Source organism: Atractosteus spatula, chromosome 5 (genome assembly GCF_055471065.1).
Source record: "Atractosteus spatula isolate fAtrSpa1 chromosome 5, fAtrSpa1.hap1, whole genome shotgun sequence".
Lineage (NCBI taxonomy): Eukaryota > Metazoa > Chordata > Actinopteri > Semionotiformes > Lepisosteidae > Atractosteus > Atractosteus spatula.
This window is the reverse complement of record NC_142710.1, coordinates 21,986,398-22,260,842: the sequence shown is the minus strand read 5'-3', so window position 1 is coordinate 22,260,842 and position 274,445 is coordinate 21,986,398. Positions and strand designations below refer to the sequence as shown.

General features: G+C 35.3%; 3 protein-coding genes across 3 annotated transcripts; all 3 read left to right on the top strand.

Annotated features, from left to right (window-relative positions):
- Positions 1-24,820: 24,820 nt before the first annotated feature.
- Positions 24,821-56,754, top strand: gabrzb (gamma-aminobutyric acid type A receptor subunit zeta, b). Its single transcript, XM_088916211.1, has 10 exons — positions 24,821-24,967; positions 30,415-30,504; positions 44,932-45,044; positions 46,508-46,575; positions 46,690-46,907; positions 48,201-48,283; positions 50,333-50,470; positions 52,313-52,465; positions 53,604-53,797; positions 53,984-56,754. The coding sequence occupies exons 2-10, from the start codon at positions 30,452-30,454 to the stop codon at positions 54,305-54,307; spliced, it is 1,344 nt and encodes a 447-aa protein (XP_088772337.1). The 5' UTR covers positions 24,821-24,967; positions 30,415-30,451; the 3' UTR covers positions 54,308-56,754.
- A 35,281-nt stretch (positions 56,755-92,035) lies between these two features.
- Positions 92,036-223,779, top strand: adgra1b (adhesion G protein-coupled receptor A1b). The gene is made up of 19 exons (XM_088917412.1): positions 92,036-92,804; positions 112,548-112,619; positions 126,724-126,795; positions 129,563-129,634; positions 130,674-130,745; positions 134,021-134,184; positions 138,732-138,945; positions 149,593-149,757; positions 150,632-150,830; positions 151,837-151,986; positions 153,133-153,294; positions 155,173-155,394; positions 182,573-182,780; positions 183,621-183,829; positions 206,042-206,169; positions 208,768-208,891; positions 211,237-211,382; positions 220,068-220,163; positions 220,590-223,779. The coding sequence occupies exons 1-19, from the start codon at positions 92,587-92,589 to the stop codon at positions 221,812-221,814; spliced, it is 3,918 nt and encodes a 1,305-aa protein (XP_088773538.1). The 5' UTR covers positions 92,036-92,586; the 3' UTR covers positions 221,815-223,779.
- Positions 223,780-238,557: 14,778 nt separating this feature from the next.
- Positions 238,558-272,487, top strand: kndc1 (kinase non-catalytic C-lobe domain containing 1). Its single transcript, XM_088917083.1, has 31 exons — positions 238,558-238,662; positions 241,418-241,616; positions 245,185-245,243; positions 253,522-253,668; positions 254,154-254,271; positions 255,327-256,192; positions 256,604-256,718; positions 257,212-257,283; positions 257,439-257,500; positions 257,585-257,743; positions 258,239-258,316; positions 258,834-258,924; positions 259,110-259,266; positions 260,121-261,013; positions 261,375-261,519; positions 262,922-263,187; positions 263,419-263,484; positions 263,927-264,378; positions 266,291-266,384; positions 266,581-266,678; positions 266,810-267,018; positions 267,226-267,336; positions 267,496-267,643; positions 267,834-268,016; positions 268,457-268,672; positions 269,562-269,644; positions 269,898-270,048; positions 270,579-270,701; positions 271,090-271,149; positions 271,499-271,656; positions 272,194-272,487. The coding sequence occupies exons 1-31, from the start codon at positions 238,558-238,560 to the stop codon at positions 272,423-272,425; spliced, it is 5,916 nt and encodes a 1,971-aa protein (XP_088773209.1). The 3' UTR covers positions 272,426-272,487.
- Positions 272,488-274,445: the final 1,958 nt, after the last annotated feature.

The window sequence follows — 274,445 nt, the reverse complement described above, 5'->3', positions numbered from 1 at the left end:
GAAGAGGGGCTGCTCTTACATAATGGTTGTCACACATCACCGAGGTGAAGGCTGCCCTTCAGCTGTGAGATACTGCACATAGATCAGCTTCTACAGTACATGTAAAACACTTTGGGATTCTTCTGAATAAAAAATGTAATATAAATGCAAATAATTATGATTTCAAAATGTTTTAAAAAGTGTTAAGGAGATGATTAAAAATCAATCAAAGTTAAAGGGAGATGACAATAAAGGAACCTGTACAATTATTAGGTATATTGATTCCTGCTGTAAGCAAGAAGACAAGTAAGAAACCCAGCTACGCAAAGCTTTTGTAGAACAATTTTCAATTACTTTAAAACACAGGAAGAAAATGTTTAAATATAAACAAAATACACATATGAAAGTCTATGATTGTGTTTCTGTGAGCTTTGTTATTTACAGTATACTGTAGCATTAATGTCACCAGTGCAACTTACCCATTTATTCAAAGCAATAATTGAATCAAATTGCTGATGTACTACTCAGATGTATTTATCTGTTGCAGAGACAGATTTCAAGGACCCTCGCAAATATGTTTAATACTATTTTTGAAAATAATTGTAAAAACTGTTTTAGTAACTGGTTGCAACAAAGTCTTTTATTGATGTTCTGTATACTGTGTGGGTGTGCTTGCAAAAATAATGAGACAGACAGCCCTGTTTTTGAACAACTATGATAACAAACTCAGTCAACCTTACACAATTACACAATTAAATGTGATTTCTGCAAAAGGGGCAAGCGGGGTCTTCTACTATTGCTTGCACTGTGTGAAAGGCTTTGAGAAGGCAGTCAAAGACGCTCTTGAGCAGAATTCTCTATTTCTGGAGAGAACACATTCTCAGAATCATGGAATAATTTACCTGCTCAATTAAATAGGTGGTTTGTTTAATAATTTACCAATTATATCTATAAATACAGTATTCAGAGAAACTGGAAAAGATCACCTTTTATAATTTGTAGAATGTTTAAATGTTACATCACAGAAATAAAAGATTGTTTCCCAAAAAAGAAGCAAAATAGTAGTGTTAATTTATTGTATGTTATTGTTCTGTTCAGTGTTATCAAAGTACGATTATTCAATAATGGGGGGAAAATGAAATAAATGGTTTAAACAGCATATGGACAGTTTTCTTTTATGTAAAAAAATCTTTATCCTAAGGAACCTTACTTGAAAGATGAGACACATACAGTAATATGAAGTGATTGCTCAGATTCCAGTAGTTGCTATAAATATTAAAGTACATTCACTGTCACCTTGCAATTTTGTACATGTTTTGAAGGGCATATGCAGAAGTGACAGCTTATAACACATAAGTTAGCAATTATGGGTCACTGTTTGAATGCTTACCAGTTCAAGTAGATTTCAGTTCAATTTTAAAGTTTACTACAGTATGAAAATATGTAACTTTAAAAGAGACAACCTTAGACCTCTTATATTCCCCACAGAATACCCTCTTATTATCTATTGCCTTTCTATTCTATTACTATCATTGTGTTCTATCAATTATTATTGTTTTTTTAAAAGCCATGGTCTTTAAATGTGATTATTACTTTTTGAAAACATTAAGCTTGTTCATTTTTGACTAATGTCTTCTTGTAGACACCCACTTTTTAATTTCTTTTAATTTTTTTTTTTGGTTCTATGGCTTGTACATTTTCGAATGCATTGACACTATAAACTATATAAGGCAAAGGACCAACATAGATTTTTAACTACAGTTATTTGAAAATATATAAGGTATCATAGAGCTTGAATGTGTTGAGTTATGCACTCATACACAGTGTATTAAAGGATGAATTGGAAAGTGCCATGTTGTCAAACATCTGAAGTTTTGGAAATGTATACAGTAAATACTTCAATTATAGATAGATAATACTTTATTAGTCCCGTAGGGAAATTGATGAAATTTGCTTATTTGCTTATTTATCAGAAATCCATGCCTATGATTTTTTTTTAAATCAAATGGGGCAAAGAGAATGAAAGTTACCATTGGAACTAAAAGCACTATATTTTGTCATAATTTTCTCCTTTAAATACCTTTAAAGAGAAATCCAAGTTGTTCATTGTGCTACCCAATTTTAATGTAATGTCCTACAAAACAAATTGCATTACCACTAAAAGTAGCACAAGGGAAACATAAATACTTGAAACAAACCTACAATTAACAATGGCTTCAGCCATTTTATTCAGTGACATTTTAAACAGAGAAGATGTTAATTATAACAGTGCATAAAATGATAATTGGACCTCTCCTGCTGTATGTACAGTATATTGTAAAGTATTGTAAACTGTATTGTTTTTTGACTATAAAAGCAATTATGAGCTCAGACAAGGGATTTAAACCTATTTATTAATGTTTTGCTTGAGATAGCACAGTAACTTACTCCCTTCCATTTCTTCTGCCTGTAATTTATTTCAGCTCTCTAATTCAACACCATTACTGACTGATGGATACCATTTTATGTTATTTTATGTCTGTTAGTGTCTTTTGTTCATTTCCTTTTGCTGTTGTGTTCTGTTTAAAAAGTACCTACAGTAAATCAATTCCTAATAAAATCTTCCCCTTAGATACACATTGAGTTTAAAATATTCTTTGCACTCCTAAATGTATTAAAAGATAACACTTTATGTAAGAGAACAGATGGGGCATTATTTTCTTTAAAATCCTTCTCTGTCTAAACTAAGACACAATGTTATGTATATTTTTCTTTTGAATTCTGCCTTATAGTGACAGATATAGTAGCATTATGTACACTGAATATGTGGTTTTATACATTTAATTAATTATTATAGTACACAAGACATGTGTCACCCCCAATAATTTAGGACTACTCCTTTGTTGTTATTGAGATAATTAAGAAATACTATCCTTAATATACTGCACTTATTTAGTTAGACTGGGGGAAGTCATATACTACTGTATATCAAGCAAAGAAATGTATTTTGACTCTTAAATTATTTATTTCTGTTTGCTGTGAGTTGGTTAAGATGTTTTTATTGCATGAGTAAAAATAAATCCAGTCATCCAAGCTAGAATCTGAAGAGACTTGATTGGGAGTTAAAACTAACACAGAGGACATATAAGGAAACAAGACACAAAAGGAGACATGTTTCATTGGTAATCAATTGGCTGCATTGGGCTCTGCAGTTTGAAGTCATGCAAATGGTGCGTAACAATAAGACCTTTTAGTGTCTGACTTTTCTATCCTTCTCATACTGTCACGCCCCACGCTCTCCCTCGCAAACGGCGTTGCATTCCCAAAACCACTGTTTCACAACCTCATTCCTAATTGAACCCATCACATTCCCACATGCACTAGATTCCACAAATTTTTCACTCCCGAACCTATTATCCATATTTATCCAAATATTTCAGTATTTAGACTTCACTCACACACCCACACACCTACCCACGCTCACTTTTGAGAAGCCTCTAGTAGTATTGTCTTGCGTGCGCGTGTGCGCATGTACAAAGACACACCTTCTAACTGATCTCCTGGTACCAAATCTTTGCTCCTGCCTTTTGAGCACGCCTTTTGGATTTCTCTCATTACTGGACTCATTGCCTCCCTAATCGACCTAGCCCCTGGATTTTGTCTTTTGGATTGTTCTTCACTACTCTGCGTTCTGTGGGATTCATGGTTACGCATTAGGATTCTCCTATTCTACTAATAGATTCGCTGACACATACTGTATAATACTTATACAATTTCAGAAATCAGCTTTTTTTCCTAAACATTCTTATTAAAAGATTTATTTCCATTTTTTTATCTTATGGTCTAAGTTAATTTCATTTGTTAGTTTGTAAACTGATCATCTGTTAAGATGTTATTATGATTTTATAAAATATTGTACCAACAATATAATTTAAAACATTAACAGAAAAAAAACCATCTAAACTACTGTATGTTTTTGCTTCTAGTAGTCTTGGACAAGATGGATTGATTCCAATTTTTTTTTTATTTACAACATGTCAAAAATCAATTTCTTAAATTATTTTCTTTTTTTTCTTTTACACAATTAGATTTTTCCTATTTAAAAAAATAGTTCTAAGGACTGTAGAACAGTGATTGAGGAGCAGGAGGGATATATGTACAGTATACAATGTCTTGATTTTAGAGCGGGTACTGTATATTGGGAAACAATCAGTATCTTGCACAGTATTATGCAGTGTGTTTTCTTGTTGAAAGGTGATTTAACAGATTCACATGCCTGTGTCTACCACAATAAGCCTATAACAGTAGATGATTTACCTGTAATAGTGTTTGTTTCTAACCTTGTAGATATGAGAACCTGATTTGACCATGCTAAAATTGATTTTTTTTATTTATTAAACTAAATATTTAATTGTATTATTATTCACATACTGTATTGAACCTGAATACATTTACTATGTGTTAAGAATTGTGAGTTAAACATTTGATTTAACTGAAGGCTTTTTATTTATTTAAAATATAAAGGTGCAAGACATTTTGTTAGTCTTCAAATTCTTAAAAGTGTGAGTTGATAAATACATACAGTACATGAGTTGATAAATACATACTGTACGTGATGGTGTTTCACAAAATTAGTGGGGCTGTATAGCTCACAGTACATTCATACACATTTACAATTGAGGTTATTAATTTCACATTTTTTGGTAAAAGGTAGGACAGCCAGAAGAGATACAAAAAAACAATGAATACTCAAATGAATGGTATACTGTATCTTCCTCTCTGGCAAAATACTAACAGTTCAAAATGTGGGCATGAAAAGAAACACTGCTTAGTCCCTACTGGCCTAGGTATTAAGTTCCAGCAGCTGTCAAATGCTGATTGGATGAGGAAAACAGGAACAAACATAGAGGCAAGAGTTCCCAGGTGGGAATTTTAGTGCTGTTCAAGAGACTGAAATCACATTGTTAACCTAAACCACACCATGTTCATTTTGTTTGATCAGAAAATGATAATGGTTTCTGCAAAAAAAAAAAGATAATAAGGGAAATGTTGATATTTAAAAAAATAATAATTTGCCTCCAGTTTCTTAATTAATAGGGGAAATTAATGTAGGTAGTAATATTTTAGATACAGAATGGAACCTTGTTTGTATTAATGTCTGCTTCAAACACCAAGAAAATAATAAGAATTTTCATGGAAGAAAGATGTCTGATATTCCATAAATAAAGCAGAGGTGGATGATTGCTAATCGTATTTGCTCTTGGGGAAGAAGGAAGAACTGAAATATTTGCAAAATTTGTAATTATGATTATCTGTGGTATTCTATATTTCATAAACAACATTTGTTGTTTTTAGAACCTGTAATGCATTGTTAAGACAATTAAACTTCTTGAAAGGTTTATTGTCAACTGTAGAATGAAAAGCATAGAAAATGAAAAGCAAACATAATTTTAAAATATACAATTAGTTTTCATTCCAGAGATGACTACTACCAGGATTTTTCTGTGTTTTTGAAGAAACTGTTAAACATAGACTATATCAATGTTTTTATATTAATGACATTATATTTCATGTGCATATACTTACTGTATATCCATACGACAGAACAACGTCATTGCTAAACACTTCGATGTTGCCATAAATATTTAGTAATTAGTTTTGCTAGTCATTGATGTGTTTTTTAAAGTGAAGATATCTGCCCTGTTAGCCTCCACTGCTAACATGGCTGTGACATTGTTACTGGAATTTCCACTATAATCTTCACTGCGGTACAGCTTCTACAGCTGACATAGCTGTGACATTATTACAGGAATTTGGACTATCATCTTTACTGCTCTGCTGTGAATTCATTAATGCAGTTTCCTGGGTGATGGGATAGAAACTGAGATAATAAGAAGAAAAATACTGCTTCTTACAGGGTAATCTGAAAGGACAGCTTTAGCAGCAGAGAAATGCATTAAGAGAACTGCATTAAAAATTGTGCAGATTGTATATAATAAGAAGAATCAAGATAGTTACAGGATAGACAACAACTTAAATAATAATGGGAGTGTATTTATAGCACAGGAAACTATTTTGAATCAAATTCTGCTTACATGTTTACTATTAAGAAGAAAAATTATCCTCAAATATTAATTTGTTGATATACTATATATTTAATAGTTACCAAACACAGACCAACTGTTTATTAAGAAGTATGGTATAACTAAATCTAATTACTATCCATTAGTGTGAAGTGTTATAAGACTCACTGATATGCAATTTCATGGTGCAGAGCTCAAAATGTGATTAATTTTTCATAACTCATCTAAATAATGAATCTAATGAATAAAGAAGACTCTAATTAGATATGAGGAGCAAAAGTTGTGAAATATTATGGATATTAACCTAAAAAGTTCTTAATATGAGAAATCAGGTTTGTTAAAGTTAAGACTGGCATGGGAAAAATATTAAATCCTTTGAACAAAACAGTGGACATCTTCGCACCTACTGTACCAGTGTTTACCCAAATAAACAATTAGAATACCTGAAGCCTAAATCAATTCTTTTATAAATTGGTACAGTACGTTATATACTTCTACCTGATCCTCAGACATGTCTTTTTGACTCCCGCTCTGGCCTGAGCTGTATCTCAATGGCTTAGTTGTCGTTTAGTTCTGAGTGAAGCCTTATGTCTCAGCTCTTGTCTATGACATCTTGCTCACATTAAAGTGCTGGATTCTGGAGTTCAAACGGTCCAGAGAGGTCATTATTGGAATCCCATGGTGAAGCATGGTTATCCCCATCAGACACACACACACAAGTCCTAGGCCAGGTCCAAAAACTTCTTTGCAGACTGTGATGGTCCTGCTCAGCCCCTCACAAGAGTTCAGCAGCCGCAGAGACCCTAGGACTTCTGAGTCAGCCCATGGCCCAGCTGTCTGTGCCAGCCCCATTGGGGTCCTCTGCTTACACTAGGGACTTGGCTACATCCTGGCGTTGCTCCTGTGCTGCCACTGGGAATGCAGCTTGGGAAGCTGCCATAGTCCTGGGACTTGCCCAGCCTTTCCATGGTTACCTCGTGCTTCGTCTGGGGAGTGCCTGTCAATTTCCATTCTGTGGCTCCCACACCTGTTCGCTCTCACTGGCTAGAGAACTGGGAAGCTCACAGGCCTGAGATTGATTACCTCGTCCAACTTGAACACAGGGACAACCAATAATCTGAATCTCCTCCCCTGAAGATAAAATCTTCAGCTCTGTATACCCAGGCTGCTCTGGTTGTACTCGGTCAGTGGTTATTGTCACTTTCTGAGGCTATGCATAGAGACAAAGAGGCTGCTTCAGAGGTGCTACAGATGCAGCCATTCAAAATGCGTGAGGTATTTCGCGGCATACCCCGGTGGGCGTGTCACAGTATCACGCGGTATGACGCAGTTAACGTGGTGTCACGTGGTTAACTATCCGGCGTCGCCTTGTAAAACCGCCAGGGGGAGCTTAACCTCTCATGTACAGCATTTGAGCCTTTAATTTTGAACTGTGTATTACAGCATGTTAATCATCAGTCATTAAAATGTTGGTATATTTTATGAAAGCAAGATTGCTCAGTTGGACAAAAGTACACAACCTACCTTTATCAGAAATATCAAAGCCTTTACTGAAGATATTACTAATAGTATTAATAATGGATGACTTTGGACAAGCTGTATACTCAAAGTATAATTTCTTTAGCACATTTGTACAACCACTTGGAATCTGTCCAAGCCATACTTTGTCAGGCATTTTGTTTTACTTCAACGGGCATAAAAACTTCCTTGCTTTTAACAGGGCGTTTCATAATTTCTAGCTACGAAAATGATTTAAAATGCGACACCTATCATTCAACTAGAGCTTAAAATATCACAAGGAAAAATACACACCGGTATTCCATTTCTCCCTAAACATTGTAAGCTTCGAAGTCTTTAACTAACGTGATACCGGAGTCAACAAGCATACTTTTAGAATTTGATTAAAAGGGAATATAATATGGAATCGCGTATCTCAAGAATTTAATAACGGTATGATTATATCCGTGTACTGCGGCAGGGCTGTGTAGGGCTGTTTCGCCTGCCTGATCATGCGAGCTCTCTTGTAGCCTACTGGTCTAGGTGCGTGACTACCAACTGGCAGGTTGGTCGCTTTTTCTACATAAACACAGCGTGATTGCTCTCTGAAAATGCTTTTCCTTTATTTTTAAAGTAGGCTCAGATTTCAACTATAGATCGTATTATTATAAACTTTCTTGGAAAAATGTATTTTATGTAAACCATGTTTGCTATTAATTCATTTAATTAAATCTTGTCAGTCAGGTCTTTTTTTCTCTATTTCAATTGTCGTTTACACATGCACGACTTTAAAAGCTAGCAAGACAGGTTTCGATTCACATTAGCTGGCGAGCCTTGTTAAAAAAAACAATGACAATGTAACATGCCACTGTTTGTTCATGAACAAAGTTATACTGAGACTTCCTTAGATACGCGATTAAAAAATAAATAAAAATTTGAATCTCCTGCGGAACACATTCCATAAGAATCAGCGGTTCTACAACATATATCGCCTTTAAAGGTGGCTTCTCAAAACGCTTTACGGGATAAAAACAACCAGAACAGCAGCAACAACAATATTGTATTTCATTGCACTTTGAAAACCAAGTAATAACTTAACTCAGTACGTGCAAACGTTTTGTATGTTGCTGTCTTGAATGCCTGCGTACCCATAAGTATCTTATTTGCCTTGAGGCCTGTCTACAGTATATTTGTCCCCCTATCTCCCTCAATTCAATTCAACTCAAGGTGTTTTATTTGCATGACAGATGGGTACAATTCTTGTTGGGAATGTATACTTTGATATTTACACCCGGCGCGTCACCGAGGGAGCGTCTGCATTTATAACTTAGTTTTTAAAATTAGTCAAGCAATATGAAGCATCTCCTTTAGCTTTTAAGTCCCTTACGGTTTTTTCGTATTATATTCCCTATTAATCAAACTCTAAGAGTATGTATCGGCTTGTCAGTCAGGTCTTTTTTTCTCTTTTTCAATTGTCGTTTACACATGCACGACTTTAAAAGCTAGCAAGACAGGTTTCGATTCACATTAGCTGGCGAGCCTTGTTAAAAAAAACAATGACAATGTAACATGCCACTGTTTGTTCATGAACAAAGTTATACTGAGACTTCCTTAGATACGCGATTAAAAAATAAATAAAAATTTGAATCTCCTGCGGAACACATTCCATAAGAATCAGCGGTTCTACAACATATATCGCCTTTAAAGGTGGCTTCTCAAAACGCTTTACGGGATAAAAACAACCAGAACAGCAGCAACAACAATATTGTATTTCATTGCACTTTGAAAATTGCATTTGAGCACGGTTTTTGACTTTCTTAAAATTGCATTTTGGGCGCGGACAGCACATACAAGGGTTAATGAACTGCGCCAAGAAATTTAAAATAGTTTTCTTTAGGTGTGAGGGTAGGAGTGGACCGCAGCAGGCATAATCAGCAAACCAGGAAAACAAAGAACAGGACAGGTGAGATGTGTAGCCAGAAAGCGAGTGATCAGAAAAAGGAAATGGTGTAACGCCCAGGTTTTCGACCCAATTGTTTTAACTTGCTAATGCATCAGACACATTTCCTGGCGTATTGTGTTTTAAATAAAATAGGAGTGTCTTTCCCTGGCATTAGGTCATCGGTATCGTGTAAGTTTTATCTGTACCATACCATACAGTATATAGGTACAGGATTCAAGCTGCACCACTGTATCGCTTTGGTAAGGGGACGGACAATGGCCAAAATCACGAAGACTCTCTCACACCAAATAATGAGGATGAAAAGAAATGGGAAGTCAACTCGGGACATTGTACAGCAGTTGGCTTCGATGGACATCTTCGTTTCTGAAAGCACAGTGAGATGGCATTATAAAGGGGAAAGGAGGCAAAGAGAATCTAAACCGAGGACGATTCAAAGGTAAATAAATTTCTAAAAATACTTTTCTTGCATGTAAATACAACTACGCACATTATTTTTAAAACTAACTGCTGATCTCTTTTTTTTTTCAAGTCCTATTGTGTGAGCTATCGACAAACTGACCGATGAAAATGATGAGCTACCGGCGATGCAAGTCCAAAGACGGCTATGGGCTGACCTCGGTGCGAATATAAGCCCGACGTCGATAAGAAGAGTACGCAGGAGGCTTGGATGGAGATACAGAAAAACCAACACATGCCCCATGATAAGGCTAAAAAACAAAGAGGAAAGACTCAAGCAAGCGCTCCAATGGATTGAACAGGGGGAGGCATTTCAGGATGTACTTTTTACCGACGAAACAACAGTGGCTCTGGAACAGTTTTCAACAATGGCATTTTGCAAAAAGGGGAGACATGTGGACAAGCCAAAGCCCAAGCATCCACTGAAGGTTCACGTCTGGGGGGGTATATCTAGAAGAGGCCCGGGACCACTTCTTATTTTCGAAGGAATTATGGACCGTGTATTCTTCGAGGAAGTCGTGGTCACACAGCATGCTGCCCCATATATCAGGGAGCAGTTTGGATCAAGGCACCGTCTCTTTCAAGACAACGATCCGAAACACACAGCAGCAAGGGCGAGGCTTATAGCAGAAGGAGTGAACTGGGTGAAAACCAGCCGAATCCCCAGATCTAAATCTGATAGAAATGGTTTGGCATTCGTTGAAAGACTACATTCGGAAAACCGCTAAGCCCGTCACAAAGCAGGAACTGATCGATGCGATCTATAAATTCTGGGAGGAAGAACTGACCGAACAAAATTGTAACAATTTTATTAACAGGCTGTTTCGTGTTCTTCCTAGGATTGTTGACCGGGGCGGGGGACATTCGGGAATGTAAGTCAGAGAAAGACAGTCTCACGTTCGATAATTATATTTTCTTTCTTTTCTTTCTTTCATTATTTCTTCGTAGCCTGCAGAGCACACACCGCCTCAGGACACTCCATCCCGGCCTCTCAGTTCACCACCGCGCAGGAATCTGTTGATGCTGTCCCCGCCGGCTATCTCCCCCCAGGAAGCACAGCGGAATTCACAGATGCCAGTGGGACGAATAATTCTCCCAGATGTCCAACTGCTACCCATCACCCAGGAGATGGAGGGGGGGTTGTACTTGCAGTGCATCGGCATAGACGGGAAAGCAAGAGCCGACCGCTACGCCGCCCTCGTGTTTCGAAATCTTGTGACTTTTGAAATTTACTGGGGGTGGACCACGTCTGTAAATTTCGATGGGTCCAGAGGCAAAAGTGCCTTGCCTTGCAATCTCCGGGAAACCATTAGTACGATGGTGAATCGGAGATTCTCAACCCTTGCTGCGTACGACTGGAAAAGAATTCGTGATCGGATCAACGAAATGCTTCGTAGGAGGAGGCGGTCTTTTCCTCTTGTCTAACAGTCTGTCCACAAACAAAACATTCCTGTTAGACAAGAGGAATTGAAAAAAAAACAATGTTGTCAATGAAAACCGGTGTGTGTGTCTCTCCCTGCTGGATGTCCCTCTCACAAACTGCTGAATGAATAAAATAATTTTATTGAAAACGAGTTTGCGATTGTCTGGTCTTTAAATTCTGGAGATACGCGATTCCATATTATATTCCCTTTTAATCAAATTCTAAAAGTATGCTTGTTGACTCCGGTATCGCGTTAGTTAAAGACTTCGAAGCTTACAATGTTTAGGGAGAAATGGAATACCGGTGTGTATTTTTTTCTTTAAAGTACCAAGACCAGCTATATACTGTATGTTTACGTTCCAAAATTAATATCGTTTATGGCCTTCACACGCGTTACAGTATGCTCCTATTCTTTTTATGCTCAGCTACTAAGATTTCCCTTCAGTGGTAAAATTCAATATCTACAACGGGCACAGTAAAGACGTTTACAGTAAGTCTTTCTACGACAGACCAACGGACCACGAGTGCCCCTGTCGGTCAACCAATCACGCACTGCGGTATCCCGTGTCATCATACCTGCGGTATCTGTACCGCGGTGTCTGTACCGCGCACTTTGAATGGCTGCATCTGTAACTGCTCTCTCTTCAGAGCAGCTGCAGTGGGTTCCATAATCTGCCTTCTCCTGTGAGTTGGACATTAGGGAACCCACATGTTCTTCAAGGGCCATGGGCTCTTCTGCCTGTTATGACTGTTATGTGCAGTCCTTTGGTGTTCCCACTTGCTCCAGGTTTGTAAGTGTGTTAGACCTTCACATGCATCACCATAGCTTTCTTCCCTCCATCTGCACAGCCTCTTAGGCTTTCCTGTATTGATGATGGTTTCACAGGCTGGTAGCTAAATTTTGTGTTTTACATACATTTTGTTTTAAGAACATAAGAAAGGTTGCAAATAAGAGACCATTTGACCCATCTAGACTGTTTTGCAAAAGAACTTAATTGACCCAAAAAGCTTTAACAACCTAGCTTCTCCCACAGCCTTGCTTTTAAAGGCATTGACAAAGTCAATCCAGTGAATATCTTCAGAATCAACAGGGAAACCAGGGGACACAAATAGAAACTAACGAGTTTTAAGTACCTGTATGAAATCCTCTTGTAGTCTTCTCTGTTGAAGGCTATAAAAATTCATTTCTTTCATCCTTTCAGAGTAGGACATTTCTTTGAGTCTCAAAAGGTACTTGTACTGGGTCACTCTACACTCTACTACACATTATGAATGATGTGGTTGGTATTCTGGACTGATTCCAGAGCAAGAATATCTTTTTAAAATGTAGCAATCAAAATCTGTACATAATATTCTAAATGAGGTCTTTCTACTGCATTGTACAAATTTGCCATAACATTCCTCTTTCCATACAGTGAAATGAATTCCAACCACTAAAAATGCAGCTTGAAAAGGAATCCCAAAAACCCGAAAGTATCAGTGTTCTGGAGTTTTCGTGTCCTACAATATAATAGGGGAGAAAAAGAGTTAGTAAACTTTCTGATAATTATATATACAAAAACATACAAGATACATCTCTAAAATAGTGCTTTGAAATGAGTTGTCTCCATGTGTTGATTTGCAAAGAAACTACTGTAGGATTATGCTTAGAAATGAATAATTAAATGTGACAGATTTATCAAAGTAAACAAGCATTCTGAGATTTGTTCAGGTTCAACTGTATTTTCTTCTCATCTAAACCTCTTGTGTTTATTTGTGCTTTGTTGATTCATCAGTGAAATTATTCTAATATACACATCATTAATGCAAATACAAAAGGTCACATTTTATTATACCCCAGGAAACATTATTCTCAGGGAAAAAAAAACAGTTCTGTCCTTGTTATGAAATTCAAGGGATGAGTACAATAATATATTGTGTAAAGTAGGTCACCACACATATCAGTTCATGGTTTTTCCTTGGCTATAAAATGCTGTCTGTGTCAAATACAACAGCATTCCCATTTCTCAGATATTATGAAATGATGTGTTATGGTTGTGTTAAGTATACCGAAAAATGTTTCTATAGGTTCTAAATTTAAAGAATCAGAGTATAGAGAAACATCCAGATACACTCTGATATATTTGCTTTTAATTGATTCCTTGAACTCTTATTAATTACATTATGATTTAAAAATAAATTAATGCTATGGGCCTTTTTTACAGATAGGTACAGAGGTTAGTAGAATCTATTAGTGTGACATCACACCAAATGTGTGTGAGGTATGCACTTACTGTAAATGTACATTAATTTTCATCTGTTTCTACATACTACTGTACAGTATAATGTTTTTGTAGGCCTACAGTACAATTCCTGAGAAGATTATTGTACCACCAAAGTCTACTTTTTGAACTAAAAAACCCACTGGTGTAATACACTGTGTTGGGCTCTTTATAGCAATTACCAGAAAGGAGGAAAGTGATGCCACATATATAGAGTATGCCTTATCTTGTAATTATCTAAGCAAAAGGCCTGTAGCTTTTGTCAATTTTTTATAGAATAACTTACAGTATTACTCTGTTCTCATTATATTATTCTCAGATGAAAGAAGTCATTAGAAATGTAAATACCAGGCTCTGTTATAATGTTCTTTCTAATAAATCATGTCTTTTAAACGGCATGCATAGGTTTTTCTAATATCAACATAACTACAGCATATTATTTCATCTCAGCTTCTGAGCAATTACTGTTTCATTTAGCACAGGCAGCTTAATGTCTGTAGTACATACTGTAGCAGTTAATGTACGTACTTTATCAATAATCTTAATGCATATTGTTAACACCAGAGATACAGTAAATGACAAAAACAAGTATTGGTGAGAATATGTAGTTGTCACATTTTAGAATATGTAGTTAATTAATATTAAGACTAAAGCAATGTTTCATACCTAAAAATATATTTCAGGAAATCTATAACTGTACATTTACAGATTCTTTACATTTAAGTATAAAAGTTATAGAGTGGTTCTCAGAGAAAGTCTGTTAATTGATAAAATGAAAGAAATGTTAATTGTTTTATATCAAAGCAAACAATAAAATAAAATATTCATCTTATTCATTATAGTGTTCACCAGACATAATGTTTCTTGGAGACTGTAATAGACATTACCCACAAATTTTATGATAAATTGTAAGCACATCAAACCAATTTAATTACAGAGTTCAAAGTGAAATTCACAGATTTGTTTTGTTTCATTTCTAATTGCATCCAATTAAGAATACTGTCTTTTGGTTCTAGTTTACATATGGAAAAGGGCACTCTCTTTATTTTATGCAGTAATGTGAACAACAGCTGTTACAGCCTATGGCTATTTTTGTTCTGTGAGATTACACAGGGTGAATTATATGGTTGGAAAGGTTTTGAAGACTGTGATATGATTTCTCTTTTTAAAAAACAGTTAAAATGCTGTGTATTAGCTGTTGATTTTTTTGTTTCAATGTTAGCTGTTAATTAAAGATTGGGAATTGTCTCTATGTTGAAGCACATTGAGGGAACATTGTATGACTCATTGTCTTGAACAATCCCAGCTATTCTGGAAGAGATTTATCAAAAGCCCAAACTTGCATGAGTATTACAATCTGACAGGCCGTGGAGAGTTTCTTGGAAGCTGTCATAGTACTTCATTAATGGGTATTTTTCAGTAGTCCAGTCCTGCTTGAATCAGTGTAACTCCACCCTGAAATTTGGGTTTTGAAGTGTATTCATAGTCACATTCGCTTGCTGTTTAATGTGTCACTGCAAAACACAAACAGTTGCAGATAATTTGCCTTTTGAGGTGCATGTATTTTCCCACACTGAACATGCTATTACCTAGTAACATTACACACAGTAGGAAAGCCAGACATTTCAGCTACTACAATGAACTGTCAAGGTGAACCTGGGCACTACCTGGAAATTGGCTATAACTCTTTTAAAATAACTTACAGAAAGTCTTGATGCAGTTAATTTTACCTTCAACTTTTGGAGGATAAAATATCTGAAAGTGAAAAAATGAAAGAAAGTGATCAGAAAAAACTATTTGAATTCATTCCTTTCATTTCACATTTCTAGAATATTTTAAGAACCTTGAAATCGGATCAGTATTCTTTGTGCTAACTTAACTTGGGGATACAATTCTGTTTGAAATGAAATGGCTCAACGATCATTTGTAATTTAGAATGTAGAACTAAAATATTTTTAAGTTGACTCTACTTGGAGGTATTATATGCTTTGCAATTAAAAAGTGAATTAAACAGCAGCTGACAGTTTACAGTTACTTTTTTCTGTAACAAATAGATGCATATTTTACTCCATAATCAGAAAAAAGGAAACTCATTTGTAATACTGTGCAACACTGTTACATAACAAAACAGGGATTCAGTGTATTTTAAATAAAACCATCTAGTAAACATAAACTGAGGGACTATATATATGTTGCATTTGCATTCTTAATGTACAAACAAACCACTTGAAAAGATCTTGAACTGCATTTCCTTAGCTATAGAAAGAGATTCTTAAAGTGATAGCATTGAATACAGTACAGTATGTTAGTACTGTAATAAACAGAGAATACTGTACTGTTTTGTCTAGTACTGTTTTATTTGTCAAAATGCCACTGGTTGCCCTTAAATGTGAATGTTTTCAGGTACCAGTTGCCTGAAAGGAAGAATTCCTGACTTTGCCGATTACAGGCTTTTTATTTTCACTCAAAGAGTTACCCTGCATTATGAAATAATTATTTAAATTCTAACATAATTTAACAGATAGAGAGAAATTAAATGAAGACATTAAAATAATGTGTATATCTTTCAAGAAGCACAAGTGCAGTTACATTTTTGGAAATACTATACTGTACATGTTTTCATGTATTTGACAACAGCTAATGAAACACAGTTCATAAACAATTTACAATTTTAGCAAGTTCATATTCTTTTCCACATATTGTGAAACAGAGGATGCACCAGACTTGTTGCATTATTGAATTAAAATCCTGATACTTAAAAAGTGCTATATATGATTGTGGTATTTCCAGGTTTATGAAAAATGTTCTTGTTTTGTTCTAAAAATTTCATTAAAAAATTTTCCTAGAACAAATTGATACCCATAACCTACAAGAGCTAGTGCATGTTAATGAAATGTGTTCAGTAGCTTTAATTTTGTCATACTGCTTTAGTTAATTATGCAAAGGAAGCTTAAGTTTCTCATGCAGAAAGTTCCTTGTGCCAATGACAATAACTCATCAGGTTGCCATTATCTTCTTCATAACTGCCTGACCTGCAACCCGTCATTCTTAATTGCACTTTCTGTCTCTCTCTTCACACCCCTACTCTCAGAAGTTACATTCAAATAATAAAATTAATGTTTTTTTAAACAATCACATTTTATCATTTCAAGCACCTGCACCTGCTTGCTTCCATACTTCCTTAATAAGCAGACAACCAATATCATGGTTTCCATTCTATGGTTTCCAGTCTCAGTCATGACAAAATTGGAACAATACCGATAATTTTAATTGCATTGTAAAAGCCAACACGCAGTTGCACAAATACAGGCAAATTTAAGAGGAGATCTTTTTTAATGTCCTTGACAGGCAAAATGTGGTTCTCCACAGTCTCACAGAAGTCAATAAGCATGTTTTAAAATTGAATACTTTTTTTAAAATTTAACGGGGGAGTTGTGTATCTCTCTGATCTCTTCATTTTAGTTACTCTAGGCAAACCACGTTCTCAGCTTTGGCACATTATGGAACCAATTAACTGTATGTGGCTAGGCCTCTTATAAAGGCTTGGATTAAAGTTCAAGATCACAATGCAAATGTACTTGTACTGCATCACCATGTTCCAGCTTTCATATTTTTCTACTGGAAATTTTTGCTCTACACTCCTGTTATATTCTGAATATATATATATATGCTGTCTGAATGACATTGGATTATATTTTAAGTCTTATTTCATGAGGAAAAGCTCTCACTACTCATTATCTGGAAAAGCTTTATTGTGAAGATTAAAAAATGCGTAAATTGCTGTAATGTCAAACATTAAAATAATTTAAAAATGTTTCACAAACATCTAGTGTGGACTGTGCGAAAGAGCTGCATTGTAGTTAGATTGCCTGTGCTAGAGAATAGGTGATCATAACTGTCATACCTTAGTGTTCTGTATATGAATACTGTGTGTGAAAAAAGCAAACACTGAAAGTAAAATATTTGCTGCAGTTTTTCTTTCTTAAGTCTTATTTTTTTGTTATAAATTCCAGAATATTGACCTTATCATTATTGCAGTCAATTTGTACCTCACATAGAAGCCTTGATAATATCCAAGTATAAACATGGAATCATTCTTGAATGAAATGCAATGATTTTAAATAATACCATTGCTCTTTCACCTCAGCAGCCCCAAGGTATTAACATCATCTTGATTTTTAGATAGGTGAAATGTGTGAAACATGTCACCTGTTTGAAAAAGGAAAACTTTGTATACTGTACTTATTAAGCACACAAGTATTCCTGTAATGTCTTTACTCATACAGTACAGCATTTCAATTACTATATATTGTCTCATGTACAGTATAACAAGATTAAAATGACAGTTGTTGTATTATACAGAATATCTAAAAATGTTAGCTATTTACTTTGATACTGGAAAAGTTGAATGCCATTTCATTCACTATGTTATTAATGCCCGTCTAACAATAAGTGCATTTATTATTAAGGGGATTTAAAAATAATTTATGAAAATTCAGATTTTCTAAGAAGAAATATTCAGCTGCATATAAGTACTTTTTACAAGTGCAGCAAGAAGAAATCTTTATTTTCCAACTGTACAAAAATGCGATCTGACTTCCTTAAACTGACACAATGCACTATACTGTATCAGCTATTTAAAGGTAATGTACTGTAGGTTTTTATGAAGACTCATTCCAAGAAGTGATATTATTTTAATTATTACAGAGCAGGGTGCCTTTACTGTACAAAGTAACAATATTACTTCATACCATCATCACATTTTAGTATGAAATTTGAAATGCATGTGTCAAAATGCTAAATACAGTATTAACAAAGTGAATTCAGATTGGAGTTGCACAGAGATAAAATATACAGTATATTCTAGCAGAAGGAAAAGTGTTTTTTTACTGTTTGTTTGTGATCGTTGCTGAAACCTTTATAATTTTGTGCATTACTCGATTTCAATTAAAAATAAATCTGTTTTGCACCCTGCACTTGTTTCTTGTTACCTGGAGGGGCTGAGAAGGAATTGAATCTAGGTTTTCTTCATCCATCGTTTTTTCCATGTTTTTCGCCTCCTCAGGTGCAATCCAAATCAACAAAGTAAAGTTTAGCCCAAAGTAGATACACAGTCAGAAGGAGCTGCATTTCTATTAAAATTACTTAAATAGCATTTTCTCAATGTATGGTTTTCCCTTCATTTTCACATGAAGGTTCTCACAGCAGCACAGGCTATTTTATTAATCCTTCACATTTTTTAAAGTACACATATATTCCCTGTTCTGCCATCACATGACACAAACTTTAATCTTGTTCATTTACCTTTACCCTTTTTAAGTTTAGTTATCCTTTTAGCAAGGCTTTCTTCCTACATTCATGCACTGTTTTAGTATTTGTTAAATGCTGTATTCACAAATGTGAAGAAAGAAACATTTAAACCATTGATTTAGGCACTGCAATATAGCTATATATTTAACTTTTTTTTTTGGGGGGGTGCCTAGGTTTGATTTAATAGTGCATTTCACAGATAGGAAAAAGAAACTGCAGTTGGATGGCACTGCAGCAATGATTGGCTTTCTGGATGAAGATATCCAAGGAAGATCTGTGAATAATATGTGTTAAGCTGGTTCACAGCTCAGAAAACAACGAAAGGATCCTATGCGGGTTTCAAGATCACAAAAATCCTGAATCAGTAAATTAGGGAAGTCCAAGGCCAGAATGCAAATTCAGTATCAAGCACCAGAGACACAATCCAAAAACCATGGTCAAGAAACGGGCTAAAATTCAGGAGACGGGCAAGGAGTTCAGGGAGAATTCAGCTAAGGCTAGATAAAGAGCTCAAGGTTTGAAAACAATACTGAGCACAGCTCGAACTAAGAGCAGGGTTTAAATAGGTTTGGGGGGGAGGTGTGGTGATGTAGGGACTCTGGGCAAGCAAGGATTGGCTAATGCTGTCTGCTTGATCTACACCTCTTCTGCACAGATGACGTTGGCACTAGAGTTTGAGGTGCTCTCTGGTGGCGACATGCTGGGATTGTGACAATATCAGCTGCTTGAGCATAGTGAGTCCAAGATCAGTGGACTCGAGACCCAGCTTGCATATTTCTACTGCAGCACAAATTAAGCATAATTGGACAAACATGTTAGCATGCCCTTTAGAGAGATTTTGAGTGTGCCAGGAGCTGAGGAATGGGACTACAGACCACAAAGGACACAATGGCTGTGCAATCACAGGGCACTGGCAAATTAAAGAGCATTAACACTTCACAGGTACTGCTTCTACAGATTTTGCTGTGTCCAAATGAAGTCTAAAGGCCTTAGTGGAGACAAATCTAGGCACTGACAGCCAGAGGAAAATGGAGAGATTGATGTACCCTAAACTCCTAAACATTTAATTTTTTTTTATTTTGGAATGTCTTAATTTACAGTTATAATTGCAAATACAGTAAAATACCCATAAATGTAAGATTAGGTGATATAAACAAAAGAGAGTTAAAAATAAGATAGTTCAACCTTTAATGTCATTATTTACTTAATGTAACCTGAAAAAAATGTTTTCCAAAAAGCTGCAAATATCACAATCAAATATGCCTAAATATTCTGTTCTCTACTCATGCATTGAGGAGCTTGGTCTTTCATCTGAATGCCTGTCTAATCCCTCCAGGTCCCATACCAAAACCAGGCCAGGGCTGCCTGGCTGCCAATTTCAATGTATTGCAGCTGCTTGCATGTAGAACACGGTGCCAAAATGGATGTGGGCAGGAGTAGGTGGTAGCTGGCAGTATATATAAAACAGAAAACAAGCTCCAGTCAATGTTTTCAAGAAAAAGCACAAAAATCCATCAGTAAAATCAATTTACTTTTGTTCATTTACGCAAGTTCTCCAGCAGATACAATATCTATGTATAGAAGTGAACTTCTTTTGATCACACATAAAATATTTTTTCTTCTTGATCTTTCATCACCAGTTCTTATTGAGGTGTCTCCATTTTTTGCAAAGGCTTAATGTGTCTTCTGTACCCTGTTAGACTGTGCTTAAAGAATATCAATGACAGTTATGCATTGGGTTATTGAATCATTATGGTATAGTGCCAAAGATATCTTGTACAGTATAGTTTATTTTTTCATTGTGATCAGGTAAAGTATTGGTCCTTTCAAAGAACATTGAACCACTACACCTAATCACAATAAAAATGAAACTGTGTGCATTTTACTGTTCACATATATGTGACTGTTACTGTACATACTGTAAGCACTAAACAACTAAATAACACAGGTGATGAGAATATTTAAAATGCTGAATGTCATTTCTGGTCAAAATCAAGAAACACAATTCCAGAAAACAGTAAATATACTCTATTTATCAAGAGAACAATGTTTTTTGTATCATTGATTGTAAGAATTGTATTGTACAGTACATAAAAGAACTGCAAAATGTTAAAGAAGTTATTTTACATTTGTCTTTAAAAACTGACTTCATAGACAATGAATCCACAACAGTAAATCAGATAAAACTTCAGTTAATAATTGTTTAAAAACCAATAAAAAGCATTTTGAAAGGCTAGGTTGAATTTCTACATGGAGAATGTTAACATATAAGTTCACAGAAGATAAAAGAAGAAACAGTTCTTTTTGTAGCTATATGGCCTAGGGCAAGAAATGTGTAAAGTATGTAGAAGTATTTGAGTCTCTATAAATATTTCTGTCTTTTAACATTATGTGCTGCAAAGGGAGGGTAAAATGTTATCACATAATAAACATATATTAGCCTACAGTTCTACATGGCAGTATGAATGATTTCTGATCATTCTGAAGAAAAACAGGACACATACTGTAATATAGGCTCTTCGTCACATAATATAAATTGCAGGATTTCCTTCCAATTTATGTTAGAGTGCAAATATCCCAGCTTTGGAAAAAAAATGTAATTACAGACTGCCAGTACTGCCACTAGAGGCCGCTGTACTGCCTCTACTTGTAAATAGCCACACAAGGGGTAATTGGCTTAATTATTGTATAAATGATGAAAGTTTTCGAAATCACATTGTCACATGGTGTTCATGGTGCTAGTGGTGATACAGCAGCCTCTAGGGGTAGCTTGGCTGCAATTGCACCACTTCTTATTAAACCAGTCTTTCACACCTTCATTTTAAACATTCAGCTACAGTATGTTCTGGTCAAAAACAAACTGAATTCAATATATTATACCCCAAAAAAGGAATTTTTTTGTCATTCTTACTAAGCAGTACCACAGCACCACTGTAAGGACGTGATTTAAAGAATTATAATTAGGGGAATAGAAATATACAGTACATGACTGGATGGATAATAAAGGTAACTACAAAACAGCAAAAGTAGTTCATTGCTCCAAACATCTCTGCAAGAAACATGAATGGAAATTGTAATCAGAGAAAGAGCAGACAGATGGATAAACAAAGCCACAAGTGACAATAAACACATTGAGGAATGAACTGAGGTAGAAACAAAAGATGAAATGAAAACATTTTACTTCAGTTGAATGCACCAAATCAGTCAACCTGAAGGTGTTTCAAAATGGATTTTTTTAAGTGATCATCTCTAGAAAGAAGAACAACATTTATTACAAGATTTCTGGATTTGAAAGTATTATGGCAAATAAAACAAAACGATGTCTCTTTCTAGTGATGGGCACTGCGTCATAGCTCTGGTGTCCAAGGATCGATACCAGCTTTGCATACTGTAGCTGTCTGTATGGAATATGCATATTCTAACTTCACAAGTGTGCCACATATTGTACAGTATGACAAAGGGAAAATTTAAACTCAACTAAAAATATGCAGTGAATACATAATGTTCTACCTTCATAAAAGAAAATCTTTATTCTAAACTGCCTTTACTATGAGCTTATTATTATTGTGATCAAATTTGGTATATGTAATATTATCTAGTGCTTAAAACTTTGAAGATTAAAAAAATCTGAATTACAATGATTTCTGGAAGTTCTGCCTTCCAATGATGAACATTAGAATGTTAAATGTCTTAGACATACTGTACACATTTTCTTCATACTGTATAAGCTATTGTGTAGACACATACTGTAAAAGGCACAACATGTAAAAGTTGTTTTGTTAAGTTTATTTTAGTTTTAAAAATGTGTTACGAACTGAACTGGTTTATTTTCTACAGAATATTTTTGCAGGCCAGTACGTAATATCTGGTCTCCTTATGTATGTGCAGTAACTGCATGAACACAACATTCAAATATAACATAAACATCCTTAATTATCCATAAGACATATTATGTATTGCATACTGTAACTACTTCTTTTCTTCTTTTTCCTTACCTCCTTTGAAATCTAATCAAATTCCAAATTTACCAAATAATTAAATCTCATCTCAATATTCACCAATAAAAATTATTTACTACCATTTTAGTATGTCAGATATGCTTCACAAAATGCATGTAACTTAAGGTCTGTGTGCATGTTTATTAGAGCCTATTTTTCTATTTTATTGCTGAAACTGGGAACAAGGCTCATCTGAAAAAAGCAATATAACTAGATACTAGTAATATACAGTACCTCCAGTCTGATCCAAGTGAGACTGATTAAATATCTTTGACACATCTGTTTGCCACAATCTTTTTGGTTGCAAAGCTGCTGGCTGCTGTCCTAAGGGCTTGTGGGATGTGAAGTTCTGATTTGAATTTGTGATATATGAAAGAAGCAGGACAGGCCCAGATACCTTGTAAATGAAAAGCAGATAGGTCAACCTTGAGGAACAACCTGATAACACTGTCCTTTAGGCAATGTCCTTGGAAATCAAGAACTTTTATTTGCTTATTATTCACCACAATCTGCTTCACTAAGAAATGTTTTTTAATCTTCCTTTGCCCATAATTTTCCAAATCTGCATTATAAAAATCATCATCATATTCTTATTATCTTGCTTTTTTAATGAAATTGTGTTACTTACTTTCATGATATAAAAGAGTTTTGATTGCAGGCATATGACAGCATAGAGGAGGCACAACAATAACCCATGGACCAAGACAATTCAAATATATTAGTTATAGTAAAACCTAAAAATAAATCATTTTACTGTGTGAAAATGCGCAAGTGAATGCTTTAACTTGTCCTTGATCTAAATATTTAAAAACATGCAATATTATAGGTACAAAACTAGCTTAATCATTAACTAGGCGCATACAGTATTGTTAGATTAACTACTAAACAGATTAATAATGAGCATTATTAATCTATTAATGTATTAATAATTACATTATTACATTATTGCATTGTAATTACTGTACATATGTAAAATCCAAAGACATAAGCATATAAAATATTTTCTCATTTGCTGGGCTTCATGTTGTTTGCAATTTCTCACAACCTGTTTCTCTGTGTTTGCTTAATTTGTACAATTTCATCATCTTAATATACACAATAATGTCTGCATATTTTCAAATAATATCATAAAGCCAATTTATTATTTTAATATGGATTATAAACCACATTAATCTGCTTCAGACAAGAGATTAATTAATGAATTGATTCACTCATTCAATAAGGGTATTCATTAGACACATTAAACACAATTTTAGCATAGCAGAATTTACTGAATAAAAGCAACATTTGTAAATTGGCTAACAAGACTTGCATATGGCTTCTCATTAAAAACTGTATACAGTACGTATGTATATGAACCAAGATACCAGAAGTGAGTGCTATTTTTTAATCTCAGAGTATAAATTATACAACAGACCCTCTCGTTTAGTAAAGGTTTGCATAAATAATATCCCCTCACCACTATTTCAATTTTTTCATCTTATTTCATATAAAAACATAGATGCCTTATTTCAAAATCAAAACATCTCAAGAGACGATATTATTTTTTATGCAGGGTACAATCACAACTCAACATTCTAAAATACTAAAAATAGAGACACTTAAATAAGTGGCGATACACTGCCTTGGCATAAATCCAGCTGTCCAAGCCAGTTAAATCTAGTCGAATCATCTCAGGTTAGTTTTTTCTTTTCCTGTCAGTCACCAACTGTTAGACGTCTGAATGAGCATAGAACGTCGTCATGCATCCGCAGTACTGTGGAAATCTCTCCTCCCCGTTGGAGAAAATGTGTGGAGTTACCTTACCCACAACCAGTTGTTCACAACCGAATAGTGATGCGTGTGCTGTAGCGATTGCTTTTGTGAAAAGCAGGAGCCATCAGGACTAAACTCCTAAAGAGCCACATTCTTTTCGCTAAGGGAAACTCGATGTTATACGTACAGAATTTCTGTCAATAGGCATTTTCATTTTTTTTTCTCAAGTCTGAAATGCTTTCCGTCAGTAAGGGTCACTACAGGTAAGTTGGGTATATTATATCATTAAAATATCAATGATTTTAACTTCGATGTTCAGCAGGTGTCACTCAAGGCATTAGCTTTGAAATGTTACACGTGAAATACTGTATATTAGCAACTAAGCAAAATATCGTGAAAGGTTCATTTTAGTGGCACCTTGAATTGTAATGTGGAGATTCTTTGTACTTAATTGAATTACAGTATCTGTGAGTACTAACCCTAACCGAACAGATAGAGTCTTTGCATATTTGAACACTCCCAAAAAAAAAACAGCTAAAAAAACTCATCTTTAGTTGGCTTGCAGGTGTGTGTCTGGCTTTATGAAGTATTATCATAGTAAGCTAAATAGAAACACAGAAGATGATGTCAACGCAGACATAAAATGGTTGGGTATGCTTTAAAGAGTATATGGGATGTGATGCCTGAAAAGTACAGTGAATACAGTAGTAAGAATTCACTCGCAGGTGCCAACTAAATTCTGCTTAGAGTGAATTGCAAATTTACTATTTAAAGAGAATTAGAAGAAAGAAAAAATATCTCTGACCAATTTTCAAATGCTCAGTTAATGTAATTTTCACAAAAGCAAAAAAAAACCAACAGAAATCAGATAAAAACTTCTCCAAGTAAAAAAATCATATTAAAATGAAAAGCTAAAGCGACATTAATTGTGTACTGTATCGAAAAGGGGACATTAAAGATGTGGTTGATTTTCAGTCTTCAGTTATAGTTCTTAATACTGTGTGTGAATGAACTGACCCCACAAGTGACCATATTCAGTATAACAAAATTCTGAAGAATAAATTGAGCACCCCTTTTATCCTTCCAGAGATACAGTATAATTAAAAAACACAGAGTTTTAAATAGGTTTGTCCATTACATTATTACTAGACCCCCAAAAAACAAGTACCATGCAGAGAATGTGTCACTATGCAGAAAAATCTGTCACAAACAGAGAACAAGGAGCTTTGAAAGGAGCATGTATGTGGGCAAGGCATAAACTCATAGAATGCCAGCAGGAAATTTACTAAACTTTGGAAATTCTACTGTGAAGTTTAATTGTAGCTTAATTGAAACTGAAAGGTAGTCTGTTTAGCCCCAGAGGGATGCCTAAAGGTAACAGAACAGACACATTGTATCATAAAGAGAATTGTGGAATCCTGTCCTGGATCAGGTTGTAAATGTGGCAGAATATGATTTAGGTTCGGGCAATCATCTCTGCAACATACTGTAGACTACAACAGAAGAACAGCGGCAGGAGACAATTTCTGACCTGTACAGTATAAGGTCAGATTTAACCAGCAATTATCAACATACTGTTGATACTACAGTATGTTCCCTCCTACCTCTTGGAAAGAGCTGGATAGTGTCCATGTTGATTAACAAGGTTTGAAAGAGCAGAAAATTGATTTTCCAATCCTGTGATTTTTCAACTACCTTTTAGCTATATAAATTGCATTGTCATGTCCAAAGGTGAACAGAGCTTGATGTATGATAAAGAACTCCATTATTCCGCTAAAAACATAAGTGACGCAGGGCTGTCATTTGACTTTGTCTAAAATCAATAGGTAATTTTGCCAGAGGAAGAAAGCAATCTCAGATGAGCGCTCAACTTTAATGTCTGTTGGAAATCAGGGCTAAGCAGGCTGACAAGGTTTGTGTGATGCTTCTTGGTAATACTCTGATTTGTGACAGTTGGGTGGTGACATTGTAATCTTCTTACAGCTTCACGTGATGAAAGTCTCATCTCTCCTTTCTTTGTGGTCCCTTTATAGGCATGTAGCAGAATGTCCAACAGAAAATGCTTGGAGCACTACCCAGATTATTAGTTTTTCCACCCAAAGATAGACAGCAGTATTATCCAAATAAAAAAATGCTACTTTTTTTCATATAGAAATAATGTTGATAGAAAAATTACAATCTATTCTGTATACACCATGACATTTCCAAAGGAAACTGCTACTTCTAGGAAGCACATAAATGGGTGATATTATTCAAAGATAGAGTTGTAGAAAACGGGGCAAGATCTGATGCTATTTAATATCCAGAATGTGTGAAAAAATTTTTTCTGTAGAGATCTGAGTGATTTTCTAGTACAAAATCAACTAGACAACTGCAATTGTAATTTGATCATGTTCTGCCACACAAAAGAAAGGCAAATAACTGGACAGTATAGTCCTTTTTTATCTTCTGCAATATGCCAGGCTATTTTGGCATTGGAACAGCCCTTCTGGACTTTCATGTAGATTATTAAATGAAATTGTGAAGCACCAAGAATCTACACAAGCGATTAATTGTCATTGTGATAAGGTAACACCTGTTTTCAAAAATACATTACAATTTAAATCTGTGTTAAGAGAAGCACATTTTTAACCACAAGTAATTTTGTCCCCAAATTATCAAAATCAGCATAGTTCCCAAATATCAAGAGAACATTAAAATAAAAGCTTCATATGCACCAAAGTTTTCTTTATAGGGTGACAATCCTCTCAAGAGAAACTGTCAACCACTGTAGTTCCTGAAGTTGTAATTTATGTTCAATGTACTCAATATACTGTATGAAAACTGCATAGTAATTTTTACCATAGTAATTTTTAAAATCACCTGGCTCACAAAAGCATATACTCTATATTTGTTTTACCTTTTTTTCTTCCTTTTCTGAGGGGAGCTGCAGTATTTTATTAGTAAGCTTAGAGTTACACTGTTGTTGAAAATGTAGATTTCTTTCAAAGACTGGATAACAGAAGCCCTCAAGGGCTGGATTCCTGCAGGTCTAATAGGCATCTTTCAATTAGTAACTGACTGCAACCCGGAAAGAAAGAAGTAATGTGACTTTTCATTTGAATACTTCATTTTAATTATTAAGGTCTGGGGAAGAATGGAAAATGGAAAACCTTGTGGCCCCTGCAGAATAGCATTTCCCGTCTTTGTTTTAAGGCATGGAGAGTGTAATGATTGTATAAGTTTTAGTGTTTTAGTTCGGGGACATTTAACATACTAAATATTTGTTTGCATACAAATGGCAAGAATTGCTCTCAAATCAAATCTTGATTTTTTTCCTTAAGTACAGCTTTTAATTTAGACTTTCTTAAATCCATCAAACCAAGGATCTGCAGTATATTATTATTTTAAATCCCCTGGAATGTGTTATATTTTAAAGGCTGTCAGTTGAATGTGGGTTTAGAGTTCTTTCGAATTTAACAAATGAAACAAAATGTGAGAGAATCCAATTGCCAACTTTGCAGATGTGAGCACTTATCATTTAGAAATGTATAATAAAAATGGAAACCAGACGTTTTGTCTATTAGACACACTTAACTTTAAGATACATCAGTCTTCGTATGCAAAATAACCTAGTAAAAGAGCCATGAACCTGTAGGCTAACATGTTATTATAAGAACCACGAAAAGAATGAAGATGCCCCCAAAAACAGATTAATTAACCCATTAATAAACTTAAATTTCTTTGCTGAATGCAGAGGAGAGGTGCAGTACACTTACAGTTTTAAGTTTTAAACATCCTTGTCTAAATAAGCTCACATTTAAAATAATACAGAACATTACATCATTAACTTAGCCCTTGTAGTTTACCAGCTGTTTAGTTAATTATATACTAATCTTTATATTATATTAATTATTATATTCTTTTTTTGCCATAATTCATTATTCTCTGTGCAATAAGCATTTTAAATAATGTGTTAAACAGTACAGTACTATTAAGAACTATTAACTAAGACCATGTTTAAAGCCAAGGTTTGTTTTCATTGATATAACTTGGTAACTTGAGTCCTACAACACTTTGGGCATAAAATTGCACGATACCGAAATTTTAAATGCTGTATCCTGTAGTTTCCACTTGTATCCTCTGGTTTGTGTTTCATTGTTGATTCTGGAGAAGACTATTGAGTTGACTTTGTCAATGCCTTTAAGCATTGAATGCTTAATCGAGTGTCTTCGTAGTCTTCTCTTGTAAAGATTAAAATTATTTGGTTCTTTTTTCTTTATTTAAATGAAATGTTTAAATTTAATGTGAAAAGAATGTTTAATATAGCACCCAAGATTCAGAATTAGATATGTACTTTAAAAGAGGCCTCATAGTACTTAAGGTCTGCATTTTTAATAGATTTAATAGATAGTAATGCTGGACACGTTACACTTCATAGTTGTAAAGAGTCTTTAAGTAAATGATCCCAAAGCCCTTAACATAAAGAGGATTTATCAAACAAAAATACCTTTAATATTTTGGTAAAAAATATCAAAACCCCCAATAGCCTTAGACAAAGAATTCCAGAGGAAACTTCAATTTAGAAGGAGCAGAAAGTGAATTTCAGTCTATTAACTAGATGTAAAAAAGAATGCCCTAGTTGAGTGAAAAATCCAAACATTGCAGTGCATACTTTATTATCACAGTACTTACTTCCAAGAACAAGTGTAAAAGCAATGAAGTTTCATCCTCAGGAGCCTGGAATAATGCTCCACAGAGCAGTAGTGACATGCTAAATTGTTACAAAAAGGAGAGAGGAAAAAAGTGAAAGGATTGATCAAAGGTGTTCTGAGACCAGGGGCCAAGAGTCTTTGTGGCTGCCAAACACCTAAAGTTTTTGTCTGAAGCTATAACCTTCAATTCGTCAGGCTATGCTTTTGCTTCATGAGTTGAAATTCTGATTATGCTGCAAGAAAATTCATTCAGTGATGTTATCATTTCTCTGCAGAGGATATTACATGTGACAAAACCACATTATGGTTTTACACAACTCAAATTCTCAATTGGAGAGGCCTTGAGTTGAATGGCTAGAGGAATTCTACAGGCAAGATTGATGCTGGGTGGCAGAAAATTGGCTCTGCTAGATACCCTCTAAAGCATTGTATGAATAAAGCCAGCAGCAATGTCCAATGAGAGTGTTGAATTCATCAATTCTAACGGATATGGCTGTCCAGAGAAATAACAAGAAAAAATTATATTTTTATTTTATCACGAGGAGAGCCAAGTAACCCCATGGGCCAGACCACTGGCTTATAAGCACAACTGGTTTCAGGAGCACAGATTCAGATCCCATCTCCAGTTCCCACTGCAATAGACTGGCGTTTCATCCACGGTGTATCCTGCCTTGTACATGTTGCTTACTGGGATGAGGCCCCAGCTTCCCTGTAACCCTGTAGTGGGTAAAGAGATTAGAGGATGGATGGATTGATAGTGTGGGTCTGATTTACACTGGGCACTGTGGAGTTTACTTCAATGATTTGATTTTTTGTATAATTAGCTGTAAAAGACTATGGATTTTAGCAACAGTAATCGTCACAGATTTCATAGGCACTGTTCAATTGCAGGTCTTCATGCAACTGAGTGACATTTTTAATTTAACTATGACTGCTGAAATAATATTTGACTCTTGTTTTATTAAAAAAAACTTCAAAGAATAAAGCTGATGTTTTTTTTCTATTTTTGCTTTCAGATAAACACGCACAATAACAATACCTGCTAAATCAACAATGCATTTATTTAACTCTGGTGGAAGAGCACTTGCTATTTTTATAATCAGCAGGTAAGCTGACAATACCTACATATTGCATAAAAGAATGTTTGTGGAAAAAAACACAAATCCATTTGCAAACAGTATCATGCCATAAAAAACAGATAAAATATCTCAGAAGCCCACAATATTCAATAAAACTGTGCTATAGGTAGTAAATTGCGTTTTCCAAACCAAGAATTCAAATTGTATTGTTTTCTTTTGCAAGTTTACAGATTATACTGCAACAAGTCTATAAATTGTCCCTGTGTGTTTGTGTGTGCCTTGAGATGGACTGACGCTGCACCCAGGGTGTAGTCCCAGCATGTGCCCAATGCTTTAGGGACAGGATACAGTTGCTACAGTATGTCCCATACCAGCTTTCTGATAATGGATGGGATGAAGGTGACACAATTACACAGAAAATGGAAGATTAATCATTGTTATTTAATTGGATGTGATCTTTGCTGCCATTTTGGAATATTTGCATTGAAGACAGGAAGGACACAAATGAGTTCTACAATATATTGTTGCTTTGTATTACTTATAGGATATAGGAAAGGGTTTTTATCTCATACAATATTTATCGCTTATACCTCCAAGATGGTAACATGTTGTTACTTAATTACTGCGCCAGAAATGAAACCCTGTTCTTTTTATCCGGACAATGTAGGTGAGGAATATTCATTGCATCACAATATGGTTTACAGTCAATCAGTTAAATAAGTATATATTATAAGGTTGTTATTATTATTATTAATCCCTCATATTCGATAACTTTTTTCAATCAATGGTTTCTTCTCCTTACTGTAACACTAACAGATGTTGCCATCTCATCTATCCTTAAACCTTGAATTTCATGCTTGCAATTATCTTTCATAAGCAGAGACTAGCAGGAGGTTATGCATTCATCTGTTTGCTAACCCATCTGTGGTAGGAAGCCGCCTGGGCACCAGGGGAGGCTGAACTGAGCCCCAACATGCAAGATTAATGTTGCTTCATGGTATACACAACTGTACTCCACAGAAGAATAGTTAATAATATAATGACTTATTAAAAAGCATGTGTGCCAAGACATCATACATCCTTGACAAATGTTTTATGATAAATGGATGTACAATGGGCAGCACAATGGCATTGGCTGTCCCTTTGGTTCTGGGTTCAGTTCTTGACTGAAACATCTGTGTGGCGCTTGAATGTTATCAATGTGTTTTCATGGGTTTTTGCAAGTGCTCTGGTTTCCTCCCAAAAACATGTGTGCAGTAGATCGGTGTCCAGAGTGTAATCCATAACTGATACCAGAAATAAGGGGCTTTCTGAGAATTTATGTAGATTATGCAGTCATCTTTCCAAGATTTATCTTGCAGGTTTATGTGCTGTTTTTATGTTGTCTACTTTTATGCATTTTTCCATTTTTATGTCCCCATGTGTGGTGAACCAGTTGGTACTGCCATCTTGATTAGAACCAGCTGCCTAGATGTGTGATGGTGACTGACTGATTCACCAGCATGAGATTTCTGGAACACTCTTGTGTTCTCCATGTACAGTATAGTATTGTGTGTAGTATATAGTGTATAGTGGAGGTATAGTATCTCCATGTATAGTATTGTCAGTCAGCTAGTGAACCTATCTTAAGATTTAGTGAGAGAGTGAGAGACCGTATATCTTGAAACTTAATGGTATGGCAACAGTGTGTAATGGGGTTTAGGGGTTCCAGACCAAAGTGTCATGGGTTCAAAGCCTGGTTGTTACACTCTTTAGCAAGGCATTTCATTTAGATTGTTCTTGTTATATGCCTTACTGGACACTTCTGTTTTCTCTGTGGATTTTACAACCAGGTTGAGGAAGATTTTTTGTTATATTAAAATGAGTGGTGAATTTGTGTTGTTATACTATATTACTTACCTTCTGTGTGGCAGGTTTTCACTAGGTGCTTTAGTTCACTGCTGGTGTACAACTGCATGGTGTACATATCATTTAGCATTTCTAAAACTGTCCTGTGTGTGAGTGCTCTGTGATACAGTAGATTGGCATTTTATCCCCTGGGTGTATCCTGCCTTGTGCTCATGGTCTGCAGGGTTAGATTCTGGCTCACTACAACCTTGTATTAGACTAAGTAGTTATTGAATTAGATGCAGGAAAATGTTAAATTCTCATTACAGATTTTTATTTTCACTGGAAAGTAATGTTTCATAAATTAGGAATTAGTTCAAGTTCAGTTGCAGCCCCTGTTTTGTCTTTAAAAATAATAATGACTCCTGTAAGTTCTTTCTCCATCATTACACTTTCAGAAGTTCCTGTCTCTGAAATCATGTTTTTTGTGCCTTGCTAAAAAAAGAAAAAACAAAAGAAGAAGGGAATCATATCAACACAGAATATCTGTTTTGTTGCTTGCAGGCTGAGGTTTTTATGTGGCATGATGATCTACTGTACAGTTACTTGTCAGATGCATACCTTGAAGTATGTGTGTGAAGCATCAAACAGACTTCTTAAATTCCTGTTTATTGTCAGGTTTTGTATTCTGTTTTTTTCAGTTCCAAATGCAGGTAGAAAACCAAATGATGAGACTAAAAAAGTCAATGGAGAAATAAATTATTTTTTTAGAAAAATGACCTGTGAGTTTTCCACTTATAGTATACACATTGGTAGTTCTATTCCAATGAACTGTGTAGCTTGTCATCACTTTAGTGAGCTTTGTATAAAATATGACTTATTTTTATGTTCTGTACATGTATTTGCACCGGAAAATAAATCTCTGTAATTATTTAATGTGTAACATACAATTATTATTTTTAGTACTAGTTTTATAAAACATTTAGCCCTTAAAACATATCATGGATAGTAAATACATTAAGGCTTGTACTGTAATTTTTAGTTCTTGTCAGTCATAAATTGCTAATATGTGTTACAGTAAGTGTTACTGAAGCTGTGTATTAGATACAGTACTTACAGTACAGCTTACAAACATATACAGTATGAGTATCTTTTATTTTTAAGCAATTAAAATTAGTTTGCTTGTATATTTATTTAAAATAAGGGGTTACAGAAATCTCAAGGATTCACATACAGTATAGGCCACATTGAAGAAGAAAAGTAACTTTCTCAGATATTCTTAAACAATCACCTTATGTGTTTTTTTAATAATAATAAAATGTATTCAGCAGTTGCTAAACTTATATAACAGAATAAATCATTTTTAGTGCAACTGTTTTACTGAAAGTAATGGAAATGTTGTTGCACAGCTATATGCCTTGAGGCCAGAGATGTATTTTTCAGTTCCAGATTGTGACTATTTTGGGTCCACATTACATTAATGAAAATAGTGTGTAAATTCCATTTAGAATTCATTTGTGTTTACTTAGTCCTCTGTTTATAAACACGATTAAGACAGTGAAAGCTGAGCCTTTTTTAATATCTTTTTTCAGAATATCTTTTAGAAAATTAAAATGATTTTATTTGGTGTTGAGATATTCTAAACCGACGGCTTTAAGTTATTTCCTCATTTTCTCCCACTTTTAACTTCTCTATTTATCTTCTCTCCACAACCACCCAATCTTGCTCCTACTCTACTACAAACTCAGTATCACATCACTTCTTCTCCCAACCCGTTTCTTCACTGGCACGTTCCTGCCACTTCTTCTTCAGCAAGGTTCACCCCTTCCTTACCAACTATTCTACATAACTGCTCATCCAGGTCCCGGTAATCTCTTGCCTGAGCTGTTGTTAAGTCACTCTTGGCTGAGCTGGTCCCTCTGCCAATGCTTGTGTAATTACTCCTGTCCCTCCTGTTACTGCCTGTATCTAATTCAAACCCTAGATCTTGCTTACTGCTCTCTCACCCACTCTACTGCTGCTTATCTTCACTGCCTCACATCCTCTCCGCTCTTCCTGTTCCAGAGGATTTTTCTTTCCACCCTCAGTTCTTCCACTTCCAGAGCTTCTCATTGGTGGAAGCAGCTACCCACGGAAATCAGAACTGCTCAATACCCGACCAGTTTTCTGGCACCTACTCAAGACACATCTGTTTTTAGATAGCACCTGTCATCTCTCAGCTCCATCCTTCAGTAACTCTTCTACTGAATTGCACTAATCCTTTTAATTCTCAAACATGTAATGTAATTTGTTAATTGTATTTATTCACTGTAAACATGGAAAAACAGGGCCCTTAAATTACTCCTCTCTAACCACATTATCTATATACCGCTTTAGTTAATAGTTTTTTACTTTATTGTGCCACCAGAATTGTTCATTATACTTACAGTAAACTTAATGTCAACATTCTGTTTATTGTGTGTCCCTCTGGGTAATGATATCTGCTAAGTAAATCATAATGAAAATATTTAATGGTGTTGAGATGTGGCAAGGTGGCATGTACAAAGCCAGAAATGCATTTCAGCCTTGATCTACCACCTAAGATATCCTTTAAGCTACAGTACATTACCAGATGAATAAATCAAATAATACTTGGAATACAAACTGAAATCGTAAACATTCATTATATTTGTGTTAGTAATTGCACCTTTATACTGTAGTTCTGAAATTACAACTAAGAGTTACTGAGGTCATGGCAGATGATGGGTTTAAAGCTGTCAGTCTCTGCTTAATAATCATGTGCCCTATTCACAGCACAGGACAACCTGGCTCATTTGTGCAACAGCTGCAAAACCTTTTGATCATCTCCTCAAACCACTACTGTGAGCTCTAATTGCATGTGAGCACAACCTTATTATGCGCCCTTCCAACCCCCATTAGTGTGCTATACTGTATTAACCCTTGCAATAAGACTAAGTGTATGACATACTCGTACTGTAAATACAATATGCTGTACTAGGTGCAAAACAAACAAAAATGTACATTTCTGAAAAATGAACTCTATTTAATCAGTTGATATGATTGATCAAATAGTTGTTGGTACATAATTAGCAACAGGACCACACTATAATTAGAGTATAGATATGAAGTGCAGTTATCTATTAAGTTCTTAATTAAAAAAACTGATTTTCTGTCTACCTTTGTGTGTTCCGTGCTTTCTCTTTCAGCTGTGTCAATCTGTCTTCACGGCTATCCATTTGTCACTATGGTTGTATTACTATTTGTCCTTGAAATGTGCTGTCTGTTAGTCAGTCCATTCTGTGTGTGAGTGCCCTGTGTTAATAATTCTTTATGTATTGTAAGAACACTGTTTCTTAAAGAGTGTATACAGTATTCCATTTGGAGAGTCTGCTTTTTGTTTTAGAATCCTACATGTGCTCTTTAATGAAAAATAGATTAAAATCAGGTTTTCTGGAAGAGTAAAGAGTTTCAATCATTTCAAATAACATTTGTAAGTAGCTACAACACAGTTGTACTGTAGTAGTAGTACCGCCACATAAAATGCTTTTTAAATTTTTATTTCACAGTGGTCGTGTAAAGGATTCTCTAACATTTACACCGGGAGACCAAATGTTACTTTTTAATACTGTATATTAGATTGTGTATGGTAAGTAACCAATAAGTACAATAGTTAGAATCCTAATCTCTGATCAAAGAAAGCAGAAATGTCAGCACTATGTCAAAATGTATTTTCTGTACATTGTACAGTATATGATGCATGGTGTCATTGTGTCGGTTTACTCTGGGGAGGACTTAAACCTCCCCCGCCACATTAGTCAGACAATGAATGGCTACACTGTAGTAGGCGTATATAATAAATAAGAATTTTATGTGATTACACTTTGTCTGCTGTCTTTAATGTACTGTACTGTTTTAGAATCTGCTGTATTGTTGTTTCATCAACTTTAAAGGTGGTGCAGACCAGATACATGTATTACTAACTAGAAGAGTGTATCTTCTTCAGTTATCAAGATTCATTCTTGAGTAAGATGGTTACATTTAGGATTTACTCATTCCATAAAAAATACCCTTTAAGAACATATTGAAATATTGAAAAGCATTTTTGCTTTCCATGAAGAAATAGGAGGTCTTGAGACCAGAGACATTAAAATATATTTAAAGATAAAAGACTGATTAGTAAAACTGTAGACAAAACTTACATTCTAGTACTGTACATACAATTGAAATTTGTTCTGAAACCCAACTTATTATATCTAGTCACCCACCATAGATTACTACCATTGCCGTTCTTTTGCGCTCAGAAGTAGACATACTGTACATGTGAATCTGAGAAAAAGTAAGGCATATTCATAAAATAGTGGTCCTCCATAAATAAGACTTACTCTAAACTGATGCTTAAAGGAGACAAACATTGACCTCTGCATAAAAATGCAATAAAATGTAAAAGAATGACTAAATTTGCCTGGCAGAGTTAAGAAGGAAACCTAAAGTGCTCCACAAAAAAAACCTAGAGCTCATTTACCTAATCTTAGTCAGTCTGTCCTATGCTCAAATAACTGAAAGCCTTCTTTTCATTAAGGAAATATCCACGTGTTTAAGATTGGGCAGTGATGGCACATGAGCTTCACTGATCAGATCCAGGAAATTCCAGCCTGTTCAGTTGTTGAGCCATCTGGTGTCCACTCAGCTGGGGCTACTGTCTGATTAGATTAACTCAGCTATGCAAACAAACACCAGCAGCAATTATCCCCCTCTAGCTAGCATTTCTCTTTAGATGGTGTCAATGACTGAGGGACAATAAAATAATCAATACTTTATGGATATAATCAATACGTAATGAATTCATAATATATATCTCCGACAAATAATATTAATATAATGTATAATGCCTTAAACGTTACTGTTAAGTAGAATACATTTAAATTTGTTTCAGTTTCAGAAGATTCAGAACATTGTTTAGGTTTATTGTTTTTAAAGGTCTTCAGACCCATACAATAGTAAACGTCACTTAATGCCTTTTGGTGTCTGTGTAATGACCTACCTGATTGATTGACAGATCTGAGAATTGCAGGAATGCAGTTCATTATTACTGTACAGTAGGTGATCATTCTAGCTACCTTAGAGAGACACAGATTATGAATGCTTTAAGAAGAAAAACACTATCATTCAGGGTTAGAGTCAAAGAGAGCCATCACTGGCTTTGGCTTTATCATTTTTATGTCAGAATCTGCAAATCAGCGTGTTTCTGAAGTCTTAGGATTTTTACACTGTTTGAAGCAAGTCATGCAACCATTAGATCAGATCTTTACCGTAGTGTTCAGTTCCTTTTATTTTTATCGGTGAAATAAAAGCCTCATCCTTCATACGGATTGCAAGTACCAAATGCAGCACTTATCAGTGGCTTCACTGTCAGCCTGAGACTGCTTACCATTGTCCAGCAGAATGTATCATCTTGTACAGTATGTTAGCAATTGGTAGGCTGGTTAATGTGTTCATTTAACACAGTTGTACAGTCCAGTTTATTTTCTATAATATTGCAAAATCTTACTCCCTTGTACATTATTTTAATATCTAGGGTTCTTTACTAGTTCTCACCATCTGCACTCACCTACCCTCAAGCTACTATGCCAGATTGACATGAGGAAGATTCATGGAAATGCAAATGTTTAATTTTTTTAGAAAAACTTTTTGTGTTTGTGAATGTTCAAAAAGTAATATAATTTTTGCTTGGTTGTCACATTTAGATTCCATTAAATACACTATGTTTAATAACTTATAAAATACAATAACAGAAGTACAAACTGTAGTTGAACCACAGTAGAAAAATACTCAATAAACAGTTTTCATTTCATTTATTTTTCTGTTAAAATAGACATACCTGTAGATTCAACAATCAAAACAACTGTCTGGTGGTGCTAAATTTGCATTTAAAAATAATCGTGGGAATTTGTTCCAGGATAGTTTAAATGTCTTTTACAGTATGACTGTGTTAGGAAAGTGAAATACATATTAGAAAAATAGTGATAAAGCTTTATTTCAGAACCTTTTTGGGCACAAGCCCAATTCTTCTTCTTATTATTATTAGGGCGGTGCAGTGGCTCTGTGCCTCTGGCTGGAAGGTTACTGGTTCATATCCTGCATCCGGCAGAGGAATCCTGCTCCATTGGGCCCCTAAACAAGGCCCTTAACCCCAACTGCTCCAGGGGTGCCGTATAAATGGCTGACCCTGCACTCTGACCCCGAGTTTCTCTCCCTGTCTGTGTGTCTCATGGAGAGCAAGTTGGGCTTGTGTGAAAAGACAAAATTCCTAATACAAGAAATTGTATATGGCCAATAAAGTGATCTTACTATCTTACTTATTGTTCAGGCTGTATTGTCTGTGCAATTCCAGACATGAAATTTAATTGAGAAACAGGATTAAATGCATAGTCTGTTATTATAATAAGCCTGTAAAAGAAGTGTCAACATAGCATTTCCACATAGCAATTCCTCTTTAAATTGCTCTTTAAAATTTAAAACTGATCAGGTTAACTTGAATAGGTTGCAGTGGGTTGACCTAAGTGTTTTATAATAACTGTCATTGAAAGTCATTATCTTTTCCAGGATCTGAGGTCGGAAAATATACTGTAGCTGTCCTTAGATAAGCCAGTCATAGACTGTATAAATCATATCAATTAAGAACGATTGATTGCCTCAATCAAAAAAGGCTGCTCTGTTGATCATTATTTCAATTGAACATGAACAAACTGAGAAATTGGATGTTCAATAACTGGCTCTACTCTTGTCTGAATGCATGTATATTTTTTTCTGCTGATAATTGGTACTTGTATCAAAATCTAAACACTCAATACTGTAAGAATAACTCAAGACTGTAAGTTTTTAGCCTTTCATTTTTCTGTGGCCTACCTAATGTCAATAAAATAACACAATTTTGGTTTAAACCCTTATTAATAGAATGTAGACATGAAAAGTATTAAAAGATTATTTGCAACAGCCTATTAAAAGTTTATTTGGCATAACTCCCTTTATTAAGAGAATGGCAACTTGATGTAACGAACAGTTCTTTCCGGACCCTATGCGGACGACACAATCCGAAGTAGTGAGGAAACACTGGGGAAAAAGGTCATGCAGGAATACTGTACGGGGATGAAAACAGGGGGCGTGTCCAAAGTGCGCTGGTGAACGGGGGAGGTGTGTCCTAGGCAAACAATCCAAAGGTAATCCAGACGGGGAATCCAAAAACACAAGCATAAGTCCATGGCCAGGCGATCCATCCAGGAGATTAAAACCAGGAACCGTGTCGGAACCGGAAGGGGGAACAGGAACAGGAACAGAGACTTAAAAACATGACGGAGCCAGACTCATCAGGACCCAGGCTCGCACGATATGGAAATCAGATGCAGAGCCCGGAACTGACTGAGTGTCTGGCTTTTAAGGGGAATGGGAAGGAGGCTGGAACAAGGGGCATGTGCACAGAATTAAGTCCAAAGTGAAAAGAGCCGGAGCGCCCTTAAGGAGGAGGGACTACAATCGTGACACCTGACCGTAAAGGCAAGGCTGAAGGAGATCCCTAAAAGAGACTCCATAACACTGATGTAGAGTTCTTCCATGACAGAGTTTGTGGTGTGTGAGCATTAGGTTGATCGGGTCAGTGTGGGTATACAGTAGAAAGGCTCTGGAAGACCACCCACCCGGGATTTTGATAATCGAGAAAAGAGTGGCCAGAAGAGTGATTGGCACTGAGGCTGGTTTTGGGTAGCATGTTATGAGGTGGTGTAGGAATCAATGATGGTTAACAACCTGTTGATTCTCATCAATGAACAAAGGGTGGGGCAGGATGGCTGACTGAGATAGAAGTAATGAATGGAACCTCAGCCTGCCCAGTCCGCCTTGCTTCTTTGAAGGTGGAAAGTGTTTGTGTCATGATAGCCAAAGGAAATGGTTGATATGCAGGGCTGGAGATGGGGGTTACAGAAGTAAGTAAGGTCCAGTGAATTCAGAACATCAGAGAATTCAAAGAATAGCAGAAAAAAATTATGCTTTGAAGGTTAAGTTGGCAAGAGGAGACTAGAAGCTGTTTTGAAGTGAGGGAGATACAACAGTGTACAATGTCAACAGCAATAGACAAGCATTTAGATGGTAAAGAATATTCTGCTTTCTGCAGTTTTTTAAGAAACCAGTTTGTGGATGGGTTATGGTGATTTCCTGTTAAGCATTTACTGAGGAGACCCGAAAAGAATACTTTGATGCTTGTTTTGCTGCAGTGAAAAAAATGGTGAAGGAAAATAATATTTCTCAAAGATTTCTGAAAGAGAATATTAAGCATCTAAAAGCCCTGACAGGCAGACCAATTCAAATAAAGAATGTGGTATGAGATTCTCAACAGAATAATACTTTTGAGAGGGAGTGATGAACAGAGAAATAGGATGATGGTTTTTGGCAGTATAGCTTCTGAATATGGAGCAACCAGCATCAGTGCTGCATTCACTTCTGGGTTAAGGTTCTGAATTTCTAAATTTTGGAAATGAGAAAGCAAATCAGCATTCTGCTTCAGGTAACTAGGAATATTCTAGCAAATTTCTGAATATAAATTGGATACATAAAGATACTCAGGCGAGACATCTCAGCGGGTTTGTGATCTGGGGAGATTTTCTGCACCCTTTGTTTATAATGTAGAACATGGCTATGTGGTTTGAATAAGGAAGGATGGATTTTAGGCTCAGGGTGGATGAAACCACAAAAAAGAGTGGCTAGAGCAAAGGGGGGCAATTCATAAAGCATAACAGTGGAACTGCAAGGAAAACATTGAGAAACTTAATGCAGCCGAGCAGCCAATCAGCCGCAAACCATTTCCCCTATAATTTTACGCCTGAACACGATCGAGCATCGGTAGAAAGTTGAATTCTTTGGAGTCAGAATGCTATCACTATTAAAGAAGCTGATGCCATTCCATTGCTTCAGACACAGGAACAAAAACCTAAGTTTCCTCCCAGCAGCCAGTATCCAAGGAGATGTAGTGATGCACAGATGCAAGAGAAGGAGCTTGACCGAGATAATACAGTCATAATACCTGAGGAATGATGTAGATAGCATCATTTAAATGACCAAGAAGAGGGAGATGCTTGCATTTTGAACAAGAGTAAAGGAAGTTGGAAAGGCATTTGTTAATGCAATCGAGTTTAGCCTGTGGCAAAAAAGGATAATTCAGTCGTGCCCCAAAAACCTGCACCATGCAACTGCTGCTTCTGTGTAAGTGTTGGCTGCGCAAATATAGCACTCTAAGACGAGAAATAAAAATGAGCATGTAAGGAAATTTGAAAAGGTTATAAACACATGAAAAGGTGTTTGTGTTTATCAATAGTGTCAGATGCCCATGGTCATGTAGTGACTCCTCATTTACTGTCACAGTAAATAGGACCAATTTGTTTCTGTTTCTCACAAATTTTCTTCTACTGAAAAGTGATACAAATTATTCAGATCATGGCTATGTATATAGCCATGATCTGTTATGATCACGTAGGTAGTTTTTTCTTTGTATTCAATATGAAATTCTATAGTGTGATAAACTGTTACATCATCTGCTATAAAGCTGTGGGGCGTGTCGCCATGGGCCACACCTTCTCCTTTGTGCCTGCTCAGCACCAGTTGCCGAGGAGACAGGAGGATATGTGGAGCACCTGGCTGCAATCAGAACCCTTATTGCATCAGGTGCTCCGGGTTATTTAAGTCTGTTTACTGTAGTTTCTCCTTGGTAATCCGGCATTGTGTCACTTACGGACCACAAGCCATAATTTCCGAGCTGACTCCTCCCTGAATTAATCCTGTAACCCATCTGTTCCTGTTTCAATACCTGCCTGGATTTTCCCCATAGTTTGCCTACAGTACATTCTGATTTGCCCAGACTCTGCTTGGGGACCCTGTTTTGTACGGTGGTTGCCTCCACCAATCCAGTCATAATAACCATTCATTGGACTCTGTCTCAACCTGCTAGCCTCTCTGCCTGCCCCATGTCCTGATCTGCCCCTGGTACTCTACACTAATTCCGGTTCTCAGTGGGCGCACGGTTCGGTCCAGTTCCTGACATGTCATCTGCTGGTTTTACTTGACAGTGTGTATTTGGCCCAGACTGGCCTCAGGAGTAGACAGCCCTGACAGTGCACACATAGCTCAGCCCGGTCTCTAGCACGCCCACTACAGATCGCCCCGACAGCACATGTACAGTTCAGCCTGGTCTCCAGAGAAGACCGCCCAGAAAGCATGCCAAGCTCAGCCCAGTTCCTGGCACACCTGCTGCAGACAGCGAACCCTGACACCCTGACAGCAAAGCAGAGTCCATACTGGAGAGCGCCGGCCACTTTCCCTGGACTTTGACCTTTCTCTTGGGTCCACAATGCCTCCTTGCCCATCCTCACATCTGAAGGGGAGGCACTGTATCACATGAACAAAGCTGAGGATGTTGAATGGTTAAATATTTATGTAAAGTATAATTTGATATGTAGAGTGTAACCTGTGCATATAAGGTACTGTACTGTATGTGTCTCTGCTCTAGGTGCTGTATAAAATATAGAACAACCATACAGAAACAAACCTGCCTAGTATTAACCAGCACTTGGGTTTTGAATTTCTGTTTTTAAATAAATCTTATACAGAATTGATTAAAAAGTATAATAATTCACCTATAATGCAGAAGGACTGGACTGGTTCCACTAAGGACATAGATTAGAAAAGGGAGTAGATCTTTATGAAACTGAAAAAAACATGACATACTGTACTGTAGATAAATACAATATTTTGAAATACAGAATATCAAAAATGTAAAACATATAGACATATTATGTATATTAATGTCATTTAATATATTTAAGAAATATTTGCCTTTTAATTTACTGCAGTAAGAGAAGGGGTGCACTATGGCATGGCAGTAGGTGCTTCTGTCTTACAGTTCTTCAGTCCTGGATTCAGTTGCAGAATGTGGTGCCTTCTGTGTGAAGTTTCCATGTTTGTCCTGTGATCGTGTGGAGTTTCTAGGGGTCCTCAGGTTTTCCTGTTATACAATTATCACTGTACATGTATATGTTTGGATGCCCTGTGTTGGATAGGCATCCAGTCTTGGGTGTAGTCCTGCCTTGTGCCTTATGATTCTGGGCAGGGCTCCAGGTTGTCATGATGCTTACCAGAAATAAGCAGCTTTCTGATAAAGGATGGATGGGATAAAGCAGGGATACATACAGTATGCACTAATAACACATGAAGAAAAAATGTTTGTGTCTGTATTGTATCCTCTTTACTTTTGCCATCATAGGTAAATTAAATGTATGGTCTACTGTGTCTTTTCTGGGGTGCCTTTCCAATCTGCAGATTTGACTAAAGAGCATTAAACCTACACATTAGTGAGATACAGGGAGAAATGTAGCCTGTGCACAAGACATGAATTAATTACTGGGTAGATTATAACCGAAGTAGAATTTCCACAACTCCCACATACTATTTATGTGAATCAAAGCTCTGGAACAAACAGTATCATGTCAGAAACAAGTAAAGGGGAAAGTGATGATAAAGTCCATGAAAAAATAAATATGGATAAATTGGTTTATTAAATATGTGTCCATCTTCACGTTTTGCATGCAAAAGAACATACAGTACCCACAAAGGGAAATGCAAGGGCTTTTAACAGTATCTGTATAAACTGAGAGGCCAATAAAGATCACCAAACATGGATGTATTAGGGTGAGTAAAAGGAAACATTAGATAGAAATATATCTTCCACAATAATATGATGTCCCCTGAACTAGCAATGCTTCTGTATGTTTCTGGGATCCCATTTTACTCCATTAAAATGTCTTCCTGCTGTTCCTTCAATTCTCTCCACATCGGCACCCATCTGTGATTTGATGTCCTACCTACTGTAAGAAAAAGCATTTCAGGACAAAAGCTTAAGGTTAAGTTTCAGATGACGTATACCTTAACACTCACATCTGCTTTGAGCTTTTTTGCTCTGAGCTTTTTCCTCTCTAGCACAGGAAGGATCCCATCATTAGGTTTTAATACAACTAAAAAAACTGTTGTGTAACTGTGGGATACTGAGATGTTATGAGTAGCGCTGCATAAAAGTGAGTTGTTTACAATTTGAGGTGCTATGGAAGACACCTTATTTTTAAAACGGTTCAGTGATTTAAACTGAAGGTAGACAATTTGATATCAAAGGCAGCTGAGGTCTTTCAGTTCCCCTGCTGACTCTCCAGGTGCTAAACAGGTGATGATTTAAAAAATATTCTAGTACTACAGCCTACCAGAAAAAGCTGAATTCTATTGATTTAAATGTGAACACCAAAAATATGAAATATAGTGCCAACAAAAGGCTTGATATAGTACCAAAAAAAACAGGATTTGAAATGGCCTGCTCTAAACCCTTTCTTGAACATGTTAATTCTAACACAAAGAAAATGTTAATGTCATAAAATACATTTTTAAATTAGAAACCCTTTGCTGAGCTTTGATCTTTTTTTTTCTTATCACATGGTAATAGTATATGTTTACTGTTATCACATGTATTAATTATTTAGATTAGAATAAACAACAGGTCTACAGGACACATGCTGAGCATTTATGTTTATTTCACTTCCACAGAATATTGGAAAATATGTTTCTGTGTTCCAAAGTGAAAGGAGAAGAAATTCTGCCACCAACAATACAAAAACTAATGAAAGGATACAACAAATATCTTCGTCCCTTTTTTGACAGTAAGGAAATTATTTAATTTATTTATGAAACCAATCCACTGAACATATTTCAATATATTTTCAATGAGTGTACTACATTATATTGTGTGGAAACGTTTACTTAGTATTGCTGAAAATGTTAATATACTTTTGCAAAATTAAAATTTTGACCATCATTATGTTTTTGTTGTTAATTTTTAAATGATGAAATCACACATTTCAGCTATTTACTACATGTCTGAAAGTATTTAAATCAAATAGTGCATTATAAAATCTGAGATTGCTAACAGCAGTCATATAGTTCTTTCATTTGTTATTTGTAACAAAGAGTATGGCTACATTTATAATCATACAAAAACATTAATGATAGGAAGAATCTACAATAAATTAACCTGAATAAATCAAAATGTGATTAAATCTAGCAGACTCTTCATCCATATGACAGTTCAATATATCAAGACAAGCTATTTAAGAGGTATCACCTTTAAAGCATGGGGCATCATTACATTCATCTTGGAGTCCTATTAATGGATGTTTTCATTTTTAGAATTTAGAAGATTAGAAGTGATTATTTTATGTTTAATGGCATTTTTTTGCTGTTTTATCACTCATTACTGAAAAAATGCAATTGTATTTGCTGTCGTACAGATTTATTAGAACCCATCTGGAAATCTGACATTCACATAATTAAGTGGGTTTCCTGGATAAGATAAGATTTTATTGTCCCCTGAGGGGATGTTTTTATGGACACCCAGCACTCCTGTACATTTAAATAGAATAGAATGCAAAAAAAGAGAAGAAAAGCATTGCACATTTTACTATTACAAAAAATAAGAAAAACATTGCACATTATACTATTACAAAAAAATAAGGATGACTACCAGGCAGCCTTTGCTCATTCTTTTGTTGTTTATGTTCTGGTTAATTGGTCTAAGAATTTAAGATGATCCCTTGATTGGCCTTTCCTGAAATAATGTGTGGGTATAGAAAGGCTTTTACACATTTCCTGAGCATAACATCACCAGAATTAACTCTTACTGCAGATCCTTCATCCTTTTATCTGCCTAGCTAACAGTGTCTGTTAATTGGCTAGTTAGTTGCACCTGGAGTAAACTATTTTAAATAAACATTGCACAGTTTCATTGACTTATTTCATTGATCTTCGTAAAAAAACAAAAACAAAAATGTAGACATCTTAAATTACTGACAAAATGCTAAAAAATCTTTACATTCTCTTTATTTGCAACTGCTATCATAGTCTCAGTTTGTGAGACACAAAATTCTACTAATACAAGAAATACACATCATCAGCATTGTCAGTAATTTTCAATGCAATACTTTGTTGAATCTATTTTCCACTGTGCTAAGATGTAACATGTTAAATACACCTGCACAAAATTAGTTTCTGCTTCCCATAAAGCTTCTGTTTTTTATGAGAGTTAATAAGAACACTGCTGGTTTGACATTAATTTCTTTTCTCTTAGATGGGCCTGTTACTGTCGGAATGAGCTTGGACATTGCAAGTATTGATACAATATCTGAAATTAATATGGTAAGGTGTCAGAATAGTCTCATTAATTAATAGCATTCACACTTAAAGTATGATGGCCATGCTCTGTAATTACAATATATTGCCTGTTGAATTAATCAGATAATTCTGTTATAGGACTACACAGCCACTATATTCTTGAGACAGCGCTGGACAGATGAACGCCTTTGCTTTGATGGAAATAAGAGTTTAAGTTTAGATGGAAGACTTGTCGAATTGCTTTGGGTTCCTGATACATTCATTGTGGATTCAAAGAAATCCTTTCTCCATGATATTACTGTGGAAAACAGGCTTATAAGGATTTTCCCAAATGGAACAGTTCTGTATGCACTGAGGTAAGAATGTGTTGATACATAGATACATTCCCGAATCTTTGAGGTAACAGATATCATAAATCAAATTTCAGTTTTTTTCTAAAAATACAGAAGCTCAGTGATGGCTAGTTTCCTGCACAGACTGAATCAAAATTGAATAATCAAAAAAATATGTAAATGATGGTAGTCATCTGTTTCCAAGCCCTGCTTCTAACCAGTGGAAAAGTGCAATTACTGTAAATCTTAAGACTGGAATTTGAGATTAGCAGGTGAGTTGAAGTTTTGATTTAATCTGGGAACTTTTCTCAGGATCAGGCATTTGTTTTTTGTTTTGATCTAGTCAGTTACTAAACCACAGATTAGTCCAATAAATAGTTTGGTTAAGAAAAAAATAAATAACAGTGGTTTGATGTTTACCGGTAACTATTACTTGACAAACTGTTGAGCACAAGATTGTGGTGAATAAAAATTCAAGATTTCTTTTACCAGTTACTAATGTGCCTTAACTTTAGTTTGGAAGGTACTTTTTCACTTAAAGATCAGAAATGAGATTAATTTAAATGGTCTGGATATGAGGATATTATTACTGTTACAATGAGAGCCAGCTTTGGTCCCCCAAAACCACAGTTGGTTTAATTATTCTGTTTGTTAAACAATTATACAAATATTTAAATAACTGGTTTTTTTTATCTGCATGATTTTTTAATAGTTGAGAAACTACAGAGAACTCTAAAATCTGCAATACTGTGAATCTTGTAGAATGAAATGGCTTGATACTGCCTTGCTAGACTACAAAGTCTGAGATGGAATATGCAAGTGTGAGTGCTTCAGGAGATATGAGAAGCAACACAACTTCTCACTTTCTTCTGGTACTCAAAAGATACAGTTAAAGAAAAGAAGGGAAGACAAGGCTGCAAGGTGTGCCTCTGACCACACTGGGCTGATGTTTTGCCTGGGGCTTCCCTTCTGTCAACGCAACAAGCTGCTCCTGAGAGAACAGGCCCTGAGGAAGGGCAGCAGTGAAAGGGGAGGGATTGTTCAAGAGTTCTGCCTTTGGGAAACGTAAAGATGAAGGCAAAGCACTTTTAATATAACCTGTGCTGTAACACAATGCAAATGAAAAACTTAGTTTTTTTCTACCGATACAGAAAATCACAATATAAATTAATCCTAAGGTTGGTCACTTAAAATCAAAACTATATAAGATTTGCTAATAATATTTGTAAGTGTGGAGAGAATGGGCTTTAATGAGACTTTTCTGCAGTATTTTAGAAAGAAATACCTATCTAAAAAAAAATCTGATATTCTTTTCAGGATAACAACTACTGTGGCTTGCAACATGGATTTAACAAAATATCCTATGGACAAGCAGACATGTACCCTACAACTAGAAAGCTGTAAGAGAATTTTATTTTAATCTCACACCTACTGTACCAAGAAATATGATGCTGTTCAATTTAAGCAGAGTCGCCATCAACTATAAAGCTGGGTTAATCATTTAAAGACTATATTCATACTGTTGTCTGCTGAAACCAGATTTCCATTTAATTAAAAACAGTGTTGTGTACAGTAAGTGTTATATCAAATGCTTCACAGTTTCTCTGTTATAGAAATAAATATTTTGCGAAGGCATATACCATCATGATAATGAGGACTGTCATAAGGATTCATCAGATCTCTCCCTCATAAAGCCTGTGTGGGATGTAATAGAATTCTAGCTACGTCACTTTAATCACATCAGATACAGCAGAAAGCATGACAGGCATCAGTCAAATTTTGCAGTGCCATCTCTCAGCCCTTTATGCTGTCTCTCTATAGCAGGAGTCTCCAACCCTCGTCCTGTAGAGCCCCCATCCAGAAAATGTTATAGCTAGCCTTGAAATCCTCAGTTTCTGAAGACCTGGAACGATATAGTTATGGCCAATGAAAAAGGGTTTGTTCAATTAAGTAATTTAGAGACCATTTAGAAAACAAATCAGGAAATACTTTCTTCTCAAAGGCAAGTGTTCCCTTCATTTACTTGCCTTATTGATTAATTGCTTAAACAAGTGTTCCTAATTTTTAAATGACAGGGTTTGGTGTACTGACCTACTAAATAAGAATAACTGGACTGAGGCCCTCCAGGATCAAGGTCGGAGACTGGTGCGTGTTACTGCTATAGAATGTCTTGTTTGTTGGATCTTAAGAAAATCTGTATAGCAGCTTACTGGAGACAATCATAATATCTCTTTGGGTGTTGTAAAGATCAAACTAATTTTATTAATGATAGTGAAGATATTAGAGTTTACATCAACTCTTGTGATTTTGTTCCCCCTTGAGTACATATACAGTACTATATACTGTAGGTATATATACTGTATATAACTAATTTATTTTAAAAAATCTACAGTATGCTATAATGGCTGAATTTGTATTAAATATTTTTCATACAGTTCATATTTTTGGAAACACGATATGCAGCCTTATCATTTTTGTAAATATGGGATTAGATGTCACTGCCATGTTGTGTGTGTTATGTAAATTTAAGCTGCAGATTAGAAAGTATAAGTACAGATGAAAATAATGTGGCCTTTTAATATGGCTTATATTTAAAGCTTTCTGTTTTAAAACTGTTTAATAGTTCAGGTGGGTAGCCGCGTCAGCATGCGTAGGCTGCAAAGGAACAAGTAATAGGTTTATTCCATGCTGAAAAGAGAAGAAAGAAAACACAACGTTTCGGCCGTGGAGCCTTCTAGCTGAAGGAGGCTCCACGGCCAAAATGTTGTGTTTTCTTTCTTCTCTTTTCAGCATGGAATAAACCTATTACTTGTTCCTGTTTAATAGTTTATTGATGGCCATGATACTAAACAAACATTTAAATTTATACCCAAAATATCATTGTGTCATTATTTTTTCCACTCTTCTACAGGACACTGAACCAAAATAAGTATCTGCAAACATTTACAATGCTTTATCATGCAACATTCACAATGTCTCTGATGTCAAACTTCTATTTTAGGCTGTTTAAATTTAGTAAGAAATAAGGTTTCATTTTGTTTTTTATATAGCTCAGGATGCCACAAGCAAACTTTGTTGTCCACCATTTTATAAATAATAGTGTTAGTTACCTCAGGTCTAGGAAATAGCTTCTTTTATCTCTAAATCAAATTGTATACACCAGTCTTGAAACAATAAGGCACAAGCCATTTAAATTTAATTCTATTGCTTTTTTACTGCCACTACATATCAAATCTGCTTTGCCTTTTATGCTATAGAAAGGCACTGCACTTGGGATTTTTTTAAAACATTGAGCAGTTTCTGTATAAACACATGCATGTATTAGTCTGTACACAGTACTGTATGTCAACATGAATCTCCTACTATACATTTATCATGGATCTGCAGCTCCCCCTAATGGATGTATCTGAATTCAGCGCATTTTTTTGCTAAAATATCTTTTTTTCCAGGGGGTTATAACATTAATGATGTGATGTTTTACTGGACAAGAGGAAATTATTCTGTAAGTGGTTTAGACACACTGCGCTTAGCCCAGTACACAGTGGAAGATTACTATACTTCTGTGTCAGAAGCCATTTATGAGACAGGTATGTGTCCATGAGTACAAATTGTTTAAGACCACATATAAAAAAAGAAGAAGTTTGAACTCTGGGGTATATATGAAGAGATTCAGAAAACAAGAAATTTGAGTTAAAAAAAATCTCTGATCTAAGGAGTTCATAGATGAATATTCAGGGTTTTTTTTGTCCTTTAAGCTGTAAAACAGCATTGCATTAAAGAAAAATGCTGACAATTACAAACTTTAAATACTCTGTTCTTTATACAGCACTATCTCCAGCCTTACCATATCAGTCTTGCTTAAGAACCTCCTCCTTTAAAGAATATTTTAGGTGTTCTTCATGTTACAATGGCAGCCTTTCTAACACTTATAGTATAAACACACCTCTACTGGCAATACAGTTCTGCAACAGGATGTACAAACAAAAAGGATTTAAATCAAGAGCTGACCAGTCTGGCTATCTTGTGTGTTTGACAGATAGAAGCCAATTGATTGAAATCTTGTTCTACTGCTTTTTTGAAGAATCCCAGAGTGAGAACTTCAACAATCCAGACTCCTTAAAAGTAGTACTTCCAGTTATCAGTCTGAAATGCATAACCTTGTGTGACCTGAAACCCTTTGCTAGCACTTACAGTCTTAGCTGCTTATATTTTTTATTAATTTGTACATTGCAACAATTACAGTAGTGTATAATTATAGCATTAAATAAGCAATTATTACTTGCTGTAGTAAATATTAGAAAATACAATGGTAAACCTTTTACAAACAAAGAATGGTCATTTTTGCTCCTCCCAGCCTCATTTTAATTAATTTAAGCCTCATTTATTAAATGTAAAAATATATTTGTAAAATTAAATCTGGTATACTATGAAGCAGCTGTGGTCATGTAACCCTTCATGAGGACTAGAAAGCCAATCCTGTCCAAATGCCATGTTGAATTGTACTGCCAGTTTTGACTGTACTGCAGTTTTCAATTTGAAGGTGCTGAGAGAGGCTGCAAATACAGCAGGTGATGCCACACATCATCACACACTGCAGCAGTTTCTGTTATCTTGGGCAACTCACAAAGGGATGTGATGTCGGCATTTCTCCAGAGTGCAATGCATTACACATAGCAATACTAAAACTTACAGACAGCTGTTTTTAAATCAGTTCACTCCTGAAACCCCATTAACGGGTAATAGTTTTTAGCTCAGTCATCACTGGTTATACCAACAAGCCCAACTAGCTGTGTAACTTCCATGTTGAGAATGTTGAGGGGGGAGGGGAGGGGGAGACAGTGTAATGGTTAGTTTTAAATATCCATTTTGAGAGTGGCCTATGATTGCTTTTTCTTTAGGAATACCAATAGAATAAAGTCCTCAGAAAGTCTTTACTTTTTTGTATTAAGTTAATATTACATTACAACATTCAGCTATAGTAACCTCAGGTTTTCATCCCACCTGAACTGGACAAATTTAAAATCGGACAAATTTAAAACTTCTAGAAGATCAGATTTGTTTAATATGATACAGTATATTTAATATGAATTGTGCACCTTGACAATTAGATGTGTGCTCCTGTGCTTTATATAAAGACATAAGGTTACATTTCTTTAATCATACATCTGTACAATGCAATTAATATACTGTACCAAACCATCATAAGCTTAAATTGATTATTAAATTGATTTAATATTATTAACGAATGGGTATCTTTGCTCAGTTATATAATTTATAACAACGTAGTGTACACTTCTGCTGTTTGGTTTTTGGTTGATATGTATGCCACCCAGGAATAATAAGTTTATTTTCCTGTGTTTTGTTTTGGTTGTGTATGTACTGTAACATACAATAGTTCTTCTGACAATGTTAATTTCTTTTACTTGCAGGCCATTACCCCAAATTAATATTTCACTTTGAATTGAAAAGGAGTATTTTATATTTCATTTTGGAGACGTACGTCCCCTCCAGCCTCCTTGTAGTTCTTTCCTGGGTCTCATTCTGGATCAGTCAGTCCTCAGTCCCAGCTCGAATCTGTATAGGTAGGTACTGGGAAGAAATTACTAACATTGTTGGTATTGAATTATCAAGACGGGTAAACAACACATGATGAAGGACAATCTACAGTTTCTGTTTCTCTTTATATGTTCTGAAACTTCAGTTAACACTGACAAAATACAAGACAGAGTATTACATTTTTTAATTGACCTTGGACATTTTGGGTTTGAGATAAGAGATCATCTGAACTGAAGCTCATTTGCTTGGAGTAGTGGAGTAGTCTTGGGATCTGAGCTAGCTGAAACATTTATGCAGGGATAATTCAAGACCTATCGATTGTCCCTGCTGTCAGGACTAAAGCGCTGATTTGTCTTGCACTAGTGGTGTAACCTGGAGCCATTCAGTTTACTAGTAGTGCCCATAAGTCCAGAAATCAGTGATTCTTGTCTGGACCATGTCATTAGATGATTGAAATCAGGATGGCACATGTAGAGTCTCCCAGTAGGCTGAGCCTTGCCGAGGTTGACAAGTTTGTAGGTTATCAATAAATACTTAGGTTGTCTGTAGCTGTATCTATGAAAGCTTCATCTGTCCTCTGCATGATTAATTAACTCTCCCATGACAGGGTGTCACCACCCAGAACTGTAAGTCTTGTTTGAAAAGTTGTAACTTTAAATAAGAGCTACTGTTAACAATAGACCAGTAGCAGGCCTGCTGGAAAAGCGCATCTCTAAGGGATCAGGATGATGGAAATCACTGGGTTCTGGGTCAGGGCTGTGAAGTGACTGATCCCTCATCTCTGACCTATAATCCTGCAAACATTCTGCTGTCTGGCCTTTTCACACAGTAAGATGTGGCGCAGTAACAACAGCCTAGGCTGTTTTTGACATTTGGCAACTGCTCCAGTTTCTCAGCATCTTCATACATTTGCACAAGGCCAGCTATATTTAAGCTGATGCTTGGAATCACTATGGCCAGGCTTCTGTGTGATCATGACTAAGCTGACACCACTGTTACCTGTTCATCCTTACCTATTCCATTCTACTGATGAAATTAATTTTTTAAAAAGTGTAATGTCTTATTTGTTGAAACTCCTTAATATAATCAGAATTATCACAAATCAATAAGATACATGTACAGTATAACATGATGTGTCTTATTTTTTAATTTTGTTGATTTTAGGAGTAACTACAGTCCTTACTATGACCACTCTGATGATGGGAGCCAGGACTTCTCTGCCAAATGCCAACTGCTTCATCAAAGCTATTGATGTTTACTTGGGAATCTGTTTCAGCTTCATCTTTGGAGCTTTAATAGAGTATGCTGTGGCTCACTTCTGCACACTTCACCACCCTAATGCTTCCAACATGTTAATGGTGAGATGTATATTTGTGCACAATGCTTATTAGGGATGAAGAACAACTTTCTTAAAATTCATTATTTCCTTATTTGTGAAATGCCTGATTTATGCAGCATGGTGTTCTAAAATTTTACACCGTCTTTACACTGGCTCTAAACAGTAAGTAGACTTACTGTCTGCTTGTTTAACTCTTTGACTCCAGTATGGACAGGAAATGCAGCGGAGGGAGGATGAAATGAATGGGATAGTCACAACAATCGCAAGCGACTCAAGCCGAACTAAAAAGCAAGAGGATGTGTCTGCTATCAGCCCCTGCAGTCCTTCCAGCAATGACATAAAGACTGAGTCACAGGAGCAGCAGAGCAACTGCACGAAATCACTACACATCATAAGAAGGATGGTTTGCTTCCTTAAGTGCTGCAAAATTGAAAATCCCCACTATATAGACAACTATTCACGAATGTCTTTCCCCCTTTCATTTATCATTGTTAATCTGCTGTATTGGACATACTACCTTTATTTTTAAGAACTGGTTTGAATTAAGACAGATTGTATTGCAGTTATGCATAGAAAGGAAATAAACAACCTGATTTTTTTTTTCACCCGGACATTGGATGCAACTCAAAGATTTCCAGCATGATGCTGAGGTAATGGATTCTGTAATGATATGAACCTCATGCATGTCATGTAAAATAGCTTCTACATTAGGACCACCATTTTCATCAAGAGCTGCTTTGCTTCAGCCGGCTGCATTGTAATAGCATGAGCTAACAAAGTAACTTCTACCTTGTGTCTTGTTTTCTTGTTCTGTACAGTGTGGGCTGGTTTTATATCATTCTTAGCTACGTTAAAGTGTGAGCTCACAATGTGGAGCTGGATTTATGTTCAGAGACCTACATCACAACTGAATGTACTATACTGTCAACAACTGCCATACTGTATTATATAACCGATAACTTTAATTAAATATTTTGAATGTAGACATCAGTTCTCAGAATCAACTTGCACATAACTATCTTTAAATGTTTTGAACTTAATTTTAAAACTAACAACTTCGCTCCATTAGTTTTAAAACATGTTTGTTTACCATTTAATTATCTTCGTAAGCTTATTTTCCATTTTTCTTGGCACACCTACTGTACTTTCTTGAATGGCCAGGGGTACTGTGACTGAACATGGCTGTGTCTCGATGAGGCTTTTGTACTCACATTTATATAATAATTCTTATTCCTTGGTCATCTTTCCAATTTATATGTGGTATGCACTATTTTTATATTAATTTAGATTCAGATGTCCTTAATGAGGATTAAAATAGACAGCTAGTGCTTTTGACTTCCTACTAATTATGCATGATTCAGCTCTGTCTTAGGTTTCCTTTTGTCTTGTCCTGTCACTCTGTTGTATCCTTTAAATTTTAATAATATTCTGCAATTTCACATCTATATTCACCTACTGTATGATAGAACATTAACATGTTTTATTTTGAAAACGTAAGGGGAATTCTAAGTGTAAGCTAAAATACATGAATACTGTTAGGAACACTTCATACTCACAAACCTCACTGAGCAGCTACAGTGCTTGACATCTCTTATTCACCCTGAATAAATATCTGAAAATAAATCTCAAAGAAAATACTGTTCATTGCATTGGCTCACCAGTGCATTAAAAAGAAACTTCGTCTTCCCTATACAGTATGTGTTGAAAGGTCAACTAGTTGGTTACACATGTTGATTCTGGTATTCCAAAGTCAAATGGTAGTGAGATGAATATTTCTCTAACACAATATAGCCAGTCCCACAGTGTGAAGGTACTCGTAGCCTCTCACCGCCCAATTCGTTCAGTACATGCTGACTTTTGCAAAATGGATTTGGTCCACCTACTTCCATGCTGTAAGATGCATTCATCAGTTTGAATCGATTCATTGACTGGTACACAATTTAGGGAATAAACATTCAAACCAATCATAAATGATGATGATATTTGGTTCTCAGACTCTAATAATGCCAAATGACTTTACAAATACCGTATAAAGGATTAGCGTATAAGGGATAGTGTACTTAATATTTTGGTGTTAAGTATTAGGGCTGAGGAAATGACAGTGCTTGCTGATGGTCGGTGCTGTTACAACCCCCCCTCACTTACAAGGAATGAACCAGACTAGCAATGGCAAGGGTGAAGTTGGGATGGAAGGAGAGGGTTTAGAAATATTTGTGCAAAGTTGTGGGCAGCCAGCAAGCATTACAGTATAAGTAATAGAGTTTGAGATTAGAATTTGACCTTCTCCTGCGCTTCTGTCAAACAAGCCCATTAATTACACAAATGATTGTCTTTGTATACAATAAAGTTTCACCTTCTTCAAAATAGGACCTTGATTTGATAATGCCTCTATCTGAGGTCAGTTTAAAGTGGACTTACACACTTTTTTCTGTATACTGTACTTAAGCAATACATTGTTTCTTCATAGGCTTGCACCTTATAACTTAGAAAAGCACAATCGCAAATTAAAAATGCTAAAATCACTAATGGCCTATCCTAAATGGAGTATTGTGCTGTCATAGTGGCTATCACAATACAAGAAGTGATTTAAACTGGCCTGTTTTCTGTATTCAGTGTACTGTATTTTTGCAGAAACATTTTGGCTTTGTTTCTTCAAAATTCTGGATGGCAGAGAACATATTGTTTTTACTAGTTAAGTTAATAAAATTAAATATATATACTGTATACTGTCAACAGGATTGCTTCTGTGGTACTCAAGAAAATAGTGTCGTGTTTGAACAACTGCATTTTATAAGGTTTAATCATGTTATTAAAAGTGAAGCTGAGTATTTTTGTTTTAACTGTTGTATATAAAGATGTACATTGCATGTTTATTTGATATTTTCAATATTAATCAAATAAAATTCTGATTTTATATGTTTTATTTCTGTAATGAAAATATCAACTTGCTTTTTAATAAAAATCCATATAACTTTTTGTTTGGGATTTAAATACAGTCTTAGCACCAACAACAGTAAGCAATCACATTTAAGCAATAATGGCAAGAATCTCAAACAGTTTATTTAAATAAAATGTTTAATCGAAAATTAGCTGAATTTTTGTCAATTTCTTAGTTATTTTTTATTGTTAATGTTATTGCTATTCTCAAATTTCATGTTTTCAGTTAAACTAATTTCTTATGTGTTTTAAAATGCTTTTAACCTTTAGTAGCTGTAGTTGGTGAGATACAGTAATTGCATGTTTAAAGTTGAAATACACAGGACAACTTTGCCTGAAAATAAAAAAGGCATAAAAGATGCTAGCACTACTGAACTACTGTACAAAATAAGCACGTCAGAACTACAGTACAAATTAGATGGCTAGGTGGAACAACTGCTTTCACTGAGTGGGCCTAAATGTTATTGGAATAGAGTCTGCCTTTGTGTAGTAATCTGTGCTTCTATCACTAGGAATATAAATATAGATTTTTCCATTTGTGTTATCTGTTCATCCATGCAAAATGAAATATGACCTTTTATTTGAGCTCGGCCAAGTTGAGGTTGATAGAATGTGTCTGCTCTGAAAAACCTACAGTAGTTTTGGATTCTGTCGGGCTGGCCACAGGCTTCACTATTGCACCTTACCAAATCACAGAGAACATACAACATAGAACACGAAACAGGTTGTATGTAAATAGTTTATATTATTTTTATTATTAATTTATCACATCATCATAATTTACTGAATAAATCCAAAATCATTTAAATTACACCTTGTTGGAACAACAGTAATTTATGAATCATCATAGCCAGCAGCCATATCACTCTGCAACTCACAACTGGCAACCCACTGAAGCTCAGCAGGTGTGAGCCTGGTCAGTACCTGGATGGGAGACCTCCTGGGAAAAACTACGGTTGCTGCTGGAAGAGGTGTTAGTGGGGCCAGCAGGGGGCGCTCACCCTGTGGTCCATGTGGGTCCTATGATGGGGACACTATACTGTAAATAGGTGCCGTCCTTCGGATGAGATGTAAAACCAAGGTCTTGACTCTCTGTGGTCATTAAAAATCCCAGGGTGTTTCTCGAAAAGAGTAGGGGTGTAACTCCTGGCGTCCTGGCCAAATTTCCCATTGGCCCTTACCAATCATGGCCTCCTAATAATCCCCATCTATGAATTGGCTTCTCCTCCCCACTGATAGCTGGTGTGTGGTGACCTACTATGGCTGCCGTCACATCATCCAGGTGGATGCTGCAAATTGGTGGTGGTGGAGGGGAGTCCCCATTCCCTGTAAAGCGCTTTGAGTGGATTTCATATAATTAATCACACTAAAAATTGAAGATTATGTAAACAGTTCAGTTATTCACATGTTTTCAGTATATTAATTATTTTATAAATTGGTGTGAGATACTCTGCAAGCACATTTTTGCACCTTCTAATTGATTACAGCAGGTAAGTGTTGGAGTGATTTGGATCTCATATTGTCAAAATAACAGTTCCAGCATGCTGTTCGCTAAGAACAGTACATTACTAATTATATTTCATGGTCCGTAGAGTATCACAAGTAAATTAATCAATGAAAGATTATCTCTGTGGAACAGAATGAATAATTAAGTTCTAGGGGATGGAAACAGGCCCCACACTCTTTCTTAACATTACTTTGTATGAAGACATAAAATATGTTTAGTTAAAACTAACCCAAATCTTACGTTTTGAAGCATTATACAAACTGAAACTGAAAGGAAAGCTTGAAAAAGTCTACAATAAATTACAATATTCACAGAACCAGAATCTAAAACTTTCTTGAAAAAAAAGAGGAGAAACAAATGCTTTTAAGGAGATCATACGTGTAAGTAACATTATATTATATTATACAAAACTAACAAACCCACACTATGGCACCATTATAAAACAGATGGAAGTACTAAAGTAACATTGTAGCTATGCAAATTTCTTTTTATGAAAACATCCATTACAATGTTTGTGGAATTCAAATACTGTATAACATTTACACTTAACTGTTGTAATGTTCATTTGTAAGCTTGGGATTTTCTGACAGCATAATAATGGGTGTTAAACAGCTCCTAGTAACAACTTCTAAAACCATATACATGATGTAAATATCCTAAGTATCTGGAACGTACAGTAACTGCAGCTGTATGTTTGAATGTCTGGCATAATCAAACAGCTCCCTCTGATTAACACTGTAAAAACCGTGCTAACATGTACTAACATAAACAAACCACAACCTTTTAGCACATTAGAAAATACTGGATCACCATTTTGCTGTAGCTGGGTATGTATTGTGGTTCTGGTTATGGAGATTCAATTCTGCCATGAGGTGGCGCTGCATAATCAGATTTAATCAATAATTGCCTTCATTTCTTCATTAGTGGTCTAGCTCTCTGAGAGCTCTTTGTTGTAAAAGTATGTGTTACGAATGTGAAATAAAATGTTAACAAAAGCCCTGTCAACTCAGCAACAGCAATGCGCACTGATGGGTATAACCGTATTGAAAATACCTATTAATTAAACTTTTGTAATGTACTGGGTGGATTGTTTTTGTATTTTTTTTACATTTAATTGCGTTTCATATGCTTCACAGATGTGACAAAACACTCCAGGTAAAATACTGCAAGGAATCTCTCGTCATTTAATTTAGTTATATTCTGGCTTATTGTGTTAAAGTTTCAGAATATCCCACTGTTATAACTGATTCCATGTAATTGCATTCCACAATTACTTTATGCTGTATCTTCAAAGTAACCATTAAAAATATTACTCATTCACCAAATTGCAAGAATTCATTTACATTAATTGTGGTGAATGGGCTTCAGTGATACTGCAAATTCCCACTAATAAAAAAGGTTAAAAACCTCTTTTACATTATGCCAGAATATGATCTTGTTTCACAAGTATTACTTCCAATTTAAAAAAAATGTTTGTAATCAAATGTCATTTATATCCGTTCACTTTGATATCAATGCCATAACTGTGCACTTAATTCAATCACTAATGGCCTTTCTTATTCCGGAAGGAAAATGCTGCTATTTGGTGCTCTTGTTTCCTGTATCAATATATCAATTTTATTTTCCCAGTGCTGCTGTTATCTACTTCACCATTGCAGCTCAGGATGTGTTTTTACTTTGATACTGCTTAGTTTTTGTTACAAGCTCACACTTTAAGAAACACATTATGCCTTCCTCACATTCCTGTAGACCCACCGCTTGCCAGCATTTTAATGGGACTGATTACATCTTTTCCCCTCCATTTATAAATGTAATCCCTGAATGTCACTATAATCTCAATTATGACTTTCATACATCAGCCATGTGCCATGAAAAACAATGGGGTTTCCTGGAAAAATTATACAGAGCATGAATTGCATTGTATAAAACAGGGTTGGAAGGCCAGGAGGCTTAGAGGATTGGCAATGAAGTATGAAGCCTTTCACCCCTGGGTCACGGTTCAAACCCAACTCATGCTGGAACGTGATGAAAAATGATTCCGAGCTGGTGTCTGTTTTTCTAGGCATGTTTAACACGAGTTCTGGGGGGTTCAGCATGTCTTTGTGGACAGATACTTTGTGTGGTTGTGATTTTATCTGAATTCCTATCATAGCTTTTGACATTTTAATTGAGTAAAAAAGAAACAAATAGGCTTTGCTGTGCACCACAAAAAAGAATGCACCTTTATGAAGCACTAAAAGCATGAAGGAATAACACACACACAAGCGCAAAACAGTGACTTGAAACTATGGGTGAAAATAAAGTACAGTATGTGAAAGAGTATCTCCAAAGGAGGTTTTAGAGCTCTCTCTTCATTCTTCCATCAAATGCTCTCAATTAAGTTTTCCCTGAGGCTCTCCCCAATCTCAGTTTTTCCCAGTGGAAATTATTTAAAAGCTGTTGAAAACCCAAATTTCAGACTATTCAGTTAATTTGGAAAAATGTTTAACTCTTAGGCATAAATGTTGGTAAGTAAAAAGTACAATCTTACCCATTACAATGCTCACCATGATCTTATAGTCTGAGAGTAAGATTTTACCTGCAATGACCCTTAGAGCTTACAGAGATATTTAGTTTCATACCTTAGCTATGGTTACCATTCCAAATGGAGAATGCTTTCAGGAAAAAAAAACACAGACAAAAGCAGGACACAAATAGCAAGTTCCTAGAGGGAATACTGAAGAATCTGGTGCTGTCTGGTCATACCACATATGCTTTCACCAGAGGATAGCATCGATATGTGCATTCCGGGACTAGAACAAAACCACAGTCTTATTAACAGTACATTTTTAAATATTCATTACTGTTTGCAATGCATTATCTTGTTATTGAAGGCCAGAGTTAAAGTTAATGTGTTCTCAGACTCTGTTACTGTACCTTTTGTAACATTAGGTGGGTCGTGCATGATACAATCCCTACCCCAGAGGAAAATAAACAGAATAAACTGATAATTTTTCAATACAGAAGCCTCTGCCTGTGCATATTCATTAACTTCAAACTGACACATGCATCATCAATGGTGTATTCTGAGCAAGGTCTTTCGTTATTTCTTTGAACAGATGGTTATCTGCTCCAGCTTAGGGGCAAGCTATATTTTTGTACCTCATATGTGCCTTTCATATGATCGTCTGTGATGTATATTCTTTTTTTGTACATAAAATACAAAGTACATGGATCTCCTTTCACCAAAACAAAACATTAAAAATAATACCCTAATTCGAAATAGTTTTTAATCTCTTCTTTAACAATTACTGATTATTCAAGTTATTATTTTATCAATTCAGACCCAGTTTTTACTGTGTCCCTGGTTGCAGTTATCTTTCTGGGACTTAGTTGATTCTATTAAAATTCAATGGAAAGGATTCTAACTAAATGTTGCCAGAGTAATTTGTAATCTCCCCTGAAATCTGCGCTGTTTATTGGCCTTTAAAAAACCATATAATTGGACCAAAATGAATTGCAAAGTAAATTTGTGTGCAACTGCTAGCTGCATGCATAACAGGAAAATAAAACTGAAGGTTGGTTCTGAAGAGAACAAATGGTATTTAATCACACTAGTATTTAAAGACATGGAACATTATCAGGATTCACAATGTTTGAAATATTGCCTTCTAGAAAGCTATGAGAAACACTAATGAAATATACCGTTTCCTGATTTAGATATCAAACAAGAGGTTCAGTTACGTTTTTAACTGTCATGCTGATAACAATGACACAAGGAGAGATCTTGTTAATCCTTCCTCCAAAAAAACTCAAGGACATATTCACAGTCAGGGTTTCTTCAATTTTGTTTGCAGCATTGATTACATTTTATGATAAGTCAGCATTTTTCATGTTTAGTTTGCGTCATCAATAAGAACGGAAGGCAAATAAAAATGTTTCTTCCAGTGATGTGGTGGTTAGTGCTACAGCCTCACAGCTCTTTGATTCCATACTGAATGCCTTCTGTGTGGAGGTATTCACATGTGGTCCTGGTGCTCCTTTTTCCTTCCAGCTCTCAAAGACACTTTGGGATGGTTAATTGGTGTGACAAATTATCCTTCTGTGTGTGCCATACAATGGACTTGCATCTCTCCTTGGGTATAGTCCCCCCAGCATCCCATGGATCCAGGATAGACTCTGGGTTGCCACTACCTTTACCAGGACTATGGATTTTTTATGTGGGATCCTGAATCCAGAATGGATCTTGACTACTAAATTGCTCCAGAGTAATCTAACATCTCTATGTTTGATGGTCATTGAAGTTGCTACTCAACCTTGACAAAGGCCACTAGTAACAACTTTATGTGTTACGATAAAGTAAAAAAAAAACAACATAATGCCTCCATCAGTCCATGGATGAAGAATGGATTTTGCCAGCTACTAATTCTGAAAAGAAATACATAAGTATTAAAAATCTGTTGTTATGATATCATCAGTAGGAAATGATTGTAACAAGCTAAAATCAGAAAAGCATTAAACATACTGTATAAAGCTACAATTCTAAAATTTAAAAGACTGCATTAAAGATAATGACAATCATACAAAAACCACCCCTTTTATTAATATGTTCAGTGTTATTAATAACACTGTTTTTTTTCCATTAGCACTTAGCACTGGTGCAGTTGAAAGGCTCTTGGAGTATATAACATCCAACATCCAGAAAGCTTGTATGGAATTCATATCTATTCCCAGTTCTCATGGGATATCTTGGCTTATGCAAAGAAGTTCTACATTTAAATGGATCTAAATTTAGTTCTTTTGTTAGTTCTGACATTAATTTAGAGTGTTCTCTGTCTAATGAGATATTTCCTTTCTTAGGCCCACCTCCAGTTTTGTTTGTACATAGGTTCTAAATCCTACAACAGACTTCTCAGCTGAGTTCTAGACTATATTTACCATTCAACACAGTGCATAATATATCTGTATTAGCAGTTTTTTTAATCTTTCCTAAAAATTAATATCATCTTTGCTATGCAGGGTTGTAGTATAAGATTTTTTGTTTAACATCTGCTTTTCACATTTTAAAATGTTCTTGTTGTTTTTATGGTCCTGAGGATCAAAAAAGCATGTGAATTTGGAGGACGGACATTAAGCAATGATCTTGACTACAGGTCATTAAAGATGCTGTGGCACTTTAAACAAAATAGGGGTGTTTAACCCTAAATCCTAGTCTGGAATTTTACAATATGACCTTCCTAAAAAGTCCCCTTAATTCAATTGTTAAAGCAATGTTCTACTTGGTCTGTAGTATACTGGAGTGACAATCCCTGCCTCCGGTAGTGTTACTCTGGAGACTGACAGGCATGAAACACTTCAAGCACAGATGTACTTCAGAGACCAGAAATAGTCCCAATTTTATTCAAGATGAGAGTTTCTCAAAAAATAACAAGTTCTAATCTAGAGTCTCAAAATACGAAATACAAAAATTTATGCCTTTTCCCTGATTTTTTTATTCCTTTATGTTATTATTGTTATTTATGTTATTCCTCTTTCTTGTCTTCGATACATTAATACACTCAGCCTTGCAAAAATATTCATGCTCTTCCTATGATATCCAATTGTAAAGATACAAAATGATGCTTACAAGTTTTTATAAACTTAATATTTAATTCAAAACCTTAATGCTCAAACTGAATTCTTTTAAGGGTAGAATACGTTATAGTAAATGTCAGCAAAAAATAAAGCAAAAAAAAATATTTGGTGGAATTACTTTTGACAACAAGTACAGCCACAACTATCAACTTTGTACACTTGTTACGTCACCTGCATCTTGCTCCAGAAGGTCTAATCACCTTCAATCATGCACCTCACATTCTCATGCAGTCTCCAATTAATCCATCAAACACACCCACGTTCACTTCCTTACTTAAGCCCACTTCGCATACTACTTGTTCGGTATTGGGTTTCTCCTGTACGAGCTACTCTGTCTTGTTCCTGAGCACTCTCTTTGATCCCTGGCTTTTGACTCTGACTCCTCTACGACGAAGACTCCCGGTTACTGATTTGACACTTTAATAATACTCCTGGTTTGGACTCCTGCTTCTCCTTCAACCACGTCTCTCTCTACCACTTCGGTGCTACTATTCGGTACTCTTTGTCTACTCCGTTTCTGAACATGGATCGGCTAAACGTTTACGTCTCTGGAAACTAAGGATTCTGCATAGGGTCTGCAGACGCAACCGTAACGGAATACTGAGCCAAAACATGGACCCCACAGAAGGTGAGGAAATTTGTTCATTCCTTGCTCAACATTCCCATGCTCTGAATCAGCTGCAAGCCTCTATCCAGCAGATCACTGCTCACTTGACTATCCTGGCAGCTCAGCCAAGTGCAGCTGCTGTTTCCACTGAGGCTCCAGCAACCACAGCGTCGCCTGATTCACCCAACGGGTCACCAACCCCTCCTGTTACCCTCCCCACTCCCCAGGTACCCCTGTTTATTTCTCCAGATTGGTTTGCTGGGGAATTTGATAAATGCAAGGGATTTTTAACCCAGTGCGCCCTAATTTTTCAGCAAATTCCCAGACATTTCCCTGACTACTTTGCTAAGGTGGTGTTTGTAATGTCCCTGTTAACTGGTAAAGCCCTGGTCTGGGCAACAGCACTCACTCTTCGACCGTCAGATTTTGGTCTCTTCCAGGAAAATCTCAGTCTCAGATCTATATTTCATCACCCTTTTATGGACCAGGATACTTCCTCTAGGCTGACTTCCCTGAGGAATATGCTCTGGAGTTCTGGATAATTGCTGCTGAATTGTTATGGAATAATGATGCTCTGATCTCCCTTTTAAAGCAAGATCTCCGCTGTGACTGATTGGCCCACCCCAAAGAATCTGAGGCAAATACAACGCTTTCTTGGCTTCGCTAATTTCTATAGAAGGTTCATCTGGAACTTCAGTGAGGTAGTGGCACCAATCACTAAGCTCACCCGCAAGGGACTGTGCCAGGGTAAGTGGACCCCTCAAGCTGACCAAGCCTTCTGGCACCTAAAGCATCTTTTTACCTTGGCTCTCCTTTTGAAGTTTCCAGACCCCTCTTTCCCTTTTGTAGTAGAAGTCGATGCCTCAGGGCATGGTGTCCGAGCTGTCCTTTCCCAACGCCACAGCGAGAAAGGTGTCTTACACCCATGCACTTTTTTTTCCAAAGAAACTAACCCCTGCCTAAATTAATTATGGTGTGGGTGATCGCGAACTGCTTGCAATAATGTTGGCTTTAAAGCAGTGGAGACACTGACTGGAGTATGTGCAAAACTCTTTTGTTATACTTACTGACCACAAGAATCTATCCTATTTGCAGTCAGCAAAACGTCTTTGTCCCAGAAAGCCAGATGGGTGTTATTTTCCTCCAGATTCAACTTCTTAATTACCTATACCCCAGGCACCAAGAACATCAAAGCCAATGCTCTCTCACGCCTCCATGAACCGCCTAACTTGGAACAGTCTCTGGAACCCATCATCCCTCCCAGCAAGATTCTTGCCACTGTTACATGGGACGTCGAGCACACATTGAGATGTGCCCAGCAAGGTCATCCCGTTCCCCCACAGTGCCCCCCGGACACGTTATTCGTTACCAATCCAGTTAGATCCTCGGTACTGCAGTGGGGGCATGATTCTTGTTTCGTGGGACAACCAGGGATTAAACACACATTTGAGATAATTTCCAGGGACTTCTGGTAGCCTACCACGAAGGAAGATGTACAAGATTGTCAGAACATGCACGGTTTGTACCAGGATCAAGGTCCCTCGTACCAAAACCCCAGGGGAATTACAACCTCTAACCATAACGGACCACCCTTGGTCTCATCTCTCTGACCTCCCCGTTAGCCAGGGTTGCAATACCATTTTAGTCATAGCTGATAGATTTTCTAAATCTGCACACTTCATCTCCCTGCCCTCCGTCCAGGATCTCGCTGATCTCTTCATTCAGCATGTGTTTCGTCTTCATGGAATTCCCAGGGTTTATGATCGGGGCCCTCAGTTTGTTTCTAAATTTTGGCATGCCTTTTGCAAAGCTCTCTGGGCCACTGTTTCTCTGACTTCTGCCTATCACCCCCAAGCTAATGGGCAAACAGAACGAGTCAACCAAAGATTACAGACTTTCCTAAGAGTCTACATCTCGTCTATACACGATAACTGGGTTTTCTTAATCCCCTGGGCAGAATATGCCCACAACTCCCTTTCCACCTCTGGAACTGGCTTGTCTCCATTTCTGTGTTTCCTTGGTTATCAACCCTCCCTATTTCCAGATTCCCTCCTGTATATTCAGGTGCCTTCCATACAAGAATACTTGCTGAAGATCTGGAAGACAGCAAAGTCAGCCCTCTCGCACACCAATGACCGTCAGAAAAAGGCAGCGGATAAATGGTGCCTCGCCTCAGGCGAGGACAATTTGTTTGGCTCTCCACCTGCAACCTTCCTCTCTGGTCCTCCTCCCTCAAACTAACTCCTCACTTCATTGGTCCATTCTGCATACTTGCTCAGGTTACCCCGGTAACTTATCGTCTAGCTCTTCCCCTCTCTATGAAGATTCACCCCACTTTCCACATCTCTCTCTTTAAACATTTCCTTAGGTCCCACCTTTCCAAACCTAGACCTCCATCCTAAACCTCCATCCCCATCTCCCTGGGTTATTGATGGTCTCTGATCACAAGATCCTGGATGCTTGTTGGTCTCGGGGTAAGCTACAATATCTGGTTGAATGAGAGGGCTACGGTCCTGAGGAGCGTTCCTGGTTCCTGAAAAGGACATTTTAGATCCTCAACTTATTAAAGATTTCCATCGCGACTTCCCCAGTCACCCGTCTAGGGGGGTAATGTTACGTCACTTGCATCTCACTCCAGAAGGTCTAATCGCCTTCAGTTATGCACCTCACATTCTCATGCAGTCTCCAATTAATCAATCAAACACACCCACGTTCACTCCCTTACTTAAGCCCACTTTGCATACCACTACTCGTTTAGTATTGGTTTTCTCCTGTCCGAGCTACTTTATCTCCTAGTTCCTGCGCACTGTCTTTGATCCCTGGCTTTTGACTCCGACTCCTCTACAACTAAGACTCCCGGTTACTGATTTGGCACTTTAGTAATACTCCTGGTTTGGACTCCTGCTTCTCCTTCAACCACGTCTCTCTCTTTACCCCTTCGGCGTTACTCTTCATCTACTCGGTTTCTGACCACGGATCGGCTAAACATTTACGTCTCTGGAAACTAAGGATTCTGTATAGAGTCTGCAGACGCAACCATAACAACACTGGCTTGATGCAATTTTTGACCATTCTTCTTTGAAGATGTACTTGAGCTCACTCAGGTTGCTTGTGGATTGCTTATGGACAGCAGTTTTCAAGTCTTTCCATAGATTAATGAAAATCTATGGAAAAAGTGAATATTTAAATTTCTATAGTTAAGCTATAAAATACTGTATAAAAGCTTGTGACTCTCCAGGACCAGAAATCTAAAGACCAGAGAGAAATGTGGTCTATATACAAATTCAGCCATTAGATCCTGACACTAAGAGTCCATTTGACACACACTAAGCAAAGCAGCACATGCTTTGTTCTACGACACATACAATAATTTTATATCCCTGAGAATTAGCTTATGAAAACTTTCTGGTTTGTTTATTTGCTATTGTACATATAACCAAATCTGATGTTTAAGTAGGTAGCTGCATCAGCATGCGTAGGCTGCAAAGGAACAAGTAAAGAGAAGAAAAGAAACGCAATGTTTTGGCTGTGTTTCCATACCTGAAGAAAGCCAAAACATTGTGTTTCTATTCTTCTTTTTTAGCATGGAATAAACCTTAATCTTGTGTGATGCCAATCGGATTTAACAGCAGTTATCCAGTGTGTATAATATGTTTACATCTTTGTCTTGCTAATAAAAAGGAATACAGTAGACTCACATTTTACACAATAGTTATGTTCCTGATAATCAGAACACCTGCCTTAGACCCTCCTATTCCAGTCCATTCAACAAGTAAAATCAATCATAAAGTGTAGTAGTATGTGTATACTGTAGATATAGTGTAAACTATTATGAAAATAATACAGTATACAAAATAGATCAAATAAAATTTAATAATAATAAAATGCGGGTAACACAGCAGATGCATAACCCTCACGCACAGCCTTTTTTCTGTCTCTAATTGCACTAATCGAAGATTCATCCATGCCGTACATACAGTACACAGTAAGCAAAACTGGTCATCGCCATAAAATACTTAACTTGTTCTTGTCTTGCGTTTCTCCTTTGTACTTGTTTCTTTCCCCATAGTACTTGTTTTCGGTTTAGGAGCCATTTTGAGGGTTATGCTAAATTATAAAGAAAACATTGATAAATAAAACACCGGCGTACTACAGGGTATGTGACTAATTCCCAAAGTGTACCTAAGCTTAGGTACCTGCCGTACCATGTTTGAATTTGTGGAACTTTCTGCATTTTTGATTATTCATTTATTTTTTCCACCTACCATATATATACAGTATTAGTGCAAAAATATTTTGCATAAAACACGAGTCTACTGTTTTTAGTCTCATTTTCAATGAACCTCAACCAAGTGCAAATTTTTAAGATGTCACAATCAGGTGGGTTTTTAAGTCTTTTTTAAGTATCAAAAACTTACGATTTGTGAAAAAAGTTGAATTAGTAAAATTAGGGACTATTTGGACCAATGTAGCCCATTTCCCCAAAAGACCTGGTTCACTGTCTCCCATAAGAACCGCAGTGGCAGGGAAAAGGACAATTAAAAAAACAATTAAATTTCACAGGGAGAAGAAAACTACTTGAATAAGTTGAATAAATCAGTTTAAATTTAACTTAAAAGCCCCTTTTCCTGTCATTTTTGTCGTCCCTCCATTTCCTGAGCTAATTGGGCTTATCAAGGTCTTTATGACTCATCCACAAGTCTACCTTAGTTTCTGCTGCCTTTTAGTACAAGGGAAAAAATCCATTTTAAACATGATACCACTTGGCTAGACGCTCATGAAAGAACTGGAAAAAAAAGTGCCTAAAACTGCTACAAGCCTCACAATGAGTCATGTCTGTCCATTAAATGAAAAAATAAAAGTATTAAACACAACTGTCTGGTCACAGATTGTCCAAACAATTAACCCATCACCATTTTCATTATTCAATTATTTGATTAAACGCTACAATTCCAAAGACACCAATGTTCATCAGGTTCACTGATTAGATGACTAATTAATCATTGCCACTATGGGAGTGATGTAATCACAGCACCTGCAAGATGCATCAGCGAGGTTATCAGAGTTCACCGCTGTGTCAGGGAGAACAGCTTTTTACTTTTGCCAAAGGGTAAAAAGGCTGTTTGCTTTAGTTTACCTATATTGCTAGCATGTTTATTTTTAGATCCTCTTAGCATGTGTTCACATGTGTTCCTTAATGGTAAAGCTAGGAGCTTTTGCTTGTTAATAAAATCAGTTGATAATAGTTTAATAAATGTAAACAAAATATAGACATACTATAAATAAAACATAGAAGACAGTGAATTTAAAAAAGTGTTCTGTATCCCTCGTAAGCATCCTAATTACAGTATTACAGTATAAGCTGGTCATGCCATTAAGTGTCATAAATAATATTTATTTTTATATTTTGCTCCAATTGTAAATACTGTTGACTGAGAGGTGTTTAAAAAGGCATCATGAGATTTTGGCATTTGTTGCATATTTAATGCTTCTCGCTATAATATAGCCGTAATTGTTTTACTCCCTTAAACAATAGATCTCACATTTGCCTATACTATATGTTTGGGAATTCAAACTTTGATTTGATTGCTAGGTATTATGCTGAAAAATGGATTTGGCCTAACCTTCCAGTAAAATCATGTCTGCTGCATTTTTTGTGTGATATTTTTCTTTCTTCCTTCCATTAACTTCCCTTGAGCCAGGAACCAAAGCTTCCTGTGATGTGTTTTTTTAGATATTCCACAGGGTAACTGGATTTTTAGATCTCAGAACTTTTCTGGTATTGAGTTTAAAGAATAAATCTGAAAATCTAGTGCAGCTTTTGAAATTCAGTGTTTAATTTTTCGAAGTTTTATACTTTTTGATCAGTAACATACGTTGTAGAAATAATAAATGATTGCAAAAGAGCAATGGCTTGAAATTAATTTGCACATGGTAGTACTTTTTCACTAATCCTTAAAAAATAAAAAAGTATGGTATTTAAGTTATTTATATCCAGGTAGTTATATTTCCAGTTATTGAAAGAATGATGTGTATCTAATAAAAAATGTGTGATACAAAAATCGCAAAGTACTAGAGGTGTACTTAATATACAAAAAAATCTAAGAAGAATTGCCATAGGAATGAGACATCTGTTTCTTCATCAAAAAGTTGAATATAAAAATAAAATATACTGAAATAAATACAGAATCTAAACTCATGCAATGTGTTCTTTAATGTGACCAATGTAGGACGCAAGTCTTAAAGTTCACTCAATTTGCTGTAAAAGTGTACTATTAAGCAACATTATTATTATTGACCTGACGTTTACCATACCATATATGCAAGGTACTTTTATGGCTTTCATATGGTTTCCTCTGCCATGACTTTGCAAGCTCATGGATTCCTTCAGCTGATATAATGGTTTGCCAAAGCATTTTTTGTATCAAGGTATTTAACTAAAATGCAGTATACTATTACCAAAACAACAATTTTTTTACTTAAAAAAAAGTCTAGCCTATTTTTCATAAAACAATTTATTTTGCTTGAAATTCAGATTCAATGTTTCAAGATTTTTAAAACATTCTGATTGCAGTGTGTATGAAAAGTGGTTATGTGAATACTTTTTACTTTTGAACAAACAATAAGAAAATGTTTATGGTCAAAGTATAACAGATAGAAATACTGATATTTATGGTAGATTTATATTACAAATATTGACATTGATGGTTGAATGATTAAACCAAGGTGCTTTTACTTTTTTGTCAAACAAACAAACAAGGTTTCATGAAATTAACCAAATTGCTCTCAGTTCTTCCTGCAAGCCATTAGACATACTGTAGCACAAAATTACCTATTTCCTCTTTGTTTATTTTTCTTGCTTAGTCATCATCTTTCAGTTGCAAGGGCTTAACTCAAGCAAAGAAAGTAAAATTCCTGAAATGAACCAAAAACTTTGGTTCATTTTTTAATGTCTTTTTAAGTTTAAAAAAGATTTAAAAAGTACTGTATATGAACAAAAAGTACCCCGGCAACAGAGAAATGTGATACCTCACACTAAATGCTATTAAAGAGATTTAGTGGTATTAAAATAAAACTCTCTCACGTGTGAGAAGAAAATACAAAAATAGAACAAAGAAATGTTGCTGCACCAGTAATAATTATTACACATTTAACTGCATATGTTTATTGAGAAAAACAGGTTTATAATTAACACACCTGAATATACACATTTACCTCTCTTCCTAAATGCTTTTTTTCATGACATATGCAGTTAAATCTGTTGTTATAGGCCAGGCTCATGTGTTTGTTTTGCCTCAGCTGAACAATAAGTATTAGTGTTTGCAGTTTAGTTACATAAATGATGTCACTGTCTGTGCATCATATACCTGATACTCCTGACAATGAGAATACACTTCTTCAGATTGACATGCTTGTATATCATTAGAAATTGACCTTTGGAAATTTATGCAAACAAACAACACACTTTCCAAAAATGCACAGTAAATGCCATTTAGATTTTCACAGATACTCAAAAGTACTTTCAAAGACCACTCTATTATTATTCATATTTCATTGCATGTTTCTAAAAATTGTAGAAAACAACAAATAACAGGATAAATATTATAATTTTGGTGAAATTGATCTTTATAAGAAAATTCAGAAATAAAACAATAAAACAAATAAAACAAACAGACTGCAAAAAAGCACTAACCTGAAGACTAAAGAAATACTCCTTCATTTATTGTTTTGAACAGACAGTATACTGAATATGGTATACTTTACTAGTATTCTGAAGCCTACAGTTGCATGCTTTTCCAGTAAGGCCTGCAATATTTTAAGTCCTTTCCCGCACAAGCATTTCAGTGGCTATACACCAAAAGGAAATTCCACAACATGATATAATGTTTGGCTAGATATGCCAACAGTTTCAGTTTTCCTAAACAAGGACAGGATTTTATTATTCTGGAACAGTGTTGGTAAATGTGGGAAAAGGGAGAGTGACGCTGACAATGTTCAAAATGGCAGTCTTCATGCCAGAACACTACCACGCTGCAGTATTTTGTCATGATTAATGAAACAGAATAAACAGCTGTGGCCATAAGAGGAAAAGAAAATCTTTAAGGTAAACAAAAAGTCTGTTTCTGCCTTAGCTGGAAAAGTGGTATTCTACTAATGCATTCCAAGGGGAGGCTGCAGTGAACTTGGTTTCGCCTCAGTAAAGATTTGAAATTATCCTAATTGAGTTTTGAATGCAAGGAAACGCATGGAAGAAAGCTGCCTTTAAAGAGCACTTTCTTTTTAAATTTCATACAGCATTGTGTTCTTCATAAACAGAACAAGTTTGAGATTAAGGGCACCTGTAATGATGGCACTAGTGGTCTGGTCAATTCAAAGTTAATTACACCTTTGAAGTACTGCAGCAACAAATTTTTGTTACCCACTTGTGGTTGTTTTAAAATATAACAACAAAGTCATAACATTGTGGAAGTATCTAAGTAACTCATTGTTCATTGATTGAGTTAAATGTATAAGACGATGTTCTATATGTACAAAATGTATCTAAGTAATTAATGTCATATATTAAGCTCTGTTGATGCAGTATGGAATAGTTTTTCCATGTCAAAGAATGTTTTATGATTATTTTACTATTCAACACATATAGAGAGAGAAGCAAAAGACCAAATGTGGTATAAGTTAACTGGTTAACTAATAGATTCACACTAAACTTGTATTTAGTTTAGGTCTTAGCTTAGTCATATTGTATATGTGTATTATATACCGTAATGAAACACTGTCATTTTAATATAAAAATTCATGATAAATTACACTTTTAAAAAATGTGTTAATTGTTCAACACATTGGAACACTTAAGAATTTTCTTAAAAATCAATGACGATAATAGTAGATTCCTGTCCTGTTTGTGCTGTAGACTCCCATAAGTTTAATAAATTAACACAGTGTGAACATTTCATTTAATTATCACCCCCCTTTTATAATGATTTACCATAGAACATCAAATACTAAAAATAATTGCCATTCTCCTCATTTGAATAAGTGAAGGGATTCATGGAATTGTAGCTTTAGGATCAAAATCATTTCATGTAGGAAAAACTAGTTTTGTAATCACAAGTTAACACCTTAAATGGATAAGCTCCCTACCTCCCGGCCAGACCAAGAATGCAATTAACAGGCGTCAAGGCAGCTTAAACAAAGCAATTAATTTTGAAAGGTGAGTAATTTTGTTACAGTACTTGGAAAGCTTGTTCAAAAATAAACATTAAAAAGGAGCTAGCCTTGATATATCATGCCTAGGCTCAGTCTGGAATCTGAAGATGCACATAAAGTATACTGCACATAACAGATATTTCTAAATGTTTTTCTATAATTTTTAATAAAGCCAGTTCCTAATCATCTAAAAATAACTGGAAATATTTTTGTCAACCCGAACGTAGATACTGAATGGCACGGAAGACACCAGATGCTTTTTCAAAAGCTTAATGTTGTATTTTTGTGTATCAAAAATTGAAATTGACCTTTGCTTTTCTCTTCAATTCTACTCTGGTACTGAAAACCACAGGACATTTCTACAGTGCTCAATAATATTTCAATTTAAACTGTTACACAAATTCTTCATTTTATACAAATGTATTCTGTTTACATTTAGTCATCATGTAGCTTTTTGTATTTTTTCATTTTCAGATTCTTTCAATCTGCATATTGCTGCAAAATACTTCCCCCCACTATATTAGAGACTGGTTGAATAATAAATGCTTTAACCTCAGACAAGTCAGCAGGATTATGAAGCCAGTCAAAACCAGAATGATCTGCATTAAGAAGAATATCTTTGTTACCAAGTGTCTGCACCACATTAAAAATGCATTGTCATGTACTGCATATAGTAGAAATAATAGTAAACTATATGCACATTTTAGAGCGTTATTGTTTTGTAGGAAGAATGGGAAGAATGCAGAGTTAATGAGGTATTTGTGGTACATTAAAGGCATAGACTTGAAAAGCAACCAGATCTAACATCAACCAAACTAGTGAAAGAGTTTAAGGTTACAAAATTAGAGCCCATTTTAATAGTTAGTAGCTACAGTAAATGATCCAAGGATCTTATCCAGCTGTTTCTGAAAGAAACCAGAGTATAGACATTAACAACCTGGATGGGCAGCTTGTTTCATACACCCAAATCTTGACATATGGCATACTGTGTTAACCTGTACAAGGAAATAATTTCGTGATCTGCATGCCACAAATCTAATTAACGTCAAAGTTATGTACATAGGCAGTTTTGCTTGTATTGAACTGTTCTGAACACAGGTGGGTGAAACACTGTTGCATGGATTCTGATTAATACACTATAGTTAACACTAAAGCCAGAAGGGTATATGGATTATACACTGATGCAAAAAGAAATGCAAAATTTTCTGGAATGAGAATACTATAGTTATGGCTTATGTACAGTTCTTTCACAAAAAGTTGTCGATTTGTTTTAAGCCCTCTGACCAGCAACACAGCTTGTGCAGTGAGGAATTTCAAATTGCCAATCACACGAAAGCTCGTTAGGTGCACTTTTTCTCAAAGGGGTCCTGGTGGAACAATGCCTGATCAGGTCACCTTTAAAAAAGCCTTAATTCAAAGCTTAGGTCACTGCAAGAAAAAGGCCACACTTAGTCAGTTTTCTGTGCATTTCCTAATGCCTCGAATGTCACCAGAAGCAAGGGAGAGGGCCATTGGCATGCTGCAGGCAGGCACGTCATGTGCCAGCATTGCCAGACACTATGGAGTAAGCCGCTCCACTGTGTCCCGACTGCAGAGACGGTTTCAGCAGACCGGCAGGACAGATGACCATCCAAGATCCAGTCGCCCTCGAGTGACCACACCAGAGCAGGACCGAAACATCAGAGATTGTTTCAGATTTGCCACCTGTACTGAATCTGCCGGCAGACGCAATGCCCGCATCAGTGACACGACAGTGAGGCTCCAGGCTGCTGGCCTTAGAGCAAGGCGACCTGTCAGAGGCCCTCTGCTCACACCTCCTAGACGTCACACCCGACTGGCTTGGGCCAGACAGAGGCTGTGATGGACTCGTCAGCAGTGGCATCAGGTCCTCTTCATGGATGAGTCTCCAGCCTGTTCAGCCTGTTTCATGCAGACGGGAGGGCCAGAGTGTAGAGGGGGAGGTGTTGAACTTCTTTTTTCCATCAGTATATAAACAAAAAACATTATATACTGTAAAATGCTTTACATATTAGATATACAAATATTAAACTGAAGACTAAAGATATGTATACTAAATGTAATTGTATTCTTTGTTGTCTATTTAGGGGGATAATCCCATTACTCTCACAAAGTATAACCTGGAAAATATGATATTCTCTAATTTGTTCCAGGAAATAATTGTAGAATTAATACATTTCCAATAAAATATTAGAAGGACTACCTACATATTGCAATGGCACGGTATACAGTATACTGTATGTGCTCTCAGGATGCTAACACAATAAAGAAATCCTTTCTTTTTGTTTTGGTGTAGCCTTTCATCCATCATAAAATTACAATCCTAGCCTAATCTTTGTTGTGTACTTATAATTAAGCAAATTGAAGACATCATGCAATTATTGTTTGATTTCACAGCTTGTTAAAGATTTGTCACTGAAATACATTCATAAACACTACTGATGCGGCAATACACTGTAACACAATAAAATCCATTGTTACAGTATGTTAGCCCACTGTAAAGAATTAAAAAATTGAAAGTAAAGTAATAAAATAAAAAAACCTTAAAAATCTATTTTTTTAAATAGGTGATATCTATACTTTTAATTTTAATCAAATCCTTTTTAATATTAAAAAATACTATTTTTACTATTAGCACATACATTCATATGTTACATTTATGAGAGGTGTTTTCTAATGCAAGGTCTATGCTCCATGTTATTTAGTACAGTTGCAGCTACTGTATACCTATGCTCCTGAGACAACAGGATGAAAAGAGAAAAAAGTAGGAAACCTTCACTGCAAGGTAAGTGCAAGCACTCAGACAGGGACTGCATCTGCTATTATGCACATCAAGAGCATGCTTTTTATGTTATTGCTCGACGGTTATTTGAAATGGGAGTGGGTTAAGTAAGTGCACAGATAAAAATAACTTGAACATCACAAGCTGAGCAATGGTGTGAATTGAACCAGACAATGTTATAGAAAAAAAAATTTATAGTGAAATATTCCTTTAAAATGTCTGTATTTGTTTAACAGGCTGAAAAGGAGATTTATAAATATATGTAGTATAAAGATTTAAAATAATTTTATGTCTAAATGGTGTCAGAAAAAAATACATCAAAGTGAGTACATTTAGCATCTTTTCACAACTGAGTCTTGGAAATATTTTAAAGCAATGAAATCCTGAACTTTGTAACTACAGATCTTTAAAAATTGGTCAGAATGTGTATGTGTGCTTGTTTGTGTCTCTGTGCCTGCCCTGCAATGGATTGGCATCCCTTCCAGGGTGTACAGTATACTGTCTTGCACCCATTACTTGCTAGGATAGTCACAGTTCCCCTGTGACCCCTTATTGGAAAAAGTGGTTAGAAAATAGATGGAAGGATGTTGTATTGACAAAGATAGTCTTCCTCCAGCTGGATAGTCAAAAATATTGCCAGCATAAGAAAATGAGACATGTTTCAGATAAAAAGACAATGTATAAGCAGGATATATAGAACAAATAATATTATGTGAAAAGTGTTATCACATGTCTATGCAGGTTTGCATATTGCTCAAGCAAAAACTAAAACAAACAAGAGCAATACTGTTTCAGAAACAGAGCAAAGCTCTCTCTCTCCAATGAAAGTCATTCCAAACTGTTATAGAACTCATGTCATCCACCTTGTAGATCACAGGCTAATCAGATTTGTCACTTTACTTCCTAGCCCTTAACATTAATTTTTATATTTATTCAATCTAATGCAAAATAATCTAGATTTCTCAGCAGAGACTTGTATTTCCCTCTAGATCAATTTCTCATTCAGTGAAAAAAAATTCAGAGCTTTTACTGCACTTTAGCACAGGTCCTTGGAGACTCCAGGAATATACTGCATATAATCCCAAACCATGCACATCATTTTATATACTTCTCAGTCTCGGGCATAGGAAGCCTAGAATTGATTCATTAATGTTATATATTTGTTATTCCCCTGTTGAAAAATTATACTTAAAACACTGTTATTAATTTAGAAAAAATATGTTTGACTTTATTTTATTGGCCTATGGAAAGTGTTGCTGTTTGAGAATCTTTCATTGGATTGAGGTACAATGACACTTTTTGGGAGATCCAAACTGTTTGAATGACTAATTTGCTGCCACATGAAGCAAATATCGTTTAATCGCATTACCAGTAAACTGACCTCTACGGTTGAGCAGTCGTTAGTATTGCTCCTTGAAGTACTGGGGTCTTGGGTTGAATTCCTGTGGTGCTACTGTAGTGGAGCTAGTATGGACACGGTGACGTCATCGCCCTCCCTGCGCGTCTCAGGGACCTCAGCTTCCTGGGCTGGGGGAGGTCTCCTTTAGCTCATGCTGCTGGTTCCCTGTTACGTTACGCCGGAGACCCGGGTTTGCGCCCAGGTGTTGCGGAACGAACCAGCGGGGTGGAGCGGCGGAGGGTACGAGACCAGCATGGAGTCTGCATGTTCTCCCCAGGTCCACAGGGGGTACCCCGGGTGCTCTGGTTTCCTCCCACAGTTCAAAAACATATGGAACTTTATTGCCATATGTAACCGGTACTGGTACAATGGAATTCTTACTTACAGAAAGTCTCTCGATTGTAAAACAAGTGTAAAAAACAAAACAAAGTGCAAACAGTGCATCAAGACAATATACAAACAAACAATAGACAATGTGCAAGTAAACATGTAGACAGTTTGAATGTAAACAATACAGACGTGTAAACAATGACTGGAGACTGGTCAGTTGGCTTCTGGGAAAATTTGCCCGGGTGTGAGTGTGCATTTGTCTGTGCGCCCTGGTGTCCTGTCCAAAGTGTACCCTGCCTTGCTCGCATTGCTTGTCTGGTTATGCTCTGACCCTGAATGGGAAGAAGAGGTTGGAAAATGGATGGATGGAGATTACCTAACTATGATAAGTGCATTGTCTGGCTCATTCATGCAAAATGAAAAGAAAAATCCTACAGTCATGTCCAAAACAATCAAACAAGGATTTTTTAAATTTGTTAGAAACAGATTAGTTTTCTTAATTCGCTTCCATTAGAGATACAATAAGACCACGGTGTGTCTGATTTTGGTATTGCCATTTAATATAAATTAAATGCAATTGAAAGGTCATGCCAATAAAGCAAAATAAAGCAGGCACTTGGCCGGCAGTTGATCATTATCATCTGTATTAAATGGAAGTTCTGAACTGAGGTTCAGGAGGGATAATGACCGACAAGCCAATCTCACCCAGCTGTTTTAAATCACAATCATTATCATCTTTTTCTATATGTAGAACTCTTGCAGACATCCCTTTTCGGATTTCTTCAAATTCAATATGTCGACTGTACTTCAATTAACAAGCAAGCATGAAAGGGAATACAAGACAGAACAGAAGACAAAAATATGCTACCTGTTCAACTTGCTTCTTGTCGCATTCATTCTATATGTTGACCATAATTCAGATAGGCAGTAAAGGGAAAACAGAACAAATATATATACTGTACTGTATATAGAGTTAGCTCTTTGTTTTGCATTCATCACACATTTATTCACATTCCTTCTATAAGTGGACCATGCTCCAAACGGCAGACAGAAAAGTGAAAATAAGACAGAACGAAACAGAACCATACAATTCTTGTTTTGTATTTGCCTCTCTTTTATTTTATTTATTCTATACATGCACTGTGCTCCATAAAAACAAGCAGGAATGCTAAAGAAAAACAAAAATGTAACTTGTTTTATATTTGCATCGCTTTTTTTATTCTATTTTTCTCATTCTATTTCTATACATGCTTCAAACATACAGTAAAGAGAAAACAGAACAGACCCCCAGAAATATGCTTCTTGCTTTTTTCACACTCAATATGTGGACTGTGTGCTCTTCTGTGCTCCCTTCTGCATCTGTTCCCCAGTATCCAGCGCGGCCCTGGGTATTTCCACCTCTTGGCCCCCGCTGTTCTTAATGCTCAGCTCCAGCTCAGACGTCCTGAAGTTTACGCTATCCCTGATGTCCAGTTCAACACTGGGTTCTCCCCTCCCCCAGCTCCTGATGCCATCTCCAGGGCCTCGCGCCTGTCTGGTGTCCTACCTATTACTCAGTCAACAGGCATCCCACAGCTTTTAAACTACCTTCTCCTTTAACATTATGTGTATATTTCCATGTTCCTTCTATCTGTTTCTGCACTGGTGGTTTTGGAATCCACTTGTTACTTGTTTCTTTAGGGGTTTGAGCATCCCTTGGTTGCTTCCTTGGAAGTTTAACTCCCAATTTATAATTTCTGCCAATTGAGAAGTAAACGTACACACACCATCTCAGAATTGAGGGATCTGGGAACTAAGTGGGAATCCTAGTTCTTGCATAGACTAGATGGTAGATATAGTTTTCACAAAATTATTTTTTCTCTCTCGGTTGTTGGAAATAGAGCTCATGGTTTTCTTTGGCAGTTTTACAATGTCATAATTGAATGGAAGGGCAGGTATAAAATAACAGGAAGACACTGGCATTTTATCCTGGCATTTTCAGTATATAAGAAAAGTAAACGGTCTAATCTGATCTTTGGAATATAAAGAAATTGCATGTAAAAATAATTCATTCTTGGTTTCAATTTATTTCATTTGTTTTCAGCTACATTGATATACAATGCAGAAATATAGCTTGTTATGCAAATATAATAAGAAGTATCTGTATATTGTTTTATACTTCAAAGATTTTTAATTGATGAATTTCAGTGTTATGGTACCTAAAGAAATATATCTTGGAAAAAAACTGCAAATGGTTAGTTTTTCATGTTATTATCAGGCCTACCTTAAACTGAAATAAATGTTGTCTGTTTGATACGGAATTAACATAAATTTTAAGTCCCTTTGGACTGTTAGGGTGAAATGGTAAGATTGAAAATGTATGATGAATGAGTTTTTTCAGCTGACATCTGTACGCATGTCTGTATCTGTGGGGATCAATGTAAAAAGAAAAATGTCTTCTGAAAGTACTTTATAATGCATGACAGAGGTAGCTAGAGAAATACTTTCAGCATGTTTTCCAAAATGTGTGAACACATTTTAATATGTGTTCATTTTAAATTCAAATGTCAGATAATAACAAACAGGAATAATAAAATAGTGAAAAGGGAATTTGACTAATATTTTATTTCGTATGGAGTTTATCTTCCTGGAAAAAATGTGTGAAGAGTCTGTTCATTCTTTTCTCAGAACCTCGTGTTGAGTCCAACCTTTTGTTAATCTGTACGTGCTTAATTACTTAAAGGTACTTGGGGAACACAAGGACCTTATTAGAGAAGAAAATACTAGTAGGAGACCTTTTTCATTAACCTGGGTCTGTGTTCTATTATGTTTTCCATGTCCAATGTTTGCTAGTCACTCAGGATGTTTCTCACTCAGAAAGACTATTAAGAAACAGGGCTTCTAAAGACATAATTCTAAGGTGCCTCTCAACATGTACAAATTATAATATAGACAATTCATTAAATAATGATAACATACGATGCCAATAAGGACCATTCAAAAGACCAGAAAATACACAATGCAATGCACACGTACTGTACAGTACATCCTGATTTTGAATATACAGTACAGTATATATAATGGCAGTCTGAAATGATTAAATTTACGTTGAAGATTCATATCTTCTTATGGGATATCTATCTTATGGGGTAAGTTCTTTGTTATATTGTTATAGGTCACTTATTTGTTTAGGTTATTTATTTTTGAAATGATGCAAGCCTTTTTTAGATGCAACTCAGCCAACAAGCCCTAGAATTGTTTAGCAGGTGTTTCAGTAAGAGCTCTGAAGAAACTTAATCTCAAGGAAACAAAATCTATCATCTTCTTGGAGTATGGCTACAGCATACATAAACCTATTGCCAAGCTGCAGAATTACAAACAGCCATCAGTGACTGGGCGTCGTTGTCATCTAGTGGATCAGCAGGAGCAATAGTGAGACATGGGAAGACGAATAGTCTTACACAAACTCCAACAGTGTTGTACTGTACATTACTGTTCAGTTTACAGTGGACATTGTCTGCTGTATAACAGTGAAAAAAGATAGAGGAGAAATGAACTTTTCCCTGACACTAAAGCTTTTTTGATATTTGGAATTACAAAGTGTTGGTAATCCTGCCAATGTGGTTTAGACAAACAGAAGATCTGTTAAGATGACAGAATAACCCTTTATAAAACATTGTGACTTCCAACATATTCCCAATGCCATACGCCAGGGTAAATATGATGCCCAGCATGTTAGCACCCCTGACTACAGTTAGTCAGCGTGAGACCACACTGTAATGTGTTATGCCAGCTGGAGTTGTTCACAGACAGCTTCATCCACACATCAGGAGTATATCTGAGGTTAACGACAGCAGCAGTGTGTCTTCCAGCTGTGGAAAAAACGTTTGTCATAAAAACATCTGGAGGTCATTTTTTTCAAATGCTTTTAAATGACAGTGCTGCAGTGGTAAAACAAAGCAACCTGAAAACACTTATGACACTCTGTGCAGCAATTGTTTATGAGTTGGTAAAGATATTAACATGAATTAGACTTCTCTGCTATAAAGATTTTTTTTTAAATCCAGTTGCTAAAGTGTGTATATATAAACAAGGAATACATCGACAGGAATACATCGACAATCAAACAATTTCCAAGACGGATGAAAAAAAATACAAAAAAGACTGTCTGACATAATTAGATAATAAATAATTAAGAGGCATCATATCAATGTAAAAGGTTTAAAAATTTTTTGGCAGATATCCCAGCCAAAGTAGGCAATTGTTGATCTCTTAATGTCATACTGTACATAACTTAGACATTAGAAAAGTAATTCAACTTGTGGAAGTTCCACACAAGGCTTTGAGTGCAAAATGAAGCATTAAATGGAAAAATACAAACCAGCTTGAAAATGTTTGAATAAAGCAAATACGTTTCAAGAAACTCTTGTTTGTGGGAAAAACAATCATTTGGATATTTCCTGAGTTGAAAATAATCTCAAGCACAAAGGCTAACAGGTCACTGTGGTGGGTAGAAAAAAAGATGTTAAAGAAAAAGTGAGAAAAGAAACCCCATCATACAATTAGAAATTAAATGCTCGCTGACAGCTGGACCACATTACATGAAACTATACTTGTGAAACATTTCATTGACAGTTGTGGACATTTTACTGATCTGTTTCATACCAATGCAGGACTACCAATTATACTGCAGACAAGAATATAAAATATAAAGCAACCTTTTGGACATGGAGTAAAAGAGCTCTAGTAATGTGATCTTCAAGAACAAAGTTACAAAATAATAGTCTTAGGGATCATTTTATGTTGAATCTTCAAACAGTGTTCTTTTTGTATGTAGGTTCTAAGACTTTATTAAATAAACTAACCTCTTTGGGAGCTCTATGGGAGTTCTATGCTTTTTTTTTTGGATTAAACAAGGAACACCAGTTAAAGACAGTTGGCATTATCATTTGTTATGAATAGATAAATTGTCAGAGTTGCCAATTGGATTCCAATTTTTTACGGAGCCTTATTTCTGGCAAAAGCTCCGAACAGTTAGATGGTAAAAATACAGTAGTATAGCTTTGTTCTCATTCCTAAGTCACATTTAATGAGCTAAAATGCTCTCATGAGTTGTGGGAGAATGGGGCTTGTGTGTGTCTAGCTGGAACAAGCTATGGAAGGCCTTTGTCTGTGGGCTGCCCTTTCCCACCACTTATCTGCAGCAAAGGGGGGGGGGAGTTGAAAAGGGGCTATGCATAGAGCACATATTGGGCAGCTGGAAAACTCTTTTACTCTAACAAGATGTTCCCATGGGTTTGTTGTTTTTTTTTACTGTGATATGAGTGGGATTAACATATTCAATAAGAATGCATGTATACAGTAGGTTCTGTGGCTAGAACATTTCAAACTATTATTCTTTTAAAGGTAACTTACAGTCTCAAAGTTTATGTACTGTAAGGTAGAGAATTGCTCCCACTGCTAATACTGCTGCCATCCTTTACAGCACATAACCCAGTTACATTTTAACCGTCAGATTTGGAATTTAAAAAGATGTAAGAGAAGAAAATATAATGAATACTTAAGAAGAAATGGGTAGGTAAAAGAACTTACTGTATACCGTAATAACAGTTTGGTTATTCCTGTTGTACTAAAGGTAAACGTGCAAGGAGTTTGTAATTTTAATTGGAAATACAGTATGAAGGGCCTGAAGGTTAGTTGAGTGTTAGCACATAATTTTCACATCATACTGCCCTTTGCTAACATCAGGCAATTAATTATTTAAAAGTAGAATCTGTATATTTCACTATCCAAACTAGTTTGGCACATTAATATAATGAAAGTGAAATATGAGTGGTGACATGGAGGCAGATGGACACTGTGTGTGAGGCCACAGTATCAATTTGAGATGTGTGAGTGGACAGATAGATAAAACTAACCCAGCTCTGTGCCTCACTAGCATCTCACTAGCATTATTCCTGAGATGAAGGGCAAGAGCTATGATTACAGATTGATTATGTTAAGTCTTTTGAACTTCAGCATGTGAAGGCTCAGGGGGGATTTGATTGAAGTTTTCAGAATATTGATCTAACTGTATCCCTGAATCATAGCTTTTTGACAGGGGTCAAAACACTACACAACTAAGTGTAATGAAATTCATGTGACACAGAGATAAATAATCCATGTGAAAAGGGAAAAGACATCTTTCATAGAAATTCCTTTTCAGCACAGGTAATTGCAGATCAACTGTTGAGAAAGTTTTGCGTTTATAAAGAATATCATCCTACTATTATAACATAAAACACGTAACATATATCATAATTGTTCTTCAGCAAATACGGGTCAGACATTATTTCCTGGAACACTCTTTTCTCAACCATGTTGTGATGATTAGTTTCTCCTCTATAAAGCAGAACATTTTTTTCATTCTATCTGTTAAATCTGTTACGCATTCGCAAACACGTCACAGAAATCCTTTGTTACAGAGTATCACTCTTTGTTTACTTGTTATGTATACTGTTGCTATGTTTAATGTTCTGGCATATAACACACTGGACATTTGTGTCAATATGTATGTAAATTTAATTACTTGCAGTTAAAACAATTGTGAAATGTAGACAATAAATGCAGATCAACAGAGATGTACATTTACTCTGGATCATGTTATACTGACTAGCTATAGTCCTTAAAAGTATGAAGGTGTTTACTCTCTTCTGGGACTTCTGGATAAATCAGTCTGATTGCTAAAACTTGCATGACTGCAGATGACTTTTCCAATGGCCAAGTATGTCTCAAAGGCATAGAGTTGTTGTAATGGATGGCATGGTGGCTATGTGAGGCAGTGTCTTCTCCCCATGTTTTCAAGGATATTTTTGGGGTCTTCATTTTTCATCCCATCTCCCAGAGATCTGCAAGTTAGGCGTTTTTGACTACTCTAAATTGTGCAACCACAGTTTGGCCCCCGGTTCTCATTACCAGATTGAATATGGTATCCCAGTGACACATGGCTCACAACTTAGTATAATAAATAGTAAGTGGCATGTCAGGCGACAGAGCTGGCCGAGTAAGAACTGTGATGTGACAAAACTACAGGTGCGCTCTATAAAGAGTATGTGAAAATATGTTCACACAAGTGTTTATCTAGGAAGGTATCCATACTGTAACTCAATGAGGCAAGATATTTACAAACCCTATTAAAACATGCAGAGCTATAGCTTAAACCAAGTATACCTGTAAAGATGTGGTATTTGTAACACTTTTGGTATCACTCATGCAATCTTGTATGTTTTCTGTGGTGGCAAGGTAATATTAGATATGTTTCACAGAAAATTCTTTATATCCTTTATCTAGATTTCAAAGTCAAAGGAAAATATTAAAGCACATTTCACCTTATGGGGTAAACAATTATAGTGGGTAAGCCTTTCGACTCATAACCTATTTGATTGTTGGTATAAGTCCCTGCTGCAGACACTGCTGTTGTACATTTGAGCAAGATTATTTACCTCAGTTGTTCCAGCTGTAGAAATGTAAATCCTATGATTGACCAACCAAGGGAGTCATGTGTTTGACTTTAAGGTACTGTAGCCAGGATGAGCTGTGGAATGGACTTTCCTTTTTTCACTATATATAAAACATGGAATATACAGTAATTTCATATTATTAAGTAAGTGCATATGATTGAATACTGTGCATGCATGTCTTCTACAAACATCATCACACTTCTGCTGTATAGCACCTACATTTGAAACCCAGTGACTTAACTTAACAACATTACACTTATTTTGGATGCTGGAATAAGCCTGCAAGATGCACAACCAATTGAATATTTTTACTTTTATTATATGTGCACAGACAGTCATCAGTACTATAATTATCAGCTATAATCTATAAAATCCACTTATGCGAGCATTTTGAACCACCTATAAGTTAATCAATTACAGCTGTAGTTGAATGGAATTGGGAATATATGGATGGGTGGTATCTCAGATTTATCTATTTTGATTCCTGATTTTGTAGGCATAAAAAGAATGCATAAATAAGAATCAAAGTGCAATTTCATTATTTGAGTTTCTTCCAGGTTTTACACAAAACCTGTCCTACACATATGTTGTTTTAGTAATGTAAACAGAAGTGGCGGAAATATAGTCTGCACACAAGATTACAACAACGTCAGTGTAGTGGTTATGCATAGCAGTGTCTGTTAAAGATGTGTTGTATCAAAAGTCACTTTTTGGGATTGACACATTAACATTAAATAAATCAACATGGACTTTTTTGGAAAATAACTGCTGAATATCACAGTTGCCCTGTGGCTAGTTATAGTCCAATTCATTAATGTCATGGGAGAAAAATGAATTCCTTTGAACACTAATAAAAGTTTCTAAAGCACAAAGATGACTGAGCAGTGACTGAAAAAACATTTTGCTCTTTTGTTGAAAAGTAAATATAATTTGCTTCAACAATTTCAAACACACTGTACAACTGAATTCTTCAAGTGTTTTAGATAATCAAGAGGCACATCTTCAGTTGCATTAGAAAGTTTTAATCAGAGTTTTCTCTGGTGAAATATTTCTGGTGAAATATACTGTATGACTGATGAAATATTTGGGTGTAGAAGTAATGGTTTTATTAAATCTGAAACCAAAACATCTTTAAATAATTAATTGTCCAGCTCAATATTCAAATCACTTGGGATAAAAGTAAGAAAACACCTGTTAATGTATTCATATCACATGTATATGCATGTGTACAAAATATACACATTAAGTAACACATTTTTAAATGATTGAAAAGTACCAGAGGTTGGACATTTTCCCATCCACAAGAGTTCAAATACTACAGCATAAAAAACATAATGAATAATGATGGTATAAAATACTTTATTGTAATAAATATAAGCAATAAATTTAATCTTCCCTTGAATCTTTTCCCTTTTCATTCCCTTAAATTTCTGGAAAATCTGTAATTGATAACACATCTTACTTGTTTCTGGATTAAATAGATTTTTATCACTCACTACTCAAAATAACTATTTATTTTATGGCTAAAATATGTTATTGTTGTTATTGTTATTGTAGTTATCTACTATCAATATTGTTGTTTTATTGATCTGTATTTTCTTTTTGTTTAGCAAATAGTCTGGTTCTGTACCACTTTAGAAGAATATTTACAAAATATCAAGGCAGTGAGTTCTGTTTTCCATTAAAAAAATGCAAGTAGCCAAGTTAATGTTTGTGGCATATGTCCAAAATCATTCTCTTGTCTCCATGTTCCATTAAAGATTTATCATTTCAACCGATGAAGTCAACAAACCAGAGTTAATTCCTAAGTGTCTTGAGGTCAGTTCCCAAGAAGATTCAGTTATTATAAATAAAGGTGTAGTACATCTGTGTAAACAAAGCTTTTTGTACAAAAAAAAAGGCTCTCTTTCTCCTTACGAAAAAGTTCACATTTGCCTTGGGATGTGACAGATGATAAGCAGTACACATTTGGCAGGTCAAAAACCTGTGTTAAAATTCATCTTTATGCTTGAACTCCCTTCAGGGGCAGTTCATGGTTATGAAATTCTGTGCAGCAAATGTACTGGGGAAACACTTCTTTCTTTCATGAGTTTATCCAGCTGCCACTTCTGCCCTAAGGCTATTGTGGTCACACACAATATGAAGACATAATTGATATTTCTCGCTAACTGTCTAAATAACCCCAAACTTGGAGCAGTCACATTCTGGAAATAAAACAAATATGATTCAGTGTGTACAAAGTGGCAAATAAGTATGCATTTTGATGACGAGTGAAATGTTATGATTGTGTGTGTTAGTGTTACCATAAAGTTTAAAGGAATGACAAATTAGAACTGGTTAAAAGCCAAATCTAGTTTATTTTATTTATATTTTTTGATTTAAGAGTTTTACTGAAGTGAAAGCCATGTCAAACCACCATTATTTTTCACTTTCTAAATTACAGTTTAACTTTTGTAGTTAGTCCTGGTGATATTTAGCTTTTTCTTCCAATACATTCTGAAATTCTTTTTCTAATAACTGAATATTCATAGATTATTATGTGACTTATTATCATGCATTGTTATTAGTTGTAGTACTAGAATCGAACTTTACACAGAGGAAAACTCAGGGAGCAACAACTTGAGATTGGAATGTTTGATTTAATTATGAAATAGCAATGCATGCAGCAGACTTGATCATTGAGAATTAAATAGAATACAATGATTTTTTTATTCTGTGAATTTTGTATTCATTTTATTTTTTTTATAAGAACCCAGATATTTCTTCTGTTCTTCTTCTTTTTTCTCAAATCATTGTTAAGGATGGAATGGTACAAAGTGTTCTTATCCATAACAGACAACTGTGACACATCTCTCTTTTGTATGCCGTTCTTTCTGTATCCTGGAAACAGCTTCCATAGGGATTTTAATAACAGTATAAAGTGCATTTTTCTCCCAACAATATCAGCTATTACCTATGGATTTTTTTATCTTACATAGCTAGGTTCTATTTTTATTTCTGTATTTTGAATAAAAACATTGAAATATCTGAAGGCTTTTGAAAAGCAAACTGTCTTTATTAAGTCAGTTTAAATGTCCTTTAATTGGAATTTTCTAAAACTACAGTTTGTAAAAGTTTGACACTATAGGGAAAATAGGATGTTCTAACGTTTTGATGACTAGGGTCCTTTTAAATACAACACTGTATTTGTCTGAACAAAAACATTTCTACTGAAGATTTTAGATACCTGTCTGAAACAAGATTTTCCAGTAATTCTTGTGGAATAGCTTATTTAAGTTATTATCTTATTTAATACACATCCCAACCAATTATTGTTGCCTCTAGTTGTATAAATTGCATCTGTGTATGGTCACCATATTATAGAAAATCTACTGCTGCTCTGGAATCTGTTTATTGAATACCAACCAGATATATTTCAGGAAATAAAGGAATGTCCTACAATACATTGACAGTCTGAAGGAACACAAATTGTGTAGCCTTGGACAGTGAAAATGACAAGGGGACCTGATACAAGTATTCAAAATTCTCAAAGGTTAACAAAATCAACCCTGTGAATTTCTTCAGGATGAATACTGAAATATGGAAGGACAGAACTAACAACTTTTAAAGAGACTGGAAAAACTAGATTAACAGTAGTATGTTATATAACAATGATGCACATTGAACAGGTCTATTATAACAATCCACTGACTTTTTGCATTGTCCTTGTAGAAGCTGTGCTCTATCAAGCATTTTCTTCCTCACATTTCATTTTTGATACTCAAGAAAACCAGTAGGTTGCCTTAAAGAATTCTGAAGAGCTGAATCAAGATTATGAATAGTTATAAAATAAAAAAAATAGCCTGTCAGTGTTTTAGCCTTCAGATGTTAAGCCTGGTAATGTGTTTGGTCATTCTTCTTTGGATTAATTAAAGAGTAGCAATATCCTTTTGTGGTAACCAAAATTGTACATGCTACTTTAAATGAGGTCTTACTAGTACATCATACAATTTTAATATAACATCCCTTGATTTGTACTCCCCATTTTTAACAAGATAACCTACGTTACTTTCACCCTACTTTATTACTTTTTTATTACTGTCTAGGATAATGATGATTATCAACATCAATGCCTAACTCTTTTTTATAGGGAGCTATTTCTAGATCAGTATTTCCCATTGTATAATTATAGTGTATATTACCTGCATGTAGCCCCCTGCTCTTAAATGTCATTAAGTGACATCAGGAATTTACCCAGTCTTGAAGTGTGTCTTTTATGCTTCTTCAGAGTTTGCTAATTCTATTGTTTTGGCATCATTTGCAAACCTGACTGATTTATGAACTCCAACAGCATTTACATAAATGATGTAAATCAGCAAGAGAGGTAGTACAGGGGTAATACAGACCCCCGTGGTATTCAATTAATTGAATTAACATCACCACAATTTGAGCATTCATGCGTTTTTTTGTATGTTCCATTTCTTAATACACTCCAGACACTGAATTGGATGACAAATTTTTATGACTGTTGTCCCTTCCATGGTGTATTCTGCCTTGCACCCATTGCTTGCTGGGATAGGATCCGGCTCGACCCTTGACCCTATATTGGGTAAAGTGGTTAGAAAATGGTTAGATGGATGTGCATTTTCAAAAACCTTCTAAAAAATAAATATATCATGTTATATGTAGTAGTTCAGGTGGGTAGCTGCGTCAGCATGCGTAGGCTGCAAAGGAACAAGTAATAGGTTTATTCCATGCTGAATAAAAAAGAAGAAAGAAAACACAACGTTTCAGCCATGGAGCCTTCTTCAGGTGTAAATATGTATCCTCACACCTGAAGAAGATTCCACAGCCGAAACAATGTGTTTTCTTTCTTCTTTTTTTCAGCATGGAATAAACCTGTTACTAATATCATGTAATATTCCCTCTTTGTTTCTATTACTGATAATCCTTATACAATAGAATTGTAACTAGCTAGTCAAGTAAGAATTGCCTTTTCAAAATTCATGCTGACTACTTCTTAGAAATAATTTTCTGTAGATTAAATTTTACAGTGACATTTCTACTGTATACTGTAAATGTGGTCAAAGCACAATGTAATGTGAAACTATACTTCTGCTATGTTTTATGTTAACTTTAATTATTACAAAAACATTCTCTATTCTGGATGGTTAACATGAGACATGGAAGGCCTTAAATTCTTGACATTTGCTTTAGGCATGAACTGTAAGCAGTGAGTCAGACAAGTTTCAAATGCCACTAAATGTGACCTCACAACTGACCTAAGGACACAATGTACGGTACGGCACAATGTAAGGACACAATGTATGGTATATATGGCTGCTAAGAAGCCACACTGATCAAGCTGATATAATTATGCCAATTTAATTTATACTCAAAATCAAAATCAAATCACATTTAGTCTTTTCACAAAATCAATAGTCAGGATTAGTAGAAGAAATGGCTTTCAATAGTGTGATACCTACAATTTGTTTCAAAACACATTTCAATGTCACTGTACGATATTATATAATCATTGTACACATTTCTTGTAGAACATGAGATTGTAATAAGTCTAATTGAAAATTGTTAGTTGCAAAAAATGTGGTCCAAATAAATACAGTTTCAAAGATTTCTGGATTGTAATCAATCCCTTATTCTAAACAAATTCATAATTATTCATGTTAACCAGTCCTTCATTATATACAGTACCTCTTCTGTGAGATACATACTGGAAGATATCCATTTTACATGCTCCCATCTTCATAGTGCACATTAATTCGCCATCACCAATCATCACCATTTATTCAATGTTAAAATAAAATACATTTTAACAAATATATTTGTTAAAATAAAATATATTTTAACAAAGGCAAAGAAGCATTGTATAAAAACAAATTGTTGAACAAAAGTTTTTAAAAAGCACAGAACGATAAAATGCATTATATTTAATGATGCGACGACTTAATTTTATTTAGAAAATGTCATAAGGCATAAGTGATAGATACAACTAATCTTAATTGTAATATATGACCTTTGTTTAAGTCAACTTCTTTGTATGAGCATGGCAAAGGAAAGAAAGGAAAAGAACATTCGACACAGCAGTTGATTTAAATTTACAATTTTCCTTAAGACTTTAGGATACATATTTGCGAAAATGCGTTATCTTTTATTTGATTGGTAACACTAGATGCTTTAAAATCGACAGTGGTCCCTTAGTGCATACATTTCAAAAGTAACCTGATAGATGAGACTTGGTGAGTCTACTCTTGCAGCGCTCCCATCATGTGGGTACTTTTTAGCCAATCAAAAAATGTGTAACCACTTCCCCCTGGGTTTGGAAGAGGAGGGCTGATACAATTCTCCCATCTGGTAGCTCCTCGTGCTTGATTGCGCATTAGGCACAAGCGGTGCACCTAAAGCACGGATAACGCGGACCTGTTGATAACCCAGTTCAAGAATGCAGCGCTCTGCAACTTTTTCTTCACAGAGAAACTATAAAGATCCATAGCAGGAAGTGTTGCGACGACGTTTGATTGACGCCTATTTACCATGCCTGGAGTTTTTGAGGGTGGAATATTATACGAAGTTTTAAATGATAAATTATGTCAACAGTTTGATACCAGAGGATATTAGAGAATTCTTAAAGACAACCTTTAAAATCCATGTAGTAATGGAAAAGCATCCGGCGATGCTTTTAAAGAAAGCAACGAGATGTCATTTATAGGTTTTGTATTCCAGGTATAGAAACGTGTACAGTTTGCTATTGGAGAAGAACCACTACAACAGAATTCGTCAGGTGTATCTTAACCGGAATTTGGCAGGGTTCTGTCACTTCCTCAACACTGGATAACTCCTTCACTTATGTAAACTAGTTAAATGTGAGATGATCGGTTCCTATTTTCCGTGTTGGAAAGGGAAAAGGCATTTCCAAAGGAGGTTCTATTCACGATGAAACTCTTGAACTTTTTCTGTCTAGTTGCTGGATTTTGGAGGATGTTTTCAGCAAACAGAAACTGTCCCGACCTGATCATTGACAGTTGCAGCTGCACATCCGAGCGATTCAAAGAGCTGGGGAGGCAAACTATTCGAATCAAAGTTGTGTGCAACAGCGGAGAGTTAGTGGAAACTTTACAGCCCAGCTTTTTACCCAACAAGACAGTTACTCTGTAAGTACAGTGTCTCCTATTAATTTCGAACAGAACAAGTTAGTTTTTTCTTAAGTTCTGTCTGTTGGTAATTGGTTTAATAATATTTTATCAGAGCGTGGAATAGCATGACAAGCTTAGGAAGTGTGTTTGTAAATCTACTCCGTGGTGCATCCTATATTCAAACTGACAGCTAGCTAAACTTACAGTATATAGCAACTTACCACAACACTGTCCTAGATACCGAATAAAGATTAATACAAAGACTGATGGCTCTGTGAAAAATGACGTACTGTACCAATGGAACCGGACTAAGCTGAGCAATGATTTTGTATACTTTTATTAAGTTAGATATTCTTAAAGGCATGTCAATAAAAATAATAAAATAAAATTTACATACATTGTATTTACACACATTTTCTCGTTTTATAAAAGATTTATATATAAATGTATGCACACAACTAGTTTTATAGCAACAAATAATTCATGATTTGTATAAGGTAATTTATATAGTTATTTAGGTATGGTTTTGTGCAGAACACGTTTGCATAGCTAGCAGTTAATGAACCTCAACACTCATCTTTACTGACAAACTGTCCTCAATATGTTACAAATGACCTAGAGAGGCTTGCCCTTATAGAAAATAATTGTACATTGGGGTACAATGTAATATTCAGTATCAGTACAATACAACTTGCTACAATAAACACGTTCTAGGTAAATTCATAGTTGGAATTCATTAGTCAAAAAGATAAAGATAGTTCATCATCTGTCTACTTTCCTTTGTATCTCTGCGTATCTACCAATTTTCCCAGAATCTATTTATATAAAAACCTCATCTTGTCACATTTTGAAAGTTTCTCAAAATGGCATGCAAGTTTCTTTATTAATTTTCTATTGACTGTGGTATGGCATATCTCTCCTTAAGTAATTTGATTGTCTTTTCTGTGCAGTGCATGAAATCTGTTACTGTATTAAGTTTTCCACTGTGGTTATTTTAAGAAGTCACTCAGATTTATTACTATTGCTGTCGCATCTTTAAACATATACTGTAAATGTAATTTTATGCAGTTCACATTATTGTGATTTAAGCTTCTAGTCACATGTACTGTATATGTTAAGAAATGCATAACTTAAAGCACAGAATTTTGGAACATCCATCCAATATACAATATGAAAGCTGCTTATCCTGGTAAGGGCCTTAGCACCCAAGAACTTGTCCCAGGAGAATAGCATGCAAGATGATGGGACTACACCCTGGATGGGACAGCAGGACATCACAGAGCACACACAAGCACACTGGGATAATTTAGAGACAGAAAGGAAATCGTGGCAATCAAGGGTGTAATATGTAATATCTGCCTTATAATTATTTTAAACCAATACTAAATAGAATTTTACATTACTTGTGAGTCATATTGCAAGGTGAAAAGAGTCCCAAGAATTCTGATAAATTGATCATTCAGATTTCAAATAGTATAATGATATTTTTTATCCTGCCAATCCATTTCAAGTCTTTGCTGTTGTTGCTTTTTCAAAATGTGTTGTTCACTACATTGCAAAAAAAAAGGTTCACTTTTGGAAGTTTGAAAACTGATATTTTCCAGTTTTATGTTGGTTTTAGTTACGATTTGTCACTTAAGACTGTGCTGGCACACACATGGAGTGCAATCATGGGTGTAAATGTGAGTGTTGATGGTCTTTCATTACTTCTTCAAGCTATAAATATTGTATGAAATCAGTGGGTTTTGTGGCCGACTCATAGAAATATCTCAAGTATGTGGCCTACACTCTTCTCCACACAGTTTTCCACAGCAACTTTTAGCAGCTTAGAAATCCCAAAATACAATTTGTACAGAGCTAATTCTTCAGAAAAAGCAAATGGATAAACATTTGCTTCCTTGCCATGGAAGAAAAGATACAGCAACTTTTAAAAATGTGGATTTATAGTGCTTGATCATGTTGGCATCAATGTTGATATAGGTACTGTATGTGAGGTACAACAAGTGCAAAACAAAGCATCCATCAATTGATCTGGAAGCAAACTGGCAAAGTTTTTTTCCCTGTGAGCGCTGAGGCTGGAGAAAAAATGCATAATTCCAAACTGCTACAGTTAACATTGCAGTTTATGGAATTTCTTTGTGCACATTGATTGCATTCCTTTATGGTGCCATGAATACTTGCACATTTAATAAATAATATAATCCCATATGGTGTACCCCAATATTTGGTGTATGTTATTGCTGGTGCAATGTAGTGTTTTCACAGTTTAACAGGTTTAACAAGACGTTCTGCTTTCTTTCACTGGTAAATTCCACAAGCTACAGTAACTAGTGTAAAATTTCATACCACTGTGGACTATAAGTTCAGTTCTATAGACTGATTTATATGATCCTAGATTTCCACATTTCACTTTTTCCTGACTCAGCATGGACTCTTTTTACAGTTTTGCTGAAAGACTATGAAATGAACTTTTGTGTCTGTACAGGCAAATCCACAGAGATGATTCAAGCAAGAACTTTGGTAATTAAAATTTAAACAGTGGTGTTCACTTCAGAAAGCATTCCTCTTAAAACCCTGCCCTAAATACTCTCTACTTTCTCCCTGGCCATTGAAATGTTATGAACTTTGCGTTGTTATTAGCAGCCCCCATTTGGCAAAGTGCTCTTCCTGCATTAGGAAATGTGACCTTTAGCAGCTTGAAGTGGTTTTCCTCCTCTCACTTTTGTTTTTATATGTAATGAAAATAAACAACTCTCAGAAGAAAGTACATTAATATATATTTATACAAAGTAAATTTCAGGTGGATTTATTTAACATTTCCCTTAAGACATTTTTATTTTCTGTTTAACAAAACTTTCAGATTGGATTTTACAGTATTTTGACACTGCAGTTGTTTTACTGTACATTTCTTAATGTACAGTACTTTATTTCAGAGTGAAGGCTGCATTTTTTAAATATAACACAGCTTAACTATATCAGCACTAAGCTGTGCAATCATTTTTTAACAATCTACTAATCATTCTCTTTACATTGGGGGAGTTATATTCCTTTATTATAATTCTAGAGTAACAATGCAAAGCATCCTTTATCCCAGTGACTCATAATAATGAAATTGAAAGTTTACATTCTCTATATACTCTTCAGTTTAAGAGACGTAAGAAGTTATTCTACAAGACTGAAAATTCAGTGGCTGTCTTTAGCTCAAATTTACTATTGTCATGGTCTCACCTACTGTAGTTCTAGTATTAATGGTATCTTGCTTGATAACGGTAGGAAGGAGAGTCTTTAACACCTGTTGCAGTCAGCATGTGTTAATGGAAACATGCTACTGTTTATGCAAACTGAGGGGTCAGATGAAAGCTGTTTAGCCTGGAGCAGCACTAAACGAGGGATGTAGGCAATGCTGCAATTGAAAGCATAGTACAAGAAAAGGAGGTCACTTCTCCTAGACATTTCACATTTCATGTGTAACAAGGAGCATTGAGTGGTGACAGGCTTACCAAAAGCCAAAAGTTATTATTACTTACTGCTTTGTGTTTTATTGTAATGAAAATCCACTGTTATGAGTAGTCTGTGCTCAAATATTACACTATTTGTAAACTGTATTTTAATCCAGTCTTCAGTCTAATTTTGTTGAGTTTGCTATGGACAGTTTACAAAAATACAACATATATACTGTGCTACGTGAGGCAGCTTGGTGTGGGTGCTCTTTTGAGTAGGTTGCAGGATGAGGAGGCCATGACGTTCCCCAGCACAGGGACTTTTGGCAGCTCTTTCTCCCTTTCACGGATACTGTAGCCGATCTTCAGAGTCTGGCCAGAGTCTTTTCCTCATATTCCAGCTATGGGCTTATATCATGTCTCTCTGGTGAACTCTCATCCACTTTCCTGTTCAACAGCTCTAGTTCCTCCCTGTCCCACAGCACTGCTTCAGATTGACAGAGGCTCCTCTCTTGCCAGCAATGCTGGGGATGGCAGCTCCTCCCTCAGGTGCAGACTTAGTAACTATAAAGGCTGCTCCTCACCCCTTTCCCAAGGCTTTGACACTGGAGGGTAAAACTTATTTTCTCTCTGGCTATGGGCAGGATGGGAGGCTCCTGCCTCCCCATCTGGGAGACTGTGGAAACCTCGGGCGTTGTCCCTCGCAAAGCTAGCGGATGAAGCATGTTTTTCAAGTGATGTTCTTCTGGAAGCCCTCATCTTTCCCCAGAATTTCTGAATCATTTTCAGTAGCCATGCCTTCTGTATTGAGCCGCTGTGATGTATTAAGATATTTCCTCTAGAACAGAACCAGTGTTTTCTCTTATTTTTGTTGCTTTTTTTCCCTTCATCTGTTCTGAAAAAGAAAGCACTAGAACCATTGGCAGCCAGGATTTGCTGCTCTCAAGACTCACATAGCTCACTGCCTGTCACTCACTCTAATATGATATCACATGGGACAGCAGGTAGTGCAGGTGGGGGCCCAGAAAACACACAACCGAAGCAATACAGTGCAAAATGGTGGCTTTATTTACAGCTCAGCATGAGAACTGAAAAATAAAAGTTTAGTTCTTTTTTGAGCAATGATGGACTCTTTCTGGTTCACTTTCTAACCACAGCTGGGAGCAAAGCTGCTTATCAGCTTTCACAATACAAAATAAACAGTACAAATCTGAATCGCAATCCAAATCCTTCCCCTGGTTGCTGGGTCCCTCAATCCTGCTTTGTTGCTTTCTCTCTTTTCTGTGTATTGCACTGGCAATGATCTGTGTCTAAAGCAGGCAGCAGATTTTATAGGATGGAAACTAAATTCTGTATTTAAGAATGCTTTTGAATTAAGCTTATTTCCTCTCTCAAGACTCTGGGGGGTCCACAGGTAGCCTTTTCTTTATGATTATAGTGTATTCTGTCATTTGACCAACCACCTTTGTCAGACATGCATCCCGAGATCTGCCATCGTGTCCCTGTCCCGCTGCGGTGCCACAATATGTAAATACCAAAAATAAACATTGTTTACAAGCATATTCACGTAAGACTTGTAAAAACTTTCAGCTGCCTGATGACTGAAATGGAATCCCAATAGTGGGCAGCATCAACTCAAAACAGCTTGAGAAAAAACACTTTTGCTTCAGCTGATTTCATTTTTTACAACCAGAGAGTCAGAGAGTTTGTAGATCTACTATGGTGTACTGGAATATAAGGAATAATAATTCCTGAACATGTACATGTAAATATCTTTATGATTCATTGTCCTTTATGTGTTAATATTGTCATTTTCCATCCATTTTCAAACTGCTTTATCCAATTCAGGGTCTCGTGGGACTCAAGCAACAGGCACTGACCAGGACATATCCTGAACAAGGCTTAAGTCCATCACAGACACAAACACGCACACACTCATGCCAGGGCCGATTTTTCCCAGAAGCTAGTTACTGTAACCTACTAGTATGTATTTGGACTGTGGGAGAGCTACAGGTAACCAATAAAAATATTTTTGAACTGTTGTAATATGTTGACAATACCTACTGTAGCATAAGAAAAGCTTATGCTTAGTGGTGCAACTGCTTGAGAGGGGTGTGAGAAATCCAAATATGATGTGAAGTTGAGAAGAAAATTCAGAATCCAGTATAAAATCATATTTTTGTAGGTGGTAAATCAACATTTTCATCACACATGACATTAATGAGGTCACAGTGTTCAAATTTTGATTCATAGCCAGTTAACAAATTCTGGGTTTCTTTTGAATGTAATTTCAGTGGATTTGTAGCCATGTGTCTGATTCTCAAGTTATTAAGAGTGTAAGTGCTTGAAGTATGACACGTAAATCTGAGTATAATAATGGAAATGCCAGTCAAGTTTATATGTTCTATTGCTTTCTCCCTCAAAATACCAAGAAATTGCAAAACAATAGAAAACTAGAAATGGCACCGTGAAGAACACCACACTGCACAGTACCAAATTCAGAAGCACAGTCACACACTGGAACAAACTGGCCCTGACTGGCAACAAATCCATCCATACCATCCAACAGGAAAGTCAGCATAAGCCTTCAAGCAATTTAACAGCATCATCCAATCCATTGTATCAAACATTGCAGAAACATTAACAAAAAAAGAAGTGAACATCTTTAGGAATATGTTGTTGAGAAGGTCATTACAAAAAATCATTTTTGTAAACTAAACCTAAGGAGATAAAGCAGTTTGTTAGTAACAAAGTATTATCAAGTATTATACCTGAAAACATTAAATCAGATATATGCTGATAAATTCCTGCAATCTCAGAGGAAAGATTACAATACAGTTATAAGTTTTTAAGTGACCTTTCAAGAGAGCTCAGACTGGCATGCAGTCTAATTTACTGTTAAATTAATGAAGCCGATTTCAATGTGGTTTGTACTGTATCCAAAGAGAAACCGGTGTTCTGGAATTTGCTTGTCACCAGGGAGTCTGTATTTGTTGAAATTCCCACAACAGCTGAATGCTGTGGTGTCTGAACTGCAGCAGTCAGAAAATGATCACTGCCAAGCTTTTTCAACCACTTTTTAATCAAAATAAGATGAACAATTCTATTGTTATAAGAGCGAACAACATGGGGGCCAATTTGTAACCTTTAAGTTATATCTATAATATACTGTTTAAAAGAAAAGTGGTAATGGCAGAGAACCTACCCTTCACGTTTTTCACTTAATAGGTGGAATGGAAGTAATACAGTACATGGAAAAGTTTGTCCTCATTCTTAAACATAATCAGTAATGAAATATGTAATAATTTTCAGAATATAGCCAATCCATGTGCATAAATTTGTGTATATTAGCAAGTGCCTTTTATTTTCATGTCTCAGCCTGCATATCCTTTGTGTGTCAACCTTTTTGTCAGCATTCATAGCTCAGATTTTGTTAGTCACAAAGGCCACTAGAGTTTGATAGATATCCAATGTAATCATGGCTTCATTCCTCATGATATCATTTGTAAGTTCGGTAGAGAAGGTTGTTTTGATTGATCTTGGCCTCAGGCTGCCTTGCAGAGTGGTAATTGGTGTTAAATGGGAGCTATGAGCTAATCACTGTGCTATTTTGAAATTATCATCCAGAAACACAAACACAAAACACAGCAGTATGGCAAGATGTATTGTCATGCTGACAGGCGTACAAGAACTTAACCAAAGAGCAGGTAATTCCTTTACAAACAAGGAATATTTAATTAGTGGGGAAAGTATCGGTTTCTAGAAAGTGTAATATAATGATCATAATATTTCTCTGGATCCCATTATATACAGTGCAGTCCATAAGTATTTGGACAATTACACAATTTTTGTTGTTTTGGCTCTGTACTCTAGCATATTAGATTTGAAATTAAACAATGACTATGAGGTTAAAGTGCAGAATGTCAGCTTTAATCCGAGGGTATTTATGTCCATATTGGGTGAATCATATAGGAATCACAGCCCTTTTTATACATAGTCCTTCCATTTTAGGGGCCCAAAAGTAATTAGACAATTGGCTGCTCATTTGTTTCTTGGCTAGCTGTGTGTCGTTGCATCGTTAGTTCATGCACAAGAGAGCTAACAAAAGGTCTGGAGTTGATTCTAGATGTGGCATTTGCATCTGGAGTCTGCTGCTGTTGTCTCTCAACATGAGGACCAAAGAAGTGTTAATGCCAGTAAAGCGGGCCATCATGAGGCTGAAAAATCAGAATAAATCAATCAGAGACATAGCCAAAACATTAGGTGTGTCAAAATCAACTGTTTGGTACATTGTTAAGAAGCAAAAACGTACTGGTGATCTTAGCAGTAGCAAACGACCTGGTAGACCACGGAAGACTGCAGTAGTGGATGACTGAAGAACACTTTCAATCGTGAAGAAAAACACCTTTTCGACTGTTGAACAGATCAAGAACACTCTCCAGGATGTAGGCATAGATGTGTCAAAGACTACCATAAAGAGAAGAATACACCAGCATAACCTCAGAGGGTTCACCACAAGATGCAAACCACTGGTAAGAAAGGCCAGGTTACAGTTGGCTAAAAAGTACATTAAAAAACCTCTAGAGTTCTGGGACAAAGATTAATCTGTACCAGAGTGATGAAAAGAGAAAAGTATGGAGAAGAAATGGAACTGCTCATGATCCAAAGCATACCACCTCATCTGTGAAACATGGTGAAGGTAGTGTCATAGCTTGGGAATGTACTGTATGGCTGCCCGTGGAACTGGCTCACTTGTCTTTATTGATGATGTGACTGCAGACAGCAGCAGCAGGATGAATTCTGAAGTGTACAGAAGCATCTTATCTGTTCAGATCCAACCAAATGCTTCAAATCTCATTGGACGGCACTTCACCTTGCAGCAGGACAATGACCCCAAACATACTGCTAAAGCAACTATGGAGTTTTTCAGGGACAAAATGTGGAATGTTCTTGACTGGCCAAGTCAATCACCTGACCTGAATCCCATTGAGCATGCATTTCACCTACTGAAGACAAGACTGAAAGCAAAAAGCCCTCGAAACAAGTAGAATCCGAAAATGGCTGAATTACAGGACTGGCAGAGCATCACCAGTGTAGATAGATACCCAGCGTCTGGCGATGTCTATCGGTCGCAGACTTCAGGCAGTCATCGATTTCAAAGGATTTTCTACCAAGTACTAAACATTACAATTTTATTATGTTAATGTGTCCAATTGCTTTTGGTCCCATGAAATGGGGGGACTAGGTATAAAAAGGGCTGTGATTCCTACATATATGGTTCACCCAATATAGACATAAATACCCTCGAATTAAAGATGACATTCTGCACTAACCTCGTAGTCATTGTTTTATTTCAATCCAATGTGCTGGAGAACCGAGCCAAAACAGCAAAAATTGTGTCACTGTCTAAATACTTTTGGACTGCACTGTATATGGGATGTGTTGTGGGGTCGACATACAGTATTTCTGCATTGATTCAGGCATCTGTGTCAGCGTGCATTGGCTACAAAGGAACAGGTAAAGATTAATTCCATGCTGAAAAGTAGAAGGAAAAACTACATTGCTTTGGTTAGGTCTTCTTCAGGTGTGAGTAACCTCACATACTCTGTAAGAGAGAGACTTAACGGCTGAAACATTGTTTTTTTAAAATAGCGGTATTTGATACAATATTACAGTATTACATAGTTTATATTTTTAAAAATCATGGTAGGTTTTCTGTATTAATGAAACATAAAATTGAAATTTGCATTTGTGCATTGTCAGTAAGAAAAAAAAACAAATAAATCACCTTACAAAATCACATCTTAGAGGGACATCTTAAAAGGCACAAACTAAGGTCAACAGACCATTTAGAATGTTATCTGTTTATATGCTGTGCGAATGATTATGCAAAGTAGCCTTTTAAATTGTACAGAATAACAACCTTTATGTAAATATTGTTGTGGATTCCTTTAACACCTTCAGATATAGTTGATAGATTCCTGTGCCTCCCAGCCTGAGTGTGAACAGAAATAATATCTGTCAGTCATTGGCAGCCTAGCTCACCGCATCACTCCTTTGAGATCCTGTGACACTCAGAGAAAGTAACGAAGATTGATATTCAAAGCTTCATGCACTGAATTGTTACATTGCAAACAGAAATGATTACATTCAGATAAATGTAGCATTAAAGGTCTGACAGCTGAAAATGACGTACTTACGGGAATAGTGTTCAGCTGCGTTTGTTACAATAACACAGGATGAAATCATGCACGGCCATCAGCTTAAAGCACTTCCAGAATTGGAAATCATATCCTCAGTGGAAGTGCACGCAAAAGATTAAGCATGGTATTTGAAGAACGACACTCTTCTGTATTATCTCAGGGAGTCAGCTGATTTAAAGAAATAAGCTGTCACTAAATAGCATGAACACAAATGAAGAAGGAGATTTATATACAGTACATCACTAACAGTTGCCAATGCAATATTACTGTAAGTACAGTATCTAGCTTAAAGAGGTTGGAGAATACAGATGTACAGTATTAAAGATCAGTGAGTGTTGTTTTATTAAGTCGTGGTGGGTTTTAGTAGTTCTTTAGCAATATGTGCAATTCCTATTTTAAACTTAAATTATTTTCTCAGGGTTGTAAGACTTAAGTGTGTCAATCAGATGGAAATTTCAAAACTTATCACCGGCCATGTCCCTTCTAGTGAAAGAACACAGAAAATATATGGGAAATTTCAGAATTAAAATAGAAATAGCCAAAAAATAAATCCCTAATTACATTCTTTAGTGCGAAGCATGAACTCTACAAATATTATTCCTTTGCTTCATTTGTCTGCTTGATTTGGTCCTTTATGATCATGAAGCTGTACAGAGTGCTTTACTGTATCAGGAAGGTTAACTGTTTTCTCTAACCCAATCATGCACACTCTTTTGGCCCTGAGGGCAGAAGTGTACAGATGCCACAAGCTCTCAGCTGAAGCTTAATTGAAGCTCTGCTAATACCAACTTAAACTCTATAGCATTCTCTGTTTCATGTCCAAGGTCAATGTTAGTTGATATGAAATATGTTATTTTGGTTAGCTGACCATAGCAACCCGATATTATAGAATAACAGAGTTTCAGTGTTTGAAGAAAAGTGGCTAGAAACCGTTCAGTTGGCAGTGGTCGATGTTTGTAATATTTCATGTTGTGATCTTTACTCTACTTGGTTTCTGTTATTGGTTTCTCTAGAGTACAACTATTTGAGTTATTTTGGTTACTGAAGTTTTAAATTGCATTTTCAGTCATCTTCCTTTTTTTCCATTTCAGTCCCACAGAAGTGACCCAGCATGTTTTGTTACAAAGCAATATACAGTACAGTAGAAGGAAAGGTAACATAATGCACCTTTAGCTTAAGTTCATTCTTAATAATATGTTGACTGTAAATTTAGTTTAGTTGTCATTAATTTTTTTATTTGGATTTATTTGGATTTCAAATGTTTCCACAAATATTTGATATAGAGGAGTAGATTATAGGAGGTTCTTGGAGGCTTCTGTGATATGATCATGGAACTAACCATTTGAGAGAATCGTTATCAAACATTTTCTGATAGAATCCAGCTGCAGGCAAGCTCACTGAAGTAGCAGATAACATTTATTAAGGTCAAATATCTGTACAATATCTATCTATTTAAACAGTTTAGGTACCTATTTGATGAGTATGCCACACTGAGATGTAATATGATAACATCCCACCATGCTCTGAAGGAATCATATTAACAACAAAATGTATTCATAAGTGCTTTTAAAAAAAAACTCATAGCACCATATGACAGCACACACATACAGTACTGTAATGCACAACAGAAGTAAAGGCAAGGACAAAGAAGACAGTAAATGAACCTAAGAAAACCACAAATGAAACTAAATGATACATTAAGAACTATAGTGAAAACAGCAGTCTTTGATATATAGATCAAAGATTGCTTTGATTATTTGAATATTTTGATGAAGACTAAAATATCACTCAGTGGCCAGCTGATCCGTTTGTAATAGATGTTTTCGTACCCAGTATAATATGTGCCAAGACAGTTGCACATGCTTTGCCTTTCCTTTCATTCAATACCCTACAATTTTTAGAGTATTAAAATAAGTACTACATAAACAATCCTCAACATATAATCCTTCTAAAAACAGTACAATTATGGTTTAATAATGAAATGAGATTATAAAACATCTAAATTAATTTTAGAATTTTACAAAATTAATTACAGTATCTAACAAAAATAACATTATCCTTTCTTTCATTACATTTTTTACTTCTAATACAAAACTGTAATTTCATTGTTACCTTTCATAGTGGTGAGAACTTTAAAGAAATAACCTGTTTTTTGATTGTAGTACTCTTATGATACATCATGTAATGTAAAAGAGTAAATTCTGGGTCATTTTTTGCATCTAATTTAAAAATCTCATGCTTCTGACTTTGTTTTGCATCTTTTGGTTGAGACAACTCTCCAAGTCTTAAAACTTCTTTGAAGCTGTGAGCTCAGTTATAAATATGTCTGAATTACATACCTTTTGAGTCATTGAATATCGATCTTAGTTTCTGGGAGCCTCTTGCTCAGTGTCTGAATATTAGCAGGGATCTCCACAAACCTTGTTCGAGAACCACTGCAATGTTAGTGATTAGGAGCCCAAAAACCTTCCAGGAGGCATAAAATATCATTTATATGCAAAATGTTTAGTAAGGTTATTCAAATGTAAACTCTTTCTGTTTCACAACAATAAATCTGAGACTGTGACATGTGAAATAGAGTAGTCTGAGCAATTATTTGTTCATAGTTATAATGTTTGAAAAAAACAGCATACTGTAGCAGAACAATAGGGCATTTGTATCTTTGGAAGAATGATAATAAAGTCTTATGAGTCTTGCTATAACAGTAGTGTACAGTAGTACTATGTATGGCATCTTAAAACGTGTCGTTAAGGTTTTATGTGGGCTCCATGGAGCTGTTTTCAATTAAGTGTTATTACATTTTCTCTTGGACCCCAATGCAAAAATTTCTAGAGACAAAAATATATATATATAAATAAGAGTTTGGAACAACACAGATCACTCAAAAAAGAAAGAAATGATGGGGTTCTCTATACGGCATTGTTACGTCCCAGTGTGTGGTCTATGTGTGTTTTGTTGCTATGTTCCACACTTCCTGACCTTGATTGTTCAACCTCCCCCATTGGTCCCATTATATCATTGTTTCTGTGTGACATCATCTTCAATCAGCTTCTCAACCAATCAGAACTCATCTTATTCACTATATAACATGGAGGCTTTCAGAAGGAAGGAGTTTTTTTTTGTTGAAGCTCTGCTTTCCCAGTCGGTTTTCGTTTCTGCTTCGTTTCGCTTTTGGTTTTTGCTTCGGCTTCGTTTTGCTTCGTGTGTGTGTTTTCTTATAGCTTTGGCTGTGTAAGTTTGTTGGTTTCTGTTAGTCTTTGTACTTTCGTTTGTTTGTGTGTTTATCCTTGTTTCGCCATTACCTTGCCCAAACTTGTTATATGTTCAACCTCTGTGTTCTTTTGTACCCAGTTACTTGTGTCTACTCTCGTTGGTATTTGTAGTTCACTTGTGTATTTGTGTGAACTTTTGTGTTAAGGGTTAGTTTAGGTTGTTGGGTACATTCTACACACTTAGTTGATTTTTGTATTAGTCACACTGGTTTAGTATGGGTGAGTGCTGTTTGTCTTGTATGGTTTTGGGTAGTCAGTGAAGGTTAGCTAGGGTGTTGAAGACACCGAAGACTGTGTGTTTCGGGTTTTCTTTTGTAGTTAGGTCAGCTTTCCCTCACTTTCTTAGCCAGCTCCATTTTGTTTGTTATTTTCTTTTCTTTGGCACCACTCTAGTTCCCTTACCATGTGTGTTATTGTGTCCTGTATTTCGTACCAGTCACTTATTCACCTTAGAATAAATCACTTTTGCACTAACCCTTGTTATCACGCTTCCTAAGCCCCTCACCAGAACCCACCTGCATCCCAAAATTATCCTAAATGTTACATCCCTTTACCCCTAGAGACTTGGGGTTGTAACATTTTTGGGGGCTCATCCACGATAGCAAATTCCTGTGCTAAGGATTTTTTTTGGTTGCAGAATTTTGGTGTTTGTACTTTTGTGCATATTGGGACTGGTTAGTGTTATTTGGTCTTTTTTGTAGAATAGGGACTGGTTTAGGATTCTGAGTTTTGGATTGTGTTTTTTTGGCAAGGTAATTATGGGTACGTTTGATTTACGAAAGTTTGTCGAGGAACCTTCCTTTGACCTGCTGGACAAGTGTAGGAAGGACGAATTGCTCCAAATTGCAGATCACTTCCGGATTCAGGTATCGAAACAAGCTCTTAAAAGGGACATCAAGAGAGCTGTGATGGATAGGTTGTGGAGTTAGAGGTCTTTGCACTAGCGAGCAAGGATGCTAGTTCTCCTGGGGCTGGTGCTAAACCTGCTATGGCTAAGGAAGAACAGGACGAGGTGCAGGTGGTGGCTGAAAATGGAGGCTGAGGTCAAGGCCACATTACCTCCCTTTGAACCGTTCTCTCCTGTCTCCATTGGGTCGAAAGACGAGACTCGCCTGAAAGTTCGTCTGGCCTGCTTGCAAATGGAGGCGCAGGAAAAAGCCCAGGTACGCCAGGTAGAATTTGAGTTGCGCCTTGCAATTCATAAAATGGAGATTTAGGCGGAGAAAGAGGTTAAGCTCCGACAGCTTGAACTAGAAGCCAGAAGAAATGCTCCTGCTGTGCAGCCGACCCACTCCGAGGCCTCTAGCATGTCTCCTGTGCAAGATCCATTCTTGACCACCTTTGATGTAAGAGAGCGCATTGCTTTAGTTCCTCTATTCTTTGTTGATTCGAAGTTGATTCTTACTTTGGTGCGTTCGAGCGAATTGCCACATTGCTTCACTGGCCTAAGGAGGTCTGGTCACTGCTTTTGCAGTGTAGACTAGTGGGCAAAGCTCAGGAAGTTTGCTCTACACTTTCTTTAGAAGAAAGTTTGCACTATGATACTGTGAAGGCTGCAATCCTACGTGCATATGAACTGGCTCCTGAAGCTTATAGAGAACGCTTCCAAAATCATCGTAAAGTATCAGGCCAAACATTTGTTGAATTCGCCAGAAAAAAAGGGAATTCTCTTTGATAAAGGGTGTGTAACCTGTAAAGTGAGCAATGCTGTTAGAAGAATTTAAGAACTGTTTGCCTGAACGCGTTGTTGTCTATCTAAATGAACAAAAAGTGTCTTCCTTGTCACAAGCTGCTGTTTTGGCAGATGAGTTTGTGCTCATGCACAAAAACATTTTCATGTCTGCACATGTGGAGAAGACTTTATCTATTCCCAGTTCCCAGTCTCAGTCTACCCCAGTAAAAACTAGTCCCCCACGTCCTAAAGAGGAGCGTGACTGTTTTTACTGTCACAGAAAAGGTCATAACATTGCTGATTATATGATGTTTAAGCATAAACAAAGTGTTCAGAGTGTAGGGCTTAGCCATGCATGTTGTCATTCCTTCGACAATTGAAAATACTCCTGATCCTGGTTATGAGCCTTTCATTTTGAAAAGGTTAGTTTCGTTAACAGGAGAGCAGGAGAATCAAACAGAAATTCAAATATTGAGGGACACTGGGGCAGCCCAGTCCTTCATCATGGTTGACGCATTGCCGTTTTCTGAAGAAAGCTCCTGTAACTCTAGCATATTAATTCAAGGAATCGAAATGGGAATTGTGAATGTACCCTTGCCCAGGGTTTATTTGAACTGTGAGTTAATTAAGGGATTTGTAAAATTTGGTATCCGACCTTCGCTACCCATTAAAGGGGTAACTTTTATTCTAGGAAATGACCTGGCAGGGGGTAGAATAATGCCTATGCTGGGAGTATTGGACGAACCAGATACTGACTATGTCAGATTATTTAGACATTAAGCACAAGAAAGGTGCTTAATGTCTAAATAAATGTCTAAAGAAACAAGCATTGCTTTGGCTTTGTTGTTGGTTTCTGTTAGTCTTTGTACTTTCATTTGTTTGTGTGTTTATCCTTGTTTCACCATTACCTTGCCCAAACTTGTTATATCTTCAACCTCTGTGTTGTTTTGTACCCAGTTACTTGTGTCTACTCTTGTTGGTATTTGTAGTTCACTTGTATATTTGTGTGAACTTTTGTGTTAAGGGTTAGTTTAGGTTGTTGGGTACGTTCTATACACTTAGTTGATTTTTGTATTAGTCACACTAGTTTAGTATGGGTGAGTGCTGTTTGTCTTGTATGGTTTTGGGTAGTCAGTGAAGGTTAGCTACTGTAGGGTGTTTGAAGGTGCCGAAGACTGTGTGTTTTGGGTTTTCTTTTGTAGTAAGGTCAGCTTTCCCTCACTTTCTTAGCCAGCTCCATTTTGTTTATTTTCTTTTCTTTGGCACCACTCTAGTTCCCTTACCATGTGTGTTATTGTGTACGAAATACAGGACCAGTCACTTATTCACCTTAGAATAAATCACTTTTGCACTAACCCTTGTTATCACGCTTCCTAAGCCCCTCACCAGAACCCACCTGCATCCAAAAACTATCCTAAATGTTACACCCCTTTACCCCTAGACACTTGGGGTCATAACAGGCATGTACAATACTGTTTTGCTTACATAAAACTTCCAGTATATTACACAGATAAGTAAAGTGGTATGAAAAAGCCTGCATGCCTATTGAGGGACCCCTTTTTATTGTGTAAACACTACATGGTTTTTGATTTTTATAAGCAGAGGCCAAATAATTTTAAAAGCTCCTCATAGATATTCACAAGCAAGCAAAAGAGCCCTTAAGGATATTAAAAGTTGCAAGATATGACACTGCATGCTTCTTATGCAAATCTTTTGGCACTCTGTTTGGCACCCATTATCCTAAGTACCTCTTATTCTGGAGGACTGATGGGCTGAGATTTCTGTGAATCAGTTACTCTTTAAGGAATGCAGCTGCTCTAGTTTTTATATTTTTAAAGAACTAGTTGGTTTCCAGCAATGTCCTTATGATTATGCTGAAAATCTAGACAAGGCAGGGTGAGCATAGTACAGTCAAACTATGTCTAGTAACAATCAATGTCAGCATTTTCTCGGCTGAGCCACTTCACTTCTGTCTTTGTCCACCACAGTGACCACAGTAAATAGGACAGTGTCGTTTGAAATGGCTATGTACGTGCTTCATCTACATGACCATTAAGCTTTATTAGTAACTTTCATTTATGCTGGCAAAAACATCTCCAATGCTTGAGTCACCTTTGAGAACTTAGCCAGTGCATTTATAAATGTAACCACATGTCAGAGAGTCTACAGAATATGGATGCACTGTTATTTGTGACAAAAATGTTTAACTCTTGTTGCTTTGACACCGCATGGTAGCCAGCACACTTCTATGTGTTGTGTTTACAAAGTAGTAATTACAACTGCATTATTTAAAGAATAAACTGTTGCAGGTTAGTTAAAATTCAGGCTCACTTTTACAATAAATTACATGACTAATTTGAAGGAAGTTCTTAAGTATAAAGAATCTTTCTCTTGGAAGCTTTTCTGACCTCTGATTTTAAAGGAACAAATCAGATCTTTCAATAAGTTCAAAATCTTTAAGAACTGCAGCTGCCCTCATTTTTAGTTTTTAAACCAACAACAGGAAATAGTACTTTACTATGAGTCTAGCATTAGAACTGGTGGCTACATACTGAGCAGACGGAGTCTAAATAAATATGTACTGTACAGTATATCAAGTATACAGTGGCAGAAAATGTGTGTTTAAATGTGTGTAGTTAGAGCCTTATTTCCTGTACATACATGATCAGATCATTCTGCTTCTGGTGAGCCTGAAGGCTTTTTAAAAGGACAATATACAGTATAATGTATCGTTTGAACCCAGAACAAAGGTCAAAGTCAAGATATCCTAAAGACATGGATTAAAGTTAAAAAAGTTGATTTGATGTGATTTAACATTACACTGTAATGAGTTGATGAGTTTCATCACCCAAGTTAACACTTAAGTTTGGAGTTCTGCATTGATTTGTGAAAGATACAGTGACTTTACCAAATTATGTACAGTAGCATACAAGAACTAAATTATATGCTTAATGTTCATTATAATGAATGTATTCATCTGCATAAAATAAGTGACGAGTCTATAAATATATACTTTTGCAAATCCTAGTTTTAATTTTGGCTTTGTTTAATTGAAAAAGCTATCCTCCCCCAGATCTCCTTCAGCAATAAATATATACCCATTCTTCATGTTTACTCAAAACTAAACCTTTGAAACTAATTAATAAAATATTTTTGTGAAATTAACAATGATTCAAGTAATAAAATAGTATTTTAATTACTTAAAAATGCAAATAGGTGCAAGAAATACAAAAGGTAAAACAGCAATTAGACACTAATATAGTGCCCTTTACTCTCAATGGCTTTTAAACACTGAACACAAGCTTTGCATGCACCAGAGAATGCCAGAAAATGGCAATATTACTCATTCTTGTACATACTTAAAATTCAATTATCCCTACTTTGATTTCTGCTCCTTTTGTCCTGTGTAGCTAATGAATGTGCTCATGTGGTTATGGAAGTGAATACAAAAGCTGGCTGGTGAAATTCTCAGTGCCCAGGGACTAAATTCATTCTGTTTCACTTCAGTGGACTGCCAAGGAAACCATCATGCTTCACCTTTGTCCAACAGTAGTAAACTCAAACGTTATTGTGTCTAAAGGAGGATTTTTAGTGCTATTCATTATGCTTTTACCATTGAAAAATGTTTCCTCTGCACCAGCAATTTGGAAGCTGCAATTCTCCAATAATTAGAAGATCTATAAAAGTCACTGTATCTTACTTTCTGGATGTCATTGATCGGAATTTCAGGCACTTGACATTACCAATCCTGTATTCATCAATTTTGCTTTTAAAGCCATTATCTTAAAAAGAAAAAGTCTTTTGAAGTTTATATTAAACTATACCCAATAGCTGAACTAGTTTATCATTGGTGGTTTCAGTAATAAGAGGACGTGGTATTTATTTCAAGATCATAACATGGTCCTTTTCTGTGTAAACTTATAGACATGGCATATACAGCTATAATATTGGTATAATATACTGTATACTATAATATCCTGTATGGAAAGTATTTCCAGAAAAAAGGAACATGATTAATACAAATACTGGAGAGCAGAAAAAATAAATATTTCTATTTTGATTGAATAAATACATATCGCCTAAACTTTGCTCATAAGCATAACCTTAGGTCCTTTGTTTTATATTTGCATTCTCATGTGGTCGTAGATGACGAATGGACTTTCTAATGGATGAATATCTATAATTTGTGCTGAACAACATTTGTTATTCTGACGTTTGACCTCAAGAATGTTATCCTTTTAAAAAAAAAAAAGAAAACGGAAAGCATTGACCTTGGTGTACTTAGGCGTCTCCAGGACAGGAAGGCCAAGCAGCTTGTATAATCTTCTGCATGTAAAACAGTTTCTGTACTGTTGCAGTACAGTCATGTTTATTGTAGCTCAGCAATATGAGACAGGGCTTTTTGTAAAAAAAAATATATAGTGCTTTACTGATAAACCTGAAAATACAACATACTGTAAATGCATTTTTATAAGGAGTAACTACATGTATAGTACTCCGCTTTAACATTTGCATAACATGCAAAATAGGTAAAACTTTACATTTTAACTTAAAAGGAATAACCTGCATGCTTTTAATAGTCCTTTTCAAACATGAGCAGTCTGTATTCTTACTAGTGTGAACCTGCTCTGAGTTCCCAAAACAGGGTTTTTCCACTTGGCTGATTTTTTTTTGTGGCTTTATGCTTGAAACAAACCCATTTCTAGTTGTGAATACTTGGCCCCTGTACATTACAATGAGCGCCTGGCTGCAGGAGAAGCTTTATTCTTCAGATAACTGTGAATACTCCTTCAGTGAAGAGTGAGCAGCATTTTCACAGAGAGGCAAAGTGCAGTTGTGAGTCATGACATGGCACACAGATTCATTTTTTCCTGCAGCAGTGATTCAAAGGACCTACATGTGCTTTATTGGTGTTTCATGCCACCATGCCTAAACAGACAATTCCTATAGATTACAATTTGGAAATAATTTGAATATGTCATAAATTATATGGTAAACATTAATTTATATCTGAGTGTTCTTAGTGAATGGTGAATAAATGTTAGCTACACAGCCCTAAATTATGAGATTCTTATAGAACTAATGCAAACGTCAAAAATTGGATAAGAGATTTGGCTCATAATGTATGCTTTGTAACATGGTCTTATTTTTCTTTGTTTTTTTTCCTCTTGCAGAGTTCTTAGTAATAACAAAATCTCTCTACTGAAAAATGGCTCATTCTTTGGCCTGCTGTCCCTGGAGAGACTGTGAGTAATTGATCTGGTTCTTTCTCTTGTGTGACTTAGTGTTAATGAAAACAGTGGTAATAATGACAATTACAGCAATAGTACAGTGTATCATTTGTAAGGAGAGGTCAATCAGCCACTTCAGCAGCCTCTCAGCCATTTAATAAGAGAAAAGCGAAGGTAAGGAGCTTAGTAGGAGAAAAAGGAATTGCACGCAGATCATGACAAATGTAGCTAAAATCCTCTCTTGTAAGATTAAATTGGGGCATTGCTACAGTTTCCTGCCAAGAGTCATTGGAACAGATTTATTTACATTCTTCATAAGACATTTTCGACCTTCTTTTCCCCTTTCTTTTTCTATAGATCTTTAGCTGTTATTTCTTATAATTGTGCACACCTTTCAACATATCCAGTTTTTCCTAAATTGGTCAGTAGAGATTTATTTCTAATGATCCATACATTCTTTCTTCAGAATGCAGTCATTTAGTTTGCATACCCCCAAAAAGAAAATATTTCTTTTTATGCTCTCTGCTTTCTCATGAGTGGCCAGACATGAACGGTGTGTCTGTTGCAAAACTCCAAACAAGACCTTTTCCAATTTTGAATTTTCTCACACTTTATCTCTTTGCCTAATATACTGTATGATGTCTGTTTTCTATGACAATGGTCTTTGTAAGCCTTTCTCCCAAACATTTATAACCATCTTAAGGTAAACATTTGCTTGTAGTCAGTGGTTTCAAACAATAAAAGAGAAAACCACCTAAAAAAGGTAAAAGTAGGTGTGGATAAAACTAGACCCCCCTAATACGTAATATAAAAAGGTTGATTCTTTGGAGATTATAGCCACTGTTTTCAGCGTAGCTTTGTGTGGTCGTGTGGGTTACAAATAGTTTTTCCCTTATACTGCATATTGTATTTCAGTGGTATTTTATTATCCTTTCCTATTCCTCAAAAGATAAATTACAATAAGAAGATAAAATGGATTTTTACAGATGGTGTGTTACCCTGAACTATTTTGTTTTCTTTGTGTACGACACTTAATCATTTCTTATACATGTTTATTACTGTTAACTTATGAAGGGAGTGCAATGCTACTGTAAAGTGATTTCAAAATTTTCCTCCCATTCAACCTTTCAACCCTTCAGATATCATTTAACATGGGAAGATCCCTTCAAACTTGAAACAAAATTCCATCTTTTTAATGTGTACTTATTGGTAACAATCACTGTTTGCAATGCATTTTATGCAATTTGTTATTTATAATTGTTTACTTGACAGCGATTGCTTTTCAGAACAGTATATGCTGCAAATGTGAATTAGAGACTGTATTTGTATTATAACAAATACTGTATTAAATCCTTGCAATGCGGTTACATTCACAGGTGTGCACCATTGCTATTGCAAATCTAATTTACCTTATTGAATTACTACATGTATTTCAAGTAGTAAAAAATGTGAATATGTAAGTAAAAGTATTTTTAATCTCCCTTTTATTGTTTTTGATTTAATTGTAGTATTTTATATTAGTTTTTCCACTGCTATTTCAATTGGCAGAAGTTGTCAAATAAAGTTCCAATTCAGATTAGGGTGTTAGATAAATAGCCCCAGCTGCTTGGATGTCTGAGTGCAGTGCTGGGTATTGATATTTAGTAGGTTCATTCATATGCATGGCCAATTCCTCACCCTCCTTGATCTGACAGTTTTTACTGTGGCACAAGAGACAAAATAAAGGCACAGTTGCTTAAAGTTTCATGGTGGAAGGAAGTCTGAAGTATTATATTGAGTTTTGTAAGTACAGTATTTGAGTATTTGTCAGGAATAGGCCCATCTCTTTTATTTTATTTCATTAAAACATGACACTTTCTGTCATTGAAACATTAATACCTACTGTATTTCTTGGACGATAGTTGTTGATGTACAGTCCTGATATGAAAGGAAATGAAAAAAATCAAAAGTTAAGAAGCTATATTCTTCCTCCATTTAGGGGTGAGCTAAACAATTATCAACTTTGTAGAGTTAGCATTGAAGGATTTAAAATTAGTCCCCGTATCAAAATCATGATTTTAGCCCAATCACTGTTTGCAAATTCAGACACCTGCTACTTAATTGCAGATTTTTGTCTGGCAATTACTTCTTGTCCCTACCTTGTGGACATTTGCTGTGTGAATCTGATCTAGAGCTATATCTGGTTACAGTATGATGATCACTCACAAAAATAAGATTTACATTTTGCATTTAATAAAGGGTGATTTTAAAATCAGTGTAGAAAGGTTTCTTTCCAGTTTTATGAAGGTTGAAGTCTCTGTGGCATAAGCAAAAAAAAAGACTAATATTGAACTTTGCTCTTAGAAAGTCTATCACTTAACTTTGTTTTTCACAAAGAATTATATCTTTCTTTCAATTTCCAATTGGCAAATGATTAAATATCTGGATTATGTATCTTTGCCAGCTAACTGAATACTCAAGTTAGTTATCTTTTCTTAAACAGTTTTGCAGGCTTCCATTAAGTAATTGTTTCCAGACATGTTTTCGAGGTCTTCTGTCTCCTTCATCATTTTCATAGGGGGCTCATTAAAAAATGTATACATAAGGAATGTTTATTCTGAAATTGATCATTGTCTCAAGCTTTGTCATTTTACTTCATGGAAAAAAATCGTTTTGATTTTGTATTGTTTATGTGAGCTGAATCTTCTCCAAAATCAAGAATAGACTGCCCACATATTCTTTAAGAAACGTTATCACTTCATCTCACTGAGGCCCAGTGTCAAATTGGGAATCTGAAGGAGGTGGATATCTTTTTTTTTTGCCTTGGCCTTGGTAGAACAGCTAATGTACAGAATACAGTATATTAAATATGCATACTTTTCTGTACTCTTATGCATTTTCGTTACAAAGGGCATTTTAAATTGGTATGAATAAGAATTACTTCAGCGTAAACTCAGTCACTTCAATTAATATATAATATAATTAATAATTCAAGTTTCCAGAATCCATTATGAATTTGTTAGTGATAATCATTCATTACTATCTTCATTAATCATCTGAGTTTTGTAACCGAGATTCTCTGCCTCTTCCCTTGAGAAGTCATTGGCACATCCTGCGTCTTACTTTCCACAGCCATGCTTCATACAGAGCCTCGCCCTTAGTCAGAACCCCACCAGCAGCACAGTTTCCAACGCCTGTTGCTCTGGGACTTTCATCATTTCAACATTTGTCAAGATTCACTGGGAAATATTCTGGTAGTCTTAATACGTACTGTATATTTGACTGCCATTTGGCAATTTTTACATGAAAATTGTTACGAAATCCCAATTTAAAAAAGGCTAGTCTGCAATATTAGGACTTTCTTGGAGCCTACAAAGGCAGTGAGCACAGCACATCATGAGGCCCTGCACCCTGTTCCTTATTTGCATGTTTCAGGTCTACTTTCAATGTATTTTTAAAGTTGCGAATGAAAATAAAATACATTTTAAAGATTTTGCCAACAATGTACCCGAGCAGTATAATTAGAGGCACCTGAGTTCTATATTCCCTGGCACAGCTTTGGTGAAAAGAATAATAAATCAGGCACACTGTTAAACAACTACAGTATTTATTAATAGTGACAGCATTAACATACAACATACTAGTTGTGCTATTTACAAAAAAGTCGTCCCAAAAGTCTGTCTTAACTAACCTGAAGACCCCATACTACTATAAAGTATTTAAATCTTATATAATGCCTACGAAGGCCAACAGAAGGGAAAAGCTGTCTCAGACCTACAGTAATACAGCTTCGTAACCACCCCGGTTCCTTTCTTGCTTTAAAACTCCCTGAGAACTGTAACCGTTGACAGAAGCCAGGTGATTCTCCAATAATCGTAACAATATTAATCTGAAATTGGTACTTGTCTTTATGCGTAGACACACAGCAGTGATCCCTGCACAGAGGAAGAATGTGGAAGTGCAGACACACTCCCATCAGGCCACTCTTCCTTTGATATGCTACAAGCTCTGCACTGCCCCTCAGTTGGTCCAAAAAGAACTGGAGCATACTGTAGATATATTTCTCCTCATGTTACCCCTAGCCTGCTGGTGAGCTTGAGGAGTCGCAGGGGTTACTCATTTGCTAAGAGCTGAGAGATACCTGGCTTTTTAGTTATCGCTCTCCACAAAGTGGTACTGAGCCAATTGTATGCTGCTTAGGGAAACCTGAAGTTGTGGGATTAACATGCAAATGAACAACCTTTTTTACACACAGTGGTTCTGAAACTGTGGTAAAATTAGCTTTAAAAAGTTTTTTTTTACAAAGTAAAGTTAATACTTTAAATCAAATACGTTTCTATTTCGGTATTAGTATTTAAAAGTAAGAATTGTAACATTGAGGGCCACTGGCATTGCATTAATAATTCTTAATACAATTATTAAAACTAGTGTTCAAGTTACCATTAAACATTGAAGGTCACAAATTTGATCTAAATAACCAAATTAAAGTGCATTGCAGTTTAGGTTTGCCTTTAGTTGACTATGCTATGGGTTTGGAATTGTGGCAGTAGTTAGAGCCAATACAACTAAATTACCTTTTCATTTACAATTGATTTTAGTTATAGCCTAATTACCACATTATTGGAGCTCTAGTTTTAAGTGATTCTGTTACACTTATCTTAAGACAACACTAAATTTTAATTTAGCAGAGTCAATTCTTAAGCAAAATCCTGGGGAGAAAGGCTCCTCTTCTCATCTTGCTTATTTGGTAGTTTTGCTGTGAAACAAACAGCCCAGAATATACAGTAGGCCCCAATGATCTGGCTGAGAAACCTGTTCCAGACACTCTTTGAGTGAAGAAAAGCTTCCCGATCAGCTGGATCCAGTTGTGAGCTTACATCCGTGTCACTGAGCCTGAAGTAGGTTGCAGAGCTGATGGAAGCAGTAAATAATAATTGTAATGCTTTATTTGACCACATATGTCAGTTGAGAGCAGATTCTTATTTACAATTACAATGTAGAAAGAGGTCACACCAACATTACCTTTAAAGACTAAACAGAGAAAGAGAAAGAAGGGAGACAAAATAAATAGCATAAGAGGATGTGGAAGCAGTGCAAAGTTTGGGCAGAAAAGCTTGAATCTTGAACCCTCAATACAAAAGTGTGTAATTTCTTTTAGTCTTCAGTTTGATAAAGGTATTACAAACTTCAATTGCAGGATTGTAAGTGGAATTAGAATCATAAAATATTAAGCCAGGAAGGCTTTCAACATACGAATTTAAAGATCTGCATGTTGAAAGCCATGATAAAAATACAATGAATGGTAAAAAAAATAAAAAGCTTCATCAGAAAATCTAGGTGAAAATGATCATAAATAGTTTTTTTAGAATGTTTTTGTTCTCAATCATTCTCAAGCATGTTTTTTTGGATACTATAATCTAAAACTATAGGTTAGGGAGTGTGGTGTGTGTCTTTATACCTTTATTTTTCAGTTAGAAAATTTCTTGCTGAATCAACTTTAGGCAAACATCTAGGGAGAAGATTTTTTGTCATGCTTTCTTGACATAAAGAACAGCATGAAATATATTTCAGTAGTGTATCATAATTTCTTAGATGTTAAAATAAGAACAGATTTTTTGAGGTAGTGTTAAAATTAAAGACATTGGAAAGAACAGCAACTTTGTAAATTAAAAAAATAATAATTTTATAGTGAAGTATCATATATAATGCTCAAATAGCAGTCTCCCTTACCCCCTCTTATCCAATCAATATGTGCACATAATATAGTACATCACCACTATTAAATAGGAAAATGGGTTCTGAATCAATGTCTTATTTCCTGGTTGGTTCAATAGTTTGTAAGTGATGTTTCTGTACACTAAGGTTTAGCTCAAAAAATATTTTTCCTCAAATGTTTATTTTTGTAATTGTTTATTAAACACAGTATTGTTTATAAATGTCAATCTGAAGTTTAATCCTAATGAAGAGAAAAAACAAATGATGACTGCACAAGCTTTATTTTCTGTAACTTTGTGCCAGATGCTTAATGCCAGCATTTTATTAATTGAGTTCAGTGACTGAGAAATAATAGATGCAGGTATTAAAGTTATTGTTTTCTTGTGTGTCCTACATATAGATGTTATTACTACTCAAAGATAAGATTTATCATTCAGGTTGACTATATAAATACTGTAAAATGCGATTAACACCATTTAATGTTAATAAATATTAAAATGGTTTATACATTATTGCAATAGATGCCTACACTACATTACCTGTAAACTGCCATAGTCTGGCAGTGAATTTTATATCTTTGTTTAGTGATTTTTACAGTTCATAGATGGATGATGTGGGGTCTACCCTGGGGTGGATGATTCAAAGGCCAAGTTTTCCTGATTTAGGTTGAATTGAAGCTTTCCTTTTCATTTACTGTTAGCATCAGATGCTTTACAGAAAACGCACGGCTAAGGATCGCATAAATAATAGCTTATTTCAAAAGCACACAGTCAAAGGTTTGATGAGCCAGTCCCAAATGAAGCTTGCAAGGGGGGGAGCCCTGAATTACCTACTACAAAACCTCAGCTTGCTGAGTACTCCCTCACCAGGCACAGCTTTAAATGTATTCTTACTTCCATTAGGAATCAGTGAGGCAGGACTTCTTAGTAGTCTTTGATTTCCAGTCAAAGCACACCTGCTAGAGGCGTCAGCTGGACAGTGAAGAAAACTGCTATGCGCTGATTGCGAGGCACTCGTTACAGTATAATAAGACCAAGCAATTCCGGCTCTCTTTGTGCCAGCAGTACAGTCCAATCAGCTGCATTATCAGAATTAACTACATCTTTATCATCAGACATCCCATCTGAAATATAGTGCCCAAATGTATTGGGACAGAAAAGTCAAAAGTGTTATTTTTGTTATATAGTCAAGCAATAGGAATTTGTAAGCATGAGGGTAAGACAATGAGAAGGTTACAGATAAGAGGAGACCATTTAGCCTATTTGATAGTTAGTAGCCAATTGATCCAAGGCTGTCATCCATCTTGAAAGAATCTGGAATATTTGCTTCAGCCAACCACAAGGCAGTTCCATGCTTGCATTTGGCCATAATAGAATATAATAGAACACTTTGTATTTAACCCAGTGATGTCAAGTAATCATAACTATTGGGAAACGTTCTTTTTAAAGTATGGACAACCTTATGTCAATTAAACATCTCTAATATTTTTTGGTGCGGAAAACTTTTTCATCAACATAAGCATGCAAAATGTTTCTTTAAACTTATTAAATTGACCTTAACAGGCAGTGCTTCACCGTTGAGCATGACAATGTCTGAAAACATATAGCCAGATCAACCAAGTTCACCAGGGGAAAAAGGTCAACTGGAGAAAACTTTGAACTGAATAGCCCAAGAATAGGCAAGAACTAAAAACAGCTGCAGCAGAGCAATTATACAAAATGTTTTGTGAGCTTCATCTGGTTACAGACTTTATGCTGTTAATGCCTGAAAGGGATATTCATCCAAAATGTGACCACTTGCAACCAGAAGCTTGTCCACTTTTCATTAGAGAATATCATGTTATAGGCTTTATGGTTGCCCAAGAATAAAATATTCAATTTTATTGAATATTTGAGCACAGTCCCAAGGCTCTCAATGTCAGTATAGCTTAATTGAGCACTTGAGACAGATGCATCCTTAAACATTTTGCTTCAGAAAGCAAAATATCACAAAACAGAGGGATGTTAAAATAAATCGTCTCTTTGTGATTTGTATTTATTATTTGATTCTAGATGACTACATGGAATTACAACACTCCCTATATGACTGTTACAGATTTGCGAATTTTAAATATATAAACGTTAGGTGTTAGTGTTAGAGGTTCGCATCTTAAATGTGAAATACTGTAGATCTGCTTACGTATTTTAAAAAAGATCTTGGTTAAATATATGCCTTGCAAAAAAATAATTTTTAATAAAAGCTGAAGTGTTCTAACTGAACACTTTTTTGGGCAAGTTAATTGTCTAAAACTGCCTTGAGTCGATAGTTGGTGGAAGCATATTTGCTATTGGGGGTTGGGTGAATCCATTTGCCTTATACTTTGTATGACTTGCATCTTTTATTCGAATGTGCTGTTTTTGTGTTTGGATAAGACTGACCCACTTACAATGAAGAATACAAAAGAGTATCTCTGCGGTGAATAATTAAGTCAGCTTGGTTAAGAATGCACTTATGTAACTTTCATAGAAAAAACCATAAGAATACATCAGTTACTTAGAAGGAGGGATTATCAATGTAGTATTTATTAATTTATCTGCAAACATGCAAATGATTTAATTTATAGGCATGTTAGTGTAGAAGCCAACTGTACATTCTTACTCTGTGTAAGATAAAACATTCCACAGCATAACCTTTACCAATGCAGCTTTATTATACAGCAGGTGGTGGAAACATATTGTCTGGATAAAATAAGATACAAATTGAATTGTTTCAGAACAATGATGAAACCACTCTGCAGTAATGAATCAACACCGTGTCTTGTCTATTTAATGTCTCTGCACATAGAAATGCAGCTTCCTTCTTTGTAGTCAGTTACTATACACTCTGCTAGCTGAACCTTTGTAATAACTGAGAATGAGGACAGTATATTTCTTGGCCAGTTATTATTGTCAATCTACACTTTCCACTTGGAAAATGGACCGAAGGCAAATTAATATATCTCTATAACACTTGTGCATTGAAGTAAAATATAGAGAAAACTGTGAAACAAAACTATGAGAATACATTCTTTGTTAGATCATTTTTAGACTTTTTTTCTTAGAATACTGGAATGAATTGCAGTTGCCTGTGCACAAAAATAACCTGATTTAAAAGACGTTTTTAAACAAATAGAAACACTGTCAGCTCAGATGAGTAATCCTGTTTTCAGTGATAGCCTCAAAGGCAGCATTGCAAAAACTCATTGTAAATAAGCCTCTTAGAAAAAAATAAAACATATTGCATGCTCTCCATTTATGATGGCAGATATATTTTTTCGCAAAAATCTACTGACATTAATGTCCAAATATTTTAACAGATTTGATTGTGTTCATTTTAACGTGCTGCAGAGCTGAGGTTTTGAAGACAAAATAGCTTCAGCATATACTGTATGATGACATGGCATAGTACTGATGCAGAAAACAGGCAATTGTAACATTGTATTGAAAGCTCCTCAGTGAAGCTTTAACTCTTCTGTTGTAAAATGGCCTTTCCCCTCATTAGTTTGTTACATGTACTTGTTGCATGAATGTGAATTCTTTCCTTTTTATTCCGAGTACAATAGGGGTTGTGCTTTTTCCCACTCATCATGTCCTCAATGGGTGAATAATTTAACTGTCTTCTGGTGAATGAACTGCCACAGACATTCAGCGTATTCACAGCAGCATTTGTTTGCCTATTACCCCTCCCACAATTATATAGCATAACCTGTGGCAAAATTTTAATGCTCCTGTTGGATGTGGTATTTTGTTTCTGATTAAAAATGGTTTTACCGAATTAGCCTTTAGTGGGGAGCTCCTCACCTTTAGGTAAACACTTAGCGGCAGAACCAAGAACAACTATAGAAGGAAAAAATCAATTTTGTGAGTCTATTGAACATACAGTACAAATATTGTGAGGCCATCGAACAAACATCTTGAGCTGTATGGAAAATATGATACTTAGCTGCTCGTTCTGTGGAAGGAGTGCTGCCTTTAGCAATGTAACAAAATAAAAGAGCGAACTGCAAGTATGCTCACTCTTGTAAAGGACTGAAAGTTGGATGAGTCACAAATATTAAATGCGGAAGTGATGCCTCAGGGCATGCAATAAAACGGCCCTAGCACAGTAGCTTACATCTCAGTTCTAAACCATTTTGCCCACAGAAAATCGCAGAAACCCAACAGTTCTGCTTATCTGTGGGCTACCCAAGATTCTGAACCTATTAGTACAGTATCATTCATTCGTTCATTCACTCATTCATTTGAGCTGAATACCACTTCAATGAAGAGAAGGGTGCCCAGTATTTTACTGCACAGAAACATAATTCTTCCTACCCCCTAGAGCTCCCACATTTATATTAACTAGGTTGAATGAAATGTACACATTTGTATTACAGGACCTTTTCCTTACCAACCTTTTTAACAGAAGTAGTATAGAGCATGCTGAATGTTCTATATTCTCGACAGCTCTGCTTTGAACTACTTTTCTTTTAAAATTGAGTTAGTAAACATACCAGAGATGGTGGATCTCATGTATGAAACCTTATCATGGTGAATTAATCCTAATATTTTCGAGCTTTCATCACAGTTAAGGCTGATAGGGGTCTCTGTGGTTTTAACAACAGTGCTTTACTATAGCAGACCCCAAGTAACCTATGAGATCCTCCAGTATAAACAGTGATATCTGATATGCTAATTACAAATATACTGAAAATCTAGTCTAGTAAAGCACAATGAGGCCATGTTATAACACCATAGGAAAAATGAGGTAAAATCATACCAAATGTGCAAATTTCCCTTGGTAAAATTTCTTAAGGATTAAAGTTTTGTTTTACATAGCCATTAAAACTGAGACTCAAACATTCTTCTTGCAGCTTCTTTAGAATTCTGTAAGCATTTAATAGATTTTATCAACCCCACAATTTAATTGAATGACCTCAGAGTTCCTGTATGTAGCCAAGTGGGTTTGTTCACCTCTACATCAATATTGAGAAATGCATCTTTCTCTTAATTCTACATGAAATTTCTGAATGTCCATGTCAATGGAGGATCCCATGAAGTTATGAATTTAAAAACCATGGAGCAGTGAAAAATGAAGACCTACTTCAGTAGGCTTGCAAATGTTAACTTTTAAGATATAAGCTTTATTGCTGAATTTCAGAGGAAGCAGGAAAGCAGGAACTACAGACGTAGTTCTGCACATCAAACACTGGGGAGTCGAAAAATGCTTCTTTTTTAAACATTCGTCTCCTTGAGTTTATCCAGCTGTAGGTTTTTGCCCTTGGCAATTAAGTTTCTTTTATACAACAGAAACGGGTGATTGATATTCCTTACTGGCTGTCTGCGTGACTGAAGAAATGCAGGCCTCATATTCAGGAAATAGAAATAATTATTTGTTTTTACTTCATTTTCATCCAGGCGTAATGCAGTCTTGTTTTCTTTATCTGATTAGCATGCTATATAAAGATGAATAACATTTTACAGTTATTTTGTATGTTAAAACATAGGAATTTGTAGTCTTTGGTAAAATAGCAGGTCAAATGTTTGGTTAACATTCCTCAGAATGACACCTCTGCAATATCTGAAAACTTCAGCTTGTGTGGCAAAATAATTCTGTGCTCCAGTGGTGCTTATAAGTGCTAAGTACAGTAGGTAAAGGGGAATGGCACGATCATGAGATTATGTATTTTCGATTTTGGGCAAATGATCCAAAGGATATTATCAAGTCTAGAGAGAATGACCTTGTGTAAAAGATATTTACAATGTCTTGCAGTACTAATTTTGTCTGCATATTGACACCAATATCACGCAAACGCTCTGGAGATGCAAGCACTGAAAATGAAATACTTAAAATTCTACTTCACTTCCAATGTAAGAAGCATTTTTACATTCCCTGTTTAGATGTTACTGTTAAATGTCACTATGTCTATATAGTGTTACCGTAAATGTCTATCTACTACCATTACTACTGCTATGATAATGACAACAGGTACACCTACTCTACTCAAAAACTAGCACTATGCTGTGATGACTAGTACAAATAGTGGTAATGTTACTGCAGTTACAGTACATCTGCTCCTGTTTGTACTTCTGCTACTGCTAACATTAGTGAAAGTTAAAGTATTTTAAGATCACTTTATTGGCCATATACAATTTCTTGTCTTAGTGTTTGATCTTATGTTAAAAATATACTTTTTTTCAGGCTTAGGTAATTGCTCATAATTTTTATTACATTTTGACCTGTTACAGCCCACACAAATGTTTATGATTGAATGTCTCAGAATGATTTGTTTAAACTATAAATTTAAACTTTCTTGTGCCCAAAGGAAATTCAGTTTCACAACACACCAGTCAGTCTGATTTGCAGCTTGTATCCTGCCTTCCAGCATTTGTCTGGTGGAGAATTCCACATGCCGGAATATTTTGCAAACATGAAATTCAAATAACAGCAAAGCTAAAAGTGTTGACCAATATCATTTTCAATGACTTAATCTTAATGGCCAAGTAATAGCAAAAGGGAAGTGTATCTGAACATTTGATTCTGATGACTCCAAATATATTACATGTCATTAAATGTTAACAGAGAATAAATCAATTTATTAAATGCCATGTAAGAGTCATCCAACAATTTCATTGAAAAAAATGAACAAATTTTGCTGGAGCAAATATTTTTTTGGATTTTTAATTAAGGCATTGAAGACTCTGAATAAGTTGAAAAGTTGTTTTTTTTTTCAACTGGAGAATACATTTTTGAAGATTTTTGTAGGGTAAAGCAAGCAAGAAGCAGTATGATTCCTGTGGTTCAGTCATCATCAATCATCAATTGAAGTATCATCAATTTTGTTTGTGAAAGGGATACACCCCAAACCATCAGTATTAGATCAACAGTTAATAAGTTTGTTTTTATGTGCCAACATATTTAAACAGTAATGTAAAAATAACTTTTCAAATCAGTTGTTTTTTTGGAAGTAAATAAAAAAACTGGGGACACTCTAATGAGGAGAAAAATGCATAAAACAGACCAAACTGCAGCTCAGACTGTATTAGGCCATTATATAATCTCTATATGCTCTAAATCATCTTTGTAATGCAACACTACTAAACTCAGAAATTTGTCTTTTTTGTGCAGTTTTCTGAATTATGTCAATCTGTCTGCTCTATTTACCATCTAATGTAAGATAGTAGTATTGCTACAGTATTTGTTGATGCAGGATGACTCTTAAATAGACTATATTATATTCATTGGTTGTAATGGCTGAATAAGCTATTTTTTATGATGGTTTCTTTAAAAAAGAGGCTTGTTTGCCTTACAAAGTCATTATATGCATTTAATCCACCTATACTGTCCACCTAGTGTCTCTGATGTTGAGACCTGAGGATGAACAAAACCTGTTCTTGTTCCTTACAGTGTCCACTTAAGAGTGGACACTTACAGTGAACAGGAACGAGGGGAAACTGGGATACAATTTCAGGAAGTTTGTATTGGAGAAGAAAATGTCTCTCATAGAAAGGCAAACCATTTTTAGAAACATGTAATTAGTGGAAGAGCAGATATTAAAAATGAACATTGCCTCAGAGAGTGAAATAATTGCATTATTTTTATTTATGTTGTCTTTTTGCAAATGTGTCAGGATTTAGGGTACTTTTTTATGATGTCAGATCATTAAGGTAAGGTTTTATGGGAGATCCGCATATCCACTCCACTGTACCCTTAATCAATGCACTGTATAACTATGTAGTATAACAGATGTACTTCACTGTTAGAGCTCTTGGTCTGTCTGATACTTAAGTTGCAATACAGTATGTTAAAACATTCAGCTGAGCGTACATGAGGTCATTACACTAAGAAGTGCGATGTCCTGAAGGGAAATGAAGAACATAATAATTACTGAAAAATATTTGTTCAAATAAACTTTTATTTCAATTTAAAATCATAACTGAATTGCAGGTAGTAGCAGTAAGTAAAATTGAAGGTGGAGAATTAAAGACAATAGTTCTCAACGTGCTGTTCTGAATAAATTTTAAGAAGCCTTACTTGCTTCCACTGGAGTTAATTCAGTTTATGTGCACGCACCATTTTTTATCATGACGTTTATGACCTGTATTCCAATCTGCTGCAGGGTTAGATAAAAGTCATATGATATGTGTCCAGTTCACTTCTTTAGATCTATTCTACAACTGCAAACAATATTTAACATATCTACATCTTTTAAATTATTGACATTTAAGGGTAAATTAATATTCTTTGAAGAGGTGATCTCTGTATTTGGGCATAAGGTCATTAGATTCTCTACAGGAGATGTAAATTATGAGCAGTATCAATGATTTGCTAGCAGTGATGTCTGAAATGCATTACTCTGCTTTTGTTAACATTACAATATATAATACATCATGACACTGCAAGTAATATTTCTCTTTTTCTTTTTCAGAGATTTGAAGAATAATTTAATTAGTATCATTGAGCCTGGGGCTTTCCGTGGACTTTCAGAACTGAAGAGGCTGTAAGTGCTACTGTAATTGTAACTGCATAGGACAGTAGAGTTCTTCATCAGAGTCTGACACATACAGAATGCCATAGGAAATTTACCCTCATTAAATCCTTACTATAAATGCATTTCCTCTCAATCCTGACATGAATCTGTCCTTTTTTACCTTGGCAAATCCTTGTTTTTTCATAGCATCATAAGGCTGGAAGGTCAAGTATGAAATAGTTTTGTGTGATCTTACTCAAATAATTCAGGTGGGTAGCTGCGTCAGCATGCGTAGGCTGCAAAGGAACAAGTAATAGGTTTATTCCATGCTGAAAAAAAGAAGAAAGAGAACACAACGTTTCGGCCGTGGAGCCTTCTTCAGGTGTGAGAGAGACAGGGCAGTAGGCAAAGGTAAAGTAGCGGGAGAACAAAGGTTGGGAGGGAGGAGGAGTGAGAGGCGGGAGCAGGGGACAGAAAGAGAGGCCAATCAAGAGGTGTGAAGTCAGAATGGGTGCAGAGAGGTGTGAAATGAAACTTCCAATGAATGGAGAAAATTTAAAAGAACATTAGTCTGTCGTTAAGGGAAGGGAGAAGGTGTGATCCTAGCACACCTTCCCTTGCAACAGAGCTCGCTGTATCACCTGCAAATACACAGCCACCACCACACTCATTCAAGGCCCCTCAGGACAATTCCGGATCACCCAGACAGCATCTTGTACCTCCAGCAACCTTGTTTACTGTATCTCTTGCAGTAAATGCCCAGCCATCTACATTGGAGAAACAGGAAGGAGACTCGGAGACCGTTTCAGAGAACACGTCAGGGCTGTAAAGATTAAAGATCTCTCCAAGCCCATTGTTTCTCATTTCACCTCTGACGGCCACGACCACTCTAATCTCTCCGTCTGTGTTCTCAAAGACGGTTTTCCAAACTCATACATCAGAAAGACCACCGAAACTAAAATTATTCTGCAGCTAGGATCACACCTTCTCCCTTCCCTTAACGACAGACTAATGTTCTTTTAAATTTTCTCCATTCATTGGAAGTTTCATTTCACACCTCTCTGCACCCATTCTGACTTCACACCTCTTGATTGGCCTCTCTTTCTGTCCCCTGCTCCCGCCTCTCACTCCTCCTCCCTCCCAACCTTTGTTCTCCCGCTACTTTACCTTTGCCTACTGCCCTGTCTCTCTCACACCTGAAGAAGGCTCCACGGCCGAAACGTTGTGTTCTCTTTCTTCTTTTTTTCAGCATGGAATAAACCTATTACTTGTTCCTTTACTCAAATAATGTTCAGAACATATTTTATTAGTGTAACAGGTTTCAGAGCAGTTTGAACTACAGTGTACAAAAATAAAAGATCTAACAGTCAGAATTAACTGCTGGAAAACACCCAGGTTTATTACATCACGAAAATCTGTCGTTACTTGATCATCTTGAACATTTCAGCATTTTAAATCCTGCTGTCTGCTAAAATAAACTGAAATTTACCCTCTGCTTTTTAGTGTTCATTCTTAATCTGCAGTTTTACAGCCAGTTTCCTCTTGTACCAGCAGGTCTACAAAGAGAGCTCTTGTTAAAAATCCCTCTCTTTTGAAATTAACTTTAGTTCCCTTGTAATTTAAATCTTGATCACCAAGAATCAGTTCTCTTGGTTTCCTATTACATGATGTTTACTTTAATATACAGGATTAAGAAAGGGTATCTAAAAGGAATTTCTTGAGAACATTTTGGAATGTGGGTGTTGTCTGCAGATGTGACATCAAAGTGCAAATGCTACTGTTGTATGAAAGTGAAATTGCTCTGACACATTAAACCAGCCTTAAATGTGGTAAGAGAAACATGAAAAGTAGAAGCAGTTTCACACTTTAAAATGTTCCTGGAAGTGAATTAATTATAATGGTTTTGATTTGGAATGGCGGTGGGAATTGAATCTGCCTTGAGGTCAATTGAAAGGTCCCAGACTGGTGATTACGCCGAACAGTTTGTTTGCACTCTTACCAAGGCTTTGGGAAAACAGAGCTTTAATTAAAACAGCCGGGGTGAACAAAGCGTTGACTGTGATTCCAAAAGGCAATTTAAGAAAGTAACAAAAACATTGAGCAAATGAACAAGGCACACCTATTGTGATTTCGAAAGAGCCATTGCCCAGAGGTGCAAGAGGTTATCATTAATCTTATATCTGGTAAATCCTTCTAAATAAACCATGCAACCATCGTCTGCTGTGGGATGTCATCCTCAGCCTGCCATTTCAAGCCTGCACAAAAAGAATATTAAAGAAGAACTATTAATTCTCTTGCATTCTCTGTAGATTAAGATGCTTATTGGATTCATTTGAACTGCATCTTTAGCTTTGTTGAAACATTTTCAATCATGCAAAGAATAATGTTGCAAACTGTTTTCACAAATTATAAGTTATAACAATAAGTTGCAGCTGAACCATCAAAAAGGTATCTTTGAAGTGTTGTGATACAGAATTTGGGGGCTTACTTTGTGTAACAGTGTTTTATTGCAGCTCATAAAATGGTCATGCTTATAATGCACTCTGCTTTTTATTATGCCCTTGTTTTAGAGCAGAACAGAACATTTTTTGTTAATTGCCTTTGAAATTTGAAAACTTGACTTCATGGCAATATTAAAAAATACTTGTAGATTTAAAATAAATTTATTTTCAAGTGTATTTTAAAAAATATACACCCTAGTTTTCACTAAACATCGGATGACTAACTTGCATAAGAATATTATTTAGGTCATTATAATTCTAAATAAATAATTGTAAAGGTATTTTTGTTACTTTAGGGATCTCTCCAACAACAGGATTGGCTGCCTATCTGCTGAAATGTTTGTAGACCTCAGTAATCTATCAAAATTGTAAGTATATATTTATATTTTCAGTGTGACCATATAAAAAAATGTGGTAATATATATAATTTAAACCAGCTTTGGTTGCTTAGTGTCTGCCAGATATTTTTGTTTTTCTCTGCCAATAAATATTGGAGTGTTCTTACCCATACTGTTCATTTTCCATTTTTAGCAACATGCTGAATTACTATAGCAGTATTCATTTGTTAAAACAAACCTGACTGTAAAATTCATTGCTGTACATTTTCAAAAATTATGACAATGGGGATGTTAGATATTCAACATAATGACCTAAATGTCACTCCTGTCTGAAGTCAGTCAAAGAAGAATCTGAGAAGGCATTTCAGAAGTTTATGGTATTTGTATTTGAATATTATTGTTATTTATCAGATGCCTTATCTAGGGTGACTTACATATATGCACAAAGATTTGCATGCGTGTGAATTGTGAGTACAAATATGTGTATCTGTGGTAGCTGGTTACTGTAGATGACATTCTAAGAGAGAAAAGACAGACTGATAGAGAGTGAGAATACTTAATACTTGAAATACTTCTGCATCTGTAGCTGAACTCCTTGAAATTATTTGTCTTCCAAAACATAAAATAATATAAAAATTAAAAAGTGAAACCTTTTTTTTTTCTTTAGTACCTTTAAAGGTACCAATGTTTTCTACATTCATATCTCAGTAGAATTTGTTACTCCTTTGATTTTTTTAAATTTAAATTAGACTTCGGCTCAGATTCAATCAAAATTTTGACCCTCTAGTGGCAAACTACTACCCCAGTACTTGATGGCATTGGGTTGGTTGCTGCCGGCGTCTTCTTTGTACCCAATAGAAGGGATTGCAATTTACATTTGGCAAGTTAGTTGAAATGCTGATTTAATTGGGGCCTTAGTATTCTGCTTTTTCTACTGTCTTTAGAATTCCAAACCTGTCTTTTAAGTATTCTGTACTCTATTGATATATTTCACTCATATCCTTTAATGTTTCTGCTTAAATCGCTAAACTGCTTATTCAATGAATGCATCTCCTCCATATAATTACAGAAATCTATCAGGAAATATTTTCTCATCTCTCCCAGAGGGGCTTTTTTCTCATCTTGTGTCTCTCAAAGTCTTGTAAGTATATAAATATGAGAGGTTTAGTTTTCGTCCGTATATTTGAATGATACTGTATATAAGCCTGTTTTTCATCTAAAAAAATCATTTGTATTTCTTATGTTCAGATTGGTTGGATCAAAAAAATTACTTTAAAATAGTAGCTTGTTGTTAGCTAGTTGTGAATGCAGTTCCCCTGGTGGTGACGTGCAAGTGCCAGAGTCATGCTGGGTAAGTGGCAAGTAGCACCATGAGTCTGGTGACTTGCTGTCTGTTTGCAGTGATGTCAGCAAGATTGGTGCAGCTCCTCTTTATTCTGTCTTCATTCTGGCTGTGTCGTTCATCCCTCCCTGCAAACAAATGTAATGCAAAGGGTACATTTACGTGGTTTACTGCATTTCCACATTAAGGCTGTCTCTGCTGTCTTTCCCTTATTTCAAGTTATAGTAACTCTCCATTGTAGACTGTGTAGTTTTTTTTTTTGTTTTAGAAAGTGTTGTGCTCTGCATTGTGGTAGGGAGGTCTCATAGGCCTTAGAGTCTCTTGGAGACTCATGATTCCTTAGTTGAATCACTGTGAAGATAATTGTAATTACGGAGAGCATTAATCCTCTCTCTTTTATTGTCATGTTTTGACCTCATCTCGTTTATCTGATATGTCCATCACTGTTTATCCATCTCTATTACATTTCTATTATTTAAATACATACAGTATATACTAAAGCAGAAACAAGTGCTTAAGCCCTCCCATTATGATGCCTGGCCACTGTGACACAAATGCCAGCAAAACTGTCCCCCCCAGAATTAGATTTAATTTTGAGAATTCGGATAAGGACAACATAAACTACAGGTGCAGAAGCTCATAACACTGTCCTCATTGCTTCATGTTGAACTTCTATACCACTAATATAGCAATAAGGACTCCCGAAAATGAGTGAACAGACTTTTAAGAATTTTTTTTTAAACCAAGTGAAACAGTACAAAATTTCCTCCTGCCATCAGCATTGTCCCACTTCGAGTTTTTAATGAAGACCCCAGAAATGAAGTATGAAGTCAGACCACTACGATAAAAGTACTCAGTCCATGTAGTAACATTGTGCATAAGCAGCAGCAGTCCATGTCCCACCTTCCATTGTGTGAATAATATGGAAACCGGTGAAGCCAGGGAAGTGAAGTGGAGGATTGACAACTTCTTTTTAGGTACAGTGAGACCAGCCACCCTGATAGGTTTCTGCTGCTTTTTAGCAGGAGTACTGGGAGAAATAAAGGGATATTCTTGTTCAGAACAATGGTCAAAGAATAGGAAATCACTTTCCAAACCTTAACCACTGGTGTATGTTGCACAAATGCATTAAAAAGCTCCCCTTAGCACCCACTGCACAAGCCATACACAAGAGACTAAGGCCAAGTTATTCATAGGCCACTAGCAAAATTCTTCCAACACTCGAGACAGGGGAAGACCAATTTACAGGAAGATGCTAACATTGCACCCTTACGTAATGAGGGCGACAAAAACAAATCATGTTTTTATAGACAGGTTTTACTTCTAATAGATGTAAGGTTGTGGAAATGATGATTAGAATTTAGCTAGAGGATTATTTTTATGGCAACAGGATTCTTAGGGATAGTCAATATGGATTCAGGAAAGTGATGACGACACGTAAGAGCTCTTTGAACAGAGGTTCTTAGTGAAAGATTAATTCTCACATTGCAGGCAGTAGGCATTTGAAGAAATACATGTACAGTATTTGTATGAAAAACTTCTTAATGGATAGAAAATTATACAGATAATATGGGATTAGTGATGTACCACAAAGATATACAGTATATTGGAAGCACTGCTCTTCCTAATTTATACCCATGATTTATATTCTGGTATAATTAAATTTGTGCATCATGTCAAATTAGGAGTTTTAACATATATTGTAAAAGGTGCACATAAAATAAAATAAAAAGATTTGAAAACGCTGAGCACTGATTTTTAATTTTCTACATAATCTGGGGAAGCAGTAAACAGGCTAACAGAATGTTGGGTTTTATACTTAAAAGTATAGTATTTAAATCAAAGAAATGTTATGTTAAAAATGTTGCAAAGCACAAGTAAATCTTGTTTTATGTATGATGTTGGACCAATAATATTGGTTACCAAGTTAAAAAAATATATTTTTATAAAGTTTATATAATACCTGACTGACAGGCTAAAAAAACTATATATTTTCATAAGACAGTTGTTTCATAATCATAAGATAAAGAGCGGCACAGTGGTGCATTGCTGCCATCAAATCCAGATGGGGTGCTATCTGTGTGGAGTTTGTACAGTATACTCCTGTGTTTGGGGTGCTTTCCTCTGGGTGCTCCAGTTACCTGCCACAGTCCAAAGACATACTGGTAGGTTAATTGGCTTCTGGGAAAATTGAGAAACCATCTACACAATTCATATATTTTATATCATATGTTTTATATTAGACTCTGAATTATCTTCCTGATCTTCACTTAATACGTGCATTTATAACACCCTTGTCAAGAAATTGCAAGACTTCTCAGACTAAGTATTCTCAGCATCTTACAAGAGTTCTAAACTCATTTATATGATTACCTGTGGTTGCCTGTAGCTCTGATTTCATCCTACAGTCCAAAGCCATACTGGTAGGTTAATTAGCTTCTTGGAAAAAGTGGCCCTGGTGTGAGTGTGTGCATGTCTGTGTCTGTGTGTCTTCCCTCCAGTGGACTGGTGTCCCATTCAGGGTGAATCCTGCCTTGTGCCTTACTGAGATAGGTTACAGCTCCCTGTATGGGATAAAGGAGTTTAAAGAGCTTTTAAATATCATACCATCAGGCACTCCTTTACATTGGAGATTGAATAGACCAGATTATTGTAAGGGCTTATTGCAAATACAGTATATAGTGCAACACTGAGATCTGCTAATCCAGGCCTTGTTACTCATCTGAAGACGAGGCTCCACGTGTACAACTCCACTTCTGTGAAACTATAGCGTTTAATGTACAATTTAGTTTAATGCCTTTAATTGGATCAATTTATTGTGCTTTTTTTCTCTTTTTTTATATTCATTGCATTTAATACATGTTCTACTCTGTGAGACTCTGAACCTTTTGAAAAACAATCAGAAAAAAAAAGTATTACTGTATCTTTTAGAAACCTTTACTGTATATGTAAATGTTATAAAAATACTGTATGTCCTTTCAAAGCTGCTTTACTTGTCTATTATTTATGATTGAGATTATGTACCATGAAAGGCACTATATAAAAAACTAGCAATTATGTTTTGTTTTATACAGGCACTTCAGCTCGGAATCACTTTTCTGTGACTGTAACCTTAAATGGCTTTTACTCTTGGCCAGAGCAAATTCTATCAGAATAGGAAATGAAACCCGGTGTTCTTACCCAAGTTCCTTACATGGCCTAGAATTCCGGAATTTGAAAGAGCACCAGTTAAAATGTGGTAAGTAAAGACAGTTTGGCCGGTCTCATTATTTTATTTTTTACTGCATGTTTGACCCCAGCATTTGGAAATGCACAAGTTATTGTAAATTGTGGCCTGTATATGCAGCTACTTATTCTGACAGATGTCTCAAATACACAACTAAATGTTAACATACTTAAGTATTCATAACATAATTATTCAATGTTTAATTAAGAACAAGGAAGAACTTTGCTACACCTTATATACAGTAGGTTGCTAAAATAAACTTTGGAGGACCCCAGTCTTTCAGTTTAGTATTAATAATATGGTTCAGGGGGATAAGATCTGCTCTTATCAGTTGTCTTGGCAGAGAGACTTGTTCTCTCTGTTAAGGTATAAAGGAAAGCAAGAAATCTCTTTACATGTACAGTATCTGCAAAAGAGTAAAGGATATCTGATAGCAATATTTAGCTTTTGCAAATTACGTGTTAGGGTTGCTGTTTTTGATGTCTCTGTGAAGCTGGAAATTCAGAGAAAAATCCACGAGTGCAAAAAATATAATTCAAAAATTATAAAGACTGTTTGTTGTTGTTTTTTGAAGTATTTCTTAAACCTTTGCGCCTGCTTGTTATCAAAGCCAGTGGTGATCTCTGAATGGTGAAGGTCAGTTCTAGATCATTTGTTAGGGTCATGAATATTAATGCCGTTATGGTGGAGTAAAGATGCAGCCTAGGACCCTGTTAGACAGTCTGCCTTGGGGACCTGATACACTAGCATTGCAGACTATGATTGCGGGTAGTTAGGCACACCCCTGCAGTCTTTTAAAAAATCATGCACACAATTTCTGTGCTCTTTGAATTCTGATTTTGCAGTATTATAGTGTGGTTATCCTACTGTAGAAAGAGCTAACACCCCCTCAAGATTCAGCCATTGATTCATTGTACTTCTGTATTCTTAATTGCTGTATAACAGTTTTTTAGCATCTTAATAGAAAAATAGCCATGGAAGATTTCAGCAGAAAACAGCCTGGAGTTTTATTTCAAAGCTATAACCTCCTCCCAGATAAAGTGAAAAAGAAAATATCAAGGCCAAGAAAGCTATTTTATAACTTAGTACTTTGTTTTTTAAATGTATTCACTATGTGAAATGTCTCGGACTGCATAACTGCCTGAGCAAAAGAAAAATGGTTCTGCATTTTCCATTTCCATTTTGTTTTATTTGAAACTGTAGAGAATTTTGGTCTGATGTTTGAGAGTGTCATTCTTTACTCTCAGCTTCCTGCATTTACTGACAATATTTCATACCCAAATCTTGGATGAAAAACATACGTTAGTCAGCACAAGTGAAGCATTCTTGTGTGTTTTTAATTATATCGAACTGCCCAGACCTCAGCAAGGATTTGGACGCAGTGCACTTGAGAGGATTCAGTAATTCTAGCCTTGCACCATGCCTGTGGGATTGACCTGGAAATAGTTGAAAAAATACCAAGTAAAGCATTCGCAAAAGCATATCCCCTATTGGATTACAATACTTGCTATTTCTTAAAACATGAATTGCATGATTATGTCTACTTATCTGCCACCTGTTTCCATCATTCACAGTAGATTTTAGATATATTTTATTAGACTTCCAGGGAGTAGAAGCCTGTAGTGATTGTAAGGACTTTAGCTGTGGTGGTTATCAAGAATATTTTCACACTGTTGTAGCTTTGTGTTCAAAGACCTGACAAACTTACAAACATCATGCTAGGTATGCTGAGACAGATGAACAACAATATGACGTGACAAAAAGCGGCCATGCTTCCTGCTTCGGCCATGGTGATTGTCTGACCCTTGTATTCAAAAACCCTTTCGAAATCATCTTCTTATGCACCACTGCCCCAGCTGAATTGAAACTCGAAGGGTTTGATTAACAACAAACACTGCCAGAAAAGCACATTTTTACTCCCGCAGCAGGTCAGAAACTGTTGTATGAAACCCATCATGGACCATCATACAACAGCTCTTGCTTATGAACTGTTTGGTCGATTGTTGTTGTAATATATGCAGACACTAGTGAAAGCTTTAAATAAATGGTTTAACCTCATAAGATAATAATATTATAACTCTTGTTTGCATGTAAGGTGTCTAAAACTTTTGCACAGCAGTGTATATTTACTGTACATTCACAGTGCCACTCAAGTAAACAATAAAATTGCAACTTGTATGTATCTTGTTACAAGACCAGAAAAAAGACACTTGAGACCTGTCCCTGAAAATGTCTTACAAAGCAAAAAAATCTTTGAAAATCAGTGAATACCTGAGGTTAAGAGAAAATAAACTTAGTGTTCCGATAGGTACATCTCTGTACTGTATGTGAAAAATATTAACTTTCATACATTGCAGTGTATGTACTGTATATATTCACAGAAATGTTCTAAGTTTTGTCAAGAACCTGTTATGAGTGCAGTTACCAGTTACTGTACCAGTTACTTAGTGTGATAAAAGTGCTTATGTAATGAATCTAATGATGTCTCATCCTGGATGCACTCAGGGTGATGATCCATTCACAAATGCCTGATTGCTTGAGGTTCTGTTGGCAGTGTTGTAAATGTGTTGTTAATTAATATTGAGTCATAAAACTCAGTACTGATTCATCAAGATGAATCTTCAATTTTGAAGTGGAATAAATGTCTTGACTGATTTTAATTAAGCATACATATAAGGATACATCTGACATGTTTTGTGATTCGATTCCCCATCTACATTCTACATTTTCAAATAATTGTGTTGAAAAGTGGACAGGGACTCTGCTCATTTCAGCGCTAGACATTAGAACTGAATGAATAGGTAAAGCAGAGAAATGTGAGTAATTTCTGCAGATACTTTGCCAAGTGTTATATCTGTTAATGACCAGGCTGTCTCATTTTCTTTAAGATACAGTATTTGCTGCTCAAATAAGACTAATTTAGTAGTCTTCACAAATTAAGGTAATGAGTTTAATAAGGCTATTTGTTAATGACATCTTAGAATTTTTTTAACATAGCTTGAACTTACATTAAAATCCATGTCTTCTGTACAGTTGATTAAAGTATTATATATTGCAGTGTTAATAAGCATTTCAGTTAGTTAAATGAGTGTTTAAATGTTTTTTGTTTAAACAGCTAATGATCAACAGAAGAAATAACTTTAAATGATAAAAATGTTCTGGCTGGATAAAAGGAAGCAAATGTTCACAAATTGTCATCCAGTCCTATTTCAAATTCAGATAAAATGTTGTGTTATTTTGGATTTAAATGGATTTGGTTGTCTGACATCATTGAATGTTTTTATTCTCATGATCTTATAGATGAATGTACTGTATGTGCTTTAAATAACTTTGTTTTTAAATAATGCTGTTGGGTATTTAAATTTTCTTGTCACATTATTCATGTTGTTTTAATATTGGCGTATGTGGTCTGATTGATTTACTACTGCCTCCTTGATAAGGACTCACTTGAGCAATATCTCAGTAAAGCTCCATGGTTAGGGGTAGAATAAAAATAAAATACCAGATGTTTTATGCTAAAATGAGGTCAATAACCCATGTTACATCTTTTTTTTTCCTAATACTGATTCTGGAATGGTCATCATCCTTGTACTATTCCCAGTCATCTTGTCTGGCATAAAAGAAGGTGCAGAAATCAAACACTGATAAAATAAATGTGAGTGTTAGGGGTACTGTAAGAGTATGCCAGTAATTTCCAGCTGTCACACAATTGCTTCACTGTACAGAGTCGTGAGTGGAAACATAAACATCTTGGGCTCTTTAAACATTTAGGAAATGTGGTAGTGTAAAGAAAGACGTATCTGGCTTGCCCACAGCGAGTTCATTGACTGTAAAATGTGGAACACAGTGTATTCCTGTTAGCCCTACCATAGAATTTGCTTTTTTTCCACAAAAAGTTATTGTTAGCTTAATTTCCAGTGACAGGAAAAGTTAAACAGCACTTTGAAATAACGCAGAATTTAATGCTTTTATTTCTAAACCATAGTGAGAAACTTTATCATTTGAGAACTTAATTTTGCAGCGCACAACATTACTTTGACAAATTGTTGATATGCATATGTGCTTTCTGCAGTTGATACAGGCGTGTTTCTAACTTGAACATTTCAGTTCTGTTAAACGTGCCACAGTTAATTGGGCCTGATTAAAATTGTATTACATTTACCTAAAGTTGCTGTAAAACAGTTGTCTGGAAAAAAATATTGATTTACATGTATTTACATTAGCTCACCATGCTTGAGAGACATGGGAATCCTGCTGAACTGGGTATCCGATTAAGTTTTTCCTGGATGATGGTCAACCTACAGTATAACAAACTTCCAATATTGAAAGATTGCTTGGTGATGGTGGTATTGCTAAATTATAATATCTATCCAAACAGTATTGGAAGAGATGGATTTTTACACTTTTCTTGCAAATTGAAACTTATGTTGTTTCACTTACCATGGAGTTTAAGTTACATTAAGCTTTAACTTATAGTTGCAATTCATGCTTTCCTGCTTTCTAGGAAATGGTTTCTACTTGTGGATCTCTGAAATCCATCTTTTCATCTTCTTTTCCAGTTGGACCCCTGGAGCTGCCATTATTTCAGCTGATCCCTTCTCAGAGACAGGTTGTTTTCCAAGGGGACAGATTACCATTGCAATGTACAGCCACTTATGTTGACAGTACTGTCATAGTGCAGTGGAAACACAATGGATACCCAGTCCAAAGTGAAGAAGAAAATGGAGTCTTTGTTGAAGGCAACATTATCCATGACTGCTGCTTAATTACAAGGTAAATAAATATACAAGCCTACTCTTTTTTGGGGGTTTTCCTGAATTTCATCTGTCCAGGCTGCGATTAGTGATGTCTGATTTAAAATATGTTGGTCAATAAAACTATATAATTAAAAATGTGTGACTTGAATCAAAAATGGTAAAATGCAATTAAATTGGCAGAGAACCATGGCTTTTAAGTAGTTACTGCCCCCTTCTGGGATAATATAAGTGCTTCAGAAATCGAATCTGAGTGAAAGGTTGCATATAGTAATAAAAATAAATATTTTTTCAGTATACATAAAAGCCTGTTGCAGCAAATCATATTTTAAGAAGGTTTCCTGTTCCTCTTATTGTCTGTGAATACTATGCTGGATCATAATCCTTTCAAACTGTAAAAATCATTGCTGTTGTTTGGAGGAGTTTTTCTGGGAATTGGGACTTTCATTTCCAGTGCTTTCAACAGGGAACCCCTCCCCCCAGTTCAGACTGACATGGGTTTTTTTGCAAAGAATTTTCAAATCATGAACTTTTGTCCTATACTTTGTATGAAACATTCTTTGTTAATCTGTATGTCACTAATTTCCTATTTTACAACTTCAGAGTTTGTAAGCTATTCATTCCATCTTAAAAATTATTTTAACTACATGTATTTATTAGTGCTTTACATGCAAATTACTGGAAATTAAACATTTTTTTCAATTAAATGAATTATACATTCATACTGTATGTAACTTTTTTTCTTGGCTGTTTGCATTTTTCCCTTGAGAAATGCAAGGAAATAGTCTCATTTCTTCTGCAAGCTCATATTTATAATTCTTAGCCAACAATAACACTGCTCTTTTCAATCATGCTACACATGGCCTATTTTTTCTATATCATAAACAATATCAAAGTTCTGTGTTGGAAAAGTGCACTGACAGCAACATTTTTCAAATGAAGTACAGTCTAGGCAAGAGAACTCAGAATGGTCTTAATAAAAGCAAGTCACGGAATTAAGAAATTAACTCTCCAGATTAGTATCGATACCAGTGTAACCTAACATGCCATAAATTGTTTAAATCCTAATTTTCTTCACTGCTATACTAAATGTTGTCTCTAAGATAAGCATTTTCCTCTCCTTTTTTTAAAAAAAACATAATGTTTTCCATTCGTTTTTTTTTTTACCCTTGTGCCAATGTTGGTACTATCCAATAACATATAACATAATAAACATTATGATGTTAAAATTATACATTATTATAACATACAGTGGACTCTGGAATTATTGACACCCCTTGATAAATATGAAGTAAAAAAGTATAAAACAAATAATGAGTTCATTAAGCACTGAAATATATTACCAACATAAGGAATTAATTCTTCTTTTTCACATCCTTAGTCCCAGACTGTCCTGGGATCAGCTGCTTTGGTTGCTCTTCTCCAGTTGTCTCTGTCGAGCACATCTTCCTCACTCACTTCACATACCTCCATATCTTTTCTCACCCAATCTATCCATCTCTTTCTAGGCCTGCCTCTTCCCCTGTTACCTTCCACCTCAAATTCCATTACCCTCTTTGTTACTTCCTCAACGTCCCTCCTCATGATATGTCCATACCACCGTAACCTCGCCTCTCGCATTTTCTCAACTACATCCACCACCCTACATCGTCTACGGATTTCTTAATTTCTTATCTTATCCTTCATTGAAATCTGCAGAATCCATCTCAACATCCTCATTTCAGTTCTTCTCATCAAGTTCTCTTCCCTCTTTCCAACTGCCAAGCATTCAGCTCCATATAGTAGTACAGGTCTGATCACAGTCTTGTACATTTTGCACTTTAACTTTCTAGGAATTTTCCTGTCACAGATTATTCCAGTTATTTCTCTCCACTTGTTCCATCCAGCTTTCACTCTTTGTTTTACTGCCTCCGGTGTTTCTCCTCCCTTTACTAGTTTTGATCCAAGGTATTTAAAGCCATCAACCTGTTTCAGTTTTCCTCCATTTGTCTCCTCAACATTGGTCATAGTATCTCCTCTTCTCTCCATTACCATTATTTCAGATTTTTCTGCATTCATTTTCAGTCCACCCTTTTCCAGACTCCTCTGCCATTTGAACACTTTCTCCTGTAGTTCTACTTCTGAATCTGCCATCAGTGCCACATCATCAGCAAAGATGAGTTCCCAAGGCACTTCTGTTCTTACCTCCTCTGTCAGTGTGTCAATAATGTTTATAAAAAGGAAAGGACTTAGTGCTGATCCTTGGTGTACTCCAACTGTGATTTCAAACTCTTTTGTCTCTCCCCGTTGTGTGACCACCTTCGTAGTTGCATCTCTATAGGTTGCTTTAACTAACTTCACCATGCTTTCTGGTACTCCTTTCTTCCTCAAGCACCAATACACAACCTCTCTGGGCACACGGTCATATGCCTTCTCCAAGTCCAGAAAGGCCACATACAGCTTTTTCCCTTTCTCTAGTGTCTTCTCCTGTAACCGTCTCATCACGAAAATGGCATCTGTTGTGCTTTTCCCCGCTGAGAATCCAAATTGTGAGTTGTGGATCCTGACTATCTTCCTGAGTCTCTCGTCCAGAATTTTTTCCAGGATTTTCAATCCATGTTCCAGAAGTTTTATTCCTCTATAGTTTTTACACTCCATTGGGTCTCCTTTTCTCCTTGTAGATGGTAACCATAAGGAATTAATTATCATGAATTAATGATTTAGTGGAATCAACCAAGTAAAAAAACATTACATTTATAATTATTTTCTGCAAAATAAAAGAAACACAAGTATATGCACCCCTGTGTTTAGTACTTGGTGGAGCCTTGCAGTAAGTAATGCGTTACCAAGTTGATGAACACATTGAGAGGGATCCTAGACCATTCCTCCATGCAGAACCTTTCCAGATCCTTGAGGTTTTTAGGTGTGTGTTTATGGACAGCCCTTTCCAGCTCAGACCACAGGTTTTCAATAGGTTTCAAGTCAGGAGACTGAGATGGCCATGGCAAAACACTGATGTTCTTTTCTGTCAACCATTTCTTTGTTGATTTTGAAGTGTGTTTTGGATCATTGTCATGTTGATAAATCCACCTTCGGTCAAGGTGCAGCCTCCTGACAAAGGCAACCTGGTTTTTGGCCAAAATATCCTGGTAATTTTGAGAATCGATCTTAACAAGGGCCCTAGGACCACTGGTAGCAGAGCAGCCCCAGAGCATCAAAGATCCCCCCACCATATTTTACCGTAGGTATGATGCTCTTTTCAGTATATGAATCCCTCTTCTTCTTGTTCCTCCACAGGGGCTTTCTTCTGGCAATCCTTCCAAATAGCTTGTTGGCATGGAGGTGCCGTCTAATAGTCATTTTTGAGACGGGAGTCCTTGTATTTCTTTAACTGAAACCTTTCAATTTTTCTTTGCCACCCTCACCATCCTTCTCACTGTTCGTGGGGAACAGGTGGGCTTGCATCCTCTTCCTGACATATTAACCACTGTTCCAGTGGTGTTGAATTTTTTAATTATTGCTCTGACAGTCGATATTGGTATTTTTAAAGTTTTACTTTTTTATTTGCTTTGTGAAGATCAACAATGGTTTACCTCATTTCTGTTGTTAGTTCTTTGACCTTCCCCATGCTGATGGATCACAAAAGGTTTTTCTGTGCGTGTTTTGTCATTTGTATACCCTGGGGAAACAGGAAATACACATATTAGTTCCTTAATACAAAATTGAACTCACACAAGTATACTGTAAATATATTATTTTTAGATGTGTTTGATTGTATTTGAAGGGATCTTGAAGGGTGCCGATAATTTTGGCACCTATGTTTTTCAGGTAAAACAGCATTACTTGTTTACAGTTGAACCTTGAGATGAAAAAATATTTTCGAAAAAAAGGTATTCCCCTAACATAATAGTATAAAATATGTCATTATGTGATTATTTTTTTCTTAGTATTTATCAAGGGGTACCAATAATTCCTGAGTCCACTGTAATATATGTAAATAGTATAAAATTAACACTTATTAAACTGTTTAATTCTTAATTTCAATTTTATTGATGGACAGTGTCATGAATTAATATCTGCTCATGCCTGTAGCTGACTGTTTTCAATGGAGATGTACAGGTATGTGTCTGCATGTGTGAGTTCAGGTGTCCTTTATGAATCTGGATTTCACGTCAGTGTGATAACACTTTCTTTTAATTCTTCTAGAACTTAACCCAGCAGTAATCAAAAGGATTCAATCTTGAAGTGCTTAAGTGAACATTTGAGCAATAATTTCTTATTAAAGACACACTAAATGATTTTACCAGCAAATGTAAAATGTGGTTCATCATGCTTTAGTAATCAGGCCTTTGAAACCCTTAGCCCAGGGGTGGCCAACCCCAGTATAGTGGAGCCACAATCTGGCAGGTAATCCTAACATTTATCCAAGAGGTAGCTGCAAAAATGGAGAACTAGTGCAGGAAGGCTGCAGAAAGACAAATATAAGGAAGAGAGGGGATTACTATATGTAAATAGTAATTTATATAGTAAATGAAATCATGGTTGATAATGAGTTAAGAGTATCAAAGGTGAAAGGGAACTTGGTTTCCATCACCTCTCCTGAACCTTTATTAAAAATGTTAATTGTGACAAATATTTACAAATTGATTATTTGATTTTATGGTGACCCATAAAACCTGCTTAATTTGGGCTCTCCAGAACCAGGCATGTCATGTTCCTTTTTTTAGGCTATTCAGTCTTTTATAGCCATCTCTAAACCTCTTGATTTTAAATCATGCTAATCTTAGCCTGAATAAAACAAGAAAATAAATGAAAAAAAAATGTCTCCATTGATCTGCTCGCCTCGCCAGCAGATTTTCTTCATCTTTTTGTTCGGTGTTCTAGCAGAGTGTGGTAGCCATGGAAACTAGATTTAATTGCCTTTCCTCCTTGTTCATCTGATTATAACCGCCACCACCCTGCATTGCTTCTTGAATGTGGAAATGGTGGTTCAGAAATCGATTGGTTGAAGTTGAAGTAGTTATCTGATTTGTCAGTTTAAAAGACATTGTTTCCCCAGTGTATGGCGGGGGATCAGACCTCTTTATTCAGAAGCACTCATCATGCAATGACTGTACAGCAGAGAAGTGATCAATGGGGCTTTACACTGAAGGGTATTGTACATGGAGACTGTCTCTGTGCTGGAGGGCTGTGCTGCACTGGGAGAAACAAAGGGATAGATGCATTATGGCAAATATTGGATTAAGGGATGCTGTTGTTGGTTACTTCGTACAGCATAGCTGCATCACCAGAGGCACATGATTCTGCTCAGATAAAACAGCATCAGATGTCAGAAGAACAAATGTTTTTTCATGAGACATCTTTGGGGAAAAAAAAGGAGGGGTGAGAGTGATTCTATTTATATTGACATCACTCTGTAAAACTTGCAGGCGAATATAGCCAAGACCCAAACTTAGCTCAGTTTAATCAAGCGTAATCATCACTGCCCAAGAGCCGCAAACTGCTGTTTGTGTTACCCTGTAATAAAAGAGGGGGGAAAAGCTAAAAAAAGAAAATGGGAAGTGAGCAAGTCAAGGAAGCTGGAACAAGCGTCAAGGCTTGGAATGCAGTCCATGAGTGCAGGGTTTAAGTTTACAGTCTCATAAACTATTATGTGTAATCAAATCATTAAACATCATTACAAGAATGTAAACACTCTTAATGAGTCATCTGGGAAATGTTTCATAGAGACAGTCAATAAAGCAGGGTTAATTGTAATTTAGTTATATTTCCCTGTCTTTATCTGTTATCTCCTCTCAAGGTTTATCATTTTGTAGTAAGTATCCTTCACAGTAATTCAACTGTGTGGATAATGTGACATAGCATGCTAAATTCAGTATTAAATCCACTGATAATTTACCAGAAATACCTATTCTTAAATTTTGTGAATACATTGATGAGTTTTGCATAAAGTAGTGTTTCACATCTTATTCTCTACAATATAGTTGCTGTCTACAGAATTATCAGTTAGAGATGTGGGCTTTGTCTCAGAAATAATCCCAAAAAAGATGATCATGTGCAATTATTATTTTTACACCTGGCCGGGTTAGAGCTCCACGGAAACCAATCACATTTGCACAAGGAGCTCGACTCCGCCCAGCGCCACCTGGACCTACAGTAGTATGGCAGATTCTCTCAGCCGCCTGCCACCAATTGATGAGCAATCAAACCAGGTATTTAACCCCTCCCGCCACTGCCCTCCAAGAGTATGGAGCTACTCTTGTCCGGGTAGTGCAGTCCATTTCTGTTTTGCGTGTGAAACAAAGTTTGTTCAGTTGTCTGCGGGAACCAGTGCCTCTTCCAGTTCCTGTGTTCTCCTGTTCCTGCCGGCCCTGTTTTTTTGAACCTGCAGTGGGACAGTGGCAGTCAGTGGGAGCAGTCAGTTCTCGGTCAGCTCTCGCCTGCGCAGCCTCAGCTTTCCTCGTCACTCTTCACCTACACAGCCTCGGTTTTCTCTTTTGGCTCTTCTTTATCTCCGTGCACAGCCAGCCTTTCCATTCTTTGTACCGTTCAGATGGATCCCTTTTTCCCTCAGTTGGCCACAAGCTTTCCTACACCCAGCCGCAGCATAAAAGTTATCATAAACATGGAGGGCATATTGTTTCTTTGTTGAAGTCTCCAAATGCTGCAGTCAGTATATAAATGATATTTAGTAAATGTAAACACGCACAATGTCTCTTTGGGGTTGATAGGCATCTGCGTGTGTCAATAGAGGCAAAGGGCCTAATAACAGAGGTAATTTCTGACATCTAGTGTACAAGTTAACTATGGAAGATAATAAAACACCCCTACACTGTAGGTCAAGAAACCCAAGCAAGGTCAGTGGCTTCTTTAATGTTCTGTGAAAATGGTTCATTTTTAATTTCAGCAATTCTGTGGCTGAGAAATAGAGGCCCTATTTTAAAAGACAAGGTAACGACAATAAAGAACACACAAAATATACTAATATTTACACACTACTATGTACATTTGGATTGGGTTCCAGAGAACTAACTTTACAGAAGGTATTCACTCATTAACATTTACAGCCTCTGATACACTTAGACATTGTGCCTTGTAAAGTTAGTGATTTCCATTATTATTTTGAAAATGAATATGGAACTTTAAATTGTATTAGAAATAGTGTATTACTTAGTTGTAAATATGCTGTGGTTTTGTGATGTGTAAATTATAAGATATTAATAAATACATGTGTTATCTGTTTTTGATCACATTTGAAATTAAAGAAATCATACTTGAACATCTTTTAGCCATATAGTTTATAAACATCATAGAACCCAATGTTGGTTTAAGTTTTGAACGATACTATTTTCAAACTGCTTGCGAGTTGATACAGCAGTTTGTGGTTTCATTTGTCTAAAGGAAAGTTGTTGAATAGGGATACTCTGTTATTTCTCTTTTGTGGCCTGGCTTAAAGTTGTACATACATGTGGTTGCTGCACTATAAAATCAGTGTGTGGCTTTCAGGTTATTGACCCCTAACAGTAACAAGATGTTTTAATATGTTATTGCATGGTTATTTGGATACTCTTTAAGGGCAGAAAAACATTTATTGGAATTTAATGTTTTTACTGTAGCTCTGTCCCTTAGTATATAATGCATATATAATGTATTTGTAATAAATTGGTGATTTATGCTTGATACTGCTAAATGCTGTCCATGGTATTTCTCATCTCTCTGTTATGTAGCCTAAGTGCTTACTACTCTACGGTATTACTTCATTTAGTATTTATTTTAAAAAACAGTTTAAAAGTAGCTTGGCAATTGGCTTTAAAAGCTTCAGAAAGCACTAGAGACCACCACTATTTTCTTTGTTCCTTATTTAAGGTTTTTGTCTATGCAGATAAACTTCATTATATGATAGAAGTTAAGATAAAAAAGTCATTTTCCAGTTGTCAAATATTTTCTCTCTTGAGAACACTGAAAAGGGAATTTTATGAAAAAATTAGTGACAGCATGACGCTTGTTGCTTGGTTTCTCCACATTCAATATGGTATACTATAAATAAGGAACAAATAAATTTTGAATATTGTAGCTTGACTGAGTATAGACAATCTGGATTTTAAGTAACTGCAGAATCACATATCTCTGGTGATACCTTGTGTTACATTGCAGTATGTGGTCCATGTGTGTTTTGTTGCTGTTCCCCACTTCCTGACCTTGATTGTTCTCCCTCCCCCATTGGTCCATCATTATATCATTGTTTCTGTGTGACATCATCTTCAATCAGATTCTTGACCAATCAGAACTCATCTTATTCAGTATATAACATGGAGGTTTTCAGAAGGAAGGGGCCTTTTTAGTTTGACTTAGGTCCTGCTTGGTTTAGCTTGTGTTTTGTTTCGCTTTTGGTTTTTGCTTCGGCTTTGTTTATATGTATTTTCGTATAGCTTCGGCTTTTGTTGGTTTCTGTTCTCCTTGTACTTTCGTTTGTTTGTGTTTATCATTTATTATTATCGTTTATTTTGCCATTACCTTGCCCAGACTTGTTATTTGTTCAACCTCTGTGTTCTTTTGTACCAGGTTACTTGTGTCTACTCTCGTTTTCCCTTATTTGTATTCGTAGTTCACTTGTGTATTTGTGTGAACTCTTGTGTATTGGGTAGTTTAGGTTGTTGGGTACACTTTACACACGTAGTTGATTTTTGTATTAGTCACACTGGTTTAGTACGGGTGAGTGCCGTTTGTCTTGTATGGTCTTGGGTAGTCAGTGGAGGTTAGCTAGGGTGTTTGAAGACGCCGAAGACCGTGTGTTTCGGGTTTTCTTTTGTAGTTAGGTCAGCTTTCCTTCACTTTCTCAGCTAGCTCCATTTTGTTTGTAATTTTCTTTTCTTTGGCACCACTCTAGTTCCCTTACCCTGTGTGTAATTGTGTCCTATTTTGTAGCAGTCACTTATTCACCTTAAAATAATCACTTTTGCACTAACCCTTGTTGACACGCTTCCTAGTGCCTCACCAAAACCCACCTGCATCCAAAAATTATCCTAAATGTCACCCCTTACCCCTAAGCACTTGGGGTCATAACACCTTGCATACAAGGTTGAGAATGTATGTACAATATGTGTATTCACTATTAATGTGTGACACTTGTACCTTCCTTTATACAGTACGCTCTTATGATGTTAAAGAGATTATTGGCATATATTCTGACTATAAAGTATGTAACCATTTTGTGGATAACTGGCATTATAAGAATTCTTTGTTATGAATACCAACTGGAAATGTGCATGTTTCGTGGTATTTTAAGAAGGCGCAGTACTGTGAATGATGATTATGACTTGTTTAATGTGAAAAGGCTATGTTTGTCAGAGTTTAAGTTATGGATTGGCTAAGTAAACTACTGTCTATTGAAAAAAATATTCATGGTAACAGTAAGTGACAAATGTTACTTTCTGTATATGAATATTTGTGTGTTTTGTGGAATTCATAGCCTGATAGCTTTCAATAAAATTATTTAAATTGTAGGTTATATATAATTGCAAATTTTGCCTACATCTGTGGAGTTCTAATGACTATGGATTGTATTATTAATGGATTCGAAAAACCTATTTAACCTTCAAGAAATATTGCAGAAAAGTGTCTGGTCTTGTTTCTACTGCAAATATTTCACTTTCAACTTCTAAACAAGTGCCATAGCATTTGGCACAAGCTTTTGAAATAAAGAATACATAGTAGCTTTTTATAAGGAGATGTTTAGATGAAGACATTATTAGTGATATTATAATACACATTGAATTATATGTAATGATAAAATGTGAACTAGTGCTTTGTATGTAGCTAAATACATTTCACAAGAAAATTTTCTTAACTTAGATTCTTTAATCTTGCAATTCCTGCACTTCACCTCAGGCACAAAAACAGGCACTTTGTTATATCAAATAGTATAAAGCAACTAATCATTTTAGTGTAAAAGATGAAAGTGCTATAAATTTACTGTCACTTATAATTTAAATGTCAAGGAAGCTGTACAAAACTGAACATTCCTGAAGGCCACGATTAAAAACAGAATTAAAAATGTTCCAACTATATGTACTGCCGCAATGATGTATTTTCACATAAATGCTGGTAAATGGAAAAGCAAAATTTATTTTCTATTGCTAACCAAGGACACATTAAAATGACGCAGGATTCCATCCTATAAAATGTAACTGCAGTTACACACTATAGTAGATCTATTGATGTTTAGCCAGCAGGGCTTGTACTGGCATTTTCCCCTGGTGATGTTCAGGGTACAGAATGAGGAAATAAAAAAAAAAACCCTTCCATGTTGCTAACCCAAAAATGTCAGTATGATGGACGTAGAACATAGAAAGACAAATCAAAGTGGGAAAGTGGGAATAATGCCTAGAAAAAGTAGGTATTTGCATGACCCTACACCTGATCTAACAGCTGAGTTTTCTTTAGTGTCTGTTCTGAATTCATATATATATATAGATTTGTCCTTGAAGACAATTAGAGTCACCATTTAATGCTATACAAGGTTTTTTTTTATTCATAGGTTTCACAAGACAGTACCTTCAGCGATATATTTATTAATATATTATACAATGGCCATGGCATCCAGAAAGGTTATGAAAAGTTTTTTTTTTAAGTTAGAAAGAAAAACAGTCCACTTTTTAAGAATATTATTTGTTCAAACATCCTTTAGTGAGGTGATACTTTCCAACATTGACGTCGCTGCTTCTGGGGACTGGGAGTGTCAGGTCTCCAGCTCTCGAGGAAACAGCACAAAGATGATGGAGATTGTAGTCCTGGAGATGTCGGCACCATACTGCCCTGCTGAGCGGGTTACTAACAACAAAGGAGACTTTCGGTAAGCACGTGCAGTCGACCATTTCATTGAAAAAGAAGCTGAATAGATTTAAACTGTCCCATATTAACCATCCTTGGATACAGCTTCCAAGGTCCTTAATTTAAACAGTCATTAACATCTACAGTATGCAGTTATGTTAAAAATGTTAGGAAAATGTTTCTGTCTCCTAAAAAATCCTACCAAATCTCCTTCATGACCATACTCTCCGAAGCATTTATAATGTTTTCACTGTTTACTGCACAGTAACATGGCACTGAACAGGACTGTTTTGTTTTCAGAATAGAGAGCAGTAATGATGTGGAAAATTAGTCCTCTTTGTCTAGGAAAGTTGGTGTCATAAATAAGCAACATTCTTACAATTCTGGAAGTAAAAGCTATAGACATGCACAGAACATGGTAAAGCAATGTAAAAGGTATTTTAAATCTGACAAAGGTAAATTATTTAAATTATGAAAATGCTATTTTATTTTCAGGTCAAATTTAGTTGTTAAATATGCTTACAGTATGTATTTGCTTGCATATACACAGTGTATACTGTACATGCTTTTAGAGTTCTTTGGAAAACAAAGTTAAAGTATTTTGTGTTTATTTTGTCAGGAGAGCCATTCTCAAAAGTAATTCTTGTTTCTGTTATTATTGTTTTGCCCTGGTTTAACAGGTCAATGGCACAGATTACATAATTAGCAAAGGAAGCATAAAGCAGATCAGAGATTTCCACTTCCACAGGGCCTGTTGTACTCACAGATTTGTGAACGTGAATTAAATATTATGATTAAAACCATATGTGATTAAAAGTTTTTTTTCTTCAAAACAGAGTGTTGCAAGGAACCTTATAGTCTTATTTTATTCTGGATTATGTTTTCTATTCTGGTAGGTGGCCAAAGACTCTGGCTGGAATAATCGCATTCTTGCCCTGCATACAGTATCCATTTGGCTCCAGCTCATACTCTAGAAGTTTGAAAGAGAAGAAATCGTTGCGGAGGTGTGACAGAACAGGACGCTGGGCTGAAGGGGATTACTCACAATGCCCCTATGCCAGTGAAGTAACCCGAGTGCTCCATGAATTTAGCCAGGTACTGTACATAAATTTTTCAGACATTAATCTGTAAATTTTCAAATATCTTTGTTTTTCGTGAAAATCGCTTACCTGAAACCAAAAACCACACCACTTTGGTAATCAGTTTCTCCCTTCATATTATTCACTTAGCTTTAGGCCTGCATCTAATAATGTTCACCAACATAACTGCAGGCCTTTAGCTTCTCTTGCATCAACTTTCGTTATGTCTGATGACTTTGTAATTGGCAACCATCTCACAGATTGACCTGTGACACGGTCTTTTCTATCCCATTATCTTTTACGTTTTGATATTCGCAGTGACATGCTGCATTTCACACAGTATTAGAGCATAGTTTTTTAGGGATGACACACTGGAGACTGTAAAGTTAAGTACTTAATCTACTGAAAGTACAAGATCCCTGAGAAGAATGCTTCAAATTCAAGTGGTTAAATGTAGATGTTTAATGATTTCTGTCATGTGATATGTTCTACACTATATTGTATTTAGTAATACATCCAAACTGATATTCCAGGAAGTGTGACGAGCTGCCATCTGGGGTCCTTCTTTATCTCCAAACTGATGGCAGCTAACAATAGAAACTGAGGGTAACTTGAAGTATTGACCTCATGATCATTGCAAAAATGCCTTAGTGAAATTTGTAACAGAAAATAACTATACAAATTTCATCCAAATTGGAGATTTGGCTCAAGTGGACAGTGTTCCACATGTCATATTTGAACGGACTGACACTTACACAATAGGAAAGATACAACACATAATATACAGTACATCTTCAAGATAAGAATCGAACATGTACCAAGTGCAAAAAACCCTTATAGGTTATCAGATGTTTCTGTGGGTGTTTTGGGTGTGTTTTAGAAGAGATAGTGTACATTGTTTGCAAAACACAGTATTTTCATATGTCAGACTATGCCCTCAGCAGTCAGATTGTCATATCAAGTTGAGCTCAATTGATTTACAGTAATACTACCGTTTTAAAGTGATTGCACTTTAATTTCAGATGCCAATCAATGCCACCAACGCCCGTGCCTCTGCACAGCAGCTCTCAGCTTATACAAGTGGAGCAGCACACTTTGTGGATATGATGGATGTTATCTTTGTGGCTCGTATTCTCGAGAAGCTGATTGGTTATGTGGGCCAGATCAAAGATGTATGGTATTTTAATCCCTTTTGAGATAATTTAGTGTTTTCACTCATTGCTTCTTCTATTTGTATTTTTATTTTACACAGTCTTTTACCACATATGGCTCGTGAAATAAATTTGTTTGGGGTATTTTTTCTGCAGTTCATCTGTGGTTCAGATGAAAAGCACATATGCTTAGATTTTGTATATTTTACCCTGGAAAGACTCCAGACTTTATTTTAAAATTTTAGGTTTCATGTGCTAATTTTAGGATCGTCCATCAGTGCAGAGATCTAGTAACTTACAATTTAGGGAAACAGTATATATTGTTAACAGTTATTTTTGGTTTGGCATTATTTGTTCCTGTATACATTAGATGTTTTTAAACTTTTTAAATGCTGCTTCTGCAAAGTCCTGAATGCCAAAAATAGGCTTCCCTCCTGCAGTTTCAGATTCTAAATGGTTTTAATTAACCAAAGGGAATAATGTAGTGCTCGCTCAAAAAAGCAGACATGAGCTCTTGCTGAAGAAGGCTGTTTATATTACACTCATGACATAGGAAGTAAGCTTTCTTAACCTGGTACATTCATGTTTGTTTTGGATATATTTGAAAAGACTGCATAGCTCCATTTCTTCGCAAATGGTCAGGAGCCACAGAAACCTGGAGGACAGATAAAGGAAGCAGATTTTATGCTAAGTTCTGCTCAGTTTTTTTTGCAAAAGAGAAAGCAAACAGAAAATCTTATTTTGTGTTAAGAAGGGCTGAAAGCTTTGGAAATGTTTTCTTTCAAAATAAAGAGATGTATAAATATAAGCATTATTAAGTATCTTTAAATGAATATTTCTTCTGGAAATGCCTGCTGACAGCAATTTTCTTCAAAGTCATAAAACAAATGTGTGAATTATTTTGGATGTGTTTTGTAACAAGACATACAGTATGCTAGTACTGCATATGCTCTGTTTGCATTTAATAGGGCTAAAATATGCCTGAATTCTGTGGAAGGCACTGACGTACCATAACTGTTTAAACCATTTTCTTAAAAAGTAATTATGTGGTATCAAACACTGTATCTAAATTAAATCTTAATAAAAATGATTGTCCTTGCATAATCATGCAAGACAAAGACTGCATAAAATGTAATGTATTTTAATGTCAACCCCTTTGTTTTGCAGCTAGAAGACTATATATCGGATATTGCTAGTAATATGATGTTCGTGGATGAGCACATATTATGGATGGCACAGAATGAAGCAAAGGCTTGTACTCGTATTGTACAAAGTGTGGAACACATTGCAGATCTGGTCCTTACTAGCAATACACAGGTTATTTCAAAGGTATAGTAATTACCACTGATCTTTTCTCATACCATTCTTTTCTTTTTCTCTCTGTCGCAAAGCACCAAGTTTTGAAATCTGCTTAGAAAGCAATGTTTTATGCATACACCACTGATTTTGAATGGAGTCAGAAATCCTTTAGGAAAAAGTAAAATAAAATATTACTTTGAGGACCAGAAGGCAAGATTGATAAAATGTAGACATATGGGTAAAGGGCTATAAAAATGCAGTTTTTCATTTATTTTTTACCAGATGTTACCTAGAGTGTTTGTTTTCTCAAAAGGCTACGTAATGAGAGGGGACATTTTATAGTGTCAATTAGAATATAACTCTTCTAATGTAAGGGGGGTTGTATCATTAATTAATGATTATTCATTTGGAGATTCTCTATTTAAAACAAAGAACAGGAGTTGATATCTTTTTATATTCCCCTCTTTGTCTTCATAGCTTTTGCAAGAAAAATAAAAAAAATGTTTTTTGTAATTGCAAGCAAATAATCTGAAAATACTAAACTTCAAGCAATTTAAAAGGTGATTTCTAAATAGTTAAACCTCTCATTTTTTAGTTACTAAATTATTTTTAGTGGGAATTCTACACAGTTTACAATCCTTGTAATATTTGTTATTATTTTAGCATCAGCTTATAGTAAACAATTAATTAAAAAAATAATTAGAAACATTTTAATTAGATACATCAATGCACCTAAGAAACATCACTCTATACACATGTTTCTGGATATAGATTTTGATTGATTTTGGTGTTGTGTGGGTTAGTATTTGTGCATAAGCATTAAATCACCTTAGCAGTGAGTGAACCAGGAGCAGCTGATGAAGTGATTTAGCAAGTTGATAGTCAGCGTTGGTGAAAATCAAGAAAGAAAAACACTAAAAAGAATCAGTATGGCAAGGTTATCAAGAGAACACCTCCTTTGTTTAATCAAGGGAGTTAATCAAGATGGGATGATATGTGACATCTAGGACACAGAAAGGACTGAAAAAACACATGCTTGTCCAGGCTCAGCAAGAGGAATGGGACAATCGTGCAAGACAACATCAGTTCCCTTGCGCAAAACATGCATCGCACATTTAAAGCTTGTGTTGTCAAGGTGGCCCCACATTACTTATCTGTGATTCTCACAGCAGACACTCTGTTCATCAGCTTAGTTCTTTAATGTTAATCAGGATAAGTTTACCTTTATCAGTGTCAGTACACTACAAGCAAGACTTTCATTTTCTTTATGATAACTAAGTGAATTTATTGCAGTTGTAAGTGATGAGTTTCTTTTATTGCTCAGTATACTGCCTATTCCTCAGCACAATAGTAGGTTGCTTTCAATGCCATTGAACTAGGCTGCTTTATCAAAACAAACTCATCAGACAAAGTTCTGTGTCTATTAACGTTTAACATCTTAGGCTTCTGCTGCATTATCACATGTGAGCTCTGACAAAGGTTTTTTTATTGTATAATGTATGCCTTCTTCTTGTAATCAAGTGAGTTTGAACTACCATGCAGTAAAATAAGGCAAACTACACTATGGAGAATCGGGTTATGTATTAATGTATTCATTTTAAATGCTAATTTGCAGTTGAATGTATTAGTACTTGCTTCATTAGACAATTCCCAATGGTAACATTAAAGCATATAACAATTTTTTTTCCCATTAAGTGCAAATATTACCTGTTTCAACAGAATACAAAACTGAGCAGTTTTGTTCATGCAATTAGCATGAACTGAACTGGTCATTAAGGATAAACTACATTCAAAAGCAATGACAAGTGCTTTTTCATTGGCCAAATAAAGAAGGTGAGGGAGAGCGTGAAATAAGTTTTCTTTTTTGTCATTGATAAAGGCCTTGTTTTCTTCTCATGTTTTCCCAAGGTTTCTTCTAATATAGCTCTGGAGGCCTTCATGATCAAGCCTGCGAGCTTCACAGGCATGACGTGCATCGCATTCCAGAAAGCGCCTCCATCTTCAGACAGAGCACTGGCCCATGATGTGGGCAGGCAGGACTGGGAGGCAGACTATGGGGCGGAATCACTGCTGAATTTCAAATGCAACACAGCCAACCTCAGCAGTTCTCTGGTGAATTTCCCAGTGAAGGTAGGGGTTAATCTATGCTAAATGAAAAATGTCAAGGCTCTTTATATTTAACTACATCTGACAGTTTAAAACAGCAGACTAATTGCAGTCAGGTACTGAATATTTGCAAAATAACTGTACCCTTATTTTTTCTCAAATATTTACAGTGGAGTAACAAAATCCCAGGGTTTGCTTGGGCTGCATAGTTTACTTACATAGTTGTTAAGTAAAGAAAGTCACTGAAAGGAGTGGTAATTTTATTAGTTTGTATTTTAATCTGCTTTTACTTCAGACTTTCTTAGTTTTTCAGATGGTATAAGTAGATTTTCCAAGGGATGTGTGGTACAATTTACAAGTTTATACAAAAGCAAATATAATCTCAGAATCAGTCCTTTTCAGGGTCTGAAAATGCATTTAATACTGTGTTTAAATGCTTTTCTACTTGTGTGGATGGGTTTGTTGTATCTATCATGTGCCTTCTGCAATATGTATTAAATCTACAGCAGCATGAACACTCTTGTCAGTAGTATAGTAAGTGTTTGGGTGATTAATATGCAGGTCTGAAACCTCCCTCTATTCTGCAAATGCTTCTGTTAATTTTCTTTCCTTTCTTTTCTTTGTTGGGTACCCAGAAGGATTTTTTCGTTGGAAATACACATTTACAGATAACGCAAGAGTGTTATCAATCTGGAGCAGGTTTTTCTTGCCTTGCATTCTCTATTATTTTGTGAAATACTTCAGAGGATTCAAAATGATCCAGACTTAGAAGCGGAAGATGATTGGGGTAGTTTGTGTAAATCGCGACACGAGGAGTGTAAACAAAGCACCCATGAGCGATTAGATTTCGCTTCCTTATTTGTCAGACTCAGCAGTCTTGCATAAAGTATGTCCGGACAAATAACTGTTTTTTGTGCCCTACTTTACATATGTATAGTAAAGCTCATGCTTATTGTTGAAATGGTGTTGCCTTTTTTATATCTGTTGATAACCTGACAAAGGTCAGAAATGTGTTATTCCATTTCGTTACATAACCTTCAAGTCAAGATATGATTTGGTGAAAAAGAGAATGTTGTAGCATTTCTTGACACTGAAAATCTGGTGACGTAGGCTCACAGTCAATACCTTCAGCATTTCATTCATTCAGCTGTGGGCCCTCTCAAAGTGCTGAATTAGTATACAGAAGCTTACAATGGATATTGTTTTTCTAGGCTTTTTATTGTTTAAATATGAGACAAAGAAAGTGTTAATGACTTAATTTCACTTTTAAAGAATGTCAGTGATTTTCTTTAAACACAACCTTTTTTGTAGAGCACAAAATTACAAATGAAATGCATAGAACGATTGCAAAGACGTATATTGTTGTAAACAAAAGAGGTGCTAATTAGAGTACTTTTCACCAGGCAACTATTAGAAGTCTGACAATAGAAAAGGTTACAACAGTGGGAAGGTGCATGGGAAATGGGCTTGATACTGGAGCTCAAGGGAAGAGCCATATTGTACTACTTGAACACAAACTGCTAGAGCAAAACTGGTTATTACATGCTGATTTTATCTTGTCAGGACAGACAGTAGTTTGTGCTGAAGGACTTGATGCCAGAAATTTAAGTATGCCTTATGTTTATTTCTTGGAAATAATGCCAAATGCAGACGTCTGAGCCCCTCTGTCTCAGCAGGATTCTGGACCTCCCTACAGCATGGCCCACGCTGTAATGTAGCGGGGAACTAGAAAGGCTATGTCTATGGCTTGGATCACCCTCTGCGCGCGTTCTTATAATTTACGTTTCCTTTTTTACTGCTTCTGTCACCATTTTTTTTGTCTATGGCTTTGCCAGGTTAAACTGGAATTATGCATCGTGTGCAGGCCTGCTGTGGATAGAATTGGCCTTGTAATTCAAAGACAGTTACCCACAGAGCTGTAAGGCAATCACCACCAAAAGAAACTGTTACATCCATTAAACGCAGGAAAGGTTTTATTCAAAACATCTTGACCTTTACAAAAAAATTGACAGGTGGACTTCTGTCATTTAACTGAACAAAAACACAATCTCAAGAAATGTTATTTAAGAACAAAAATAATCTATGATTTACCTGAACACTAAACTGTACATCTTTTAATAACCTTCAATAGTGTCTTCTTTTGTATTCACTCTTATTTTTTGTAGGATCTCTAGCTTGGAAGGTAGCTTGGAAGACTAATATACAGTCACCTGCCATTTAGCATAAAAAGCTAATACTCAGTAATGATAATTAGCAAGTGATAATATATGTTTGCCTTGATAAGAAAACCTAGTAAAGACTTTTTGATTCAGTGAAACCTAGTAAAACTAGTAAAAAGGGGAAGTTCCTTAAGTTCAAGCATATGCAATATTCAGACTCTGAACATCTGCTAATGCTCTGTCCCAAAGTGACAGTTAAACAAATTGCTCTCATTTTTCTTTCATTTAATGCTAGCCACATTTTCAGACTGTTTTGTTCCTAAATAGATATTATGTCACATACCTGATTCACTTTGATCATGTCCGTAGGAGAAAATCATTGCAAATTAAATCACCTCAATTTGAAATTACTGTAATTTGGTTATAGTGTAATATTTGTGTTCCCCAATTTTCAGTTTTCTATGTGTGCATAATTATAGCATACTTAAATTTCAACAATAGCATTACCTAGGAAGCATAGCATTAATTGTTTTTGTATTCAGCTATGTTTTGCACATGTAATTGCAAAAGAAGAGATGAACTAGAAATAAACATTGAAAAAGTAGGTGAATGTTAGTGGTATTCATCATAAAGTACAAAGGAACCAGGTGGCTTCCTGAATCAAGGAATAGTATTCCCAACATTTTCACAAACCTGTTTAAGCAGTCTAATTTCAGTTCACTGACACTTTTAACTATCTTTTCATCACATACCTAAGTAAGTACTAAAAAGTAATTATGTGAATAATATGAATGTGTAATAGAAAAATGATTAAAATTTACTTAAAATCCATTCACAAATGATTGGGACTGGCTATTCAATATAATGAATGTAGAAATAAGTAAAGATTAATTGCATCTATGCCACCTAAAATAGTTGTTTAATACTGTATGGTCAGATTTTCACAGATTCAAGTACATTTACTCTGCTTCTGTCAATATAGAATTTAGAATTATAACCAAACAAATCCACAATGTGTACATTTAAATGTGTATTTAAGATTAAATGTTTTTTTATATAAGTATTTTACATATATAATATATCCAATATAATGACAAATGCCATCAGAAAAAATATGATGAAGCTCTTAAATATAACTTACACTATTGTGATGTTGATAAGAGTTAGTATTTAAGGGGGTCAAGCACAAAAAGAAGAAAGGCCTAAAGGAAGTCTTAATATCAGTTCTTTCAGATATCATTAAGCTGTTTTCTTCCATGGTAGTACACTATTGCTTTTTATGATACAGTATGTCAGAAGAGATGTCAATAGAACATACTGTATGTACACTGTAGTGTGAAAACATACAAAATTATATAGGGTTGATGTGTGGTGCGTATGAAATCCTACGAAACAAAAATCCTGGAAAGTTGTCAACATAGGTAAATTATCTGTTGTCTTATTCTATTGATGGTCTTAATATACAATCAGTGCAATTGATTTAAAAGAACTGTACAATAGGAGATCCTTAGAGGTGGGAGACAATGACAGCGATACAGGGGTCTCCGTTATCCTCTCAAACACATCCCGTCATCTACATATCCAGCATCCTCTTTCGGGAACCATCTGGCCATTTCCTTGTTATTTTGTTTGTGAACTCCTCACCTCTTGGACTGACCGGAAGTGGAACAGAAAACACAGCTTTACATTTGCACTCTGCAAATTCCTGACCAGCTGTATAAACTACCTCTGTCGTTGTCTTAAAATGCTGAAAGCATCGTTTATAGCCAACTGGCACTTCTCCCATTTCTTGTGCTAGTTTATCTGTGCTGTTTATTTTATCCTGCGCCATTGCATTTTGTATACATATCATGTCTCTGGTGGCTGTTACCAAACGGGAGAAATACTGTACATTTTGTAAATGTGGCATTCTGCTTTCCTCTTCACTCTAAACTTTTGACACTTTATTTTCAGCTTTCTTCATTAGATCATTACAATATACAGAAGATGACAGACAACAGGAGGCCATTTGGTCCATCTAGCTCATTTGGTCATTAGTAGTTAATTGATTTATCTTTACTTTATCTGTGTATTTTTTTTAATCAGCTAGAGTTCATTTGAACACAACCAATAAAATACAGAGTTATCAAAAATGATTCCTGAATGACACCGAACAATGCGAAATCAATCAGGCTTTTTGTTTCAATTGACTACTGCTGCCTCTCCAATCACCATTTCCATCCACATTATCCTTTAACATGCAGCCAGAGCCAGGTAGGGTTACTATACCTTCTCATACTGACCATTGGATACATCCTCCCTGTTGTCCTACAAAACACTGAATTTCATTTTACCATTTTTTACCAAAAATATAAATGATAATTTCTTAATTGCTATCCACTTTGTCTATACGGGCATCATCTGTGACGTTTGTAGTAACTTCAGTTGTTAAAGTTCCTTAATTACTGACTTGGGAAAGTTACAGAATCTACTTAATAATCAAAAGAGATGAGTAGAGTGAAGTCTTTGTGCAGCAGCTCTTGTTCTAAATAGCTTTAATTTACATTAACTCATTAACATATTTGTTTTTTTACAGTGCAGTGTTTTCTGATTGTTATTGACTAATTTAAAACTTTGGAAACTGTAAAAATCTAAAATTAGCTTTCTGCTTTAAAAACCCTTGCTCTCTGTTTGAAAACGGAAGCAATTGGAAATTTATCAAAAGCTCTCTTGTGTCCCTGTTCTAAAGACCATTTAGTTCATGAGATCCAACCTATGTGTTTAAAGATATACAGTATACTGTAAGGACTCTGCTTATCAGCACAGAATATTAGATATTTTATTGTTTTGGTATCTGAATACCAACACCTAAAAACACCACTCCGCAGGGTTTTATAGAATGACAACATGGATTTCACTTTTCTAGTTCATTTATGTAATGGCTTGCGGCATAATATGGATTGACTGCAAGCTGGTTGTTGATAGGGAAGGGTGTGTTTGGGATAACAGGATACTGGAGTTCACATAATGTGTCCTGACAGAAGCGATGAATCTGCTGTTCTGGAAACTGTCAGAATACCAGTGTCTACAGCATGTCTTTAGGCTGCCAAGACCACCATATGGACACCTACTTTGCACACAAAGTTGTGTTCTGTGGTGGATGGTATATAAGACTGAGAACCCTTCATCAGCGGTTTATATTTTCCTAGAAACTCTGTTTGACTCTCCTTTAAGCCAATAACCAGCTGCCCTGAATAAGTGTCTTGTTTTTTCATGCCAGAATATCCCTGCTGGTGCCAGTGTGCTAATGGGATTTAAGGTGCCTACTTTGTGTTGTATGTTATCCTCTGAGGGAGTTGTTTTCCCTAATGTCCCATTAGGGGTGGGGTGCTTCCAGAGTGTTTGATTCACTGGTGTTCTCAAAAATGTATTTGGCAGTAGTTTAATATTAGCTTGTCTTACACTAGAATGAATGTGAGCCATGTGGAATCACTGTGTAATGCCTTTCAGAGACTGACCCATGCAGTAGTCTACTGGAATATACAGTATTTATGGCTCACTGTTACTATTGTAACTGTTACTATTGTTAAACCAATAGTATCCCCACAAGACTTCACATGCACCTTGATGTCCACATTCTTTCCTGTAAACTCTGTGCTGTGTAAGCACTGATAATAAACATATTTGTTAAAAATGCTTGGTATTCTTTTGAAGCAAATGTCACATTGCTGAGATAACAGTGATTCTTATTAAGTATGATTTGTGTATTGTACTACACTCATTAAAATAATAAATGCCCTTTTATCCTTGTAGTATAAAATTCTGTGCAATTAGTGATAAAACCAAAAACAGTCAACTTATTCTAATTAGACCTAAATATTTCTTATAGGTCTCCATGGAGACAAAAATGAAGATAAATAATTATTTATAAATTTGGGGAACAAATCACACTGAAAGGTACTTTAATTGATACTTTGATATGCACAGTAGTTTGTGCTGCTGAAATCAGCTTCAATAACAGTGCTATGTCACTGTATGTAATCTAACTTCAAGGGCCTGTTTTCTTTCATGGTAAAAGGTTTTCCCTCAAATTTAACCTGAGTGTTTCACTGTTGCTGATTTGTTGTTAATATTAATAATATATTTATTTGTATAAGAACATAAGAAAGGTTCCAAATGGAAGAAAGCCATTTGGCCCATTTAGTTGTTGCATAAAAACTATTCTAGGCAAAACAAAAATATATATAAAAAAACAATTGTCATTGTAGTGTAAGAAAATGTTTCCACAAACATTTTTACCCCTTGTTTATTAGTTTTTCCTAAGGGTTTTATGGCAGTCACCTGTCCTATCTGCAGTGGCAGCATAGTAATGATAATTGCAAAATAGCTTGCAAGAAACATCAGTTGAATGTTAATTTGTTATCTTCTGCTGTACAGATCATGCCACCATGACATTGCCACAGAGCTCTGAGCCTACATCTTAGAAGTGTTGGATTAGAGAAGAAAGGGAGACAGATGATTTAAATGGGCTTTAAATGGTTTTTGTAAAACGATTTTTACTTTGACCTTAACGATCTGAATTTAAATTGCAATATAGAGGTGAATAAGTAAGTGGTGCTTGGATCCAAACCAGTGTTTATTGTTTCCATTTTTGAGAGTTCAGTAATTTAATTAATTACTCCTGGAGAGCTGTGGTGCCCTGCTTTCAGTGCCTATGTACAAATGTGTAGGTGGCAGAGCTTTTCATGTATTCCTTTATCTTCCATCACTGATAACTGGAATTATTCATCATTGTTTCAGAAATAGTCCACTCTTTAAAATGCAACATTATATATAAAAGTACTAGCATATAGTGTTGTATTTTTCTTTATCCCAAGAAAATTGCAATTCAGTGTAGTGCATATAGAGTGTATAGTCTTAATTAAACTGGAAAAATATAACAGAGCAAACATCACTTGCTGGGATGGGGGGAGGGAGGATGAGGTTCTTAAGTCAAGATTATCCGACCCAGTGTCAGAAACTTATTAACATATTTCCAATAAAAACAATTGCTGGTAGGTTAAATATTTCAGGGCTGCTTACCAACAATGGTGAAAGCTTAACTAAAGGCAATCTCTCTCTCAAAGCAGACAGTTCTGACGTTTAGTTAGGCAGGTGGATCCTTTGTTGGCATTAAAAACCATTAAATAGCAGCCAGCTTTGGCTGCATCCTGAATGGGGCTCTTGCAGTGGGTTGTTAGCAACAGACAAGAATATTCAAGTAGTGCTCAGCCAGTCATTGTAGCCTTAAAAAGTGAATTACTGCTGCTTACTGTACATGGTTAAACCTTAGGTTGCAGCAACTTAATTGCTTAATTGGATTTTACATTTTGCAAAAAGAATAGGAGTCTTACACCTTTTCTTTGTGTGCAAGTGTATTTTAACATAGAAAGTACTTATCTGGGAGTATGGCCAAGCATTTCATAGATGTGTTCAGAAGAAATAATTAATTTGACATTTTCTTAGGCTGTGCATTTAGTCTGTTCTTCTTGAGCTGTCCTATACATAGATTCTTGGTGGCATTGGAATACCAGAATACTGCTGAAAGTTAGAGTTTACAGGGAATGTCATTATAGGACGAAAAGAACAGCCAGGTTGAGTTGTTAGTCACAACCATGGAGGTCATCTGATGTTTGTTCAACAATATTTAAAAAAAATGGAAATGCTGTGCTGCTCAAGAAAAGTGAAGAATTGTAAACTGTTTTGGAATGTACAACATGATTTTTTAAATCTTAATTTTCAGAAATGACTATTTAGGAAAATTAATTGTTTTGATGTGTTCTTTGCAGTAGGTGTCCCTGTGTGCACAAAATGAGCCTTCCAGTCATTTAGAAAATATATAATATTTGGCTTATGCATTAGTGTTTTTCAAGACATTAGATACCTATATAAATTCAGAAAATATTAAGGTCTGTAGGCTGGAATTTATCCCAAGTCAATCCCTAGTAAATTCCATAGTATCATCAATGAATCCAAAGCCTTCTGTACAATGAATACACTAAAGATATATTCCAATTTAGACTTGTCAAGAGAGACAAAAGAAAGATTTTCCTATTTTTTTATCATTTAAAAATTTGTAGGTAATTTATACTTTTCAGAAGATTGTTTTTACAAAACCTTTTCTTCCATACATTATCTATGCTAAGACTTTTACAAACATCATGTGAGTTTAAGTACTTCTTTTGTGAACCAATTTCTGTTTAATTTAATTTATTTTTATCAAAAACAGAACAAAAGTTCATAAAGTTACAATTCAAATTTGTTTCTGAGTGCAACAGGATACATTACTATTACAGTGGGTATATAATATTAGAAAAAGGGGGTGCATTTCAACAGTTGTCACTATATGTAAATAAAACAATGTAGATTATACATTCATGTGCTTAAGTAAGATTTCTGGGTGATGATTTGTGACCACAGCAAAACTCATATTATGCACCTTGTACTTCACTTTTCTACTTGCAGAGCTACTGAAGATTAATTGTCACATTGACATTACTTTGCAAATATAGTTGGGAGCTATCATTCAGTACATGAGACTTGTAAGATGGTTTGACTCCAAGCACTCTTAAAGTGCAAGTTATTCATTAATTTAGATTGATGTGATATTATTGGATGACAACTTTATGCCATTGCATTTTAAACCAGCACAAAAGCTGATCACCCATGAAACCTACACAGGGAGTCAAGAGACAGTGCTGCTCTAGGTAATTTAATGATTTGTGTCCATTAATGGAGTTATGTTGGAATGCATTAATTAAATTTAAATTGATATCTCGCAAGGAGACTATAATCGGGGTAAATTAATGGTACTCTAGCACAAAGTAACTATCCAGCATACACAGTGACCATTTCTTGTTCATATACAGTAAAAATAATTTTAGATATACAGTGCAGTATATGTTTACACCACTATATTTGCACATGTATACAATTAAAGAAAGAACTATTTGTGATTTTGCATTTGTGTTTAAGAATGAAAAAGGATTGTATTTATAGAACTGATTGTAGTGTATAAGAAGACTGTTCAAGGACAGGACATGCAACCCATACTTTATACTTTCAGCCCTCATGTCTGTGACTCCTCTCCTGACTGTATTTCCTGTCCATGAGCAGCAGCACCCTGCTGTTCTTGCCTGTGAAATGCATAGATGTACTGTAGATGTAGGTGACTTGGCTTCATTCTAGTCTCTTATTCTTCTCATTTCATATTCAGTGCTTTGAAAAGCACAAACATAGTTCTGTGTCCATCATCTTCTCTTGAAATAATATTTTTATTTTCTTATTCATTTCTGTAAGAAATGGATCATAATATAGGATCAATTTGCATTCTATAGACTAAAAAACAATTGAACAATGTGTGGAATAGTCACTATAAGATTAATTTAACTGATCGTTTTCCCAATGTGTGTAACCTCCTATTTTATTCTTTTCAGCATGTTATGTCAAACGTGATTAAGGATTTTGCAATTCACTCAAGCATCTAGTCTGACAATTTAAGTGGAGTTCAAATTTAGTTGTCCTTCAAGTAAAAATTCAATTTCTCTAGAAACCTAGGTTTACCCACTTAATTAACTCAGTTTCTGGCTTTGTTTCATTCTCTGAAAGCATTACAGACATTTGTATTATTTACTCCATTCCTTTGTATTTTCACTTATTGCATTTAAATATTATATCATTCACTCCACAACTAATTATGTTTCTCTACACTTAAAATATGGAGCTACATTATTAACACATATAATTCTTATGATTCCTTCATATTGAATTTAAGAAATAGTTTGTAATTAATTAAACTCAAATTGGTATCTCACAAAGAGAAGAGAATCTGAGTAAATTAATGTTAATCAACTCTAGCATGAAGTAACTATCCAGCACACACAATGACATTTCTCCTTTCTCATAAAAAATGTTTTTAGATATACAGTATTTGTCGTTTGTATTGGAGTTTTGATTATTAAACTAAGTGGAAAAAATACTTTTTTGTCGTCAGGTAGGCAAAACATTGGAATACTAACTGCTGATTGTGGTTTTTTTTATTTTAAAATTGTTTGGCATAATGCAATCCACTAAATAAACAAATGTCTGTTTATCGCACAGCAAGACCAGACACTTCATTTTCAGTATGACTTTTGTACTATGTTGTACTTTATTCTTGGATAGAAAAGTTTTTGGTGTCTTCTATTTGACTATGTCATTTCTGTATAATGTTTCTGACTTTATTTGATTAAAGTGCTAATTTTTAATAGTATGCTTCAATGCAATTTAAAGGTAACTGTAACTCTAAAGTAAGACAGGTTGACACCCAAAATCTATAAGGTATTATTAGAACTCACAGACTTTGTTTTATGATAAAAGCAGGTGAATGAACTTTACTATGATGACAGAAATTCTTTAGAGGCAAAATTTGATATGATGTGAAAGGAAAGGATAGGTCCATGCCTGTCACATTCAATTATGTCGTTTTGATTATGGATCCCCTCTATTATTCCTGTAGCAGAAATATTGAATGTACATTCTGTCCATTTAAATCATGTAACGCTTTCTCGTATTTTAGTGAATACGTTTTTGCAAGTAGTGTGTTTGTCATTGCAAGAGTGGTTTTCAATACTGTATATAGCATTGCTGAGTCAGTATAATTTTAAATCTCAAATAAGTGAATAAAAACAAAAGAAAACCGCTTATTGGTTCACAAATATTCTAGTTACAGTAATAAGCTGTGATAAAAAGTAGTATCCAAAATCACAGAAAATGATTTGTTCGTGTGGGCAATGTGGTGGTATGGCAGTTAGTTGGTTCACAACTCTTGAGTCGTGAGTTTTAGTACGGAATGGAACATCTTCTGTGCAGAGTTTGCGCGTTCCTCCATGTTCATGTTGTTGTTCTCAGGATGCTGCAAGTTTCTCCCACCTTCCAAAGACATACTGTTTAGGTCAAATGGTGTCTTTAAATAAATCATCCCTCCGTGCTCTTGAGTGTGTGTGCACTTCTGTGAGCTGTTGTCCTTCCAGGATCTACAGTAGTCCTAATTTTTTGTAACAGATTGATATATCTATTAATGAATTTTCTAATAATTTAGCTTTTTAAATGTACTAGGTGCCATATTCTGCAGTGGAGAAGGATCTTGGTGTTGTGCCCTAAGGGTCATTTGTGATCCATGATCACTGTTATTTTCATGTGTTACTTACAGTATATGCTACTTTTGCCAGCAACCTTATCACCCTGCCGCTCACAACTGGCAACCCACTGAAGCTCAGCAGGTGTGACCCTGGTCATTATCCCAGTACCTCCTGGGAAAAACTAAGGTTGCTGCTGGAAGGGGTGTTAGTGGGGCCAGCAGGGGGTGCTCACCCTGCTGCCTGTGTGAGTCCTAATGTCCCAGTATAATGAAGGGACACTATACTATAAAAAGGTGTTGTCCTTGAGATGTAAAACGGAGGTCCTGACTCCTGACTTTCCAGGCCATTTGTAGGGGTGTTACACTGTTCAAATTTCCCATTGGCCTTTACCAGTCATTGGCCTCCTAATAATCCCCATTATGAATTGTCTTCATCACTATGTTCTCCTCCCCACTGATAGCTGATGTGTGGTGAGCATTCTGGCGCACTATGGCTGCCGTCGCATCATCCAGGTGGATGCTGCACTTTGGTGGTGGTGGAGGGGAGTCCCCATTACCTGTAAAGCGCTTTGAGTGCTATATAAAAGCGCTATATACAGTAAGTGTAAGCAATTACTATTAATTATTCTTCCTCTTCTTACTTTTGTATAGTGAAGGTGCAGTATAGTACATACTGTACAATTTAGCAAGGAGGACTGTGACAACACCAGCTGCATGTTTTATTTACAAGAGTATTTATTTAAGTATTTTCAGTATATCCCTCTATTAGCATGCATGAGATGCTTACTGTAGTTGCAATTTCCGTGCCCTTTTGAGCAGACTGTTAGAGGATCACTAAGTACAGCGCCTTTCTGAGTGACTTTGTGATTACTGTATTAACATCTTCTGCTGCATTGCCATGTGATTTCAACACGTGAGCAGTTTGTTTTTTCTTTAAATTGGAACTTTGCTTCTTCCTTTTTGAAGGACTTTGGTAAAATCTGTCCCATTTACATATAAAAACATAACCTTCAATGCATTTAGTGCAAATCTTAAATGGCTAGTGAGCAAAGATTCTAGCTATCCAACTATGATGGATCTTTTATATTTCTAAAGGTTGAATTGCACTTGTACTCAATTTAGGAAATAATTTAAATGTTTAATCTTGTCAGACAAAAACTAGTATTACATATTTTAGTATATTAATATCATAACTGGTATATTTTGATTTATTGATTTAAACCAAGCAGTATTAGTTCAGATAACACTACCTTTCATCTTGACTCAGGTCAAGAAGAAAGTTTAAAGCTGTGTCAACATGAAGAATTCATGAACATCTAAAACATGACATTAAACCATTAAAGTAACAAATGTCTCCCTGCATCATCTTTTCAACATATATTGGAGTAAAAAATGAAGTTAGTGACTAAGTGCCCCCCTCCCCACACACACACACCATCCTTGTCCCAGTGACTCAGTCTATTTGTTTGTTTATTCAAAGCTCATGCAATAACAGAAAGTGACAAGTTGACAAAGCAGTGGCTTCAGCTTCTTTGCCTATACCTTGTCATTTTCTGAGGCTCTCTCTTCTTTGTGCAGCTGGCTCTCGCATGCATGCCACTCGGCTCAGCAGTGCCAACACTGAACTCTTAGCACTCAGTCTCGCAGGAACACCAACCTGGAGCTGCGAGATAAACAAAGTAATCGTTTGTTCTCACGTTCAGTTCTGTCACAGAATTCTAAAATAGATGTACCCATTGTGTAAAAATCTTCAGAACTGGACAGCAAAACACTGACTCCCTAGAGGTCCGTCTTCAGTTTTCCAGTGCAGAATGCCTGCTCCTCCCCCTCCTCTTCCAGTCTTTGAGCTCCTAAGAAGAGAATGAATGATTGTAGTCCCTCCTGAGCTCTTCATTTTGACTGAAATTGTTATTGTTGTTTTTCCTCCACACAGAATTTCAAACCTAATCCAGGCCTTCCTTAATTGATGTCTCAGGGTATATTACACTGACTACATTTGTGTTTATTAGTTGACAATGTCTATAGCGCTTTACTTTGATATTCATCTTAAAGTTTAAACTAATTGGCCAGAGTTGTTGTGGAAGATGCAGGCAGTAATACTCCCAAAGGAATCTCTGAACATCAGCTTTAACTTAGGAGGCCCTTGATGAAGTGTGGACAACACACTCATCAGACTGACTGACACCACCACACTCTGTCATGTAAAACTGTGCATGACACAAGACAGTACAACAAATGCCAAAGAGAAATGTCTGTGATGGAAGAGCTTTGTGATACACAATTGTGTCACCGGTGGCTTTCATCAGTAATGCTGCTAGTAACTTAGAAAAGTGGTAGAATTTTGTTGAAAATGTGCTTTACAGAAACCTTAATATTACCAGCTTTTTCCTTGTATATATCAGTTCGTTAATATCAGTGCGTTGCATTGTCTTTCCATTGGTCACAGGAATCTGCTTCTAAATTGCTTTCCTAAGCTCATTTAGGTTTTGAGGCGTTATATAAATGCTTGACATTGTGTCATTAATGATAGCGGTTTGATCACCATATAAAATACCAGGGTATCTAAATAAGATCAGACTCATTCAGAATAATATTTAGGACCATAATTATGCTCAAGCATCATATGCAGGATGACAGCTGTAAGAGGATCACTTGGCAAGGCAAATGCATGTTTGGTACAATTGACATGGCATTCCACTGTCACCAAAAGCAAAATAATATGGTGCAATAATTATTACCGTTGATACTGTGTTATATCACGACATAGATATGTAATGTATTGGTATCTGTATTGAGTAACCTCAGGTCAGTAATGCATTTCCTCATGTTCCTTACCTTGTCAGAGATGAATGTATTGCCTGCTATACCCTCCACTGTTACTGTCATAACATACTAAAATCAGTGTGTTCTGTGTATATGTGTAGAACCTTTCATCCCTGTCATTCCTTAATGCGTATTTTGGTTTCCAGGCACTGAAGAAGACTGTTATGTGTTTAATTCACATAATGTGTCATCATTAAATACTAGCATAATACCTACTGTATACAGTATGTGGTGTCACAGAAGCATAAATATAAATATATTTTCCTATGTTATTTGAACAGGTCTGTGTGCAAAAGTTGAAGGACATTTTATCTTTGTATTATTGCTAAAAAATGGACTTTGTTTAAACACACTTCTGAGATCCATTCATAAAGCATCCTCATTTTTTATGGCAACCTTCAAATGCTTTTCAAAAGGAATTCAGTATGAGCTCATTTTTAATATTTCACTTGTCTTGCTGAAATATTCTCAGGAGAAATTTCTTGCTTTGAGCAGGCAGGGTGGGTTATTGGAGAGGGTGGCAAAGACTAGCATCATATGTTCATAAGTATGATAATAATGAGTATAAGGATATTGAGTTTTTTTATATTAATTAAACCCTGTCTGTCCCTTTAGTGTCAATATTTTGATTTAAAGTACTGAATCTATTTCCACAGCACTACTAAAAAAACATAATAGGATTATTAATAGGAAGTTTTATAGCTGTTAATTGGTTCCTCCTAGACATGCTGTTAGGTTACCCTGGGGAGTCTTGCTCTGGTGTAGTAATTTTTGTCTTTGAACCTCACGTTTAAGAAATCTTCACTTCTTGTAAGACTTTTTGTGTTAAACACCGTAATTTGTTATATATAACTTTGAAACCAAATCTACCCTTTACAATATTTGAGTGCTCATCCATAGGTTTTTAAAAGGCAGGTATTGTAAGGAGAGGCAAGTATATGAGTAATGCCATAACCATGGTGTACTGGAAGTATTTGTATGCATTAGCTGTATGCTGTACTCTGCAAATCTCCTCTGAGCGTCTGTGACAGCTAGGCATCTGTGCATTGTGGCCTTGACATAGCTTCCATTCAGCTGCTGAAGGATGCCGTTTCACTGTGGAAGCTGAAAGCCATAGTGGTGAAGCCATGCACTCTGTACAATGCTTTAGTCAGAATAAAAGAGGATGTGTGGGTGAAAGATGGGGCATTAACAAATTCATTCAAACATACAGGGGCAATTTTCAGCCTGTCTGCCTGCCACTCACCATTCCTACATACCCCAGGATGTGTCAGATTGAGTAATGTTGACATAGGGACAAGTTTTCTTTACTTCGTGAGCCCCCTGCATTGGACATCCAGGACATAGAAATGTATTTTAGACCACATAATTAACCCTGGAATGGAATGTGGGCAAATGTAGCTGCTCTGGCATTACCAGAGAAGTATAATCCAGGTTTAGAGGCTATAGCAAAAATTACTGTAAATCTGTCTTTAATCTTCCTCACCTGTTAAAACAGTATAATTTGCCCCAAAATTTCAAAGTCTGTCAATTACTATAATTTGATGATAGTAAGCCAATTTGAAATCTGTCTTTTGGACATATGAATGAATATTATTAGGATGAATCTTTGTTAATTACTGTCTTTGTGAGAGCTATAATTTTTAATGTGTTGAAATCAGATTTCAAGGTGGCATTACCACCTGAAATATCTTACCTACATTTAGCAACTTGGTAGGTTGCTTTAAAAAAAAGCTTTTCTGGTTGAGATCATCTTGGGTTGAGATTAAGGATGAAATTGTGAAAAAACAACATTTCAAATGCAATTATTTTAAAAACAATTCAAAATGCTGACATTTCGTTGTACAAATAAGACCAAATGTACACCTGAATGCAGTGTGACCAAGACAAAATAATAGGCAAATCAGTGCATTTGTAACCAATTTACCCAGGGCACACATTTTGTTTTGTTAATGCGTATCCTTTTAAAGCACTTTGTTACAGAGTTTGCTCTTAAAATGAGTCCTTAAACTACAGACCTGGGCCAAGTGGCAATTTAGACTCGGTAACAGTTTGACAGCAAGAGAAAAATAGATTTCATGGTAAGCAGACCCTTTGAGATGTACAGTACTGTATGAAGCCAGCAGGACAGGGCAGCCCTCTGAACTAAGGTCTAACAGACAGTTGCCATACAAAACTTTTTGGAGTGCATTCTTGTGCTCTTGTCTGTCCATGACGTCAATGCCACACTCCCAGCTTTCGTAGAGCCTACCCTGAACTCTGTGAAGCCCACATATAGGAATTTGGAAACAGTAGTGGCTTAAGGTTTGTCTTTCATTAAATTAAATAATTCTGAAAGAAAACAAGTGTCTATGTTCATTGCAATACTGTACATCATTAAATAAATAAAACATATGTCTGTTAGTAACTGGGAGCCCATGGTATTCCTGGCCTTTTCTGTCAAATCTGCATCAAGGAGGCTGGGCCTATGAGCTTTAGTAGTTATGTACTATGTAGTGTGTTACCCCTTTTAAGCTGCATTTAATCTGTTAGTGTTACTTTATCGATCAAAATACAAAAACAGCATATTTTATCTTAAGTTCTGTCGTGGTTACATAGAACAAACATTTTTTGTTTCAAAATTATGGAAATCTGGACATTATTTAGAGGTTGTGCTTTTTAATTAATTAATTCAAATTTGAATTAATTAATTTATGGATTGTATCATGATCCTCTAAGAAACTACAGTAACCAGACGAGACACATTTGATGCAAATTATAAGTAGAAATATTTCACATATGCTAAATGATAGAACAATCAATTTACTTGTACTTTTGAGTGGTGAAAAAAGCTTAAATGCAAGATATTTTTGGGCTACATCGCAGTGCATTGTGCATCACACGCCATTTCAAAAAAGTTTACAGCTGTACATATTTCACTTAATCAATATATACTGTATCTCCTTGGTCTTATGCATGTGTTTGTAATATTTAATGGTTTTAACCATAAGCATAGTACTAGCAGAATAATGTACAGTATATGAGTAATATATGAGATATTTAAACATTATTTATCAAACAATATAAAAAAATATTTTAACTGCTACAACAACTCTCTGTGAACAAATAATGTTGAAAGGTCTGATGTTTTCAGATATATTCTACTAGCATATCAGCAAAGGTCAACTTCCTCAGAATGGAATAAATGAGTCATGAGGAGGGGAAAGCATGATGTTTATCTAAATTGGATATAACAATCAATGCAGATTACTTTAAAACGTGCTTACTTAAATTAGCAGTATGGCTTTTTGTTTGAAAAGGAAGTTCTTAACAGCAGGAAATTTTGGTTTCATTTAATTTAGTTTAGTTTAGTCTTTAAAGAATAATGGTGGCATTAAATGTTATGGTATTCATTTTGGTGTATTTGATATCCAGAATGTAGTATACACTTTTGATACCTTAACTGATATAGAAGAAAGCAGAGATAACAACACAAAATGTAACACTGTGTTTCAGCCCACGTTAAAAAGACTCCTAGTCCTAAAGAAGACAGTGGGTGGCCTTTTATTCCTCCACAGACACGTGGGCTGCAATTAAATTGTTAAATAATAGAAATTCCGAACTAGGTTACCATGGAGATTGTTGATGTAGGCCTACATACTACATTTGTAATATAACTATCTAATGAAATATTATTTATCATTATTCATTGTTATTACAACAATGAAATCTATGCATCATAACAGGAGCTGTAGAGTGAAATCGAGAAAATAGGTTTTAATAGTATCTCTTTTTATAAAATCCTCAAAGAAAAAGTCACAAGTATGTGGATAAATGCACTCGATGTCAGACCTCGGAACACGTAAAAAGGGTGGCTGTGGTAGTCTTGCATTTGGATATAAATATGATTGTGTAAGAGGGAAAAAAGGTAGACTGCACAAGCAGAAAAGGCTATGTCAGAGTCAGAAATTCCTTACCACTTATCATCACTTTACATCTAACTTGGTTTTATTACAGTCTAGGCCCTTACGATTAAAAAAAATGATGGATATCCTTTTGATGTATTTTAAAGAATTTCAAGTAAGACAGAGGGCATGAGTCAGTTGCTCCTTAGGCTACTATCTTAAGTTTTGAAGAAATCAGTGAAGCACAAGTTTAGACCTTTGCACTAGTCTTTAGATGTTTAGAGCAGTAACAACTTCAGAGCAGATGTTCATTGAAGAAGTAACAACATTAATGAATACACACATAGGATATTATATGGATTATTCAGAGTTTTAGAAGTTTTGAAATATATTTCCTCATAAATGATTCATTCGATTATCATAGGCAATAGGCATTCATGTTAGGGAAATAAGATGTAAATCATGTCAAAAGAAATGCCTGTCTTTGTTTATTCTTCTTTCAGATGCATGTGAAAAATGGCTACATTAAGTGTAATCTGCCCAGATTACAATTGTCTAGTCTTGAATTTTATCTAAGGCATTTTGAATTTCATTTGCAGTTTCTGTATTGTCTGCTAGTTCTAGTTTGCTATAATCTGTGAACTTGATTAGCTCACTGCCTGTACCAGAACCTAGATGATCGATAGAAATTAGGAAGAGCACTTGTACTAATAGAGATCCCTGTGGAACTCTACTAATTATATCACCATAATTTGAGAATGTATCTCTTATCTTTACTCTGTGTTTTCTATTCATAGAGAACTCAAATTCTTCAATGAGTAAACACTGAAAGGAGTAATCAACAAGGATTACCCATTCTTTAAAATACTGCTTTAATTAGTTAGACATAATGGTTTCAGCACAATTAACATTGTTTAGCTATATTCATATAAAGCTCTTCCAGAAGACAAAAAAAAAGATGCCATACAGTTTTGATGCAACTAATAATTACAGAACATGACATGAGACAATAGTGAAAGGTTCTTAAATAAAAATCCCAAATAGAATATCCAACACCATGAAGTACTGTATATCTCAGCTTCTGCAGAATGCTTGTTGGCTTAACATGTTTTGTTTTTGTTGCACATTTTCGAGATTCTGAAACAGCTGTAAATTATTTATAAATACGACTCCAGATCTTACTTGTGACATTTACAGGAGTTGTGGGAACATGTTACATCCATACTCCCTTTGCTTATTGTTAATATTATTTCTGAAGGAAAGCAAAGATGACATTAACACCTGTACCTTGCATTTTTTAGGGTGCATTGTAAAAAGGACATTTTGGAGGCAAACTTATTTGCGCATGTATTATTTTTTCTCTCCAGAATGTTGAAATATACAGTACATGTCTAAAATTTGTGACACTTGAATAATTGAGTAAAACAGTTTTCTGGGGCAACGTATTAGAAACGTACTTCCAGATTCATGTCAAGCGTCAGATGAGCTAATGTTTGGTTGTGACATTGTTTCTCCAATTGTGAACAAGACTCTAACAACTAAGTTTAAAGTCACGTGTAGTAATCATCCCTTAGCTCAGGACAATTACAGTAGGTGTCCCAATGTAAGTGATCACCATTAACTTGAATACAAGCATGTACATAGACCACAGCAATGCAGTTCTATTCAGTTCTGTACAGAAGCTGTCAGATCCTTGATGTTTTTTGTTTCAGCCTGATGTCAGTGTATACTGTATGTTTGTCCAACATGTCCTGCAGGTGCTTCTGTAACATACTGCACTCCTGGATGTCCTGGAGGCTCTTTGTCCTGTATCTGCAGGTTTTCTAGGTCTCTTTAAATTGGCAGCATCTAAAGAACTTAGAGAAGTTGGTCAATTTCTTCATTTAAACCAGTAGTGCAAGTTGAGTTGGAATAACAACCTCCGGACACCGGTCTTTGTTGCTTTTGTTAGGAATTGATTCATCCAATGTCTGTACCTGATCTGATATGAGTACAGTATTGCTGAGTCTTTTTCCTTTATTAGTGTTTTGTCTTATGTTAAATTTAACAACATAAAAGTTATGTAGTTTGCTACATCTTTAATGTTATAAGCTATGTGTTGTACTTTCATACCCAGATCTTGCAGAATCCCAAACCAGTTCTTGGTTTTCAGCTGAAAAGAAGGTCCTTGTGATTTTGATTTGCCACATCAATAGATCTGATCTTTATCTTAACACATTTGTTTTTTTCTTGGCTTGGAAAAGTTTGTCTCTTATATCCTTACAGTTACCCAAATTTGACAACTGAGATCTATTTGACTTGCTGTGATCCATTTTTGCATTGAAGAGCCTTCCATGATCATTTTAGAACAGTGATTTATTTTCTAGAGCTGGAATTTTCCATAGCATTTTTCTACTTGTTCTTCTTGTTGAACAAATATCTGGGTGATCTAGAGTTTCTACATCTTTCATACATAAATCACAAGCTTTTCTACTGTTTAAACTACTTTCTAGCTCATTGTTATTTTTCCCAACTTCTTTTGAAAATAAAACGAGTGGCCTATAACATCCTACCTGCTTCTTTGAAAGCTTGATTTTCTTGGACTCAAATGCATGCAAAGACTGGCTAGTAACCTGGGACAGCACAGATTATTATAGTTCAGGAACTCATTTCATTACCTTCATATGCATCTGGACACTGACATTAGACAAGCAATCTGGTCTCTGCTGAATTTGGTCTATTTGGCCTGTTTGAAGAAAATGGCAGTAACTCAGCATGATAGCCAAATTAACCTGTAAGAATACAAGTGGGGTTCTTATTTTTGAGCAACTTGAGTCACACTTTTTTCAAACTGAAACAGAAGAAGTGCACTGATGATTTTGTGAAGACACAAGTGATAACAGTACAAATTTGGTCCTTGACATGCTTTTACCTCTTATTTTCCCTACTGTGTGACACATGATGGACATTCATATTAAATAAAGTATATATATTGACAATGATAAACTTGTTAGTAAACTTATTTTTTTGCAAGACTCAAGTTATCTAATGCATTCATATATATTATTTATGTCTATTCTGATATAGTATGGATACAATATTTTTTCTCATTGGTATATTTATTAAGACGACAAGCTCTAAAGAAGTGCAATTCTGAATTAGTAAATATATAATGACTATTAATTATGTCTTGCAGCAAGAATGTACATCATGTCTGAAGCACAATAGGCTGAAATCCACTCTAACAAAAACATGTTTCAGATGTACATTTTTTTAATTTTCAAAGATGCTTCTTTTATAATGTAAGTTTGTTTTGAAATATGAAGGTTAAATCTCCTATTAATAAAATAGCATCAAGGAGTTCTACAGATACTGTATGAATGAATGTGGGTGTATATGGGTGTTATTTTTTTAAAGTCTATAAAAGAATGTTCTCAGTACAGTAATCATTATATAGATGCAATATATAGCGCGATGTTTTAAAGCAGGTGAGCACCACTGACTTTGGCAGTGTAGATGTCTTGGTCATGCGAATGCTTTTCATAGCCCTAATGCTCAATGATCCCTGGAATAGAACAGTAAAATATTGCTAAGCTTACGTTATACAGTATATCCATTTTTTCTAAATCACTACAAATGTATATATGGGTGCTGGGGGCTTAAAGGGACAAGACATCAGCACTTTTCATTACATCTTCTTCCCAACTTGTTCTGAACTGCTCAGCACAGACAAGCTGTTGCTCCAGGGATAAAGTGAAATGATACCATTTCGGCTAAAAGGTGCAGCGGAGCAGTTCAGAAGAGCAGGATTCAGGCAATATTGGCACTGTCCTTCACGTACTGCTCCGTTCCCTTTTTTGAGTTGATTGACTTCCATTTTGGAGTCTCATCTGTGGAGATGTATAAATTATTTTCCCACGCTGCTCTTTAAAGCCAGCTACCAAAATTTAAAGATTTTTTCTGCATCTGCATATGGGATAGTGAAATAATGTTAAAGACAAGCCCATCAAATGAGATGCAATGTCTTACGTCTGGGTGGGTCACTGCCAATACAGGTATGCATGAATCCAGGCGGATATATCCAAGTCTTTCCCCTGGGCTAAAGTATTAAAGAAATTCTGTCTACGTGTCTTGGCTGCATGTTAAGCATTACTCCTTTATCTTCAATAAATCATTCTATTTGAATTTTATGTTTTATTTTATTTTTTGAGGCAGTACTTAAGCCAAATTGTGTTTTTTCTTGATGAAATTAGTGCAACTTAGCTCTGCTTTGTAACAGTGAACATTCCCTTAACACTAATGAGGGGGATTTATTGAATAAACTCACAGACATTGCACCAGACAGTCTCTTTCTGAGTAGAAGAAAATGTCAGTTTGTTTTACAGATATATGTACAAAGTGAGAAGAATATGTTTAGTAATCCATTTAAAGTGTTATTACATAGCTATCTTTTAAAATATAAGCTTTCCAATTTCCACAGTTACACTGATTTTCTTGCGCTGCATTTTTTTTTATTTTCTGGCTCAAATCTGTTCTAAAATGGTCTGTACAAATTCAGACTGATACAGTATGTGGGAGGCAGCTGGTTGGCATGGCAACCATAGTGCAGCTTTTAATTCCACTTGGTGAGTAATGCTAACACAACAGTGATGCTTAATAGATCATAGCCAAACAAGAACAGACCTTTTTGTACTCTCGATAGCAGTTGCACTTTAGAATAATAATAACATTGTAAAATTGCATTTTATTGGCAATAAGTTATTCTGGCTCCAACACAAATCATAAATGATGTACTCACATACAAGGCTTCTATTTTTGGTGCAAACTTGAGTGCCTGTTCAGTCAAACAGGAAATGGTATGATTATGTGACAATGTATTTTGGAATGAATGATGAAACAAGGTACAGTTAGATTAATTAAACAGTAAACATGACAGTGTGAAACATGATCTGGATAATCCCATTGAGGAAATAATCTGCAGTGACTTCTTGTTCTAGTGATCAAGAGGTTTTGTCTCTTCTGCATAAACAGTAATACTGTATGTATCACCAGAGGGTGTGGTATATTTTCTGTGCAGAGGTGCTTCCAATGTCAAGATTTCAAAAGTAACTTGTTGATCCTATTAAGGGTAATTGTATAGAAAAAATGGCCAAATTTGTTGTTATAGGTTATACTGAAAATTATGCAGGATAGGAGGATATATGAACTATTCACAGCTCCAGTTTGAGAAGCTTTGCCAATCTGAAATAGAGCATATCAACAAGGGAAAAGCAAACTATATCAGTCCAGGAGTTGTTGTCCCTGAAAGAAAATTTATTTCATAAGGCTGGGGTTTTAATTTTAGGAAACTAGAGGAGGGAAGACTAAACAAAAACAGAATATAGTATGTCTGGCTTATTATAAAAAAATCTAAATCTAATATTAGAAAAATCAGTAAAAATTATTAATTTAATAGCATAATCAACGTTGACATGAGGTTTGATGAATGAAATTTGTTCAATTTGATTTCAGGAATGATTGATTTCAACACATTTTAAAACAAAAGACAAAGGAAAATGAAGTGTGGATAAATTAGGAAATATTAAAATACTTGTAGAAAATATGTACCCCCCTTACTTGTGATTATTTGTTCAAGTTTGAGGACTTTTTCTCAAAAATACTTTTCTAGGAACACATTGTAACATTTTTTCTGTTATTTGCAATTTAAATGATAAACTAAAAGCCACACTCAAATATGCATGTTGTATCAATTGTATTGAGTGTACCACAATGTAAATTTGGCTTTGTAAATGAAACAGTTTTTAAAGCCTTTATTTTTGCTTGTTCAAGCAACCCAATACATACTTAACAATATAATTTAAAACATTTAAGTGCAGACTTTTCAGCTTATTTCCAACTAAATGAAAGCATTGAGCTTTTGATGTTGTTTCATTCCCAAAAGACAGTGGAAGACGATAAGTAAACATACTGTACGTTAGTTACACAGTGCAGTGTAAACTTAACTAATTTGTATCAACATCTATTTTTAGCACTCTTAAGTTTTAATATTAAGCTTTTCCAAGCACAATATTATTTAAAAATATGAGACATGCTAGGTGCAGCTGACATATATTAAATACGTATAATGAATTAAGGAAGAATGTTGTCATTTACCTATTTTTATATGTACAAGATAGAAACTATCTTTGCTAACATGCCTTTTTTACTTACCAACAGTATGAAAGAATATATTGCAGGCACATTATTTTATCTTTTTTATGCTAATGCTATAACCACAGACTGTTTAGCTAAATTCTATTTGTATAATTCCTTTACACCAAATAAAAGGTGGATTTTCATTTAAGAATAAAGTGGCAGGTTACAAAGAAGTATTTGTAGAGAAAAACAGCACCTAACATGGAAATTTAGACTGAGCTATGTTACCCTGAACCTGCTGTATAAAACCCAGTTCCTTTGACATCATCATTCAGAGGCCGCTCTTATATCTGTATGATGGTATCCTCTCCATGTGCTGGAAATAAAGGACTCTGCTAAACCACACCGAACCCGAGTGAAGAATTCTCTTCGACAGAATGATACAATATTACATTGCCAAAAGACTCATTTGGACTTTAGTGTATTTTAGCAGTGTCTTGCAAAGATATAATGACCTTGAAATGGGAGGAAAACCTATTGTGGCATGTTAGACATTTTGGTGTGTTGCAGGGTAGCGTGGAGGTTAGCACTGGGACCTCAGATGTCTTTGTTCCTGTTTTGGTTTGGTTTTAGAGTTGGAAGCCCCTAGAGTGGATTTTACATTTTTGCCCCATGTCTGCTTGGGATTTCTACAGATGTTTCAGTTCCCTCCCATCTTCCAAAGGCTGGTTGGGATAATTGTGGTCTTTAAATTGTCCCCCTATGCTTGTGCAAGTGTGTGTGCACTCACGTTAGGTTCCAGGTTGTCTTGACCTAAACTAGAATTAGGTGACTTTTTCAAAATACATGGCTGAGATATGTACAGTATGAGACCGATTGAAATCAGTAACAGTTCAGGAGACAGTTGAAAGCATCTATTATAAGAAATTGAACTTTTTTATGTGCATGAAAGATATGGAAAAGTAACTAGTTTGTCATGAACTGAATGTTCTATATAAGTAGAACATAAATAGGTAGTTCTATATAAGTTCCCACAATGTCTACTTTTTTTTATTACAATTTCTCTAAAAAATTAAAATTTTACCTCGCAGCACATTTCCTTTTAAGCAGTGGTGGTTTTATGTAATATTATGTTGCTCATCAAAAGGGATTGCCATCAGAAAATGAAGAACTAAACTCTATGACTTTTGTCTTTTTATTTAATTTTGCAGGACTTTATAGACATATCTGTATGTAATGATTAGCACCTTCAAGGCTGTCCAAAGTGGAAGGACATTCTCTTACAATTACCTCTTGGTGCTTTGTTCTCCTCACCCCTCTTCCTTAAGCTTTGGTGGAAAAAAAAACAGTGGTCACACAGATTTTATTTGTTAACCAAATTACATATGACTCATGGATTCTTTAGAAGAAAACCCATTGGATTTGGTAAAATGGGAAAATGGGCATGGAAAGCATCATCATTCATTTCAAGCTTCCTGGCATTTGCATTTGCAAGGAGGGTGACAGAAGAGCTGAAGGAAGTTAGGAATTCAGTGCCTGGGCTCTCTTATCTCAGGAACAAGTCACTAATCAATTGTATATTGATTGAGAAGAGCTAGGAAAATAAGTATTTTAATAAAGTAGGATTTTCAGACCTTAAATATGTCTTTAGCAGTTATGGTTTTAGGCTGTCAAATGAAAACCAGTGAGAACTATACTGTAAATTAACTATATTGTAAAACAGACCATGTTTTTAAATTGTTTGAGACAATATTCAGTGTTGTAGTCATTCTTATGAATGATACACTAGAACCAGTGCTAATGTCATTTACATAAGAATGGTTACAAAGGAGATGCTGTTTGACCCATCTGTCCCTTTGGTAGTTACTGTAGCAGCTTATTCATTCAGTCTGGACCTCATCCATTTATTGAAGGAAGCCAAAGTATGAGCTTCAACCAATTGTCTAAGTAGCTTGTTCCATACTCCCACCACCCTTTGTGTAAAGACATATGTTATGCTCTTCATTTGAAATGCACTATATTTATAGCTTCTACGTGTATCCTTTGCTTCATATTTCAATGTTCATTCTGAATTTAAAGATATATCCATGCATAACTGTGTCAGAGGATTGTATAATCCTATTAAATTATACTTATTTAGTAGATAATCAAATTCAGATGCATAAAAAGTCATTTAAATATAATATAAGTTATATAAAATATAAAATAATACTAAAATAGCCTTTTTTTTGTTTTGCATTAGCATCTTTTCTGACCTTAAATATTTTATAGCACTATAATGATTCCTAAAACCCTTAATGTCTTTTATTTCCATAGAATCATTTATGTTTAATTTACGTGTTGTGTTTGAAATACAGATGGTGTGGCAAATTAACCATTTTATTTCATGACATAAAATACATAACCCATAAACAGAAGTTTATGTTTACAACTACAATTTGGGAGGATTGTCCCTACTGTCTTTACTACCGACTATAATATTTTAGGACCTTATTAAATAATCAACGTTGATTAAAGCATTAAGGCTGTCTTTACCCAGTGAAAGGATTTTTTTTTGTGTTGCTTCTCAAATCACACAAACTCATAAGCACAAAACACAATCTTATGAGCTGTATACATTTCATGAGATTCATTAATATTATTATTGTTGTTTTTTTTTAGTGGTAGTATCCTGTTCACATTCTGAAATCCATTTAAGTGACACTCCTTAAGAATCTTTGGAGAGAAAAAAAAATGTTTAAATTTGAGTAGCCTGATTCTGCTGCAGGTGAAAGCTAAAACCTGGTAGGTTGTCTCTTTAAATCATCGCTGCAGTGTTGATGTGCCCTCTAGCAGAGTGGTAAGAACCATTCTCACCTCTGCGGCAGGGAGCTTGACCAAGTAGACTCGCGCGAGCACTTCAGATGCACTGAATTAAACCCATTCCCATGGTTACTACTGCTCTTTGGTAGCTTCCAGTCTGTGGGGAGAGGGAGGCGACTTATCAGTCTTGTACCGGAGTTTTAAAAAAATTGTTCACTGCTCTTGCGACAGGGATTTTTAAAAGAATATTTATATCTACATTTCTTCCTTTATTTCGTCTGCAGAATACGGTGGCAGTTGCTTCGATCCAAGTACCGCTGACAGTTACTGCTAGCTCTCCGGCATTGCAATCTGTTGATAACTCCACATGCAAGCTGCAGTTCATTGTCTTTCGAAATGGGAAACTCTTTCCTAGCACAGGGAATTCGTCAAATCTTGCAGATGATGGGAAACGTAGGAGTGTTTCCACACCAGTTGCGTTCACCAAATTAGGTAAGAGAGTGAGCGAATGTTTCGTTTACTTAAGTGATAATGTGGAACTATCTGTTTTCAGAATGAAACAAAATAGCTTTACTTATTAAAGAATTGAATATAGTTATAACATGTCTTTTCCGTTTAATATTTCTGCACACTTAATGCAAAGGTAACAAAACAAATCTGTACAGTGTTCATTTTGCAAAACATACGGTTTTGCTGTATTTATATGACCGAATCACCATTATTATTATTATTATTATTATTATTATTATTATTATTATTATTATTAATATAACAATACGTCATAACGAAACAGCGCAGTCATGATACTGTCTTCATTTCTACATCTTTATTATTTCCTGGTCTCTCATGACTGTCAGTAGCTAGACGGCTTTTTGCGCCGTTATTATTGTTTAGTTATTATTGTTGGGCTTAACACAGTATTATTCTCGTCCTCCATGTCATTAACTTCACATGTTGTCTAACGCCAAATAAAGAACAGCAGCTTCGAAATACACTGTTTTCGTGGGCATCGGACAGATGTGTTACAAGGAGATTTCGTCTTGGACATCAGATATAAGCAGGTCTTAAAAAAAAAAACAAATGCATGTGCTCCAGGCTTGTAGCATCTAGAAAACAGGTTTCGATCGCCCTCCGTCTAACAATGCGAAAGAAAAGAGCGCATGTCATGAATGGAATGTGGATGGAATACGGGTGATATTTTTATATACTCTCCTAATAATTACTACAGTGTTTGCTTCCTACTGAACAATACGTTGTGAATCTGTGTACCCAGGATGCAGCACTTAAGGATTTTACACTCCATTTCCTTGATTCAATTTGTTGCTTTTGCAGATGGGTGCAGCTTGGGGAACCTCTCACAGCCCATTACGGTTGCTCTTAGGCACTTCGCGCTGGGTGTAGACCCAACAGCAGCCTACTGGGATTTTGACCTTCTAGATGGACACGGAGGCTGGAGGGCGGAAGGGTGCCACATAACTGGCTCTGCAGGCAATATCACCACTATTCATTGCACACACTACAATAACTTTGCAGTGCTAATGGTGAGTATACAACCTGGGAGGGAGGAAATGTATTCCTCCCACACAGCACCTCTCACGTCTCCACAGTTTCTAATAAATTGCATTCTAAGTGTTTTATTACCCTGAATTCGCCAAGGAGATTCAGTCTGATGTATTTGAAGTCGTGGAGACTGACATGTTTGGGTACTCGGTATTCTTGATAAATATCGTTTGATGTGATACAACTTGTCTAAGGAAAGATTAATTCAGAGATTTAATGGATGTTTTCTGCTGTTTTTGAAGTTTAAGCAAAGAGAGGTACCTGTGTTTGTTATTGTCTCATATTTATTAGAAGGCTTCTTAAATCAAGAGTAAACAAACAGAAATATTGTCTTCCCTTGATCCCACCTAAGGGTGCATGGATCATACTAATTAGTTTGCAAGCCTACCGCAAAGTGGAATCGTATGATAAGCAGCGACAAACGAGCGTTTTATTGTTTTTTATTATTATTACTATATTTCAACAAGGACACGTAGTCATTTCGTGCATCCTGGGATTTTTTTGTTTTGTGAAAAGTAAACATCCCTTTATTAGGACTGAATCCATGAGGATAATACTAATTGTGCGATGGCATCACGCCTCAGTTGCTCCACGGAGGTGCTGGTTTTCGTGAGTGTTTCAGAGAGCAGCAACCCACCGGGTGTTTACCGGCAGCAACCGTTGGAAATGATCAGTTGGGAGGTCTGTTCAAGTCACTGAACGCACATCGTGCATTGTTTTGTGAATATAATCCATGGAGATGAGTTTTTTTTAAGTGCTACATTGTTTTCTCTGTATTTATTTTACAGCCTGCATGTTTTGATGAATGTTTTGTCTTTTTTACAGAAGAGTAAGGTGAATATTAAAGCACCGATTATTTATTAAGTAAAGGACAGCAGTACTGACGAATGTGAAAGTGAGAGTACGTGTGCTTTGAATACCAATCTGATGTTGTCAAATGGAGCGCAGATGTCAGCTAGTGACTGCATGAGGCTATAGAAACGTACAATTCACCGTATTCGAGATTTGTTTTATGTGTACAGTATAATTTGCTAATATATAAATAATATCCAACAAAAGAAAAGGTCGTTCTGTCGCTTGATTTCAAGTTATGTTCTAGCAAATGTAATTGTATTCGAGACCTAAGTGAGATCGTGAAAATGAAAATATGTAATATAGATGTACAGTAATGATTTAGAATTGGGATGTACTGGTGAAAGGGCATGACGTTTGCTGTATCAAAAGATAATGCTTTTCATACGTAATACCACGTTTATTTATGCAGTTACCACACCCGCAGTATTCACTGCAGAGCCCTGTGTCAGTAGTCGTGTTTACCAAAATGACATCAGATTTCTTCCAGTGTTATTGGTGCACGCTGACAATTTATTGCACCTTGCGGTTACCTGTTGCGTGTTGAGTAGACAAAGATCCTGGTTCCGATTATTGTGTGTGTGTGTACCTTTTAAACATTTCTGTGGCTGAAATTAAAAATCAGCTTGTAAATCGCAATTAACACTAAAATTAAAGAACTACTTTAGATACGAAAGTGACTCGAGGACGCAGAAGGAAAAAAACTTTTATCCTGGAATTGAATATACTGTATAAGGAACAGATTCGCTAAATCGCTACACTTGTAACAAATAATCGTCTGCAGCTGCAGTATGTGAAATTATTTTATGATTGTGGTTGAATCATATTTTCGTAGTTAACCATATAAACTGAACGCAATATTAGAGTTCGTATTTTTTAAATCTTGATCATCACCCTTTTAGAATTAAGTATAAAATTACATTAATTTTCCTGGCATATATTTCAAAATACATATCTATTTTACTTCTTTCCATTTTCTGTGATCCTGTAGTGAATTTTTAATGTTTCCAATTTCTAGTTGTAAGTATTAAGCATATCCTTGGTCTTTGCAGTGTGCAGGTACTGTAACACACATGACCAGCTTGCTAAGTGCTTTATAGATTTCCTTTTTCTCTTGTGGGAATGATGCAATATCTACTAGATCTTGTAGATCAAAGGTTTTGATGTGAATTGCCTATTCTATCTCAGAAAGTGACAGTTAACCAAGGGCACAATCAATGTAGGATGTGGAAGGGTAAATGTGTTAATTCACTATTGTCTTGTGAATACATGCCTAAAACACCAGCATCTCCGATGAGGCAATTTAGGTCTTTTCATTAATGAATTTTAAGAAGTTTGAGTTAATTAATTTGGCAGCCTAGTTTAGTAGTGCTTTAGTGATTCACGTCCCATTATTATTTTGGATATAAAGTGATTTAGATTCTCATTTATTTTTTTAATATGTATTTAATAGTACTGTTTTTAATTCAAATTATTCCACAGGTGGCCAGGATTGCTGTCAATCTTTGAACAGATAAAATTAATCTAGGATTTTAAGGTCCATTTTTTTTCTGAATCTTTAGTCTTTTAAAGATAAGTAAGTAGTAAGATTAATAATCTTATGAACATATTGCCAAAGTCTAATATCACAGACGAACTGTACAGTGTCAGTGATTAATAAAAAAGTAAAACAAACCTTTTCTATCAAAACTTTTATTAAATAAAAATATAACAATATTAGAGCTTAATGTTATTATTGTTAATTAATTTGTTGCCTTGAGTTGCTCTGATGCAACTCCTGTTTTATAGTTTTATAGTAAGGCAAAGAACCTGTTAATTCAGGACCATGGACAGATCAAGTAGAAGTCTATTTGTGTTGCGTGGGCTCCTGCTTGGACATGGTGTTTGTTAATAAAGCTTACTGACAAAGCTGTAAAACAATTAGTAGATTTATTTCCGTGTAGTCATGTTAGGTAATTATTTAAGGAGTTGATCATTGTGAAGAGAAAAGAGCATAACCTGCAAGTTATAAATGACTCTTTATTCTTCTGAAATGTTGGGATTGGCATGTTTATTTCAATTGTAAAAGCTTTACTTGTTGAAAGTGACATGTTTGTGACCACTGGGTCCCAGTGTGGGGATCAGAAAGCTGCATCTTTAAAGTTAACTCAAATGAATAATACATTTTATGACTCTCACATAAACACATTTCAAGAATGTATTACAGATATGAAAAGATAAAAAGAGGTAACTTATTTTTGTTTCATTTTGTAATTACTTTTTCATATAGCCGGTATTCTCTTGTTCATTTGCCTTTACAGTATATCCTTGATACCAAAATATTGTTTTCTTCACAATGTTATTGTTTTGCACATAAAGACGCATATAAACATAAAGAAATAGGTAAAAGCGCATAAAGCACACTGTTTGAAGCTTTTCCTCTTTGTGCAAGTCCTTAACAGGTTTATGTATTTTGACCAGTTTTTAAAAATCCTTAGATTCCAAATTCCATTCCGAGTTGAAGGAGTGAGTCAAATTAATTACAAAATACACGATGGTTATTTGGAGAATTTTGACATTATTTGAAATGTGAAGCATTAATTCTCTTCCTTAGCTCTTTTAATCCTCATTTTGCAAGATTTCATGAGGAAAGTGTGGTGGAATAATTGCAGACAGGGTTGTTTCTCTCTTCTGTTTTATGCCTTATGATTAGTGCATCTTTCCTTAATATTTCCTGTAGTTATTTTTTTTGTCTTTTAACTTTATTAACTCAGAATTATCTTACTACATGTAAAAGTTGAAATGAGCTTATTATTTGTCACAGTTCTTGCAGGGGTTGTCGTCTTTCTCATCATAATTTCAGTTTTGTTACAAATTCTGTAGGTTTACAGAACACAAGAAAACAAGGCAAAATGTTAGACGGGAAGGTATGTAACAGCAGACATGTCTGCTTTTGTGTATTCTGCAGCGCCAGTCTTTCAGATTCAACAAATAGTCATGATTACTATGGTAGTATAATGCCGTTTTTTAAATGATTGATCTGAAGGTGACACTTTTCAGTGAATTTATAAACCAGCTTACCTAGCAACACTCACCTGCTTAAAGGATTTACAGCTCTCTTCTATATTTGTGAAAATATCTAAATGCAATTGTAATGTTCCTTTCTATAAAAAGGTAAATATGTTGTTATAACTGAATACAAGTCTTGTAAAGGAGAGTATACAGTAACTGTGTTGTTAGAGGACAGTTTTGTTTAAAAGTAAGAAATTGAAGTTGGGTATGAAGTAAATCGTCTTCACAATTATAAAATAAGACATAGGAATCCACATCAAGTCCATATAGATTTGATTGTTTCAGCCTCCAAAATATTCTTAATTATTTTATTTTCAAAGACATAAATACATGCATTAAAATATAATAATGAAGACATACATTGACAAAAGGCCAATTGTGTCTTATTTTTCTCATTTGTATTGACCTAAATATTCAAACTTATTTATTAAACGTAAATCTTTGTCGACAGGGTTACATTGTTTAAATGAACTTAGTTTGAATGCAGATTACTTGTATTTTGTCGTAAACGAGGTAAACACTTTGCAGATCTTAAGATAAAAGACTGGTGATGATCAAGTGTACTTAGAATACTAGTTTATATATAAAGTTTTTATCAGAACAAATTATTATGCATTACAAGTGTCATGCAGATATATAGCAGTACAATAAATGCACTGTGATTTTTTTTTGTACCTCTGAGTTGATTGGTCAAAGCTAACTGTCCTGTGGATATATGTTGCCATGGAGATGGAGAGACATGGTTGTCCATTTGAGAATTTCCACTAGTTATTTTATTTTTTAATTGTTTTTTTTTCCATTGCTGTTTAATATCAAGGCCAGTGTATTTTAAGGTATTTTTCAAGACTTCTAACAGATGTATACATTTTTGTCTTTTGAATAAAATGTTGAAAGAACATTTACGTTCTTTCAGTGGTATTAATCTGGTTAATGCTGCATGAATTCTATTATCATGGTAGCTTTTGTTCTAATGGAAATAAATAGAATGGTGTTTTCTCATATTTTTTGCTAAACTATTTTCTGACATTACTAAAGTAATATGAGTCAAAGCCTTAGCAGGTGTGACATGGGTTTTGATCAGAAGCTTTAGTTTCTTTGAGGTGTAAATTTGTAAATGGCAGTTTTTGTTACACTTCATAAACCCAGTTTGGATTTGACAGTTGCTTTTTATCCTGTTCCACCATGGCGCTACTGAACTGATTACTTTTAAGATGGTGTGACCAGAACAAACATAATGGATTTGATGTGTGAAACAGAAGATGCACAGTAATAACCCCCTAGTTTCACAAACATCCCAACCATCTCAGATTCTGTCTGTTAGTGATATCCGAAGATCTCAGAGGCAGGTCTAAACCACCCTACACATCTGTATTGTGCCACTAGTAGGTGCAACAAGTCACAGTTGGCTTGTGCTGCGTGCTGGAAACACTTCTTACATTTCTTTTCCTATTATTAATTTGTTTGACGATTTTAGACAGAGAAGCTTCTATTTGTTCCCGTTTATACAGCTTGGCATTTTTTTGGAGTGATCTAAGTTTGTCTACTTTGTTGGGTTACAAACCCACAACCTTCCAATTATTAGTCCAGAGCAGTAGTACCTGTAAATGTTGTGTTTAAGAATCATGAGTGTTATTCTTTACTATGTGTTACCTTTACACAATAGGAATGTATTGTACTTTCTCAAAGGTTTTGAAAATGTCACCTTATCAATGCAGTCTGACCTTACATTTCTATTGTTAGTTACAATTTTTGTGTCTCATCGCTTCAGGTAGTTTTGCTTTGGGGACTTGGAATGTTTCTTTCAAGAAAATTATTAACTTCCAAACAAGCTGGATGGGCTGAATAATAATTAGAAAACAGTGCCTTTAAAAGTAGTTAAATAAAAAATGTAAAATGTAGATGTAAAATAAAAAATATACAAATTGCAAATTAGGAAATAAGCTTATAGGACACACAAGCAGTTCAAGGTGCAGCAGAAGAGGACATTAGAAAATGGAGCACCACAGATACTAATTACGTAAGAGCCTTTCTGAAAAGAAGGGTTTTGATATTTAAATGCACTCAGGGTAGGTGACCCTCCTATGTTCTTGGGCATTGAATTCTAGAGCTTTGGGGCATAGCAAGAGAAGGCCCTGTCACCCACAGAATGCAAACAAGCTTGGGGGACACATAGAAGACCAGAGTCATACACACAGAGGTTGCAAGATAGCAAGTATGGAGATAAGTCAGATAGGCACTGAGGTACCAAGCCATGTGAAGCCTTACAGTATAGGTGAGCAAGAGTTGACTCAAAACCAGATAGAAAGCCAGTACAAGGACTCCAGGTCAGATGAAATGTGATTGCTTGCGCGCAACCTGGTCCTGATTATGGCTGATGAATTCTGACAAATTGAAGTTTGACCAGTGTGAATTTAGATACTGCAGCACCCTACTCGCTGTGGTAATCAATCTAGAAAAGACAAATGTGTTGATCGGAAGAATGACTTTTTTTTATAGTACTCTGGACATTATGGTCAAAAGTCAGGCTAGGATCAAATACTACCCCTACATTCTTCAGTTTTGAATGAGATTCATGTACAGTGCCATCCACAGATAAGGTTACTGCATTGGCTTTACATAGGTGATGAGAGTTGCTGAATAGCATAACTTCTGTCTTGTCGCAGTTTAATTAAGGGAAATTTTGAGTCACCCAGGTAAAACATTAAATTAGTGTAGAAACAGCTACTTCATTGTCAAGTGTAGTATAGACATACTGTAGGTATGAGTATCATCAGTATAGAAATAACAATCCATAATAGACATGAAACAAATAATAGACATGAAATTTTGAGTCACCCAGGTAAAAGATTAAATTAGTGTAGAAACAGCTACTTCAGTGTCAAGTGTAGTATAGACATAGGTATGAGTATCATCAGTATAGAAATAACAATCCATAATAGACATGAAACAAAGGTGTTTTAAAAATAACTCTAGTATAGAGACTTATAATGTGACTTATACTACCTTCTCTAACATTAAAACTACCCTCCTTACAGCTTGCATCATCTTCTTAGACTTGCTCTGTGCAACAGTCATTTGCTCTTCCATGATCTACAAGGTTAAGAATTACTTTTAGGTTAGCTTCTCCTATGGATAAACAAACATGGGTTTCATCCCACTGCTTCCACCACAAGCGGAAGATCCCCACTTCAGGTAGTGCGGCTGAGGGGGCCATCACATTAACTGTTCCAACCACTGATGTAATTAAAGATCCAGGAGAGGCCCCTGGCTTCATGTTAAGGTTGGAAGCATAAAAGAAACAAAAAGACTTAATAAAGATTTAATCAAATGAATACCATTATAATATCTTATCAATAATATGTCATGTCATTTGCCAAACTGCTTTATACCATATGGTGTCGCGGGAAGCCGAAGTCTACCCGGCAAGCAACGAGCGCAAGGCAGGGTACACCCTGGATGGCAGGTCAAGTGCAAGCCAATCACAAATGGGGACAATTTGGAGGCCATGGTAAAGGCAGAGGGTGGAAATTTGGCCCGGACACCAGTATAACTCCCTACTCTTATAGAGAAATGCCTGGGGATCTTTAATGACCTCTGAGAGTCAGGACCTCGATTTAATGTTTCATCCGAAAGACGGATCAATAATATGAATTCTAATATTATTGTGCAGAGCAAGTCATTTGTCAAAAATAAATTCCAGAAAATACCATGGTCATGTTTATTCAGACTTCTATGTATTCCTTTTAACGAGCTTTACTCCAACAACATTGTATTCTTTAGAAGCCCGATGGAAGTCTCCAAAACTAGTCTCCATAACTATATAGAGGCCTTGGAAGGTTTCCAGTTTCTCTGGGGAATAAATGTAGGTAATACACTGAAAACGTTCAGCTGTAGCATGTATCAAATGCTTAAGTAGGTAGCTGCGTCAGCATGCATAGGCTGCAAAGGAACAAGTAAAGGTTTATCCCATGCTGAAACGCAAGGAAAGAAACAATGTTTCGGCTATGGAGTCTTCTTCAGGTGTCTCACTCCTTTCAGCATGGAATGAACTTTCACCTCTTCATTATGGTTCAAGGTCAGAGAGCTCTCCAAAGACTGCAGGGAAGTGGTTATAAAAGTAAAGGTGGATTCATTAACTTCAACATAAACCAGAACAATCGATCCCTTAGTTTCCTCTGCCAAGAAGCTCAGTTTGGCTTTCAGCTTGGCTGAAAAGGGGTAGTCCAGCACGACAATATTCCAAAACAGTCATCCAAATCAATGAAGAAACAGTTACCGGCACACAAAATAAGTGTTCACAGGCCATCACAATCTCAAGACCTCAGTCCAATTGAGCACTTGTTGTTGAATCTCAAGAATACTGTACACAAATGGAAACCAATGTATCTGAAGCCTAAAACAATTATGGTTGGAATAATGGTAATAAAACTCCCATATGAAGTGACAGAAGTCATAACACACTGCAGGAGGCATCTCGTCAGTGTAACGTATGCCAGAGGAGGATTTACAAAATACTATCTGCAGAAGCATGAATAAATGCAGCCATCATGTTTTCTGTACTTTTAATTATTAGACAAAAAAGATATGCTCAGTGTAATTTGGTGTTTGATCAGTGTATTATGATTATGGTTAAACATTTGTAGAATTTGTTTTCTGAAAGACACATTATCCAGTCTGTAAATATTAGTGTTACATCATGCTGTATACGTTTTTCATATTTCATGGGTCGTACAAATAAATGTGGAGGGCACTATATATTAATGAGAAAATTCTTTTCCCTGCCACTTTGGCGGCCACAGGTGGCAATCTGTTGTCATCACAGGCTCGGATTCCACTTCCACTGGGCCAATTCAGTACACTGTGGAAACATGGAAAATACATGGAAAATACAAACCTCCAGTGATGAGGAAAAAATAAGCTGCAAGAAAATATTTTCACATGTATGCATGCTTGAATGCATGTATATATTTTTGTGTAGTGTATGTTTATAGCTTTATTATTGATTGTAAAAGGGAGAGGTTCATGTGATTTTAAATGCTTTTTTAAAGTGCCAACTGAAAATATGTAATAAAACAGAGCTAAAAACATTTTCAGTGTCATCATCAGATCTTAGTCTTTGGTGAAGGGTTGCTCTGATATTTGCTTCTACTCAGTGATAAGATCCCTGCAATGAATGAAAAGTCTTTTCTGTTTCATTTTAAAGGATGAGCATGGTATATAGGTTACAACATACAGTAAAATAAAATTGCGTCCTTTTGATCTTTAGACCCCATATTTTGTTTGAACTTGCTGTTATGGATGTATTTTGTGAATTGAAAGCTCAAATGGTTTTAATGTTCAAAATAAAATGTGCCAGTTGGTAGTTGCTAGCAATTAAAATGCATTTATTGATCTGACATTGCTCACACACTTTCTTAGCAGCAAGCACCCAGAGAGGATTAAAATCTCCTAATTCACACTTAAATTTATGAGATCGGGGATGGTGTTGATAAACGGCAAAGGGAACATGAAGGTAGTCTGTCTAATGAGGTGACTAAGAGCTCTTTGGATGTATTACTGCATATTAGTATGCAAATGTATTTTCTTTGCATGATTTTGAAATTGATACCACTTCATTAAATGTTCATAAATCAGATGCAATTAAATGACTTCATGTATGAAAGCATTTCAGCTGATGACCTATTACTTAAATACTAAAAAGCATGTCATCCATGTAATTTTACCTTGATTAGGTGACAAAGTGAAATGTGTTCCAATATGTTTTGGGTTCAGACCTATTTAAGAAATATAATTTCCTACAAAAACTGTAAGCCTTTGTGTCATTTAGTATGACTCTTATACATTTTTAGTTATTATTTTTTTATTTCAGCCTTAAGCTCAAGGTAAAATACATGATAATTGAAGATATCTGACAGATACCTGAACTGACAAACCAGGCCCAATAAAAAAAATAAATCGACATTATTAAAAAATAGTTTTTCTTGAGGCTTTGATGTACATCATATTTTGTAAACTAGTAAAAATGAAAGGCATGACATAGTCCCAGGCTGTTTAACACTCTCAACCCTAACCAGGCTTTCAGCCATGACACTGAGCAGCATGGGTATGATTAATGAAGGCAAAATAAGGAGATAAACATTAAGCAACAAAATTGTAACAGACAGCGGATGGGTCCTGCCCTACAAAAATCTTCTGTCTCTGTGAGTACATTCCCATAGGGTACAATATTGCAGATACATAACTTAGATTTCTGAGAAGCATACTTTTAGGAGATCTAATAGATTACTGTTATTCCTGGGTAAATCCTGAATATTTACTAGACTGAATTAAGTAAAGGAAATATCGGAGGCTTTAGAATTTTCAAACAAATGGTTAATTTGACTATTCTCTATATATTAAAAAAGATACATTAGATTTCATATTATTTTGTATTTGACCTTGTGCTAATGTAGTAATAATATAAAGCAAAATACAAGTTTGAGAGCCATTTGGCAGTTAAGTAGGCTGAAATCCCCATCTCACAGAGGTTGAAAGTAGGATAAGCAGATCTTTAAAACGTCTGTCATTCCTTACTGTGTTCTGTCAAATTAAGAATTCTGTAAAGAAGCTGAAAAATGTTAATATATTCCATAATGTCCAGTCCAGTACATTTTAAATAATCCTAAATGAATATGCTTGGCTGAAACGTGTAAAACTTTGTGTGTACAATTGAGTGTTGAAACAATATTATTGAAATGAGTATTTTGAATGATGTGCATCCTTTTTTGCTTTTGTCCAGAAATAACCATAGCAGTATGATGATTTTGATACATTTATCTCACACTATAGAAATAATTCCGTTATTTCTACAAGTTACTCTTCATATTGTTACAAATGGGGGGTACGAAACTGGAGAAAAGGAATTGACCGAGCGGTTTAGTCATTCAGTGAAATAATTATTAATAACCTCTGACTTGTAAGTGATTTCTAGCAATATACCCGAGCAGCTGCTATAATTAGATAATTCTTTGTTCTCTGGCACAGTTTTGTTGAGAGGAGTAATAATCCAGGCACACTTGGTTGAACAAATATTTATTACAATGACAAGACACAAACTACACTATACACAACAAAACATACAACACACAAGTTACTGTATGTACAGTATTTACAAACAAGGTGTTTCAGAGGCCTAACATTCTGGTCCTCCAGAAAACCCTAGACTGCTACTAAGCATTAAACTCTTTAATATGCCTACAGAGGCCACGCCAGAGTTGAACTGCCTTCTACCTAAATACAATGCGACCTGCAGTTAAATCTCTTTCTCTTCACCCCGAATGCCACATAATAAATGGGAGCCTACCACTATATATATCCCTATCCATAAAATTGCACCCTAAGCAGGAAAGATGTTTCTAACTGAGGCATCTTTTTCCCAGGAAACCCAAGTCCCATAAAACACAGAATAGCACACTCTCTCTAACAAGGTTCAAATACTTAGCTCCAGTCAGGTTTGCTTTGGATGATCAAGAAGTAGCACAAGTCCCAACTCCTCCGGACTCCTCTCTCTTCTCTCTGCTTCTCCTTGTTTCTTCCTCGTCTTCTCTGTGCTCTTCATGTGATCTTATGTTGTGTGTTTCTGTACTGCTCCTTGACACTCATTAATTCACAACTTACCTAGGTATACTAAGGTAACCTTTACAAATGTTTCTACTGAAGGGACCCCCAGACCTCAGCAAACATTCTCTCTCCTTTAAAGTGTTTACTCTTCCAAGTGTCACAAACTAAAATCTAAGAGACACTTCTCTGTCACCTAAAGCTGTAACAATATTTATTGCTTCTTTGTATAAAGATTAAATTTAATGTCAGATATATAAACAGCAATAATTGTCTAAAAAATAAAGGCATGATCACCTGCAATGCACTGGAATAAATAAGAGAAATTAATACCCTGAAATGAACCTGTCATTTATATTTTGCCAGGAACAAATAACTGGACAAGATAGCACAATATTATACAGCAATAAACTGATAGAAAGCAGCTCTCCACAGAATGAGAGATACAATGTAGAAATTGACTGTCTCACCATTTGCCATTTGCAATTTTAAAAATGTTTTCAGATCTATCTGCTTGGAAATGTAATAAAATGCAATGTACCATACAACATTGCTCTTGGACAGATTAACTTGTTGTCTTGCAGGAATGCCATCCTTCACACTACTTACATTTTAAAGTATTGAAGTTTGTATTGCAACAAGAATAGTAAAATACACAATTAATTCCTTATGTGAAAAAAAATATTCTCCCCCACAGGGAGAATAGATGTGGAATGTTCCATGGGAATGTTTACAAGTGTTTGTTTTGGAGACTTGAATAAAAATGTTTGGCAAACATTTATGTTTATGTTAATAAATTGTTTTTGTAATGAAAACTAGTACATAAACTGTGCATTATAAGAAATGCATCTCTTAGAACAAATTCACCAAATTATGAGAAAAAGACCATCTGTTTTGTAGCAAGTACACATTTTGACCAGAGTTAAATTTATCCTAACTTTTGTCACAGAAAGGGTTGATGAACAGGGGATCTACTATGAAAGTCATGGGCTAGTTGCATGTGTGGCTGTTGCTGGAAGCAATACAAGATGTAAATTAGGCGACAAATGCTTTGCACCTGGTTGCTAGTGCCGTCTTGTGGAATACTGTCCCATTCCTCTCAAAAAGCTTGGACATGCATGTGCCTGTTTACTGGTTCGGAGCCACATGTTATCCCTTCTCATCACTTTAGCTTGGTTTAGATCTGGTATGTAAGAGGACATCGGCAGCATAACAATCATGTTGTCATCTTACAAGGAAGCCATTGTTATGTGAGCAGCATGAGGATGTGTGTGGTCCTGCACAAAAAAATAAATATACTGATATATCATTATAAGCCTCCAAAAAAGGTCGTACTGATGTGGCAAGTGAGGTCCTAGGCCAACCTATGGCATGTGTGCCATTATTGGCAAGTAAAGGAATTTTTAATTATTTTAATGCAATACAAGCTACAAAGAAATTAAGTTAAAAAAATGATTAAAACTATGCTGGACGTTTCTGTAATTCTCTACAACAAGCTGCCCAATGAAAGCTCTTCGGTGTATAAAACACTGATTCACTTGGTTAATTTACTGCATTATTTTTGGTGGGGCAAGCCTATTGTTTTCATAGGAAAATTCGCAATCTGATAACATTTTTCAAACTTAAGTATTTTAAGATTTAAGATTTTTTTAACATAAAGACTGCTGTTTGTGCTCTATGTTGTGAGAGCATTGTTTGAAGCACATGAAGTGTCCAGTGACAAAACACGACAAACACTTCAAGGTTAGTGAGGTATGAAAACAAAGCAGCATCTATTAATTTCAGTGCACGTTAATATCAAGCCACAGATGCAAGTTACAAAAATACACAATATGTTGGGAAACACGGAAAGCGATTTACAGATGGGGAATATATAAAAGAGGCTTTGCATAGTTGTTCAGATGTATTTTTAATGGTTTGCTCAACAAACACACAATCACCTCAATAATTTGACTTACCTATGTCTGCAATATTGGTGGAGAGATGCATATGTGAATATGTGAACTGCTAACATTGGCATTAAAAGTATTTAGTCTCGTGTTTGATGAATGCATGGATATAAACGACGTAAGGCAATTAGCAATTCTTATGAGAATCAGATGGGATTCAAAAAGAGCTGTGCTGCCTAAAAGCTGTGCCGCCCATGGCACAGCTACATTGGAAGATATAGCTAAGATGTTTATCAATCATTTTGAGGAAAGTGGAATTGGCATCAAAAAATATTTTCTGTGATGATTGACAGTGCTCCTACTAGAGCTAGTAAACAGAAGGAATTTGTAAATCGTTGTGGATCACATTGGCCATTGTAAATTTTAATTGGATTCATCTTTGTGCTGAGATTTCAAATTATGATCTTAATTATGATCAAATTGTGATGACAACAGTGGTGAAAATAGTGAATATTCTTATTGCCTGATCTGCCCTGATGCACAGACAGTTTCAAACTTACTTTGCTTCAGGAGATGGACGTTGTGTACAGCAATGTTCATTGGCTAAACCATAGGAGGATTTTTAGCACACTTTATGGACTTGATGGTCTTGGTCTTGATGCGATCAAGATATATCTTTTTATGTTTTTTTTCTAACAAAAAGTATTATTGTCAGTAAAAGGTCAAAACTAGCATTGAACTGTAAAATAAAACTGTAAAATGGATTGCAAAGCTAATGATTTCTAACTGACATCACCAAGCTTATGAATAAACTCAACCTCCATCTGCAGTCTGTAGATCAAACAGGTCTATTCTTATTTTTGGTCTATTCAAAACATGGAAGGTAAAACTTTCTATTTTTCCTGGGACATAGATATCTTATCTTTCCAGTATTTGCAACATCTTTCAAAACATTGAAATTTCAAAACATTGCACAATCCATGTTGCTGAGTTAAGAGATACGTGTCAGAACTGGCATCAGAATCTTCTGTTAGATTCTAGGTTTTCCAGTGGCTTGATGTTTTATTTTCTAATTAAAGCAAGGATCAAACTAAATGGTAAGATGTATAATTGTTTCAGATAGTAAATTTAAATATTTTATCAGGAATAAAAATGTAAGTAGGGATATTATAGACATTAAAAAGTATTGATGGCACTCACATCCATAAAAACAAATGCATGCTGTAACACTTGGCATGCCTTTTCTAAAACTTTGTCAACCCCTATCATAGGCTGTGATCAGTGAAGCTCCATCCAGTCATGTTGCCTTGAATCACTATCGGAAGAGTTCAGCTTTGACTATACTCTCCTCTCCAGGCCATCACACCTGGAATTCGCTATGATTCTGCATATCTGCACCACAATGATGTCTGTCGCACATCACACAAAACAAAATGTTGATTCATCACAAAAAAGAATGGCTGGCGAGTCCACCACAGCTGAAAAGTCTTGTACATATAGTACCTGGGTGTGCTTGTGTGGATATCTGGCCTGCATTGGAACCAGAAGTGTGAAAGTGCTCACTTAGATGAAGGTTGATTATGTGTTGTGAGCTTTGTGACGTTTCATATCTAGTGCTCTCCCAGATTGTGGTCAGTTGTTGACAGTCTGAATTTGGATGTAATATCATATTATGCCTAGTTAGATGTTGCTGTGAGTGCTGAACATTGCAGACAGCAAGTGATAATGCTACAACGTTAGGGGTGGGAATCTCTAGGCACCTCACGATTCAATTTCGATTCAGGGTGCCACAATGTGATAATAAATTTATTCTTGATACATCTCTTGACACATTTTTTTTCAATACATGATTTTTTTTTCTTACTGTGTGACTGAAGTACGCGAGACACGAGCTGCCATTCATCGGTGATGTAGTGCGCCGTAATATTGATTTAGGATTCTGTTGCAATGGACGTCCACGCATCACAGGTTATTGCCACCCTATTTGCTTTCTTCAATGATTCCAAAACTTGAGTTTTGGTGTCGCTGTAGAGTGTTGGTATTGCTGTTTCACTAAAGTGACGCCAAGAAGGTATGTCTTTATGTTTCACCACGCAATTAGATTGTCTTAAGTCCAAAAAAACTAAACCATTATTATTTGCTCTGTTTGTCCTTTACTTTACGTTGTCTTGTTTTTATCTGAAATGTTTAGTAATATACATATTTAAAAAAATAAAAGATTGATTATGGAGTTTTGTGCAGAATCGTACAAGAGAGAATCACGATGCATCTGAGAATTGATTTTTTTTTCCCCACCCCTATTCAACGTCCAGCATAATGATGGAGTATTGCTCTCTTTCACCAGGCTTGACATTCAACAGCATAAATCTCTTTATCACCTATGTTCAATCATATCTCCCTAATGAGGTGATTTCACGCTTATTCAACAGTTAAGGTCACATGAGTGTATCATGGGCATTCATAAAAGATCAATTATTCAAAATGAAGCCAAAAACAGTTTGACCAGATTATATATATCTCCGTATTTTCTAAAAACATGCATACATTTATTTTGATTGTGACGATATAATTTAGATGTCTTGTTTTATACAAATGTCCTGTATTCTCCTGAAAGCAGCAAATGTGTGTCATGACAGGGTTTTCTTGCTGAGGGAAAATAAAAATGTGGAAGAGAAAATTAACATGGTTATTGCAGGTTTTGATTATTATGACAGTGGGGTATTTGTACTGTGCTATGCAGTCAATGGCAATTCTTATACTGTGCTCTGTCCCCTATGAGAGTTATTGCACTGTGTTATGCAGCCAATGGGTAATTTTGTTTTATGCTGTGCAGACAATGGGAGTTATTGTACTATGTTATACACAGTCTAGTTTAAAGTGGAAGTTTTGGAGTAAAATGGCTATGAAGGATACTGTTGATTACAATAATATTTGAAGCTTGAATTAATTAGTGTTTTTTTTATTCTTTTTCCTTAGTGTTTCAGGCTATAATTAAAAGCATTCTCAGTTTGACAGTATTTATTTATTGTTCCAATTAGTTATTAGCATATCCATGTGTTCTGTACAACTGTTGTTATAGGCTGATTGACAAAGATTTCTCTACGGATGAAATGGTGAGGCTGGTTGAGGGTTTTTTTTGGTGACTGATGGAGTACAAAAAAATCAGCAGAAGTATAACATGAAAAGATGAGAAGGAAATGACAATGTGTTGTTTATTCAGGTAGCTATTTGGATTGTTTATTTTTGTTTGAAAAGAAATTACAAAGCTAATGTTTTTTTTTACCACGAGAGAAAAAATACTTTGCTAGCGGTAAAATATAGTGAGTGGTAAAACGCTGGCTTCATATTTCCTTTTTTATTTTGCATCAAAGGAGTTGCAATCTAAAACATTCAGATATGTAGAATTCTGTTTACATTTTAATCTTTTTTCAAACAAAATATTAATCTGTATTAAAAACTGTCAGTATACTGTATTAACATGAAATAATAAGGTGTAAGGTGCCGATAATAGATGAGAACAGTTTATTTGCTGAAAAAGGGCACATCACAAAGAACTATAAACTTTGGGCTACTTGATGCTATTATAGGTAAACGAGACAGGCAGCTCTTTGATTTGCATTTATCACTAGTATATCTTAGCAGCTTAGTCATGCAGTGTTTGCTTTACATTAAAGATTAAAGATTAGGTACCAGAGCATCAATGCTTATGAAAGTAAATATTTCAGATATATAGCTGTTTAACTCTTCCAAAGATCGTAGTTTACCTTACATTATATAGCAGTGGATTTAGAGAGAGAAATAAAAGTATAACAACAAAGTGGCTTCAAAGTAACTTATATATGTAATGTATATAATATCAGTGAGATTACATGTATTTTTTTAACTCTCCTTATCTGAACCCAGAAGATGCTAATTAAATGGCACTACAAATAATACAAAAGTGTCTCATAGAATGCAATGGGACATTTAAAGTGAGAATGTTTCCCAAGACACTCTGGAGATTTTAAACTCCCCATGACAAGGGTCATTTTTTGCATTGCTTGTTTGGTGCTGATTCAAGTTGCATGGAAAAGGTATGAGTGCCAGCAAGAGTGCTTGAGGGGTTTCAGATTTAGGATTTACTGGCATATGCTGCATGGACAAAGACACATTTTTCTTTCACCTCACAAGTATTAGCACAGGAAGGAAGGAAAGGGTGATGGACAAGTTCTTTTAAGAAATTTCTCGTCCTGAAAATTTTCAGTAAAGAGTTAAAATACTCTCCTCCCCAAACTTTTGTCGAATTGTAGAAAAGTGAAATCTACAAAATTGACTTAGTTTTAATTAGATATGTCTAAATTGATCTGTGCAGATTTATAATAATATCTACATCTATTTGTTAGCTGGAACAAGTCTGTTCCAACTGGCAGTACAATATTGTCAAAAATGACTGATTGCAGTATAAATAGATACACTAGTTCCATGTATGAAAACTTTTGTATTTATGTGTTTAAAAAAAAAATTGTTTCATTTTCATTAGCTGTTCTGCAACCAAGAATTGATTATCTTCCATAAACCTAAAGATGGAGACTCTTTGGCCTCTTGAACAGGTGTAGTCTTGGGAAATAAGCTTCTTGTGCGCTGCTGAGTCCAGTCATGGTGATCTCTCTTTGAAGCTCTTGCTTTGCCTTCTCGTTCCGACATCATTGCAGTCTCAAACTGCAGGACTCCTTCTCAGATATTTTTCTTCCATCTGTCTCATTCAAGGGCCATAACCCCCAAGCAGATGGTATTGCTTGCTTTTACAGTACTATATCTTTGAAATGCTTCTTCTGGCCTCCTGTGGTGTAATTGCTTTGGCTAGGCTGGGAGAACAGAACCTTTCTTTGGGAGTCTGCAGTCTGACATCCATATCCAATCCAACAGAGCTAATAGCAGATGATTGTAGCTTCAGCCCTTGTGTTGCAGCTTGGGAGAGAACATTAATGTAGGATGTGTCTGTCTTCTCACTTGATTCATAACATCTTCCATTAACAACATTGGTGATATGACAACCTTTCAAGTGTCATCTGCATGTTGCCTGTATTTCATCCCTATATAATAGAAATGATTGCTCAATTGGGTTTCAGAATTAATATCATTATCCTCAAAAATATACTTACTTCCTCAGGCAGCCAAAAGTTGCATTTGCAGACTTAATGCGGGATTTTTTTGTCAAAATCCGCCTTCTGTGAAAGATAACTCCCAAGACGTGGGAAGTGCTCCAAATTTTTCTGACACTCATCGTCAATCCAGATTGATAGCACTGGGTTGTGTATATTTGGAGCTTGTTGACAGAATTCTAGTCCCATCCTCTCATATGCCTCAGTAAATAAGTTGACAGTCTGGGGATGCATTTCTGTCAAGGCACATACTGAAGCATTATCAGCATACTGGTGTTTGAGACTGGAATCAGAGAGGCAATAGTTTTGGACCAGAGTTGTTGGAGACTAATCTATTACCATTCGGTAAATTAGCTGCATTCGAGTAGGAAGCTTGTTTGCTGTCAAGGGAGGAGTTCGTCAGCAAGAGGAATGAGACACTTTAGGAAAGTTCTTGTAATGATCTTGCCCACCATGGACAGCAAAGACATTCCACAGGTGGATTTGTCTTTTTTCTTAAAGATTGTCACAATCTTGGCATTAATGAAATAATTTGCTGTAGGATTTCCTCTTCACTCCAGATCTGTATGCAAGCACAAAGGTGTATATGTTTAGTTTTACATTTCAGTGGGAATTCCAACACATCCTGCTGCTTCCTTTGTGTAATGACATTTACATCTCCTCCTTAAGTGTTGGTAGAGTTCCAAGATCATTTCTAATTAGGTGCTGTGGAATGGAATTGAATATACTTTTGTAGTAGTTTCTTGATTACATACATCTTCACAATCCTCTGCCTCCCTTTCCTTGATCAGGTTTGCCCCTTTCTTTTGTCTGAGAGGAACTGGTCCTTGAGTACTCGGTCCTTGTGGCAGTAAAGATTCAAGATTTCTTTATTTGCCATATACAACAAGTGTATTGGAATGCTTACTCGTTCAGCTGTACCCAGTAACATTAGAGAAAGAAAAAAGGACAAAATGCACAAATGACAAACAAACAGACAATACATCCAGACAATAGACATTATAATACAGCCAAGACAGGACATAATGCAAACAGTGCAGTACCTTAAAGTGCAGGCGCTAATATGTGCAGGTGCTAATTTGAGCTGTTTAAGATGCGGACTGCTTGGGGGGAAGAAACTGTTTTTGAATCTATTTGTCAGTGTTCTGATACTGCGGTACTTCCTACCAGAACCCAGGAGTGAAAACGGATCATGGCCAGGATGAATTGGGTCCCAAAGTATAGCTCGAGCCCGGTTGTGGTTACAGATCGTGTCTGCAAAATGTTGAATCTACTTTGCTTTATCCGTCTCACAATCAATGTGCGTAGATTGGGAAAACATTCATAGAAAACAGTACAGATAAGGGTTGACTGCTCAGAATGGGGTGAAGTAATTAGTGGAGTACCACAGGGACATGTACAAATACCAGTGCTCGTCCTGATTTATATCAATGATGTAGATTCTGGCATTAAAAGCAGCAGATGAAGCCCAAACAATTTACATAAAATTCAAGACAAACATCCAACTTTTGGGAAGTAAACAGTTCATATCTTAATAATTGCATGATGAGTGATCATGTCTGCACCAATCAACTGTTGCATAACAAGGCAGTGTCTTAAAACTATTTAAATAAGAGACTTTTTCTGCACATTCATTTAGGCTGGAGCTGAGTTTATTAGGTATTTGGTGATCCAATTTTATTGGTTAATACACACACGCAAATGGGGAAAAAAGGCAATTTAATTTTAATTTCTCTTATGATAAGCACAAAGCTACTGTAGATCCACTGGGCTCTTACTACTGACTCTAATAAACCTCAGCCATAGCCAGCACAGCAAGCCTGTTTAAAAGACAGAGAAGTTATACACTTCTGATTGGTATAGAAGTCTTATGCCTTCTTAATTGGTTTTAAAATTAATTGCAGACTGAAAATGAAGAAAAATTATGTCTGATCTTGTAAACTAAACAAAATTTTGAAAATATATTTTTTATATTTTATGGTAATTTTTAGCAGTATGGCTGTCAGCACACTTCTAGTGTAAAGCTCTGCTCGGAATTTTATAAAACGAATATATTTGTTCAGGAGCACAATCATGACTGGAGAATGTTAGGAGCAATAAAATTGGCCACAGAGACATAGAAATTGCACACGTGCAATAGATGTGCTTTACTAATATACAGTACAGTGGTGCCAAAGACAGCTTTGAACTATCGCTTTGTCCTGCGCTCTTTTATTGCTCTGGTTACTAACAAGTGCCCCAGTTTGTGTCAGTTTTCCATTGCATCCAGTGCTCCACTCTATCCTGTTACCACGTGCTGAGCTCTCACTCTGGCTCTCAAACCTGCCATTACCACTGACCATATCCGCCTCTAACGTCCCCACTGTACCTGCTCCACTGCAGGCCAGCCTGTGTCAGACACACCTTAAACCCTGCTGGTCTGTGCATTACAGGGAAAGCTCCTCTTGATTTGTTACCTTTCCAGCAATGAGCCCTAAAGTTCTGTAGCATTTACCAGTGGTTTCCAGAATAGGAATAAGAGCTACATTTATTACAGACATAACCTACTACCACACACGGACAAAGAATTTGAATTCATACAGCTTGTGTGTTATGCTGTTTTTGAAATCCGAAAGGTTTTTTGACATCCACTGTTTTACCATGGGTTAAGTAAACCCCCACATATAAGCATGTGGTCCTAACATAAGAGCAAACTAAACGCATATTTAATACATTATGAGAGCAGAGAGAGATCATTTCAGGAAAATGGCAAACTTTTACAAATACTACAAATAGAAATTGTGCTATATAAACAGAATTGTAATGATATCCACACAGAGTGACATTGCTTATTCAGAGTTTTTGTCTTTCTGTATAGATAGCAATTGCATTTGCAAAATAAACATGCCTTTGTCAAGACAAGCAGAACAACTAAAACAAATGCACTTGTCAAGGTGAAAGAATAAAACGGGGGAAATGCACCTATTTGTTTATGCATTTGTTCTATTTGGAAATCAAATAATAGTATGTTTAGAGTAAAAAGCATACAATAACAGGTCAATTCAAATTTGTAGTCCAACATTTAATAATGAAGTACATTGTAGTGTGCATTTATTTGTGGCTTACCTTCTGGTACTCCATTAGACCCCCATCACTGCTAATTGTCCTATTGAGGTTAGACTCACCAAGGTTGAACTACAGAAGTGCTGGTCTTATCCATTGCCTTTACCTGGAAATTGTTTTTGATGTTCTGAATTTTATATTTCTTAAAGAATAATGTGCTTAAATATAAATTAAATCATTTTGAATGTGATGCATATTAACAAGAAATGTTTCATCAGTTCATATCATGAAGATTCCATCTTTACTGCTTTATATGAATTTATTTTTAAGAGTCATTACTGTAATCTCTATAGTCTATAGTCTAATTCCTATGAAAGGAATAGCATCAGTTTTATGCACAAAATGAGAGAGAAAAGGGTGCTGAGCTATAGTTTCTAAATTCATCCAGTATAATGAAACATGGCATAATGTCTGAAATTGTATTTTATATTCTGAATTGTTTGTTTTTTTAAGACCAATAAGACAATATCTTCTGCAAATGTAGTTTGCCATGTGAGCACCATCAAGATTGCATTATTTCAGTAAGCTACTGTTTACGTGCATGTCTGTTTTTGTTCCATAGGATTTGAAGAAAGTGCTGTCCTTCCCCCCTTATCCAGGGGAGTTTCTCCACCCTGTTGTGTACGCCTGCACAGCTGTCATGTTACTGTGCCTGTTTGCATCAATTATTACCTACATTGTGCACCACAGGTAATTTTTCAGACATCAAATATATTAATGTTAATGGTGTGATAATTTGTAAAGAATGTGCATGATCTTGTGATCCGTGGATGTTTTTCTTTTCTTCCCACTTAGTATATACCACATAGTTATTTAGAGATTATATGCTTTCTGATTGTTAGCTCTGTATCTATTTCTCTTGTCAGATCTTTTCAATACGGTGCCTGTCTCTCAGAAAGTAGTACACAGCCTTTAACTACAGCAAGGGACATTTTCACTTATCTTTCTTAAAGAAATAAGCATATTTTACTAATTATGGTCCTTTATTGAAAAATGGTTTTAAATAGTAGGCTCACAGAACATTTTCATTGTGTTCACATTGCACTGGCAAAGAAAGGCTCAGAATTTCATGGATTGTTCAAAGAGTGATTAGTTAGTGACCCTTCCTATGTCATTGTGAAGGCAATGGAAAGCAATAACATAGAAAGTACCAGTAAGCAGTATACTGCTTCCAGGGTTCTAAAGGAGGAACACTGGAATTCTCTCACACTTAGGAGACATTTTAATCATCTGTAATGTATATTGAAGAGGGAAATGGTTATCTGTGTTCGTATACATGGATCTTCATGTGTAAGGATAAGAATTGGAATAATTTACTGTATTTAGTATTTGCAGGCTTGAAAAGGAATGTATATATGTCACGAAAATGTAATTTATTTTCTTATGATTCATTAGGCTGCATTGTAGATTTACTGTACTTAATATTCTTAATGGCATTATATTCTTAACGGTAGAGGGGTTGTACTTCTTATTGTTGGCATTATCAGTGTGCTAACGTTTTTAACCACCCTTTACTGATTTAGCATGCTTTCTTTTTGATTTATAAAGGTGTGATCAATCTTTATCTAAGAACATAGTTTTGAAATTACTCAGTTCTAAATTTCTGTCACTATAAAACGAGTTGATCATTTTTATTTAGACAAGCCAAAATGTTGGAAATAATCATAGAAAGAAAGTAGAAGGCTATATAATGCAAATGACTTATTAAAATTGAATAGCTTTTGTGTATAAATGAGATTTTACCTAATGTAGTCATACACTAATGTATGTAAAACAAGTAAAATGTAATGTAAAAACAAGTACACACCCATTGTTTTGTTCAATCCGAAGCGTACAGGTCTTGAAGATTGGCTAACTCCTGTAATTCGCGCAAAGTAATTTGCCAGATCACTACTGGATTGTTATTTGTCACATATATTTGACTTACGCTTTGGAGAATTAGGATATCCATTTTTTTTACTTTTCTGTCGTTCACAGCACCTGTTTAATGAAGCCCCATGAGAGTCTTTCATACACTAATGTGAAATGTTACTGCAATCTATCAATAAAATTGCTTGAAATATTAGATTTCCTTTTCAGGAACCACAGTGTTCCACACATACAGTAGTTACAACTATACAGAAGTATCGATGTCTATGTTGTTTTGATCTGTTGCCTGACAAGTCGTGACATTGTAGCATGTAGTACTGTATTACATGAAATTTCATTTGTACCCAAAAGCTGTTAATCTACTGTGTAGTTTGCATTATTGATCAATACAGGAGATGGTTGAGTGCAATCAACTTCTGAAGTCAACCAAGAATGGATACAGTAGTACTATGTTATTTTACTAAGTGTACTGATGAGTACTGAGGTACTCACATTTAATCAATATAAGGTTATACTGTATTTACGTCATTCTTTTTGCTCCATCAAGTGCCTCAAATTCAGACTCGGAGTATATATCAATTTTTAGTAGGGTTTTTCTGATGTTTGAAACTAGACATAAATTGCTCAGATTTCTGTGTAATTGGAGCAGATAAGGACAGTTTCATGAAAACGAACATGCTTGAATGAGATTTTGATGTTTTATGGCAGAAACTTTGACAAGGGAATAGCTATATAGCACTGTTAGAGACTGCAAGATTTCAGAAGAAACATTCTTTACCTCCATAAGTACAAATAAAAAAGCCTTATTCGTTCTCTATTTCTACCAGAATTCTAATGTCAATCCTCTGAAAATAACTTTGAGGTTAACTGCACAGAAATATTTCTTGTCTTTTATCTCTCTTGCAGGCTTTTACAAATATTGTTTTTATGTAAGCTTATTTTAAAATAATCGCTTTGTATTTAGATCTCATATGTTTTCTTGGTGTTTAGTCTATATGTATGAGATTAACTCTCCACAGTACCCTGATTGCTGAGCCCCTAGTCATATTAAATGTATTTATTATATTTATTTATCTTTGTCATAGTTCAGACTGCAGTATTGACTACAGTTCACTAAACATTGACAGTTTTTTATTGTTGCTTGCTTGTAGGTATTACTGTTGTGTAATTAAGCCAGGCTTTTTGGACTTGACCTAGTAAGGTCGATCTTGATCGCCTAAGAGACCGTTTGCATTCAAGATGCATTGTACATAATATTTTTTCCTTCTGTGTTAACAGTGAGAGCAATGAGCAATGGCTTTAAAGAATGCTATTTTGTCATATAGCAGACGTGTTAATTTAACAACAGATGTGAAGATAATATGAGGCTTACTGGATGTCATTTTTATTTAATTTTTTATTTTTTGTCCCTTTTGGTAGCACAATCCGCATTAGTAGGAAGGGCTGGCACATGCTCCTCAACTTTTGTTTCCACACTGCTCTGACCTTCGCAGTATTTGCTGGGGGCATCAATCGAATAAAATATCCCATCATCTGCCAAGCAGTAAGTATACTTAATGTTTTTCATGTGTTCAAACCTTCATAATTTATTATTATTGTTTCTGTTTACTGTTTAAAGGGTTTGGTGTGAAAATCCCTGTGATATGCTGTGAGATTATTCAAATAAAGGACTTTGGTTAACCAGTTAGCTAATATTATATTCCACCAAGAAAATTTGCCTGTAGGATTTCTTTGTACACCTGATGCTAATGGCACTACACCTGTTTTTTAAATTGCATGTCTTCATTGGCCATGGTTAAAATATTTGTTATTTTAATCAGCATTTGTTAACATATCCTAAGTGTCTTTGATTTAAATAAGATTGTGTCCTTTTTAAAAATGTTTATTACTGAGGGTAGCATGGAGACTTTATTCAAGTAGTACTTTATAGCAACATGTGAATGCTAGCCCTACTATCAAACACTGCATAACCAGCATCACTGGGTGCCTTTGTGTTAAGCTCTAGGACAGAGAGGATGATTTATACAATATAAAATTTGATCCTATGTAATTTAGTTTTACTGTGTAATAGAAAATAAGATCCGTACGTGTTTGATATTTCTCATTTGGTGATGTTTCAAAAGTGGTGAACTGGATTGAATTGTACTGGCAATTTGAAAATTAGTATAAAAAAAGAGAAAAAATATGTTTTAAATAATGAATATTTTGTTTTTCCATCTAAACGAGATGTAGCGAGATATGTGAGTGTCTTATGCTAGAGGCGTGGTTGCAATTAAAGTTTATTTTTTAAATATTTAAGCAGAGGGGAACAGGACAGAAAGAAGAGAAAAGCTCTTACTGGTATCACCTTTGATTTCCAACTCTTATTTCTGGTTAAATGCAGTTTAGTATTTAAGCATCATGTTGGTCCTGGCATGTTCTATTAAACTTTCAGATGCAAAGCACCCAGTTATAAATGAGAAAAAAATAAGTAGGAAAAAAAGACAAAAATACTAAGAATTAGTAATAGAAAGAGAATAACAATAAAAAAAAACATTTCACAAATTGTTAACTTGTATTTTTCAGCACTGATATTATAAATGTGAACATGATCAATATTTGGATAAATCTTTATGCGCAAATCTTTTAAGCACTTTAAAGCATTTGTTTGATTTTGATGGTCACACCTTTAATCGGGCTTTGTAACAGTCATTGCCAAAACTAATGAGTTTTTATCACAATGTTTCTTCCAGTTTATGTCTTTAAAATAATGATAGCCTACTTAATTTATGAGTAGTATCAAAAGCCTTAATTTTATATTCATGCTCTTACAGTAAGTGGGTAATACATATTTGACATATTTGAGAAACATTAAACTATTAACCACAAAGTTTGTAACTTGATAATTACATTTTGATACGTTGTCATTATGGAGTAGCAAAATGCAAGTGTTGTATCTAGATTGGTTAATTGAAGTATACAAGTCTTTTCCAGTAAGACCCTGATTATTTTAAATTTTATTAATATGCATCTCATAAATCTTAAATTATCTGGGGAGTATGAGATGTTTGCTGTTCTTATTGCAGGCTGCAGACAGAATTAAAAAAGCGCATAGCATATCCCATGTTTAATGATTCACAGTCAGACCTAATCTTGGTCCCATTTTAACTCCTGCTGATGTAAAAGGGTATTTAAGTGTATTTGTAGTAGCATTATAGTTCATATTCAGTTGTATTAATATAGTAGTTTATATTTTCAGTATGGTACAGTAGGATGAGAGGTAAGAATGAGAAACATCCACAATAATTTCCGTAACACTTATGAATCAACATGAGTAAAACAAGATCTGTTACAGTTACAAGTTATACTGGAAAAGATAGTTATCAATACAGAGCATCACAAGTAAAACCATTTCACATACATCCCTAATCCATTGCAAATATCCTTTATTTCAAATATCCACCATGTGAAAATACACGATTTACATTTTCCAGTAAAAGTAACTGGGTGTTGTATACAAACTGATGATCGGAAGAAATGTTTTCCCCTTTGGATTTTCAGTTTATTTTTAACCTGGAATTTTGATGTGAATTGACATTCTCTTGTTGGAGGGATGTTTCAGTCCAGTCTGTTTTGTTTAAACTAAAACAACTAATAAACAAGAGCAAACAAATTCAGCAGTTGTACCACAGAACTGCTGCCACTTTTCACCCCCAGGGACTTGTGGTATGGTAGCTGCAGAAGAGATTTTATTGTGCAATGCTTCTTAAAATGTTTATGATTTCTTTTCCAGAAGGTTTTTTCGGTATCATAAAAGCTTAACGTGTTGTAAATTTGAGTTTGTGCCTTTACACATTCATTCTGATTTTTAAAAATGCTGAAGAAATTATTTGTTCTGGTTTGATACAGGTTGGCATTGTGTTGCATTATTCAACACTTTCAACCATGCTGTGGCTTGGGGTTACTGCCAGAAACATTTATAAGCAAGTGACAAAGAAACCTCATCATGTTCAGGATGGAGACCAATCACACCACCCCAAACAGCCAATGTTAAGGTAAGAGGAATTTCATTCCATGCAGATATTATAATAGAAATACAGATACAGAATAATACTTCCAGTGTGATAGTTAAATAATAACCTGTATGATCTGGAAAACATCAGTGTAAATAATTGGATTATGCTAAAGCCTTCCAATAGTGGTTTGACTTATTAATTAATTTTAATTTTATAGTGACCTGGAATTTTGGCAGGTTTGTAAGATATACAATTGTATGTACTTAGTAAATGTTCACTTTCCTGTCTCTTACCTTCAGAAGGCTCTGTGATGAAGTTATGTTGTTCAGTAATTCATCATATCATCATGTCTTTAGTTTACAGCACTGCACTCCTTGAACCAAATTGAGTTTATCAAGTAATAGAAACATTTTAAAAATCATGTGACTTCTAACTTTTGCTTAAGCATTTTAAGATCTTTAACATAAAAAATAGTATTTATAGTCTTACTGCTCATTTATCATTTGAAATAAAAATTACGTCTTGTGTGTATGCCAGCAAAATAAAAAGGATTTATATTTAATTTACTCCAGGGAAGCATTTCACTGATGTAATGCAATCCATGACAACATTTTTATTTTTACCTTGTTGATTAATTTTTTAGCATGTCATTCCAGTTGTATGGTACATGCCCACAAGGTCACTTGTAACTGACAGAAATGTTTTATATAATGAGACAATGTGGAGTGTGATAAAAGCCTAGAGTCAGTACTGCAGTCTGTGCTTGTACAATGACTCAGAAAACATGCTCAATATCTTGTTCCCTAGTTCAGAAAAGTCTGAACCAGATTTATCCATTGCTTTTTGTTTGTTTAGTGCATTTCAGGCTGAACAGTAATCATACACAATGATTTAAGTTCTTTAATAGGCAATTATTTCAGATATTTTGGCAAAACGCAGAAAATGAGATGACAGTTCTTCCTGTAAAGTATTATAGGTCAGGGAGGATAAGTAATCATGTGATTCTTAGTCCCTGGACTGACTGCTGTTGATTACCATTCCCATGGAATCATGTTGTCTTTCCTTTAGTGTGCAGACTGTATGGCATGAGCGACCTTGCTAGGATAAAATCCTAGCAGGATCAGAGTAGAGAGGAACCAAGCGCATACTATATGTGTGCATCCCAATTTCAAGATAAACATTAATTGAGATAAACCCGGGTGTTCTGTATACTGCATTATAGATGATTTCATCATTTATAAGCAATTTTATGACATAAACAGATTTGAAAGTTACATGGTATATTAAATACACATCCCCCTACATTATCAGCTCCTGCTATATTTTAAGTTTAATTCAAGTGTACACATTTTGTGGCATAGACTGGCAGAGACATTGCATGCTGACCACTGATATTTTGCCAGATTATTTGTGTTATTTTACTGTGAGTGGTGTATGTTAATGCATTTAACCTACTTGTCTGGGATGTGCTCAGTACATCTCTGACTAGTAGGTTAAATTCAGTGGACCAGGCTGGGGAAGAGGTCTCTAAAGGTGGTCAACACTACTGTGCAGTGATCACCACTAAAAAAGTAATGGGTACTTACAATATTATGTTAAAACTAGTACAATTTCAGTTCTTATTTTGTCTATTTTAATATTTTTTCAAAGCAGCATATGTTAATGTTGCCTATTTTTACATACATATTTTGGTACCTGTTTTTATAGCTAGGGTTTGCTGTAGTAACCTGGATGAAGTATTGTGCTCAAGAGCACCAAAGTGGTGTCCCCATCTGGGATTTGAACCCACAACTTTACACTTCAGAAAGCCCTAACCCAGTGGTTCTCAAACTGCGGTACGCATACCATCAGGAGCGCCCCCAGGTGGTACGCCAGATGACCCTGGAAATTTGTTGTGTACACTGAAAAAATTGGGAATTAAAAATAAATAATTAAAAATTATGTAAATGTTTCATCTGTGATTTACTTAATCGGTTTCAGAAAGCTTGAGAAGGGTTTTCATATTTTCTGTTTTAATAAAATTAGTTTGTGTCAACTACACAGCCTACTTAGCTACGTCGGTCCAGCGCACACTAATACTTGAGTGTTCAGACTCCTCTCGAGCTTTCAGAGACACAACTTAGCACCACATTCGCCAACAGAACAAGTGATCGAAAATAAATACATCGCAAAAATCAAGTATTATGGCTGAAAGGAATAGATGCCAAGAGCACTAATGCCAGCTCCGATAGATAACGCACATCCATTAAGAACGAGGAGGATTATATATCGGCCACTAGGGTTACCATATTTTAACATCAAAAAAAGAGGACACCATGAGAAACTTTCCTATTGCCTTATCTCGGAAGGGGTTGCGATGGAGAGGGTTTTCAAAATATCCCCCGTTTTATGTTCATTGGTAAAGTAACAATGATGATGTTTAACTGTGTGAAATGCATAAGTACCCTTTTCTGTAATAACAGTATCTTCTGTTTTGCTGCCAGATTTTACAAAATAATCTGTTAATTTAGTTGACAAACTCTCTCCTCGAAGTTTCACTCTCTTATGACATAATCATACACGTACAGGACGAAAGCTGAACGACGACGTAGGTCACGAAGTGAACTAGAGAAATTGAGAAATTCTCTCTCTCTCTGTTTCTAACCTCCTCATCTACTATCTTTAAAAGTTTTGTTAATTATACTTTATGGTGAAAATAATGGGGTCAAAATCCCGGAAATTTTTGTATATTTGAAAATTCCCCTTGGATGGAGATATAAGGATTAAAATAGAGGACATTTCCGGAAACCCTATCAGCCACTGACACTAGCTCTTCTGCTGAACCTGACACAAACAGCACTGCTAGTGTTAGCAAGCGTCAGAAATGGCTACAAGACGGTACGATCCAAATTATCTAAGTGCACAGTGCTATTTTTATTATATGTGTATGTGAGTGTGTGTGTGCACGCGCTCATGTTGGTCTTTGAGATTTTCTATAGTTCCTATGAGAAGATGACTTGTAGGTGGTACTTGGATGCTTTGGTTTGATCAGGAGGTGGTACTTGGTCCAAAAAGTTTAAGAACCACTGCCCTAATCTATACACTGCCACTCTTCAATAGACCCCTTGTTAATTACCGATGGATTTACATCCATGTACTATTCATATAAATACAGTGACCTCTAAATTTATTCAAGCCCCTAATGGAATGAGAACAATACTTAATCAAATAACATTAGGATTATGGGATAATGTTTATTGCTTAATCTAATTCTAAAAAGGTTATATAATATTGCACAGAGCAAATTCATATTTGTCATAAAGTCCAGAAAACACAAGGATCACATTTTTTCACACCCCTGTAGTAGGGTTTTTGTAAATCCTCCTCTGGCAGGGATTACAGTGGCTAGACATTTCTTCTATCTTATTTTGATGTTCTGGTACTTCCATACAGGAAATGTATAAACTTTTCTCCTTGTAGAATTGCTCAAAGTTTTACACACAATTTGTTATATGTTAGCAAACTGCCATCTTGAGTTAGAATCACAAATGTACAATTGAATTGGAGTTTAGATATTGAGACGGCTTGTCAAAGACATTTATTACAATTGCAGTTAATCATTCCTTTGTTGATTTGCATGAATGGTTTGGATCATTGTCATGCTAGATAGTCCACTTTCAGCCAAACAGAAGCTCCTTTGCAGAAAAAACAGTTTTCTGGCCTAAATTTCCTTGTACATGCTGGAGTTCGCAAATCACAATTTCCCCTATTTTAACAAGGGCATCAGGACCCTTAGATGAAATATAACTACTAAGCATAATAAACCTCAGTGTTCATGAGAGTTTTCTAAACATAAGCTTCATTTTATGATATTTTAATACCATCATAACACTGATGAGCGTATCAAAAAAGCTTGATATTCATTTAATCTCACATTATGAATAATCTCTGTGTTTCACCTTCTTTGCAATCCAGCAATGAATGCCATATTCATTCAGATGACTTTAAGTGATAGTTTTCTGCACTTTGTATACTACAAAGCAAGTATTTAAAATCTCCAAAAGTTGCCTTAGGATCTGTGGTTGCTAGGTTTTAGATTATTTTTTCCTCAGGTAAATATTGTGGTATGCACAGTGAAGAGAAAACGTAGAGAGAATGCTTGGGTATATAGCTAATTGTTGTAATAGCTAGGTCTCCAAAAATGTATGCTGTTGTTTGACATTTGTAGAATCTCAAATAGAGCAGCCTTTTTAGATACTCAAATTAATATACTATACTATAATCATGATTAAATCCTTATGGTTTTAGTGGCACTAAATAAACAAAGATTGAGTACTTGAGTGAGTGATTAGAGTTAAATACTGTATGCAAAGACATACAGCAGAAAACATTTTGACACATGCGAGTTATACAACGACAACATGAAACAACACAGGGAGCTCACTGTAACTGGCTATAATCTGGAATGGATATAAAAACATGCATTTTTGATTAGCATTTAACATTTACCAACAATAGGTTTGTAAAGTACATTTTGCCTCATCTGCATAGTGGAATTTAATTTCAATTTTAAGGAATGTTGTACGCTTAGAGTGAGATAATTGTTGAATTTATCATTTCACCAAGTTAAATTTATGTCCTTAGAAGCCATTTGAAAAGAGATGTAGCACCCTGAGCAACAAGAATCCTATATATTGCACTAATATTTAATTGATATTGAGAGGGGTGACTCATTAACCATCCCTCAGCTGCCTGTTAATACAAACAAATGATAGTTCTATTCTTTCTCATAAATCAGCATGCAGTCTTTTAAATACATCCGCAAAAGCTGCAAAAGAAGTGTTAATCAAAGCATATGCCCACTGCAGTGCCTGCATGGTGGAAAGAAAGAAAAGTCTTTGTTTCTAACAGCTTTTCAAAAAGGAAGAGAATGTGCCACTGATTTAACTATTGCAGTTTACTCTTTACTTGCTGTTACACTGGATTAAAGTAAATACACACTATATGTTTTAATTTCTGAAAGTATAATAATTTGACTGCCGATTCTGATTTCAATTTCTATTTTAAGTTTGTGTTTTAAGTGCTGAGAAGATGATTTTGTTGGTTTTCTTGAGAATGGATTAAAGAGCTGTGCACTTTTTCATGATGGCCCTGCCAGATAACTAGATTTTGTCCATCTTGTGAGAGTATCTGATAGAACCATGGCAATATGTGACATTAATAACAGGTAGAAGTTATAGAGAATTAGTCTCAGATGTTTAATTTTCCATTACAAAAATATATTTTAAAAAATATTAAATCTTTAATTTTTAAAAAAAATTAAATCTTTAATTTTTTAAAAAAATTAAATCTTTAATTTTTAAAAAATATTAAATCTTTAATAAAAATATTAAATCTTTTTTCGACCAGTCACTTTTTATTAATATTATTCACTTTTTATTAATACAATAATACCTAATTAGTTTATTTTTAGCTGCACTTGGAGAATTCTGTCGCCCAAAATATTTGCTTCTCATCATTTTAGTGTGCTGTTATCAACAAATATTACTTAGTATGCAGGTAATGGACAAGAAAATGGACACACCGTTTTCACTTCACTGTAAAGTCACTTAATAGGGTGTTGGTTCCCCACATAGAGGCAATATGGCCTGTACTGTATGTGTTGCAGTGTAGAGTCTACCAGTGCTTAGAAATCTACAGGAGGGATCCTTACACAATGAAGTCAGTACACTCACTCCTTGTTGATGGAGGTGGGAAGCTCTCAGGCAGTGTTTCAGAACATCCCATAAATCCTTGATTGGGTTCAGAACTGGAGCCTTTCTGTAAAATATTCTTGAGGCTTTTTTAAAATTCTTATTCTTTTCTTTAAATATTTCTGAATCCAACAGCTTTTCCATGGCAAGAATGTTGAGTTGTGATGTTGAATGATTGACATTGATACATGTCATTTTTTATATAAAGGCCTTTCACATGGAGGATATGTGATGACAAATCAATTTCACACGTCTACTGTAAGATCAGTATTGCTTCAAGAACTTGAATGGAACTCAAATGCGGTTTGTGATGTTGTGTAAATTGTCTAAAACATTACGGTTGTTTTGGCCTCCATCTGACATTGTAGATGTGGTATAAATATAGTGTATTTCTGCATTCAGCTACAGCATGGCAACCCAATTTGAGCAGCTAATTTCAGAGTCTGTTGTCATGATGTGACAGATAATGTCCTGATTGTTTCTGTTCTGTTTTCATGGCTGCCTCAATCCCATCTTATTTTGGAGTTAAGATGTAGAACCTAGCAAATCTGTTTCCCTAGCAGCATCTGTTGTGATAAGGGTTGCTTTTCCAGGATATAATTATGACAATTAGAATAAATAATAAATGTGACAGTAATTAGAGGTTAGAGCACCAGGTTCCACTGATTAATAGAGTAACTTTTTATTTTTTTGATCAGTGTGACATACAGATGTCATCATGTATGATGTTATATTTTAATTGTCTCATTGAACCAAAGTGTATATTCTACCATTAAACAAATGAGTCATGAGAACACCAGCAGCAATAAAGGGCAAATTGCATATTACATCTACAATTCCACTGTATTTAATTAATCTTTATGACTTTATATGCTGGCAACATTAATTAAACAAAACATGGTGTACCCATGAAAAATCTTTTGACTGCAATGCATTTTCCTTTTCTACTAAGTATAAAATATGCAACGGTACCTTCTGGGATGGATTTAGACAATTCTTTAGGTGTTTATTATGCATACAGAGGATAAAGTAGCAAGACCTCTACCTTAGGATGCTTTGTGTCTATTTCTATAACCTTCCTTCAGTGTTTAAAAGCAGTTTCCTCTCATGTGACATTTTATAAAAAGGTTGGTGAAAACTGATTTATTCAGCCTATTTTAACTTCTTTGAAAAGAAACATTGGACAGTGAAAAAATGGAAGAGCCCATGGCTCTGTGGCTACGGATCTGCACCCGTGGCTGGAAGGTTGCCGGTTCAAATCCCGTGGCCGGCAGAGGAATCCTACTCTGTTGAGCTCCTGAGCAAGGCCCTTAACCCCAACTGCTCCAGGGGCGCTGTACAATGGCTGACCCTGCGTCTGACCCTAAGCATCTCTCCCTGTCTGTGTGCCTGTGTGTCTCATGGGGAACAAGTTGGGGTATGCGAAAAGACGAGTTCCTAATGTGAGAAATTGTATATGGCTAATAAAGTGATCTCATCTCTCTATCTAAAACATTACGATTGATACTCATGTAGTTGTCATTCCATTTTTGGTTGCTTCTTATTTATTTTAAAATACTATCATCATATAAAAGTTATGAGCATTTATTTTTTTCTTTACAGAAAAGTTAAAGGTTTTCCTCTGCTCAGAAGAAAATGTTGTTTGTACTCAAGCTTGCATAGGTGTAGTACAGTGCTTTCTGATACAGTTTGCTTGGAATAAGCGGGATGGGCTGGCTGTGAAATTCCAGACAATGATTTTGCACTGATTTAATCAAATACCAATGAAGTATGAGTCACTTAAGGATTTTTGTCTGTTTTGTTCTTCATATTGCAAAACTAGCATGTAAAAGACAGTAAATTGGAAAGCCACTCAGATGTGGCTTATTGGAACAAAGAAATTCAGAGGCTGTGCAAAGTGCAAATGCTTACTTATTATCAAGTCATTCTTTGCTGAAAGCAGTTCAGGAAGGCATGAAAAGCAATCAAATTATTTATAAAGCATGTGTAGAAAAATAACACTGCTCATCTCCTTCCTGCTCAACTGATTTTTCTGTAATGGGATCATAAATATCTACAGTATATATAAGTATGTATTTATGAATACTTTATAAATATTTACAGCCTTCTTTTAGAATATGAAATGGTTTTCATAATTGTGTCATTTTGTAATAATTAAAAGTGACAATCGGTAATTATTAGAATTGTAGCATTGTTAACATAACAGTTTGAGACAGGGATTTAACTTTACAGTATTGATTTCATTGGTAAAACAAGTTAAAGACATTATGCTATACGGTTAACCGCTAATGGGCCTAGCTATGCTATAGGATTGTATTGTGGCATTAATGAGTAGATTTTTGTCATCTTTGACAACCTAATAATGAAATAGTTTTGTGGATAATTAAATAATGAATAGCTGCTTTGATATTTGTGAATTTAATTTGAATTAAAGTAATTAAAAACATTAATGCTTACATCATTTAAAATCTGCTGTGGTTCATGAATAAGCCTCCGAACTATGTCCAAAAACAATAAAGTGTCCTATTAGAATAAAGTGATAGATTATACTGTAGGTGAGAGGCACTGTGGCACAGTGGTTCGCATTGCTGTCATGCAGCACTGGGACCCTGGCTTCAATTCTTCAATTCAGTTCCCTGGTTTCCTCTGGGTGCCCTGGTTTCCTCTGGGTGCCCTGGTTTCCTCCTGTAGTCCAAAGACATGATAGGAGGTTAATTGGCTTCAGGGAAAATTGGCACTGATGTGAGTGTGTGCTTGTCTGTGTCTATGGGTGCACTGTGATGAGCTGCCATTCCATCAGGGTGTGCCCTGAGGCCTTGTGCCCACTGCTTGCCAGGACAGGCTCTGGCTCCGCCTCGACCCTGAATGGGATAAAGCGGTTAGAAAATGGATGAAAAAGAATATAGAGGTAGAATAAAAATTTCCAGGTGTTGAATCCCAAATGAGTATTTCGATATTATGACATATATACTGTTCTTTTGTCTTTCTACAGATTTTATTTAGTTAGCGGAGGCGTCCCTTTCATTATCTGTGGGATTACAGCAGCAACAAATATCAACAATTATGGAAGTGGAGAGGAAGCTCCTTAGTAAGTCTGTATGCTAAGCTGTTAAACACAGTTATAGCTTTAATTGTAGCCTTTTTGTTTCAATATTCTTTTGTCTCAGTAGAATAAAACACAAAATAATCACTGGCTTTAATGTACCAATTCTTTAGGTTTCAAGCTTTCGGAGAACCAATGATTTGCACCAAAATCAAGGCTTGATATCATATTATAGAAACAAAAACCTAAGTGACAAGTGTTCCCCTTAAAAATGTGTTTATATTGGACAACCCAAAGGGGTATTTATACAAAGCTTGTGTAATCCATTGTATGATTTTTTAAATGTAATCTTTTCTTAGCTTCTGCTTGTTATTGTTTAAAAGGAGTTGGAATATGTCAGTATTTGGTTATTGTAAGACTGCAACCTCCAGTTGTTTCAATAAAAAGTAACCTTTTTTCCTGTTCTTGCAGTTGCTGGATGGCCTGGGAACCCAGCCTTGGTGCATTTTATGGTCCAGTAGCGTTCATTGTGATGGTAACTTGCATCTACTTTCTCTGTACATTTATACAACTGAAACGTCACCCAGAGCGGAAATATGAATTAAAAGAAATGACAGAGGAGCAACAGCGACTTGCAGCCACAGAAGTCGGGCATTGCCATATGGCAGACACTGGGTCAGTGTCGCAGACCACCTGCTCAGTGATTTCTGCATCTATGCTAGAAAATGAACACTCTTTCAAAGCCCAACTTCGAACAGCGGCATTCACTTTGTTTTTATTCCTTGCAACATGGGCATTTGGGGCTCTTGCAGTCTCTCAGGGCCATTTCTTGGACATGATTTTCAGTTGTTTATATGGGGCTTTCTCTGTAACCCTGGGACTTTTCATTTTGATCCATCACTGTGCAAAGAGAGATGACGTTTGGCATTGTTGGTGGTCCTGCTGCCCATCAAGAAGGAACACTTACTCAGTGCAGCTCAACGTTCGCCCCAAGGTTAATGTCAATGGAGATACGCAGGTGCACTCGCATTGCCTCCTGGATTCTCCTTGCCCAGGCAAAGCTGTGGCAAGCTTTAACCATTCAGCATCCGGACACTGTAAATTAACTAACCTTCAGGCTGTTCAGAACCACGTCAGTTGCCTTTCTCCAGTCACTCCATGCTGTGCAAACATGCACAGTGAGCAGCTTATTGATGATGAGCCCCACATTCATGTACACTCTGAGGAAAACTTCAGACCCAACGTGCACATTCACAGATGTCTGAAGAGCAGAACTAAACCAAGGCACTTTTCTCGTCATAGGACTGCAGGAGACAGAGAGTATGCTTACCACATCCCTTCCAGCATTGATGGGAGTGTTCACAGTTCTCACACAGATAGCCCACACAGTACTCATGATGGCCATACGTGCCACAGGCGAGTTTGCTGTGCAAAAGGAGATCCGTTCCCAACAATAAGTCAGCCGGAAAGCAGTGATACCAGCACTGTGATGTGTAGCTGCAGCAAAATGCCCGAAGATGACATTGTGCACCATACAGCCCATTTAGAGATGCACCCGCGTAGACAATCCTACCCTCAGAATCCTCCGAATCAAAATGGAATTCTAAAGGGAAGCTTGCATGAAGGTGTCATGTACAGTTCAGATAGTACAGGAAATATACGAACTGGCCCATGGAAAAATGAAACTACTGTGTAGTTGGTGGGCTTCTTTTTTTCCTCCCACTCCCTTTAGGAAAACTCAGCATTTCAGTACGTGCGCTTTTTTATATTACTTTCATGTCTGTTTACATACTTCTATTGTATAGAAATATTTCACACATCTCCTGTTTGTTTTACAGTGTCCAGTATTTTAAACCATATTTCCATTTTACTTTTTAAGTACTCTTAAGGCAAAAAGGCACATACAGCGAGAAATACCTTTCATTTAAAATAAAATATTTTTCTATCTATATAAATATATATGTGTGTGTGCGTGTGTGTATGGAGAAAATTCCTGATTGGAAAAGAGCTATTTAAAGAGGTAGTGTTCTCTGGAGAGCAGATGAACTCTGTCCTTGTGTCAGGTCTCATTGTCTGACTTGTTGTATCTACTAGGAGAAAATTCAATATCCGCTGTTAAAACACTAAATACACCAGCAGTTTAAAATCACTTGTATGTTCTCTATTCGACCATGCATAATATATACTGTGAAACAGAAAAGCTTAGTAATTACAGTTATTTATTGGCTTTTATAGGTACTCCATTAAAGCCAATAAAATGTGCACAAAGAGAAGCTGCCTCTTTGAAAACTAATACACTGCTTAGCCTGTAAAAGGTAGCATTAAATATTCAGTCTGTGTAATGTTTTAATATCCTGTTGGAAAGACGTATTAAATAACATTGTCACCGTTAAAACCTATGGTGCTTTAATGGTTGTATCTTGCATGGCATATGTCAGGGTATACCATTTCATAGTGTTTCTTGTTGGCAACAGCAGTACTTGTGAAAGGCTGTGATATTTCATGTCAGTATTTAATGTACATCATTTTGAAACCACACAAAAAAGAAATCACTAACTGCACTAACGTGGCACCACAGTGTGTGTAAAATCAGTAGAAGAGACCTAAAAAAGGTCCACACTAACAGTTCATTTTTATACAGTGCATGCAGTGCTAGTTGTTCGTAACTATGTGCAGTGTGTTTTTTGCAATTGCCTCCAGTAAATGCAAGTTCCATGTTTGCTAAGTATGTCTTTGAAAATTGTAAGGATTTCAATGAAACCATATTCTCTTTTTCTTCTTTTGTTTATGCCATCACAGTATTAATGAAAGATTAAGGTATTTTTAAAGCCATTATAACAGAAGCAGAAATAAAATGCTGTTTCTTTTGTGGCAGTATAAACTCTTATGCTCGTTCTTTGGAGTGGATGATAATTCTGTCTCCTGTATTTGTGGATGAAAGCTATAGATTAGAAGCGAGTCTGCTGTCAAATATTAGCATGGGTAGTGTGAGCTAATTATTAATGATTGAATGAGGAAAGAGTTCATGCTGGAGGGGAGTTAAAACTTTTGCTGTCCCATTAAATTGATTTAGCATAATAATGGTCTTAAAACATTCCCACACTATGTATAAAATAATATAAAGTAATATAAAACTGGTTCTAATTTACTTTTTGTACTGAAATGTTAAAGATATTTAAAAAAAAACTCAGAGATGGGATAGAAATACACAGACCCATGGGGTTAATGCTCAGTATCTGAGTAAAGCTGTTCTTCTTAAATTATCTCGAAGAACATTAAAATAAGTTTCAACATATCACACAGTGTATGCACTATACACTATTTCTGTATAGTTCTGTATTTCCCTTGAATTGAGAAGACAAGATGTAAAAGCCAGATTACTACCAAGAGTATTTTGCTTTCTTATATTTACTGTACATTTTAAACCGGTTGTAAAAGCAAAAGATTTCAGTATTTGTGTTAAACATTTTCTCAGATGTTTAGATGAGAAACATTTAGCTGTTGTACCACTGACCCTCAACTGCTGTATGGCTAGTCTGACATCTGTCACTATAATAAGCCAGTGGTACTGTAGCAAGGCCCACAGCCAGTTTCCACCTTTTTACATCTCCGCTTCAATAAATGTATATTTTTCACCATGAATAAATACTGTTTTACTCTATGTATGTGTTACATATGATATGTGATCTTTTAAGTAAGAGGTGCTTCAGATTAATTTAAGCAACAGTAACTCAAAAATAGTCTGTTTTTACACAGCACCACTTGCTTTGTAGGTGTGTTTACAAATGTTATTTGAATTGCCTATTTAATGAGTCTGCACAATTACTATGAATGATGATCGATTATTTTATAAGACATAAAATAAGTGAAACAGAAGTAGCCAACACAAATTACAAAATGTCCCAAAAGCACTGATCTGTGTTTCAGTTTTTGGAATGTATTCTCTTTTGACTATTATAAGCAACTAAAAATTCAAATAACAATACTCAAAAATTATATCTTTAATGAGAATAACATGTAATAAGCGTGATTGTTGCAATCAACCTTCTAGTGGTGGAATACACAGGATGCAAAAATTGAAAAAATAAAAAGGAGGAAATAAAAATACACCACTAGAATTTTATATTAAGATACTTAAAACTGTTGACTGCAATTTAACTATGCTATTATAACACATACATTATTTTTGAATAAAATGTCCGCTCCATTAGAAAACCTGTTAAATGTTCGTTCCATAAGATAAAAAGTCCAGAATACAAAACAAGGCGTTTTAATAATGACCAAACATTTGCGAATTAAGGCTTTTTTTTACCATTCGTGCAATCTGCTTCCCAATGATCAGATAAATTGAAAGAGTGACTAACTGTTTCTGCAGAGGCTGCACTATATAGCAGTCTCATGTATTGTTTCAGTGTATTTATTTCCGCACTAGTTTTTGCTAGGACACCACCTCACCTGTTGTGAGTCTTTTACAAGCCAGTAGCAGACCCAGGAAATGAATCATGCCCGCCTCCATATCAGTCATCACTGGGCAATTGATGTTTTAAAAGTGAATTTGGTTTCAATTACTCCCATTTAAAAAAAACAACTTTCAAGTTTTGCTCTAATAAACTATTTTGGATTGTTTATCTAAATACTTTAACCCATTTCAAGTACTTACCTCACTTTGAAAGTCAATCATTGCTGATAATGACAAAAACACCAAAAAGTAATGTGAGTAATGTGAGCTCACGTGACAGGAGGATTACCTGTTGAAACTGGTTATGATCATTTTAGTTTACATCTGGAAAATATCTTAAGATTCATCATTTACTTGCTGTGATATTTCTTAAATAAAGTTTGCAGCATTTGTGCCAGTTCTTTTAATACAATTGTTCTTAACCTTTACTGCAGTCTGCACACCTTTGCTTCTCAAAATATGCTCTCACACCTCTGATAAAAAAAAACTGTTAAAGTAGTGTAGGTCAGTTCTTTAAACCTAGGATTTATCATAAGTATAGAATGAAAGAGATATAATTCTATATTTTAATGTCACAGTAAAATGAAGAATACATGAAAACAAACGCACTTTAAGTTTACCTTAAAATACCTAGGTTTGATGGAACTGTGGATGAAACTACAGCGTATGGTAATTGTACATGCATGTCTGTGTTTAGTTTGTGTTTTTGATGATTTACCTTCTAAAATAATCTGGCCTCCAAGTTTAAGGACCACTGTTCATCATGACACTGCTAAGAAAACATATCTGAAAATCAAATACTTCCTTTTTGCTTTTCATGTATGTGAATTTTACCATGAATTATACCAATTCTGCCACTTTCCAAATTCAGTGTACTTTATTTTTTGAAGATTAATAGATAGATACTTTATTGATCCCGTGAGGGAAATTGCAATAATATTGAAAGACATTTCTCTAAGCTAAATTTCTCTATTCTTAAATAAAAATATTGCTGATAAATGACTGTATTCATGGCCTTCTTATCTGAATAGGCATACATACCTTTACCAAAGTTTTTACATTGTTTTGTGGAATATCATCCATTTTTCAAATGTTGTAAATGTTGAACTAAGAAAAACGTATGATTTATGATAACGTATGATGACTTAATTTTGTGATAACATTTTCACACACCCATTTGTTGCAAAATGTGTGAACCTTTTCACACAAGGCTTGCTTAAACCTGGATTGAAAAATAAGGACTAAAAACATTTGCTAGGAAATAAAATGTCTAGGTCAGTGATAAGTAACTAGCAACTCCTCAACAACTAGAAAGTCTTCTCATTTTCTTCCCATGTGAGATTTGATGTCCAATGTTGACAAGATCTCTCGTCCTTAACAGGTAATTAAGGAGACTCAATGCCTCTAAGATAGTGTCAGGATCAATATAAGGAGCAGTGAGGTGCTCCAGGTTATTCTGAATTAAAGAGATAAACAGAAACCAAGCCTTTCGTTTGACCTTTTAAGTTCTGAGTTTCTTAATAACCAGTGTTTACAGAAATAGATAACTTACAAAAGTTTAACCTTCATTTGGAAGGGTGGAAGATGGAATTACTGTTTTCCTGTAGTATTCTTTTCATATAGATGACCTTTTTGATATCCTTCTTTGAATCATGTTGAAGAAATGATCACCTACAGATATAACAGATTAATGGGTTCCTCTAACCATGTGTTATTTTATCCTTCTATTCTGTAGGTTGAATAAAATTACAGCCACCTTTAAATATATTTAATATTGTCATGAATAATAACACAGCACAGTTTTTTAAATGCCATTCTGGTTTATGGTATTTTTCAAGAGCGTGAAGGCACTATGAAATATGGGAATGACTTATTAATTCGATCTTGCCGTTTCACAGCACTCAGGTGGGATTAGAAAACTTGTTAGATTGCTCTGACCCCTAAGTGTTTAGAAATGGCAAGAGTTAATTAATACTCATTTTCTTTATATATATATAACTTCATATTCATTCATCATCGGTGTCAGGTTTATAAGCATAGTGTCATACTGTATAGTTTAATTAACATTTTTCTATATTTTATTTTGGTTATCTAATTTCTCATATTTCATTTATACCTGAAAGGTGTAATTTCAGCACCAAGATAGTCGGCACTTTTAAGATCATTTAGGTTTTGTCTTTTAAAATTAAAACACAAACTTAAAACTTGAGTGTTAAAGGATTTACTGACTGGCCGAGTTTCACACAAAACTAATTATGTTCTCTGCTCCACGCACTAATATTATCCTTGACACCAATGAGATTTAATTTATGTAGGGTTACTAGATTTCAAACTCAAAGCTCTAGAACACATTTTAACTTCACCGGAGTTCACTTGTGGATTTAACAATAAGCGTGAAGTGCCAAATAATTATATTCACAGTGCTTGAAAAGCACTGAAACAAAATAAACATAGAATTCCTAGTGTTACATGATCACAAATATAAAAGCTGCTCAAAATGTCAGTGTATATGAAAGCATCAGTCGGGGGTAAAAAAATAATTAATGAAATGCATGATTACCACTGTAAAAGACACATAGAAGGAATTGTTGTATTTTGCAGGTTTTAAGGAAAGAATACCTGTTTATGCATACTGCTGTGTCATCACACCTCTCTTTAATGCAGTCATTTAAAAGATAATTGTGTTTATACTGAATATGAACTAAGTGCCTACAGGGGATTCTTGAGGAACACAAAAAGGGCTGAACTACAGTCTATCTTACTCGGTACACCTTTCAAAACAGTCCATTATAACTGTGCTCCAGTGTCAGATTCAGAGTTCTTCAAAGTTCTGCCTACAGTATGTACAATACACAGATGTAAAGTAAGATGTATAACCTTTGAAATACTTTAGGTACAGCATAATATATCATACATCATAGTCTGTCATAAAATTTGCTATCTAAATTTGTTGAAAATCCTTTAATTATATTTCTGTTAATTCATAAAGTAAATAAAGAACACTTCTGTTGTTTTAATCTAGGTAATGCCACAATTTACTAAAATCTATGTGAAAAACATTATTATTTTACAGAAGATTTGTTTTTAATATTTTTTATCGACTCCTAGTTGAGTGCCAAGAATTCAACTTGACCTGTTTGTCAGCTGTGCTTCTTTATTGTTCTACAATAAGGTACCAGAAGACAGTTCTTCATTATCTATGTTAAAACTCAGAGCAGAGTGATGTTCATGGTCAAGTTATAAAATGACATTAAAAGCATAAGGAAGGTAATATATATAGATACAAAAGTGGAGGAAAGGGAAAACATAAGGATTTTTGTCCTGAGTTTCAGATTGTCCAATGCTATGTAATTCTTGTACAGCAAAATATTGCAAAAAAATCTGTCAGAGTAAGGGATGCAGAACTCTGTACGATGATCTGTCATTTATTCAAATTAAGGAAGAACCAGCAGAGCATAGCAAGAGAAAAGCAAAGCATCTACATTTCGACTTATGAAATGTCGAAAGACAGGTGGGGAGAAGGATGGCAAATGCTTCTGAAATAATAAGATAAAAATCCAAAAAGCATTGTAAACATTAAGTAGGTCATTAAATACAACCACGGAGAATGTGAAAAGAAATGATAGAAAATTTCCAAAGATATTTAACTTTGTGCTTCACATTTTTGCTATGAGGGAAGGCACTGCCACCTAGTGGCCTGAGTGCAATATTTTTTTTAATTATGTTTCTGAGAAAAAGGGATGGTTGTAATACAATCATTTTAATGAAATTGTCCATTACAAATAGTCAGAAATAGTTACGTCAAGACGAGCTATAGAAAGACTTAAAGTAAACAAAAATTATTATTTTCATAATAAAAAGTGTACACATGCTTTTCTTTAAACGGTCCCTAAACAGTTTGCTTTTATTGCTCTTTAGACAAGAAAGGTGCATGATATATGTTTTCTGCTTTACATGTCTGCTTGATATACAGACTTTATTGACTTGAAAGCATTCCGGCAAGCTCAGTGAATATTTAGGTTTATTCACTAGGCTTGAAGCCTGCATCCGCGATTTTAATTCTCTGCTGACATGAAAGATGTAGAAGCTCTCTCAAGAAGATGCTTCTCCAGCTTTCCATATATTTGCAGCAATAATCATTCAGCCAGAATTGTTTGTGTTATCTATTAAATGTGTTGTAAATTAGCAAGTTACACTCTCAATGGTCTCCCTTCATAGAATACATTCTTGGTGGTAGGGACATGGGGGTGGGAGGATGGTTATAACCTCTTTGGGATTTTGCTGTTTTATATGTTACACTAATTAATACTCTTCTATTTTCAGGTTGTAGTTACACTTGTATCTTTCTTTACTAATCAGTAATTAGTTGCATTTATATAGCACTTTTTCATACCAAAGGCTTCACATGTAGGAGATGACACTAGGCAGTAGAAGTGAAAATTTGCTTCACCTGATTAATTAAGAGGAACTGTAGGAGGCCAGATTGCAGAGGTCCAGAGAGAAATTCAGCCAGTTCAGTGGGTTAACAGCCTTTCTCCTACAAGGAGTACCATGGGATGCTTAATGACCAAGTAGTCAGGACCTCAATTTCACTTCTCATCTCAAGAATGGCACTTTCTACTGTCACCACACTGAGCAGTTCCAATTGCTGCGATCAGGAAGTAGATGCACTCCCACATGATGAAATAATCCACCTGGATCAAGGGGTTTACTACGGTATGCACTTTTTTGACCCCAAGAATGGTTGGTTGTTTACAATCAATTCTGGATCTACTTTTTTTTTTCCTGTGGTCACCTGCAAGCTCACTCTTAACCTGGGTCTCCACTCTGTCCACCACAGTGATTAGTTTTGCATCTGCTGCCTTGAGGGACATCTACAGTATTTTTAAATCTGGCCTGTGATGGGCCTCCCTGCAGCCACTTTCTTGCCCAGTACTGCCTCTGCCCCTCCATCTCAATTAGCTGATTGCACTGCCAACATTCTGATGACCGTGTGTAGCTTTTCATGCTGACCTGTCACCACAAGTATGTCTCCCAATCCTGGCATTGAGTATTTACATCCGACACACTGCCCTGTCAACTCCTGGCTCAGCCCTCTCCAGGCATGGGCTGTCTTATTTGATTGTGGGTATCATTCACCTGGCATATGAGACCACTGGCATTCCACCTCTGGAGCCTTTCTGACTTATTCTGACAGCGATCAGATCACATCATGCAACAACCAGAGGATGTTAGGCTGTATGCACATGGTTCCCTAAGAAAGAAACACAGTCATTGGCCTTTTTTCAGGTGCTCTAGCATGTTCCCAAGGTTACTGTATAACACTGTACCAAACTACAGTTGTACTGGAGATTAGACTAAATCACATTCCAAGATGCCAAATTCTTATAGACCTAAGATAACACTGTAGAAGAATATTTGCCAAAAATGACTTTTTTAACTAACCATATTCATATTGTAGACAACTATATCGCAGCACATTTTCCGAGGTTACATTGTGACCATGCAACAACAACTAATGTTGCAGAATGACTATAAACATATTTTTTATGTCTCATACAATAGACAGGTTTATTTAGAAAATGTTGGTAATTACAGATTAACTCATTCCAATACATAAAACCTAGAACTATTTGTAAAAAAGCTTCTGCTGATACCGCAGAACAACACTTAACGTTTCCTTCTATATAATAAACAGGCTAATTATAAAGAGAAAGACATAATGTACAAGAACACTAGGACTTTCCACTCCACTCTTGAGCATGATACACAGTGGAAATAACATATTGGTTGAAATGTTACCTAAGATATATACTGTAAACTAATATTTGATTAGGCAAGCTCCCTGATGCTTTGTTCATTTATTTATTCCCATTCATCGGTTTAATAGGCACAGTACTTTGTACTCTAGTCATGGTCCAATGTGTCATTATTAAATAAATGTTAGATGTCTAAAAGTTATTCAGTGTATTTAAATGTTTAGCATGCAATTAAAATGGTTCAGGTTGTAGATATACAATCCTTAAACTGTTTCTTACAGATAAAGAAAGCTGCATTTTATTCCCCACTGCAGAATATGTACATAAAATTAAAAACTTGTACAGCAGGTGCTTTTTATTGCTTCTTCAAAAGTAAAATGTTCTTGGATAATGCCAGCATATAAGAGGCACCTGTAAAAGGCAGCATTTGCAAAAACATAAATGGAATTAGAACAGAAGATGGCATACATAGATTTGTAAATATCTAGCGCTCCTTCTTAAATGTGTTATTTAGAATTGTACACAAGTGTTCATGCCTTTAAACAAAGTACAGTATATACAGTGCCTTGCAAAGTATTCACAATTCTCCTGCACATTTTTAACATTTTGTTGCTTTAAGGCTTGTTGCCAGCAGCCATATCACCCTCCAACTCACAACTGGCAACCCAATGAAGCTCAGCACGTGTGAGCCTGCTCAGTACCTGGATGGGAGACCTCCTGGGAAAAGCTAAGGTTGCTGCTGGAAGAGGTGTTAGTGAGGCCAGCAGGGGGCGCTCACCCTGCGGTCCAGGTGGGTCCTAATGCCCCAGTATAGTGATGGGGGCACTATACTGTAAATAAGTGCCGTCCTTCGGATGAGACGTAAAACCGAGGTCCTGACTCTCTGTGGTCATTAAAAATCCCAGGGTGTTTCTTGAAAAGAGTAGGGGTGTAACCCTGGCGACCTGGCCAAATTTCCCATGCCTCCTAATAATCCCCCTCTATGAATTGGCTACATTACTTTGTTCTCTCCCCACTCCGACGGCAGGCGAGTATTTCTCGGTTGCAGTTAATGGCAACGTCAGCTCAAATGTTTGGTTCAAACCATCAAATGGAGACGGGTGTGCTGACAAGCAGACCCTGCTGATGCGGGATTTATGCTAGGAAAGAGAGAGTTGTTTTAAGGCTTGCAGTCATGACACATTGATGTAGCAATATTTGTTATATACACATATATATATACTGTACACAGCCCACTCCACATGTTCAAAGTAAAAAGCTAAAAGAGATATAGATATAGATATAGATAATAGCAACATCAGATCACTTTCAATTATTCAATTCAGCTTCACAGTGGCCTGAGGAGGTAGAAACAGATATAATATGAAAGAAATTAAAGCATAGGTCAGGCCCCTGCTATGATTGATTTAGGCATTCAAAATTTAACAAACTGCACAATTAGTTGAGTAGTCTCTGTCCATGTACAATAATAGTGATTCTTATGATAAATACCACTATCTCTGTATGTTCCCTCATTCAAGTAGTGAATTCCAGTCAAAGACTGGTCCATGGAGACCAAAAATCTATCAAAACAATTCAGGGATAAATTTGTATAAAGGCTAAATCAGGAGAAGTAAAAAGGTCTGCATAGATTGGGCTGTCTCTCTGAACAGGAAAACCGAATGTTATGGCGTAATCTATGCAGATCTGCAGTTGTGTCTTCAATGCTGATATACAGTAGAAAAAGTTAAGTTCAATGGCTGAGATGGGAGAAAATGTGCATGAATCAACAATTTCCCTGTCAGTCCACAAAGCTGGCCCGCATAGCAGAGTGAAAAAAATATTATACCCCATGGAGTTTGAAACAAAGCACAGAGATTACATTTGCAAACATGCAGCACATTTTTTGGTCTAAATGCAACCCAGCAGAGTGCATCACTCAATCAACACCCTCACTGCTGTCAAACATGGTGGTGGCAGCATTATGTTATAGTTCTGCTTCTCAACAGCAGGGACTGGGAAGCTTGTCAAGACTGATAGGAACTGGTAAATCTTAGAGGAAAACCTGCTTCGGATCTAAAACTGGAACATAAATTCGACTTTCAGAAAATCACAGGTCTAAAGGCTTATGCAATCAACACGTTTTAGTTTTTGCTGACATTTACTGTAACCTACTGTGACAGTCACGGTTCCGCGCGGGGTCGTGTCCCCCGCCGCCCGTTCCGGCACCCACACCTGGGGCGCAAACCCGGGTCTCCGGCATAACGCAACAGGGCACCAACCGCGTGAGCTAAAGGAGACCTCCCCCAGCCCAGGCAGCTGAGGACCCTGCTACGCGCAGTGAGGGCGCTGACGTCACCACACTAGTTCCGCTACACTACCTTATCCTTAGAAATCTTCAGTTTGATTGTTATAAAAATATGTAAGCATAATTTTGTAATTTTACAATATGGGACAATGTAGGGATGGTCTGAATACTTTTGAAAGGTACTGTATATATGTTAAAATATGTTGGTATAAAAGGTTTGAATTTATTGTCTAAAAGAAAAAATAGTCATTGTACAAACCAGCTTAGGAGATGCATTATTCATTCATTTCACAGGCTAAATGAAGAATATACCTGCTCGATTAGTAAACTGTTTTGGCTCATGTCACCTTTTTTGGCACGACTACCAATTTTTCTGCAGTCACAATATTTTGGAGGCTGCATCTCTTTCACCTGAATTGTCTCCCATGTTGAGTATTCATTGCTGATCTAAACACCTTAATAGACTCACCTCAGGTTAGTGCTGCCAATCCGTGAGGGTTAAATCATGACCTGTTCTTTTATATTTCTCATGACAGTGTTAAGATCACACAGCAAAGGAAAGCTCAGTAGAATTTGTGAGAAGCACTAAACACCAACTAGGTGTAATGTGTAACAAATTGTTCAGAGTTTTTATCACAATTGTCCAATATCAAATTCAATATAAAAGGAAAAGGTATACAACAATAAACGTTACATCAAGTATATACACCAATATTCATTATAAGCAGTATATATAATACAGAACTGTGACCAAAAAAATAATAGCCCATGAGTTACAGAGCAAAACACTACATAAATAAAAACACCTTTAATCTGTTTTCATTTTTTTCCTTTTATTATTACACTTCTGATTCTAAATATATTACCGTGCTGATTAAAGCATACATATGGCTTTTTATATTCAAAATAATTTTTTTAGGTTTTTACTATTAAAATATTTGTGTCATTCACCTTATGGTAAAATTAATTTGTGTAGAGTAAGTTTAATGGGGAGATATCTCTGCTGTATGTCTTATACAGTAGATGTTTTTAACACCCTAGGCAAAATGTTGTATGAATTATGTTATAGGTTTATTCCATGCTGAAAAGAGAAGAAAGAAAACACAACGTTTCGGCCATGGAGCCTTCTTCAGGTGTGAGCACTCAAAAGTTGTGTTTTCTTTCTTCTCTTTTCAGCATGGAATAAACCTATTACTTGTTCCTTTGCAGCCAACACGTGCTGACACAGCTACCCTCCTGAATTACGTTGTGCAGTGTTGAGTATTTTATCATTTACTGTACTCAGAAATCTGGGATTAAAGACATAACATTTTTGATGCATCTTTAGAGTACAATGGTTCATTTGTGAATGTAAGTGTAAAAAAAAGAATTGGCAGGTATTTAAACAGAAGCTAAGAAGAGTAAGATACTGTATTATGAGCTGATCTCTATAAGAATGTCACAGCAAGAGGTCAAAAACGGAATTCACAAAGGATTCATAATATCCTAGTGGATGATCACACATTTTTAAAATCTGTGTTAGCAGCTGTAAGATTTCTTACTAAGGAATACAGGCAACCAACATGAGTAGTTGGACTCTCTATGGGCCTCCAGCTGTAAACTGTCAAAGCTGTAAAAAATGACGTATTTGAAATATGTTACTCAGGCAACATTGTTACAACACAATTGTTGCAGTCAGTTGCTTGCATCTGTCAGGAGTAATTTATTTGTTTATTTATGGTCCACTATGTTTTCTCTGCTCAACAAGATTGCTTAGTATTCTACCACAATGCACAAAACTATAAATTAACATCAAACTGTGCTAATGCAATCTCTAATGAGCAGTTTTCTACTTCACAAAATCAACATGCAATTAATATGGCATTAGCCATTCCTTTAATAGGTTCATGGCTGTATTGAAATTGTCTTTACTCATCACTAATGAATATTGTGGGAAACACAATGAGGAAATTATTTTTGTTTGCACTATTAACTGTGCATTTTTCAGATTAAAGAAGCTAATTGTTTTGCATTTTATATTTTTATATTTTTTGTTAGCACATTTTAAATTAATTTTGAAGATCTGCCAGCAAAATCTGCTCCAAAATTGCTAAAACGATACACAATAATTATATGTTGATTGAAATTGTTATAAATGTCATGGGGTTTGAAGGAGAGTTTCAATGGTATGCCTGAAGTAACTCAAAATGTGGTGCCAGTACTATTCTAACATGTTTAACCACCAAAATACCACTGGGGGCAAACTTTCATTCACAAGGCAGACCAGACTAGTTTGTGTCATCATGAACAAGGACTGAAAAGACCTAATGTCCTTCAGTGCCTTAAGAACATGTTACGCATTTTAATTCCATCAGAACTGGTAGCTCGACTGAGAAATCAAAGTAACTTTATTTCATCTTCTCAGAAAGAGGTCACAAGAACAGCATTTATTTTTACATTTTTATTCACTCTAAAGGGGATGCTGAACATTTGCCTTTTCCTTCATTAAGGCAATGAAGACTGGCCTCAGTGATTAATAACTACAATACAGGTGTACCATAATGCTATTTCCAACCCCTTAAAAAACAGAATACTGGATTTACCTGCTACAGGTGAGCTCACTCTCCAAGGTGCTTTTCTCCACTGGGAAAAAAAGAGGCATTTCAGGATGGAAGGATCTACTTCAGCTGCCAATTCAGGCTAAAGAAACCCTCTTAAGGTTTAGAAAAAATTGGAAACCAGATTGGTCAGTAGGTTATGGACCACATTAGTGAGGGACAGTGATTTTATTACAGCCCCTGCTGGTCTAGTCAGCCACAGCTCAAAGATTTCCCATAATTCCAGCAGTTAATATGAGTAGGTTCCTCTATGGCACACTACCAGTTGAGGGGGACCTACCACAAAGCAACACTAATAAATGATACTTCGGAAGAGATTTTGTAGATAATATCTCTCATGCAACAATCCCTTCAGTAGTATAACAGCTAAATGTATTAAAATGCACTCTGAATTGTATGATAAAACAATTGCCATCAGTATCCCTTGTTAAATGAGGTAATGGTATAATACCTAAATGTTTTATTGCTACAAAACATCCATAATATATAAACTACATTTGAAAATATTTTTTTTACTTATTTCACCACATCATAAGAGAAATTCTCATCATTTAAGGACTATCTATTCCTCAGCATCTAAACCCCTAGCATTGCCACTACCATAGCCTGATGGACAGCTTGAATAACCAGAAAGGCATCATTGTCATATAACCTCTATACAGCACTATTTAAGGTGACATGACATTTCCATAAAATAAAAATGCTGGATGATAACAGACAGGTGGATTCACACAATGTGTCATTATGCCGCACTAATTCAAAACAGATGCACATCTGGTCTTCAGATTTAAAACTTCAGGTTTCAATGAGTGATAGTGACAGTGAGCGCTGATAAATATTTATTTAATTAAGCATTCGATGCATCTTAAAAAGTGGCATTAACAGTATGTTATGAAGATACAGCCGGGATAACCTTTTGTATCCAGATGTCATCAGACTTCAGAAACTAAATGAGGGAGGAACTAGTCAGTATTGGGATGGGAGACCTTATGGAAACAGTGCTGTTGGTGGAGCAGTAGGTGGCACTCTTCACTCCGGACCAGAATTTCCTAACCAATGGACCAGAATGGTGACAAGTGTCAATGTACAGTATGGTAAGAGGTGCTGTTTTTCAGCAGAGACATTAAACTAAGTTCCTCACTTTGAGATCTTTTTGGTATGCAAAGTGCTACATAAATACAAGAAATACATTATAAACTGTAGTCGTTCAGGTGGGTAGCTGCGTCAGCATGCGTAGGCTGCAAAGGAACAAGTAAGAGGTTTATTCCATGCTGAAAAAAGAAGAAAGAAAACACAAGGTTTCGGCCATGGAGCCTACTTTAGGTGACACCTGAAGAAGGCTCCACGGCCTAAACATTGCGTTTTCTTTCTTCTTTTTTCAGCATGGAATAAACCTATTATTTATACATTATAAACTGTTTATTTAAAAATACAGATGTACTAAACTTTTTTTTATTTAATGTATTTTTTTATCTGTTTTGACCAGCTCATGTCACAAAGCCACTCAAAGTTTTGCTGGATGAATCTACAATACAAAGAGGTAGTGAATTTCATCAAGATAAATAAAGATATTCTGAATCACCACTCTCATTTGAAAACTGTAATGTTAAGTTACCTTTAAACTGACCTGGGCCTGGGTGTTTCATATTAAATGTATTCCAGCACAAATGAAAAAAAGTATTGTACTGTACTGTAAATATTTTCAACAGATTTCTTTTTTCCCCTCTTATGAAATGTATTGTCTTTAAATGTGCTTCATCATTATAATATGTTTCAATGTAGTAAGTAAAATTAGAATATTTGCCCCATAAACCCTAGAACATTTTTGTTATGTGCAGAATGCTTGGCCCTGTTGATTCTTCAGAATACGGATACTCTCAGTGCATCGTGACTCACTATGTTTGGCGTATTTAGGTGAGTGGACCACAGGACTCGGCGTACTTTGCTCTGGCACCCGTAACTTCCCGGTTTCAACTTCTTGGTACTCACTCGACTCAGATTTGATGTGCGTATAATGTTCTTCTCAACACTATCTTAAGTTTAAAAAAAGAATCACCTATAATTACTGATTATACTCTTATAACTTCTCACATGAACGTAATCGGTTGTCGGTTTACCTAAGCATAAAGCAATTCCGTCACCTGTAGTGTTCAACTGAAATATATGTCAAATCGCTCATTTATATACGGTTTGTTTCTTCATGGCAAGTCTTCACCTCAGTACCTTTCTCCCGGCACAGAAAAGTTTGGAAAGAAAGAATCACGGCCGCTCGGTCAGAAGGGAAGGTTCCAGTAGCTTTTCCCAATGTCATTATCCACAGCTATGTTGGAGTTTGTAGGTCTCCAACACTGAAAAACACGAGGACCTACACAGAAGAGAGATAATAAGTGCTTGTAAAATAAACTTGTTTTTTAAGCATGCTATGTTTGTCATTGTTTTCTGCAAATCAGAATTGCCAACAGTTTGAAACGTCCTTCTTATAAATACCTGATATTATCAATTCAGTTGTTACTAATAACTAAAATGATATTATTGTTATAATTATTATTATGCTGCGGGAAGGTTGAACAAGCAACGTTTTTGGGCCATGCTTGAACTGCGTTGTTCATTAGGCTACCGGTTGCAGGCGCTATTTTCGCCTACGCTTTATCAGCTTTTTTAATGAAGCAAGCCTTTCCAGCCCAAAGCAAATCTTTCTGCGGACTGCAGTCCCCGTAGTTCTACATGCCTATGCGCACGGTGTAAACAAAATCATTTTACTTGTACTGTATCTTACAACTGTGATTTCTCCTGTTATAAAACTGCATAATTTGGACTGAAAAATGGAAGGCGGCTCCGTTGCTGAGATGTAGCAGAAGAGAATGATTTGTTTTATCAATATGGGCTTGTGTTTCCTCACAATTATAGGGAGGAGTTAAAAACCGCAGAGTCCGATTCAACTATGTCGCTTGTTTCTATAGAGGTGCGGCGGTCGTTGTCATGGCAGCATATGCACTTAGAAAACTCTGGTAGCCTTTGGTAATGTAAAAATAAATTATTATCGCCATTACTGTTATCATTAGCTAAATCGAAAAATGGGGAAGAATGCAAATTAAAACTACAGCGGTTTTTTTAATGTTCAGTTTCACCTTGTGGAAGTCCGACACGAATGCTGTAAGAAGTATTCTCTGTCGGTATCTTTTCTTCCACTAAGGCATATGATCGCTCCCCACCTGGTAGTGTTGCTAGGAAAAAGGAAAGAACAAAGTAGCTATTCTGGATAAGGATACTGTGGCATTGCAGCATGACTGTAAGTGAATGTGCTCGCATATAGTTCACGTTGTAGACTTTAAAAGAAATGGGGACATTTGAAACTGCAGTAGCCGTATATTATGAAGAAGAAGAGGACGAAGAGGAGGAATATTATGAATTTGAACCCCTACCTACAGTATTAGAAGATGAGGTGAGACCAAAAATAATTTATAAACTGTTGCCTAGTAACTATAACATTGCCCGTAAATTGACAGTATTTTTTTATCAGTGGCTTTCGCATTCAATGTCCCTGCAACAATAAAGAATGTAAGACACATTTTAGTGTTGCATAGTCTTCAAATCCGCTTTTACTATGTCGTATTTTATTTTGCCACGTCAGTTTTTGTTTACCAGATCACCTAATGTATTGCCTGCTGCCGCTATGAACGTGTATGTCTCCTGATTTTAATAGAAAGTAAATCGCTAAATATTAACGACTTGTTACGCATTTTAAACAGCTATTGTCTTTGAGTGACATTTGATAAATGGCAAATGACAGTTGAACTAAGGGCCTGAAAATATCACTGACCACTGAATGGACCAGATATTTTTGTCGACCCCGCTATTGGTTTTGGCTTTGCAGATTGTGATGGAGGAAGACATTTTCCTTTGCGACTTCTCCTGTAACAGCGAAAATTAATTACTTATGATAGCTCAGTACAGTAGAGTATCTGCTGTATATATGTTTGTATATTGATCAAATTAGAATGTGCTTACTAGTGAGTTCGTTTATCCTTTTCCCTGGTCACTTTCTGGAAGTTGAATTACTTTACCTCTAGGGAGATAAAGGCAGTAAGAGTTTGACAACCTATTAAAGGCTGAAATATCAACACGTCACTCTTACAGGTCACTGAAGCGCATAGCTTGAATGTTGGTAGTTTCCTACGTTCGTTATATCAGTTATAATACAGTATAAATAAGTGCTGTTCTAATAAGGCAGGGTTATGAAGGAATTCGCGTGTGTAGTTTAAGCTGACAAAAACCTTATGTGATGTAGATGTAAACTTATAGAAAATATTATTTTAATGTAAGAAACCAAATGGACTACATCATCTGTATCTTGACAGTTATATAAAAATTTGGTTAGGCTCTTGGAAGACTTTGGATGAATGTTGCAAAATCATGCTCTTAGTGGGGCAGCTGAGCCATTGTGCATGTGATAGCTAGAATTCCATCATTTATTTACAAAAACTATATATAAAATATTCTGAAAGAAACAGGTTAAATGCCAAACTGACCTGTCAGTAACTGATGTATATTCTAACCCATGGCCTTGCTAAATAGTCTTTTATCTGCAATTTAGTATTTATTGAAAAAGCACAGAACTTCCAATATCAATTTTTATTGGAAAAATACATTAGGCTCTACCTTCCAGGAACAAACTACAATAGGAGCAATAGATCAGTCTTGATTTAGTGACAGATTGCTTTGGGACGATGTGACAAAAGGCTCATTGCCATTACTGTCTGGTTTTCGGGGGCAAATAGGTTCATTAAAAAATTACAGAATGAGTAGATAATTCATGTAGGCTGGCAAATTCACTTGCTTAGGCAAACTTTTTCTTTTTTCTTCTGCATTCTCAAGAGAATATGTCATTCTATTTATGGGTGGTTGCAGCTGCAATAAACCTTAGTCTTAAGTTTCAAAGTTGTACTTTATCTAAAAGACAGAACAGACCAGACTTGAGTTCTTCTATTCGTTGTCTGAGTATTTGAATGAACATTCATACACAGTGATCACTTCATAAATCAGAAGGAGATTATAACAAGAAAATGAGTAGCAATACTGACTAGCATGCTTGTTCTTTCTTGGACAACCAACAGTGGATGTCTGTTTTAATCGTAGTTCTTTTTTAATAGTATTCTGACAAAGATGTTGCTTGTGGGAAATAATGAACTTTTGTTAATTGTGGTGAAAAATGATTTTAAAGATTTTCATATGGCATAACTCAAACTTTCAGGAAGTTAAGGATATTTCATAGATGTTCTATTGTACAGGATATTAATCAGGTAAGTTTAGTATTCTAAAAATCCTAATTAATTTGCAATGTAAAATGTAAAAGTTAGTATGTTATATATCAGACTAATGTTAGTGATCAGTCTCCAATGAATGATAGAGGTTGGGGGAATATAAAAAGGTCATACTCTCTGTGAAACTACCCTCAATATTTTGAACTTTGAGCAGGAAGAGCAAATACGTAAATGCAAGAACTTTGTAAACTTTTTTTTTTCATCTGCTTGCTGGTGAAAATCCATGAGATTAATTGTTGGCAGAGATATAGAATTAATGTCCACCTCCGCAGACTGTGCACTGCACAAAGGGATAACTGTTGTCTTCAAAAGCATTCATTGTTTCTGGAATCAAGAGGCATAGTAATAAAGTACTTTGAAAAAAACTGTGTGGAAAGGATTACGTAGGATAAAAATCTATTTTCCATTAATGTGGCTGGTTATTTACAAGCAAATACATATCATGGGTGGCTATCATTGTCAAGACAATTTCTCCAAGGTACACAAAAATTAATGACTTAATTTCACCTTTTTTACTTATGCAAGAAAAAAATAGCAATAAATACATTTTATTAACAGATCTGCTTTTCCATTCTTAAAATGGATTACCAAATTGTGTGAAATGGTTGAGTACTGTTCTATGTTTGATTTGTTAAATGTTGAAGTTGCAGCTGAGAGACCACACTGTTTGCTTTTATGACTCTCAATATAACATATATAAATGATTAATCTTAATTCTTTACTTTTGCATTCAAAATATACACTTATAAGACAACTTTTTTGAGTGAATTAGCAAATACCAATTGAGCTGACAGCTAGTGGAATCTTGCCCAGGCCTAAACAGCTATAGATTATGGCAAAAAATGCAGTATAATGAATTAATGCTTCTGTTGGCAGGAAAATGTGTCCCTAGCAGATATCCTGTCACTGCGGGATAACTGTCTCACTGAGCAGGAGATCTGGGCAGTATGCCTGGAGTGCGCCCTCTCTTTGAGATGCATTGCCCACTCTGCTCTCTTCCATACACTGTGCATCACCCCTGACACTCTGGCCTTCAATGCACATGGAAATGTGTGCTTCATGGAACAGCTCAGTGGTGAGTGAATATTCTTTATTATTTACATTGTTACATGATCATGTGATTATGTTTGATTGATGGATTTGATTTAATCTAGTTCATGAAACCCAGTATCAGATTTCAGTTTAATTTAAGGATACACATTTTATGAAAAGAAATACTGTTGTAGTTAAACTTTTTGTTTGATTACAGAGCCAAAGGTTACACAAAAAGCTATGACTGGAAGGCCTACTTTCAGTCATTTACAGTTCTATGAGTAAAAGCCTTACACTTTGTTGTTTTTTTATTAATTATTTAACCTTTGTGATTTTCTTGCTCATTCATTCATATCTGACAAAGCATCTATATTTTTGTTGCATAACAAAACAGTGGTTACTACCAGATCACTTACAGATCTTTTTTAATGTAGTGCAACATTTGCTAAGTAGAAAAATACAAGATATTTATTGTCTTAAACGTTTTTGCTTTAATGTTTCATTTCACTTGTTACATTTGCTCATACTTTAGCTAAAAGTTACAGTACTTTAATAAGATTGGAAGGTAATCTTAGGAAGCAAAAAGCTTTAAAAAAGTATCTTATTAGTCTTTAACATGGCTAAAAAGAATGGCTTCATCTGTGAATGGATTGATTTATGGTCATGTTTTTCATGTGGAAAAATATAAACAGCAACAGAAACACAAGTGTGAACCTAAGACAATATGGAGCCAGTTTAGTCTATCTTCCTCATATGGCTGAAAGTATCTATTCAATCTCTTCAAGTCATTTTCTTAAAAAATCAAAGTTTAAATAGTGTATACGTTTTATATTAATCAGAAATCAAAGTCTACACTGTATCTGTAATCTGGTAGAAGGACAGCTGTGAGCTGTTTTTGAAATCATTCTGACTTTATAAGGAAATATTAAATTATTTTTGGCAAAAAAAAGTAAAAGCAACCATACAGAAGTCCTTCACATAATATACAGTATATTAATATTTGAAATTTCTTTCTTAATATCCGTGTTTTAGTACCTCTACATTACATGGTATAAGTCTTAAAAAGGGGTACATACTATACTGTTGCAAACAATCTTCACCCATTCTTTTCATTTTATTCTCAGTGGGCAAAGACGTGCTGCAAGTAAGATAACTCTAATCCTTATTTTGTAAGGTTTCCAACTTAGCCCTGAATTCAGTGAATTCATACCACCATGAGAAACATTTTTAAGATCAGGAACTAATATGCTTGGAGATAACATTAAGATTAGTGTGGAACGTATGACCCCATACCTTTTGGAGAGATGAGATGTATTTAATTTATGAGAAGTGGGTCATGCGAAATACAAAATATATTTTATCTCACCATTATGCTGGGAGATAATCACACATCCTTAATTGAGAACTTTGTGCTATTTCAAAGCACCTAATTAGTTATTACACTTTGTGAATTTTTGTATGGTTTAAATAAATTAGATTGATTAAGACAGTTTACAGGCTTTGTAATTTAATCATCAAATGATAATAGATGTAGTTTGACCTTAAGCTTTTTTAAATTTAATAAGAGAATAGTTTCTGAGCTCCACAGTCCAAGCTAAGATATAACACATAAAATCATTTTTCACTCACATCATTATTACAATATTAACATACCAGAATTGGTGGGTTTCGGGGTATCTGTTTAACTGTTTGATATTTTTCTTCAAGATTCTTTTAGGTTTAGAGTATTTGTGTTTGACCTTCAGAATGATGTCTATAAACCCAGTTTTAAATAACGATACAACATTATGGATTTTTTCATGTGGATTAAGAATGAGTATGAAACTCTAAAAGTACATTGACAGACTGATATTGTCAGATGTTTTCTGGGCCCTTAATTTATTCCTGAATCATATAAAATTATCTTTGTATGTTAGTGGTTAAAGTACAATCACTACAGCATAACCCTTTTGACAATATTTAGGATACTGCTCTTACTGTGCATTTAATTTTAAAAACGTACACTTAAAATAATACACAGTTTTATAATACTTAGTTTTAATTGATATTATGCATGTTAAGGACATTATTTTACTTGATCATTTAGGAATAACTCAAAGTTTAGACTTAACTCTTTAATTTGACATTGCTACAGTACTGATTGTGTCAGATAGTCTTTATCTTTACTGTCCTATGTTCTTCTTTCTTATCAAAAACAGTTGTGTTGTAGACTATTAATGCTTAATTTCTTCTTAGCGGTAATAACCTTGAGGAGTTTTTCAGGCCTGTACCATTTTTAATACAAGACATAATAAATCCTGCAGAGACAGGGCTCACACAAGCTTGACCTATTTTCTAAATTTTCTTTGCTGTTATGGCTATAAAATTGTATTTCCTATGTTTTACCCTGTGGATGTGTTGTCCTAGTTTATATCAGCAGTGTAACATTAAGTTATGCAGTAAAATGTCACCTTAGCTTTCTAGAAGCTTTTACAGTCATTTTTATTTACTGTATGCAGGGTATTCCAAAAGGAATGCAAATATTGATCTATTAAAATGTTTTTGAATGATCTAGAAACTAGACCTTATCCCATATTTATATAATAATTCCTGTAATTCCAGTGACATCAGATATAAACAATGAACTTTGAAGGGCCAAACACACGGAGGTGAATGAGGCAGATTTTAAGTGTTGCACTGTTTTACATGTAAGGTCCTAATTGATCATAATATGATCAACCTAATAAAAAAATGTGTCTTTTTCCATTTGAATTTTATAGAATACTGTTTTGTGGAAATGCATTTTAATGAAAGTTGAGCACATGTGTGATGGGACGAGGTCTCCCCCTTCTCCAATTTTTTTTCATCAGTTTTGAAGAGGAAGTTTAGACCTTTCAGTTTGTCACACCTTCTCCTGTTAGATTGCCATTGGACTTTACATACATCTTCCTGAAGAACCTGACATAGTGTCTGAGGGGATTAGGAGCAGACTCCTGGACTAATGTGTACTGGGGTTTATTCTTAGGACTTGTGTAGATAAGTGTTCAGTAAGCTTTTTGAACTACATGCTCAATTTCTTTTTTTTCCTTGATTCCAAGTAATTTTAAAGTTCACTCGTCTTAATCAGTTTACAAAGAATTCTATCCAGTGCTTTTAATATTGTGATTCAGTACAGCCATGGTCTTACTGTGATGTTGTTGCTGTGTTTATGCTTCAGTAAAACTGGCAGCACCAGACATTGCTGAGGACAAAGACATTGATAACTAGGCATCATCACGTTTTCTCCATTACACAACTTTAAATACTCCCACGTATTCATATGAATCATTATGAGCTACAAAAATCAAGAATGGCATGACTGGTAAGGTAAACTGATGAATATGAGGAAATTAAAATCACAAAAGGAAGTCTCCATGATTTCTCCATGATCAATTTCTGTAGTATCATAAATAAACAAGCGATCACAGTGTTTAGTAAATACAAACCAATTTTACCCTGACTAGAGCTCATCACTGCAGTGTAATTATGTCACTGTGCTGTTGTTGCTGTTTTGGCATGCCATATATGTTAGGCATGCAAGGATACATGCATGCAAGGATATTGTCAGTTATCATTATTTTGTTTTTTTTCAGATGATCCAGAGGGTGCATTTGTACCTCCTGAGTTTGACAGAACAGGTAACACTTTTGAAGTAAGTATTCACATTTCAGTTGTTCAGTGGCATTTTAAGCGTAGATCACATTACAAGTAACTGGGTATTGCTTTGAAAAAATATGTCTTTAAATAATTTCTTTAAAAATGCAGAATAATATTTGAAAAGTAAATGACAATTGAAGTCTTAATACATAGAACTGCAACCCACAGATATTGCTGTGTTATGTTATGTGTTTCTTTTTTAAAAATCCTGTTTCTTCTATTATTCTCATTATTGATATGTTTATTGTTCTATTATTGTTCTAAAACATTCTCTTGAGGATACAGTGATCCACTTTTTGTTCGTCTTAGCAGATGTTTAAAGAAATGAAAAATTGATCATTTAAGTGTATACAGTGCATATCCAGAATGTTTTAGAAAAAAAGTAGTTTTTTACTATATCACTAAATTATAAATATATATATACTATATATTTACAAAAAATATATATATACTTACTATATACTTTTTGAACATCAAAATAACATAGGTACAGTGGTAGTACATAGGGTATATATTCACATTTTAGAACAACTTTAGGCTTGTAATTTGAAATCATACCCATGGAAATGAGACTAGCCGTATGAGTTCTTTTAATGCAGGTGCTATCAACCAGAAAAATGTGATAATACTACTTTATATTATGCCTCTATGTATGACATTTGTTTGGAGCTCATGAAATTTAGTGTAGGAAGGAAGATAGCATAATGGAATTATTGACTTTTTGATTAAAATTCTGGCAACCAGCACCATATTAGTGTACGTTTAATTTAAGGTAAATCAATATCACACAATCTCCATTTCAAAGCAAATATTCTGAACATCAATGCAGACTAAAGTCTCCAATTTGGGATAGAAAGAACATTAGGAGTTCTATTGTTTTCTAAATCACAGGACAGGAATTTCTCTGGATACTGAATTTGATTAATGAGGGCATAGCTTACCTACTTTTATTGTATATAGCAAGCTGTTGAATTGAACATTCTTTTAAGATTGTTCTTGATTAAAAACAAATGAACTGTTATTCACCTATTCATTTAGTTTAATTAATATTCTTTATTAAACTATATTTATCAGTGAATACATTTTCAGAACTTGTTAACCCCATTAAGTGAATGTAAAGATTCCAGGTAAGTAAACTTAGTTCAGAAATGGTGTGTTCATACTTACAACTGCAGTTAGTGAATAGCAAATAACACTGCTTCAGATAAAGGATACCATTTTTTTGTCTTCAATGGTATGTTCAAATTCCAAGATTACTTTTTCACTCCTGTACAAGTTCCCAGATTTCCTTAGTCTTGCATACACTGTGCATTCCTTTTACTCTTTCTTCTGCCTGCTTATAATAGTAGATCTGTGTTAAAACAATACATTCAAAACATGTTATTAGATTGTTTATATTGCTGTCTGTATAAGCATGTCTCAGCACATGACCTGGCTGTCCAATTGTTATCATTTTTTTGAGCATTTGTCTGACAAACTGTCTTTTATGATTTGGTTCACTCCTGACCCAGTTCTGCATTTTAAGTGTTGAACAGACTTGATTGAAGACTGGACCCATATAGCAATATGAATATTGCTAAATGTATGTGGTTAATTTCTTTGCTATTTCACATGTAGTATATTATAGTAAAATGAAAAAAATTGATTTGAACGCAACAAATTCTTTTTAAAAATTCAAGCAGTGTTATGATATTTATATTCATTATAAATGTTAAAATATGAAAAATAATATACACTCTTTCTTATACTTAACAATCATTTTTAGTCCAAGTTTTGATTTAGATTATTTTTTCTGCTCTGCTAAAGACAGTACATATCAGTAGAACATTCTGTTCGCTAAATTAGAAAGTTTTATGAATGTTATCAGGAACAGGACAGTGAAGGAAGGTTTCAGATAACAAAGGCTGACATAGGCTTTTTTCCAGTTGTATTTATATCTTCCACCTGAGCAGTCAATTGAAAAAGAAATCTGCATCTAGTAGAAGAAATGATGTCTGTCACTGCAGCTAAACAGTTGGAAATTTTAAAAGTAATTTATGTGAATATGTTTTTAATTATATATTAACAATGATTTCAATCAACTTTTTGTTAAAAGTCGTGTTATTTTCCTGTTATCATCTCAGTTTCTTTGAGTTGTATAGGTTTAAATTTTATTTATTTAGACTCAAAATTTCTAACAACCTTTCAGGTATGTTAAATGAAAATTAAATTCATGTATCAAGTTCATTACATTAATTTCTATGAAGTGATGAAATGCATGGGGTCACATTGTATTTTTTAGAAAGTTACAGGTTACTTTCTTCATACTTTCATGTATATCAGTAAGATCCATAGAGGAAAGTTGGGTATATTGTGTTTAACAATGCTATACAGTAAGAGTATGACAATTAGGATTTATTTCTCACATAATGGAAAAAATATCTATAGTCAGTGAGGCATGTTATTTGCTGCAATTATCATTGTTTACTTATATCAGCCTGCTGCTGGTAACTACCTCATTCTTCCTTAAAGCAGCTGACAAAAAATATTGTAATTTAGGCAGTGCTTCAGAAAAAAAATAAGGCATCCACAGGCCTGCTAATCATATTGTAGCAAGTCTTGCCAGTAATTTAGTGAGTGGGATTTTTAGTGAACTGTTAGCTTTCATATCACCCTTCAGGGTAGAGAGATAAACACCTGAGCTCTCAGAGAGCTTATATTGTTGTTTTATCCTTGACTGCTTATTATGTTCAGTAACCTATTGAAGTCAGACCAAAAACAGAAGAGAGCTGGGGAAAAGCTGAATTTCTTATGTGAAGTTACATGGTTTATATTTATGGTTCTATAATGTAAGAGACATTCACATTTAATCACTTTCATATTAAACTTCAATAATTGCTTTTATTTCTGTTTTCTGTTTTCAGCTTTCATTTCTTATATTTCATTTTGTGTGCCTGCATTCTATGCCCTTCTGGCTCTGGAAATTTGACATGCATAGACTTAACAGCCCATTTGTACAGTATGTGTAAAGTGTTTCAACTGAAGTTGTGATCTTGTTTTAAATTTCTTTTATCTCTTTTGGTTGTTTTTATTACTCTGTATCAAGTAAAATAAATGACACCCAGGAAAAATAATTACATATTTGTCAGATGAAGCCTGAAATATGTATCCTGTCATGCAAGATAAATCTGAAGTCCAGTTCTTTCTGGGAATTATTGATAATGGAAAGGCATGACCTGATAATTCCTTATTGACTGTTTAATGGGTTGATAAATGGGTTTTATAAAAAAATAGTGCAACACTCCATTTGAACTGTGAGAGTACAGTTAACATAGCACTGTTTTTCTATGTTATCTAAATGCTACATAAATTCCTTTAAATAATGTTTGTTCTGATTGTGGATCTACATTGATTTTGTCACATCGACTAATTTCAATGTGGTTAAGGTTCTTCCTCACACAAGATGTTTCACTCTCCTATTCTCCAGGAAAGTTATACTGTTCACATATTTTTTCTTTTATGCACATTTGTGAGTTGTGTAATATACGTGTATAGGCTTATGTTACAGTGGAATGATCAGATTATTTATTTTGAGCAGTTAAATTACGGGACACTTAAATTCCATTCAATAGAATTGTGAAGTTAATTAATGCCTATCACATGAAAATCATGTGGGCTCCTGTAACATTCAGTAAGGTAAGGTACTTTATCCAAGTTCAGGCTGAGTGTGGTTGTGACAGTGACAGTTGTGACAGGAAATTACCAATATATGATGCACATTTTACTGAGCAACATTGAAAGTAGACTTTGGATTTGTTGGCAAAAGCTTTCTAAGCCATTTACAAAACGGTAACTCCTGAGTCTACCAGGGTGCCTAGGAATGCAGTGATGTCAGCGTGAGATGTACTGCTACTCCATTCAGCTCTAACTCTTCTATAAGGTGCTGTGAGGCTTTTAGCATGTCAAGCTATGTCAGAGGGCAGAATGTCTGCCCTTCCACATAAAGAAACAATTGGTGAAGCCTAATTGGAAAGCTGGGAACGAAATGCATGTACAAAAAAACTGCCTTTTTTTCTCCCATTCTTTATTTATCTGGTGGTTCCCCTCTCTCCATTGCACCTGAATAACTCTCCATAGCCAAAACACTGTCTTTCTATTCAGCATGGAATAAACCTCTCCTTGTTCCCACACAAAAAACATGTTCAAATGGAAATGTAACCATTGTATTTATTTTTCCCTGAATCACTAAACTCCTCCTCTGTATTTTAAAAGTTGTAAGAGAGAAGTCTATGCAATATATGTATTTAACCACTTCTTGAGCTTCTTTATACAGTGTTGCATGAATGTAAAGTACAATGCAATATTGAAGTGTTTTCACCCCTGCTAATCATGCATAAGACTCAATAAAGAGGCAGAACATGAAAGTTAATCTGAACAACAGCCCTGGGCTAGGCTCAGTTCAATTGATTTACAAGGCTGGGGTGACAGCACAGGATAAAGGCTAGGGATCGAGCTTGACCCTTCTGCAGCAGGCTGTATAAGAATACATACCAGCACCTCTGTCAGACACCACATACTTCCTGCTTGCTGCTTAATCAGCACATTTTACGTTATCAACCAGAGTTGACAGCTGCCCTTTTTGTGTAGCCACCTTTTCCACTTTCTTCTTTTCTTACTGGCTGGAAATGACTGATTCATTCAAAGTATGTTGCATTCAGATGTTCACCATGGAAAGAAATCAACAACATTCCTCAGGCTGAGATGAGACAAATTTCTATATTAAATAATGTTTGCATAGAAAAGACTGGAATGTTGCAAGTATTGGAGGTACTTTAGATAAACATGTCTCCAGGACATGAAGGTATGATATCTATTGTGCTCAAAGAAACAAGATGTTATTTATAGGACTCTAGCACAGCTCTTCCAATAGTCACTCAAGACAAGGATAATATCCACTGACTGGAAAATTTATAATATAGTGCCTATCCAAGTAATTATTCATCAAAATGTTACACTTCTATTAAATGTAAGGTTATTAGACTTAACTTAGACGCTCAAGTATGTGGCAATAGAATTATATGGAATAGTTATTATCGATTCGGAGAAGTTGTGTCTGGTTTAACCAAACTGCTGATTATTTTGAAAAAGTAAGGGCAGTTATAGATTCATAGATATATTTAGATACTCAATGATACTCATTTACCTTTTGATACATTTTCTCCTAAAAAAGTTCTCAATTATAAACAGTTTGCATGTATTTGGAAAATTAATTGGTTAATGAATAGAAAACATTACAAATAAGAGATTAATGCTCAAACTGGGTTGATGTTATTAGTGGTGTACCACAGGGAACTGTTTTAGGACCACTTTTCTTCGTAAGTTATATCAACTTGATTCTGGTATGGTTAATAAACTAGTCAAAATCTCAAATGACCTCAAATGCAAAAACATTCATTATAAATATAAGGTTAAAGAAGATGTTTATGAACAACACTAGGGTGTTTATTTTCATACATCATTTTAATTTTCTAGTTGTTGTGGAGAAGCAAAACAAAAATTTAAGTAATATGGTTTAAAGTATAATTTAAATCAAGGGATGTTATAATGAAACTAATCAAAGCACCATATGACCTAATTTAGAATATTGTGTGCAATTGTGATCACCATATCACCATGTTTGGTCATCATTCAGCTATTAAATGTCCTACTCTAACTAACAAAGGTAATAAATCTCATATCTCAAATATGGAAAACTACAAGGGGACCAGATGAAAGTATACACAATCTTCAAAGATATCTGAGGTGTTATCTAATGCGGCCCTATAGACTTCTGCACTTCTTCACTCAGGTAGTGGGGGTCTACCCAGCCATGTTGTGTCAGACTGTACTGTACTTTGGTAGCTTTTAAAAAACAGCTAGATGATATCCTCAGATCAATAATGTACTATAACCAAATGAGCTAGATGGGCCAAATGGTTTTACTTGTTGAAAACATCATCTGTTGTTTGCCCTGACATTCCTCAAAACTGGTTCAGATGTTAAATAATAACCATCAGCTGATTTTCTTTTTCAGCCCTACTCCTTGTTGCTGATTCAAAGCTACCATTAACTTAAGCAACATATTACTGATATATTGAGCTATGTGTCATGTCTTTAAGAAAGGTTACAAACATGAGAAAATATTTTAGCCCATCTAGTCAGAGAACTGTAGCCATCTGCCCTCAGATTGAACCCAGGTCAACATTTTAGAAGTCAGGCAGCTATGCTAACTACTGTACCACCCACACAGCAATAATTTTTTTTATAAATATAATTTCTCTAAGGCACTTGATGAATTATATTTTTTCATAAAGCAAGAAAATAGCCTTTAAATTTAACTGGATATTACTGATGGAGAAATATAGTTGTTCCGTGTGTAATCTAATGCTGTAGCCAGCGGTGATATTAGAGGCTTAACTGAGTATGGATAGGAAAAATATGCAATCAGATTTGCTTGGCTTGCTGACTGTCCTGGACTGTCTGCTTCTTTTACTGTTATGTTTTATTAGTGCTTTATGTTGTCATTGAAATTTTGCACATGCACTATCCATCATCGTAGAACAGGAATTGAACTGTAAAGGTGTTTCAGAGAGAAGTGGTGTATTGGGAAATAATCAATACCTATGAACACAACAGAGAATGAGACATATGGTACCATCATTGAAAATAACATGCACTGCTTTTTTGGGTGAAGTTATTAAACATTCGAACTGATTGATTCACTTTAGGTAATAGAACAACAAACAGAAAACAAGCTATTTCACAGCTATTTTTATATTTTTCTTTCTTTTTATATAATGGTGAAATGTTGTTTCTTTTTTTGTCATTTTTTTTCACAATGAGCTTTTTAGTTTATATTTAATCTTAAGTATAAACGTGATTTAAAAAAATGTTCTCATTTTTTTTTCCTTACATTGGTTTATAGACCAGACCTTCATTTATAACCAAAAATCTTTTTATTTAGTTATATTAATTAAGGATTTGTGTTTTCTTGCTTGTATAAATGCATAGTGTAAAAGATAATAAATACAGGCAAACCACGTGGTCAATATGAATACATTTTTTTGTATGAAAAAATATAATATATGAATGTCACATCAGGTGTGTTACATTGTTTTTGAATAAGCATTTTTGATAAGCCGTTATCCTTCTAGTTGTTTTCAATACAGAATGAGTTTATTAGGAGGAAAAAAGGAAACAGAGTAAAATAATAACTTACCTTTAGCCCTTGATACATCAAAACCTCATCCTGATTTCCAATTTCAGTGATGGCAACCTAAGAAGAGGAGGTCATTTAGCCCATTTCATAGTTAGCAGCTTATTGTTCTAAGGATGTCATCCAGCCAATTCTTGAAAGAGGCTTCAACCATTATGGTTAGGTAGCTTTTTCCATACCGCCACCTCTCGTTGAGTAATGAAATTTCTCCCTTGGTACTTCTTACATGTTTATCAGAAGCGTCCACAAGTTCTGTTGTATGGGCCTTAATTTTCTGTCAGGGAACAGGCAGGTAGTTTTCCGGGGATCCTGTGCATAGCCGTGAATTCTGCGGGATGCAGAGGCGAACAATCCAAAATCGTAATCCAGAAGCAAGGTCAATAGGAGAAGCTAGAGATCAGATAACCAGAAAGAGCCAAGACAAACTGAGAAGACAGTTCAAAAGGCGAAATCCAAGAGACGAGATCGAAAAGGGAAAAGTTAAGTCCAAAAACCGGGAAATCCAATGAGACAAAAACGCACACTAGAGAACTCTAAAGGAGGCTTTTCAATAGTGAGCATGGTTTGGTGTGAATATAATACTGAAAATATAATACTGAAGGGAGAGGGACGTGGTTGGATAATTGGTCCAGGAGTGAGAATCTGTGGAATCTGGTGCCTGTGAGAATGTGATGGGTTCAGTTAGGAATGAGATCGTCAAACAGTGGGTTTGGGAATGTAATGGCGTTTGCGAGGGAGAGTGCGGGGCGTGATATTTTCAAAGTGTTGCAACTTTAAAATGTATTAAACCAAGAAGAAACTTACATGTGGAAGAATGATTTGAGTGCTGTTAGTTAGTTCATGTGCAGCATATTTAAAGCATTTCTTCTAACCTCTTTGTGTAACTTATTTGTAATGCAGTTGTTACTGAAAAATAAGTACTAGTGCTTTTCCAGTTATGCAGGTCTTAGACTCTCTAATATCAGTTCTTTTTGAGGTGCCATCTTCTGATTCTGATTCTGTTGAATTCCTGAAAGTCCGGAAATGTTGGTATTTACAGGCACACATGTATTCCCTGGGTTCCACGCTGGCTGCTGCAATCGAGTATGTGATCGAGCCCGAGCTGGAGCCTCAGCTGAGCCAAAACCTGAAAATGCTTTTGAATGAGATGCAACAAGAAAGGCCAGAAGACAGACCAAATATTGAGGCAAGGAGTTGGTCAAATATGACAGAAGGGTTTAGAATCAAAACTTGAATTTCTTAAACACCCCTTAAGATCCCAGTTTTTAATTACTGCATATCTAGATGTTTGTTTTAGATACTAAAATACTACAGTATATATATTTTTGTGCATATTATTTATATCACTTAATATTGCAGCAAATAATGCAGGCTTATAAAAGATAGAAGAATATGCATTATGATTATTTTTTTTAATCAAAGGCAATAATAACCCATGACAAAATGAAAAAATAAAGAAGTGTGTATTTGCACTACCATCAATCTTTTTTTAATCATAGAACATTTACTTTAAAGTGCTTTTTAATCTTTCATGAATATTCCTTAATTTTAAACAAAAAATGTAATTGTAGAAGCCTCATTTTCTTACACCAGAAAATTACATTTACACCTTTTTTTAATTTGTTTCTTAGACCTTATCTGTTGCCTGCTAATTCTATTTTTTCTTGTCAGGCTATTATTAGACTTGGGGAGCTCCATCTAATGCAAGTGTCCTCTGCAAGTATTTGTCGTAAGCTCTCTGCTATAGGAAGAAGAGTGTTATCAATTGAATCAGTTGGAAATTTCCAAGGTAATGAAGTGCATACATGTACAGTACTTGCTTGAAGTGTTTCACAACTAGCAACCATTTATCTTTGCTGCATTTGATCATTCTACCCTCTCTCCCAAGGAAGTATGCCTCAATACAGATACTTTCAGACATTTCTTTGGTCAAGAATTCTTCACTATTACCGTATGTTTTCTAAGACAGCAGCACCAGGTGGGATTTTATAACCATGATGCCAAATGTTTACAAATTAGAGGACAAAGCCAGAGCAACTAAAAATAACAATCATTATATTCATTATAGTTATATCAAGAGTTTGCTATAGTAAGGGTTCCATTATCCTTATACTTTGTTTAATATATAACCTAAATAAGGGTGAAGAGAAAAGTAAAGAAGGTATAAAAATTCGAATTTGAATGTATTCAATTTATTTGAATGATATGCACTTAGAGAAAAGCAGTAGCACATTTTTACAGGGTGTTCTTAATTGTTCTCATCAACAGCTTGCATTATATTGTCTCAATAGCTTGTTGAAGAATCAAAACTTCAGAAAAATATAAGATGCATAATTACCTCTGTTTTTACCTCTTGTTGTTTGTGAGTGTGCATTGATATTGCTTTAAAAAACGTAAACAATTTTATGTCACAGCTGTGTCTGAAAACCTTTTAAAAAACCATGGAGATTAAATTTAAAAAAAATCTTAAGACAAACTAAATGCTCAGAAATAACACTTTGATTCACTGAGTCCTTCAGGGAATACCAACTTGCTTAAATTTTTAAAAATATTTTTTTAATAAATTCTACCTTGTTTGTTGTTCACAATGAGTCATCTTTAGCAGATTCCCTGTCCTGTGAGTGTTGCTGCACTAGCTTTTTTTAAACTAACTGCAGAAAAATTCGAAGTAACCAAGATATTGTGCTTGCTCAATATAAAGAGAAAGACATTGCTCTCTGGTCTTTATCTCTCCTTTTTTGTGAAAATTATATGACAGAAGTCATGGAGAAAATTAAAATGAAGGATGTATGTTCCACATATACTGTACATGTCTAAAATATGCCTTTTGCATATTGTTCGCAGATGGGAGTGAAAACTCATGGAACATTATAGAGCGGAAGACAATAGTTGGACACAAGCAGCAAGTTTTTGAACGCAATCCAGCAGACGGATCTTCCAGTACTGAAGATCTGACCTCTGATATGAATGTGTTAAGCATCAGAATTGCAGACATGACTGAGGGAAATAAATGTGCACAAGATATAAAAGAAGTCCATGAAGCTCTACTCAAAGGAGAGACTATAGCAAAAGATCTGGACCAGGACAGAGCTGAAAAGGAGGGTTATACTCTTTTAAACCGAGATGAATGTACTTTTGAGCTGCAGTTGGAGTCAACAGCAACTGCACCAAGTTCAAGGAATAATTCTACAGTAAGGAAACAAACATTAGAAAAGCCTGGAAGGACAATGGTTGTCCTGAACCATTCACACTCAAATCACATTTCAAATCCCACCAGCCATCCTATTCTGCCTTTTCATGTTGACAGAACTGTATCTGTGACAGACCTTTCTGAAGTATTGCCACAAGATCAAACATTTAAGATATCTAAAGTCAAAAGTAACAATTATAAGTCAGTATCTCAGTATTCTGATATTCCAAAGATTGTCAACGCTAATGATGCCATGCACATTAAAACTGTTCAATCCTTTGAGCATTTGCCACCGAGGAACAAAAATGTATGTTCTTCACCAAGTCATCATTTCCAGGCCCCTGTAGAATCCAATGAAAATATTTCTTCTCTCCAAAATACTCAGTTTAAAGTAAACAGCAGCAACCTGAACAATAATCCAGCTACACTGAAGTCTTCCTCTCTTAATGAAACCGCGGCAAACAATAACAATCCCATGAAGAAAAGTATGTTTTGTCTTAATGAAGAAACTCGGGATGAAGTAAGTACTGAATATAATGTGAATTTTATAATTAAGTGGTGTGACAGAGTGCAGTGACCATGAGGCCACCACAAGTGGCTGCCTTGAGAACAGCCACCATAATATGTAGAGTAAATAGCTCCACCTGTTTATAGTTTTCTGATTGAATGAAGTACAGAAGTTTCTGTAGGAACCGGCTTGTCACTGTGTGACGTTTGGTTTGTTTCTTTGAGTTAAGAACGGAGCGGGGTCAGTAAACCCCCAGTTTGTGTGTTGGTGTCTGGGTGTGGCTTCATGCAGGACTACAGTCAGTAGTGACTGTTGTTTGTTTTTATTATATTTAATTTTTAGCAAAGTCACAAAAGTGTGTTTAAGTATGAAGGTTACTTGAAAACCAATGTAAAATCAGCCTTGTGTTTCTTTTATTGTCAGTGGATATCCCTGAAAGAGTTGCTCTCTCGGTGTGGCAGGCCATTAACGATTAATGAGCTGTTTGCTCTGTGTCACACTTGTCTCTCCACTCTCCAGACCTACATAGATTATCCAGGTATGACTTTTAAAATCCAAATGCCCATCTCCTTTAGTATTTTACAATATAAAGCCTTAACATATCTTTCTTTTAATGTATTAAACTCGAATGCATTGTATGATCTGTGCATTTATATAGAGTTAATTAAATTGAGTTTAAATGTATTTTAACTGTTTACTAAAACACTAAAATTCAAATGAATACATAATTTTATATTTAGGTGATGCATGAACAGCATTATAAGTAGTTTTATATGAACCTGTTCATGCAAAATGTTAATATGGGTAATAGTATTATTATTATGCTAAGGAGTCCTAAATTTTAATCATAAGTTACAATTTAATTAGATTCAAAAGTACAGTAATTTATATTGTTCACTCTGAATTTATACCTAACATTTCTTGATGTTAATAAAAAATAGACCAATATGTGATAATGAGGCATTTAAAAAAAACAAACATTGTTGCCTTGTTGGAAATGTGTAGAATATGACATTTGTTTTTTTTAACAGCCTATATATGCATGGATTCTGTGTATGTCGGTTGTGAGGGAGAAGTGCTGTTCTTAATCCCAAAAAAAACAGGTATTCTGACCAATCGCTGATTATTTTCTCAAAATAAGATGACTGGAAATGTAGTTTGGAGGCCGATTCAAACTAAGAGACTATAACCCACATGGTCTTTGCCACCTAATGAAATGTTTTTGTGAATATTTCTTTTTTTCTATCTTTATTTCTAGGCTCCTGTGACACGTTTTACATAGCACCCGAATTTCAGGAACATGGAATTGTCACTGAAAAGGTTTGGATATTATAACAATGTGTACCCTGTTACTTAATTTTTAATGTGTGTTTTTCTGGCATATTCTTTCTGTTCCATTTTAAGGTTTGTGTCTATGGGATAGCGGCAGTCCTTTGGGCTGCGGCAAAATTTAACATTTCGCCCAATCAAAAATTGCCGTTGCCGAAAACATTAAAAAGGCTTCTTCTTGAGATGGCAAAAAGGACTCCAATTGAGAGACCATCGATTGCCAAGGCACAAAAGGTACCTGCTTTGTTATTTGTGTAGCTTCTGAAGGGGCTAATGTAATCATTCTAAGTATCACTAACTGTATAGTACACTTGTCCCAAAAAAGAGGATATACAGTAAATGCTGTAAGCAATGCCTGTCTTTATGAATTCCTAAAGTGCTAATCTACATAAAGTCTGGCAACCTAAGTTTTTTTTTAAATGTACGATAGAATTGTTTTTCGATGCATTTATAAAACATTTGATTTTTACAAAAATAAAGATAGTAAATAAAGATGAATTTTAGTGTAAATTGCATTGCCACAAGTTTTGTCTTTGTTGAATGTACTGACATACTTGAATTCAGTAGATGATTGATCTTAAACATGTTAAACATCCAAGTTTGATTTTTGTAGTTTGGTGCCTCTATCTTAAAGCGTCCATTAATAAGTCTATGAAAGTATATGGGAAAGTATATGTTAGGTGAAGCATACTTCTAACAATATACAATGTTCTGTTCCTGATTTTGCAGAGTTGCAGTGATTATCTCCTTCAGCATGGAACTAATGCTGAGAAGGTTTGGACTGACCTGATTAACAGTGTTCGCCAGGTGCATCTTTGATTTTTTTTAAATAAAACAGATGTGCCTCTTTTACACGTGTTGTTATTTCTGTTGCCAGTGTGGGCAAGTTAAATATCAGTCATATTATACTTCCTAACACTATAATTCAAAATTACCATTTCAACATCCTATTGTGAGATAGGCGTGCTTCTACAGTATATATATTTTTTTAAATATTAAAGCACCTTTGTTATTATTTCAAACAGTCAATGGGCAAATTATATCAGCTATATAATTGTATTTATTGAGTCTTTATTCAGTGTTCATTATCTGGATTTTGTACTATATCAGCTTGGGAAGCTTGCTGTATTATCTCTGGGGCCCTGTCAGCTAGCACAATTCATTGTAGCTTTAAATTTGCATTTTCAGTGTTATGCTTCCACCCTGAGTAAAAATGGGGAAGTACATGATGGTCTTCATTTATTACTCAGAACTATTTTTTAATTGCTTGAAAATAACATAAGTAAATTCTAAAAGATGTAAGATGTTTTTGTTTTTCTCATAGTTATTTAACAGGCATGATGTAATGGAATCTCAAAATGTTGTGGATAATAAGATCCTGTCAAATCAACAAGATCCTTCAGGTTTCAAGACTGGTAATTATTTTTTTAAATGTGAATGGTAAATCAGATCCATTAACAGTTTAATTTTAATGTTTTCACTAAAATCATACATTTGCAACTAAACTTAAGTTTTACTGATGTTATTATAAATGAAAATAAGAGCCAGAGATGTGTTGTAAAAGTCTTAAATTGCTTAAATTATTGTTTTAATTGCACAGGATTTGTGCCAATTGCTGGTGACAACAAACTGTCAGCTGTGCAAGGCCCAGTTCCTTGTCAATACTCTGTGAGCAACTCTCATCTGCCCGCTGCCTTCACTTCTTTGAAAACACATTTCAGACCCATTGTCCTGTCACAGAATACTGACATTAAAGGGTAATGACACACCTTTCATTTCTGTAGTATTTTCAGAGTGGAACATGTGCTTTAATTAGCTGTTTTATTCTATTCTTGAATGAATATGCACGTCTTCGTAGTTTTAGATGTGACACAATTGTAAATGTTCCAGTATGCTCCTGTGTACTTCTGATTTCTAAAGCAGTGATGGACAGTGAGATCCAAAGTCTATAAGATTTTCCAATTTGCATGTTTCAGATGTTAAAGAGTTGAGGAAAATCGGCACTTTGATCAGATGAAGCCTGAAATTTTGCTCTGGCTGTTACCAGCCCAGCTGATGAGCATGATTCCCGATTGGCTGATGCTCGTGAGCTAGGGGAGTTTCTGGCTTTCATATCATTTAAGCCTGCGATTATTCAGCTGGTGCATTTGAGCTGCACTGGTTTCTGTTTTCATATCTGTTATGCTCACATTTAGCAATGGATCAGTTAACTGTATATCTGACTGTTCAAAATTGGAGGAAATAAGTAAAATGACGTGTATCTCCAGGCCTAGGTTAGGCATTTTTAAATAGTGATAGGTTCAGAGCATTTGCCTGGGCTTGAAGAATCACTTTGCCTTTAAAGAGGACAAACTAAAAGCAGGATGAAAGCAGACACTTTAAAGAGGTGCTCTGGAAACATTTCAGTCCTTAATAGTTATACAACAGATGCACTTAAAGGCTTTTTTCATTCCATTTACTAAAATTGATATTCTTGAGTTTTACCTCAAAAACATAAACACAAAATCTTATGCCAGAATCAATGTTATTTTCATTTAAAATATATTTAGATCATTTATTTAAATACTTGAATTACTTTAACATTTTTTTCTTCTCATGTGTGCATTTGTAGGTTTCAAAATGAATGTGAAACCTTCAGTGCAAAACAGCATGTTAAAGCTATAAATGAAGACATTCAGCAGGAGAATGGAGAGGTCCTTTTGAAAGATATTGAAAATGAGGAGGAGGAGGATGTCAATGAACCTTTATGTCATGAGGGAGTTCAAAAGAGCCCTATACCAGACAATGACTGTTCTTCTACACCTTCCAGTGGAAAAACACTGATAAATTCCCCATCTTCTATTTCTTCAGACTCCACAAATCAGGAGAAAAGGAGTAACACAAATTCAGAATCTTTTTCAGACTATGCTGCTGCTTCAGCATTACCTGAAAATTCTGTTGGCAATAATTTTAATAATTTTCTTCTGAGACAGGATCCGAAAACTGGACTCCTAACTTTATTACCTGTACAGATAGCTGTTACAGAACCGATTCCAGGACTGGAGTTTAACATAGCTCCACTATCTAGTTCATGCCAAAAACTGCCCTCAGGCTCCAGAGGAAGCAAGCCAGATGAAAAACTGGAGATGCCTGTCAGTGATAAGAGCACTGTTGATAATGCATCTGATGCTGAAATGAGCTGCTCTACATATGAGATTGAGAAACAAGTAGACAGAAATAATGTGGTTGAAGTTGTTGATCGCATGGCTTTAGCTCCTCTTGTTTCTCCAGCAAAAAGCAGAGGGAATATCATGCAAATAAAACCCGATGGTACTGAAGACATTGAGATAGTAGAAATGGCTTATTCCACAGAATGTTCGTCTGAAGGTCAAGCTACAAAACAATCTCCGCCCTCATCATCTACACACCAAATTAATTCAGGTCTACAAAAAGTGGTTCATCTTATCAAAGAGGAGTTTGCATTCGATGGCTATCTAGAAAATGGAGTGGAAGACCTTGCAATGGGTAATGATTTATCATCTGGAACAAAAAAAACATATAAAAAATCACCATAAAGGAAGGACTCTTGATAAGATAACAGGCCTACATAATCCTGTCTCAAGCATATAGATAATGAGCAAGCTTTTTTATTTGTTTTTATTTTAAAAGGATGAAATACGTTATTTTTCTTTTTGTAAGAAGTGTTTATGCTTTAAAGTTTATACATTTTTAAATGTGTTGGTTTTGATTCTCTTGCAGAGTCTCATTGTTGAAAAAGCAATAAAAAAGCTTGCATTATCAGCATTATCTTTGATGTTCGTTTAATGAAGGCATTATGCCATTAACATTTAAATTTGTTAATCTAGTATTTTCTGTATTTTAAAAGGGGAGTATATCTTATCATTAAAGGACCTCCAGCATGGGACTTTTTGTAGTGCAATATCTGAAAAATTCTGTGACCTGTACTGGGACAAACAATTATTAGACGAACTTTATAAAGTGGTTAACAGAAAACATGGGCAAATCATTCCGTAAGTATCTCATCTTAATATAAGCAATTACTGTATTTACATGGCCTAAAAATTGTTCTGTTCTTTTGTAATTGAAAAACAATTATTTTAAATTAAACATTCAATTATTAAAATGTATTCATAATTATTATTCATGAATAATAAATAAAATTATAATTTCACGATAACCTTTGGTTTTTCAAGGTTACCAAATTACATTGGTAAACATTGAATTTTATATTCATCCTACAACGGAGAGCATGGAAATTGATACTGAGCCAGCTTGGTAATAACTGGTTATTTTTTCAACCTGTACTTCAATATAAAAATAAGAAAGGTTACAAACAAGAGGCCATTCTACCTGTCTAGCCAATTTTGCAATTGACCAAGAATCTAAAGCTTGAACATGCTTTTCACAAAAATAACTAATGAAGGACTAATGCAATAAGATTCTCTTGCCTTTGGGGTATATGGATATCTTAGATATCTTGTCACTGTGGTACCTGAATCTCTGTAAGGTGAAAACACTGATATATTAATATTTGATGACAAACTAATGAAGACAATGTACGTTCCATCTTCTGAAAAAGAGAATCTGGAAAAGGCAGTACATGTGGTTAGCATTTTAATTTCTTCTCATTCAATTCTTCAACAATAGCCACTTTAGAAACTTAAGAGGCTTATAATCAGTGGGCACAGAAGCATAATTTTAAGAACAAGTGCCATTTGCTTCACTGCATCTTTTGTACCATTGATCCCTATGGTAACAGCTGCTTGTATTTGTCTTGATGAGTCAGTTTGTTCATGATTTACAGAGACTTTTATGAGCCCTTTTAATTTATGTGATCTTTTTTTCTTGTTGACAAATACCTACCACAGAGAAAAGACAGTTCAAAATGAAAATAAATTTTATTCACAGCTTTTTTAAAAAACTACAACTTACCTGTGTACGAGTGTCAGTGTAAAGGTAAGAGTTTTATGTTAACAATGCTTAACTATGTAGATGCTGAACACAATTAAGGCATTTGCTTAGTTTTATAAACCACAGTTCTGACACTTTGCTACCATTAGATATATACTGAGAGGCATTAAAATACATCAAATAAATATTGTACTTAGTAGCCTCTCTGTCAGTATGTAAAGTACAGTATATCAACATCCATTCATTTTCAGTCCACTTTTTCTGGTGAGGGTTACCGTCTAATTTCAAATTTACAGTTTCTTAACAAGAAATGTTGTCTAGAAAAAGATTTTCAATTTTATTTTTTAATTTGCATATTTAATTTTCTATTACTTGTTACCTGATAACTGTTTTCTGTCTTTGCAATATCAAGAACTCAATTCAGTTCCGTAGAATTAAATTAAAATTATGTCCATTAATGATTTAATGTGTTTCTTTTTTCAAATGGTTGCTGTGTTTCAGGTCCTCTTCAAAGGCATTGTCAAGCCTAGACAATACTCCCCAGCTAGCATCAAAGGTAAAGAAAAGGGCAGTTTCACCTCTGGGCAGAAAGCAAAGAAAGGCTAGAGATGCTTGTCAGTGCAGTCCTCCTGATTTGCACGGAAACAGATGTCAGAAGCTGAAAGTGATGCCCACAAACTCACAACCTCTACCCGTAACTGGAAATGCATGTTTACATAAAAAGAATACAGAAGAAGGAAAAGATTCTGGGGATAATGTCAGTCCAGGTAGAAAACACTGACATGTCATTTTTTCTACTAGTTTTTTTTTGTTTATTTCATGGTCATGGTTTATTTAGCCTGAAGAAATTATACTTAGAATTTCTATATCTGTAAATATAAAATATAAAATCAGTAGCATGCTGCAGTGACATTTATTAGTTCACAAAGTGTGCAAGAATCGAACCTACACTCTCTATGACAGTTTCACACGTTTGCACTATTTTGTGATCTTTACAGTAAGCAATGAAGAATGTGCTGCTATAAATTCAAAAGCACAAAAACCATTACAGAATAACACTGAAGGTAAAATTATATGCTGTTTCCACTTCATTTGTCAAATTGCTTAATATTATTGAGGGTATCTTTAAAAATCTTAAATTAGGTACTGTATTTCATGCAATCTACATGTCATGCATTCCAGATGCATATGTATATTTTTTGCATTTGTAATGCAAACAATATACATACAATATAGTATATATATATAATATGCAGTAACTTTTTTGAATAAAACAATTATGTATTTGTCATTCCTTATTTATTTTAAAGATTTTCTAATGAACACTGTATGATAGTGAGTATAGCAAAAATGTACTGGCAGGTAATGACGTCCCTACCAGCAGGTGTTAGTTGTCTTGGATACAGACATCTGAAGCAAAGAAACTTCCTCTTTTGCTCAATGTGCTCAGTTGACACCACAGCCAGTGAGTCTGATGACTAACACATGTAACTTGTAACTTTTCAGAATTGAAGAACCTTTACATTCCTCTTCCTTCTTTTATGGGAAAAGATAAAATCATTGCTGATTTGGAACAAAACTATTTTAAAAGACCAGCTAATGAAATGGACTTGAATGATCACCGTGCTGATAGTAGTGGTGAAAATCCCTCTGACCTTGAGTCTTCATCGCTTTCTGAAAGAGAGGGATATTTTACCAGCAGTGCCTTTTCTGTAAAGGGAAATTGTCAAGTTAGCTTGGATTATTCGGAAGATATTGAAGATACTGATTCCTTAACCTCAGAAAGAATGCCTGAAAACACCTGTTCCCCATCCCCTTGTCTTGGACACATTCGGCAGTGCAGGCCAGGCTGGTCCATTGCATTTTATGGGGAAGATTGTTTTGGTGAGGATGTGCAGAAGTATGTGAAAAAACTTGGAAGACAAAATGAGTCCCAGAGCACTGAAACTAAAATGCTGGTAGGTATATAAGGGGTGAAGACCTTAAATGCAGTATTAAATGGTATAGTGTTAATATATTCGGCCAGAATTTATTGTTCTGAATTACTTTCAATTTTATTATTTTAAGATTATAAATTTTCTGCTTCTTATTTTTCTCAAATCGGATACAGAAAGTAGTTTTTTGTAACTTTCCTTGCAAAGGAATATCATTAAAGAGTAACTGTCAAGCTAGGTCAGTATCCAGTTTGTTTTTTGCTGTTTCCTTAATATTTAATTTGAATGTGATCAAATATAAATGTATTCAGAAGCATTTTGTTTTTATGCACTTTCATTCACTTTCCTAATTCTAATTTTAAATATTATTTTTGCTAACTAAATTAAATGGAGAAGGCTCTCATAGAAAAAGAGCTTAAGCAGGTATGTTTTGCAGATACCATTTTTTACTGTAGTTTTTACCTTTGATTGTTTTTGTATACAGACCAAAGCAGGTTCATTTTATTTAGCTACAGTATATTTTACAGTTACAGGATTGTGTGCTAATTAGAGTTTATTGTTTTTGGAACAGACAGACTTTCTTATACATTACTTTTCCCATATAAGATTATTATGCTGACTTAAACTATCATTGGACTGGAATTCCACCATTTATTATAATGTTGCTGTTTTGGTGTTTAAATAAGAGTTTGTTTTACATATGTCTTGCATTTTATTCATTTCCACTTAGAGCTGCTTTTTTCAGTCTGGGTGCTGTGCAGTATGAGTTTTGGCTCTTTAGTCACTCTTTAATTTTTAACTGTTTGTTTGTTATTTTAAAAACTTTACCAGTTAGTAAAAGTATTTATAAATAAGCATGCAATTTCACACCTTTTCTCTCACTTAGGTTTATTACTTTAACAAATTGGTTGCAAAAAGAACACTTATTATGTTTGATTGTGTCATTCCCACCTGTGTCTGCACACCATAAATTGTTAAATAATTTGAGAAGTTGAGAAGGCTGAAAAAGATTATTGGTCACTGTTATTCTTGGAAATGGCACACATTAAGGATAATATTTGTAAATGTATGTCCTATGTTTTCAGTATTGAAACCACCTATGAACAAATCAATTAGTTCAATAAGTTTAACTGATTAAGAGCTCAAACCTGAAAGAAAATCAGAAGAGCAATCAACAGGAAGATAACTTTCACAAATTCAAAACATTAGTCACCCAAATGAATAAAGTAAAACACAGGTAAAACCAGACATTATAGTTTTAGAAAAAGCAAGATAAAAAGAGAAAAAGTGTCTGTAAGGTTACATGCAGAATAGCAAATGATTATTAACTTTATATTACAACTTAATATGAATAGTACTACCTAAAATATATATATATACCTGTATATATACACTGTATATTATGATTATTACAGTGGACAATTAGGTGATTAGTAAGTCTTAATAGAATATTAATAAATATTAATAAGCACTCTTTGTCTACAGCCCCTTTGATATATATTTTTTTATCTTCCACTTGAATGCCAAATAGGGCCAAACTTTCAAACCAAACCTTAAGAGGATGATTTCCACATCTGTGTTTGATGTACACCTATACTAGCTTCAAAAGGGGCATTGATTTCTGTTACCATAGAGAGGGATGAAATGGTCAAAATGGCAAAGTCTAGCATGGGATATAATAAATATCCTGCTTTTTTAACCTGCAGTAATAACAAAAGGGTTATATTAACTACTTTGTTCAATCCTAGGGAGTATTGTACACACCCTGCTTGTATTTCTTGTTGCATGATTCAAAGTACCAGTGGCCATTGTTGTAAATAATTATACCAATATTAAAATGATCAATATATAAAATACATGGACATAATATAGAAATCGTTTTCTTAAGTCTACCCCGTGTACAGAAGCTAATAGTAGTTTCATATATGATTTGCAGGAACTCCAGCAACAATTGATGATTGAGACAAGAAACCTCAAAAAGACAAGAGTTTTCTACCAAAAGCTCTTACAACAAGAGAGAAAAAACAAAGGTAAGGACCATGTTCAAAGAACAGAACGAACAGAGTCAAGTCGTACACAATTACTCCTGGATGACAGAAACCTTTTCTGCCTTCAATTATGAACGTGAATGGTTTCTGATATTGTCTGGACATGAATTGTATATCACTGTAGCCCTGTATACTATGCATTGAAAAACACTAACAGAAACGTTTTGATATTATGAAGGTTCTGAAGCCAAAATCATGCTTCCTAAAGTAAAAGCCCAGCTGGAAGAAATGACATCCAAAGTTGAATTTCTGCAATCAGTGAAAAAATATCTTGAGGTAAGAAAAATCCAATTTGTGTTGTGACTTATGTTCGACATTTAATTCTCTTGAAGTCTCCTCCTAGAGATAAAGATATTTAAATGTTGTAATTTTTCCCAATCTTATATTAATGTCATATTTTCTGTTAGGTTTTGTATATGGAGCACTGGGGTCTGGATCTTTCGTTCCTCCCTTCTCTGACCACTTCAGGGCCAGAATTCCTGGATCTAAAGCCTTCGGAAGAAAATTCAATGCTAAGTTTTCAGTCAGTAACAATAAGAGGGAAAAGCAATCAGGATAAAAGAAAAACCTTGCAGTCAGGCACCCCTCTTGGACTAATTTCATACCTCTTTGCCAGGTAAATCAATTTTTATGACCGTTTCCTGAAAAGGTTAACTGCTGAAAACATTTGTGAACAATAAATGGAAACTATATGACAATACATTTATATGCTGTTGTTTTCAATCAAAACCTTATCATCCTTAGAAAATCATATGATTTAAAAAAATGTACCATGACACTGAGGATTGTATTTCAGTTAATGCTAATTGTTTGCTTCTCATAGGAATGCAGCTGTGGAAGGTTACATTCAACAGTTCCTTTACACCTTTAGATATTTCTGCACACCAGAGGATTTTCTACAGTTTTTGATTGATAAATTGAACAGTGTAGCTGGGTAAGTTATTTTCAATAATGTAAAAATAATTACTGAAGTCTACTCTTCTGAGCTGACACATTTAACATGTTTTGTGTTAATTTTATCAATAAATAATATTGATATTTTAAAAACCTGTTAAACTGCGGTTAAAGTTAATATAATTTCTGTGACCAACAGTGCAAATCAAAGCACCTCTGCAGATTGCAGAAAGGTGTACAGCCGAAGTTTAGATGTGCTGCAAGCATGGGTGGAAGACTGCAAACAAGTGGATTTTTCACCCAAGTCTAACCTCCTGAATATATTGGAAGATTTCATTATTTCCAAGGTAATATAATTACGTTTTCCTTATGTAACTTATATGAGCTTTATATAAGCTACCAAATTCTAAATTGCAATGCAGTTTTATACCTTTATTTGGTCAAAACAATTCCCCATTCCCCTTTTTTACATTTTCAGAAATGTTGTTTTGTAAAATCTGCTGCGTTTATTTAAAATGTTATCACTGTTTTTTGAAGGTTGTTCCATTAGATAGCAGAGGAGAGAGTCTGCTGGTATTAGCCAAAAGTAACCCTGAGAAGAGGAGGAGTTATCCGGTTCCAGGCTGCTGTATGAGCTCAATGAGCATGCACGACGATGATGATACAAAGTCAGTTCATTCGCTGTGCAAGAAAATATCAACAGAAGATCCTGCTAGAAAGGTCTGTAATAGTCATTTTTACCAGAACTGAAGTCAAACTACCAGCATAATCTGTTTTTAAAAATTGCAAAATAATGAAGTATTATTAAAGTACAGCTTGGCATAACGTGAACAATATCTCTCACCTCCCATAAACTGTGAAACAAGTGGTCCTGTTTAACACCCTCCTGGTCCGTTCTTCTCATTCTCATCGTTCTGCAACCCATCTACTGTACTGCAAGAGCCACACAGCAGTCATCCCACACCAAATTCTTAACACAGCCTTCATGACTAGCAAAATTTAAAAAAACATTCTTGTCATACCCTTACTTTTAAATTTTTAAAACAAATAAAACAATAACAAATGAACAAATAATAATGATCATTGTTACCATTAAATCTTCTTTAATGAATAATATAGAAACGAAGGAAATAACTTCTCTGTAATATTTTCTGTTTCAGAGTTTTCAGTGGAGAATATCCAAGGGAGCTGAGCCTCAGGTTGCCTTACGTAAAGAAAAGCCCTTTTCAGTGGCAGCTGCCTTACCTAGACCGTGTTACACCTCTTTGATTGATGAAATGTCTAGTTCACACTTGAAAACAGAGGAAAAGTATCCATTCTTTCAGAGTGAATACAGTGCGCAACAAACTGCACAACAGCTTACTTTGTTGCAGCAGGTAATCAGCTTGTACTTACAAGTGACCATTCTTTTTTTCAGTTTACGATACCATTAGTGCAGTATTTTCAGTAAATACCAGTGTGAAATACCACAGAATGTCTTTTACTTTGCATTTTATTTAAGTATTAATTCGATGTTTTCCAGTCAGTTGAATTCTGTAGGGAATACCCTTTGATAACTACACTAATCCCATTAAGCTATGAGCATCCTTTTGCTCACTTCTGTAGCAGGCATTACATTTTCTTTACTGTTAAATTCACTTTTAACATTAAATGTACTTTTTTACTGTTAAATGTTAACTAAATGAAATGGAAAAAAGGTTCCTCTGCACTATTTCTCTTGGGAAGTGTAGAAGGTGAAGTTCATTTAAAAAAACAACCACAAGAGGGAGTTAGACGATTTATTAAATCAAATGAATGACTTGGTGGGAGGCATGGTGGTGGAATGGTTAGCATTACTGCCTTGCAGCACTAAGTGCTGTCTGCATATAGTTTGTACTATATGTTCCCGCATGTGTGCTTGTGTTTCCCTCTTGATGCTCTGGTTTCTTCCCACTGTCCATAGACATACTGGTAGATACATTGGCTTCTGAGAAACTTAGCCCTGGTATGAGTGTGTGTGTTTGTGTCTCTGTGTCATGCAGTGGACTGGCATCTCGTCCAAGGTGTATCCTACCTTGCTCCTGTTGCTTGCTGGGATAGACTCCGGCTCCCTCACAACCCTGAATTGGATGAAGCAGTTAGAAAATGGATGGATGGAATTACTTGTCTGGACAAAAATCAAAGTTAAATCAGGAGTGTTGAAGCTTAAAAAAATCAAAGTTTTTTGATTCAGTGATATGTTGGAATGTTTATGGTTGTTTCTAATCTTGCCCGGTTTTTAAACAGGAAATGTTTCAAGGATGTCATCCGGTTCATTTTCTTAACTCTAGAGCACTAGGAGTCAAAGATAAAACCTTGAACATTGCAAGGTGAGTATATATTATGTATTTCAAATTATACTCATACTGTATGTGTGCAATAAATGGAGATAACTGATATTTAATCTCAAGCAATCAGACAAATCTACAGTGTTCTGTTTTACTCATTTACACCGTATTATTAATATTGTGAGTTTCATCGAAGCTTATGTTGCATATGGTCCTTTTCGCTTCAAAGGATTTTGTGCCTATTCCTTGTTGATAGTTGAATATTATTGTCTAAACACATTTGCTTTTCTCGCAGAGCTGTTTCACCTGACAACGTGTCAGCAGAGGGCAGCAACCTTTTTGCTTCAGAACTGACACAAGACCCATACCTTCTTCAGCTGTTAAAATACGCAGATCATGTCAGCAACTGGGTGTCTGCTGAAACTGTCATCTGTGACACAGTAAAGGTAACCATAAATCCTTTAAAATAATACGTTTATTTCAATAGTCTCGTCACTAGACTGTAGTGGGTTTTTCGTTATGTTATAGATGTGTATATTTTAGAATGGATGGAAATCGTTTTTGATTCAACATGTATTCATTGCATACATGTCTATTTCATTTCTGTCAGTGTTGGTGTTTAATTCTTCACACATTGTTAATGGTCATTGTTGTCTTTTCCAAAGTTTGGAAATCCTATTAAGGAAAACACGATGCTGTGTTTGTAGTGTTATTGATTAGTAACTTGTTTTAAAGTACCTGTTTTTGTCATAATTTAAAAATGAACTGTTGGGTAGCACAGAGTGTTGTTTGATTATCTTACAAACTTGGGGTTTAGGAGAATTAGAAAATGGAAAAATGGAAGAAAGAAATGCCCTCATGTATTCTTTTCTTCTATATGGCCTTGACCATTCAAAAGAAGCGATGTAACAATCATCACAGTTCTTGTTCTTGATCTTGATCTTGATGTTCATGGTATGACTCTACGATTTTTTAGGCACAAACTGGACTTCTTTCCAAATTACTTCTCATTGCCAAGTTATGCTATGAATCAAGAAATTTTGCCACCGCTATGCAGATTCTTGGAGGACTAGAGAATGTTATAGTCAGACAGTTACCTGTGAGTCATGCTAATTTTTACCACACTTTGACACAAGTTGTTGCAATTTAGATGTTACATTAGGTGTACTGTCTTTATAAAAAAAAACATTTTAAATTGTTTATTTTATTACAAAATTGCAAAACCATGATAACATTAGACTAAATGTGACCATTTAAGTTATCTCAGTGCTCTTAACCAATGCAGCATTCAGCCGTATGAGGAATAGAAGCTGTATCTTTCACACTTTATGTAGAACATGGCCTATTTTCTGTTTTCCAAACTTTATTCTAAATTGCATAATGACGCACTATTATTTAATTATTAATTATTAAATAAATTCAGCTGAATATATTTTGGATGAGTTGTATTAATTATGCTGTGTATTATTCTTTCTGGATGGTTTTAGGCCTGGAAGAACCTCTCAGCAAAAGTATGTGAAATCATGGAAGAGCTGAAGGCTGTTCAGGTGAATTGTACTTTGGGTTTGGTGCACAAAAATAATGCCTTCTAAATATTGTTTTCAAACTTCACAAACTTTTCATTTAATTATTTATCTTATACAGAGTGAATTACAAATACTATTTCCAGTCATTTATTTTGATGGGTAAATAATAGAGAACAATATCGTTATAGCAAGCATTAACTTTTTTCATTTTTTTGCAAGCATTAACTTTTGTTTCTTATATTCTAACAGTAAGACAAACTTTAAATATCACATGATAAAAATTGATTGGTTTACTTGTTTATTTTAATAATAAATTATATATCCATATCTGTAACATTGCTGCTGCTTTCCTGTTTTCAATATTCTGAAGGTCTTTTTAAAGAGTGACAACCTGTGTTTAATGGAAGGTGAACAATTCAAGAAGCTTCCAACAATCCCTGCAGCTCACATATTGACGATGCATGTCCAGCAACTAGAAATTGGAGCTTTAACTATGGCTAATGGGGCATTTAAGTGGTCTAAACTAAGGTAATTATTTGTTTTTTTCTCTAAATGGATTGAGATTTAGCTATACTGTCCCTACCATACTTTTATTGTAATGCACAGTTACTTTCAAAAGACTCAGTGACTCAGGGCTCCAAATGCCAGGTTCTAGGGTCACAAGATAAGATAAGATAAGATCACTTTATTAGCTATATACAATTTATTGTATTAGGAATTTGTCTTTTTGCATACCCCAGTTTGCTCTCCATGAGACACATAGATAGGGAGAGAAACTTGGGGTCAGAGTGCAGGTTCAGCCATTTATACAGTACCCCTGGAGCAGTCAAGGTTAAGAGCCTTGCTCAGGGGCCCAACAGAGTAGGATTACTCTACCAGCCACAGGATTTGAACCAGCAATCTTCCAGCCACAGGCACAGATCCTTAGTCACAGAGCCACCACACCGCCCTAATTTTCTTTGCACACAGTATATAAGCATGATCATTATTTCTTATTAGCCAAATTTCAGCATATTGATTAATTTCAGAATTTCTCAATAATTTTAGTAATTTGTTTTTTTCAAGGAATATTGCCAAAATTGTGAGCCAAGTCCATGCCTTCCAGGAGAATGCTTACGACTTTATTCCAGACTTGGAGCTGCAGGCATACCTGAAACACCGCATATCACATTTCAGTGGCACTGACATTCCTCTACTTGCTGCAGAGAACAATACAAACTTCCACCAGATACCAGCTGACAAACACTCTCGAAAGATTCAAGATACATTCCGCAGGATGAAGGCAACATTTCAGTGACCTTATTTTATAATGCATCGCAGATGTAAAAGCATTCTTCATTTGCATTTAAAGCATGACTGCAATAAGATTCAGACCAAAAACGCTATTTTCAAAATTCACTTCTCATCATATCCAAAGAATCTTTTTTTGTATGTATATTGTGGATTTAAAATTTAAGTCTACCTGTTTTGCAAGGCAATATCCTAGTGGTTGCATTTATAATACGAACAGCTCCTATGTACCAAATATATTTACAAAATTATGAGTATTAGGACAATAAAGAAAAACAAATTCACAAATAAAAAATCCATCATGATAGGCACTGTTTGTCTTACTTGCTCAGATGTGACATCTAATCCTTGCTAACATAATTATGCATGCAGAATGTTTTCACTTCAAAGTAGTTTCTTTGAAATAGGCCACTCTAAACTGGCAGCTGTCACTCGAGGTCAAATTATATTTCCAACTAGCTATATATATGTAACTCAATTGACAGTGGCTACCTACTAATGCTACATGTATCAGCCTGCATTTTGTATAAGGAACAATTTCAGAAACTCCCACAATTGCCATTGTAATGAATTAAAGTGAATTATAGCAGCACATATCATTGTTTTATTGCTGAAGGATACAAGCATCTATAGTATAATGCAAAGGAACAAGTAATAGGTTTATTCCATGCTGAAAAAAAGAAGAAAGAGAACACAACGTTTCGGCCGTGGAGCCTTCTTCAGGTGTCACTTCTTCACACTTGAAGAAGGCTCCATGGCCGAAACGTTGTGTTCTCTTTTTTTCAGCATGGAATAAACCTATTACTTGTTCCTTTGCAGCCTACGCATGCTGACGCAGCTACCCACCAGAACTACTACCATCTATAGTATAATGATATATTTCTAATTATTTGGGTTACTGCTTTATGAAGAACTTTTTTTATAATTATAGGATGACATTCCCCTAGATTTAATTGAGTATTCTTAGTGATAAATTGCTGTTAATTTTTTGGAAGATAAAAGTTAGCCAATAAATCAATTAAAACACAATGCAAAGAAATAATGCCAAGCATTAAAAATACTTAACAGAATAGTCTAAAAACTAGGACGGAAATACTAAAAATGCTAATAAACACTATTATTGAAAAAGAAACACTTTTATTGAAGGTGAGATTTTATACATTTTCTCAGTTTCATTGCAGTTGATCACGCATACAGGTTAGAGTCTATTAAAGATCAATGCATGACAGAGAGATTTGTTTCTTCTTAAAGACGGGGCTGAAATTTTACGTTGATAAAGAAAAGTGAGCACATCTTGCACTTGTGCCAAAAGCTGTGGATGCTGTTTTTGTTCTTAGCAACTTATTAGTACCTGTCTTGAATTTTTGGATACGTGTAAAAAGATTACTAGAACATTTAATATTGTGTTGTCTTTGAATGCAACCAAAAGGTAACTTTTAAATACAGGAGACTGAAAATGATTATTTAAAGTTTTCACATTAACATTATAAAGAGTAAAAGAAAATAAAATTAATAACTACTATCTATAAGAAACAAAGATTGCTATTGTCCATTTCTGCTGCAGTATTTATAGTCATGTGAATATTTCTAACCTAATTGGGAGTTTATTGCTAAATCATCTCTAAATCAACTTGCATGCACCCATAATTAAATTCTTATCCTATACCTCTGAAAACTCTTAAGTTAAAATACAGCTTACTCCTTTACAATAAATACTATGAAGGAGCATGTTTCAGCTGCTGTGCTAATGTAAAAGGTAAAGTTAATTCTAAAAAGCTGCATTGTGCCCTTTGTATTTGAAATATCTATAACTTTTTCATTTTTCAATTTTTCAGTGATTAGTACTATGAAAATGGGACCAAATAAGGTGTCTGGATATTGCATGGGATATTTTAATGGAGCTAAAAGTGCTAATATCAAGAGAAAATTGATTTTTATATTGTATGGATGAAATGTTTAATGTATGTGATTGCTATTAAAATTATAAACCGATCAATTAAAATAATGTACAATTAGTAACAAAAAGA

Bases quoted from the DNA above. Each gene is read 5' to 3' on its own strand.
- gabrzb (XM_088916211.1), top strand. From the start codon at position 30,452: ATGCATTTATTTAACTCTGGTGGAAGAGCACTTGCTATTTTTATAATC. The intron at 48,284-50,332 runs GTAAGAGAATTT...CTTTTTTTCCAG, and splicing joins TACCCTACAACTAGAAAGCT to GGGGTTATAACATTAATGAT. The intron at 50,471-52,312 runs GTATGTGTCCAT...TTTTACTTGCAG, and splicing joins AGAAGCCATTTATGAGACAG to GCCATTACCCCAAATTAATA.
- adgra1b (XM_088917412.1), top strand. From the start codon at position 92,587: ATGAAACTCTTGAACTTTTTCTGTCTAGTTGCTGGATTTTGGAGGATG. The intron at 129,635-130,673 runs GTAAGTATATAT...ATATAATTACAG, and splicing joins CTCAGTAATCTATCAAAATT to AAATCTATCAGGAAATATTT. The intron at 220,164-220,589 runs GTAAGTCTGTAT...CTGTTCTTGCAG, and splicing joins AGTGGAGAGGAAGCTCCTTA to TTGCTGGATGGCCTGGGAAC.
- kndc1 (XM_088917083.1), top strand. From the start codon at position 238,558: ATGGGGACATTTGAAACTGCAGTAGCCGTATATTATGAAGAAGAAGAG. The intron at 253,669-254,153 runs GCAAGGAGTTGG...TTTTCTTGTCAG, and splicing joins AAGACAGACCAAATATTGAG to GCTATTATTAGACTTGGGGA. The intron at 261,014-261,374 runs GTAATGATTTAT...GTATTTTAAAAG, and splicing joins AGTGGAAGACCTTGCAATGG to GGGAGTATATCTTATCATTA.